At 37.1% G+C, this 251044-nt stretch overlaps 5 protein-coding genes across 8 annotated transcripts; 3 read left to right on the top strand and 2 right to left on the bottom strand.

The window, feature by feature from the left end:
• Positions 1–37294: 37294 nt before the first annotated feature.
• LOC149844152 (uncharacterized) lies at positions 37295–42481 on the bottom strand. Its single transcript, XM_090001043.1, has 8 exons — positions 42356–42481; positions 40836–41363; positions 40100–40165; positions 39847–40013; positions 39283–39512; positions 38525–38940; positions 37950–38054; positions 37295–37774 (listed from the first exon to the last, which is right to left on the bottom strand). The coding sequence occupies exons 1-8, from the start codon at positions 42479–42481 to the stop codon at positions 37295–37297; spliced, it is 2118 nt and encodes a 705-aa protein (XP_089857169.1).
• A 41127-nt stretch (positions 42482–83608) lies between these two features.
• Positions 83609–166199, top strand: LOC149844151 (Carbohydrate-binding-like fold). Of its 2 annotated transcripts, none has more exons than XM_090000348.1 (27): positions 83609–83827; positions 84143–84208; positions 85469–85555; positions 90828–90884; positions 104269–104333; positions 104420–104589; positions 107294–107355; positions 107427–107510; positions 111531–111690; positions 121433–121548; positions 121625–121753; positions 121963–122034; positions 122172–122267; positions 122377–122454; positions 131789–131917; positions 132176–132343; positions 132763–132969; positions 133103–133216; positions 133338–133588; positions 133903–133945; positions 134042–134290; positions 158674–158904; positions 160095–160186; positions 164413–164638; positions 164916–165272; positions 165342–165415; positions 165498–166199. In XM_090000348.1, exons 1-27 carry the CDS (start codon positions 83711–83713, stop codon positions 165604–165606), a joined length of 3609 nt encoding a protein of 1202 aa, XP_089856474.1. In that variant the 5' UTR covers positions 83609–83710; the 3' UTR covers positions 165607–166199. The 2 variants fall into 2 exon arrangements, with proteins under 2 accessions (XP_089856474.1, XP_089856475.1); XM_090000349.1 differs by having other exon boundaries at positions 83614–83827; positions 107324–107355.
• Positions 166200–182588: 16389 nt separating this feature from the next.
• Positions 182589–211162, top strand: LOC149844150 (uncharacterized). Of its 3 annotated transcripts, none has more exons than XM_090000345.1 (10): positions 182589–183541; positions 184954–185056; positions 185155–185206; positions 185564–185690; positions 185784–185837; positions 185969–186085; positions 186177–186278; positions 186353–186612; positions 202538–204356; positions 210311–211162. In XM_090000345.1, the coding sequence occupies exons 1-10, from the start codon at positions 182762–182764 to the stop codon at positions 210935–210937; spliced, it is 4041 nt and encodes a 1346-aa protein (XP_089856471.1). In that variant the 5' UTR covers positions 182589–182761; the 3' UTR covers positions 210938–211162. The 3 variants fall into 3 exon arrangements, with proteins under 3 accessions (XP_089856471.1, XP_089856473.1, XP_089856472.1); XM_090000347.1 differs by lacking the exon at positions 210311–211162 and adding an exon at positions 207019–207113; XM_090000346.1 differs by lacking the exon at positions 185969–186085.
• Positions 211163–219833: 8671 nt separating this feature from the next.
• On the top strand, positions 219834–226787 carry POP1 (ribonuclease Ps). Its single transcript, XM_090002078.1, has 10 exons — positions 219834–220304; positions 220954–221050; positions 221262–221369; positions 221475–221690; positions 222539–222657; positions 222762–223301; positions 223732–223840; positions 224139–224677; positions 225813–225977; positions 226259–226787. The coding sequence occupies exons 1-10, from the start codon at positions 219859–219861 to the stop codon at positions 226452–226454; spliced, it is 2535 nt and encodes an 844-aa protein (XP_089858204.1). The 5' UTR covers positions 219834–219858; the 3' UTR covers positions 226455–226787.
• Positions 226788–228677: 1890 nt separating this feature from the next.
• Positions 228678–242430, bottom strand: LOC149844148 (large ribosomal subunit protein mL101 (rPPR4)-like). Its single transcript, XM_090001042.1, has 4 exons — positions 242179–242430; positions 235164–236384; positions 234948–235082; positions 228678–229022 (listed from the first exon to the last, which is right to left on the bottom strand). Exons 1-4 carry the CDS (start codon positions 242428–242430, stop codon positions 228678–228680), a joined length of 1953 nt encoding a protein of 650 aa, XP_089857168.1.
• Positions 242431–251044: the final 8614 nt, after the last annotated feature.

The following is a 251044-nucleotide window of genomic DNA, read 5'->3' as shown; positions in this document are numbered from 1 at the left end:
AACGACAATATTTAACAACCGAATAATCTCGTTGTTAAAAATAAATCTTTAACGATAATATCCAGATGTCACCATTATATATATGTTTTTAACGACGACAGTTATTGATAAAGTAATAACAACGAGATTTAAGGCCGTAGTAGAGTAATAACAACGCGATATCTATATCATCGCTATTACGTATAAGTTAGCAGAGACAAAAATCTCGCCATTATTGCTTGATCAATAGCGGTGAGGTTTTTTCTCGTCGTTAACGGGTCACCATTATTGCCCCTCATCTTTGTAGTGTATATGTGAACTTCCTGATAAACTTGAATAAAATGAGTAGGTCTACATATATTTTATGCAGACTTGAGAAAGTCTGCACATATTTTATACAGACTTCCTCAAGTCCGCATAAAATATATGTTGACTTCTTCATCTTCACATATATTTTATGTGGACTTTCTCAATTTATGCAGACTTCCTCATTCATGCTTATATTGAATAGTCTATCTTCTAGAGGATGTTTCTCTCCAATCGCTCATCACATCAAAGTGATTTTGGTGGTGTTGAAAAGCTAACATCCCAATCTATATTTTTTTTGTTCTTTTTCTAGTTTTTCAATGCAAGTGGCCAAAAAAATATCATAGAACAGACAGAAAAGGCACAGACACACCTATTCATCTCTTATTTTAGGAACATTGTAAGGGATGTATCTCAATGCTCATTCATCATTTTTTAGCGAATCAAGTGTCATTGAAAATGTATTTCTATCTATTTTTTTATTATTTTTTCATAATCTTTCATTTTATAGGTCAAAATGTCCTCTAAAGATAAATTGTTCGATTATTCCAATCTATAGAGTGTGTTTCTATTTTAGTTTTAGAACTCAAAAACAAAAACCCTAGAGGGGTTTTTAGTTCTGACTCAAAACATGAAACTTATACGCTTGTGTCTCAGCTTTTCAATGACTATAAAAATATAAGTTTCTTGACAATAGAGATTGTTATGCAAAAAATAATCACATATTTGGGAGGAAGATCACATATATAGAAGTTTGCATGTGCCAAAGGTAAAAATGTCACTTTAAATCCAGATATTTACGATTTTGGACATGGGAAGAATATAAAAAATTGTAGGCTTTTAGGAAAACACATCAAATTACCCATAATGTGCAGTCATTTTCCATAAAATATATTTCTCACTACCTATTGAACTTATTGGAGCAAAACAAAGCTGAGTTCCTAATGTTCTTATTTAGCTTGTTGAGCCTGTTTTATGAGTTCAAACGAGGTCTTTATGAGCCAAACATATTTCCTAGCATTACTTATGCATGCCCACGTTCTTCAATCAATATGGACACTTTAATGCCCTATTCTAATCCAATCGCTTTCAAAACTGAATCTGGATCCAAAATTGATAGGTGTCCACCATGTAATACCAATTGGATCAGGTTGGATAGCTCACAATCCATCGAGAACCCAGCCCATGTGTCTGACCTATTGGACCTGGAGCTACACTGGTATCAGCAGTTCAGAGTCAAATCTAGGCCCAAACCCACCTAGATCCGGTGCAAGTCCAACCCATTCATAACCCCACTTTATGTTCAAATATCAAAACGGGAATGAAATTCCATTTCCATCATTGAATACAAACAATCTAATTGAAATCCACTTCCAATTCCATGAAATATCCAGAAGAAAGAATTAAACCTTTGGGAATTTAAGCTCATTCAATTCCCTGAATCTAAACACACCCGAAGTAACGATTGGGAGTTTCAAGTCTTTTGGGTTCCTCATCATCAAAGAGAGAGAGAGAGAGAGAGAGATCCAACTAAGCATGTTTCTGTTAAACTAAAAAAACTAATTGCAATTTTAACATAAAGAGCCATTAGAAAATTTGCAGGTACAACCAATATGATAAAAGGACCTTTGTCAAGAGAGTGGCTTGTGTTTTCACTGAACCACTCTCGGTATTGACATTGAAATACTATATATATATATATAGGGTGCCCTGGGAGCACCTACTCACACTTATCGAAACTATAATTTTTATCATTTTTTAGTTTTTCTTTGTTTATCAAACCATATAGATATGATGTACATATATTTTTTAGTAGAAAACAAGCTTTGGATCATGTGATTGTGATGTTCAAATATGTTTTTAAAGATCTTCAAAAATCAACCCAATGTGCCAAAATTTAATAACTTGAAAAATCCTATTTTCACATCCAAGAAAATGATTCAAGGCATGGTTCCTATCAAATAAACAATGTTGAATTCATATAGAAGATGCAACCTGCATGCATGGTTTCTAATGGGTTGGTGTAGGTGCTCCCTGAGCACTGCAACATTATATATATGTAATTTAAAGAGTTTTTGGGTCAAGAAAATGAAATCCCAAACCTGTATGACTGGATCTACATAATTTAAAGAGCTCTACGGTCAAGCCAGTTTGGATGGGATATCTGACAAAAATCATGACCCAAGCCTGGCTCATGAATTACTCAGGTCAGGTTTGTCTGGCCCCGAATAATATTCTGGTATAATATTTGGGTTGACATTCTTTATGCCCATACATGGGTATTCGGGTTCAGATTGGATATCCAGTACATACCTGAACCATTAATATCTCTAATTCTTTCCCATGTCCTTTGAAACACAATAAGGGTCATCTTTAATGCCCTATTCTAAACCATTCATTTTCAAAACCTTATCCAGATCCAAAATCGCTATGAGTCCATCATGTAATACCAAATTCAATCCGATCACTCAACCCAATAACCTGACTAAACAAACTTGGATCCATTGGATATTTTTATCTTGTAGTTTACAAACATGTTTCTATGTGATTGGTTTATCACCATCTCTATGATGTAGATGGGTCTCTACTGAAACCTGTCCGTACATTTAGACTTCACCTGCCCATACTGCGAAAGGGTAGGGGGTTGTGTGTTCGCCCCCAACACAAATTCATGTGTTCGGGTTTACAGAGGAATATGTGGGACCTGCAATAATTCATATGCCAATATTAACCATGACCATTTAATAATAAAATAACATATAAAAAAGATAAATAACATATAAAAAAGATAGATATGCATTTGACGGAAATGTATTTTCGTAAGATAGATATGCGTTTAACGAAAATGTCCTCCCGTAAATAGCTTTTCACATTCCCACGAGTCCAGGTTCCCGCCTTGGTTTTTAGCTTGTGTTACAACACATTGCCGTCTTCTCGTTCCTGCCTTGTGTTACAAAACATTCTCAGGTTTGTTCCTACTTCATGGAGATAACTATAAATAGATCAACTGGTTTGATTATTGGTGGGCGTCATAGAGAGATTTGTCGGCCATCTCTTTTTACAGTCTTTTCTTCTTTGTTTTCGATAGGCAGTATGAAAAAAATAATGACGGACAAACATTCCAACAAGTGACATTAAGGCATCGTGAGTACATTTCCATGTCATCATGTTATTGTTGAAGAATGTATATCATCGTGAGTGTCATTAAGGCGTTTGGTGTGAGTTTTGAAAAATGGTTTTGAAAATGCTATTTTATTATAAAAACAATGTGAAAGTCAAACACCAAAAATATAAAAACCGGCTCACACAAGTAGTGGAGTCCGGGTCGATCTCAGGGAACGGGAGATACTTGTATTCAACACACACAACTACACTATTCTTTATTGCCAAGAAAAAGAATTAATTAATTAAATGAATAACTAAAGAGTGTTGCCCTACGCAGAGGGCTTAAATGAATAAAAGAATAAAACAGCCTTATTACAACCCAATGAATTGAATAAAATAATAGCCTAATCTAAAAAGAAAAAGGGGAAAATCTTTAATGATAAAGCCTTGTTGTGGTCCTCCTGTCCCTTTGAATTGATTTGCTTCTCTCTTTTTCTTTCTCTATGAATGATTATAATCTTTATACTTCTCCTTTATTGATCCTTATTCCAGAGAGCTCTCTAAGGGGCTCTGAGGGATCACCGTATGTCCGAATGGTTTCTTGCAGAAAACAAAACAAAACGAGCAGAACCACGAAAAAAACCAGTAACAAAATATAATATTTCAAGTAAAACCAAAACTAGTCTAACAAACTAACCACCAAACTAATATTCTAAGTAACTAATAATGAACTTGAAACAACTAATTACTTATAATTTAAGAAAAGAAAGCATTATATCAAACTAACACACTAACAAATTAAATCTAACTATATGCAATTCAAACTGAACTAATTCTAATTAAAAATTAAAGGCACGTTCACTCACTGCTAAGCAAGAAGTACTACTCTAACTAAGACTAAGATGAACCAATAACTAATGCAAGATTACTAGATGAACCAACTAATCAAGGGAGGACATATGCTGGAACGTAACTGATTAATTATGACTAAAAAAAATATCTAAGACTGATGAAACAAGCAAAAGCAATAGTGCTAATGCAATCGAGTGATGATAATCTGTATAATGCCCAACATCCCTCACGCCTGAATACAGTTTGTGTGAATGATGTTAATCTCATGGTATGCTGGCTGATCAGAACACTTCAAGATCGTGATCTGACGATCACAATGGACGTGATACCACAGACAGATTCCAAGATTTAATATGTAAAACAAAATCCGTGTGATCAGTTGTTTACTCTGGTTCACACAAATTAAAAATCCAACAAAGTCAAAAGTTTGAACATAAACCTATCAAGTCAATCTCATGTTGCAAATTGGATCAGAGTGACACGGTGATGGCCAAGATGAGAAATTGTTACGCTGAGGTTACTAAATGCAACTAAAACAAAAAAAAACAAGGGTAAAGAACTAGCCACTATATTAAACACAAATCTAACCCTGGTACGCTATCTGTACTCAATCTATTTATGCAAGAACGAATAAAATTCAGAACTCGACAAACCTAATTGAAATAACGCTATTAAGATAATTACTAATATGCTATACTAATTCAATGCAACATGAAGAAGAAATCCAGCACTCCTGAAGCAAAATATCTCTTTTTTTTTATTTAAGACAGATCAAAACAAAGAAGTTTTGTAACACTTAAATCTAATTGCACATTGCACACACGCACAGACAAGAAAATGCTACAGATTATGCGGCTAAACTATAAACGCACGACGACCATGATATGCTGGATGCACATACTACGAAAACGCGAACACGCTAGCCAACACAACAAACTTATCTACCACACACCTGCTAATCCTAAAATAACACAATGCAAGATCATAATCTAATACATTTTTTTTTCCTTTTTAGCAAAAATAAGAAACTAATATGAAACACATAAAAAGAAAAGGGGAGAAGAAGGAGAAAACGTTACCGAATATTCGGCTGGACTGGTTGCGAAAAGAGTGGCCTCTCCACGCTCAATGCCCATCATGCTGCACCCTTTGATGAAGGAAGACGGAACTGCCGGCGAGTAGAAAGGGAAAAAGAGAAGAAGAAGTAGGAGAGAAAAGGAGAGGGAACCGGCTGGCTGAGAGAGAGAGAGAGAGAGAGAGAGAGAGAGAGACGTGAGCTTCAAAGTGGGAGGCCCTCTTTTTTTCTCAAACATCCTATTTATAATGTTTTAATTAGGTTTTGGAGAGAGAGAGAGAGGGAGAGAGAGAGAGACGTGAGCTTCAAAGTGGGAGGCCCTCTTTTTTTCTCAAACATCCTATTTATAATGTTTTAATTAGGTTTTGGATTTTTTTTTTCAAAAAGAGTGTATATTTTTCAAATATTTCAAACAACTTCATTTTTTGAAAGTATTTTTCAAAAACTTAATTAATTTCTCAAAAAGGCTCAGAAAGGATTCATATTGCTCAATTTAATATTTGATAAAAAAAACTTTGAAAACCTTCACAAATCAGCATTTTTTAAGCAATTATTGACATGATCATGCATAAAAAATATATGAGTTTATGTGTAGAAACTATGCATGATCAACATTGTTTTGTTATTGCAGGTGGATGTTGGCTTTTCGACAGTTAAAAAATTGAAGATATTTGTAAGACGCTGGGACCTATTGACAAGAATGCATGGTTACATATGTGAGGAAGGACCTCTACCCCATCTGGTATCGTCCATTCACTCAGTATATGCAATGTAATGCAAATCGCGGTTGTAGTAACATACTACCGATTTAAGAGATATTGTTTTGTTTGTTAATATAGATTTGTAAGATATTATGCTGAATTGTCGTATCGATTTGTAATATATTATGCGATATATATATCGATTTGTAAGATATTATGTATTTTCTAGTATCAATTTGTAAGATATTTGTAGTATGATTTTAAAACATAAACGTGCAGAATTTACATCGTTGTAACATTTGGGCTTCATAAGTAAACATCGTTGTACGATTTAGTAAACTTAAGTACAAATCATGGGAACTTCATAAATCATAAATCCACATCGCTACTGCTTCAAACGTATAAATCGTTGTTGCATCGAACGTACAAATCGCTACTGCGTTAAATATATAAATCATTGTTGCATTTAAACGTATAAATCGTTATAGAAATTTAGCCTTCATAAGTACATATTGTTGTAATGTTTGGCCTATAAGAACAAATCGTGCTAACTATTTTTTGATGCCCAGAAGGTGGACAGGTACAAATCAATTTATTTCAGTATGAAAATAGGTGTTATTTAGCATGAATAGTACAACCAGTTGTAAGATTTATCATTCAGATTTAAAAATCGATTTGTTTACATAACGAAACCTTGTACAAAACTCACCAAAATGATAGAAGTTTTGGTAATTCAACAGTGGAGGAGAAACACTCAGAAGATAGATGCAACCGATGGTGGCAACGGTGCTCCCATTGTGCAGACGACGAGAAAGGTTGCTCCAGCGGCAGCAGACGACGACAAAGGTTGCTCCAACAACAGCCGACGATGACAAAGAGTGCTCCGACGATAGCAAACGACGACAAAGGGTGGGTCATCAAAGGAAGTTTCTGTTACAGCAGATGATGTGTCATCAAAGGGTGATCCAGTGGCATCATAGGAGTTTACTATTTAGGGCAAAAATGAAATGTTTGGACTTTGAAGAGTTAAAGATCATCCTCTCTTTTCTGGATGGAGGATATTTTTATCTTTTCCTCAAATCATCATTTCATGGCGAAAATAGCGGGAAAGGGTACTTAAGTCTTTGCAACCGCACCGAACTCCGACTCTAAGTGATGCCAACACACACGGGGATACGAGGCACACATGCTTATATACGTGGTACTCATTCTGACCCCTGAACAAGCAAGTGCATGTTTGGGGGGTGGGGGAGAATGTATAACCTGCTTTGCTGCGAAAGAGGGTGGATAGGGTGCAATCACAGCCGCTGCACTTGGTAAATAAAAGTTTGCTATGACTATTTTACTGTTTTGAGCGTCGCCTTGGGCGTTTCAAACAGGGTGGTAACAAAAATATGTCATATTTTTCTGCATTTTTAAGGGAAAGGAATCTCCAAAAATGTGGATAAGAACTCAGACCCCAAACATGGCAGACCCCCACCAGTTTCAAGATTTATTCTTGCTGAAGTAAAACGTGACTTAAAATCTCTCACATACACTTGACCACTCGATCATCCAACCTGCTGTTATGAATCCTCACTGGGGATCGCGAATAACATACCCGATTTGTCATCTATTCCGGTAGATGTTAAAGAGGTTGAAGCGTAATGATCATATATCTGTAATGCATTGTATGTGGCATAATAGGTCCCATTCTTATACCTTTCTCTGGTCGATCGTTAACCTTAAACACACTGGCCTCCATTACGCCATCTCCAAATTGCAGGGTGATCCACTTCCTTACAAATATGCAAGTCGTGTTCCTTCACAGCATGAAAGCACATCTTCCTAAACAGGTTATCGTTAAAGCTCTTCCCATCAAAGATGATCTGATTGCACCAACGGGGCTCTGCGTGGTTGGTAGAAGCCGTCAGTGCACGTCTCCTTGTGGTGGGACGTTGCAGGTTCAAAACCCAGTGGTATGTTGAATAATAACTAGTGGGGTCTGCCTAACCCTAGCTTGCCTTTCTTATTGTGAATGGCCCAGATTCTCTAAATGGTCACCTGAAAGTCGATCAACCAAGACTGTTCCCGGGTCGATCAACACAGGTTTTGGGGATAGGCTGCGACGACCCCATCTAAGCAGAGAGTCTTGAATTGACCTGCTTGGGTTATACCGCCGTCCAAACAGGTAGGCGGAGTCAACGGGTCAGGTTTCTTTCAGACTCAGGTAAAAACAGACTTGGACCCGATTTTCGGGTATGATATCGTGTCTGGACCCGAGTCTAATCGAGTCCACTATAAGAGAAACCAAACCCGGACCCGATAAGAACTACACGAACCAGATCCAAACCATACCCGTTAAAATAATATTTTTTTATCATTTTTCCATTGAAAATTTGTGGGCCTTAATCATAACTCAGGTCGGGTCTGGGCCTGGTATAAAATTTCACAAACTATACCTGGATCCATGTATTAATCGGACCTTTGAATCTGGACCCAGGTCTTCTTATTTATCACCATACCCAGACCCTATAGGGTTTGGTCCGGGTAAACCTGTCCCCTTGACACCCCTACAAACAGGTGACACACATATCTCCTCACCCTTATGGAAGTGATTCAAGTCATGAACAGGTGCTCAGCATTTTCCTCATTTCTTCTGCATAAGTAGCAACGGCTTGCCAATGAAAACCCAAGGTGTTGTAACCTGTCTTGGCTTAGGAGGCGGCCTTCCAACGCACTATAAAGGGTAATGGCAGCCCTTGGGTAGGCTATTTACACCAAATCAGGCCAGCAAGGTGATACTTAGGATAAGAGGTCCTACTTGATTTCCAGATTGCTTTGGTGGAGTGTGTAGAACCAGTCCTTAGAGAGATCTTATCATGCTCGGTATCTGAAAGAATCATAGAGTGAAAATTGATTCCAGCATTATTGATGAGATGTTGAATATGTAGGAGAACATCAATGGCCAAGTCTTGGTCCCTAGAGAGCACATCTGCCACGCTTAAGGGTTGCAGAAATTTGATCAGTGTCTTGGAAATGGCATGTTAAGGTGCTCTATCAATGGAGTATGATGATCATTACCCAAACTCTACTTGATTTCATGCCTGATAAGGTGAATAACGTGAATGAGACTCATATGCTCCACAAGGAATGTAGGTATTGGATGTGAATGATATTTACCCAAAGGTTTGAGTTCTTTTGGAGCACCATCCACCCTAGTTCGCTCCAATTATAGACCCATATGCTCCAATTGGGTAATCACTGAGCTGGGCAATAAGAAGCAAGACATCCAGTAAATAGGGAAGGATGTGAGGACTGACTTGATTAGAGCTAACTGACCTGTCATTGATAACATCCTACAACTCCATCTCTCAAGCCTTTTCAGAAACTTAGACATCAGCAGATCACAGTATACTTTCTTCGTTCGGCCTTTAAAAAGAGACAGGCCCAAATAAGTGATAGGAAGAGAACCCTTTTGCCAACCACTCCAAATTTCAATCTGATTCATATGGCCCATGGATAAATTGAAAGGGATGTACACCGATTTTCATGGATTCATTGAAAGTCCTGATTTGGCTTCTAAATCCTTTATGATGTTCAGGAAGGACCAGATAGATTGCCCTCTATCCTGAAATTAAAAAAAGAACATCATCTGCAAATAACTAGTGAATCTAATGATATGAGTGACATTAATACTGGTAAAAAATTTCCCTTCAACAAAATAATCTTTGATAGCCACACAAACATTCTTAGCTATATAATTGACGAGAAAGATGTACTGGGCTAAGATCGCTATCACCATCAATATCAAAGACTACTTTGAACACTTCCTCATCTGTAATAGGACTAGGAAGCTGCATGTTCTCCTTTATGCTAACACAGGGCTCCACAGGACCATCATCGTTCTTGTGAAGAGCTTGAAGAAAAAATGAGAGGCTTCCTTGAAGATCGAAGCAGGTTATATGTTCCCCCCGGAACACGCAGGTGCGTGTTCTCGAGTCTAAATGAGCGCCACGTATGTAAGCATGTGGGGCTCGTTTCCCCGTGTATGTCGACATCACTTAGCATCGGAATCCGGTTTGTTTGCAAAGATTTAAGTACCCTTTCCCGTCATTAGCGCCATGAAATGATGTTTCGAGTAAAGGACAAAAATATCCTCTCGTCAAAAGAGAGAAAGGGTTAAAATCATCATCGTTTTTGCCATAAGGAGTAAATGATTATGCTTTAACAGGAGCTCCTCGCAATATGTCACCCTAAATATTATGGCTCATCCTTTGACGATGCACCATCTACTGTAACAGGAGCTCCCTTTGACGATGCAGCCTTTGACGTCGTCTGCTGCCGCGGGATCACCCTTGGTCGTCGTCTGCTACCGCTGGAGCACCCCTTTTCGTCATCTATTGCCGTCAGAGCGCAGTCAGAGCATCGTTGCCACCATCGGCTACATCTACCTTCTAGGTATTTCTCCTCCACTGACGGATTAACAAAACTTGTGTCCTTTCAGTGAGTTTTGTGTAAGGTTTCTTTATGTAAACAAATTGATTTTCGTTATGTAAATATGAATGCTAAATCTTATAACTGGTTATACTATTCATGCTAAATAACATCTATTTTCATACTAAAACAAATCAATTTGTACCTATCCACCTTCTGGGCATCGAAAAACAGTTAGCACGATTTGTTTTTATGAAGGTCAAACATTACAACGATATATACTTATGAGGGCAAAATTTCTACAATGATTTATAAGTTTAAATTTAACAATGATTTATACATTTAATGCAGTAGCGATTTGTTCAATGCAACAACGATTTATACATTTCAAGCAGTAGCGATTTAGCTGATTTATGATTCATGATTTACACATTTAAAACAACCACGATTTATACATTTAATGCAGTAGCAATTTATGATTTACAACGATATGTACTTATGAAAGGTTCGATTTCTACAATGATTTGCGGTTAAATTTATGTGTTGTGCAGGTTAGCAATGACTACAATTCGTAAGACAAGAAAGCCTTCATCGTTGGAGAGGATAACTCTTGGATAAATCATCCGCCAATCTAATATATATGAGGGTTATGTAAAGTACCAAAATATAATGAGCATTGAGAATGAAAAAGATAGGAAAAAATTGTCGGATATTTATTATGCGGAGCCTGATCCATCAGATATTGAAGATGAAAAGCAAACGAAGAAGAATGAGGAAGAACTAAAGATGAAGAAGAAGAAGAAGAAGAAGAAGGATGACGAAGAGAAGAAAAAGTAAAGGAAGAATGAAGAAGAGAATGAAAACTACGCGCACTTATGAGGCAAAAGGATTTCTTTCTGCCGACCATGCAAAATTAAATCTATATGAACATCATTCTTCATGTTAGTTGTCATGATCGTCAGTTGCATCACACTATACTATACATCGAATTGTTATTTACCGTGCCAATAAAAGAAATGCCTTATCGTATATGTGTGTTGATGATAGCGATTCACGTGACAACGATTTAATGACAGCTACGACGCTGTGAAGTGATTTTAATTTTAATCGCTAAATGAATAGCGATTTGAATACGCAAATAGTCACCGCAATCGCGCAATAGTGTAAATGATGCACGCACACGTTTCAATATCATAATATAAATATCTTACAAATCGACACTAGCAAACACATAATATGTAACAAATCGATATACATATCTCATAATATATTACAAATTGATACAAAAATTCAGCATAATAGCTTACAAATCGATATTAATAAACAAAATAATATCTCGCAAATTGATAGTATGTTACTACAACCGTGATTTGCATTATACTATTCCAATATTTTCTATACAAAGGCAAATCGTTATGGTCTATGTATACGTCATTGCATAAATCGCATAAATCGTCAACCGAAATCCAGGTCTCACAAGGCATATCGATTTTTGACAATAAGCGGGATGTGGAACGACGTTTATTGTTGAAGCCCAAACGTTACAACGATATGTACTTATGAAGGGTGTGATTTCTACATCAATTTATACGTTTGAAGCAACGATTTATACATTTGATGAAATAGCGATGTATACTTGTTGACGATAGTGATTCATGTGACAACTATTTAATTACAGGTACGAAGCTTTGAAGCGATTTCCATAAAAATCGCTAAATGAGCAATGATTTGAACACGCAACGATATTTCCATAGAAATCAATATCTTCCTAAACATAAATCTCAAACCCTAAACCTAACCCTAAACCCTAAACCCTTTAACCCTAAACCCTAAACTCTAAACCCTAAACTATAAACCTAAACCCTAAACCTAAATCCTAAATCCTAAATCCTAAATCGTAAACTCTAGTGCCTAAACCCTAACCCTAAACCCTATACCCTAACCCTAAGCCTTGGAATTGACTTATCATATTTGGCATATCCAAATGATATAATGGATCTGGTGCATATCCAAATTGGATTTAGGTATGGGATTTATGACTTACTTCATTATGAAAAAATAACCTAGTTTGGGAATAACTTCATGATAGGGATATATCATAATGGAGAAATCCAACTAGTGTATGTAAAACCACATGATGTCATAGCTTAATGCAAATATTGCTTAAATGCAATGCATTGGAAAAGTGAGAGCGGAATTATAATTTTACATATGCATGTGAAGATATTTATGTGTATATAATGATAAATAATGATGCTCCCTATGGTATGTTTGTATAAATGCATGAACGAATATTTTGTTTTCATGCATAAAATGTTAAATGATGTTGATCAGTCACATTTATAACTGTTTGGATCCATATACATTGCTATAAAATGAATAGGTAGTGATCAACATGCGATAATGCATATGGGAAGTGGGATTATAAGATTTGAAAAGTGAGAGTATTTGCTATGTTTGGCAAATTATATATTTATTAATTAATAAATTTCATATTACTCCACTAGTGTGCATGCCTATAGTATAGTCATAGAAGAGTCAAAGAACTTCATGACTATGTGAGACCCACACTATGATGTATTCATGGATTGCATGACTTAGTATACAATGAATGGTGAATACTTGAAATCTATAACATAACCTAGTCTGTGAATAGCCTCATGATAGGGATATATCATGAAAGATAAATCTAACTAGCGTATATAAAACATCATAATGTCATGAGTGCAATACATAATGCATTGGTTATGCAAAAATGTGGGTGTTCGCACCATGTGGCCAAGTGGGAGATGACGAATTCTGATACATATCCAGTGTGATCAAATGGGTCTCACTTGGAATCCAATGACCCATTTGAGTAGTGGGTCATTGAGATAAGCATCATCTGGATTATGGTGGGCCCTTTCCACATTGGATTTCTAGCTTGTTTGGAAATTCAATGAGACAGTTAGAGCTGGATAACGACTACCCAAGAGATGTTAAATTCTCAGCTCCTGCCTCTGCAGTAGAACACTGAAGAGGTCTCGATATTCCTATCAAGGATCCTCTGAAGGATGCCATAAATCTCAATCATCCTCACTTATTCTCGTCTTCACTGCAAATACCTTGAGAGGACTTTAATCAATTCATTAGTCCCTACAGGGCGATGGTGGAGACCTTCTCCCCTACCCCTGCCCTGATCCACTGCCATCCCTACCTCCACCTCCACAAGGTCATCTACATTAATGAATTGATTAAAGCCCTCCGCCCTAACATGGTGAGACGAGGTTCTGAAAGGGATCGAGTGACATTCCAATCACCCAATACCAGCCATGGAGAGTCGACTTGGTGTTGGGAGAGAGACTGCCAAAGAGAACGTTGGTCAGGGTAGTTATGGGTTTCGCCCATGAGAGAAGAATAATGTCCTAACCATCATCTACCATCACTGTCATCACCTGATCTGAGCTCAGAAGGACCTCTACCTGAACATGATTTTTATGCCACAAGCACAGGATAAGACTGGTTGGCGAGCTTTCAAAGTTGCCGACGATTTCGTAGCTAGTGAAACTACTATACGAATGGTCTGCAACTTATCCGCAGTATTTTTTTTTTCCAATAAGAAGGCCGCAACTGGTTGATGGTGAGAAAGCAAATCAGCTATGTGGCAATGAGCCCACACTCGCCCAAGCCCACGTATATTCCAGCTGAGTTTCATTAAGAAACATGTTGGTGGTGTTAGTCAAAGTCGAATGATCGACTTCCTGTATATGGTGATTGTTGGCCAACTAATTAGAAGGGATAAGTATCTGACCTGGTGGAGTGTCGATCACAATCACTGCATCGCCCATAGGTAATCCATGCCTTCGTTGTAATCGCTCTGATATGATAGAAGGACGTGAAGATCCTGTTTCACGCAGGGGAGGCCGGGAGCAGTCATGCACCCGCCTTGTATCGTCTACGTGATTTGGAAACATTGTTCAACTGAATCGGTTACCCAATTGTCCCTGCTCAACCAACTTATCAGGGAATGTCACCGGAATGCCTGCCGTCCGGTGGGATTTGCGACGTCCAACATGACCGCCTCCTTCACGGCTGGAATTTAGGTTTCTGTTGTGCCCGACCCTGGGTTGGTTTGTTTCTCTGATACATCTTCACCTGCGTCCACTCATCCTTAGGAGCCGGTTCAACCTTGTCTGTGGATGACACACGACGAACAGGGCATGTGATCGTCGAATGGTAAATCGATCCACATTGTGGACAGAATTTTAGTTTATGCTCATATATGATATCTTGGAGGAAGGTTCGTCGATCCAAGATCGCAATCTCTATTTGGGACTTTGGCACAAAATTTAGGAGAACTGAGACACATTCGCACGAACGCACAACGCTCCATGAATTTTGTAAGGCTATCCACCTTTACCTTGAAGAAAGGTCGCAATTCCTTCAAACACGTCTTGGATCCAGCATTCAGCAGACAACCCTGGAAGGCGAAACCAAAGTGGTACACAGTCTGTTGCTTGGAGTTTCAGAGGCATGCCTGCAGTCCACTGATGCACCACCAGAGTTTGACCAACCACCTTCTATGGTCCGCCCTGTAGAATCCGATACATCTCGTCCATGATGTTTAACCTTATAAAAAAAAAGGCCTTGATTGAGCAAAGAAAATTGATCGGATGCAAATTTCCACAAAGCCCCTAATCCTGAAAGGCAAAACGATATTCAAAATTCCACAAAGCCCGTACATAATATAGCCATTAATAACCATAAACTAAAGGCGCTTACATTATATTAACCACTTTCTAACAAACAACTGCCGCAAGACAATCAAACAAGACCAATGAAATTAAAAATGCACCATTCCTTCTTTTATTGAAGATTATAGGCTATCAATCAAAACTCATAGTACCAATCAATAGAAATGGTTGGCATGAGCATTTTTCATAGGCAATTAATCAAACATGTTAACTGCATCATAAAATCCCCACACCTTATTAAGCATCATAAACATGTTATTTTCCAATAAAAATCAATATCACGAAAGAATTATAGCTTTTAACTACATGCCTAGAGAACCTCTCCAAGCACCATCGAAGAAGACAATCACTAGAAGTCTTAGAGCGGATATAAACTTGAGAGATTTTGAAACTTTTCATAAATCTCGCATTTTTTGGCAAAATATCAGCAATAAAAATAAATTAAAAAATATAAAAAATAATTTTTTATAAGAAAATATAAATAAACACATTTAAAAATAAATAACATTCAATCAGATGGTGACTTTGCAAAAATCCCTTATCGATGGCGGTTCATCAGCAGGCCGAGGGAGATGCTTAACTATCAAAGTGGTCTTATCGCTTATTTGCAAAATTACAGCAAGGAGCTACTACATTACCTAAAGCGATATGAACAATGATTTTTAGCTTGGCAATGAACTTTGTGGTGTACATCATTAAACTTTATATATGATTGAATTCTGTTATGAGCATTAATTGAACTTTGTATATTATTAAATTTTATTATGTACATTAATTGAACTTTGTTATGTTATGCATAAATTAATAAATGTATCTTCCAAGGGCAATCTACCATAGTCTGTGAGTTCTTTTTCCAACATATGACAATGACACTATTACTACATTTCTTCACAAATTTTGTTTTAAAGTTATTCCTAACCACTTGATCTCACAAAAACTAACGACACTGCTCAAGATTAGTAAACCTTTTGCCACAACAAATTTTATGATCGTTTGACTCTTTTGATAGCCACTGAAATTGTTTGCATTCATTAAGTTTTTCAATGTGCAACTCATCATACAACTGAGAAGCCTCTTCATCAATTATTTTCAATTTTTCTTCATTGAATGAGAATCTGTTCATTGAGAACTAAGGGTTTGACTTTTTAGATGTCATTAGAGCATCGTTCTCACCCACCAATACTTGTTTCAAATCATCACTAATTTGTATGTTCCCATTTGAACTCCATGATTTACATTCTGTGAAGTGTGATGCCTCCTAGCCAGACTGTTTTATTGTTGTAGTGTGCCTCTCAATCACATTTTAAGATTTGAAATCAAAGCTTGTGTTATCTATCAGCTTGGTCCATGCTCGGCAAGGAGTTGAAAAGAGTTGAGGCATAGCGAGGCGCTCCACCAAAATCTGACACAAGGCGTAAAGCGTAAGCCTCAAAAAAAATTAAAAACTTAAAAAAATTATAAAAAATATCTAAATTATAAATAAATAAATAAAAAACTTTATTGATGAAGCAAGAACCAATAGAAAATAAAAAATCTCAAATAAATACTGAAAAATATGAGATTAACATGTAAAAGTAACATTAATGCAACAACTTGATCTATGTAAGTATCTAAAAAATAAAACATGGGCATTCATTAAATAAAAAATTAACATTAACAACGAAATGCATCTTAGCATTAACAATATAATGTCATAATTAGAAAATGCATGTTAGCATTAACAACCAAATGTTAATATATTTATCCAAAACTCTTCAAAATGAGAGTATTAACATTCACAATTGCAATTGAAAGACCTAAAAAAATATATAAATGGCCATAAGTCTATTATATGAATTAGGGCCTAGGCTCGTCTTGTGTCTCATCATCATCAATATCTAAGTCTTCAATGTCATCATCTGAGGAATCCATATAAATAGGTTCTCTTTCATCTTCATTCTGTGACTCTTCATCATCTGCACTTTCTTCCTCCACATCATCGGTCACTTCTTTTACTTTTCTTTTTTCTGCAATAAAAAATCATGTATTAAATACTTATTTTATGTAATTAAAAAATATATTTATATTCATAGCAAGGTAAAAGGAATTTAGCTTTACCTCAATCTCTTGAAGACCTATCTTGCCTAGAACCAGTTTGTGAATCATGAGGTGAAGTAACTTTTTCAATAGGCACATGCTCAATGGCATTTATGTCGAAGTTTCAATCCAACCATGAATCCTCCAACCAATTGAGATCACTAGGCAACATTGGATCTTCCTTTTCCACAATTCACTCATCGTCTGAGTCTATATGATCTAGACATATAGGGTCTTTGGTAGCCCTCTTCCTCGTATTTTTGTCTTAATTTCATATTGTATATGAGGAAAACCAATGCATTCATCTTCTCTTGTTCAAGTCTATTCCTTTGTTTTGTATGCACATATAATTTCAAATCATTGATAATCAATTATAAGATAATTACACTTATAAAAATATATTTCAAAAATAAAATACAAAGTCACAAACCAATTAGAAAGTACTCTAGTTCCTATCACAGCCTGATGCACCGCATGTCAAACTTAGAATTCGAATTGCAAAATTCATCGACTTAGGATTTTCGTGCCCAAATGAACTCCACCAATCAGCTGTATTCAAATAAAATAATACAAAATTGATAAAAACATTAAGAATATCATAATTAACAAACAACATAATTGCAAACTTACCAGGACTTTTTAATTTTCTTGTTGTAACAGTTGCCTCTCTACCAAACAATCCCTTTGCCTTTTTAAATGCATCGACTTGTGTTATAATTTTCAACCGAACATTTGCATCAGAAACCAATTTTTCAACACAATCATAAAAGTCACTCATAACTTCTCTATCCGGATTGAAGTTGTCAGCATAATGAAAATGTGGATTTAAATAATAGGCAGTTTCATGCAAAGGTTTATGAAGTTGCAAGTCTCATCGTCTATCAATGATATCCCAAACATGTTTATATTTTCTTTCAACCTTGTCAAGATTTGAAGCAATTTTCTCTGTTCCATCCATTGCTTCGTACAAAAATCCGATAGCAGGTCCATCTGCATCAACTAATCGCAACACTTTCACGAGAGGTAGTGTAGTTTTAATTGCGTATGATATGGCAGCCCAAAACTTATGATCATTAAGAACAATATAAGAAATATTCTTAGCATCAAATTTCTTATAGTAATTAGATGATCTAAAATTTGAAGATAAGAACATCGACTTCAACTCTTTCTTATAACATCCAATACTATGAAGCGAGAGATATGTTGTGGCAAAATGAGTGACGGTTGAACATAGAAGTTTTTTCTTCTTTGTAAACTTTCTCATCAAATTTAATATCTATGCATAACTATAAATATATCTTGTAGTTTTTTTTGCCTTTTCCATTGTATCTTTAAAAATTAATATCTTTCCAATATCTTCTAACATAAGATCCAAGCAATGTGTCGCACATGGTGTCCAAAAACATGTTTTTCCTACTGTTAACATATTCTCAGCTGCCGCATAATTTGGTGCATTATCTGTTATGAATTGCACCATATTACTTTCACCAATTTCTGTAACAACTTCTTCAAACAACTTACATAAATTTGCACCAGTTTTTTTATGTCGCTAATGTCAATGAACTTCAAAAATATTATCTCAGATGAGCTGTTTACAAGAAAATTAATTAAGTTTCTTTCTTTTTCATATGTCCAACCATCTGTCATAATACTGCAATCAACCTTTGGCCATTCTTTTTTAAACTCTTTTAAAAATTTGTGAGTACAATCTATCTTGTCCTTCAAAATCCACGTTCTGATCTCGTGATAAGAAGGCGGTTTGAACTCTCGGCCATAATTTGCAATAGCTTCTACCATTGCACCAAAATACGGACTATTGCAAAGATTAAATGATAAGGCATTTGAATAAAAAAATCTACCAATGGCATGACATATATTTTTTCTTTCATCCCTTTTGAAAGCAGTGTTTATTGTGGTTTGTTGTGCTTTTTTGTTCACAAAGAGATACATAGGACCACCTATGCTTGTTTTTGCATCACTACATGATCCACTGGTTTCTTTGTTCACATTATCGCCTGTTGATGATACAAAATAAACACTCATCACGATATCCAACTTATTTTGTTCTTCCTCTTATTTTTTTTGCTTCTGATCCCTTAGATGATTCTGAAAAAATCTTTTCACATCAGGTGGAACCGCTTCGCATATGCTTACACCATATTTTGTGTTAGTTAAGCGATTTTTAACCTATAGATGCCTCATGTAGTCTGTTTATGACAGTAATTGCAAATTACATGTCCTACGAGTTTGAGATCTTTAGTGGGATTTGGAACTTTAGCTCCATGATCCTATCCTACATCTTTTCTCATTGTTCAACTGCAAAAATGCATATAAGAAAATATATATTAACACAAAAACATAGATTACAAGTACCATTCTTTGACAAAAGACAGATTCAAAATAATAGAAAAAGATTTTGCTGCATTTTATGATTCAATAATTCAATAATCAACAAATGCACAAACAAACAATAAACTAATAGCAGTTGCAATCTGAATAATGAATGCATACATGCTTGTGTATATGAGAAACCAATAAGTGCACAAGATCTTCTTTAACCAAAAAATGTGAACTAAGCCAAGCCAAAAGAGCTAAATGGAACAAGGCTAATCGATTCAAACTTTTTCTGCAACGGGTTTTCCCGTGACAGACATGGTCGGCATTGCACATGCATTCATTATCAAGATTTAGGTCTTGAAAGAGAATGGACATGCATGGCAACACAAACAAAGTCTTTCTAAAAGCAGCCAAATGGCAATACATATTTCACTCGTGGTCCAAACAAGAGCTCGCATGTTCATCTGAAAGTAATATCTAATCTATGGGGATGTTGAATTATACCCAATCAACTATCACACTCACTATTTATGAAATGTAAAAAATCTTAAATACTTTAACATTTTGTATGCAGATACACCAAGTCACACAGATATTAATTAAGCCAAACGTTTATTAGCACCCCTAACTAATATCAGGTTGCTAGCCATAACCCAGTTGTGCCCCAACGTACAAATGATAAAGTCATAGCTTAGGCTAAGTTAGATGCAACCAGCAGCCAATGCAAGATAATAGATCAACTACAATGATAAAGAATGCTAATAGAAAAAATGTTTTAAGTCCACTAGTAGGTCAAAATTTTGTCACAGACTGGCAAAAATGCAAGTCTGAAGACTGCCAGTATGCAAGCCTTGACCCAGGACAGGTCAAAAATGCGAGACTGAAGCATAAACTGTGACGATACAAGCAATGTTCTTGAATAGCTTAGGGGTAAGCATGAGTCTGAAAGTTACCCAAAAAAAAAAGATTTAAACTGTGATAATGGTTTCAGAAAGAATAAATGAACAAATAGTCAGTCATACAACACAATAATATTCATCAATCATTAAATCCATACTACATAAATTGTAATAATCTGCAATGTGAATATTCAATAGTGCATATTAATTTGTATTTCATCAATCAATTGACTCATTTTTACTGCTTAAGCAGCATGAGAAAGACGTGTAATTGTGCTGAGAAGGAGAAGAGATAAGAAGATGAAGAGGAGAACGAGAGAGAAAGAGAAAAAACTAGAAACGAGAGAGAGAGCGTACCTGTTTCGGGGCTCCACCATGAGAGAGAAAATGTTGTGAGAGCTGAGAGAGAGAGACTTTTGTGAGAAAAAAAAAAACAGAGAGAGAGTGGGGTGAGAAAAAAATGAGGGGCTTAAACATAAAGGGCCCCCGACCCCTTTATGTTTAAACCCTAATTTCAGCAATTAAAACTAACGAGGCATATGCGCGTTTTTAATAAAGTCTCCATACGTCTCAAGGCATAAAGTCCCTCGCCTTGAGGCGCGTTTTTAATAACACTGAACAAGAGTAAGGAAAGTTCTTTTCTTCTTCACTTTTCCTTCTTTTGGGGCTGGGGTGAGGTGATTGGAAAGTTCGGATGATAGTGGTAGTTTTAATTGCTGAAAAGTTTGTGATTCCAATATTAAATTCGTCTGTGTTTCTCTTCTCTATTTTGGGTGTTTGAGGGTTTACACAGCCCTTGAATTTTCTGTGAAAAGATCCACTTACAGGCCATATCTGCTGAAGTTTGTTTGGTTGCCTCTCATCCCTGAGTTACCTTGGATTTTGTGGTAAATATATGAATTGTGAATTGTAGTTCAGAAATTTTAAAGGCAGGAGTCTGAGTATGCCTGCTTTATTACTTGGTTCAGAAATTACCGATACATCAGTAGCTGCCATTGCCTCAAGCTATAGTACTCTAGAGTTGTTAGATCTTAGTGGGTATAGTTTGTTTCTGTTGGTGGATATGTCTTTATTTTTAAATGGACAGAAATGAAAATCAAACGGCAGGTTCAAGTTTGTGCTGCTGTAGATTGAGGCTTGGTCCAAAGTGGGTTTTGTCTGAACCTCTGTTTGGCTCTTAGTGTTTAAACTGTTGCTTTGTTTATTATTCTTTATGTATTTTATTGTCTTACAAATCTTGTAACATTACCTTCTGTTTTCAGGTAGAATTCAATTTGTTGCTTCTCAATTGCCACTTCTGCAGCTTGTGAAACTTTCACTGGCACTGAATTTGCGCCAGTGAAAGAGTTTTTGCTGGCGCAGTAAGTGCGCCAGTAAAAAGATTTTTTTTACTGGCGAGTGTAAATTGCACCAGTAAAACCTTTACCCCCAAGGCTTTTACTGGCACAACGATTGCGCCAGTAACAACTTTTACTAGCCCAAAAGCTGCACCAGTAAAATTCAAATTTCTTGTAGTGTGTAACATTCGATGACTTTAGGGGGACATCAGCAACCAAAGTAGCAGTGAAACTTGCATGTAGTTCAAGTGTGCCTTGCCGGGGGATCAAGATGACTAATGTGCAGCTTGTATCAGTGAAACTTTCACTGGCGCTGAATATGCGCCAGTGAAAGAGTTTTCGCTGGCACAGTAAGTGCACTATTTAAAAGGTTTTTTTTACTGGTGAATGTAAATTGTGCCAGTAAAACCTTGGCTTTTACTGGTCCAATGATTGTGCCAGTAAAACTAGAATTCCTTGTAGTGTGTAACATTCGATGACATTAGGGGGACATCAGCAACCAAAGTAGCAGTGAAACTTGCATGTAGTTCAAGTGTGCCTTGCCGGGGGATCAAGATGACCAATGTGCGGCTCACCTATGGAGACAAGTCTGCTGCTTCCTTTTGTAAAAATGCAATTGGGATAGCTAGTGGGATCGTGGTGCCACCAAGCTGCTTCTAAATGTTATGTCCATTGATATTTTATTGATCAAGTATTAGCTATTTGAATTCTGCAAAGGTATAACCAGTTTGTCAGGATATATAATCAAAAGCCACAACATCAAATATATCTTATTTCCAAATATCGTGATTTTATCACAATATTAACACTTTTAAATTTTTTTATAATTTGTAAATTTTACATATGATGATATTTTCTTCAGATGACCTTTTCAATTTATCAGGAGATTTTTCTTTTCTGAGAAAATCCCGATACTGACTTTTTTGTGAGCAATGTTGCATCGTACTTGGTCTGGCCTATTCAAAAGGTTTATAACCGGGCCCAAGCCTGGCCAGTTTACATATCAGGTCTGGCCAAGACGAAGAAGGTCAGTCTGGCAGAGGCCCAAAATTTAGGTGGATTAACCCAGCCCATCTGGTCCAGGCCCACGGTAACCCGTCAGGATCCTAACCCAGTGTCCACTGCTATTAATAAGATGGTCTCGACTCTCAACTGTAAAGATCTTTGCCCAGGTGTTACTAAATTTGCACCATGCTATCAACAGGGGCTCCCCTTGATTGGTAGGAGCTGTCAGTGCACGTCTCCCTGTGGTGGGACGTTGCAGGTTCAAAACCCCAGTGATACGTTGAATAATAATTTGTTGAATAATAATTGGTGGGGTCTGCCTAACCCCAGCTTGCCTTTCAAAAAAAATCGCACCATGCACCATATGCAAAGAGAGAGTACACCATATGCAAAAATCGCACCACTTTTAGTGTGCTGCTACACCTTATCACCCGTCAACTTTGATTTTTTGTGTTTGTTTTAGTTTAGATATCCATAATGTTTTGATATTTTTCTTTTTGTAATGTGGTCTGCGTCCTCTGTTAATCAAAAGAGATGGCATGGTTTTATTTTATTGATTCTATGAACTCTGAACCTAGTTATGTGTGTTGTTTTTTCTGGCAGTAAGATGTCATATTCACTTTCTTCCTTTTCTTTTGTTGTTCTGTAGCTCAATAGTTCCAACTACAAAGTGCAGATGTTGACCCAAGCAGGATCGGTAAGCTGGGGTTAGTTGGACCTCTACCAGAAGAATAGCCGCCCCATGTGGCAGAGGGATTCGATCCTGGGCCTTCAGCTTCAGCTTCAGCTTAACACAGGACCCCTCTTATCAAATGGGATACCACTTTACAACTTACAACCATATATGGACACTAATCCCCTTCTCCAATAAATCTAATTGGTGAGGAAAAATCTCGTGATTTTTTCAAAAATCTGTTTTTTTTAAAGAAATTAATCTCTTAAAAGTATCAGCATAATTGGTATGCATAATATATACTAAACATATTAATAATATAAAACATTTTCAAGAAATTTTTAACATGAGTTTGATGAGATGTTATTAATGTGTTAAAAGAACAGTATTTTCAAAATAAGCATTTTTTAAAATACCATGTTTTTAATGGAAAAACAACTACACTTAAGCATTTCTGGTTAAATTTATGATATTTTCAAAATATCCATGATATTTGTGACCATGGATATAATGTGTTGCTTGACTTTGAAGAATTTTTTTTTTTTGAAAGAAAATAATGAATTCAGAAATTTGAAAGCATTACATCATAACAGAAAACTGTATGCTAAAACAGAAGACAGAAAATAGGTCACTGGTGACGAGATATCACACCTTCCAAATCAGTAAAATAAAAGGAAGAGAAAATACGCAGCAGACAGTGTTGCTCAACGAACACAACAGTAATGGCGATGTTCAGATTAGTTCCCGACGAAACGATTGTGAATCCACTTCAACGGGCGACCATGTCATTCCCTGCAGGCCTTGTCCGTCACGACCCCGGCGTAATGTCTCGAGGATTGCAGCATAATCAGCCTGCACAGCCCTAAAAATCCGATTATTTAGCTCGCTCCAAATTAGCTTCCACGCTGTGAGAATCGAGATTCTCCAAACGAATTTTCAGCATTTACCACTTGAATTCAAGTGTGTTGCGATCACTAATCGCCAAAAGAGATGAGAAATAGACTCCTCACACCAACAGAGAGAGCACCTAATCGCCAAGTGGAAACCTCATTGTTTTTAACCTTACTTCTGTATTCACCTTACGTTGCAGAATCTGTCATCCCATGAGAGAACCCCTACGTGAGAGGTCTCCACCCCCACAACTCCTTGTTTGGGAGCCATTGCATCGAGTGACACCCCAATGCACGATAAAATAACGATGTCGTGAAGTTAATATGACCCGACCTTGATAACGTATAGATCCGATCCTCCACCCTACTCCAATGCATCTCCCTCAACACTCTCAAATGCAAAGGCAAACCAAAATATTTCATTGGTAGGGTCCCAACATGATTGTAAAAAATATCTGAGGCTGTCCTTCATAGCTCGCCAAATGGGTCATTCAATACCAACACCTGGCTTTTGCCCTCATGTACAACCCTGAAATCTTTGCAAAACATCTACGAATAAAGACCACATGTGTTCTGTCGCCTCCCCAAACACCAATAAATCATCAACAAATAGTAAGTGCAAAAATGTAACACTCTGCGAGTTCCTCTAGCTCTGAAACAGTCTGTGTTTAGATGAAGGAGAGCATGACTGAAATAGCCTCAATCGCAAGCGAAAGCAGAGATACATCAATCCAGGGTGCAGAGAGAAGACCATGAACTCAAAAGATCAATATTTTTCTAAATCTCATGATGCGCACACAACTTAATAAAAGAACGTCAGTTTAAAGAACCAAAGTTTTTCTAGATTAATTTTTAAAATAAAAGATTTTCTCGACTTTGAAGAAATCAAGAACGGCCTTCATCTTGACCACAACAAACCACAAAGGTTTTTCCTCGTATTTCTTTTGTGTGTGGACATCATATAGGAATGAGGACTCTAAATTGCAAATTGGAAGGAAGATTGGAGCCTAAAGCACGGGCATGAGAGTGGAAGAATGGTGCATAAAGAGTCCATGCTTTTGAGAAGTAGGATGTAAAGGGGGATTGGGTTTGGTCTAGGCATTACTGGGTCTGACTTAAGTGAGTTTATCATAATTTGATCCAGATTAAGATTCAAAGTTGGATGAGGATCAGCTGCTAAAACTGTTAAAATCCTACATGCATTCAGATTCGGATCCAAAACTCCATAGTTAGTTTAAGATCCGACTTTGGCAACAGAATCCCACTAATGGACTCGGATTCAATATCTGTTTGTTTGTTTATCTCTGTCCAAATAGTGACATGTTATTGGATCCTTGGTCTTATTAAATATATAGATTACTTTTTTTTAGATATGACTTCACATTGGTTGGCCTCCGGTTGGTAAAACCCTTGATGTCCCCCCTGCCCACTAGCGAATACATCCGGCTTCAACCTTGATGCAAGGGATTCCACCTGTGGGGTTTCAAAATTGTGATGTCCCATCAACTTGGTAACATTTTGGCCCCTACCAGATGAGCAAACCTCTTGTAGGTAAATATATAAATTACTTTCACATTATTATTTTCACCTTATAAATGGTCCTTGTTTTAGAATGTGGATGATTAAAATCTAATCTCTAGATTTGCCATATTAATTTCTTTTTTTTTATGATGATGAACCTCACGAGAACCGGGTCACTTAATGGACCCACCCCATACGAGGTAAACCCTGGGTGAGGTTACCAACACCCAAGCCCTTACATAGCCCACCAGTTAACAACTAAACACCCAATGAAAGTCAAACCTGGAACGAAGGGGTCAGCAACTTCTTCCAAAGCCTGCTGCCACTCGGGCTGCCTAGGTGAGTGTGAATATCTCTTTCACCCTCTCCAAAATAGGAGGCGTCTATTTGAATGTTAGTATCCATTGTCTTTTGTGTAGGAGTTGTCTTAGCTTCTCTTCCTTTGCTTACATTATCATGCTCTTCAAGAAGAAGGCACCGGATCAAACCCTGCTGGCACACGGGTGTGTCCATAGCTTTTAGAAGTAGGCCACATAGGGCTGAATCGTCGAGGCGCCCCACCCGAGGTTTTTCGCGTCGGCGAGGGTTCCTTTTCATTAAAAAAAAAAAAAGATTACCATCCCCTTTGCATATCTTGCACGTACACTTTTGTACCTACAGTACTGCTTGGTTGAGATAGAACAAATAATGGTATGTGCCCTTTTGTCAAAGTGCCTCACACAGTTCAGAAATGTCCTTTATTCATTTCCACTACAAGCTTCATACTTTGGTATGTAACTTCCTATTTCCTAGGCTTTGGCATTCATATGCAATCTGGGCTTAGGTTTGTTCCTCTTTCTAGGTCACCAACTAACCCCTATACCTCGATATGTCAATTTTGAGTGACATGACTCTGACCACCATGTTGAGATAGGCCAAGCCATGACCTGTTCAACCCTGAACGAGCTCTCCTTTGATAGCCTTTCTTTTGGAAATTTTTACATATAGGTGCTTAATATATGGCAAAATGATGTTTAACGGCTTATATTGTAAAATTGTTTCGATAGGCACCTATATTTTTGAGAAATTGCTCATATGACTTTTTTTTTTGCTAAAGTTAGTTAATTACTTGTATTTTCGAGAAATTATTTACCCTTAACCATACTACAACTACAAAAAGTGACATTCAATCCTATAAAAAAAAAAAGAAATGGTTAAAGTGTCATTTTAAAATCAACTGGAGCTAAGTGATAGAAAAAGATACTTAAGGTGTCATTTGAGCAAACTGTTGAGAAGAGAGGAGCTTATTTAGCCCCAAAGGGATTTGGCTTAGTGGGATGGGGGCCTAGGCCTCTAGACAGGCGGTCTAGGTTCAACCCCTTGCGCAAGCCGAATCTGGGGTAAGCTCATGGAGTTTTATGCTGTTAGGACAGTGATTGTAAGTGCGGCAGGCAGAACCCGCGCGACTAGGTCTCTGATTCCGGTGGGTTGTTTAAAGAGAGCTTATTTGGCCGTGTAGCTAAGGTTGCTCAGCTCATCTTCTAATGGTTTTAAATAGTGCTGGTAAAAGGGCTGACTTGTAGCAAGCCTGCCAAGCCAAGTTCTAGGGCATAAAGAGCTCAAGTTAAAAGCGCTGGGCAAAAAACATATTGTTTCAGAGCTGAAGCAACAAGATTTTATTTTGAAACCTATCACTTGCAAACAAAATACTTCAATCATTTGTTTTGCACTATATTGTATGATGTATATTTATTACTACATAACAAGCTTATACAAACCAAGCCGACTGAACACCTAATAGGGCCTGTTTGGAATCTCGGCGCTGGGATGGGCGTTTATGCATTTGGTGTTCTAGATGCAAAATCTTGGTCAAACGCCCATGGTGGCCCTGTTTGGAATCTCGGTGCTAGGATGGGCGTTTATGCATTTGGGATGGGAAGTGAGGCCCTTTCTCCTTTGTATTTACATTAAAAGATGGATTTGGCAGCTACCGCCTCCTAGAGGTGGGCTACTTCCTCAAATGCATAAACTCCATAAACGCCCATCCCAGATACCGATCGCAAACAGGCCCTCGTTCATGTTAACCTTGTCGAACCTGTTTTACGAATTCGGATAAGCTTTTTATAAACTGAACAGACATGAGCAACTTGGATTGTTTCGGAGCCCTAGTTTCAGATATTGTGCTAGGCGGGGGGGTTGGTTATGGGCTAGGTTGAGGCCAAACCAATCCTTGCACCACCAAACCAAAGCAAAGGAGGCTTAGGGCTAGACTGAAGTTTGCATGTGTCTAATGTGCTACACAAATGTGGCCTATGATATGTTCGTTGTTATGTTTATTTAAACATAAAACTTCAATAAATGAAATGGAAAATGGGTGAATCAGCTGCACGATGTTCTTAAGGCCCCTCCTACCATTTGAGTTTTAAGTCTCTCTCTCTCTCTCTCTCTCTCTCTCTCTCTCTCTCTCCTGAATGGGTATGATTGCATGAAGATTTTGAAGAAAAGGTTAAAAATCTAATGCCACGGGTGTCCTATTAAACTTGTGACTGCTTGCTTTTTAATAGTTTATGGCTCTGTTTGGGAGCCTTGCATTGAGATGGAAACATCATTTTCATGTGTTGCCAAAATATGATTTTGGCATTTTGCCAGAAAGTGGTGTTGAGGATGGAGTTATCAAAAACATCTTTTTGTCAATTTTGCAGTTTTAGGGCTTCCAAGTCTATTCTCAATGCAGTTTTTGGCAATATCACTCCTCCCAAAAAGTAGAGAGCAGTAGAATACTGTTGGAAAACTACAACACACCTCCCATTTAAGGCTCCCAAACTGAACCTAAAAAATGGGCCTGAATGTTGCTGGTGTTTCTGGCAAATGATGCTTCTTCTCAAGACTTTGTAAGAGAAAGCTATTCTTGTAAGTACAGTCTCATGTCCGAAAAATAGGAAGGGAGGCCCACTTGTTGGATATAAAAGCTCTTCCCCTTTCTTTTATGTTGTGTTTGGGAGGAGGGTGTTGGAGGAGATGAGATGGTGTGGGAGAGAGTTATTTGAGTTGGACTACTACAAAAAAAAAAAAAATTGAAGGATGTTTTGGAGAAGGAATGCAGGGAATCTTGAATTCAAGCTAAGATTTCGTAGGGGAGGTTACAAATCCTCACTTTTACCCTCTTTCAACTCTTTTCACAGTGAGTAGATAGTTACCAAAAAAATATTCACCTTCAATGGGTAGTTACTGAAAGACATTCACCTCTCTCTCTCTCTCTCTCTCTCTCTCTCTCTCTCTCTCTCTCTCTCTCTCTCTCTCATGCTAGTGGTTTCATATTCATTTGGATCTAGGTAACCCAAATCCTCATACAATGGTCACATTGGATTTGGATCAGAAATAATATTGACTCCATAACATTGATGCAGTGTGTTTAGATTTGAAGTCATATCTCGATAGGTTGAATATCAATCTAATATTTTTTTGTCAAAATCTAACTAAATGGACTCATATTCAATTGGATATGTGACTCATATCTAAATTCTTTGGGTTCTTAATAATAGGGTAAAAAATGGATTGAATTTGTTCAAATCTTTGGTCTAAACCTAAGCTTTGTTTTTTATATCGATTTAGATTTACATATTCAAAGGGTTTGGGATTAAAATTATTTCTTGGAATCATGTTAGAAAGCTTAAGGTTGATACTTGGGTTGGCCTAACAAATTAGATAGTTGATTAAAATGCTTAGCAATTTCCTGTTTCATTTTTTAGGGGTATTTATGTTTTTAGTTTGCATTTTTCAGTTAAATTACTTTTATTAAAACTGAATACATCAATTATTGGATAAACCTTAGTAGCTTTAAAAGTATACCTGTTTTTTTTTGTGCACGAGATTTGATCCAATTGTAATCCATATTATATGTAAAATTGTTTTTCACACAAGACAATGATTTAAATATTGTTTTTTTATCAAAAAAAATAAAATATTAATTATACAATTAAATATGATATATCTTTTTTCTACATTCTTTGTTACTCAAATATTATGCTACAGGTTCTCAAACAAGATGAGGAATCAAAAGAGAGCTTGAATCCTTGAAGAAGTTGTTTATGCTTCCAAACAAAAGAGAAAGTTCACAACTCCTTTGACATCCATTTCCCTTCAAATCCACTAGTTGCACATCTCTCAACTCCTTGCTACTCACTCCAATACAGGTTCCCAAACAGAGCCTTGAGATAACAGATTTAAATCCACCTTGCTCACTAAGTTCATTGGCATGTAGGGCCCCCTTGGCCACTAAGCAGTATTGCTCACTAAGTTCATTGGCATGAAACCCTAGGCCCCAATTGGCCACTAAGCAGTACACCTAGGTCTAGCCTGGCTACGAAAGCTAGCTGCACACCCTTGGATTTCAAACAGGTGACGTCCTGTCAACTTGGTGACATGCAGGAGTTGCCACTGCCTAATGAATGTAGCTCTGGTGGACAAAAGCTCCCCCATTTTAATAAGCTTACATTCATAAGGAATAGGACTCCAGTCTTTCCAATAATCACATACTAGATGGTAGGGCTGCCCATCTCTTTTTGAATTTCTGTAGCTTGTTATTTTTCTCCAAACATACAGGATACCCTCTATCCCTTGAACCAAGTGCTACACATCTACATGTAAACAAATAGTGTTGCACACGAACCGGGTTCAAGCTGAGCCTGGCTTGATTTTAACTCGGCTCATCAAAAGAATTCATGTTCAAGCTTGGCTTGAGCCGAAGTCAAGCAGAACTCGTCTCAACTCGAGCTGATCATTTTTGCCTCACCCAAAAGTTTTGTAAACAATAGAGATGTGTGGGGATTCGATCTCATCACGCTCACATGAAAGCCCAACGTCTTACCCAATAGGGTGAGACCTTTTCTTCTTTTTTTGTTAATTTTGTCAACAAAAAATTAGGACCTATGCTGCTAGGCAGGTGGTATAGGTTCAAATCTCATGGGCATCACTTCTTGCCCAAGCCAACGCATGGCAACTCCCTGAGGGGTAAGGGGTAAGGGGTAAGCTGGCGGAGCATGGTTAGGTCTCTCATCTTGGGGGTGGTTTCTCAGTGTAAATATCAAAAAAAATGTACAATTTGGGGTTCAATGAGAGAGCTGGATGGTTAGGTCGGCTCGCCCTAACTGAGGGTTCTCATGTTTGAATCCCACAATTAGGGATGGCAGTGGACCGGGGGAAAGCGGGGCCCCGCCTCACCCTGTTTGGACTGGGGATGAAGGATATGAAACAGGGATGGAGGCGGGGACGAAGGTTAAAATCCATCCCCGTTCGGGGATGGACGTACCCTTTTCCCCGCCCCGCCTCATCCCCATTTGAATCAGGGATGGAGGACATGAAACGGGGATGAAGGCGGGGGTGGAGGTTAAAATCCATCCCCGCCGGAGATGGAGGCAGGAATGGAGACCTTGTCCCCCGCCCCGCCCCACTGCCATCCCTACCTACAATGGGCTATCCCTCATCTTGCTTATCCTATAAAAAACAAAAATAGCCAAATTAAACTGGCAAACTTACAAGAAGAGCATCTCTAATGTAAAATTTTCTTTCTTTTTTTTTTCTTTTTCTTTTTCTTTTTCTTTTTAACCCTCAGGGAGAATCGAATCACTTATATTGTAAATGGGTCCGCCCAACTGCCATGTAAACCCCAGGCGAGGTCACCGACACCCAAGTCCTCGCGGAGCCCACCAGTTAAAGCCCCCCTGCAGATTCTATTGCATTAGAAGGAAGCTTGGCAAATGTGACTGAATCCTTAAAAACGGTCAAGTGGGCCCAATCAACTTATGAGACATCTGAGTCAACTTGGTTGTCTGAGGGTTTGACTGAGTTAATGCTGCAGGGACTTGAATATGACCACAGCATGGGCAAGTCTGTTGTCCCAACCGGTCAAAAGCAGAGGACTATCCAAATCTTTTTAGGACTGGCACTGGGTTGCATTCCTGTGCGTCCGGATCCTACTTGGTGAAACCGGGCCCGAGCCCGCCTCACTCCGTTTGGACCGAGGATGGAGGACATGAAACACGGATGGAAGCAGGGGTGGAAGTTAAAATCAAAACCTGTGCAAGGATGGACTTATGTTTTTTCCCACCCCGCTCCATCCTGATCCTTCCTTGCCCTGCCCTGTCTCCAATCCTTCTTTAGCGATGGCAATGGACCGAGAGGAAAGGGGGCCTGCCTTGTCCTGTTTGGACCGGGGATGGAGGTTAAAATCAAAACACGTGCGGAGATGGAGGCGGGGATGGAGGGCAGGATTTTGAGATGGGGCGGGGGTGCAGACCTTGTCCCCCACTCCTGCCCGTCAACTGCCATCCCTAAGTGCAAGTGGGTCGTGGTCTTGCCCTGGGAAGCAGATCAGGTCATGCTGAAAATGAGCCTTTTTGCTCATGCGGACATCGTGGCCGTCTGTTTGCATTTTGGATGAATGCCACGTGGCTTTGTTGATTTTTGAACTTTTTAAAATGCAAATCGGATGGCCACGATGTCAGCATGAGCAAAAACGCTCATTTTCAGCATGACCTGATCTGCTTCCCTTGCCCTGGGTCTAAACTGCATAAAGGTGTTCCATGCCTAGATCCTGGTAGGATTAGAATATATGGGGTTGGTATGGATCCAGAGTCAGGAAAGCTTGTAATATCAGGGTCTGGATCCAGTTTAACCTAATCCATTTATTTAATCGCAGCACGTACCCATTTTTCATCAGATGAAGTGTCATACTGTTTCAGATCTATTCGGATCTGGAACCCATTCGATAATCCAGATTTGAACCTGGATTATACCGAGCCCTTTGCAACACTATCTGGGGGCGAAGAGTGAACCGAAATCAAAGCATGGGATCCATGTCTTGAAATGGTATCGATCCTGGTTGAACCAATGGGATAAGGTTGTGTAATGGGTCTGTCGTTCCATCGCATGACTCTTTTGTGGATTAGGATCCAGTCCAGCCCACCAAGTGGGATCCCGTGGATCCCATTTAGGGGTGTCAATGGGTTGGATTTGACCCAGACCCAGATCCTATCCTTACCAAACCCTATCAGTTCAGGGTTTTGGCGATAAAGAGGGAGTCCCAATTAGAATCCAAGTCGGATCCTAAGGGTCCAATTAGTATAATGATCCGGGTATGGTTTGTGAAATTTCATGCCACACCCTGGTAACCCTGGTCCAACCCAAGTTCCGATTAACATCCCTGATCTTGCAATTTAAAAAAACAAAAAAAAAACATTATTTTATCATGTCTAAATCGGATCCAGTTCATGTAATCCTTATAGGACCCAGGTATAATTTTTCACATGGTAGATCCGATTGGATCCTGATCCGGGTCCGGTATCAGTACAAACAAAATCAGATTTGGGTTTGAATCCACCTGAGTCCGAATCACATCCCATCCGCTGATACCCCTACAGTTCCCGTTGGAGACGATCCACGTGAGAGGCTGCCCTTCCCTAGGCAGCGCGCCCACGGTACTCTTACTCCCGGGACCACCGAAAGAAGGAAGGAGTTGCGGGCCCCGCAAGAATCGCGGGGGCCGATGTGGAACGGATCCTGCTGGCAGCTGATGTGTAAGAGACGCCCTCGTCCCCGTCACGTCGGACGCGACCTCCAATCAAATCCAGTCAAATCCGTTGTGACGTGGATGACAGGATCCCGTAATCGACGGCTCCCCCGCGCGAACCGCGGGAGCGCTTCCTCTGACACGTGGGACGGCCCGTGATCTGCTCTGTGCTGACGTGGGAGGCGCATCGATTCCCTCAAGGAGTGACATGACTTTCTGCTTCAAGGCGCTGCTTGGGAGAGGCGTTTCTTTCTCTAACCACCAACCACGGTTGGACTGACTCGTCTCGGTTAATGTAATCGGAACGGAACGGTACGGTACGATTACTTCCCTGTTCAGCAAAACTGGCATCTTTTGTGGCCTATGAATATGATGAACGGCGAAGATTTCTTCCAACAAATGGGGTTTCGGAGAGTCTTCTGGTGGCGTTCATCTTGATGATGAACGGCCTCCGTGATTCTGTTCGGGGAACCTTGAAGTTGATACCAAACAAATTGTGCTCGTACTTCTTTTTTTATGACGAGGAACCTTCACCGTAGTGAGGAAAACAAATTGTGCTCGTAATTAGTAGGTTTCTTATTCAGTAATATATATATATATAAGTAATGTGTTTCTTAGGCTCTCTTTTTCGTTAGGTCTGGTTAGGCCCCTTCAAAAATAGTGGTTTTAAGTATTTTTTCTTATATCTAACAAATTAGATGAGATCTATAGGTTTTGTTTAATGGGAACCCGCTTTTAGATTGCCGGAATTTGAGCTGTATATAGGTTTTTTCGGTGATACAAAATCAATGCCTAAGAAGGTATCAGTTTTTTCTAGCTCATAAAAACATGTTTTTTCTTCGAAATTGTAATTTTAAGCAGTTTTTCTCATATCTAACACCTTACATGTGATCTATAGGTTTTGTTTAGTGGGAACCGGCTTTTAGATTATGAGAATATACAAGTCTTTTCAATAATACCAAATCAATGGCCATGAAGGTACCAATTTTTTCAGCTCATAAAAACATGTTTTTTTGTCAAATAAAAACATTATCCAAAAGTCAGATTCTCACTAAATCGAATATGCTAAATGTTGGATGTAGGAAGGAAATGTGAGAGAATTCAAATGAAGAAAACGTGAGTTGTTTTCCTTTTTGGAAAAAAAGGTTTGAACTTGATGATGTGGAATAGTCTCATATTGAAAAAGTTTGAGTTTGTTGTGGGCTTTATAACCTACATGTAAACTCTTACACGTGTTCCTAAGAACAAGAGGATGGGATGACTACTACACACACGTGTGTGTCCACCCGTCGTGCCATGTTGTGCTGAGCTGTGTTCAAGTCTAAAGTACCTTTTTGCCTAAAGTTTCTGTGATTATTTGGATTCATTAATGGGTTATGAGAAATGATAACGGGACACGAGTCCTCGTAGTCTGTGACTCCTCAGATTAAGGGTATGCTAGACGCACAGAATTCTGAGGAAGAAAGGCTCTGTGTTTTCTCTCTCCCTGTTGCTCTTGCTCTCTCTGTGTTTTCCATGAAGGGGCTGTCTGCAACAGCGGTTCAGAGAGGTTGTCTTCGAAGGACAATCCATCGGAGTGCACTGATCCTGATCGTCGAGGCTATTGTATCTTGGGAAAAGAACGTTGAACCATGTTTGCACTGTATGTGGAGGCAAATCTTCTCTAAGGAGAGTACTTTTGTACGCCTTAGCCTATTATACAATATTAACATGTTTTCATTGTTTTTATTGTGTTCTTTGCATCTGTTTGTTCATGTGTTGTTGTCTGGATTTTGGTATTATACGGAAATCGATATGCTTGCTTTCTATTCCTGTTTTCGATCGACTGTTAATCATGATTTTTATATTATTGTATATCCTGATTTATGTCATAATGTTGATTGTGAAACTCTATGATCTGAAATATGATCCAACACTAAACACATTTAATGGTTCAAATATATCTTAAAACCTGTGGGCATAATGAAAAATTAGGCTTAATATGTTTAGCTCTCTCTCTCTCTCTTTATATATATATATATAAAAGAGAGAGAGAGGGGCTTTTTTTGCTCTTTTGGTATTTTTTCACTGTTCCAACCCCATAAATGTGTTGGGCATGGTTGATTTACAAGGAATTTACTACACTTGGATCATATGTTTTCCATGAAAAAAATGATATTTTGAACCTTGAAAATTTATAAAGATTTGGACCGTTGATTTTTCAAAAGCTCATAAAAACCCACCCATGGTCAGAATCGAACACTTCAAGAGCAGATCCCTATAAAATCACATCTGTACGGTCCGAATTTAAGAATAAAACTGAAAAACCCATCAAACCCATACCCCAAGCACCTAATCTCTAGTATCTCTCTATATGAATAAACAGCATCAATAATAGAAACAAAGCCTAACTTCCAAGCTATATATGTACCTTAACTACTATAACATAGCAGTAGATGTACGAGGTTTATCTATGGGTTAATGTTGACTGCTAATGAAGGTACGGAACTAATGAATTTTCATTTTTTTGTATATTAAATGTTACATATGTGATCTACATGGTTTGTTTAGTAAGAAAACTTTTTTGAATCGTGTGATTATGATAGGTTTTTAAAAGGAGTCCAAAAATAAAGGACCCACAATGTACCAAAATTTCATAAGGTAATTAATAGATCGCGTACTTACATCAGAAAAACATGATCCAGGGCTTGATCCTTGTCTGTGGTTAGATTTAGTTGATAAAACTTGTAGATCTCATTAGTTCCGTACCTTCATTAATAGACAATATTAACCTTTTAAGCATATCTTCAATGTTACAAATACTATTATATCTATATCACTATCTTCAATGTTACAGAGATTTTGTTTGTATTGGCCCTTGGATCTTGTTTTTTGACAAAAAATAAAGGTTTTTATGAGTTGAGAATTATTAAGGCATTTATGATGGCAGTTGTTTATTGGATCGACAGAAAAGCTCACTCATGTTAGAATCCAATTATCCAAAAGCTATAGCACTATCTTAAAATGTTACAGATGTATATGGTTTATATTGACCCTCGGATCCTGTTTCAGACAAAAAACAATGAGGCATTTATAGCTGTTGATTTTTACATCATAAGAAAAACCCACTCATACGTCGGAATCAGGCGACCCAAGTGTCGTTCCTTGGAAAACAGACTATATAGATCATATCTACAGGGTCAGATTTATGCATAAAACAAAAAATAAAAAATAAAAGCATTTGCTTAGTCATTTTTACATACAAACGATTGTAGCAAATCTTTTCCCAATATATAACATGCTCCTCATAAAGCAATTATGTATATGTCATCTAGTTAGCTTGCACAAGCCAAACCAATAACAGTTTTACTTGTATGCACCTGGTTTTGTATCATACTTGACTTGCTAGCCTCCTTCATGCATCTATTTTGCTGTAATTGATGATGACCTGCTAAACAGATTCAATTTTAGCTGCTATTGTTGTGAGGAGCTCTAGTCTACCACTACACTAGACTCTCAAAGGGACTCTACAACATTCTCAGAGATCAGCTAATAATTTGGTGCTACCAATGTAAGCAATCTTGAGGTGTAATACATGGTCACGGAAAGAGAGCAACTTTTTGCTTATCTTTGTGGATTTTTTATGGTTGAGGTTGTGCAAGCAAGAGCTCGGAGCAATTCTAGAATGAAATGCCTAAGAAGGGGAGGCAAATTAGGACGGATTTGTACCATGCCAACATTAAATTATGCTCGATGATGAAACAAAATTGAAATCAGATCACTCAATCTTGTTGCCAAATTATAGTCTACTTATTAAACAACTTATTTGCTACACTAATTTTCAATATACAGTAGAGACCTGCATTATGACCCACCCTGACCAACTCCAGGAGATCCCAATGTCAGAACGATCCCTTGAAGATCTGTAAGCCTGCTTTGTGAAGAACTGACTGAAGGTGGCGGTCGAGCTAGATGGGTGGTTGGTCTCATCTCCTGAGCTCGTGCCGGCCGTACTACATAAGGGACTTGAATTTTCTGGTTCTCTTCAACATTGGCCATTTTTTCTCTGCCAAGAAGTGGCCTGAATTGTACATCACGGCCATGACTTGGCAAGTTCATTGCTCTGTTCCCATCACTGCCCTCCCTTGTCTCTGATAGATTGCTGCGGGAAGCCGGTACGACAAAGTTAATAGGCGGTCTGACAGCTTCAACCTGCACTGGTCTTATTAGTGTTGTGCTTCCGTTGCTCGAATTGGGGATGGGGAGTGTGCCATGGGGAATGCTCACTAATGCTGGTTGCGCTAAAACAACAGGTGTTGCTTCTCTTGCGAAAAAGCCAGGACCCTGGTTAACAGAGATATACTTGTGATCTTGCTTTTGTGAATCTTGAGATAGGAGAAGCAGTAAAGAGATTTTCTCATTTTGTGTATAATTCAATAGTAGCAGCAGCAGCATAGTAATGATAATAAATAATAATAATAATAATAACAGTAACCACAATAATGAAATAGGATCTTACTGGAGTGAACAAGATTCCTCTAAATATCTGCCCGTTCACATTTGCAGTCATCAGGTAGCCTGAATCAAAAGCTCCATCAACTGTACCCTGAACTTCGGCGCCGATCTACAATAGGATGCAGAGCCAAACCTCATTGTATGCCGAGTATTGTAAACCTAACCTCTGGATTTCTTGGAAGACGTTCTTTCTTTGCCATGAAAAACAATTGTTTGAATGCACTTAAGCATACCTAAAACGAGCAACTGCTCGTGCTCAAAAGTCAGGTTATCCTGCAAAGCTATGTCACATGGATAGGGCTGTAGACACGGGGATACGGTCATTTTTATGAAGTTTCCAATATGAATGCTATATAAGGGAATACAGAATGGGAATCAAAATGGAGGATCCATGTGATATAGCTGCAAAGGGTGCAAGGCACCCCAGCAATGCCAGCATTCAAGACGGCAGGTACCAAATTGATCAAGGAAAATGACAGCAGGTGTGTGTGTGTGTGTGTGTGTGTGTGTTATTAATGAACCTGATGCCGTATGACATGCTTATTCAGAATAAGATGCATTATGTTTTCAGATCCTTACCAAGTTCGGGATAGCTATCACTTTAGTTGCTGCTATTTTTTGTTGAGGTATCTGATCTGGTAATGCTTGTTGGCCATCTAGCCTCCCATTTTGTGAAACATGAAGAAGCTGTTCTCCTTTTGACTGCCTCTGTAATCCAGCAGGTACAAAATGTCCGTTCTGAGTGGCTCTCTGCAAACTGCTTCTTGGCTGCATCTGATGGTGTGTTAAATTGTTGGACTGGTTATGACTCGGTTTTCTTTGCTTGAACATACCAGCTGATGGCGAATTCATGTCAGGTTTGACAGTGGTCTGCTCCTGATCTGACTGCGACGGGGATGATTGTTGGGATAGTGAATGAGAATGCTCTTCCTGTTCCATTCCATTCTCAAAAAGTCTTGACTGTGATGTCCTCCTCCTCTTCACTTGCAAATTTTCTGTATACAGTTGCATAAAAAAGTTTATAAGATTATCGCATCTCACATGTATGTCACACGGATACAGCTGCAGATACGGTGATATGGCCATTTTTATGAAGTTTTCAATATGACTGGCATATAAGGGCACATGATATGGGGGTTAAAATGGAGTATCGGTGCGACATAGATCCACATCAACTTGTATGAAATCAACCTGAGCTTTGCAATGAAGAATACTTTGATTCACATTAACCTCACTCTACCATTCAATTCATGATTCGTAGATTTGGCCCCAGAAAACACGGACTTCTGCACAAGCAATAAAAAAACCGCATTTTCAATATGTTGAAAGGTGAATACCTGCCAAGGAAGGAGTTTCTGAGCATAAATGCGAGGATATGGCCTCTTTTTCAGAATTATCAACTACATGTGTGACACCATTCCTACAAGAAGATGAAGACCTTTGCTTATCATGACTCCACTGTTTGCCAAAAATCTTGCACATGGAAATGTTATATCGGCCGTTAGGATGCTCTGTTCCCAACTGCAGGATGAGTAGTTCATCTAAAGGGCGCTCATCCTCTCCACATCTGCAAGTATATAGCTATGATTACTTTGAATTAATAGCAACTAATGCAAGCATAAAGGAACAGTCTCAACAAAAAGTTTGGAACTATCACATTTTCTGAATCAGCTTTCCCCTCTCCCCCCACCCCCAACCCACCTTTAGTCAGATGAAAATGAGGGTTCTTTTCAGATAATAACAGCAAGAACTCATGGTATTTATGAGAAGAAGAAAAAAGGAGCATAAATGGGTTTTCATACCCAACTTATAGGTTTTCTAACCAATGGCTTCCAAGTACAGAGAGAACTTAGAATGTACCCATTGTCATTGGACAAGAAAAATACAGATACAAAACTAACCCTCCATAAATTGCTAAATCAGAATTGGCAACTACAGCACTATGCGAAAATCGTCCTTGAGGCTGCTGACCACCTATATCCAGCTGGGTCCAAGAATAGCTACTCAAATCAAGAACCCAAACATCATTATAATACTGTCTGTCCCCAACACCCCCGATGACGTAAACCTGCAAACAAAAATACACTTGAATTCTCTTATCATCTTTCTTGAGGAAAATACCAGAGAAATCCAAAGTACGAAAAAGAAAATGACCTTGGAATCAATTGTTACAGTTGCATGACCTGCTCTAGGCCCTGGTGAAGTTCCTTGGATCATCAACTGCTACACAATAGAAGGCCGTTAGACACAGGAGCTAATCACCACCATACCTTTTAGGGAGGCAAACAAAAGCTAAAGTTCTGCAATATTTTCAAGTAGACAGAGTACTTAACAGTTAAAATTGATGCGAACTTTAAATATGAAAATTTGCAAATACCTCTGTGGAACTATCCTAGAAAAAGTCCTGTCATGAAATTTTGAAATTTGTTAGGATAACAAAAGGTTGTTGAACTTGTAAACCACCTTTAGAAGCCACAGAAGTTTGTACATAGCCAAACAGGAATAACTCGATCCGGTATTTCTGTGTTCAAGAAAATATTGACTCTTTACTATACTTGACCAACAGGTGAAATTAAAATATCATACCTATTCTGTTCTTCCAACAAATGAATGCGATCATGGGATGAGATTTTTTTTTTCATGACTACGATATTGAAACCAAGTATGCCTACAGATTAACATAATAACCAACTAACCAAGAACCATACAATATTATTTTTTGCTTTTGTGTTCAATATTTAGATATTGAGTTGAATTCATACTCTTGCTTGTTTTTTTTAACAAGAGATGGAAAGAAAAAAACTATTAATTTTTTGTGAAACAGAAAACGCATGATCAATGAAGTCTTGGGAAGAATAAGCAAAACAAAGCCCAAGAAGAAAATGATTACCCTCGACCAAGTTAGGGAGTCCATGCCAAGAACATCAACATCACCAAGATAACGATCACCACAGTCCCCACCGTATACAATAAGCTTGTTCTCAACTGCCACTGCAGTATGGCTATCTCTTGGTGCAGGAAGTTCACCATTTACCACTGGGGAAGTCCATTTCATGTTATTCAGATCGAGAATATGAACGTCATTCAAGTAATTTCCTTCCCCTTCTCCACTCCCCCCAAATATCACAAGCTTATCATCACCTATAACTGTAGCAGTGTGACTTTCGCGCGGTGACGGTGGGTTTCCTTCTAATTTCGGTTGGCTCCACTCTTTGGTTCTAAGATCTAGTATATGAAGATCATTTATCTTCTTCGAGCCATTTGTTCCTCCTAGAACTATCATTCTTTGCCCCACAAGTACCATACTGTGACTGTCCCTTGTTCCAGGCTGTTTTCCTACAGTTGCAACGGTGCTCCAAACCATTGTTTTGAGGTCTAAAGCAAGGACATCACTGAAATGCATCCCTCCGCAGCACCCCTGTATGAACCAGATGATACCATGATCAGCTGAAATGTAAAAATGGCATAACCAGCAAGCATACTTCCTTTTTCTCATCTGGAACTAATGCTACAGTATGTTAATCTCCCACACCAGAAATATAGACTTCTGGCACAGAGTTATACAGTTGAAATTGGGAAAAGCAATCGACCCAAATAAAGTTAATATGAGAAGCAGAAATCCATCAGCATGTCTTTAAAGAAGTCAGTGAGGAGACTAAATAAAATACAATTCTTGCATGCAAAAGAAGCAAGAATGAGCAAATAAAAAAGAGCAAGAAGCAGAGAAACCGACAACATATCAGATATTGGCATTAAACCAGTAAGCTAAAACCGACTCCAAAGATCAGGAAAATATTGCTCAATCCAAATAAAAAATTTATATGAGAAAATACATAAAAATGAACGATATGCATCAACAGGGTAATGGAGTCCGTAAGGTTCGTATAAAGCAAAACAACTAACAAAATACCTCAACTATAGAAAACACTTAAAACTCCAAAACACTGCCAACCCTCTCTCTGGCGATGGGAATAAGACCAAACAAAAAGAAAGAAAACACAGAAACCGGGAAAGCGCAACCTCTGCTCTAAACAAAAATTTTGAAAACTTCTATTAGTCTGAACACGTCAACTTTAACTCAAAAATGAAAAAAAAAATACTCCATTCCGGGAAAAGGAGTCCCATCATCAGGTGTTCATAACTCACATACAGCATCAAACAAACTGGAAAAAAAAAAAGACCATATACTAAGAGAGCAAAATCCAATTTAAATGCCTTTAATCTTTCTAAAACGATGGCAATAACAAAACAAGATAATTCCATTCAAAAGAAAATTTTGAAGAACCCATTCAAAAGAAGATAACTAAACAAGAAAACCAAGAAACAACTAGAACATGTATAGCACTATATATATATATATATATAGAGAGAGAGAGAGAGAGAGAGTTTCATGAATCGGAACCTTCTTACCCCATAAACATACACAACTCCATCAGAATAGCAAGCTGAATGCCCCCATCTTTCGGATGGATTGAACCCCAAAACCTTTGGATACAACCACATTGCCTTCTTCAACCCACCATTCACGATAGCCATCTCAACCACTCTGAACTATGAAGCCAAAGTGAATACAGATAAAAAGAAAAGGAGAAAGGGAAGGGGAAATAATACAAAATATATATATAGTATTCAAAAGACATACAAAAAGATATGTCAAATGTACAAGACAGACAAGATCGGTGCATTCATTTATATTGTAAGTACAGTGGTAAGCAAGGGTGGTGAGTGGTCATCTGGGTGTATTTTAACTCTAGATATGGTGAGCTCATGAAATGATGGATTTGATGGAGGAAAGAAGAAAAATAAAGTTGGAGGTGGTAGGGGGTGTTGACAGGAGTGAAGGAACAGGGTGATGTAAAATCATGGGAATGCGACTGTTAGAGACAAGTGCACAGTCCCCCTTAAGTGTCTAGAAAAGCGAGCGGTTTTTGTTTTTACTGATAACCAGGTTTTTATTTTCCCCAACCTCCATATTTCCTTTGTAAATAATGAAAAACACTGTATCGTTAAACTTGGTAGATTTGCTTTTACAGGTAAAATAATTGTTAGTCAAAGTTAAAAATGAGTGGTCTCCCCTTCTTATATCCTCATTTAGCATGGACAGTAGAGTGGATTCAACTATTTCAAAATGACCAGTTTGTCTATAAACAGTTGGTTGGTTAAGCCCATTATCTCCTGGTGATTGAATAAATCAAAGTTTTACCATGACTGCAATTTTAGAGATGTGAAAGCACAAGTCTAGAGAATTTCTTTTGCAACTAGAGAATCATCCTATGTGTTTTGATATGATTCCTATCCTATTGACTACTTTTTTTTCCTTGGGGAAGCTGGCAGATAATTTCGTGGTGGGATTGGAACCCTAGCCCCCTTGATTATGATAATTTGACCTAACCATTCAGCTATCACATTGAACCCCATATTTGTTGCCACTTTTGTATTTATTGTCACATTCATTGCAACTCCTTTAGAAGATGTGAATGTTTTTGGGTTAAGCCCATTAAGCACACTTCTGTCCCATCTTAGCTAGGAATCCAACTGGACAGCGGTGGATGGTTTCCTTGATTAAGTGAATTGCTATTGTTCATCAAGAACTGTAAGCAATGTTGCCTGATTTGCAGCCCAAACAAGATGCATCTGTTCCAGTGGTCTAACCAAATTGGTATGTGAATTCTAGCTATGAAGTCTAAATTAGCATATGAATCCCAGCTCTTAAGAGTCCTTTGGTGTAGGGTTTCAAATGGGTCGGGTTCAGGAAGCCAAATATAAACTGATCCTACTTTCCAATATATTTTGAGATCCAAAATCCGATCCGTTTGCTTTCCTACCATGGAGGCTTCAACCTTTTTTCCTAGATAATCCAAGGGCAAAGCCTTCTCATCAGCCGCACATTGGCAGGCCTTCGGTTGGTAAAAACTCCTTAGTGATATATATATATATATATTTCAAAATGATTTTGAGGGGTACGGGGGAGGAGGCCTACCATAAAGTCTGCCTCAAAAAGAAAAGTTTATCTTTAGGGTGTGTTCATTTCAATGCATGAAAAAGGAAAGCCCATTATTGAGAAAAGGCATGCAGGTTGGAAAAAAACACACACAAACATAGGGTATGAAAACACTGCCCTAAGAGGGCGTTTGATTTTGCCCCAAACAAGGGAAAGCAGCTCTCATTTCCATATGAAATGGGCCTCTTTCCCATGAACGCTAAAACAAACACCTTCCGAGAAAGCAGCAGTGCAGACTTCTGGGTTTCATATGAAATGGTCGGTTTCATATAAAACGCCCTGTCGCACGCCTCTCCGTGGGGAAACACTTTACGCCAAGCGGGTGCAATTTCAAATGAAAGGGGTATCCCACAAACGCGCCCTAAAGGGGATATGTGAATGTTTTTATAAGAACCAGTTATATTTCCTATGAAAATATAGGGACCACCCATCATGAGAAACCGTGCATTTTCACATGAAAAGTCTTTTACAAGATTTAAGGTGAAACAAACGGGCTCTTCTCTAGTCTTTTGGAATGTCCCTTGGCCCTTTGGCCAAGAAAGAAGGGTGCATTTGTCATTCCAACCGTTAGAAAAGAAAAAGAAGGGCATCTTTCCTCTTGCAAAACTTTAAAAAGTCTTATGATCTTTGATTCTTGTTACGTCCTTGACTGCCAAATCATAAAATGCAATGCATAACTGCAGAAGCATCTAGCTGATGACCCCAAACATTAAACAGACAGAAAAGGACTAAAATTTCTGGACTTGGGGCCACTGTCCTTCACATATTCACTAATGACAAAGGACCCAGATCATTAATTAAAATTTACAAGATATTTTATCCATAATCTAAAACAAACACCTCACTTGTGAGGTCATTGGTGTAAAAACCTCTGCTCTTCCCTGCCCACCAAGAAGCATACCTAGTTTTCATCTTCATGGGGGAGGAATGTACACCCATAGGTTTCGAACTCTTGATGTCCCTTCAACTTGATAACTTTCTCAAGTCACCCCTACCAAACGAGCCCAACCTTATAAGTTTAAATGATGATAGAGGTGCCATTGCAACAAGAAATATATAAAATTCTTGGATTTTTGTTGTTCTGTGCCCCCCACTTGTTAAAGAAGGTTAGGTAAGTTGGAATTTTCCACCATGTTCAAATTTGCAATTTCCCAACTTATCCAACTTTTGAGGAAAGTGGTTGTATCCAAAAACATACCCTGATATTGGGAAAGTTCAAAGAATGGAATGTAACTAAAATTTGCTTGAATTGTTTGTGGTCTCATTTTAACAAGTCATGTCCACTCAAATGTAATAGGAGTTATTCCATAGAACAGCACATGAGCATGGGTCTTCACAGTTGATATGGACAAGACTTTGGTTGCCAATAGCCTTCTCATGTTCACATCCTGTTCCAAGTTACCAATTCATCCCACACCAACATCCATAGTAATCAAACATGAGCCAGGACCACCAATTTTGTGGGATTAGACTGTGATGGGTATGGCTCAAGGATCAACCATCTTGTACTTTTTCAAATAATATCACACAAATTACGTGATTAACGCCCGCGACGGCCTTGCTCCTCTGATATAGGGGCAGCTCATGAACATCACCAAATTGAAGGGACATCACGAGTTCAAAACCCATGAATGTGTTGCTCGCTTCTGGATTGAAGCATGATATACTCTCTCCCTAGTAAGAAAGACGACGTTTTTACACCAATGAGCTCGCGAGTGAGTGAGGTGGTCTTCTCTAGTTATCAAAAAGATAATAATAATAATAATAATAATAATAATAACCCAACCAATCTAAATTGGTAGGGAGGGTTTGTTGCACTTTGCACATTGGTGTCTTAAAAGAAAGTGCCTTTATAAAAAGGGACCAACCTAGACTAGGGACAAGTTGGTCGTTCTCAAGGTTTGTTAGAACATGCAAAGTGATTATAAAATTAGGGGTGTCAATGGTTCAGGTTTGACTCAGACCTGACCAGTACCAAACCTTATAAGGTGTGATAAATAAGAAGACCTCATTAGAATCCGAGTCAGACCCAAGGATCTGATTAATACATGGAGCCAAGTATGGTTTGTGGACTCAACCCACTTTTGATTAAGATCCACAAACTTTCAATGTAAAAATAAAAATATATATATTATTTTATTGGTATGACCTAAGTCTGGCTCAAGTAGTTTTTATAGGATCCAAATATGGTTTCTCTTATGATAGATCCGATTAGACCTGGGTCCAGATTCGGTACCATCATCTCAAATCTAGTTTGAGTCTGATTCCAAACCAAACCCGACCCGTTGACACCCCTGTATAAAACAGTGCAAGGGGCACATATTAAAATGTGGTCATGTAAAAGGTGCAAACTTTTCTCCTTGCTTCTTAGGGTATAGGGTTTTAGGTTTAAGAAAAGGAGCATGTTTAAGCGTGAATCTTGGGATTGGTGGAGGCCTCAATTTCCTAGGGACGTCTTAGTACTTGGAGGGTAGTGTCAGTGACGTTGTTGTGTGTACAACTGTCTTTTCCTTGAGGGAAGGGAAGGCATTGCCCTTTGTGCCCTTAAATGGATAAGATATATGGTCCCCAACTCCTCCTATATCCATTACCAATTTCATAAACCCAATTAATTTTGGATCTTTTCCGGGGCAACAGGCAACTCGGTTGGTTCGAGTTTATTAGCCAACTACTCCACTAGGGGAAATTCACTCGGCTTCTGTATTTTCTATAGGGATGAAAACGGTTCGGTTTTCGGATCCCAAAATACATTAGGGAGTCAGTTGGTTCGGATCTGGGACAGCTAAATTTTACAAATTCTTCTTCCTGGATCTGACCGATTTGCAACCCTACTTTTCTAGATATCCAATCTTCTTTCTTGGGATGTGGGATATTTGGATCATGTTGGATACGGAATGCAAAACGTTTGAAATCCGGTCTGCATCAAGATCATAGCCGATGTAGATCAATATTACAAAGGAAAATGCTTGCAATAAATTAGAAGCTTTTGGTGCATTTGGATCGGGTTTGAAAACCGAGGTTATGATATACATGAATCTCTAGATTGACTGCACCCAGGATGTAAACAATTTGGATCCGGATCAGATGTGGTCAAACCAGATCTGACTAATCAGATATTGCCTAAATGGATTTGGATTCATATTCGGATCTGGATGGTGAAAAGCTCATACCAAATCCACTTTTTTTTAGATTTAACCGGATTCGGATATCCATCAAGTACGCATATATGTCAGATTCAGTAGCCACAAACCAAAACCATTTCTGCGTTCAATTATAATCGGATATGGTTTTGGTTTGACTAATTGAAGTAGGATTCAGTCGGATACTGGATAAAATCAGATCCATTGACATCCCCTGCTCCAGGTTGGGTAATGGATCCTTGGATTTAAATTAAAAACAGGGCTTGGATCTGAGGTTCAGTGTTTGAAATGCTGGGATATTTCATGTGGATCTCACGTACAATGGATTCCGGTGCGTTCTTTGTGTCTTGGAGAAATATCAACATATGTAACAAACTATAAAGAAAATATTAAAAAAATACAAAAAGTATTTCTGTCAGGATAAAATCATGATACTTTTTTAAATGGGAGAACTTTTGAAAATATCATGATTTTTTAGGATGATATCTGCTTTGGAGAAGATCAGGATATAATTAGGGGTGTCATGGGGTCGGGTTTGGTTCGGACTCAATTGGAACCAGACTTGGACCAAATTTTTGGGTATGGTATCAGGTCCAGACTTGGGTCTACTATAAGAGAAACCATACCCGGATCCGATAAGAAATACATGAACCAGACCTGACCATACCCGGTAAAATAATATTTTTTATCATTTTTACATTGGAAAATTGCAGGTCTTAATCAGAACTCAGGTTGGGTCCGGGTCTGGTATAAAATTTCACAAACTATAGTTGGATCCATGTATTAATCGGACCTTCAGGTATGGACCTGGGTCTTAATCGGGTCTTCTTATTTGTCACCATACCTGGACACTATAAGGTTTGGTCCGGATCAGGTCCAGGTAAACCAGACCCGTTGACACCCCTAGAAATAATTATGACATTTCAAAATAGTACCAATATTTGTTGAATAAATGTAGACAGATCCAGATCTAATGGAGAGGTAGTACTTACAATAAAATGTGAGCTAGGATTGCGAATGGGTCACAAGTGGGCTGAATCATTCAGGATCCAAACCAGATTTTGAATTTTGTACGCTAGATCTGAATATGATTGAATTGTATAAGATCGAGTCCAGTACAGAAATATGCTTGGATAATGGGCCAGGTAAAATCATACAACGCCCAAACTTTTACATGTAAAAACTGCAAAAGGATTTGATCTGAATCTAAATATAAATCCAATTCAAAATGTTGATCCCAATCTGCAAAATAATCCAAGTGAGCAAATCCAAATCCAGTCCAAAGCTATTTCAGTTTCTTATTTCAAGAATTCGCTTATGGGGAATAAAGTGTCGGATTTGGATCAAAGGTTTGATCTAACCCAATCCGTTGCATCCATAATGTGAACAAGCAAGTGGGGTCTGAACTTGCTTAGATAAAGTGATAAACCCAATTCAAATATGGGCATAATTAAATGGATCTTGGATCATGCTGATATAAAACAGTGAACAAATTGGATCAATGAGCAGTTTCAGAAATTAAACTCCAGAAACATGGGTTCGGCCAAGGACTAAGCTTGGGCAAAACTCCGATCCAGTCCACACGGTCTGCGCCTAACTCCCAAACTCATGTCTTAGGTGGTCTGGTCCAATGTTGTTGAATCGTTTGGCAACCGATTCAGCTGTATTGGCCGATACAGATACTCAAGTGAATCATTTTGTATTGGCCAAAAAATAATAATAGAATATTACATATCAATCATAACGTGACACATGTTGAAACTAGTAGTAAAATAATATTTGAGTGATATAAAAAAATTAGTCTTTAGTATTTTTATATTTATTAAAAAATAGCCGATTCAAGGGTGAAGCCTATGGATTTTCTGCCGATACGGTGCATATCCGCCGATACAGGCCAATAGGCACCGATACTTATAACATTGGTTTGGTCAGGGCGCCAGGGGAAAGCAGATGATGTCATATTTTAAATTACTTAACAACATGTATATTTAATCCCCACCGGACATCTCACTCGAAATTTGTGCATGCATCTCAATTGGGAACAGTGAAAGTGAGACGATACTCACATCCATAGTGACAAAAGTTTAAAACGGCAAAATATCAGCAGTCAAAAACTTGAGAGATTTTGAAACTTTTCATAAATCTCGCATTTTTTGGCAAAATATCAGCAATAAAACTAAATTAAAAAATAAAAAATTTTTATTTTTTTATAAGAAAATATAAATAAACACATTTTAAAAAAAAAAACATGGCATTTTTCACAATAAGTATCTACTAAAACATAAATATCACGATATTTGTCACAGTTTGAAAATCTTACGAGAAATTGCAGTTTTAAACTTTCATGCAGTTTCTCATGATATTATCGCAAGATTTTTATAAATCTCACGATATTTGTCGTAGAGAACACATCCTATCAAGTGAGATGTGTTGTGGAGGATTGAATATGAAGGTCATTTTTTATGCAAGGGCTTCGCTCGGCTACTGCTGACCATCCATCTCAACATTTATGGAGATGAACAATGCACCATCTCAACAAATGCCAAGATGGATGGTTGTCAGGCAGGTCGCCCACCATGCAGCGACAGCGATGCTGCATATAATGTGAAGTCTTGAATATATCTCAAGAATTGGTTATATACAATATGATCCTATCTGCTCCATGTTATGAAAAGCTTGCACCCGGAATTGCTAATCCTCCCAAAGTGTTAGCATTGCTGTTCAGATCTTGGATTCATACGGACAAAAGTTTAAAACGGCAAAATATCGGCACTAAAAAACTCGGGGGATTTTGAAACTTTTCATAAATCTCGCATTTTTTTGCCTAAATCTTGGTAGTAAAAATTTAAATTTTATAAAAAATATAAATAAAACACATTTAAAAATAAAAAAGCTCATCAGTTTTCATGATAAATATCTGCAAAAAACATAAATATCGTGATATTTGTCACGATTTGAAAATCTTGCAAGAAATTGCCGTTTTAAACTTTCATGCAGTTTCTCGCGATATTATCGCAAGAATTTTTATAAATCTCGCAATATTAATCACAGGGCTTGAAATGCTAGTCATTGAAAAGGTTAACGCCAGATATGTCAAGATCGATAATTTGAATTGAATTCATTTAAAAAAAAATCAAAAACAGTCTCAATCAAATCAAATTGTTTTGAATCAGTTATTTTTAAAAAATAAGATTTTAAGAAAAAAAAAATTATACATATAGGCCGAGTCAAGTCACATTCAACTGAATGTGCTGATTTTATGGGAACTCTGATTCGGTCCTTGAATCAAATCTAAAAGAGACAAATTGGATTCGAATCAGCTGATTTAGGCTGATAAGATTAACTTTCATTAAAAGACTAATGCACCTGCCTTTGAAACTACAAGTTTGAGAATTTAGAAAACTTAGTCATGAGTTCACTGTTTGGAATTGGATATCCAAACAAGTTCCATAAGAGTTTGAACCAAACGATGACATTATAGTACTTTGGCTAGGGGTGTCAATGGGTCCGGTCTTAATCGGGTTTTCTTATTTGTCACCATAGACCATATAAGGTTTTGTCCGGGTCTGGGTCCGGGTCCGGGTCTGGGTCCGGGTCCGGGTCCGGGTAAACCAGGCCACTTGAAGGGCATGTTGGCCATTTTCTCAATACAGCCAAGTGAAACCGAAAAAGGCATAGGAGAAAAGTGACCTTGGAAACAAACATTGGGAAGTGGGAGGCAATAAGTGTTTCTCTCTAGTCGTTTTCACATGGCTACTTGTGATGATTCAAATACGAAATACGAGAAAAAAATCTAACTTTCCTCATTGTTAGATTTTACTGTGATTTTGGGACCATGGAATTGTAGTGTTGACATGGCATTCTTCACAGTAGGCCGTGTAGGAGAGTCTTTTATTTTATTTTAGCAAGCTGGATGAGAAGGCCCATGGAATTCGAACCCCAAACTCCGCGGTTATGACTTATGATAATAAGAACTAACCATCCAGCTATTTTTTTTTTAAAGGCAAGCTGGGGTTAGACAGACCCTACCGGTTTTACAAAGATACCATTGAGATTTGAACCCAACACCAGCAGACTGCTCTTACCGTACAAGTGAAACCCCCATTGGTACTAGGAGAGTACGGACAGCAGTGGTGGTGGTGGTGGTGGTGTGTGTGTGGTGGCGGGGGGGGGACAGAGTCTCACCCCCATTTGGACCGAGATGGAGGACATGAAACGGGGATGGAGGTTAAAATCAAAACCCGATAGAGGTGAAGATGGACCCCATCCCCAATCCCTGTTAGTAAAATGCTAAAATACTCTTTATGGATGGCAATGAACCGAGGAGAAACAGGGCCCCACCCCGCTTCGCCCTGTTTAAAATGAGGATGGAGGACATGCAGTGAAAGGATGGAGGGCAGATTTTTGAGATGGGGGTGTGGGGTGGAGACGTCCACCCAGTCCATCGCCATCACTATCGAAAAGTCTTTTGATTACATATGAAACCAGTGAGATAATATATATATATAGAGAGAGAGAGAGAGAGAGAAAGAGAGAGAGAAAGAGAGAGAGTAATGGGTAGGTGTGAAATGTACTAAATGAGTTTGTCTGGGGTTAGAAAAACCCTAGCAGTTATACAAAGATACCATTGGGATTTGAACTTACAACGTCGAGCAGCCTGTTCTTTCCCCCGCCAACACCCCCCCCCCCTCTCCCCTCTACTTGGAGAGTCTTTTGATTACACATGAAATCAGTGATATATATATATATATATATATATATATAGATGTAGAGAGAGAGATATGGGTAAGTGCCAAATGATAAGGGCTAAATGAGTTTTTCAGGGTTTTCATTTTATTTTTAAATTTTAACAGTACAGATGTGATCTATGTACTTGAGTTTATAGGGATCAACTTTTGAAGTGTTCTATTCCAAGACATGGGTGGGTTTTTATAAAGTTCCAAAAATGAACAGTCCAAGATTTTTGTAAAATTTTGAGGCTCCAAATATCATTTTTTTCACCGAAAATACAGATTCATGTGGATTTCTCGTAAATCGACCATGCCCAACACGTTTATGGAGTCAAAACTGCGTGCCAAAAAAAAACACTAAAAGTGTAGGAAAACCCATTTAGGACGTATCAATTTTGCACATACCTCTCTCTCTCTCTCTCTCTCTCTCTCTCTATATATATATATATATATATATATATAGATAGATAGATAGATGATGCGTGTGTATGTGTGAGGAAAGTGGTTGCTACGAACATTTGTATCTGAAAACACCTGTTTATCACTACATATGTTGCATGTTTTTTTTATTCAATCAGGCTTCATAGATCGAATCAACATGTCCAAAATTGTGGAGATCATCTTTTAAATTGTGTTTTTTCGATAAAAAAATACAATTTTATGACAAAAATCTTATGAGAATAAAAAACGTACCTACATGTAATCTGATGATGTAAGAACTATTTCCCATTAAAGAAAATATGTACATCACATCTATAAGGTTAGTTTCATAAAATAAAAAGCATTTGTAATTAGAAACTGATTTTGCAAATATCCTCATATATATATATATATATATATATATATAAAGAGAGAGAGAGAACCCTACCCCTTTTTTCTCTCTCCGTATGTGGGTGTGCTTTGGAAGACGAGTTCTAGACAAAGGATGTATGTATTGAAAATGGGAAACTTAAGAACTAGAGGTTGTAAATTCTATGGTTACGGGGAAGAGTGAGGGGGAGATAGGGAGCAATTGGAAATTGTGTTGCTTGTTGGGTTGGGTGCTGACCATGGGTCAACGTGAAGGCATGTTAGTGTGTCCCATGTGCTCAACAAAGAAGCATGTCATTTTGAGGGGACCAAGAGGGAGCAAGGGTGTTAAAATAAAGGCTAAATAATAGGTTGGTCCAACCCTTGGAAAGAGGACCCAGTTGCTTATCTCTCTAGAGCCCTGCACTGCATGGGACTTGGATAAGCTCGCCTAGGTATGGTTTGTGTGTCAATTTTGGGCATTGTGGCAAGTATTGTTGGGTTTTTTTTTTAAGAAAAAAGGGTGAAATAAATTATGCAATATTTTGCCTAAAGATTAAAACATAAGTATTGGCATAAACTATTTTCTTGAATTTTTTTTTTTTTGTATTTTTTTTTTTTTGCAAGGCCAAGAAAAAAAACCCTCATCAAGCACATTTGCAGGCTTTCACTTGGTAAAACCAGGGTCGGATCCGGGGGCGAGGTGGGGCTTGAGCCCCTCCTAAGCAAATTATTTTTTATTGTGGGTTATTTTTTATTAATTTTTTTTGCCCCATAAAGCAAAATATAAAATATAAAATTTATAGTATTTATATTTTAGTTTTATACTTTATTTTATTATAATTTTTTTTTGTCTCCCTTTACGTAAAATATAAAAATTTATATTGCTCCCTTTATATTTTAGTTTTGTATTTTATTTTATTATAAAAAATCCGTGCCCTCCTTAAGCAAGTTAATGGATGAGCCATAAAACCAATGTTATTAGTATCGGTGTGTATCAGCAATACGTATGGTATTGGTAGAAAAAATGATATGCTTCACTCTTGAATTGGCTACTTTTAATAAATATAAAAAATACTTAAAAATTATTTATTTTAATGCCTTTAACATGTGTCCTGTTTTAATTGACACATAAGATTTTTAGATTATTTTTTTGGCTGATTCATAATGATGCGTATAAGCCGATATGTTCACCTGAATATTTGACCAAACGATATAGGGCCGATACTGACAACATTGGATAAAAGACTAAAACTTTTAAGATCCATTTTGTACACCCACTTTCGAACCGTTTGGCAAGGGGTGCCATCTAGATTTGAACTCTTGACGTCCCGTCAACAAGGGAGGCCATCTAGATTTGAACTCCTGACCTCCCGTCAACTTGGTGACCAAGTCGCCTCTATCAATCGCTCACGCATAATTTCAATCTTATGCCAAGGAGCCAGGATCATGTGTCATCAAATGGCACACTTTTAGTGTGCCTCTGCACCTGGCTGCCCTCCATCTCTCCATTTGCTTTTGGGCCCTACAACTGGCAGACTGTCAGCCAAAGATGGCACTATAAAATCACAAGAAACATTAAAAAAAAATCAATTTATCATGATAAATAGGTGGGCTTTATTTTCCCGTTTTGAGCTTTTGCCACTATGAATGTGGGTCCTACATTTGGGCCAGAGGTGCAAACTGGCCCAGGCGCTGAGGTATTTCCCAAGGCCAAGTAGTTGGAAAAAGTGTGCCTAGTTTTTGGGTTCGGTGATTCCCTTCGAGCCTACATGTTGGTCAGCGTGCAACGGTGCAAGCGGATCTGATAGAGCCTGGATCATGAATTGTATCCAATTCCAAATCCTAAGCGATGGATCAATTGGATCCTGGATCAGAATGAGATCCAATGAAGTAGAATTAAACCGCGTTTAATTCTGTAAGGTAATTCTCAGTTCAGAAAAAGTTTTTTTTGGCAAAATGGTCCCAACATTATTGGTCATTTCCAAATTAGTGCTCTCTTTATAGGATTTTACAAATTGGTCCCTGAGAGTTAACAGCCGTTCTCCAGATTTACGGAAACTGTTAAGGGCAGCCAAATTGACCGTTTTGCCCTCCTAATAGGATCATTTTGCAAAAACACTAATAAAGTAGGGACTAAGTTGCAAAAATTGTGTATATTTATAGCTGCCCCCAACGAGATTTTTGAAATACAAAACATGGGTAAAAATAATGCACCAAAATACAAAGAGAGAGAGAGAGAATGGAGGAGTAAGGCCTGGAGTAGTGGGCTGAAAGAGTTATGGCAACAAGAGAAGATCGAACAAGGCTGTTATGTCCTAACTCAATTTGTTGAAGTGCTTTTTGGGTTTTTAGCCACACATTTAACCATGTTAAATATCTGACCGCAGTTAAATTGACGGCATTTTAACTGAGGGACTGTTCTGTCAGAAAAAGGCGGGGATCAATTTGCAAAATCCCATCAGGCGGGAACTAATTTGAAAATGGCCGATAAGGCTGGGACCCTTTTGCCAAACCCAAGCATGAATCTGGGAAAAAATCGCTAGGGTGAACCAATGTATGGTTCAATTGTACATTTTGTATATTCATTGAAGATCCAAATATAAGAATGAGGTTTCAGATTCGGATCTAGGGTTTGAACAAAACAAACGGATTTTGCACCCCTGACAATGGTTGTGAATCAATGCCCAGTGCTTGCTGGGACCTGTTGAATTGATCAGGTTAACTGTCTTAAGTTTGGAATTGAGAAAAATATCAAAGGAAAAAAAAAATAAAAAAATGACTGTGACAAATTTAACATGTTTTACGAAATGCTTCGCAATTTATCAAATTCGCCAAATAAACAATTATGCAGGTTTTTATTTATTTTTGGATGCATTTACCTCTCACAACTGTGATTTTTTTTTGTTAGCAGGTCACGACCCTAAAAGTTGATGGACTTGTGAAACTTATCAATAAAATTGTAATTGACATTGCGATATTCCAAAAATCCTTTACTATGCAAAATTCTCAATGAGTATAGCATGAAGTATTGTGAAATTATTAAAAACTTGTGAAAGTTCAATATTGCAAAATTCACAGGAGTATTGCAATGATATTGCGAAATACTTTTTTTTTGAGAATTTTTTATATATAGAAATGATGTTTCGTTTCTCAAACTCTTATTTGCGTGAAGATGTTATATTTTTGCAACCCTAGGGTTCTTTTGATCCCTAATCGGTGTTGCTTTGTGAAAATCTCTTATCGATAGCAATTCACCGACAGTGAAAAACCCTGAAAGCATGGGTTCTACTTCATTGGCAGTGAGTTTTTTTTTCTGTAAAAGTATGGGTGACACTTTATCGATTGTAGTTTTTTTTAGGCAAAAAGCATCAGCGACACTTCATCGACGGTTCACATTGTCAGTTGTGAAATTTATGAAATATTTGCGGAATTCATGAAGTTTTACATGCTGTAATGCGAAATTTCATTTCTGGATGTGAAATTACTACCGCATTAAATGTGACATTTTATTTTCAGCAACTATTTCTGATGAAACACAAATTGACGACACTTCATCAACAATACTTCATCTTGTAACTAAAAAAATCAAAGAATTAAAAAAAAACCCACAAAATAGAACAAAGATTTTATACAAAAATATATTTTCAATGGTATTTTATTTACTGGAAAATAACAAATGGGCACTGAGAACGTTCTTAAAATAGAAGATGAACAGGCGTAGATGCGCCTATCTGGATCAATATATGTTATTTTCTAGCTATCTGTGCTAAGAATTTAAGAAAACATAAAAAATAATAAAAGATTAAGATGTTAGCTTTCCAAACCACCAAGATTACATAAATCTGATAAGCAGTTGGAAAGAAACACACTTTTGGAATACATTCTGTTCTAATTTTGGATATCATAAATGAGAACCCTAAAGGGGTTTTCAATTTTGACTCAAAACAAAAAAGTTTGATATCTAAGACCTGAGATTTGTGTCTCAACTTTCTAGCGGCTATAAAAATGTAGGTTTTTAATGTCGGATGACTGAGATATAGATAAGAGAACAAGGATTGTTCTGCAATTTTTTATAAAAATTTGCATAGGGTAGAGAAATTTGTGAGGTTCGCACATGAAAAGGGTGAAAAGGTCTTTAAAAAAACTAAAAACCTCCAAAAATTTTCATTTGATGGATTTAGTAAATTATGGGGCATTTTTTAAAATGCATCATTTTTGTTGTACATTGCAAATATTTTTTGAAAAAAAATGCGTATAGTTTCTCACATGAAATTTCTCTTTATGAATAATTTTCTCTTGTTTCAATGATATGAAAGAGTTGGAAACAAATGTGAGAAAAATACTCCCTTGCTTTTATGAAGAAAATTGTGATTAAAAAAACTCTCTCTCTCTCTAAGTTTTATCCCGTTACAATTTATAAAACAACATATTGTTGTAGGGCACCTTTGGGAGTAAGAAAAAAAATCTCATACTAACGGGGCTGCATGGTTAGTAGGAGCTGTCAGTGCACGTCTAGGCCATTGCTGGTTCAAAACCCAGTGGTACGTTGAATAATAACGGGTGGGGTCTGCCTAACCCCAGTTTGCCTTTAAAAAAGAATTTTATCACAATAAAGAGAATTTTTGCCTATGAAATTTTTCATATTTCATTGCGATTTTTTCTTCTTCTTTGTGTGACATAAAAAAACCGGGTTGGAAAAATATTAAAGTGTTTTGATTAGGGTCTGGAACGCCCTCAAAACTGATTTTTTGTTTATAGAAAAAAATTCTGAGCCGACATTATTTTAATATTTTAAAAATAGTATTTTATTAAAATTTAGTTTTATTTTGTTAAAATATTTTTTTAATGTTAAAATATTCAAAAATATTTTTTATTAAAAAATATAAATTCCGTGTCCTGGTGTCCTGCTTAAAAACAAATTTGAACTTTCTTGTCAAATCCGAATCATTGTGACATAAAGGCTGACCGGGTGGGGCTTAGCCATCTTGATTCATTGTAGGGCCAGAAAGAGGAAAGCTTGAACAAGCCATTTTGGTGGTGCTGTCAATGGGTCAGGCCTTAACGCAACCAGATTGCACACCAACCCAGTAAAATTAGATTCTATTGACACTGGACCCACTAAGACCTGTCCAATTAGATAACCGGATCCGACTTACAGCATTCAATCATTAACTAGACCCAGTTAGGGCTGTCAATAGGTCAGGTATCCAACCCATTATGGTGAAACACAAATACAGCCAGATAACGTAGCTTCACGTTTGTGTTATGTCAGGTAAGGGTGTCAAGGGGCCGGGTTTGGTTCAAACTCAAGTGGAACCAGACCCAGACCTAATTTGAGATGTTGGTACCGGGTCCGGACTCAGGACAAATCAGACACACCATAAGAGAAACCATACCCGAATATTATAAGGATTATATGCCAGACCCGGACCATACTCGATAAAATAATATATTTGTTCATTTTCACATTGAAAAATTGTGGATCTTAGTCAGAACTTGGGACGGCCCGGGTGTGGTATGAAATTTAACAAACCATACCTGACTCCTTATATTAATCGGACCCTTCAGGTCCAACCCATATTCTAATCGGACCCTTCGGGTTCATTACCAAACCCTGACCCTATAGGGTGTGGTACGGGTCGGGTCCGGGTCAAACCCGACCCATTGAGACCCATACCGTAAGTTAAGAAAATGAGATCTTGAACCCGACCCATATAATTCAAATAGTATTTACATTTTTCTTTTGCTTAAAAATGCATATAGAACCCTCAGGTAAAGTTAGATCGGGTTGGATATCTGATCTGACTAATATTACATCTCAAACTACACTTGAGTAATATTTGGGCCGAACATGACACGATACTATTTTGGCTTTCAATTTCTATAACCATGTCCAGCAATTCTGATTTGGGTTGTGCTTGACCTATATAGGTTCGACCCATTGACAGCCCTAGGTCCGGTCCTGCTTTGAGTATCATGAGACCAGGAACTGATAGTAGCCACAACACTACTACTATTACTATTAATGTCACTGCTGCTGCTGCTTCTAGTGGTAGTAGTAATATTATTTTATTAATAATCGATAAATAAATAACATAATTCTTCAATTTATATTTATAATACTTAGGTGATTTCAAATAGAGACGAGTGTTGTCAGTATCGTTGCAAATCAACCGATTCAGGCCGATTCGTATAGTATCGGCCTGACATGAGTTCGTAATGAGCTGGCTAATTCTTTTAATATTTAAAAAGGGTTTAAAATATTTTGTATTTATAAATATTTTAATATTTTACCAAAATGTGTCGTTTACGGATTAAAATTTGGCCAATTCAGCTCGATTCGGTTCAAAGTCTGAATCGTTTTGAAAATCTATTCGATCTCAATCATAGTGACAAACGTTTTTATTGGCAAAATCTCGTTTTTCAAAAACTCGTGAGAAATTGAATTTTTTTCATAAATCTCATTTTTTTGGCAAAATCTCGGCAATAATAAATAAATAAATTATTTTTTCTAAGAAAATATTAATAAAATTATTTAAAAATAAAAATACATATTTTTTTCGGGATAAATAGTCATTTAAAATATAAATATCGTGTTTAAATCGCAGGATGTATGTTTTTTTTCAAAAGTCTCGTGATATTTTGAAAATCTTGCGAGAAATTGCCGTTTTAAACTTTCAAGCAATTTTTCATGATATTATCGCAAGATTTTCATAAATCTCGCTATATTTGTCCCTGTGATCCCAATTATGACAACATCAATGGAGACTGAGCTCGAGATGTTGCTGAAGTAATGAAATCGACAAAAAAAAAATTTTATTGAGCTCGAGGAGAAAAAACTATAGTAGAATTATACGTGACAATAAACGGTAGTCACGGCTTGTGATATCAAGCTCAAATATTGAGTTGTTATTGTTGTCCAAATATTGAGCAATAAACTATAGTAAAATCGTATGCTATCAATCTCACTGGTTTCAAGCTCAAATAGTTGCTTGTGATATTGTTGTCCAAAGCAGATTTTGTAATATGAACAACAGTCCAAATATACTCCAACATAGATTGCAAATCAAGTCAAACTCCGCATTTTTTCTGTTTTTCTCGTTCAAAGATATAAAAAAAAACTCAGATATACTTTAAGGCCTCATATTCTATATAGTTCCATAATCCACTTCAAGATCTAAGTTAGATCCATAATCAGAAATCATGTGAACCATGTAAAAATCGAATCAAATGTTGAGTTATTATTGACCCATTTCTTTCATTCCTAACCCCTCATTTTTTTTAGATATTCACCCTCCAAAACGGTAAAAAAAGTAGATAAATTAAATGCACATCTGTTGGTGCATGAGTCCACTATAAAAATGAAGGGTTTTCCTTGAGTTAAACTTCACTCGCGCCCATCAAATACACCCTAAGGTCTTGTTTGTTTTCATGCAACTTACATGGGAAAGAGTTGAACTGACAACCCTGATCTTTTCACCGTGAACGAAGCAAACATCAAATCATCATGATGGAAAAGTGCCCCGCTAACACAAGTAATCTTCATTTTTTCCAACTGTGTAAACCCGTTCATGCATCCCCTAATGAAAGTTTTCAGCTGTACTGGAAGGATTTTTTATAAATCTGTGCTCATTATTCATTAAAGTCTTTCTTTTACACAAAAATATAAGAATGAATCAAACCAGAACTAAATGAAACACCGTGATGGATCACCTCCAAAAAGTTGAACTCTTGAAGCCACCTAAAGTATTAATACATTATGTCAGCACTCTCAAACAATGTTAAAAAAGTTAAAATCTAGCCGTAAATTAATATATTTTTGTTGGACTATGCTAAAGGAAAACTCATCAACAACCACATATCACAGGCACCATATTGGTAAAACCAGTCATTAGTATCAGCAAAATTTCGATAAGTTGCAAGGCTGGTTGGGCTAATTTTTAATAAATATAAAAATACCAAAAATGACTTTTTATTATTTTTTTAAATTATTTTAATAGTTTTAACATGTGTCACATAATGATTGGCACATGATAACTTTTTATTACTTTTGACCGATACAAAATGATTCAGTTGAGTATCGGCATCAGGCCGATATAGCTGAATCTGCTGCCAAACGATTGAGACCGATACGGACAATATTTGGTAAAACCTTGGTTTTTCATGTATACTCTGCTGGATTTTAAATCTACCAAAAACTAAAAGGACCTATGTTCATGTTCACGCTAAATCATTGAAAATAAAACAAAATTGAATCACAATGCAGAAGACGTACATGTAACGCCCTAAACTTTTAACTTATGATTTCGAAAACATTGACGAAAAATCTTTCAAGATAAGAGTTTTTACTTTTAAAATCAACGGTGAAAGCAATTTAAAAAAGAGCACAAATTACCAAATTCTAGGTACGTTAGCAGTAGTTTTGTTTTTTCTGCAGCCATTGTTTTTGCCTCTTGAAAAAATGCATCTTCTTCTCCCCTCTCTCTTCTCTTTCTCCTCCTTCTCAATCCCAACCGGTTCTCTCGCATTCTATTCTTTTCTCCCTTGAATTTGTCTTGTTTTTAACGTTTATCTGTTGTCGGTTCTTCTTGCCATACTCGACTGAGGCACGCATTGATCGAAGGTAAAAACCATTCTTTTTCTCAACCCCTTCATCGGAAGCAAATCCGGCGGTTTGCTTCTTTTACCCCATCTTCGTAGATTTTCAGTTCATCGCATGCATATCTCTTTATGTTTCGCATGAGCATCGCATAAAGCATATTTTGTTTAGTTTATTCTTCACAGTATTGCTTCTAATTTAAATAATTATTTTCAGCCATTGCGAAAAGATAAAAAAAATCGTAGTTAGCCTTGTTTGATTTCGTGATGTTCGATTAGATTAGATTAGAATAGTTCATAGCATAAATTAATCTTGTTGTCTAATTCCTTTCTTTTACAATCGTCAGTCTTATTAGTTAATTAATCAAAATAGTTGGTTTAGTTTTTAGTTCTTTCTGTTTACTGTTTGCAGAATCGAGTCTGGTTTGCTTCCAACGTGAATCAACATCGGTCGGTTTAGACTATTGGGTTTTATAATATTTTTAGTCAGTCGTTTCTGTCTGCTACATTTTAATTTTTTTTTCAGTCATTTGTTTTCATTAGAGTAGGCATTAGTCGTGTTTTTATTTTAGCCCAAACAACAAAACAATGTCAAATACGTTCTTCAGCGTGTTTGACATTGTTTCGGTACCCGTTATTTAGTAGGTCATATATTGCGTCAATTGATTAGCCTGGTAGTTGTTTTAACTTATATGTCGTCTTTAATTCATTAGTTACTTAGTAGGTATTTTATTTTATTATGATTGATGCTGGCTGTCACAACGTCTATTAGTTAATTTGTCACGTGTCTTGCTTAATTTTTTTTTGTTAGTATTGAGTAATGTTAGTTAGGCATGCACGTATTGTGTTTTATTAGTTAAGTTAAATTCTGTAGATCAACTTTTGGTTCTAAAGTGTCAAGTCAATTCTTCTTAATGTTTTCTCACAATACTTTAGTAGCTAGTTGTTCTTAGTTATATTGGTTAAAACTAGTTAACTATGTATTCATATATTTTCCAAGTCGTTCAGCTAAAATTTGCTTTGATAATTGAATTCCATTATTAGATTGCTCAATAATTAATCTTAAATCATGTTTTCTCTTTCAAATTAGCCGTAATTAATCTGTTTTAGTCTACATCATGTTTAGCCAGATTGATTTGTTTTAAAGTTATCACGTTCTTCCTTGTTTTAATTGAGCTAATTTAGGTGTATTAACTTCTCTCAGTGTTTCACTTTAATTATTCGTGATTTAGTTGTTTTAAATTAGTTAAGTTGTCGTATGTTAGTTCATGGATTGTTTCATGTTTGTTAGTAGTTACACTATTTCATCTTTTAGTTCATAGTAGTTTGTTAGAATAGTGGTTAGATTCTTGCTTTTTCTGATTTTGAAGTTTAGAATTAGTGTAATTTTCTTCGTTTTACTGTGTGTGTGTGTTTATTTTTACAAGGAAGTGATCAGACATGCACAAGGAAGTGATCAGATGTGCAGTGAGCCCATTTTTATACCTTGAAGAGCCCTCTAAGGTCCTTAAAAGACCCTTCAAAAGGTCCTCTCAAAAGGCCCTTCAGGCCCTCAAAGAGCTCTGAGGGAGCCCTCAGATATCGAAAGTTCAAGAAAACAAGCATAACCTTAAGGGGACTAAAGACTTGAAGCACTAAATACTCTTTTCCTTTCTTTTTAGATTAGGCCTTTATTTTATTCTATTCAATTTAATTGGGGTTTGTAATAAGACACTATTATTTTTTATTTGTTCAAGCCCTCTGCAGAGGACCGCACTCTCTTAGTTATTTATTTAAATAATTTTTTATTTTTTGACAATAAAGAGTAGTTAATTGTTTGCTGAAATATAAAGTATTTTTCTATTCCTTGAGTTCGACGCGAACTTTACCACTAGTGTGAACCGGTTTTTATTATTTGATGCATGATTTGCACAAACATTTTTATTGAAAATATATTTTTAAAATGCTTTATTGAAAAAGTTGCATCAAATTTTTGGCGTCGTTGCAGGAGAACGATGAGTAATACGAGTATTCACTTTATTGCCACTATTTGTTCATGTTTTATAGGTTGTTAGTTTCCCTTCTGTTTACTGTTTAGGATTGCTTAGTTTAAATTCCTGTTGATTATTTAAGATTTTTTAGTTTCTTTTCGGTATTTAGGTTATGACCACGTGTTTGCACACTCTAGATACCAGTTTACCTATCTTGCATGACCCACCTATTAGGATACCCTTAGAGGTGACTGCACACGATTTGTACTGTGCTCTTAGTTTATTTTCTGCAGGATATCTGCTGAGTGTAATTGTGTGATGCTTGTTTACTGCTTTTTAGTATTATTTTTTTTACCTATTTTATGGTTTGTTGTGGTTTGGCCACATTGCACGTTAGGTAGTTAGAAAATCAGTGTCTCAAGATAGTTGTTGCACCGGTCTACTCTCATATGCATGCAAGGGTGATGCTCGTTTGACCCAAAGCTTGCAGAGATAGTCGAGGACCCATAGTCTCTTATTAGGAGAGACCAACGATCCGGCTCCATGGCCTAAGATCAGCAGTTAACCCATCCCCTAAGAGAGTATTTCATTCTCAATGAATATACTTCTGCCTCCTGCCTCCTGCATCTAGAAACCGATTGTAGGAGCGCCTCGGTTTAAGATTAAGGCCATCATAATCCAAATGCTACCATCTTTCTATGACCTGAACAATGAAGACCCCTAGCATTATCTCGACGAGTTTCTCGAGATCTACTCTACGGTGCAGATTAATAATTTTGGAGATGACGCGTTGAGATTGACGTTGTTTCTATTTTTCCTCAAGGATAAAACCAAGCACTGGCTGAAGGCTCTAGATACTGTGCCGATTACCACTTGAGAATGCATGCAATATGAGTTTCTCAAGAAATATTTCTCAATTGGTTAGACCAATTAGTATCAAAAGGCTATCACCAGCTTTTCTTAGATTGAGGGTGAACAATTTCACAAGACATGAGAGAGGATTAAAGATCTTCTACGAAAGTATCCCTACTATCAGGTGCCCCATTGGCAACTGGTACCGTATTTTTATGATGGCTTGACTGAGAAGGACAAGCAAATGGTTGATTCTTCGTATAGGGGCATGTTCATGCTCAAGAGCGAGGATGAGACATGGGTCATATTTGAAACATTGAGCAAAAATGTTATACACCATGCCATGTCTTCGCGACTTGATAGAACCACACATGTTTCTAGTGGTCCTAAGAAGGCAAGGATTTATGAAGTTGGGTTTGAACATGATCTGCAAATCAAAGTAGACCTGTTGACCAAGAAAGTTGATCAATTACTGACCAACCCAGCTTCACTAAATCCAGTAGAAAAAGTGTGTGAGCTATGTGCTAGCCCTGCAGACTTTGTTTCTGAGTGTCCAACAACACTACTATATCCTAAATTCGTTCAGGAGCAAGTGAATGTTGCCTAAGGTTTTGCCAGACTGGTGCGTGATCCTTATGCACACACCTATAACTCGGAATGGCAAAATCATCCCAACTTTGCGTAAAAAAATTCACAAGAGCCGCCCCACATGCCTCCCCAGACACATCACTGACAGAATAACCTCTCACAAGGTTACCCGCGTTTTACATTTTCACAGCCCCCTCCCCAGCTTAGCTTGCCTTCTTCTCAGTCGCCCACATCGAGTTCATCTTTTCAAGAGAAACTGCTCAAGGCTTGTTCTTGAAAGTGTCATAGGATCGAGGCAACGAGCACTAGAGAGGGGGTGAATAGTGCTTTTAAATAGCATCTTTGAAATTTTGACGGATTTTGAGATTCACAAAGCAATCACACAAAAAACACAAGAATTTATCCTGATTCGGTCTTTCCCGACCTACATCCAGTCGTCAAGCAAAACTAGCTTGAGATTTCCACTATCAACCTTGTGTAACTACAAGATCATACACAGACCAAATCCGGTCCCACTTTCAGTAACAAACCTACTGAAAGCAAACAACTCATTTAAACCAATGAGTCATTTCCTTTTACAAAAAAAATAAAATAATCAACTTACAAACAACCTACAAGCCCTTCTTATAAATGCAAATTAAATGTAATTGGCTTTTGAGGTTGTTGAAATACTCAACTCACGAATTCACTGTCTCTCAAAGGAATTTGAGTGAAAAACTGAAGTGAAAATTATCAAGTGAGTGAGAAAATGAATATGAGTGAAAAGCAAAGAGTAATTCAATGTAATTTGAGTGGATTGCATTGCTTTTGAGTGTGGAATGCACTCATATTTATAGTTGAAAGATTTCATGCGTTGAGGGTTTGAAAGGGTGTCAAAACAATTCATTTTGAATGATCAAAACGTTTGAAAAATGAAAAGACACACCTTTTAAAAGTTTCAGGAAAAATGAAAAAATTAGTCGGACTGGAACAATAGTTAGTCGACTGATAATTAACTATTAGTAGACTGACAGTTATCGTCAGTCGACTAATGTGTTTATCAAGCCATTTGAAAATCTAAAGTTTTGAAACTTAGTCTAGTAGAAAAAAAATTAATCGACTGATAATATCAGCAGTAGACTGAAAATTTGTTAAGTCGACTGCTGCTAAATTTTTTTGAAAATACATGTTCTGTCTGGTCGACTGATAAAATCATTAGTCGACTGCTGCTAAATTTTTTAGAAAACAAACATTCTGTCTGGTCGACTGATAAAACCTTTGGTCAACTAATTTGACAAAAATGACATTTTGATTAGAAAATTTGACGCAAAAGGATTAGTCGGCTGGTGAGTCTATTGGTCGACTAATAAACATGAAAAATTAAATAAAGAGTTTTCTAAAAAGATTTTCATGAAGGGTTCTTTTAGAAAAGTTTTTCTAAAGACTTTTTAAGTGAAATGCAACCGAAATATGCACTCTAAGTAAGGTTTTTACAAGAATCTAAGACTTTTAATGAATTTTACATTTACACACTAGTCTTCAAAGATTCTTTATCGAATTCTTCAATTCTTGTCATCTTTCTTCATTGCCTTAGCTGAAATGCAATTGATTCATTTATTCATCATCAAAACCTTGTACTTGAAGTATCATGTACGACTTTATTGTCATAACAGTTCTGACATTAAGGTCAACCTTAGTTATCACATGCAGTCGATAGCAAAGCTAGAGACTCATATGGGACAATTGACTGAGGCCTTAAGCAGGCGAAGCGAGGGAAGTCTCCCAAGTCAGTATGTCATCAACCCAAAGGGTAAAGAACCCATGTATCATGACCTACACCTTGCAGAGTCCCACCAAGAGCAGGCCAACTCTGTTATGACCCTTCGAAGTGGAAAGACATTTCACCCTACTAAAGAGTCGACTCGTGGGCCCACTGTCGCACCTACTGAGCAATCAATCTCGTCTACCAGGCTCAAGGAGAAAGGGCAGGGCCCATGGCTTGTGCCTTCTTCGTATATTCCCAGAGCCCCTTTTCTTGAGGTCTTGGCCAAACCACATGATTTTGGCAAGCAAGGGGCGCGCATGCACAAGATCAAGCAAGTTCACATAAATATTTCTCTGCTTGGCGCTAATGAGCAAGTGCTTGTTTATGCAAAGTTTATCAAAGAACTTTGCACGTATAAGAAAAAATCAAGGTCATTACCCAAGACTATCTTCTTGACTGAGTAGGTGAACTCCGTATTTTGACACCAAGCCTCACCCAAGCTCAAGGATCCTGGGGCACCGATCATCTCTTGTGTCATCGGGAACAAGACCATCGAGCGTGCATTGCTCAATCTTGGGGCCAACGTGAACATTTTGTCAGGTTTCCTATATAACACTTTTGGGATTAGGGATCTGAAGCCCACAACTACTATCTCATAGTTGATTGATAGGTCTACCAAGCATCTGTGAGGAATTATGGAAGATGTGTTAGTTAAGGTCGAAGACTTCTACTTTCTTATCAATTTTCTTGTTCTGGACATGGAGGGCACTAATGCCGCTCACCATATCCTCATTATTTTGGGCAGACCGTTCTTGACCACGTCCCATGCTCGTATCGATTGTTATACTGGAGAGATAGAGGTTTCTTTTGGCAACAAGCGTGTATGATTACATATCTTTGATGTTGCCATGAGAGTGACAGAGAATGACAAATGCTTGTAGGTGACAGACATCATAGGAAAACAATCTGATCCGCAGTTGGATGTGTGTTGTTCGGTTTATAACTTTCCATCTATTGAGAATAGCCTCTATGTGAAGATTAATCTCATTATTCCTACTAGTTTAGAGAGTTATCCTAGGATACTTGGGAGTAGAGTTGGAGGACACATAGTGCGCAGTGTCATAGATGACACTCTTTTCCTCAGAGCCCCTGATTGAGCATAACTTCACGTCTATTGATCTCATAGACAATTAAGGGTCACCAGAGATCCGTTTGGCTGAGGACATAAAACTTAGCGCTTTATGAAAGACAACCCATATTTGTAATGTACTATTAGTAGTCTTAGTAGTTTTTCTGTTTTTAGGAAGTTTTCTTCTTTCATGAGTTAAATTTCAGATTATGTATGCATTGCATTTTTTGTATGTTTTTATGAGTTGCATAACAGGCAGACAGGTGGAACCTATATAGAGCCATTCACATGCCGTGTCAAGTAAGGTTCTACAACATAGATCAAGTGACTTTTACTACTTCTCTCTCATTCAATTTCGTTCTCGCATGCATCCACTCAGTTTCATGCAAGCTTGAGAGAGTGCCACTGAGGACAGTGTCATTCAAGCATGGGGGAGGGTGTAGTTTGTACACTCAATTTTTTTTGTCTTTATACTTGCACTTTTGATGACAACTCATAAAAAAAATGGGCTTTTAAGGAATAAGTTTGATCTTATATGAATACTTTGCAAAATCTAATGTTTTAGAGAATTTTTAAGTCCCACAGAAATTTTTTCTTGACACTGATATAAAAAATCGTGGTTATTTATGTGAATTTTAAAGAAATGATTATAGATACATGTTAGGGTTTATTTTGAATCATAAGTATGAATATGCAAAGATTTATTTTTGAAAAACTGAGCAAATGAAGAATATTACAAATAAGAGCTCAAAAATTAAAAAGAGCATATGTTTAGTTGTTTGATCTCTTCGTAATTCCTAGTAGCTGGGCTTAGACACAAGTTGAAGTGTTTGAGTTGCATGTCGAAAAGAATAACGAAGAAAGTTATTTTTTTGTCTAAGTTAATATATGTGGCCTATTTTGTTCAAGCAATTAGAGTCTGAGAGGTGTTTACACCTAGTGCCCTAAAGCCATCTGGTTTGAGAGCCATCAGCCTGAAAGCCCATTACATGAATTTTATAGAGAGCCTAATAGATATCGACATTGCACATGACAGAGAAACAGCCTATACGTAAAATTATTAAAATTGAAGGTCTAGTGACTCGAACAATTAAGTCTGAGGCATGCTTTATATCTAGTGCCCTAAGGTCATCTGGCCTGAGAGTCACTAACTCAAAGCTCGTTACACGAATCACAAAAACTGAAAATTTAATACAGTGCTCAACAAATGAAAGAAAAAGAAAAAGTGTGAAAAAAAATTAAAAATCAAGAATAATAAAAAAAATAAGCATAAAAAAAAATGTTCACTACTTAGGAATATGTATTGAGAAAAACTATGCAGAAAATATATGAGTGAGAAGAAATAAATAATAACATGTATATATTTGATTTTTTGAGAATAAAGCACACATGATTATGATATTTAGAAAAGTAGAAGAAAAATTTTTATTCAGTGGTGGCCTGTAAAAGGCTCTAATTATGTTGTGAAAGTGTAATAGCATGAAATATTTGTGAAAACAAACTCCTTAACTGCTTAATGCTTTTTGAATTAACATTTTTATACATACATTACAGAGATATTTGTGGGTAACATCGCTGCAAACACTCACGAGACCTTACTCGTCCACTGGGGTAACCCAGGGGTTTAAAGAGCTTGTTGCATATGCTAAATGCAATCATGATTCCTACAAAAGTGAGTTAGGTTTCTGTTATAGTTGTTATTTTTGCCTTTTGCTTTAGTTTGCTTGAGGACTAACAAATGATAAGCATAGGAAAATTTGATCATGCATAATATTCATATTTTATCCATCCATATTTATGCATGATCCATGATAAAATCGCATTAAAAATTCATCTTTATCGTTGCTTTTGAGAAATTGCTTTAAATTGAATTTTTGGGAAAAATGCATTTTCTGGTTTGACCCTGCATTTTTTCGTGTTTTTATTAGTTAGAATTTTTTTAATTCATAGTTTAATTAGATTAAGAGTCTTTTACTAAGTTTTAATTAGTTTTAGAAAAACCCTTTTTGGAAAACACATTTTTAAGGAAGACCCTCTTTGGAAATTGTGAAAATATTTTGGATCTCCTTTGAGAAATCATGTTTTGCCCAAAATTTTGCTTATAAAGAGTTTTGTTTTTTCAACTGCCATTATTTTTGCATCTTGAAAAAATACAGCTTCTTCTCCCCTCTCTCTTCTTTTCCTCCTCCCTCTCAATCCCAATCGGTTCTCCCCTGTTCTCTTCTTTTGCCCCTTGAATTCATCTTGCTTTACTCAAAGGTAAAAACCACTTTTTGCCTCAACCCCTCCATCGAAATCAAATCTGATGGTTTGCTACTTCTCCCCCATCTCCGTAGACTTCAGGTTCATCGCATGCATATCTCTTTACGTTTTGCATGAGCATCACATAAAGCATATTTTTTTTAGTTGTTTCTAGTTTAAATAATTATTTTCAGCCATTGCGAAAAGAAAAAAAAATCGTAGTTACCCTTGTTTGATTTTGTGATGTTTGGATAGATTAGAATAGTTCATAGCATAGATTAATTGTCTTGTTGTTTAATTCCTTTCTTTTACAATTGTTAGTCTTATTAGTTAATTAATCAAAACAGTTGGTTTAGTTTTTAGTTCTTTCTGTTTACTGTTTGCAGAATCTAGTCTGGTTTGGTTCTAGCATGAATCAACGCCAGTCGGTTTAGACTATTGTGTTTTATAATATTTTAATCAGTCGTTTCTGTCTGCTGCATTTTAATTTTTTTTTTCAGTTGTTCATTTTCATTAGAGTAGGCATTAGTCATGTTTTTATTTTAGCCCAAACACCAAAACAACGTCAAATACGGTGTTCAGCATGTTTGACGTTGTTTCAGTACCCAAGCCACAACGTCAAATACGGTGTTCAGCATGATTGATGCTGGTTGGCATGACGTCTATTAGTTAATTTGTCATGTGTCTTGCTTAATTTCTTTTTGTTAGTATTGAGTAATGTTAGTTAGGCATGCACGTATTGTGTTTTATTAGTTAAGTTAAATTCTGTAGATCAACTTTTGGCTCTAAAGTGTCAAGTCAATTCTTCTTAATGTTTTCTCACAATAGTTTAGCAGCTAGTTGTTCTTAGTTATATTAGTCAAAACTAGTTAATTGTGTATTCACATATTTTCCAAGTCATTTAACTAAAATTTGCTTTGATATTTGAATTCCATTAGATTGTTCAATAATTAATCTTAGTTTGTGTTTTCTCTTTTGAATTAGCCGTAATTAATTTATTTTAGTCTACGTCATGTTTAGCTAGATTGATTTGTTTTAAAGTTATCACGTTCTTTCTTGTTTTAATTGAGCTAATTTAGGTGTATTAACTTTTCTCAGTGTTTCACTTTAGTTAATCGTGATTTAGTTGTTTTAAATTAGTTAAGTTGTCAATAGTTGCCATACGTTAGTTCATGAATTTGTTTCATGTTTGTTAGTAGTTACACTATTTCATCTTTTAGTGCATAGTAGTTTGTTAGAATAGTGGTTAGATTCTTGCTTTTGCTGGTTTTTAAGTTTAGAATTAGTGTAGTTTTATTCGTTTTACTGCGTGTGTGTGTTTTATTTTTGCAGGAAAGCGATCAAACGTAAGGTGAACCCATTTTCATACCCTTGAAGAGCCTTCTAAGGTCCTAAAAAGACCATTCAAAAGGCCCTTCAGGCCCTCAAAGAACCCTCAAGGAGCCCTCAAAGATCGAAAGTTCAAGAAAACAAGCATAACCTCAAGGAGACTAAAGACTCGAAACACTAAAGACTCTTTTCCTTTCTTTTTAGATTATGCTTTTATTTTATTCTATTCAATTCAATTTGGATTTGTAATAAGGCACTATTATTTTTTATTTGTTTAAGCCATCCACAAAGGGCTCCACTCTCTTAGTTATTTATTTAATTAATTCTTTTATTTTTTTGGCAATAAAGAGTAGTTAATTGTTTGCCGGAATACAAAGTATTTTCCTATTCCCTGAGTTCGACCCGGACTTCACCACTAGTGTGAGCAAACTTTTATTATTTGAAGCACAATTTGCATAAATTTTTTTATTGAAAATATAATTTTCAAATACTTTATTAAAAAAATTGTATTAACGATCTTTCATTTTAAATTTATTTGTCACAAATCTCTTGGTTTCGTGTAATATCCCTATATCATTACTGACAAGTAATGTATCATCCAAATATCAAACCATAAAAATATATTTACTCTCACTGAACTTATGATATATGCATTCTTAAACCACATTCATCTCAAAACCAAATAAGAGAACAACTTGATGAAATTTATAATTTCACTTACGGAAAGTCTGCTTAAGTCCATAAATGGATTTCTTTTATTTGCAAACCATTTTATTGACATCACCTGAGACAAAAAAATTTGGTTGCACCATATATATTGTCTCATCAATGTCACCATTAAGAAATGTAATCTTTATATCCATCTTATGCAGCTTCAAATCATAATGAGCCATAAGTGCCATCATAATCCTAAAAGAGTTTTTCATACAAACTGGATATAAAGTTTTTGTATAGTCAATGCCTTCCCTTTGAGTAAACTCTTTTGCCACAAGATGAACCTTATATCTTTCTGAATTACCCTTTGAATCTCTTTTGGTTTTAAATATCCATTTGCAACCAATAGGTTTCACACCTTCAGGTAATGGGACAATATCTCACACGTCATTGTCCTTCATGGATTTAATCTCCTCGTGCATTGCATCAATCCATTCTTGAGAGTTAGAACTTTGTGTGACTTTATTAAAGTTGATTGGATCATCTTTACTTAGGCCAATATTACCCTCATATTTGTATAGAAAGATAATATAATCATCTGGAATTGCCCTTCTCCTCTCTCCAGTGGAATTCCATAATGACATTTATTCTTGAGATACTTCTTGAGGATGTTGAGTTTGTACATCAGGAGTAAAAACATAGTTTTGGATAGGGAGATTTAAAGCATTGCCTCGATCTGTATTTGTGAGAACAATGTGAAGAATACAAATTTGATCATTGTCAACCGCAATTATAGGAAAAGAAAGAGACTCTTCTTTAAACACAATGTCTTTTAATTTATCACTCCCCCAAACTCAGTACCCTCAAAGAAACAAGCATTTATTGTCTAAAAAAAAAGACTTATTCACAGAGTTATAAGACTTACAACCCTTGGATCTTTCCGAATAGCTAACAAAGTAGCACCTAACCATTCTGAAATTCAGTTTCTTTTTATGTCGCTTGTATGGCCTAACCTCAGTTGAACATCCCCAAATATAAAAATGCTTCATACTAAGTTTTTTTGTCTATCCACAATTCACATGGGGTCTTGGTTACTCTTGTAGATGATATCATGTTCAATACATAAGCTACAGACTTTAGTGCCTCTCCCCGGAGGGACTCTAGTAAGGTAGAATAAAAAACCACACACTTTACAATATCCTTAAGGGTCATGTTTCGTCTCTCAGTAATACAATTCATGCTAGAAGTACCTGGCATGGTATACTGAGAGACAATTCTACATTATTCTAGAAATTTAGCAAAGGGCCCTAGACGTTCACATGATCCATCATATCTACCATAGTACCCACCACCACGGTAAGATCTGATGACCTTAATTATTTTGCCAAGTTGGTTTTCAACTTCAGCCTTAAAAGATTTGACTATATTTAAGGACTGAGACTTTTCATGAATTAAATATAGGTACCCTAAAAAAATAGCCGTTTATGAACATAACAAAATATTATTTACAATTACAAGAAGCCATAGAGAATGACCCACAAACATCTCTATGAATTAGTTATAAGACGTTTGTTCTTCTTTCGGCACCTAATTTTCTAATGTTTATTTATTTTCCTTTTATACACTCAACACAACCCTGAAAGTCAGGGAAATAAAAAATATCACTCGACACAGGCCTTTCAATTATTTGTTTAGAAATATGACCTATGCATTTTTGTCATAATAAAGCAGAATTCTCATTTGTTAATTTTTGTTTTATACCATAAGAACTTAAATGCAAGGTTTCATAATATGAGACAATAATATTAAGCAAATCAAAGTTATAAACCATAAATAAAGAACTAGTCCCAATAACATTTGAATCAAAAAATTATTTAAATTTATTATTTTTAAATAAATAAGAATAACCATATTTGTCTAAAGTAGAAATAGAAATTAAATCCTGCCTAAAAGATGACACAATAAATGTTTCTTTTAAATACAAATAATTCACCATATTTAAAAGTAACCTAAATGTCTCTATTGCCTTAACTTGAACTGATTTACCATCTTTCACATAGATGAATCTTTCAACATCAATCGGCGGTCAACAACTTAGATAACCTCGCATAGACACATTTATGTGAGTAATAGCAGCAAAATCCATCCACCAAGTGTGTTCGGGCACATAAGTTAAATTAACCTCAGAACAAACCAAAGTAAGGAGTATACCTTTCTTTTCACACTAAACATGATATTTGGTATAATCATTATTCATGTGAGCCTTCCATTTGTAAAAAAACAACTAGATTTTGGGTCCTGATGCCTTTTATATTTCTTCTGCGATTAAGGGTCCACTGTAGCTTTCTTAGTCATTTTCTTTGTTTTTAAACTTGTCCTTAGAGGCTACTGTCAAATACACACTTTCTATCTTCTCTTGTTTCATCATATCTTCTTCTTGCACACAGTGTGAAATGAGCTAATTAAGAGTTCATTTATTTTTTTGACTGTTATAACAGATCTTATATTGACTATATTGTGCAGAAAGAAATATCAAAACTAAATGTATGAGCAAGTCCTCATACAACTTTAACTTTAGTGTTCTTAGTGTAACGACCCCAACTCATACCCCTTGAAAATGTAGTTTTTTTTTAAATCATTGGGGAAAATTTTCCAAATACCCGGGGTCCTTACAGTTCCAACTCCAACTGGATAGCCAAACACCACAAAGGGACTTACAATTATCATCCACAAGAACCAAAGCAAACCTTATTATTTATGAATCAAAAATCAATTCCAAAGACAATGTTTTATTCAAAAGAAAATAAGTAGCAACTGACTGAAACAAAAAAACATAAAAGAATAATAGAACTAAAAGACAAAAAAGAAGAGTCACTCTATCCACTAGTGAAGCTGTCAAGAACCAAGTGTGACCCGCGTACCCTCCCAGTAGTTGTTGACTTCACTTATTATCTATTCTTGTGAAAAACCAATAAAGTAGGCTGTTAGAATCAAAATCTTGAGCACAAATACTTCTTAGTGAAATAGGTGAGACAAAGGGTTAAGATAAGATATCATGCAATATTCTGAGGGAAATGCAATATGACATTTTATAGCATTTAAATTTTTTTTCATGCAACAACTATAAGTGTTAAGCATGCAGAAACATTAAAGTAGTAGCAAGTAACAAAACTTCAACATACAATAAGAAGTAAACATTACACATTCATCATCATTTAATGATTGTGATAACAATTAAAATATGCATGATCTAATGTTTTGCAAGAAAATACATGATTTCTGTGCAATGCATGAATCCTTTTGTTATCTTTAATTTAAGTTTTTCTTTTTCCATATGCATGCCGTATTAAATGCATACAACTTTAAGCTTCTCTTTTTAATTACCATTGCCTGCAGATACACTAAATGAGTACAATCTCTGAGGTCAAGTTAGGTTCCCAAGATAGCTTAGTGCACAATTTGTATTTTATTATTGGGTTCCAAAGCTAGCCCTCGACTAAATCACCTTTAGAACATTAGACCTTCACATCTAATGTCGGGGACACAAGGGATACCCCACGCCCACAAATGTCACTTTCTTGGTACCAAAACAACAGTTGTGTCAAAACACATCACCCCCAGGTAAAATGAAGATTACTCCCTAAAACCGTGGCCAAGACAAAGAACCTCAATATCGGATTCAGGGGACAAATAAAGCACACGAAGTTTTTGTATCCTCACAGTCTCCCCAAGACCGAATCTTCAAGATCCCCATTCTCCAGATGGGAGATCCCAAAACGTATATTACACTGTTATTAATTATTTTATTTTTTATTAAAAGTGAATTATTGAGTTTTGCAATTCAGCATATAAAAAACAATGGCAAAAGCTCTCATATTCCCCTATGAGAGTCATCACTGGACTTCAGCCCGTGGAAACATATAAAACAGTGCAATAAAATGAAATAGTAATAAAATATGATTTTTGTGATGCATTGAGATGAATAAGGAAGAGCAACCCACACTCGCAACTACCAAGCCCTCGATGATTCATTTCTATCATTGATGCACCATATGCATAAACCATAACATGTTATATATGAAGTAAATCACGTACTTTTAAATTGCACATTTTCCAGTCAATTGCAAGCTCTTATTCATTACGCATAACCATAGCAAATTACAAAGTTTCACCATATGCATACTCAAGTCGATGCATGTTTTCTTATAAGTGAACTTACTTAAGTGAATACATATTCTCAAACTGTGTGCATGTTCATGTTGGTTGCATAATCGCAACAAACATTGCATATGCATATCACTACATGTTTCCATCATGTGCACACCTACTTGAAAAAGCATGTTTTTCACTAAAAGAAACATCAAATGCATATTTATTTTCAAGTATGTGTAACTATCATTGCACTACTTCTGTTTGGAATATCACATGCACATCAATAAAAAATTCTTAGCGAGTACCACCTAACTATCAATGCAAACTTTTGTTGAGTACATGCCTAACTTTTTCATAAATTGGTCAGGTACAGACAACCTGTAAATACCAATTCTTAACACATATATTTATATGTATTTGAAGAACCAAGGTCTCTCCTTATCAATAGGTTCACACCCAGCCGACCCAGTCGGCTGGGGTCCCAACCAGGCCCAACTGACCCCAGTCAGCTGGGTCGGGTCTGTCAACCCTGGGTTGGGCCTGGCAACTAGGCTGGATAACTGCACCAGCCTAGCCGACACAGTCGGCTGGGGCCTGACAGCACTTGCATTGAACCAGTCTGGGCTTGTGCGTGCTGTCAAAAGTTGGACAACCACCCATCCATCACTGTATATGTGTGTGTTTTTTTCTTTTATTTTGGAACAAATCCAGCCCAATGGAGTATATATGTTAATATTTATATATTTTTTTCTCTCTATTGAACACTCTCAGCCCAACCGACCCTGTCAGTTGGGTCTGACAACATATACACAGACCCAGTTTGGGCCTGTGTATGTTGCTAGGAAACCTCAGCATAAACAATAAAAAAAAAAGACTATCAATACACATTTTTTTTGTTACCCGAGTCCACAGGCCAACACCCAGCCAATTGGGTCGACTGAGTCTGCCTCATCCCTACCAGGCTCGCCCAACACAGCACTCAGCCGACTGGGTCAACTGGGGCCCTGCCAAAACAAGCACAACACCAAGTCGACTGGGTTGGTTGGGCCTGTCGCCTACTACCAGCATGCTGGCAGTCAGCAACATCGAAACAAACATTTTTTACCTTTTTCTTTTACATGCCTAGTCGATCGCTCAACTGGGCCTACTATCATGGGTATGGCCTGATCGGCCAACCGAACCGAGTTCTGTTGGTCCATCAACCGTCACCCACAAAATCTTGATGGCCCAAAACAAATTTTTTTGTTGAAAAATAATAAAAATACAGAAAATACAAATAGGTAACGGTGGAAATCATGGATCCACTGCTCCTCCATGGATTTCCATCAAAAGATGCATGAAAATCCAACCTTCACCCGATTTCTCATCTGTTTCAAGAAAAAGTACTCGTGCCTTTAGAGAAAAATACGAAAAGAACTGTAGAAGGGGAGCTTTGGCTAAGCACAAGGCCTCCAAAGCCTCTTCTTCGTTCTCCTTCCTTCTCCTTCTCTCTCTCCCTTTCTTTTCTCTCATTTCCTTCTTGTTTTTTTTCTTTAAGTAATGGGTGGGAGAGGGGGTGATGTTCCCCTTCTCGAGCCCTCTCTCTTGAGAGAGAGTTTCCAAAAAAGTGGAAACTCTCCCTCTCTCTCTTAGTTTCCAAAAAAATTGGAACTCCTTAATTTGACTTTTTTTTGTTTAAATTCCCTCTATACCCAGTCGATCACTCGGCTAGGCCTATCAGCTTATGCAGAGGCCCGATATGGGCCTCTGTAAGCTGTCAAAACTGAACAACATCACAAAGCATAAGTAAAAAGAATATTTTTACTCTGTAAATTTTTTTTAAACAATTCTAACTTTCCTAAACTCTTTTAGGTAAGCATAGGGACTCTTTAAAAGAGTTCCACTCAGCCTAGAAATTAAATTTCAGATTTGATTTTAATTAAATAATTATTTAATTAAATTTTTTATTTTCAATTAATAATTTTTTTATAACTTTCCAAAAATAACCAAATTAACCCTGGAGGCTTTATAAACATAATTAACCCCAAAATAAAACTTTAAATTGATTTTAAAGATTGGAAAGACATTAAGCATGGATTTAGATCTAGGTCTGGATCCAAGGTCCAAACTCATACCCATATCGAGAATGGATCCAGATTTGGACCCAAACCAGATTTAAGTAGGACCCAAATAGGACCCCAAACCATAAAAAATCGGATCATAGGCCTTGGATCTAGTCTGATCCAATCTTGGATCCGTTTCGACAAACCACTCCTTTTTTTTTTTAAAAAGTGCAAATTATGAGCCAACCGGGACTCGAATTCAAAAAAGTAAAATATTGTCGTGCTCAGAATTCTGAGGGGCATCCAACGATATATTACACGATACCAAATTCTGAATTTCACCTGAAAATAACCCAAATTTTAAAAATCTCATGAATTGACTAAGGACAAAAAAATACGTGATCTTATATCCCTACCTCGTTAAAAGAATTTCGCCATCGACATTTGAACGTCTGAAAAAGTGTGGGTAGTATAGAAATCAAGTATAACATGAGCCTAAAGGTCGGTAACCAAGAAGATACCTTCGATCAGTTCAGTCTCATCCTCCTACGTAGAAGTCATAACGGCATAGACTCTGCCATTGGTCCTTCGCTGACCATGCTGTTGATGAGGCCTTTGTTGCTGCTGCGGTGATTGTTGTTGTTGTTGACCTTCCCAAGCCGCTGACTTGTTCGAATAGAAATAAGCAATGTGCTCTGGTTGCTGGCACTAATAGCAGACCCCTTAAACAACAGGCAAAAACCTAGTGGATGGTTCTTACCGCACTTGCGACATATTGATTGAGCATTTTCTTGTTGTCGCTCCTCATGTTGAGGTTGTCTCTGTTGACGTCTCTTCTGGGTCTGCTGCCTCTTGCCTCCTTGCTCCTTCCCACCTACGGGTGGGTTCTTCCTCGCAGCACCAGCCGAACTACCCCCATTGCTACCCTTCTTCTGCGAGTCACCTCTGAACATCTCCTATTCCTCGTTCAGGACCACTGCAGTCTCAATCACGTATGCCAGTGTAGTGGGTCAGCCTCCCAATACTCGTACTCGGAGCCCATCCTTCAGCCCACATACATACTTCATCACCCTCGCCTTCTAATTTTTGAATAGGTTCGAGCAGTACCTCTTGAGCTCTAGAATTTAGTGGTGCAATCTACCAGGCTCATGTTTCCTTGAGTCAGGTCGAGGAACTTCTGTTGCATCTACTCCTTGGCATAAAAGGAAAAATATGTGTCTTGGAACTCCTCCCGGAACACCTCCCATAGAATCATGTCCATATCGGCGAACTTCACCTTTCACAGGGTGTCCCACCACTTCTTGGCATCGCCCTTCAGACGGTACGTGCCAAAATGTGTCTTTCTATCCTCGGAAAAAGGTAAGACATCAAACTCTCTCTCGATCTCCTCGACCCAACTCTCGGCTGCCTCCGGGTCGGCCTTGCCTGCAAAAGTTGGCGGGTCTAACTTCAAGAACCTTTCGAAGGAAACGACACTTGCATTTGACCAAACCATAAAAATCCAGATCATAAGCCTTGGATCCAGTCCGATCCAATCCCATATCCATTTTGACAAACCGCTCATTTTTTGAAAAAAAATTGTGATTTTCGAACCAACCAGGACTCGAAATCAGAAAAGTAAAATATCGCCATGCTCAGAATTCCAAGGTGCATCCAACGATATATTCCACGATACCAAATTATGAATTTCACCCTAAAACAACCCAAAAATTGAAAATCTCATGAATTGACTAAGGAGCAAAAAAATCGTGATCTTACATTTAGTTTCGAAGCAAGATGTGACATTTTCATAATATACTCCCTAATGTTTCATTTTCCTTTAAACCTCATATAGACAAGACTCGAAAGTAGAGTGCTTGTCTCAACCTTTTCGTTTTAAGCAAAATATTTTTCTATTTCTTTAATAAACTTTTTGGCATTTACTTCTTCGGACAAAGTGCCCATAAAGGATTTAGGAATTGCACGTTTCATGATCATGAGACCCATGCAATTGGATTGATCCCACCGCTTAGAGTTTCTTTTATCCTCAGTAAAACTCGTGTTCGTAAGAGCACGATTGATCCTCTTGAAGTGCAAGATCTAAATCCATACATTCGAGAATAATCATAATATTCTCTTTTTAGTTTTTGAAATTAGAACCGCTCAAAACAAAGATAAAATTAATATTTTAAGATACCGTAGAAGCAGAAGTATTAACTGAATCAAGAACAAACAAGCTCATAATTAACATACAAATTTTTACATGTATTAACATAAAATAACATATTCAAATTATGGTGAACCCCTTCACAATATACCCAGCACAATATTGACATTTAGTCTTTGAACAAAAATGTCAACTTGTAAGTGGTACTTTCAATACAGTAATCAAACATGGATAATTAATCCTGTCAATCAACGAGCCTTTCTTTGAACCGACTTGTTATTCATATAAAAAACTATACAATTTCCCCACATTTATTACTGGAAAATATAAATATTTGGGTTTGACCAAATAGTAATCTTTCTTTGGGCCAATCACTATTCACATGAACCACAAACATATAAACATCATAATATTCCAAAACACGCTAATTTACACAATAGAGGTTACTTTGGCAACATATTGTTTCAATCAACTCAATTTAGAATATCGGACCCTAAATCTAAAGAATACCAAGGTTCAAATACGTTATATATGCATATGAACATAAAGAAAACACAATTACAATATGTATTGGGGCTCCAAAAATAACAAAAAATAGCTCACAAAAATAACCCATGACGCACACCAAATAGCATTTAAAAATAATAAAATCCTCAAAAATAATTTTTAAAATTATTTTAATGCTTGTGTACGTGTCAAAAACTGGTTTGACCCGATACGGGTCAAACTAAACTTTATTATACCTGGGTGCAGCTACTGACTCATCGGGTCAGGTCTTACTAGGCTCAGCCCACATAACCACATCATATGACACGACTCAGTCCTCGCAGCCAGATAGGGACTGAACCAAGTCAGCTGCTGCAGGATCCGGATGAAAGAAGGCTTGCTCGAGCCCCAGCTAAAAGCCAAACCGACTCTGATCCGGTCTGCTAAAGGTCAAACTGATACCGGACTGAATACAAGAATTGGCTTAAATAGATTGCCAAACCGCCTGGCCCGGTTGAAACGACTTAATAGGCGTCGAACCGTCCTGAATGTCGAATGCCTGACCTAGCCCGAGGATGACATCCAAACTGCCTTGCCTGACAAAGTCGGCATTGGGCGCTGAAGGAGTCACCGACTCGATCGACTGGGGACCAAACTGGTCCCACCTTAATGGCCGAAATGGCCAGTATCAAACAATTGAACCAAGTCGGGATCAACACTCGAACCACCCCTGTACATGTAACCGAACCGGTCTGGGATGGGCAACCTAATCGGTCTGCTTGATAGAATCGTTCGAAGGTAAGCTAAACCGGTCCCGAAGTGTGTTTCACTTGGATCGCTGCATTGCTTGAGACCAAACCAGTCGGCTCACCCGACCGAATCACACAAGGTCTAGAACGGACCCCGATACTCACTGGCGGATGGTTGAACAGAATGCCGTAAACTTCCACTGGTGGGGGACCGAACTCAAAAGCTGACTGCCATCGGTGGAGGGCGAAAGTATGACACCCAAAAATGGCCTGAGTGGCCAGCGAACCGAGCGTATTCGGCGATGGTTGAAATCGACCCCGGATGCTGGTAAACTCGGATCTGAACATGCATTCTCCCTTTCGTCGTCCGACGATTTGAGTAACAAGGTCCGGACTGACGATCAAATCGGATGAAACCCCATTTGGCAAACCGGTTAGGTGACACCCCCATTTGGCAAACCCAAAGGTGAAAGATGAAACTCCTCTGTCATTGGCTAAATGATGGTCTGGATGACGACAACCTTTTTGTAATGCAAGAAGAGGACGGGGGAGGGCCGATCAACCCTCCCGTCTGGCTTGATAAAGGGGAAGGGCCAAACGACCCTTTCCTGTCTGATCAATCCAAAGGAGAAGGGCCTTTCGGACCTTCCTATATGATAATTAGAGAAAGAGTGGAGCCCCATTGCCTGCGCCCAGTGTCCGGAAGAGAGAAGATCAATCAGTCCTTATTGCGTTCGGGCACGACCAAACAATGCGAGAAGGGCTGATCGACCCTTCTCCGCCCGCGCCTTAACGTCGATCAAACCAGATTGGTGCCACCAAAAGAAAAAATATAATATATACAATAAAATTATTTTTTTCCAACGATTCATTAAGAACATGTTGCGCTGATAGCAAATGTTAGATTTTAAATCCACTAGAAACTAAAATGGCTTATGCTCATGTTCACGCTATATCGTTGAAAATAAAATAAAATCGAATCATAATGCGGAAGCGTACCTGAATCCATTAGCGCTCCAATAGATCATTGATGGATATGATCTTTCAGAACCTATATATGTGATCCTTTTCATTTTCTCTAAACCCAATGAGAGAGAGACTAATTTCTCATGTTGATGATGAGTCTCAAAAGAGGGTCACTATATAAGGTTTAGGACCATGACTTAATTGTAACCACCTAGGAATCTCTTTTCAATTCAACCTATCATAGAATTTGAAAATTGACACAAAGGGCATAAGAGATCTCTTCACATAATAACAATATCAAACCTTATGAGATACCATAAGGCCCAATTGAATTAGATCACCTAAAAAAAGCCTAAACCTAAGACAACCTATAATGTGTGACATGTCATATGTAGGCCCACACAATTTTTTCTAACACACCCAACTTTGACCTTCCAACAAGAGATTCCCCAATGAGTTTCAAACCATGGTCATATCATATTAGATGACAAGTAACAAACCATTGTCGGCCCTAACCAAGAAGGCATGACTCTTATGGGCAATAAATAAAAAATGTTTATTTTATAAAAAAACTTCAAAAAAAAACTTGAACAATATCAACATTCGTAAAAATAAAAACTGTAGAACACATAAGAATAAAAGTATAAAGAATGTAAAAAAGATTAAAATGTAGAACACATATGAAGATGACATCGTGATATTTGAAAAAACGTGGCCAACATTGACCAACATGCTTACTTGATTTAATTAAATTAAGAAAAAAATATATTGATATACGAAAAATTGTTGCAAAATAGTTGAACGTAGGGCTGTCAACGGGCCTGGTTTACCCGGACGCTACCTGAACAAACCCCGTAGGGTCTGGGTATGGTGATAAATAAGAAGACCTGATTAAGACCCGAGTCCAAACTTGAAGGTCTGATTAATTCATGGAATTGGGTATAGTTTGTGAAATTTTATACCAGATCCAGACCCGACCTGACTTCCGATTAAGACTTGCAAATTTTCAATGTAAAAATAATAAAAAATATGGTTTTATCGGGTATGGTCCGGGTTTGGTTCATGTAGTTCTTATCGGGTCCTAGTATGTTTTTTCTTATAGTAGACCCGATTAGACCTGGGTTCGGACCCTATACCATAACCGAAAATCAGGTCTAAGTTTGGTTCCAGCTGGGTCCGAACCAAACCCGACCCGTTGACATCCCCTTGTTGGGCGCGCCAACAGAAACTGAAAAAGTTAGAACACCACTCACAAAGTTTGAACAATTACGGCTGGTTTCAGAAATATATGGGAAGATTAGGGGGGTGAGGGATATTAATGTTACAGTAAGACGGAAACCTAAAAAACGAGGGAGAGTTGGGCGAGAAATTTACCTCTGGTCTTCTACTGCTCGATCGAGTATAGAAAGCCGAAGCACAAAGTGTGCTTGAGACGCTACTGCTCGCGCGCTCGGAAATGCCGAGCTCGGCAGATATGGGCCTTCGGAGATTCATCGTCGTCTTCCTCATCGTGGCCGTCTCTGCAACTTCGGCTTCCGCGGACTCCATCCACGGATGCGGAGGCTTCGTCGAGGTGAGTTTCTGAGTTTCTTCTCATCTTTCCGAGCGATCGAGATCTCCAGATCCCTATTTTTTCTTGATATCGTCGTCGATCCATCGCGATCTCAGTAATTCTCTCGAAGAGTGTCTGTTTCTTTTCGAGATTTTTCGTCGGAGGTGTATTTTTAGGTTATTGAGTCCCTGCATTCGGATCTGTCGTCGTTTCTGCTTTCTTTTGGTGGATTCAGCTTCACGAGGACCGATTCTTGTTTTTTTCCCTTTTAGTGTTGTTATTCTTCAATTTCGATGATATTAGTTTTGATATCGCCATGTTTTCTTTGTTTTTCAGGCGAGTCCAGGATTGGTTAAGGCCAGGAAGCAATATCAGTCTAAATTGGACTACTCGCATATTACTGTATGATTTCTCTTACTCGGACTAGTTCTCTAGGTCTAGAATTATCTATTTTGAAGCAGTTTCGATGCTTGATATATAGAGAGTTTAGGCTTTGTGGTTGATAATATATATATATATATATATATATATATATATATATATATATATATATATATATATATATATATATATATATATATATATATATATATATATATATATATATATGAATTTTCTCCTGATGCGACATGAGAATATTTGTCTTCATTTCATGTCTATAATTTATAATCTTTCTGGGAATGAATTATGTCGTTTTTTTATTGCTTTATGAATGCTAAATCGAGTAAGATACTTAGAAACCAGGGATTTAAAAACGGTGTTGCATATCATGGGCATATTAGTATTGAAGGAATGACGTGCTTTGTGATGCTATTTTTATCAAATGACGTAGCTTAGACGTTGTCTATAGGATCTGTGTTTAGCACTTTGCAGTATTGTTTGATGTAGAAATGAATGATGAAACTCCTTATGAGATGTACTGGGAGATGTAAGCTCTAATAGGCAATCTTCAGGAATTGAGCATTCTGACAGTATGTTGTAAAGCACATGGCTATGCACATATGCAAAATATTACCCAACATATGACAACTTTTAAGATGAAAACATAGAAAGGTACAGAGCTGCAAAGTCCCCAAAAAAGAAGAGGTAAAATTACATATTGAGATACACTGAATTCTCAAACGAATGATTTCAAATGCACATCTACCCACATGTAATGAAAAACAAATGCACATCTACCCACATGTAATGAAAAACAATGTAGCAAGCACAAAGACACCCTGTGATGAATGACTATAAAAAGGAGAAAATAGCATTGTTAATGAAATTCTTGATGCATAGTTGCAAATATTGCATCAACTATCAATTTATTACCTTGTACAATGGTCAACGATCAATGCAAAATTAAGAAAAAGTTTGCAGCCCATCACGTCTATGGATGTGTACATGGTACAAATGTACTCATCCTTTTGTCAGTCATGTAAATGCATTCATGTGTGTGGACAGACACATGCATATATGAATGTATATGTCTGCAAAAAAAAAATTATCAGGTTAACCTTTACAATACTTTTTGAAAGTGGTCATCATGTTTTGTTCCCTGTCAATCAATTTGCATATTGTTTTCAGGTTTGGATGTCTTTCAATTGTTCTTTTAATTTAGATGATACCCCGTATCACCTTTGACTTGACTAGATTTTATAAAACAAAATAAAAATGCAGGTTGAGCTTCAAACAGTTGATGGGCTAGTGAAAGAAAGGACTCAATGTGCTCCAAATGGTTATTATTTCATTCCTGTATATGATAAGGTACTAGGAGAATTTGTTAGCCTTTTATATTTTATGGATTTTTATGTTCTTGGTTCACTAGATGTATGGTGGGGATGGGTTGGAAGTGTGATAATAAGTTGATTGTGGCATTGTTATATTCCTGATAGATGATTCTGTTCTAAGCTTTGCTATTTAGTGATTGTAGGACTTTCTTGAGGGAGGATTCTATTTCTAAGCTTTTCTTTAACATATTTTCTTTGTGTAGTACCTGTTGGACTACGCCATTGGTAGTTTGTGAGTCTGTGACTCTCCCCTACTATCCATAACTTATTGGGAATATACTTGTTAATGGTGCTCTCTACTTGTCATAACTAATGTTATAAAATGCCTATTGTAATTCGTATCATAATTTCCCAGAAATAGTACCATATTGTCATGTATCATAGAAATTATGAACGTAATGGTGCAAGAAATAAGACTACTAACTACAAAATAAAGCCAAAATCTCACATAACAAACAATAATCAACCAGAAAAATGCAGATTATCCAATATTCTAAGCATCAAACCAGACACAAAGAGTCAAAGTGTATAAGACTTTAAATTTTACAATCCAAATTCAAGTAGCATAAAATGTAGAGCATGTCAATCATCATTATCATTATCATCTCCTCCTCCTTCATCTTTTTCTTTCTTTTCAACATCATCACTGATATTGATTCTCTTCATCATCAACTTCTGTCATTCCTTCTACAGTTATCAACTGCTCATCTTCCTTAATCAACAAGCTAGGCTTTTCTTGAGCTCATTCATATAATACATCAAAATCTTTCAAACTAGTGAGATCTAACCAAAAGAGAAGGGTTTGTTACCTGGAAGCCTAGAAGAATGGGTAAGAATGATACAAATCATTTCCTTTGCCTCAATGGCTGAAAACCTATCTCCTATTCGCACCAAATTGGACTCTAGAGTGAAGAACTCCAAGATCCCCAGAGTCCCAACCCTTGAGAACTCTAGGTCTCATACCCCAAAAGAAAAAGAAATGTTTTATGGTGTGTTTGGAGGTAAAAAATGACTGTTACACGTGAAAAAGTCTGACGTAAACTAGCCAGACCTCTTAAAAATTTGTATAAAATGCAGCCAAAAATGTTAAGGTCTGGTTTGTATATTATAGTCCTTGTTCGGGTGTATTGTACACTATATATGATACAATACCAGTACACTCTTCAAACTAGTTTTATGAGTGTATCATGTTGATTTTTGCTAAAAAAGTTTGTATCATAATGTATTGTACGATGAGTTACAACTTTTGCAACATTGGTTGTAACAACTCATATATAGTTGACATGGTAGTTTACATGTATCTTTGTAATTTAAGGCATGATTGTTACACGAATGCCACTTTGATGTGATACATATGAAAGCGAATGACACAATTTTGGAAGCTTAGGATTGTTGTTGAATTGTTAATTGTTGTAAGTAGTGCAGCAAATAGTGGTTTATTATGAGATGTAAAAACTGTTTTACAACTAACATACAATAGATTCAATAGTGAAACGAGCCAAGTTGATATTTTCCCATATAATTCCAATTCATAGGAGCTTAAGGCCTATGGCAGGTAGTGGGACCTTCATTTCTCAAATTTTTGGTCAGTGAGAAATGTTTTCTCATTTCTCATTGATCACGATTTTAGAATTCCAACATTTCCTTTTTCTGTGATTTGGCCTTTCTTATGAAACAAACATACCCTTAAGGTGTTACATCCTTGTTTTACTGTCTATGTTGTCTTATTGATATGCAAAACTTTTGAATTTAGCCATTTACAGTTAAGATCATTGATTTGCAAAGATGTATTGTTAAATAACTTAAATTGTATTGTACTTCCTATATATATATATATATATAGTCTTTTCCATGTAACACACATATTCCTCTTGGAATATGTTTTTCTTTTCTTTCTTTCTTTATTTTTTTTCTTTTTTCCTTTTTCCTTTTTTCCTTTCATCATTGGAGGGGTCCCACCATAAAGTCGTTAGACCCCTCCAATGGTCATAAATATGACCGTATGACCGTTGGAGGGGCTCCGATGACTCTATGGGAGCCTCTCCTTGGGTCCCATTTTGTCTATAAATAAGGGGGCATGCCCCATGTATTCTTAAGCTTCTTGGAAGCTATTCTCAATAGAAGATCAATATTTTTTTTCTCTCTCTCTCTCTCTCACTTTGTGTTTTTTGCCACCTAGTGGCTTATTGTATTTTTGCCCATTAGTGGCTCTTTGCTTGAGTGCTTGTGCTTTTGCTAGTCACTTTGTGACTCTTTTATATTTCGTGACATGTATGTCATCTGTACCCTTTTTAGAGAATAATGTGAATATACATCAATGCCATGTTTCAAGAATCACTAACGTTATGTTTTAAGAGATGAAGTACTTTTGTAGAGATATAAACACATAAAAAATACACACACGTACCTATAACTAGCCCTTTAAATCTTATAAATGCTATGTGATGCAAATCCGTTGCTGGATTCGCAAAGAAATCTACGATCTACGAAACTACTACACTACGCTATGAGAAACAAGAAATCTAATGAAAAATATGCTGAATTCATCTCTGAAAATAAAATCCACTACAAAGAATATTTATAGGCAAAAAACAAAAAACAAAAAACAAAAAACAAAAAACAAAAAACAAAAAACAAAAAACAAAAAACAAAACACTAATCTAATTTGGATCTAAAATAGATCCAAAAATTAAGAAAAATCCAAAAACACAAAACGGATCCATAAATGGATCTTGGACCCGAATATATTATGGCTATGTCTTGTGCCGTTCTGCCCAGGTTGGAGAAGACTCGCCTTCGCTTCTTCCAGTTTTGTGCCATTGCTATGAACCATTGATCTAATGCAACTTCACGTATATTCAAACCTCCTAAGTATAGATCAAGAGGATCTAGTACTAGTAGGATCCGATCCATAGAAGTCTCAAGCCTGAGAAGTATAATGATCCGATCATTAAGTTGTTGTTGACCCAGGAGGGTGGCAAATGGATCTGCATATAGGATTTGGGTCAAACCAGAGAGGTCCATTTGGAAATGCTCCTGGATCCAATTAAGTGAGATTGGGTCTAGATGTCCTTTGACTAGGTTTGGATATGAAATTGGGTTTGAAACAAGGCTGGTTAGAGACACAACTGGTTGGGGCTTTGGGATAGGTTCCTTTTGGATTAGATCCAATGAGCTTGGGTTTAAGCCTAAGTTAGGGTTGTCAGACATTGGGATATGAGGGTCTAGGATGGGTTTTAGATCTAAATCTTCTTGAATTGAATTTGGGCATGTAGTAGGTTTTGGGAGAGGCTTTGAGAGAGGTTCTTTTGGACTAGGTTTTGGAGTTGGTTTTAATTGGGTTTCACCTACTTGGGCTTCTTTTTCCCGCTTCAGCTTCTCTTCGACATCTAACGCCGTTTGAACTGCTTGTACTAGTGAAGTGATTTTAGAGCGATCAAATCTAATGCTTATGAGAAACCGGTCTAAAAATATACCTGACGTTCAACTTTTTTTTGGTTTCTTTAATATGAGCTTATGATATAAGATGATAAAACTCTTCAGTATACTCAACAATAGATTTAGAGCCTTGATAAATTAAATAGTATTGCACATGCGCTTCTTCGACTTCAATATCTCTGCAGGCCTCATGTGGATCAAGTCTCACTGGATCCATTCTTTGCTTAGATCGGGCATGTGAGTTGTTTTGGGTTTGAGGTTGGGTTTGGTTCAGATCATGATTCAAGTTTGGATTTGTATAAATAGGTTGTTGGGTTTGAAATTGGGTCCGAGTTAATTTTGGCTCTTGGATTGGGTGAGTAGGTCATGTTGAAATGGGATCCGGTTGGTTCGAATAGGGATTTTGGGTATACGGAACATTTAGGTTACATTGGGTTGGTTTAGATTTGTTCTGATACAAATAGTGGTCCAAATGTGAATTAGATTGGTATGATGGATTAGGACTAGAAAATTGGTATTGGGTTGGACTTAAAGAGTTTAAATAGTAGTTGGGATAAACTTGGATCCAATTTAGTGGGTTTTGGGTCGAATTGGGGTTCAAATTGGTATAAGACATGTTAGGTAGAGGATGGAACCGGTTCTGGAACTCTAAACCGATTCCGGCTGTTGGCTTACATGGTGCAAAAGAATGTTGGCAGGATTGAATTGGTTCAAAACCAAACCGGTTTGGTTCCCTCCACTCATCTTCATGATGGAGAGAAGGGAGGATGGTGGTGGGGTTAAGGTTTTGGTGCCCACCCATCACCTCCATCCATGGGGAGCCACTGGCTAGGCTCCGTCGGTCTTGGGTGGCCAGCGACCACCTGTCGGTGGGATCTTTGCCGACCGGAATCTTGCTGGTGGTAGCTGGATAAGAGGAAAGGTATGTAGAAGAAGGGGAACATTGGATGGGATTAAGGTGTTGTTGGACAAAGGAGGGTGCCAGGCGGATGAGCATGATGGAGAAGAAGGGAAAAGAGGAGAGGCAAAGGAAAAGGAGGGTGGGATGGGTTGGTTGTTGGCGGACAATCTTGCCACTGATCATAAACAGCTGGGAGGTGGACTGTCTGTCAGTGTGCTGGTGCTGGTGGTGATGGTACTTGATTGTTGCTGATGGATTTGTTGGCCAATGACCTTGAGTGTTGCTAAACCGAAGATTCCGTCAGATAGCTATGAGCCGCATCATGTGTGATCATACATTGCATGTGAATGCCATATTTCTGACATGTATGATGTATCCAATGCCGCTCCTCAAGCTGAACGCTTGGCACACCTTAAATCTGTCAGTATCGTCGCTCGAATGGAATCGAGGCGATGATCCCTCACTCTGATAATTATTGATGCAAATCCATTGCCCGATTCATGAAGAAATCTATCATCTACAAAACTACTTCTACACTATGGTAGGGAAAACTAGAAATCTAATGAAAAATATATTGAACTTGAAGAAAATACTCAAAATCATTCATTCATCTCCAAAAATAAAAGCCACTACAAAGAATATTTATAGGAAAAAAAAACCCTGATCTAATTTGGATCTAAAATAGATCCAAATCTTAACTAAAATCCAAAAATTAAGAAAAATCCAAAAAACACAAAACAGATCCATAAATAGATCTTGGACCCAAATATATTATGACTCTGTCCTTCGCCACTATGGTTACTTAAACAGCAGCAGAACTTTTACTGATGTCATGCTGTTGGGCTATCTTGCCTTTTGGATGTTCTTTTTGGAATTTTCTGACATTGCATATCTTGTGTTATAACTGCAGGGTTCTTTTATAGTCAAAATTAAAGGACCTGATGGATGGTCATGGGAGCCAGATTATGTGAGTAGTTGCTTTCTGACCAAATACTTGTTTTTAAATTTGTTTTTTCATACTGATCCTTCATCAATTCTCTTAGTATCTTTCCTAATTTGGTTAGAGTTAGTGATGTATACTTAAAATAGTTATTTTTATACAATTCATGATTTTTTCTGTCTATAATGTGTTCTCTAATGGCTCTTGGAGTTTGGTCTGCAGTCATTTCTTATCGACATTTTGTATCTTATATGTATCAATGAAATAGGAGATCATATGAATTCTGGCTGCTAAAAGTTGTCATGTTTATGTTAAAGTTATAGGAAATAGAAGCTACCTATGTCACACAGATACTCCATTTTGGCTTCCGTTCCCCTTATAAAATAGTCATATTGAAAACTTCATAAAAATGACTGTATCCCTGTATCTGCAGCCGTATCCATGTGACATAGGAAGCTAGAGATCAGAGTAATGCTACTTTACAATAACGAACCAACTATTCTGGTGTTCCATTGGTCTCCTAGATGCTACGTTATTCTCTAACTGTCATAGCATCATTTTGGACTCTTAGCAACAGTATCCCCATTTTTTTTCTTTGAGTTACATGTGCATATGTAGGATGTCTCCTAAACTCTTGGTGTTATATGTATGTATGTGTGTGTGTGTGAAGGTTGCAATATTTGCTGCTTGATATAGGTCCAAAATAGTTTTAATTTGGCAATAATTTGGAAATCTGAAGTATGGGATCTTACTGAAGGATCTATTTTCTCTTCAAAATTTCAGTGAAGTAATATTAGTCTAAAGAAACTCCAAAACCTGAAGATATCTGGAACAAGAACTTCATGGTTAGCTCAAGCTGAAATTGAGTGGAAAATTGGTTCTGCTACTGCATGCTAACTTTTTGTATGTTTTGCTTGATGCATAATTGATCTGAGAGCATAGAATATCTATTGTGGTTCTGACCTTCAAAAGAAGATTTGCCCCGAGCAGATTCAGGAGCTTGGGCTGCTGATTGTGATAGAACAAGAGTAGTTGCCTATCCTTTTCAGGGAAATTCATTGATTAGATAGAAATAGGGAACAATCAAATTTATGCAAAATAGAGGCAGAATATAGATAAATGGAAGCATTTACTACATATCTTTTTGGTGGTTCCATCTTCTCACATCTCCTTGGAAAAACCTGTCAAGGTGACTCTAATATTATGATAATGAGTGATGATGACTACGTCATTGCATTTTGCTTATCATGGAAGGACTATATTTATTGACATTGGCCAATATTTTTATTGAAAGAAAGGTCAATGAGCAAGAGACCAAGACTCTTTTTATCAGGAAAAAATGTAATTTTTAATTTCTAGAAAAGCCTGATCTAGAGACTTCATTGGTTACTGAAATGCAAGTTTCCTAAGTTTTTAGCAGATGCACAGCTTGAGAGGTACAAGCCTTGACTTGTTTAGTTTGATCATGCATATGCCCTTGGAGGATGCAATATTTGTTCTTTGCTTCTTTTACCCACCGATGATACTGTGGTGCCTAGCATTGGTAAAGATGTTTTCCTTTCTCATGCTTCCTCCAGCTAAAATTTTCTCCTTTTCTTATTGTGATCATTCCCTTTTTCCTTCACATTATTAATTGAACGGAAGCTAAGGAGCTTCGATATACATATTATGAATGCATATAATTTGTATCAGGCATCACATTGCATTAAGGCCTCGTTTATTTCATGCAACTTTCATGGGAAAGTGCTGAGCTGGAAATCCTGATGTAATCCTTTTCCATCATGAATGAAACAAACATCAAATCATCATGGTGGGAAGGTGCCATGCTGGCACAAGTGCCATGTGTAAATCTTTTCATATCTCCCCCTGATGAAAGCTTTCACATGGGAACGCTGAGCTGGCAGGATATTTTATAAATCCATGCCCATTCTCATGAAAAGCCTTTCCTTTACATGGGATTGAAACAAACGAGGCCTAATTGTTTGATAGGCATGAAAGTGTTTGACTAAGGGAAAACCTTTGTGGTGTAATTAGTCAATTATGGTGTCTTGCTATTCATAATGTTTGTATACACCATGGCAGTGATGCTGTAGAGTTATATTGGTAGTCCATGAATGTATTCATCTCTGGGGATGCATTTGAATGCCTCAGATCTTAAATCTGAGGATTATTGATCCAATTCTCCCATATAGGCGAAGGAACATAAGTTTCTTCTTTGAGATTCCTGATTTGAATTGGTCAGGTCTCTATGTGGGCCAGGCCTAGCCAGAGGCATTCAAATGCCCTCTACATCTTATTCCACTGGGTGTCTGATTGTCTCGTGTGGGCCTGACTTGATCAAAAGTTTCTTATATTAGTGATTAGTGATTACACAAGTGGCAAGCCCAGGGGTAGATTTCATTCTTGCTCATCACTGAAATTTTCTATGCCGGATTTTTTTGCCAATTAAGAATACTTATGTACTGCCATAATGAATTGGCCTGAAGCACTGTGTGCACTGTGCAGTCATTGAGCAAACTAGAACTGTTTCTTGGACCCATGCCATAGCCACAAATATTCGTCTATTTTTGAAACTAACATGATATTAATTTTTTATATTTTAATGTTTTCTTATATTAAAATTTAAATATACCAGTAGAAACAAATTTTTAGATTTATTGTGAGATTTTCATTTACCGAGAAAATTCCAAGATCTAGATTTGTCACTATGGATTTTACCAAGATCATAATTGATCAAGCAAAAGTTTTCTTATATCAATGTGGTGTAATTTTTGAGATAAAGCACATCCAATTATATATTACAGATTCCATTCAGAAGTGTGTAAGACCAGTGGATCACCAATAACTTTCTGATAGAAGTGGTACTTTGTTATTATATATTTAAGTGAAAACCTTGTTCTTCTTAGGAGCCTCATAAATGTATAAAATAATGGGAGCACCTTTTATTTTAAAGTGATCTGTGTAGATGATGTTATGCACTCTTTTACATGCCAATCATAAAATAAGTATAGATTCATGTGTACAAGTACGTGTATTTATCAGAATGGGCTAAGCTTGAGAGTTTTTGTTTAGGCTGACATTGGTTAGAAATCCAATAGAAAAAGAGTGAGAGATTATGGTTAGAGGAGACTCAACAAAAGAGGAAGAGAAACCAAGTATGTTCAATATTATGAATGAGGAGCTACTACACATTAAAAGGGTGGACCCCCTTGAGACTTCAAAACAAAAAGCCTAAAAAGACTAGTATACCCTTTTTAGTATAGGGTTGTACATAATGGCCTAATAAAGATACTTTACATAACTTTATGCTATACTATTTTACATAGACTTTCAATACTAGATTCCATGCCTGCATTCTTTCAAGTGCATTCATTTCATTAACCATGACTATTTATCACTTCTTTTCTGGTGCTTCTGCATAAGACTCAAGCTCAACATAGGAATGAATCATGGCTAAGAAAGCACGATGATGAGGTGCAAAAGATTCATGACACAAAACAAGATGGAATTACAGAGGATCTAAGACATTTACGTACATGACCAGAAGAAGAAGAAGGTAACTCTAGATTTTGTTGTTGTGCAGGATCCGTTGTCGCAGGAATGAGATCGAGATTGGCCCCTTCACTTAAATAGAATTTCAATCACCTTCGTGTTTCCTTGAGTAGGTTTGACCAAACCTATCTCCTTGAACTAGAACTTGTTTCCCTTGACTCTCCATCCTCTCTCTCCCATCTCTTTTTTCAAAAGGAACAAAAAACGATCTGTCAGTCTCATTTTCTGACTTTTCTCCAAACTGACTAAAGTATAGCACATTTTTTTTGAAATTTAACATGCCTGAATATCCACACTTTCTTCCCAACCAGATCATAACACTTGTATCCTTTTTGGCTCTCGAAAAAACCAAGAAAGCAACATTTGACAGTTTTAGGAGATAACTTGTCTCTGTATCTGTCAGCTAGCAAAACAAAGTATACACAACCAAACACCTTCAACATATTATAGTTTGAAATTTTTTCATATAGTTTTTGAAAGAGAGATATGCCTTTAAGTACTCCAAACGGCATGCGATTTATCTGATAAATGCTTAATTGAACTGCATATGCCCGAAACACTTTAGATACTTCTCCTACAAACAAAAAGAGCTCAGGAGTGTACGAACATGACTTTTGGTGAACCAGACCTCTCTCTTGCAAGAATCTTTCAAATACATAACTAATGTATTCACCACTAGAGTCAGTATGCAAAGTTTTAATCTTAGTTGCAAATTGACTTTCAACCATGACATAAAAACTCTTAAAATTTTCAAAAAGATCACTTATGTTTTTCATAAAGTATATCCAAGTAAACCTTATACAATCATATATGAAAGTCACAAAATAGGATGATTCTCATTTTGACACAACAGGAGAGGGACCCCATACATCTGAATGTACCAGATCAAAAGGACTTTCTAACTCCCTATCACTAGACTTGAATGACAGAACATGACTCTTGACCAATTTGCAACTCACACAATCTTTAACATGATATGACACAACTAGCTTGGATTTTCCAAAAGTTCATGAGGATACTAAACTTTGCAACCTAGAGCATAAAATATGCCCCTGTCTCTAGTGCCACAAAATAGATTCATCTAAAATTGATGCTCCATATTCGATTCTAACTTCCTTATGCTTCCTCATATCGATCCAATCCAGGTAATACATATCTCCATGCCAATCACAATCTTGTTTCCTGACAACTGATCCTGCACACCACCACCAACAGAGGAGAAGGTAACATTACAGTTAAGTTTGGTAATTTGACCTACATAAATAAGGTTCATAGCAAGAGATGAAGCATGATAAACTTGAGAAAAATTAATTTTACTACATGGATGAGTGTCACAAGTAATTGAACTTACTTTGGAGACAGACATAAAAGAACCATCTGCAGTGCAAAAAATGTCACTGCAGGGATGCCTGTTGACTATGATAGACTCGTGAGGGGTCATATGATATGAAGCCTTAGAGTTTATTAGCCAACCAGAAGAGAGATCATAGATACATGAAAAAGCAATACCAGAGGAGGAGGCAGGCGTGCCAGAGGTAGAAGGACCAACGACCAACTGAGTAAGAAGATGCAATTGTTGGATTTGATGCTGAATCTTCTGTTGTACCTTGGTTAGTCTCTGAATCTGCCCATTACCCATCACTTCACTGCTAATTGATGATGAACCGCCTAACTGATCATCCTTAGGCATTACACCCTCACTCTCAATAGAAACTGCATATACACCACCTTTTTTTTTTTTGAGAATGAGACAATAGTTCTCCATATAGCCAAAGCCCTTGCAATAGTGACACTGAACAGAACTAAGGTCACCTCTTCCACCAAATCCTATCTTTCCTCATCTTCCAGTTCTACAACCACCTCTGCCCCCATCTGCTTAGGCACAACCATAACATTATCCTTAGAGGGAAATGATCCAGGATACTTTATCTTGGTCTCTTTTGTAATTAATTGTGCAATGACCTAAGTTAGAGATGGTAAGTGAGAGCGATGCAAAATGACACTTCTTGTTCCATAAGAGCCATAAGGAACTCAATAACTCTGTTAGTCTCCTTGTGCTGATCAAGAAGCCTCTGATAGGTTTGGCGTGATGTACAAGACTCACACTTAGTATACTTTTCACACTTTTTTTGACCCTCTATAAGAGCAAGTACATTCTAGTTTCTCTGCATATCAGAATAAAATTCTTCAATGAATTTGTTTCCTTGGTGCATACTTCTTAACTCTTGATTGAGTTGATAATGCCTTGCCCAATTCTCTTGTCTATAGACTTGCTTGAGATACGCTCAAACTTCTTTTGCCTCATGAAATTTGAAAATATTCATGGCAATTCTCTGTTCCACGTACCTGAGAATCCATGCCTTGACTTTTGCATTGTTTATAATCCATTCCTCTATAGACTTATCAAAACCCTCATCAGAGACATTGGGTTTTGACTTTGAACCATCCATGTAATCTCCCAAACCTTTACCCATAATTACTGCTTTCAAGAGATCAGCCCAATATGGATAATTAATTCCATTCAACTTTCCGAGAATAATTTGGATCTTCTTATTCTCCATGACTCACACAACCCCCAAACTACATTTCAACCTACATACAATACAAATCTACAACAGAAAAGTAGAACCCAATGGGTTCCATAAGAGGGTATATGATAAAAAACAAGCTCCACACTCAAGAACTACTACTGTAAAATATGACCAGCAGTGGATCTCAAGAAATCACCACACAGATGCGTACAACAAGCCCAAATATTCTTCACACCCAAGAATATTTCCTGAAAGATTGACAATATAGCAGCAACCAAACCAAAAAGACTACCAAGGAAAGTAATAATCTGGCAGACTATAGAGATTCTTCCAAGAGCAACACAAAAATATATCAGCCAGACCTCTAATCACATGACTAAGCATCCAAAACCTTAAAACACCTGTTGAACAACTACCAAAATATACAACAAACATGATAGATTTACACCCAATACTGCAAATTACAACGAGCAGAACATAAATTTCTTGCACACAGGTGAAAGTAATGATATCTGATCACTATCACTGATCTGCAGCCGAGATTGATGCCTAAAACTGAAAACAATGTAACTAGTCTATGAAAAACTAGTTACCGCCAAAGCGAGACTTCCAAAAGAGTCAATAGATCTCACCCAATATCACAAATACTTGCATCTGACCACTTTTAGGAGATTTCCAACACAAAAACGATACAAGAGTCTAACTACAGGGTTTAAAACCCACCGATGTGACTGATATGCTCAGAATATCAAAACAGTCACCAAGAAACCGTAACTCAAAAAAAATGCTTGTAAAATCTCCAAAAAATCCAAATCAAGGCCTATGATGGTGATTCTTGATTCTATGAACGTCTAAAATCAGGAACTACCAACTCAAACCTTCAGATGCACCAAAGCAGCAAGATTGTATGGATGATGATGATGTCAGCAGCCTTTGCGCAAGCTTCAGTGAAAACCAAAATGAAGTCTGATTCGCCTTCACAAGTCTTCTCTAACCTCCTTCTTCATGGCTCTGATACCATGATAGAAATCCAATAGAAAAAGAGTGAGAGAGATTAGGGTTAGAGGAGACTCAACAAAAGAGGGAGAGAAACCAATGTTCGTATGTTAAATATTATGAACGAGGAGCCTAATACACATTAAAAGGGCCTACCCCCTTGAGACTTCAAAACAAAAAGCCTAAAAAGACTAGTATACCCCTTTTAGTATAGGGTTGTACATAATGGCTTAATAAAGGTACCTTACATAACTTTATGCTACACTATATTACATAGACTTTCAATAACATCCATGGTTTATATGTTTTGATGCAAATTATAGGGGTTTGCGTATTTACATTCTAACCTTACTGCTCTCACGCAAATCGGCTTAAAGTAAATCTATGTCCCACATGATTACAGTTTGCTCTCTCCACTGTTGACCATAATGTGTTCAAACTTCAAGCAACATTTGTTTGTTATGGTGCGTGGTTTTATTCATATGGGTGATAATTTCTTCTAGTTCAGAAATGCACTCTTTACTTTTTTATTGCATTTGTTTTGTTAATAACCTGATTCAGAAGAAGCTGATGTTAAGATAGTTGGATCATCAGTTGAAATGAGAGATTTACAGGGTATATGGGGGTTTGAATCCTCCTTTTTTCTGGGATGAAATAATGGAGGATGCTTTTATTAATATGACATCTGTCATGTAATGAGATGCTATAAATGCTGGTCTCGGTCGCATTTGTACTGCACTGTTAGTTTGTTTTAGTGCCACAAAATCTTAAAATAGAACTTGCTTCTGTCTGTTGTGGACTTCTATAGGTGTTCAAGAAAGCATTGGTTTAGCAGGCCTTTAATAAAGTTGAAGGGTTCATATTGATTTGGATCTGTTTTGAGATGTAAACATTTTGTTAGCTTCCTAATTCATATAGTATTTTTACTTGTTTTATGGTTATTGCATGCATATTTGGTTTTCCCTGAGAGTATTTATGTTCTAGTTTGTTCTTATAGCAACTGACATATTTGTGATATGAATGTATGTATGACCTACATGTTAAATATATATATATATATATTATAATAGCTCTTTTTACATGTGTAATAATAGTTGTTTATTAAAAAGAACTTTTTTGTCTCTTTTTTATTTTTTTATTTTCCTTTTTAGTTGCATTGGGGCCCCCAACGACTCTATGGAGTGGGGGCCCCAACGACTCTATGAAGGGGAGCTCCCAATGGTCTCCCCCTCTTCTTTTGTATATAAATAGGAGAGTAATCCCCATTTGTTGTATATTGCTTTCATCCTCACTTTTCAATATTGTTCACTTTTTATTAGCTATTGGCATTGTCCCTTAGTGGACTTTTGTTTTTGCACTTGAGTGCTTGCCTATCTTCTTTGTAATTGTTCATTATTGAACTTGTATGTGCTTTGCACTTTTGTTGTTTGTAATTTCGCATACTTCATTACATGGTATTAGAGCCCATTGGGTTCTCTAGATCTTGTAAGTATTTCTTGTGGTGATTGAAGATCATGACAAAAGGTGCTATCACTTTCTTCATCTTTATCTTTCCCTTTTCATCATGGAGTATGAATCAAGAGTGAAGCTCTTCTTCAAACTTAATGGATCCAACTACTTGATGTGGGTGTCGGCCATGGAAAATCATCTTAGCGGGAAGAAACTTTGGGGCTTTGTGATGGGAACTTCTCTTGAACCATCATTAAAGCTCACCAAGGTTGAAGGAGGTGTTGAAAAAGCTCTCGTTGGAGATGATCGTTTTAAAGCCATCAATGAACATCAAATAAAGGTAGACGATTGGGAAAGTAACCATGCTAAAAATTTTGGCTTCGTTTATGAACAATGTTGACATAAAAATATGTGCCAACATTGCTAAATTTAGAAGAGTCAATGAAGCTTGGTTCTTTCTTAATGGTATGTATACCCAGAAGGATCTTGCTAGACAATATTTTTGTCAAGACAAAATTAGATCCACTAAGCATGGGGATATGTGTGTCCGAGATTATTTTAGCATTTTGTCTCCTCTTTGGCATGAATTAACACTTCTTGAGCCTAAATGGGTGGCTCACGAAGATGTTGAAATTAGAAGAGAACAAATTGAGAAGGAACACTTTTTCCAATTCCTTCATGGTCTAAGACCAGAATTTGAACAAGTGAGGTTTTCTCTTCTTCATAGAATCAAAGTTATGCCTTTTGAAGATGCTCTTGCCGAGGTATGTCAAGAAGAAACTCGTCTTGTCATGATCAATAAGAATGATGATGTTTTGACCATTACTAGACCGGGTTCCAATGTAAAAACCTATAAGCCACTCCACTTTGTAAAACAAAATAACTATGGTAATGGGTCCAACTATAATAGTGGATATAGGAAAGGTGTTATTTGCTACCATTGTAGTGAACCGAGACACATTAGACTGGTATATTCAAAGCTTAAAGGTAAAATTGCTTCTGTTGAAGAAATCACACATAAGAAAAAAAAACAAGAAAAAATAGAGGAGATATTAAAGACACACTTAGCAAAATATCGGAGGCACTTCAACAACTTATTAAATCATCCTTCACTTTGGGTGCCACCATTGCATCTTCCTCATATCCTCCAGGTATGTGGATTCTTGATTTGGGTGCTTCCTTTCATATGGTACCTCATAAGAATATTCTTTTCAAAGTTTACACTAATCCTACTACATCTTATGTTTCAATGGTCGATGAAACTTCTTTAAAAATAGAAAGTATTGGAACACTTGACTCAAAAAGTTCTCAAAATTTTTTTGTTCTAAAAATAAGAATTGTTCGAAAATTAAATTTAAATATTTTTTCTGTCTATCAATTTTTCGATCATGGTTGCAAAATTTCTTTCTCACCGAAAGATTGCACCGTGTAGGGGGTCCCTCATTTATCATATCAAAAAGCGGTTACTCTTATTATGTAATTTTTGTTGATGATTTTACTAGATATACATGAATTTATTTTTTAAATCATAAACCCGATGCGTTCTCTTTTTTTAAGGAATTTTATATAATAATTAAAAACCAATTTTTAAGCAACCTTTCTATTCTTAGATCGGATTCAAGAGGAGAGTACATGTCTAACGATTTTCAAATTTACTTAAAACAAAATGGAATTTGTCATCAAAGGTCTTGTCCTAAAACTCCGCAACAAAATGGTTTAGCGGAAAAAAACATAGACATATAATAAAAACCACTAGGACTCTTTTAATTTCAAAGGACATTCCAATTTTGTTTTAGGCCCAAGCCGTTCTAACCTCAACATACTTAATTAATAGAACTCCTTTGTCTTCATTAAAAAAATGTTTCTCCATAAGTCACACGGACTCGGCTAAAAGGTCGACGCACCCGCGTCGACATGGGTGCGGCTTCAGACATGGGGCGGACACGATCAACTAAGTATCGAACTCGGTCAACGCACCAGGGCCGAGTTCGTCCACATTTTGGACTCGGTCAACTTTGACCGAGTCTATTTTTGTCCATTTCTGAAAATTAATTTGGACTCGGGTCGAGTTCGGATCCGGTCCCGACCCAGATCCAAGACAGTATCGAGGTCGGGGCCCGACCCTTAAGAGGCTACGCAGGGGGAGGGGAATACCCCCTCCGAATTCTTTTTAAAGAAGTGGAGGGTTAGGGTCCTCTCCCATCCGAGCTTCGGCAGGTCACCGACGACCCTCTGCCACCTCCCCTCGACCCTCCCTTTTCTCTCCCATTTCCCAGCCATCAGGTGCTGGCAGCCCCCAATGCTTCTTTCTCCCTCCCGCTCGTCGTATTTCGGCAGTCGACGCAAACACCCCCATGTGCCATCTCCCAACGTTGGTGACACCCCTTTTTTCGGCCACCTCTCAGGTAATATCTCTCTCTGTCTCTCCCTCTCGTTGCCTTCTTCTTCTTCTTCTTCTTCTCCCTGTTTGCGCAGAGGAGGGGCCGAGCCCCTCCCCGGTGCCTCATTTTCGCAGGGGAGGGGCTGAGCCCCTCCCTGCTGCCCTGTTTCCATAGGGGAGGGGTCGAGCCCCTCCTTGCCTCCCCGTTCCTTCTGTACGCAGGGAAGGGCTGCACCCTTTGCTCGTAGAGGAGGGGCTTGGCCCCTCTTTGCGCCTCTTATTCCGCAGAGGAGGGGCTCGACCCCTCCTCGTGTTAGTTTGCTCCGACAGGTGAGGCGGGGCCCAGCCTGTCAGCCGAGCCCCTCTTTCCCCCGCCTTCTTCTGTGCCGGAAGGCATGGCCTGCCGGTTCTCCCGTTCGGGCTGGCAGGGGCGAAGCCCGACAAGGGACTTTTTTATTTTTTCTTTAAAATTTATAATCTTATTATTGTTATATATATATATAGCCGTGTCCCCGTGTCCAAAATTTTTGAAATTGCTCCTCACCTATGTCGTACCCGTACCCGCACCCATGTGACATAGGTTTCTCCATTTGGAAAACTTTTTAAAATGACTCGATTTTAAAAGACTAAGAATCTTTGGTTGTAAGTGTTATGTTCTTACTAATAAAAATGATAAACTATCTTCAAAAGTCATTGAATGCATTTTCTTTGGCTATGGAGAAAATAAAAAAATGATACCGATGTTTTGATCCAATAAATAACAAACTCTATGTTTTAAAAGACGTCACTTTTCTTGAAAATTAAAATGGGTTTGATAGCAAAGAACTTAAAGAAGAAATTGATTACTCATTTCTATTTGATCTATTGAGGTATTTAAATTTTTTGACAATGACTCTAGTATCGAGCATCCGATTGTTGATAAGGTTAGTGATCAACATGAAAATTTGAATGAAAATGTATCAAATAATACAAGTGTATAATAGACGGGGTGAAGGTAATCATCCATGTGCCCTTAACAAGTTCTCTCAAAACATACCTTTAGAGGAATCCCAACCTAGGAAATCAAATCGTATATCTAGTGCTCCAAGTAGATTTGTATCATTCGTGTGATTGCTTGCAATATAAATTGCACTCTTATTGTCACAACACATCTTCGATGATATTGAGATGATGATACCCATATCACTGAGAAGACTTTTAAGCCATACAATCTTCATTATCGTTGTAGCCATTGCACGATATTCGACTTCAGTTGAGGATAAAGATAATTTTTGTTGTTTTTTACACCTTCAAGAAATCAATGAATCTCCTAAAAAATATAAAAACCAATTGTTGAGATTCTATCATTTGGGTTACCACCCCAGTTAGCATCAGTATAAGCAGTTAAATCAAAAGATGATGAAGAGGATAAGAAAAACCCTTTCGAAATAGTGTTTTTAATGTATCACACAATTCTCATAACTGCTACCATGTGCAATGTATTAAGGGCATGCTGAAACTGACTGGTTGAATGAACAACATGAGCGATATCAGGTCGGGTGATAGAGAGGTAAGTGAGAGATTCAATTAATTGACGATATGGAGTAGGATCTTCAAATAATATACCATCTTCAAGTCTTAATTTAGCATTTATGACTTTTGGGGTCTCCACCTTCTTTTTATCTGAAACTTCTGACTTAGCACATATGTCAGCAACTAATTTCATTTGAGAGAGAATATATCCTCTAGGGGAGTAGGCAACCAAACATATTGAGATGGATTGCTACTATATTCGTGATGAATATCTGAGAGAAAGTATTACGTTGCCGTATGTCACTTCGAAGTACCAACTGACTGATTTCTTCCCCAAAGCTTTTCTTGCTCCTTGTTTTTTCTTTCTTCTTAGCAAACTTTCGGTTCTTTCCTCGTAAAGTTTGAGGGAGAGTGTCAATATATATATATATATATATATATATATATATATATATATATATATATATAAACCTATATTATAATAGATTGCTCGATAGAGGCATTTTTGTCTTTTTACATGTGTAATAAAAGTTGTATATTAAAAACACCAATTTTGTCTCTTTTTTCTTTTTTTCTTTTTCTTTCTAGTTACATTGGGCCCTCCACTCCATAGAGTCGTTGGGGCCCCTACGGTCTTAAATATGATCGTTGGGAGCTCCCCAACGACTCTATGAAGGGGAGCTCCCAATGGTCTCCCCCTCTTCTTTTGTATATAAATAGGAGAGTAATCCCCACTTGTTGTATATTGCTTTCCTCCTCACTTTTCATTATTGTTCACTTTTTATTAGCTATTGGCATTGTCTCTTAGTGAACTTTTGTTTGTGCACTTGAGTGCTTGTCTATCTTCTTTGTAATTGTCCATTATTGGACTTGTATGTACTTTGCACTTTTGTTATTTGTAATTCTGCATACTTCATTACACTACATACCACCCAAAAAAAATTTGTTGCATGAAAATTGACCTTTTTTGTAATGTGATGCACTAACGCAGGTCCCTGTCATTATTGACCACACTGGGTGCAATGCAAATGCAGACATCAATTTTCAGTTCACAGGGTCTGTTTCTTCTGCCATCAAAGAGGCCTTACCTTTTGTTTAACATTGCACTTATTGTATGGTCTTACAGGGAGTATGTTTTGTAGGTTTAATTTGTCTGGGAGAGTACTGGGAGCCATTGGAGGAGAAAGTTGCCACTTAAAAAATGGGGGACCTTCCAATGTCAAAGTGGAGCTTATATCATTTACAGATGAGATTATTTCTTCTACATTTACATCATTGACAGGGGCTTACTACTTCACGAACATCGTTCCAGGTCATTGTCCTTCACTTTCTCTTGATTAACTTGCATTCGTCAGTTTGCTTGTTGACTTTCCTTGGGAACCTGTGTTAATGCAGTACTTGCGGTTGCTTTTTTGTTTTGGATGAATACTTGAATTAGAGTTGATTGCAATAAGGATGAAAACTGTCCAAATATGGATTAGAACATGGCTATAACCCAGCTTGGGTTCTGTAATGTTGCCTGAATCTGCATCAGGGTAAACATCGTGATAGTGGTGCTGGTAAAAGCAGGTGAAAGATGAATAAAATACAAGTCAATTCTGGCATTTACATGTTTTTCTCTATGGACTTTACCTGATGGAGTTCATTGGATGCAACTTTTGCTCAACCATGCCATCCGACATTCTCCAGAGCTGTACCTCTGTACTTTTCAGTAGCTCTTGAAGTGTCGATGTACTTCCGTGCTTTAGGTACTGTTTGGATGACGCCCAAAACCCAGTTTTGAGGGAATAACTAGGTTTTGGCTTCGTTTGGGTGATGCCAAAACCTGCTTAACTAAAACAATGGCCCCCATCAAGTTGACAACTTGGTTCATCGAGGGAGGGCCCTTTAACCCCTCAACAGCCCCCTCCTCCACCTCAGTCCCTACCCGACCATCGTTCTGTCATTTCTTGCCGTCCACTGGCCGGAAAATGATCGGACTGGTACCTCTTGGCTAGGGTGGTAGCTGTTTGGTGGCCCACCGAAATTGGCTGGGATTTTTTTTTTAATTTTATGGCCGTCCTGCCATTTTCCGGCCACCCACCGGCTGGAAAATGGACGTAGATTTTACTTTGTTTTTTTATTTTTTTTTCGATTTTAGGTGTCCGGCTATTTTTCGGCCACCCACCGGCCAGGATGGTGTCACCCTTGCCGGGCTAACATTTTTTTTTTTTTTTGTTTTTATGACATTTTGGCCATTTCCCGGCCAGTCACCAGCTGGGAAATGGTCAGGATTGTGCCACCCTTGCCGAGCGACACCATCCCAGCTGGTGTCTGTCCAGCCTTTTTTTTTATTATTACTTTTAAAGTTTTTGATGACCAGAAACCTGAAACGTTTTTGGTCATTCAAATAGGTTAAAAAACCTGGTTTTTAGCAACAAACCAGGTTTTAGGCAGAACCTGAGTTTTTCAAAACTCAGGCTTTGCCTCTGTCATCCAAACAGCCCCCTTAAAGTATCTATCTACTTTCATACTTTGAAGTTCAAAACAGCTTGTAGCATTTGCCTTCAACTAGATTCCTTACAGTTAGTAGCCAATGTTGGTCTCTTTCTATTGGGATATGTGGCCTACTCTTCTCCAATTCCATTACCACCTGTCAGATGTCCAGTTCATTGTTTTGTAAATATAGCCCATAACAATTTCAAGTGAACTATGCAGTTATCATTTGGATCTTACAACTTTTTCTATTGCCATAAAATTGTGGGGGATGAACGGATTTCCTCTCCATCATGGTCACGCTTATCATAAAGTTTCACTTTGTTCAATCTGTTGGCTGAGCACATTGTCAATTGTGGAGGATTGCTGTTTGTTCACAGGTTTCAGAAGATATTTGGAAGTCTGGCACTTATGTGAGCCTTGCAGCAATCACCAAATTATGCTCTACTTCCTGAACTTTGTTGCCTGTGGTTTTTCTATCCTTGTTATACTTCTGTCACATGGTTTTCTATCATTGTTTTGTAAATCTAGCCCATAACAATTTCAAGTGAAGTATGCAGTTATCATGTGGATCTTACAACTTTTTCTATTGCCATAAAATTGTGGGGGATGAATGGATTTCCTCTCCATCATGGTCAGGCTAGTTAATATGCAAGGGTGAAGCAAAGCTTATCATAAAGTTTCACTTTGTTCAATCTGTTTGCTGAGCACATTGTCAATTGTGGAGGATTGCTCATAGGTTTCAGAAGATATTTGGAAGTCTGGCACTTATGTGAGCTTTGCCGCAATCACCAAATTATGCTCTACTTCCTGAACTTTGTTGCCTGTGGTTTTTCTATCCTTGTTATACTTCTGTCACATGGACGCAGAGTCTCTGACCAATTCATCGTATTTCCATTGAATGGTTGAGATTAATGGAACTTCTGTTTTTCAAAGTCAGTCAAGGCAGTAGGCCTCAAACTGCTGATCCCTATGGCATAGATCCATGGTGTCTGTTCTCTATTGACTTTGCCTGCTGAGTGGAACCTGTGTTGTAAGGCCTGCTGCTTATTGGTTCCACAAGATGTTGCAAAGCCTGACAGTACTTTCATCGGCTTTGCTGCAACTATCAACATTAGTCTTTGCTTTTTGAACCTGGCTGATAGGTAGGGATCTCCTTTGTGTTTCTGTTTACATGATGTCAACCCCTAACAGTTGCGTCATATTGCTATCACACAATCCAAGTGCTTTGCAAGTGCCAATGTAGTGGTTGAGGCGAAAGTCATCTTCCTGTTGAAAATTACCTCAACATACTAAGGGTTCATTCTTCTGATTCTCTGCGGGAGTGATACGACTCGGGCGTTCTTTCTTGTCAACTCCTCTGGGTAGAACTCTAGCATGATCATGCATATTTGTTTGGTTTCCAATTGTAATAACTTTTCACTTACACTCTATATTTGTCATCGGTTCTTAGCATTTATCCAGAGTGCAGGTTTCTTCAACTGACCTTTAACAGGCTTCCTCAATAAATTGGAATATGACTATTTGTAGCCTTGTTGCAGGAAAATACAAACTGCATGCTTCACATCCAGATTTAAATGTCGAAGTTAGAGGATCCTCAGAGGTATGCTTCTTTTATTTTGTCTTTGTCAAATATACTTTTCTGTTGTTTCTGATAATTTTCTGCTGTTGCAGGTGGAATTAGGCTTTGGGAATGGTGTGGTAGACGATGTCTTCTTCGTTCCTGGATATAACATAAATGGCTTTGTAACAGCTCAGGTTTTCCTCTCACAATGACTGTCTTATGATGATTTATGCTGTTAATGCAGATGACATCATTGGCCTTAGTTGGGCTCCATGTGTTGAACTTTTAAATTCATCAATGTGGTTGAGCCTGCTTTTTCTGGAGGTTCAATCTCCACAATCAGTTTGTTAGTGATTCAACAATTGATTAGTTTTACTCTGTAGTAGTGTTTACTTGGAAGACTTGGACTGACCTCCTGTGGTCAATAAAACGTGCTTTGAGGACTTATGAATTCTTGAAGCCACCACTGCCTTTTGTTTAGAGTTGTTATGAATGACAGAATGACTCCAGTAATAGTCATAATAGTCGCAGGACTTTCTTACTTATGTGTATCATTCTTCTGCAGCTTATGCATGTGACATTTCCTAATAAACTTTAAGTATATAATGGTGGTGATGCTCCCATCTGCACTGACACTGAGTTATTGAACCATTATCCAATACTAACAAAATGCTGACCTTGTTTTAGACTTTTACAAGAAGGGTTTACTGAATATTTTGGAAATATAAAATTTTGGTTTCTTTATTTTAGCAATCAGGTTCAACCAAAAGAAGTGTCTAAAAAACTTCATTTTCTATCACATATTGCAACCAGAACTGAAAACTTATTTCTTGGGCTGTATGGAACACAATTATCAAATATGGTGCTCAAGGCCACGTTGTCCCTTAGCTCCAGCTCTCTTGAGTACATGATTGGTTGTTTCCAGAAATTGTTGATGATATTGATAGTAAATTTGTTCCTCTTCGTGTAAATATTATTTCATTCTTAACGTACACTTAGTTTTTGGTACACAGACTTTCTGTCTCAACTAAGTCTTTTGCAGTTAATTGAGTAGGTTGGAGGTTCAATTAGCGGGATATAGATAGGAATTACATTATGAGTGCAGGCAATGTGAAATGGAATTTTCTGAAAGATGGGGATGTGGGTGGGAAATATATGATTTATTGTTTAGTTTCCAGTTATAGGATTATAGTGAGATAAATAAAGAAAATATGTTCTTGATTCATCACTTTGATGTAGCTGATGCTATGATAAGCATTAGAAGATGTGCAAGAAATAAAAAAAATTAGAAGAAGTCGTACTCGTAAAATTGTAAAGTCAACCTATATTTGGTTGATTGGTTTCATTCTATAGTTAGGCCTGGTGGACTCATTTCATGTAGCAATTTGTCCATTTATGCTGTGAATAAAAAGTTAATCCACTCTTCATAGAATAAATTAAAGTAATAAACTAGCAGTGCAAGTTTAATTTGATCATTGTAATATCTTGATAACCATTTCAAAGAATAATAGTCATAGCTGGCAAATATAATACATATTAAGCTCCTGAAGTTTTGATCACTGTCTTCAACTACGATAGAGGGAGTTTTAGCGGAGGATTCAGAATGTCTTCATTCATTCTTGGATTATTACACGTTCCCCCATTATAAGGGTCGACCCCTGGTAACAACTCTAATTTACATGATGGAATAAAATGCCCTTATTTAAAGAACTAGTTGACAAAAAAAGGACCGACACAAGATAGAAATATCCTCATAAATAATAAAAATAACAAAATAACCCTACTCTACATATACACACATATGTATGATATGAACTAATTTACACACTATACTTTCATACTCTCCTTCAAACTTATGATGCATGGAAAATCATTGTGGTTTGAAGATGAGAGAGCAAAATCAAGATGTGTTTTGACTTACTGTGAAAGAAATTTGCAGTATGTTGTGTAGATTTCATATAGTGTGAAGAGATGACTCCATCTAGATATTAGTGGCCATGTGAAATGACAATCTTTTTCAATGTGCTTGATGATGCATGGCACTCTAGATAGCACAGTGTAGTGGAGTGCTTTTCTCTAATTTGACATGCACGTCCTCAAGGAGCTAACAAAGTCAAGGTTTGCTGTAGATTGGATCATGGCCTTATACAGTGCTTTTGTGGTAGACAATGCAATCATTTGCTGCTGCTTGCTTTTTCACCAAATTGAGTCACCAAGGAACAAAAACATGTGGTTGAATGCCATCTCAAAATATGCCAAGTGGAGATGATAATGTGAATAATAAGCATAGTGCATGGTATCTTGAATATAGTGAGTAATCCTTAATACACCTGTCATATGAATCAATCGTGGTGTACTCATAAACTAACTTATTAAATTTAGTTCTAGAAATAGTCAAGTATATTAAGGTCTCTCCCAATTGACAATATATTGTATGACCCTTGAATAATTGTCCATTAGTTGGTCGAAGCTTGGAATTGGCCTCAATGTGTGTATTAGCATTGTTGATGTCATCTTCTGGCCACCAATTTAGAAGTATACTTGTGTTGAGATAGTAAATACTTGCTTTTGGAGACAACCTACATTACCAAGAAATATTCTAACACTCCCAAGTCTATCTCAAATTGCTTAGCAAGTCCCCACTCATCGTTTTCCATGATAATCATGTATCAATGCCCTAAGGGCCCTTTTTTTGTTTTAAGAAAGAAAATAATGCAACTTAAGTTGCATCAATCATGTATCATACGGTACACCCTCCATGGTATAATATTATACGATACACATCCGAATTGCGATACGGGTGTGTGTTATATTGTTTTACCTTGTACATATGTTATGTATTGTAGCTTATTGTATGACACTAAAATACTTACAACACGAGCTTTGCCTACTGCATAGACAGAATACCGAGCTATGACACATACCACAACTAAGATTGTTAGGCTGCGCCAGCTTCTTAAGAACATGGGTGTCATATTACCTTGTTCTATTGCGTTGTAATAATTAGTCACACTCCTGCACACACACACTAGAATCCAGAGTTCCATGAACATACCAAACATATTAAGATAGATAGCCATTATGTGCACTAAACTCAGAATGGCACCCTTTTAACCATCTTGAATTTGAGGGAGTGTAAAAATAATAGGTTGGTTGTGCTTAGGGACACAGTTGGTATTTCCTTGCTTGTTATGTACATTATTGGAAATATGTATAGTTGGTGCATTTTAGTCTATTTCTTTTTTAGATGTTAGGGGTACTAATTAGTCCTCCTTTGTTTCTTTTATTATGCATCCTCAAAAAAAAGGGTTGACTAATGTACTCTCTTTTTTCTTTACTTGAATAATATGCTCTAGTGTTTAGCGCTCCACATTTTTTGAGTTCTTCCCTTTGCATTTCCTCCTTGCATTCATGCGAAAAATGTAATCATGCAATGTTTATTGCCCGTCTTTAAATGAGAAAAAACAAAATATAATTGCCAGATATGGTACCTGACATTAATTTTATGCGTTTGAGATTAGTAAAATCATAACAATGGTAAGGAAATTGGACTGGTTAGATAGACTCAGCTATATGTTGGAAGTTGGAACTCTCCTATTTGTGTTGCTCTGATCTGCATCATATTGACTGTTGGGAACACAATGAAAAAACCAAATGGACTGTCCTAATATTGTTGGTTGGAGGCTTGGTTCATGAGTTCTGTCTCTAGACCTTGATCCTTGTCAGGTTGGGGAATCATTTTACTTTCTTGTAGTTCTGTTATCCACAAACTGGTTGTGTCTTTTGTGCAAAGTAAAAAGCAGATAGAACAAAATGTGGAGCTTTATTGTGGACAGTCCCTAATGCTCGGTTGGTCCAGTTTGATGCATTTTAATTTATGTAGCATGAACTCTAGCCTGCATCTTGGACATTCTAGAGTTTGATTGATCACATGTAGTTGGCCTTTATATGTGAAGCCACTGTATTTATCATTGCTTTTTCTACCAAACAGGATGTTTGACACAATATGTTCAAATGATCGTTTGCAAAATCTCTATTGTAGTATTAACCTCTCTTACAGTATTCTGTGTATGGGCCATGATTTACTGTTTGGAGATAGTTGTATAATTTTGAAAATAAGTGAAGTTTTTGAGAGCTTGGTAGTTTGAACTTTGAACAGAAAATTGCATTTGACATCTCTTCTAAAATGGCATCTGTTTGTTGTGATTGGCCAGGGAAATCCAATTTTGGGGGTGCATTTGTATCTCTATTCTAGTGATGTCTTGGAGTTAAACTGCCCCCAAGGTTCCGGTGATGCTCCTTTGGAGAAAAGGGCCCTTTGCCATGCTAGATCTGATTCAGATGGAAGATTCAGCTTCAACTCAGTGCCTTGTGGTATCTATGTCTATTTAAATCTTAGAACCATATTCTTTTGGACCTTATCTACTTTAATTAATAACTGCAACCTGAACATAATGAACAGTACTTGATGATTGTATGCTCATAATGCAATATTTCCTTTTCCTCTCAAAAGGTAAAAAAAGAAAGATGTAATATCTTATAGTTTATTATTGGATTGAATTTTAGTTTTGCCTTATAGTCCTCATCCTTGGTAGCATCTTTTCCAGATTTTTTGGCATTTGGTCATCTTTTCCAATCACTCTTTGCTTATTTTCTTGGGTGTACTTGTAACGACCCCAAATCGACCTTCAAAATTTTTGCAATTTTTTTTAAATGAATAAATGATTTTTAAAACATTGCAAAAAGATATCCCAGGGGTTCGGGGCACATTAAAGATTTAATATACACAACCCAACATACATCTCACACATAAAATAAATCAAACCATGAATTTAATTTAATTAAAAAGTCCTCATTTAGGGTTCAACAAGTTTCCCAAAACAATAAACTCCCAACTCTGTCAGAATTCGGTCCACCAAAACTATAACCCTCAATCCCTCTAGCAAGCCAGTGCCTCCATCACTGTGCTTCAGTACCTAAAAAAGGTTTTTAAAAATAAGTTAAGAGTCAAAGTTCTCGTACGAGACCCTCTCGAAATCGAACAATAAATTTTTTTGCATAAATCAAATCAAACTTAAGTTTAAGAGGTCCCAAGCAAACATTACATATTCAGAATAAGCTTTCAATATAATCAATTCAATTCAAACAACCAACAATTTCATGCTAAATTAAACATTTTACAGATGCATGAATCAATGTAACATGCATGAAAGACTTTTTAACTTTAATTATCAGTATTGCTTTTGCATGACTTAAATGCAACACATTTAAGTTCACACTTGTATAAAACCCATGAATACTCAAAACAGACCGAATTCTCGAGGTTCAAAGCAGTTTCCAGTGGTATCTTAATATACAATTTTTATTTTATTAACTAGGTCCTACACATGTCCCTCGACCAACATCAGAAATCAACATCATCAATCGAAACATTAGAAATCAACACCAACTATTGGGACGACAAGGAAATCAACATTTGTTGACGTTACTTTATCGTTATACTAATAATTGCAGCTAAGTCTAACAACACTATCCCTAGGTAAAGTGGCACAATCGTGGCTGGGAACAAGAACCACACATCGGGTTCTGGGAGAAAACAATGCATACGGTGTTTAGTATCCTCACCGTCTCCCATGACTGCCATCCGAGGTTCTCACCCTTTCAGAGGGCCACCAAGGAAGAACAAATTATTACATTGTTTGGTCTCTTTTATCATTCTTAATTAATTTAAGGGTTCTTTATACAAGAACAATTATGCAAATCAACATGCATTAACAAATTTGGGCTTTTGCCTTGTCTATTTCAACAATGTAATTAATTCAAAAGCAATATAAAAGAGTTTTGCAATGCATTTAAAACTTGTTATTTCATGAGCAACATACGCACCTGGCTTCTAATGGCCCATCAATGGTTCATACATAACCACTACACAATTTAATGAAATTTAAATGACATTGCATATTTCGGTGAACAACAATCACACATAGATATACAAGTTTATATTCATGGTACAATATCAATGCATATTCATAGCACGTGAATGAATGCATATTTTGCATACAAATCAGATTTTATCATATCAGTCGAAAATCCAAACTTTGTCGAAAATCTAAACTTTGATAACCGACCAGATTCAACATCTATTAATTTCAGATTGGACTAAATATCCAAAACAGAACAAATTTAACAATTTCTAATGGAAATCAAATTTACTTGGATTAAATAATTTCAGATTTAGGCAACTTAAGTAAATTCAGATTTCAATAGATATCAATAAGTAGCTAAAACAAATCAAGTTGATGACTAGATATAAATTTTGATCTATACTAACAAATTTAGGTCCATATAAACTGATTCAGATTTAACATAATAAAAGAGAATCAGATTTATCAGATTCTCCAAAAAGATCATATTTGCTTGACTAAAAAAAAACTTAAGTTGTTTATAAAACTTTTGGATTTAAAACACTATTTTATTAACCAAAACAAAACTTTAAATGACTCTAAAACCGAGTTTTAACTACCTCAATCAAATTCTAGTTTGATACCCTTGAATCCAACATTACTATTATAAGTCCTGATTCCCTAATTAAAAACTTTAACATTTCTATTTTAATGATATAAAATGCACCGGCTCCATCAACAAAACATGGAAGTAAACCACCAAAGTTCAACATCAATATATATATATATATATATATATATATATATATATATATATATATATATATAAAATAAAAAACTGATATGCTATCAGACTGGATTCAGTGTCGGTCCCCCATACAAATTTCTAATGAAAGAAAAACGGATCCTGTTCAGTTCAAAATATTAACACAGGAAAATAATTAAATTTAGTTTTTTGCACGTACACATTGATCCAATTCCAAGAATCATACAGATCAGGATAATATTGTAAAACCCATTTTTTCAAAAAAAAAAAAAATCAGACCTGGTTGGATTCGGATCCGACCCGGATCTAGACCCAAGTCTTCCCCCACTCCTGTGCTTATAAATAAGCGTGTGGGGGAGGGTTCCTCTTACATAGAAGAGGAAACCCCTCCCTCGCTCTCTTCTCTCTCCCTGACAGTCTCCCTTTCACCCCCTTCTCTCCTCGATTCTCTCGCTCTCTTCTCTCACCCCGCTTCTTCCTCCCCCACGCCGGCGACCTGCAGGTACGCGCCTCCATCCTTGCACTCTCTCTTCTCTCCATCTTTCTCATCTGCTTTTTGTCCCCTCGGTTTGCAAGGAGGGGCGTCGCCCCCTCCTTGTTCTCTCTCTCTTTGTCTTCTCGAGTTGCAGGGGAGGGGCGTCGTCCCCCTCCGCCCCTCTCTCTCTCTCTCTGTCTCGTTCACAGGGGAGGGGCGCTACCCCCTTCCCTGCTCTCTTTCTCTCTCTCTCTCTCAGCCTGTTTCGCAGGGGAGGGGCGTCGTCCCTCCCTGCTATATCCTTCTCGGCTGACCAGGGAGGGGTGCGGCCCCCCACTCCTCCCTGCTCCTTCTCCCTACTCTTTGTCTGTCTCTCTTTTCGGCCATGAGGGCATGGGTGTCGCCACTGCCTTCCCTCTTCTTCCAATCAGCGGGTAGGGGGTGACACCCACCCTGCCTCCTCCTTTTTCGGCCAGAGGGTAGGGGCGCGACCCCTGCCCCCTCCCTCATTTATGTCTGGCCAACGGGCAGGGGCGTGCCCCCTGCCCCTTCCTCTTCTTCTGTCAGGCCGGCGAGTAGGGGTTGCGCCCCTGCTCCCTTCCCCTTCTTCTGTCAGGCCAGTGAGCAGGGGTTGTGCCCCTGCCTCCTTCCTCTTTTTTTTGACAGGCCGGCGGGCAGGGGCGCAACCCCTGCCCCCTCTTGTCTTTTTCTGCTGTCGGGCAGGGACACAACCTCTGCCCTCCTTTTTTCTTTCGAGGATGCTGGGCAGGGGCGCAACCCCGCCCTCTCCTGTTTTCGAGATTCGACCCTCAGAACCCAAGCATTGCTAGTTTTACTGTTTTGAGATTATTGCATCATTTTGCGCAGTATTGCGAACCCCATTGATGCAACAGACTCTACACGCACATCGAGGCACGAGCCACTGATAACCTACGCCCGAAAACATCAGCATAGCCGACATTTTTCGAGGTAGGAGAAAGTTGTGCAAAGGACAATGAAAGGACTAATCTGAGAATAAACATTTAAACTTCCATTAATATATATATATATATATATACACACACACACCCACGTTTTTAACTCAAGGATGCAGTTTTGTGATCCTTGTCCTTTTCTTTATGTCATTTTCTTTGCTATCGCGCTTTAGTGCACAGGCTACTGTTTACGCATTTAATTCAAGGATGCAGTTCCTTTCTTTTATGTCATTTACTTTGCCACCACGTTTTAGTGCACTGGCTACTGCTTATGCATTTAATTCAAGGACGCAGTTGTGCGATCCTTGTCCTTTCCTTTATGTCATTTACTTTGTCGCCGCGCTTTAGTGCACAGGCTATTGCTTACGATTTAATTCAAGGATGCAGTTTTGCGATCCTTGTCTTTTCCTTTATGTCATTTACTTTGTCGCCGCACTATCACGTGCACAGGCTTTTGCTTACGCATTTATTTAGCTGAGGTACGGTTTCGTACCTCGTGCACTGCTTACGTACTTTTTAGCTCGATGTGCGGTTTCGCACATCGAGTCTTGCTTTATACATTGCCGTCGCACTGTAAGGTATAAAAAAGAAAAAAATAGGATTAAAATTGTAATGATCCCAACTCATACCCCTTGAACATGCGGATGTTTTTTTTAAAACCATTGCGAAAATCTTTCCATAGACCTAGGGCCTTTACAGTTCCACTCCTAATTAGATAAACAACCAACCACAATAGAGCTTACAATTATCATCCATACCAAACAAAACCTTTATTGAAAAATTAAGTGATAAGTCTCGAGACAATTGCATAAATGAGAAACGCAGAGTGCAATAACAACTAAATGAAACGAAAATAAAATAAAAGAAGAGCCACACTGTCCATCTGTGATCTGTCTAGCAAGTGCGTGACACTCGTAACTCCCCAAGAAGCCAGTCGCTTCATTGATCACCCGCGGCTGCGAAAAATCATAGAAGTAGGGTGTCAGAACCGAAATCCTGAGCACATGTACTTCTAATGAAACAAGTGAGCTAAAGAACACAGATAAGATTTTATGCAATAGTTCAGAGGAATGCAATTATGACATTTACATAGTTCAATTAAGCATTCATGCAACAAAGAACATTTATTAAGCACGAAGGAATATTAATCAGTAATAGGGATCACAATTTAAGTAAGCAAGACATTTAATATGCATTAGAAATTAGACATCATGCATCCACCAACATGTAACAATTAATGAAACAAGTAAAATATGCATATTCTAATGCATAGCAGGAATATGCATGATTTATGTGCAATGCATGAACACTTTATTATCTTCCATTAAAGTTTTTCTTTTTATATGCATGCCCTATTCAATGCATACAATTTAAGTTCTTCTTTTTAATTACCGTTGCCCGCGGATACACCAAACAAGTACAATTTTCTGAGGTTAAGTTAAGTTCTCAGGGTAGCTTAGCACACAAGTTGTATTTTATTACTGGGTTCCCAACTTAGCCCTTGACCGAACTACCTTCGGAACATTAGACATTCATATCTAATGTCAGGACACTAAGGACCTCCACATCCAATAATACAACTTTCTTTGTATACCAAAACAACAGCTATGTCGAACAAACCACTCCCAGGTAAAGTGATAGACTCTCCCTAAATCCGTGGTCAGGAGAAAAAACCTCAATATCAGGTTCAGGCATAATAAATAAAGCACACAGAGTTTTTGTATCCTCGTGGTCCCTCAAAACCGAATTTCTAAGATTCTCATTCTTCCGATGAGAGATCTCAGAACGTATATTACACTGTTCTTGTTCCTTATATTTTTATTAAAAGCCAATTATTGAGTTTTGCAATTCAGCATGCAAAAACAAAGACAAAAACTCGCATCTGTCCCTGCGAGAACCGTCATGGGACTCTTGCCCATGGAAACACGTAGAGCAGTGCAATAAAAATATATGTGATTCTTGCGATGCATTTAAAAGTAAATAAATAAAGAGCAAACCAATGCTCGAGGCTCTCCAGGCCTGCGATGATTCACTTGGATCATCGATGCACCATATGCAAAAACCTTGAATAACATGCCACAATGCCTTACCTTTGAATGCTTCACAATGCACATTTATGTATGCTGATTAAAGATGCGCATAGAACAATGATGGGCATATGCACGTGCATGAGTTCACAATTTGATATTCGTCGCATGCTTCCAATTAATTCTCATTCATGTCAATTGCATGACTTCAATTCAATGCATTTGTTCATGGCAAATGCATGTTTGATTCACATACTTATGTCACACGCAAGTTTACATTCATGGATCTCTTTAAACATATACCTCTTTTGCAACTAATACATATACAACACAAATCTAAAATTTTAGATTTTACACATGCTCACAAAATTCCCATGTAGTTGACATTACATTTGGACATTGGTCACACATCAATAGTTAATCACATGCATGTGAAAAAACTGTTCTAGCATGCACATGGCTGAAACCTTCACAATGGCAAAAATATGGAGATATGCAAAGGCAACACAAAATACAAGATTTTTTTTGTAAGCAACACAAGGATTCAACACCCTTAATATTTTCTTTTTTTTTCTAAAGAGATTTGCACGACCCAGTCGGTTGGGGTTCCAAATCAGGCCCAACTGACCTTAGTCAGCTGGGTCGGGTTTGGTCAGCCCCCGGGCCGGACTGCCTGCCAGACTGGGCTAGCCAAGTTAGCCCATACACAGGCCCAACCCGGGCCTGTGTGTGTGTGTGTGTGTGTGCTGTCAGGGCAGGACAACCCACCGACACAAAAATATAAATATATGTATTTAAAGCAGCAACCCACTAGCAAAAATCTTGAAAAATTCCCTTCAAACACAAACTGTACTATGTATCATGCAGGGTTACACTGTAGACATTCTCAAGATTTCACATACATACGTTTACAGATTCCAGGCTTAAATTAAATATGCAGAGTTAAACATGGTTACATTCACACATGGCTGTAAACCAAACAACTCACATGCACGTTCATAAGTCTAACAGGAACATTAAGCTACTTGTATTTGCTTATTCCACAGTACATATGTGTTTAATGTTTTCAATGAACACATCATTACATACACATTTTCAGAAAAATATATGCGTATAACATTATTTCCACGCCTATATGTATGCATATATATAGCCCATATCAAAATCCACCATTAGAAATTAATATTTAGCATAGGGGTCCCTCATAGGACCGCTGCTTTCATGAATAAAAATTCTGTTATACATGGACAAAATTTTTACTTCATGAAAAGGGGTAAAATACAAAAAAATCAGCCATGGAGGACGATCTATGGATCATCCTCCGTGGATTCAAAGGAAAGCATGCACCTCCATGGTTTTTCCATAGATCCAACCAAAATATTGCATCAAATCCAACTGGCATTCGATTTGTCACTTAGAATCAAAAGAGGAGACCCATACCTTTGCTTGAATCGAGAAAAATGGAAAAAACAATGGTGGAAAAAACGGGTTGGATGGCTGGATCGTTGGAGAAGAAGGTATTCCTTCTTTTTTTTCTCTCTTTTCCCTTCTCTCTCCTTTATTTTTGTCGTGCAATGAATGGGAGAGGGGTTGCCCCCCCCCCCTTTTTTTTTCTCCATCTCTCTCTAAGAGTTTCTAAAAGATGGAAACTCTCTCTCCTTTTAGTTTCCTATTTTTTTTTAAAATACTACCAAATGTTGACTTTTCAAAACAAACTTCCTATCCCTTGAAAACTCTTTCCTAATCTTTCTCTTAAGCTGGAATAAGGGCTCTCTTAAAGAGTCTTACTCAACCCTAAGAATAAAAATCCGAAATTATTATTAATTAATATTAATTAATAAAAATTTATCTAAAGGTACCCAAAAATAACCAAATTATCCTTGAAGGCTTCTCAACCTTATTAAACTCCAAATTAAGGCTTTATGTTGAATTTAAGACTGGAAAAATGTGGGGCTTGGATTTGGATCTTGATTTAGATCCATACCCAAAACGAAAATTGGAGCAAGACCTGGATCAAATCCAGATTTAGGTAGCACCTAAATAGAACCCAAATCCATAAAAAATCGGATCCTAGGCCTTGGATCCAGTCCGATCTAACTCCGGATCCATTTCGACAAACTGCTCAATTTTCAGAAAAACGTGATTTTACGACCAACCGGAACCCGAATTGAGAAAAGTAAAATACCGTTGCGCTCAAAATTTTGAGACACATCCAACGATATATTACACAAATTATCAAATTCTGAATTTCGCCCAAAAATAACCCGAATTTCGCTCGAATTTTGCTTGAATTTAAAGTTCGAAATTAAAACTTTTTCTCACGTTTCGTTTGGCTCTCCTCGACCTTGTCGATGAGACCTGGGTCAAGCCCAGACTCAAAGACTTCAGTCTAAAAATCGAGCCTCAAACGATCTTTCTCACAGACTTAGCCAAATTTTCAATAAAATTATAAAATGACTAAGTACCAAAATACGCGATATTACAAAAATAGAGAAAATAATTGTTTTCCAATATCGTCATATTATCATTATTTTGAAAATATGGTGATATATTGCCAATAATTTCGTCTTCCCCCAAAATATCAATATTATTGTGATATTTTCAAAACATCGGTGATATTGGTGACTATGGTTATGATTTTTAGCTGATCTGGCTGGCTCTGAAGGAAATATTGCCATAGCGACAAGAAAAAATTTCTGTTGGGAAACAGTGGTGCACAACCTTTATAGATAGGAAACCTTGGCATCAAATGTACCATCAATGTGCTATAAAACATTTGTTCATCTGTTTCTTGATAATGGCCTTCAAATATGCAAATAATCAAGGGCCTTAATGGTAAAACGAGGATTTATTAAGGTGTGCCAGTTCTACACAATTGATGAATGAGTTAATTTGATTTAGAGTTTTAGACTGATAATGTGATACATGCTGTTGAGTAGATTTCTCGAAACCCTCCACCTTTATGAGAAGAAGTCCTCACAGCATGGAATGTATCAAAATTGTTTTGTCTCTCCCCATTGCATGAAAATGAGGAACCGGTAGGGACCATTGCCTACAAATTAGAGGTCCAACAATGGTTCTGTGTATCCCTGGTGTTAATTCAATAGCGCTTCTTCTCCCAGTAGATTTGCCGGGAGCACGTGTATCATATACTAACATGGCAGTTGATGATAGTTGACACCAGTCTGAACATAGGCGTGGTAATCGGTGGTCCTTAACAAGAGCACTGAAAGTTTGAAAACTGTTGGGTGTAGTTGATTCAGATATGTGTTTGAGTCTCCTGGCTGGGTCTGGGCCTGAGCTCCTCTGTTCTCGTATGCCCGATACCACTTTAGAAGAGTGAAAAAATGGTCAATAAATCGCAGAACACTAGCTATATGTTTAACAGATGCAAGCTGAGTTGTTTTGGGGGAGCTCTTCTTGAGCAAGAGTGTCGAGTCATTCTTCATTATGAAATAAAGGGTGTGTTTGGATTTAGTGCTAAGTAGAAGTTATTTCTCAAATGTTAATACATGTGGCTGCATTGGAAAAGTAAAAAATAATAGGCTCCAGAGTTCAGAAATTATAATTAATACCTCTATATATGGTACTTGTATTACAACGGTGGAGGCCTATTGTTGTCATCAATTTTAGGAACTCAAGAGAAGTGGTGGAAGTGGTATCCTTGCGGAATGAACCCTGAACAAAAGATTCTGGGAACCTCAGTATCCGAACACACATGAAATCAAATCCTTTCATATCATTTCATTCTATTTTGGATACATATGGGAGTGTCTTTAATTTTCCTGTTATAGCATGGCTCATTGACAGGTCTCAGATTTTAAATATTTTAGTCTTGACAAAATTCAGTGAGGATTTTCTTTTGATATGATTTCTGGGTCTGCCAATTCTTTAAATGTCAATGTCTCAGTGACTGATTCATTTGGTATTCTGTGTCAAATAATTGGTTGACTGCTGTTATTTGGTTTCAGGAACCTATGAACTTTTGCCCTTCTACAAGGGTGAGAATACGGTTTTTGATGTGTCACCTCCATCTATGACTGTTTCTGTTGATCACGGTCACCTTACAATTTTGCAGAAGTTCCAGGTAGAGTTTGTGTATGTGAGAATACAATTATGCATTATAGTCATTTGCTCTTCTAATGATTTCATTTTTCCATTAGGTTACTGGATTTTCTGTTGGTGGCCGTGTTGTGGATGGTAATGGCATTGGAGTTGAAAATGCCAAAGTCATTTTAGATGGTCATGAGAGGTCTTTGACTGACAATCTGGGACGTTACAAGTTGGATCAGGTGGAGTTTACAGCATAATTGTTTAGTTATCTTTTGCTTTCATACTAATGTCACTACTCACTAATTTTTCTCACATGGTGTTGTCGGTGTTGAGGTTCAGGGGCACTTATTTTGCTCAATTAATTGGCGATTGAGATGTCATCTGTATTTGGTTCAGTTCACAGTTTGAAAAGTTATGCTTAGTCAAAATGGTTTGGCTTTTCTTTCAGGTAACATCTAGGCATTACACAATCAGTGCAGAGAAAAAACATTACAAATTCAAAAGTTTAGAAAATTTCCTGGTAATATATGTACTTCTGCACATGTATACATGGAAAACAAATAGATCAAATGGTGCTGTAGACTTGCTTGCTGTTGATTGCTGTATTTGTGACTGAGTTCCTGTTTATTGAAGAAACTTGTTGTTACTGTTTTGTAGGTGCTTCCAAACATGGCATCGGTTCCTGATATTGAAGCTACATACTTTGATGTTTGTGGCACTGTTCGTTTGATTAATACTAATTACAAGGCAAAGGTGATTATGGTCTTTAGTTTGATGCTATTGCTTAATATAAAACATTTTGCATCTCCATTTTAAATATACCAATTTCTAATACTGTGTGAGCTTTCTAATTGAGTGCCAGGTGGCTTTGACGCATGGACCAGAGAATGCTAAGCCTCAAGTGAAACATGTAGATGAGAACGGAAGCTTCTGTTTCATGGTATATTTGATTGCATGTCATTGGAGAACACAGATTTTTTCTATTTTTGTCTTTCTTTGTCGGCTCCTCTTGGAGCCCGTTCTTCAGAAAAGTCTGTGCTTTATCTTTTAGATGTATTAAAACTTTAAATGTGTTTTTGTCAAATTGTAAACACTTGATGGTAAGAGTTAAGACAAAGCATTTTGTTTCTTAATTTCAACTGATCCATCAGCAGCTATCAGTGTTGTGAAAAACGTTGAGGCGTAGCGAGGCGCTCCACCAAAAACCGAGGTGAGGCGTAAAACGTAAGCCTCAATTGTTTTTTGAAAACTTTGAAAAAATTATAAAAAAATATCTAAAAATACAAATAAATAAAGAAATGCTTTATTGATGAATTAACAACCAATAAGAAATAGAAAATCTCAAATAAGTACTAAAAAATATAAGTTTAACATATAAAAGTAACTAAAAACTGATTACATAACTAAAAAATATATGAGATTATCCTACAAAAGTTAAAATATATGAGATTAACCTATAAAACTTAAAATATATGAGATTAACTTATAAAAGTAACTAAAAAAATGATTACATAACTGGAAAATATATGAGATTAACTAACAAAAATTAAAATATATGAGATTATTCTAAAAAATATGAGATTAACATATAAAACCTAACATCAAACCATGACAATATGTCATACACCTAACATCAAACCATGACAGTATCTGCTTATTATTTGTCGATTTTCTCTTTTGTTATTTGTGTTTGTTTTTTTATCTATCGAGTAATCGATTAAATTATCTCTTTGCTCTGATAGATCTGAGTTTTTCCATTAGATGATAGCCAAACTGAGGACTACAAGCCAGTATATTGGCACTGTGATTCGATCCATCGTGCGCAAGCGATCCTAATGATCGATTGTGCTCATTCGTTGTTATTTCCACTTCGATGACGATTTGGATGTGCTTAGTTTTATATCTTTTTCGGTTTGATTCTTCCACGGATGTTCTTGTTTAATTGATCCATCGGGTTTTCTTCTTCCTCTTGTTCTTCCCTTCAGATGAGCTCATCGCCAACGCGACCTACATCGGGACCCCAGGCAAGGGTATCCTTGCGGCTGATGAGAGTACGGGCACAATCGGGAAGCGTTTCGCCAGCATCAAGGTCGAGAACGTGGAGTCGAACTGCCGCGCCCTCCGCGAGCTCCTCTTCTGCACCCCTGGCATCCTCCAGTACCTGAGCGGAGTCATCTTCTTCGAGGAGACCCTCTATCAGAAGACCGCCTCCGGGAAGCCCTTCGTCGAGGTGCTTAAAGAGGGCGGAGTCCTCCCGGGCATCAAGGTCGACAAGGGCACCGTCGAGCTCGCCGGCACCAACGGCGAGACCACCACCCAGGGGCTCGATGGCCTTGGCAAGCGGTGCGCAGAATACTACAACTCCGACGCTCGCTTTGCCAAGTGGAGGGCTGTCCTGAAGATCGGACCCAACGAGCCCTCTGAGCTCTCCATCCACGAGAATGCCAACGGGCTCGCCCGCTACGCCATCATCTGCCAGGAGAACCGGCTGAAAGCCTAGAGGGAGACGTACCTGTTTCGGCTCCACCACGAGAGAGGCGTGCCTATTTTGGCTCCACCACGAGAGAGACAGAGAGAATGCTGCAACTGTGAGAGCCGAGAGGGATAGATTGCTGTGAGAAAAAAACAGAAAGAGAGGGGTTCGAAAAAACTAAAATCAACACATAAAGGGTCGGGGGCAGTATGTTTATGCCCTAATTTTTGGTCAAATGAGGGTTTTGACCCTCATTTGACCAAATGCTTTGAGGTGTGTACGCCTCAGCATGTGGTGCGCCTCAAGGCCTATGAGGCGCACACCTCAAGGGTTTTGCGCTTTACACATGTGCCTCAAGGCAAAAAGCCTCTCGCCTTGAGGCGAGGCGTGCTTTTTGCGCCTTGAGGCGTGCTTTTAATAACACTGTCAGCTATACTTCCAAGTATTTTGGAGGAGAAATTTCATCAGCAGAAACTTACCATTAGTTTTTCTGTTATGTGAGTTGTACTGCCATGAGTTTCCAACACAACATGCTTTAGTGATTTTCTTCTTGTTTCTAGACTATATTGACATAACCAGAAGAGGAGGGGAGACAAATGAGTGGTAGTTGGAAATAACTGTGATTTATGGCCTGCCAGGTGACGAGTCTTTTGTAGTCTTTGCCTCATCTCTTCACTCCTTAATTGGACAGCAATGGAATCAATTCAGATCGATTCACCATCTAGTGGTTCAAGCTCACACATTGCCAAACCATGATCAGTTGATTCATCACTGCCTGCTTATGCAGAGGTTTGGTCTAGGGAACTGTTCTTGATTAGACTTGTTGCTTTAGACTACTCCATGTTTGTCAAGAATACGTTTTGTGCATAAGGATGATAACATAAAAGTTGCTTCATCCTGCTATATAAAAGGGCAGAGTTTATTGAAGGGAGATGTTGGCGACATCTAAATGAAGGCTCTTAACATGTCATCTGAGTGTCTAGAGGAGCCGATAAATTTTGCTGATGTATTCTTGAGTTGTATGCTTTTCCATTATTTGCTTGATGAGGTCATTGAGGATATGATCCATCTGGTGTAGTTTCCCTGAAGTTGGCTAAGTTTTACTCCTTATTAGGTATATTTACTATATAAACACTCCATATCTCAAAAGTGGTTGTCTACCAGTTATTTATGCTAGGATTTCTTTGGATAAAATAGAGAGGCCTATGGTGGATTGATCATCTTTAAATCATGATATATAAGCTGGGTCCGTCAATAATCGAGGTGATGGCTTTTACAATAGTGGTGAGAATGTGGATGGAATGTGGTGCAGGGATGTTAAAGAGAATTTACACTGATTTTAATGTGTCAGCAATAAATCAAACTGTGCCTATGGAAGCATGGAAGCTTCCTCGTTTATCAGGACTTGTGGTTTTTCATGATCTCTTGAGCTGGATATGCCTGATGATATCAGATCATGCAGCAATTGTCATGGACTGAGTAGGCCTCAGGAGAAGAAAAGGGGCTTCAATTTTTGGTGGATGTGTCTGCTGGGTTTCTGTGAGAAGGTGGAAGAATGGTGGCTAAAACTGGTGGAAGGGACTTGGGCCAAAGCCCAAAAAATTTAAAAGTTAAGGCTATGCATGATCAATTGGTCAAAAAATGAGGGCTCAAATCTGTTCAAGGAAACCCTGGCTGTGAATAGCCTCTGCAGCCAAGAAAAAGAGTTGAAAATTGGCTTCACTTAATTATTGATCCCAATGTTAATATTCTTTAAGCTATTCAACAGCTGGTTATCTAACTGAAGTTATTTTATTCATAGCTGTAACATAGTCCTAGATTGGAAGGTGTTAGAAACTAAAGTAGTTGAGTGATCACATCACTGATCATCTTTTAGATTTCCAAGTATTAACTACTAAACTGGTGGAACATGGTGACAATTTTTAGGAACTTATTACTATCAGAAAAGAACGAGAGGAGAGAAGCTCTGAAGGCTGTAGGAGAAACCCCAAAATAGGGTCGGATATGCTTGCTTTTCATTAAGTAAACTCATGTACATAAATTAGGGTACAAAAATACCCATTAAAGACAATACTAAAATTACAACATGCCATTAATGAGCATGTGTTAAAATAGATAAAACGGATTGGGTCTGGATCTCAGGGTCCAGACCCAGATGTGAATGGCTACGTCTTTTCATCCTCCCTCAAGTTGTATATGGTTTTGAACCATGAACAACTTGTCTTTCAACATCCAGAATCTGTCTTTGATAAGTCCTTTTGTAACCAAGTCAACAACTTGATCAGCAGTCCGAACGTATTCTGGTTCAATTTTTTTTTATTCGACCTTCTGTCTTACAAAATGTTAATCAATTTCAATATGCTTAGCACGACTGTGGTAGATGGGATTGAATGACATGTTGATAGCGCTTTGATTATCACACATGAGAATGCTTTTAGAAATTGATTCTCCTATTTTTGTCAACAGGTGTCTGATCCATGTTACTTCAACTGTAGCAGCTGTCATTGATCTATATTCAGCTTCTGTGCTCGACCTGGCTATGGCCTTTTGTTTCTTACTGCTCCAAGAGACAAGATTTAAGCCAATGAAAACACAGTATCTTGAGACTGACCTACGCTCATCTGGGTCTTCTGCCCAATCTGCATCTGTGTAAGTAAGAAGTTCATGCATGTGATGATCATGCATACTTTTTCTGTATAGAAGACCATCTCCAATAGTTCCTTTCAAATATCGAAGAATGCGTTTAACAACTTTCATATGTCCAATATGCGGTTCATGCATGAGCTGAGATATCTGATTGACAAAATAGACAATGTCGGGCTGAGTAAAGGTAAGATACTGAAGCATTCCTACTATCTTGCAATATCCTGTAGGATCCTCATACAAATCTCCTTCTTGGGAACTGAGTTTCTGATGAAGTACACTGGGTTTGCTCAGAGGCTTGCAATCTGTCATACCTGCCTTGTTAAGAACATCAACGGTATACTTATGTTGAGTAAGTGTCATGCATTCAGGAGTCCTGTCAACTTCTACTCCAAGAAAGTATCGCAGCTTACCAAGATCCTTCATCTTGAATCTATGGTTCAGAAGTTCTTTAACTTGTTCAATATGTTCATTAGAGTTACCTGTAATGATAATGTCGTCAACATATATCAATAACAGGGTAACTATATCTTTGCATTTGAATATGAAAAGAGAATGGTCAAGAAGAGATTAATTAAAACCATATTTTTCAACTTCAATCGAAAAACTGTCAAACCAAGATCGAGACGCCTGCTTCAGACCATATACAGCTCTCTTTAACCTGCACACGTATTCTTTAGAGTTTCCTTCTGTATACCCAGTGGGCTGCTCCATGTACATTTCCTCCTTCGGAGTTCCATGTAGAAACACAATTTTCACGTCCAGTTGGCTGAGAGTCCACTGATGTTCAACAACCAATGTCAGTATGATGCGGATAGTGCCCATTTTCATGACTGGACTGAAGGTCTCATCATAGTCTTGTCCTTGCTCCTGTGTGTAGCCTTTGACAACCAGTCTAGCTTTGTACCGCTCGATAGTGCCATATGGCTTATATTTTATCTTATACACTCACTTTGACTCAACCACATTTCGATTGTGTGGTCTGGGAACAATATCCCAAGTGCCACATTCATGAAGAGCCTCCATTTCTTCGTTCATGGCTTCAATCCATCTCTTAGAATTTATTGCTTGATAAAATGTTGTGGGTTGATCTTCCTTGCCGAGAGAGGCTAAGAAGAGTTGAAAATCCATTGTGAAGTTCTCATAACTAACCCACCTATCAATTGGATGTCGAGATCGGGTAGATCTTCTGTGAACAAGTGATTGAATGGAAGCAGAAGGAGAATTCTGCTCCTGATTACAATTGAGAGGTATCTCCTTCTCATGTCTAGAGTAAACAATGCCTTTATACCTTTCGGGAGTCGACGATGGTTCAGAAATCACACTTTCCTGAGTTCTTTGCGTAGCAGTGGATACATTTTCCTCACCTTTTTTATTACATTCAGAAGAACAAATATCATCAATACTAGAAAAGAGATCTGAGTTCAACCAAGGATGATAAACTTCAATGTCTGGAGGAGTGTCAACACTATGACCAAAATTTGATTCGTCAAACACAACATTTCTGGATATTTTGATGCGCTTGCTCACAAGATCATAGCATTTGTACCCTTTGTAATTATCAGCGTACCTAACAAATCTGCACTTTAAGGCCTTATCCTGAAACTTGTGCAACATTGAACTGTCAACATGAACATAACATACACACCCGAATACACGCAAATCATGATAATTTGGATGCACACTATGCAAAGAGAAATAGGGTGATTTGTTTTCCAGGATGTTCATGGGCAATCGATTTATGACATAAACTGCTGTATGAAAAACCTCCTTCCAGAAGGAAACTGGAAGATTACTGTCGTGCATCATGCTCATTGCACTTTCGACAATATGGCGATGCTTTCGTTCAGCAATCTCATTCTGTTGAGGTGTATGAGGGCAAGAAACCTGCCTCATTATCCCATTTGATTAGAGGAAACTAATAAAGTCATTTGAAGAGAATTCACCTCCTCTATCACATTGAAAACAAATGATATTCTTAGAGAATTGATTTTGAACAAAAGAATGAAAATTCTGAAATAACTTGAAGGTTTCAGATTTACTTTTCATAAAGAAGATCCATGTATATCGAGAATAGCTGTCAACAAAAATGAGATAATATCTAGTGCCAGACATTGAAGAAACCAGAGTCGGACCCCAAACATCAGAACATATGATTTCAAATGGTCTTGAAGCTCTTTTATTAATGCAATGAAATGGAAGAACATGCCTCTTACACTGAAGACAACTAGAACATTTTTTATTATCAACACTTAAATTCAGACTTGACTTGAGAATAAAACTACTTAAAACAAGCTTATCAATAAAGCGACTAATACAATGACCCATACGACCATGCCAAAGATTTGGCTCAATACATTCAGAAAGATTAAAAACACTATCAGAAGGAACTGAAGATGATGATGTGAGCTTCAAGGTGGAGTCAACATGCTGACCACAAGAAGAAGGATTCTCTTGGAACACATACATATTCCCTTGGCGTTTTCCTTAAGCGAACGTTTCTCTCGTGTGAAGGTCCTTAACACAAACGAAAAAAAGAGTAAACTCAACTGAAACATTAATGTCATCAACAAGCTTAGATACAAAACAATATTTTTCTTGATATTAGGAGAATGAATGACATTTGAAAGAGCAAGAGAAGAGTTGGACATAGGAATTACAAAATTTCCAATGTGCGAAATATGGTGGTGAGACTCATCTCCAGTGACTATACTATTTCTACCAACATAAGGAACAAGATTTAGGAGCTTACCAACATCACCAGTGACATGGGTGGCTGCACCAGAATCAACATACAAAGTGCCTTGATCATTCTGTTTGATGTTCAATTCAGCCAAGGCAGATAACAAGAGTTCTTTGACTTCTCCACTATTCTTCAATGTATCTGTTCCCTTTCTTGTCTCTAATTGCTTTCCTCTATTTTGCGGGTTAAACCAGCAATTTGCCTTTATGTGCCCTCTTTTGTTACAGAGAAAGCAAGTAGGTATTGTTCTTTGCCTTTGCAGATTAGGAGGCATACTGGGAGTAGGTAATATTCCACGAGCTCCTTGTCTATTCCTCTCTTGACCTCCCTTTTCTTGAGATTCATACTTGCCACGTCCTCAACCATAGTTAACTCCGGTGGCAAGAACATCGCGTGCTCCAATGGGGTTGTGATTACCTTCAACGAATCCTTTCAAAGTCATTTCATACTGTAAGAGCTTAGTGCGGATATCTTCAAATGTAGGTAAGTCTGGCAAACACAACAAGGAAGTAACCATCATATGATAATCGGGTCCCAGCCCACTCAAGGTTTGTTGCACCATATCTTTGTCACTGATCGCGCAACCCACAATAGCCAATTGATCTGTGATAGTTTTCATTTTTTTTAAATACTCTATGACAGTCATGGAGTCCTTTCTCAGCATTTGAAACTCTTTCTTTAAAAATAAAACTCTAGACTGAGAAACTTGAGAATACGTCTGAACAAGACGATGCCATAGTTGCATAACAGTGCAATCATCTGGGATTGCCACATGCACCTTCTGTGACAGCGTGGAAGTGATGTAGGCAACCAAAGCTTGGTCTCACTTCATCCAGGATATATATTCTGGATTTCTGACAAAAGTAATGAAAGTTTCACCCTCCCCAGTCTTGCCATCTTGTGATATGAACTCTGGAGGAAGAGAAACAGAGCCATCTAGGTGTCCAGAAAGGTCTTGACTTCTTATGAATGGGATGATTTGTCTTTTCCAGGTGAGAAAATTGGAGTTGTTCAGTTTCTCAGATACAAGTTGACTAAGAAAGTTGGAAGAGAGGCCAGATTGAGAAGCAAAAAAAGAATCCATAGGTGATTGAAGGAGAAAGCAAGACTTTGAATCAAAACTAAGAACAAGTTTTAGAGAACTCGGCTGCCTTTTTTTTTCGCGAGGCAGAAACCGAGGTTATGCAGCAAGACGATCTGAATAAAAGTCAGCCAATGAAGTGCAAAACAAAAACACGTTATTTGAATATAACGTGCTTTTCTTTTCAAAAAGAAAAACAAATAGGAATAAAAGAAAGGAAACCCGAAAGGAAAAGAGATCTGATGTTTTACTCAGATCGAAATCTCTAAATCTGACCTTGTCTTTCTGAAAAAAATAAGAAACAATATAGACGTGATATGAAAAGAAAATGGAAACACGTCAAAGAGAATAACGAGTAAGAAATAGGAAATAGAAAAATATGCAGAAACTGGCACAGAGAAGGAGAATAGGAAAGGATAGGATTTAGACAATAGCCGTTCGATTTTAGAAGAATACGTTCGCTGGAATATGCAGATTCAGATTTTATAAATAGGAAAAGAAAATAGGCAGAAAGAAAGAGAATAGGAATATGCAGAAAAGAAATGAATACGTTGGCTGGAAAAGGAGGAGTAAGAGAAGAAGAAATACCTTGGACTGAGACCTTGGAGAGGATCACCGCTCTGATACCATATCAGAAAAGAACGAGAGGAGAGAGAAGCTCTGAAGGCTGCATGAGAAACCCCAAAATAGGGCCGGCTATGCTTGCTTTTCATTAAGTAATCTCATGTACAGAAATTAGGGTACAAAAATACCCATTACAGACAATACTAAAATTACAACATGCCATTAATGAGCATGTGTTAAAACAGATAAAACGAATTGGGTCTGGATCTCAGGTCCAGACCCAGATGTGAATGGCTACGTCTTTTCAATTACAGCAGATTGTAACATGCTTTTAACCTAGAAAAATACCTGTCTGATTTTGTCCGTCCAAAAGGCAACTCACTTACCCTTATGTATTTGCTAAATCTGGAAGGAAATTCTCCTGTGTGTAATATCCTTACGATTAAAAAATGAGGGAGAATGATGTGATCAATCTGATGAAGCCTTCTGAATTTGTTTCTTTCAAGTGTACGATTGATACATCCTAAATGACATACCTGGATATGTAATATATCTATAGGATCAAACTTTAACATCTTCCATGCATTCCTTGACATATTTCCTTGAAAGTTTTTGTGAATCTATTTCTTAACATATATCTCATTATCCCCTGCAGCACATGCTTTTGTTGCAAATGCCAATATTGTAATCTGAATTTTGTTTTGATTTCTCTCTCTGTGACACCATCATCTTTCATGACTTGCTATTTGACTTAAACTGCTTATGAATAGGTTCCACCTGGTGAATATCGCTTGTCTGCTATTGCTGCCACATTGGAAAATGCTTCTAGCCTTCAATTCCTGCCATCTTATGTTGATGTCATAGTTACAAGTCCTGTGCTTAATATAGAATTTTCTCAGGTAAGTGCCATGATTTTTGGGTTATAAGGCCTCTGGATTTTTTTTCTGCTGGTGTGCATTTGTTTTATTATTTTAACTATTTGATCTTTTCATGCACTTTTAAGCCCCCCAAGCATGCTCTTCATGCTGATCATAACTTTAGAACTTGTTATTATGTCAGGATTTTGTAGATTTTATTGTATTTTAGCCCATCTGCTGTTTAATTTGATTGGTGCGTGACATTGACCTTTTTCTAATATCTTTTATTCGACAATGTAGGCACAGGTCAACATTTTTGGAACTGTTATATGTAAAGAGAAATGCAGCAAATCAGTTTCCATTTCTCTGACTGGCTTGCTTTTAGAAGAAACGAGGACCACAAGTTTGAGTGATGAGAGTGGTGAATTTGTATTTCCAAATGTTTTACCTGGAAAATATCGTCTTCAGGTATATCTTTTTTTCTTTATATTGCTGTTTTCATTTAAGTACAAACACACTCCTCAACTCTATGTGCTGATAAGGTATCTCTTTGAAATGCAAATGATGAACTTAATGTAAAAAAAGCTTGTGCATGTAAACTTCCTTCTGTCGTCACACAGATTATGGACTTGTTTTGTTAACCAGTTGGGAATGTTTGATGAGTTTACTTTCCAAAGGTGCATACTCAGGAAGAAACTAGTCTTCATTCATTTAGTCTATAACTAACGGCCTAGTTTCAGTGGTATTTGACCTGTTATGGAGCATAATACACAATGATATTTTTGTTATATTTTGTGGCAACCTGATAATGATTCTCAGCTTTCTTTTTTCAAGTTATTGTTCACCATCATCTTTTGTAACGTTTGTAGTTTGTATGCATTTACTAGGTAAAACATGAATCCTCTTCTCCAATGTTGAGTGGGGAGGACAATTGGTGTTGGGAACACAGCACAGTTGACATAGATCTGGGCACTGAAGATAAGAAGGGAGTGATCTTTATCCAGAAGGGTTACTGGAGCAGTATAATATCCACTCATGATGTTGATTCACACATCCTTCCTCCTGAACAGCCACCAATAAGTTTGTCAATCAAGGTACTTGTTCGTGAGAAGGCCTATATATCTTCAAATTCATTTTGGCAGAGTAGACTTTCTGGAAGGATTTGCAAGCTGAATCTTTTTTCTTTTGTCTGTGTGTGTGTGTTTGCACATTTTTCTGGAACTACAGAAAGGCTCACAGCGGATCTGTATAGAGTCTCATGGGTTGCATAAGCTGCATCTCAGTGACTCATGCATTTTCTTTGGAAACTCAACATTGAAGTTTGATACATCGCATCCAACTGTGCGTTTTCTATCTTCCCCTCTTTTATTTATTCTGATGGGTTATATCTAGCAGTTTGTTTGCAATTTGCTTCTCTCATTTCTTTTCAGCTGAGACAAGTTGTAAATTATGTTCTTGGCAGCCAATTGTTCTTACAGGACAGAAATATCTTATCAAGGGAGTTATTCTTATTAATGCCGACTCAGTTTGTGATTCGAAAGAGTTAGCTGAAAGCATCGTTGTGGATGTATACGATAGGAATGATCAAGTTTTGGATGTCATTCATGTTAATCTTATATCTGATGAGAATGGTTCAGCAAACTCTCTCCTATACAAATACTCTGTATGGGCAAACCTTGGTGATGAGCTCATCTTTGCCCCCCATGACTTGAGGTAATTCGAGTTTCCTGTTATTTTTTGTTTTTTAAGTTTCTGTTGTGCGACAAATACTACTGGTACTTAAAAAATGTGATCCAGGCATGTTATGATGATTGGAAAACTAGGATAAAATCAAGATACATTAGAATTCATGATCTTATGAACAAGCATGGATATACTCTGATAGTGGGTGTGATACATGCAATCTATTGAGAATTCATTGGGAAAAGTGAAAAGACTTCTATTCTTGCTTGTTACCTTCCCTGCATTTCAACGTCTCATTTTACTGTTCAAATTCTTGTTCTGATGATTGCTCTTACTCACTGTAGGAACAAGGAAAAGAAGTTTCTTTTTTATCCAAGAACACAACAGGTATATGCATTGTAAAACAATGTGAAGTCTTACGGTCTTTTAGTGTGTAGTTGCCCTAAATCTTATCACTAACTTTTCCAACTGTAACTTGGTCAGGTTTCTGTTGTCACTGATGGTTGTCAAGCTCCTGTTCCACCATTTGATGGCCGGTTGGGGCTGTATATTGAAGGATCTGTGTCCCCGGCTATTCCTGGCATTGACATAAAAATAATCTCACTTGGTGAAAGCCACAATGCTCAGCTGAAAAAAGGTGAGTTAGTTCTTGAAACAAAGACAGGAGAAGGTGGGTCTTTCTCTGGGGGCCCCTTGTACGATGATACTTCTTACACAGTTGAGGCATCAAAGGTTTGTGTTTATATGTTTTTTATTGTATATGATTGTTCCTCTACTAATTACTTGTGATTCCTATTGCTTAGAAAAACTATTCGTAGATAGTCTTCTGAGGCAGTGAATAGCTTCTGCAGCATAAGGAATTGTCAACCCTAGCATTTGCCACACTAAGCTGGGGAAGAGTCCCTGGTAGGATTGTTTAACTTTCTCCTAACAATCTATCACATTCAAACAGAATAGTTGCGACACGGATGATCATTGGTATTATAAGAGTTGATTATCACGTCTGGTAGGAGAGTGTTGCAGCGTAATGTCCTAAGAATCTTGAACTCCAGTTCTCTTGATACAACATTTTCAGGACAAAGGTTTGTGTGTTTTGCTGATCGTTAAGGTAATTATTTGTGGATTACCACGTTCCACTCACTAATAATGCATTGCAACTTGGACAACCTTTACTTTGATTTTTCAATAGAGTGCCATACCCAGTGTTGTGAAAAGCGTTGAGGCGTAGCAAGGTGCTCCGCCAAAAACCGAGGCGAGGCGTAAAGCGTAAGCCTCAATTTTTTTTTGAAAACTTTAAAAAAATTATAAAAAAATATCTAAAAATACAAATAAATAAAGAAATGCTTTATTGATAAAATAACAACCAATAAGAAATAGAAAATCTCAAATAAGTACTAAAAAATATGAGATTAACATATAAAAGTAACTAAAAACTGATTACGTAACTGGAAAATATATGAGATTAACGAACAAAAGCTAAAATATACTAAGAAACTGATTACATAACTGAAATAACTGGAAAATATACTAGATTAACCTACAAAAGTTAAAATATATGAGATTATTCTAAAAAATATAAGATTAACATATAAAAGCAACTAAAAAACTGATTCATAACTGGAAAATATATGAGATTAACCAACAAAAGTTAAAATATACTAAGAAACTGATTACATAACTGAAATAACTGGAAAATATATGAGATTAACCTGCAAAAATCTTGTTGATTATGCCTTAGAAATCTTGTTGTACAAAAAACAATTTTTTTTTTGCCTCACGCCTGAGGCTTGCGTCTTGAGGCACAGATGGCCGCTCCTCAAGGCGAGGCGCGCCTTTTGTGCCTCAAGGTGCGTTTTTGATAACACTGGCCATACCTATATAGGGAAGATATATAAATTCTCTGGAGTAAGCCTTTTCCAGTGAGATCATTTCATAAAAATCATTGGCTTGACTTAGGAAATGGCCACCTTTGTTTGGTCTTTAAGTGGTTGCCCCTAAGGCTTTTTGGATTTCTCTCTTTTTAAACATTGATGAGAGCAAAGAACAATGCTTGCTTAGAAGTTTCAATCCTTTGCTATGGTGATTGCCAATAGTGTAACGTCCCGAAATCTAACCCAAAATTTTAAAGATTTTTTTTTTATAACAGCGAAAACAAAATACTTCGTTGGGTTAAGCAACCAGGCACATTACAGGAGTAATCAAAGCAATAACATTCATTTATTTCAATTAATTATGAAGTCAGAGTCTTGAATATCACGAATAACAATAATTAAAATTTATTGTTCGACGACCCGAGAACACAATAAATCAAGCATCTCGATTGACACCCCATCCTTAAGTCGCTCATAATACTCTACTCTTCACCTGAAAATTTGTAAGATAATTGGAATTAGACTAGAATCAGTCTAAGTAAGAAAATACTGTGATTTCGCAGGTATATCATGTGACAATTATGTAATGTGTGCGATAACATGATATTGAGTATTGAAGGAGAAAGTAAATAACATGAACTAAATCACTACAACCACAAATTCTAAGAATCTAACTAGCATGTGTGATCAATAGCAGACTCAAATCAAACTCACAGATATACATAATTTATTTCATGCTAATTTAAATAACCGCATGCCAAAAGTAACTATTTATGTGTGAAATTGTAAATCTGTCACTCCCTACTCAAAAGAGATACCTATACTCAAAAGAGATACCTAAGATGTTCTGATTTAATGTTTTTATTTATTTATCCTGCAGGTACACGCGTGCCAAGGCAACCGTAACATAAGAGAACATTCGAGGGTTTATTTTGCATTGGTGTTTTATTAACCCGAACGTTCTAACTGAAACTGTAATCTTAAGGGAGCGGTCAAGTAACCGAGAGAACCTCTCAAAGGCCCAAACAAACATGATGCATTCCTAACTTCTGCAGAAGAATGTGGAGCTACCACCTAGGACACATTGGTAGTTCGGGTGTCCTAACTCCGAGAATGGGGGACCAACGAGCCATTGCCGCTTGAAGCAAGAAACACTTATCCTCGAAGTTGTGTACCACCTACCCTCTCCAAGGTAAAGCAAAAAACTGAGTGAGTTATTTTATTTATTTATTTATTTTCCCAACTTACCGGAGTATTTCCCCATAATTAATTTTCTACTACCGTAGTAGTAGACCCCCAACCTTTCTTAACTTACAAAGGTATACAATCTATTTTTTTTCTATTTGATTGTGCAGACCCACTTAGAGTGCTCCGGTACCTTTAAACCGTCAAGCACACAAGCCCCAATGCGTTTAAACCAGTTAGGCCAACAAAGATTTAAATTTAAGTTCCTCACCAGGTACCCAACCCAAGTACCTGCATCAGGTACCCAACCCATATTGCCCATTAGGCAAGATTTCCCAACAATGACTAACTTAATAAGTTACCCCTTTTTGGGTGCCGCAATATTTTTAACTCAGTTGGACACTAAGATTACTTATGTGTACATGTATTTTAGTTTTCTTACAAAACATAAGTTTCATTTCCTAACTATAGTGGTTCATGTATGTTCTGTAATGAAGTGTCAAATAAGAGGAGTGAAGTCTCCAAGAGCAAACAAGAGAGCACACACATACACAAATAGCCACTAATGGGCAAGAGAACAACAAAACCACAAAAGTGGCAAAACACCCAAAAGAAGAGGAAAAATATATATTCCACTCAAGAAGGCTTCAAAGAAGCATGCTTTACAATGAGGAAAACCCCTTTATTTATACACAAAAGAGGAGGCCTTGGAAGGGCTCTTAGAGGGACGTTGGAGCCCTTCCAACATCCTCCTAGGGGGGCCTTTCCAAGGTGGAAAAAGAAAAAGAATAAGAAAAGAAAAAAGAAAAAGGAAAAAAAGAGGAAAAGAAAAAAAGAAAAAAAGAAAAAAAGAAAAAAAGAAAAAAGAAAGAAAAATTACAATATGCGAGAAAATGTAAAAAGACTATTTTACCCCTAGTGAGTATTTACAAAAGAGATATATATTTATATATGTAGATAGACACATAAACATATATATGTGTATGTGTCATAATCTCTCTCTCCCTCTCTCTCTCTCTCTCTCTATATATATATATATATATATATAACATATTTTAACACCCCCCCTCAAACACACGGTGATGGCAAAGCTTTGGTGAAGAAGTCCGCCAACTGGTACTCGGTAGGTACATATGGCAATTAAATGGTGCCCCGTAAAAACTCATCACGAACATATTGACAATCCATCTCAATGTGCTTTGTTCTTTCATGAAAGGTGTGATTGTTGGCAATGTAGATAGAACTCTTGTTGTCGCAACATAGCTTTGAAGGAGTTGAGAATGAGACTCTCATATCTTTAAGCAAACTTCTTAACCATACGATCTCAGTGGTGGTAGTGGCCATTGCACGATACTCTGCTTCGGTAGAAGAGAGGGAAACTTTCTGTTGCTTCTTAGACCTCCATGAAATAAGTGACTCTCCAAGAAACACACAATAGCCTGTGGTAAAAATACGATCACTGAGATTACCCCCCAATCAAAGTCAGTATAAACAAGTAAAGTAAGAGGTGAATAAGAGGGTAAGAATAATCCTTTTGTTATGATGCTTTTCAAATATCTGATAATTCTCATGACTGCAGCCATGTGAATGGTGGAGGGAGCAATCTGAAATTGACTTGCACTATGAACCGCATGGGAAATATCGGGCCTGGTGATAGATAAATATGTTAGTGACCCAATCAATTGACGATAAGGTGTGGGATCAGCTAAATGAGTGCCATCACTGGCTCTCATCTTGGCATTGATCACTTCTGGCGTCTCCACCTTCTTGTCATCTGTCAGCCCAGATCGATCAATAATGTCGGAGGCAAGCTTCATCTGAAAGAGAACATACCCCTTGGGGGAGTATGCAATTTCAATTCCTAAAAAGTACCTTAGATAACCAAGATCAGACATATCAAAAAAAATTTTAAGAACATTTTTAATAAGGTCAATACCCTTCTTATCATTACTTGTGATAATCATGTCATCAACATATAATAATAAAATTGTAATGTGCTCATTAGAATTTTTAACGAACAAAGCGTATAACATGAGGAAAAACCATTATCGAGAACTACTTTGCTAAAAAGATCATACCAAGCTTTTGGTGCTCGTTTAAGACCATAGAGAACTTTATTTAACTTTAGAATATTTTCTTTACCAATTTCAAGACCTGGCGGAGGATCCATAAGGACTTCTTCACATAAAGTTTCATTTAAAAATGTGTTTTTAACATCAAGTTGATATATCGACCATTGCTTAATGGAGGCTAAGGCAATTAATGTTCGCACACTAGTCATTCTAGCTACAGGAGGAAAGGTTTCTTCATAATCAATCCCATATTCTTGGGCGTAGCCTTTTGCAACCAAACGAGCTTTGTATCTCTCAAGAGATCCATCACATTTGGTTTTGACTTTATATACCCATCTACACCCAATTGCCTTTTTTCCTAATGGTTGGCGAATAATGCTCCAAGTTTGAGCTTTGTTAAGAGCTAATTCAACTTTCATAGCTTCAATCCAATGTGGATGATCTTTAACTTCTTTAAATGAAGTAGGCTCATGATACAAATGTATTAACATGAGACAAGCCCTATAATTAGGTGAGAAAGATTCATAAGATACAATTTTTTGTGGTGGCCTACTATTACGAGAAGACTCCTAGGTGGATCAATAGGTTCTTCTAAAGAGAGGTCTTGAGAATATCTCTCAAGAGCAAGTTGATGTTCATTTCCTAACAGCCGGGTATATACATTTATATCATTAAGGTTCTCATTTTGAGAAACATTACCATGTTGTAGCATATCATTATGATGTGAAATTCCATCACAAGTATCATCGCAAATAATTGCATCAGGAGACTCAATTCTAGGAGCTAGATCAAATAGGAAGGAATAGTCAATGTCTTCTCTAGATGTGTGAACATCAAATTCATTTTGTTCTTCAAGAAAGTTTACATTTCTTGATACATAGAGTTTATTATTTCGAACATCATAGCATCTATAGTCTTTTCTATTTTCACCGTAGCCAATGAATACACATTCAAGAGCTTTGGGTGATAATTTATCTTGTCCTTGAACAAGCACAAAGCATTTACATCCGAATATCCTTAGTCTATTAAAATCTGGAGTAATTTTAAATAATTTTTCAAAACGTGATACATTTTTTAAAGAAGAAGAGGGCATACGATTGATAAGATATGTTGCGGTAAGAAGAGCTTCGGCCCAAAAGTTTTAAGAACATTTTTAGAGACAAGAAGTGTTCTTGTAGTTTCAATTAAATGTCTATGTTTCCTTTCCGCAATACCATTTTGTTGCGGGGTTTTAGGACAAGATCGTTGATGTAAAATTTCATTTGTTTTGAAATAATTTTGAAAATCTTTAGACATGTATTCTCCTCCAGAATCAGATCTAATTATAGCTATATTGTTTTGAAATTGATTTTTAATAAGAACATGAAATTCTTTAAAATTAGTGAAGACATCGGATTTGTTTTTAATAATGTATACCCATGTATATCTAGTAAAGTCATCAATAAAAGTAACATAGTAGGAGTAACCCTCTTTTGACATAACGGGTGCCGGCTCCCATACATCGGAATGCACAAGTTCAAAAGGGCCTTTTTTGACACAAAGTTATTATGCGAATACGAAAGCGAATGGATCTTTCCAAGGATACAATCATTGCATGTAAATGTATTTATATTGCAAATTTTTTTCCAAAAAAGGAAAGTGATACAACTTGGAATTACTAGGATGTCCAAGCATCTTATGCAAAGTCTCAATATCTTTTGATTGAACATGATTACAAAATGATTTGGATGGCAACGACAAAAAATCTATATAATAAAGATTCCCTCTTCTATGGCCTTGCCCAATCCGCTTCCCGGATCAGAGATCCTGCACATAGCAATGTGTTGGTGAAAAGGTGACATCACATTCAAAATCGGTAATTTGAGAAACGGAAAAAAGATTTAAATTAAGTTTTGGAATAATTCGGATTTTGGGAACAAAAAAATCTTTGTTTTGGTCATAAGTTTTCTCAAGATTCCCAATGCCTTCAACATCCAAGGATGTTCCATCGGCAGTGGAAACATAAGATTTGAATTTGTTGAGACTTGGTTTTGACAAAAGTGATGCATTCATAGTCATATGAAAGGAGGCACCCGAGTCATGAATCCAAGAGGTCATACCTGGGAAGGAGGAGATGGCGACACCGGAAGTGGATGGGTTAGAGGATGATGGAGTGGAATTCATCTTCATGAATTGTTGAAGAGTTTCAGTAAGATGAGCAATGGAGTCCTTTATGTCTCCATCTTTCTGTGAATCTTTATTCGGAGGAATTTCTCCAACGGAAGCCACCTTCTTTTTAAACCTTGGACAATCCGGACGAATATGGCCCGATTCATTACAATTATGGCAAATAATTTTTCTTCCTCTACCACCATTATTTTTCAAAAAATGGGATGGTTTGTATGGCCTTACATTGTTGCCGGGTCTAGACACGGCATGAACTTCATCAACATTCTTTTTTAAGGCTAAACGAGTCTCTTCTTGACACAAGTCGGCTAAAATGTCACTTAGAGGAATAGAAACCCCATGAAGGAGGGATCCTCTTAATTACTCAAACTCGGGACGAAGCCCATGAATAAATTGGAAAAATCTTTCTTTCTCTATTTGATTTTGCCTCATGGCAATAGCACTACCTTCCCATTGTGATTCGAGAAGGACAAGTTCATCCCATAAAGAAGATAGGGTATTGTTATAGTCCCTAATACTCATGTCACTTTGCTTGGTTTCTCTTACTTTTTCTTGTAAGAAGAAATGTCTAGCAAGATCTTTTTGAGTGTACGTGCTTTTCATAAAGAACCAAGCTTCATTGGCCCTCTTAAACTTTGCATGATTTGCACAAATTTTTAACTCAACATTATTCATGAACCATGCTAAAATTTTAGCATGCTCACTTTCTCAATCTTCCATTTTGGAGGAGAAGTCAAGAATAACTTTCTCCTTTTCTTCTTCATTCAAAGCTTTTTCCTCATCACCTTCAAACTTAGTTAACTTTAATTGTTGTTTCAGAATGGTTCCACACACATAACCCCAAAGTTTTTTACCTTTGAGATTATTTTCTATAGCGGCCGCCCACATATGATAATTGGTCCCATCTAACTTGAATGAGAGATCGATTTTGGCGTCTTTGTTGGCCATTTAGAGAGAAAGGGTTTGAAAGCAAAAGAGATGAGAAATATTACTTGGCAAAGGTTCTGATACCATGTAATGAAATGCCGAATAAGAGGAGCGAAGTCTCCAAGAGCAAACAAGAGAGTACGCACATACACAAATAGCCACTGTTGAGATTAAGAGGTTTTAAGTTTAAGTTTTCTTAAACTAGAGGTTATTTGATATTTAGTGTTTAATGAGGGACTTATGTGTTATTTTTTACTTTGGCCTCTCTCTATTTAACATAGAGATTAGCCCTAATCTAATTAACGAGTTTTCTCATTTTCACTGCCGTCTCTCTCTCTCTCTCTATCTCGGCTTCTGTGGTAGTTTTCAGAACTTCTACAGCCACTAATGGGCAAGAGAACAACAAAACCACAAAAGTGGCAAAACACCCAAAAGAAGAGGAAAAATATATATTCCATTCAAGAAGGCTTCAAAGAAACATGCTTTACAATGGGGAAAACCCCTTTATTTATAGACAAAAGAGGAGGCCTTGGAAGGGCTCCTAGAGGGATGTTGGAGCCCTTCCAACGGTCATAAATATGGCCGTTGGATGCTCCAACGTCCTCCTAAGGGGGCCTTTCCAAGGTGGAAAAAGAAAAAGAATAAGAAAAAGAAAAAAAGAAGAAAAGGAAAAAAGAAAGAAAGATTACAATATGCGAGAAAATATAAAAAAACTATTTTACCCCTAGTGAGTATTTACAAAAGAGATATATATTTAGTGAGTATTTACAAAAGAGATATATATTTATATATGTAGATAGACACATAGACATATATATGTAATATATATGTGTATGTGTCATAATCTATATATATATATAGATATATGTATAACATATTTTAACATGTTCTAGTGTTTTAAGGTTGACTGTTATGAAGAACCCACTACTCAAACTGTTATACTTCCATCAACTGGGGTGAAAACAACTCAAATAGAAATGGTGGTGAGGTATTGGTGTTACAACCGAATCGAGGGTTTGTGATTCATTAACATCGATTAATTAGGTGAAAAATCAAAAGGCATATACAGAACTCGAGCAGGGTGTGTACTTTGATTTATCATAAATAAATCGAATGAAAACACCTGATTTAAGCATGCATCTACATTTATCAGTCAGTTAACATAATGTCACAGAGCACATACAGCTGCCTGCAGTATAGCACACTGATGTATCATATGTAAATCAATTGAAAACACAAGATTTATGCATGCATTTAATGTTAACTAATCCGATAAAGATGAATATCCTATACAGAACTCAAGCTTGGTCAATATATCAATTTATGCATTAAACGTTAACTAATCAGATCAAGATGAATATCCTATACAGAACTCAAGCATGGTCAATATCTCAATTTATCACATGCGAATCACACAACAGTACAGGGAAATAAACTCAGTATTAATCTAATCATCCAAGTGAAATCTGGGCTATCAGAATGGGTTACTTGGTATTTCCCAGTCTGCGTGTGTGCCTGTGCACAACATACACAATGGTGTCCAACAGCCAGCACGGTTCTGCCAGTGCCTGTGCATAGGCATACACAACAGTGCCCATCAAGCCACACGACTCTGCCAGTGCCCCTGTGCATAAGCATAGCACACCCGTTTAGGTGTACCCATGTATGTCCATAACACAAATTTTTTTTACACAATGCCTATTAACCTCAAACCTATTATCAGATAGGCATGTTGCATTTCCGGCACTCAATACGTGCAAATCCCATTGTTCCTTGTACATCAACCCTAAATCCCTAAATATAATTTGATTTGGGACGTACGGCAGACTTAAATCCCCATTGATCTTGATTTGGGATTTACGGCAGTCCTAAATCCCCAAATATAATTCGATCCGGGACTTACGGCAGCCTTAAATCCCTATTGATCTCGATTTGGGATACAGATTACATGCTTGAAACACGGTATACCTTTAAAATACAATAAATCTTACTTGAAATCGCGATTCCTTGTTGTTTCCGTGAGTCCAAGAGGTCTCTCCTCGCTACCGAAGGCTCGATGCAGCCTTGCACACTCTCTGCCCTCGACGTGCAGCAGAGAAATTAACTGGAAGGACGTTGAAGAGAGAGGGAGAGAAGTAGGGGAAGGAAGAGGGATAACAAGAGAATGAGGGAGGAAGTGAGAAGAGAGCGTGGGAGGAAGAGAGTGTGGGAAGGGAGTTAAGTAGGAGGGTGCCCCCCCCCCCCCCCGGCAGGTTGGATCCATGCGGGTCCAACTGTGGATCCAACAAAGAACTTTTTATTATATATATATATATATATATATATATATATATATATATATATTATAACCATTCCTTGGATACGGGTTTGGGTTTGGTCCCTCGTACGACCCGTGACCCAAATTTCTAGTGGTTCCTTACTCGGCTTATCCGGATCTCTTTCTTAAGCTTTAAAATATTATATTCTTAATACATTTGGTTTATTCTTCGATACGATCTTGTGGGTCTTTCATAGGTTAATATGGATCCCAGATCCAATTGAATCACATCAATAATAAAAAAAATGAATCACATTCATTTATTAGAAAAAAGTCGAGGTTTTTACAAATAGAGTTAGTTGAATGCTTCACGAATTATGGCACTCCCACTGGATATTTTTGTAAACATGCAGAATTGACAAATAATAAAGGATTTCATGTCTTCCATCATAAGCAATGGACTTAGAAAAAGGTTGATCTGTTGATAAATTATTTACATTTCATAAGCATAAATTCATTTTTCCCTGGTGATAGTAGATATTTTTATCCTGCCATTTATATATGAGGATGGAACATTTACGGGAGTCCTTTATATATATTAACATTGTGTAGTCAACTCAAGTTGGCTACCCAGATACTGTAACACATAAATATGACCAAATTGGTGAGCCAGTTGTCATGCATAGTCATTCATTCAATTGTTATTTTAATGTTCTTTGAGTTTTCTAAGAACCTCTGAAGTTCTTCGTAAATGTCTATTCAAATAACTAAATAAGCTCATTTTATCCACAACATTTTTTTCTGTTGTGAATTCTGGACCTGCCGCACACACACACATGCAGGGACACATGCACAAGCACCCACAGGAATGTGTGTAGGAAGTCGCCAATGAGCACTTCTTATGGCCAGGGGCGGAGCTCGATTCTAAACAAGGGCGGGCACAAAAGCAGAGTTAAAAAGAAAAAATAATTACTAATAAATTATAATAATAATATGTTTAAAAAATTAATTTGTTATTCTAAAGCATTAATTATTCATGGATTCATGCCTAATGGTAATTGAAAAAAAAACAGAAAAACGCCAAACTATAACTAAACATTTATGCTATGTTTAAAAATCAAATCAAATCCTTGAATCACAACAAACATCATTCATAGATATGCTAATTGAAAAAAACCATAAAATTCTAATTAAAATCAAACATGCATTCATGACACCATATTTAATGTTGATTGAAAACAAAACTCAGAAATACCTATAAAGTCTAGTTAAATATTCATGTCATTTGAAACACAAAAATAATTTGTTTTAATCCTAACAAAATCAAAGATTTAGCAGTTTGATAACTAAAATCAAGCATTCATTAATGATAATTGAAAAAAAAGAGAGCATAAAAGAAACCCTAAAACCCTAACTAAATGTTCATTTCAGTTGCCAAAATCAAAATCAATACCTTAAATCTTAAAAAAATATTAATTTATGCTAGTGAAAAATAACAAATATGACTCCTAGTATTCTAAACAAAATGAAGCATTCATTATTCATGAAGTCACGACTAACGCTAATTGACCAAAAACAACAAAAAACCTAAAACCTAAAACCTAATTTAATAACCTAATGCTAAATTACTAATTGACCAACAAATACACAAATTTTCTAAAACCTTAATTAAATAATCATGCTATTTAAAAAAACTAGAAAAAAATAAATTAAAATCCTAAATCCTAACAAACATCATACATTATGCTAATTGAAAAAACAAAACAAACAAAACCTGCAAAATCAAAACCCTATCAAGTTTCGTTAACAAATCTCGCATATGCACAATATCTACCAAGAAAATATTGATCATAAATTACAATTAGAACCAAAATGAGATGGTCGAGGGATTCATACAAGAAATTCAACCAAAACCCTTGGGCATAAAATCTAATGGTAGAATAAGAAGAACTTCTGGGAGAAGAAGGGTAGCTCGGTATCCAGCGTAAAGAGAACCACTGAAGAGCTTGCAAAAAGACCGAGAAAGTTTTGGCCAAGCTCAAAGTTTTTTTGTTTTCTTTTTTGATAGGCAAGCTGGGGTTAGGCAGACCCCCACCAATTATACAACCATACCATTGGGATTTGAACTTGCTACGTCCCGACACAAGGTGACGTGCACTACCTGGTCCTACTGTACAAGTGGATCCCTCGTTGGAACAAAGCTTAAGAATAAGCAAATAGGCAGTCCAAAGAAACCCTTAGAATGGAAACAAAAAGAGATTTTTGAAGCAGAGAAAATGAGGTAAATATCAAAAATGAGAGAGAGAGAGAGAGAGAGAGAGAGAGAGAGAGAGAGAGAGAGAGAGACGTCAAGAAGTGAACAATTGTAGAGAGCGAGAGTATTCAAAGAGAACCCGTTCACACCAAATCCGTCGAGAAAACCTTTATACCTATAACGATGAAGCAACACAAAAATCGTGGAATGCTCCTCTATTCCAACGTCGTCTTCTTCCTCCTTTTCTCATATATCTTTTGCAGGTTTTCAGAGGCACGTTGCACATATTTCTTACATGATATCAGAGCAAATGTCTCCATCCAGGTAACCCTTGATCAGATTTGGTGTCTCATGTAATCTTTCTTCCTCTTCCTCCTTGATTGTTGTTCTCCTCTTCTTCCTTGCTTGAGATCCCTCCTAATAACCTCTCTCTTTGATCTTTCTCACTTTTCATATTCCTCTTATATTAAAAAAAGAAGGAAAAATCTTCCTCTCTTGATCTTTCTCACCTGCTGTCTACATTTCTCCTTAATAAAAAAAGGGTGACAAAAAGGAGGAAATCTTGATCTTTTCAATCCCCAAGCCTCAAATCATTCTTTCTTCTTGATTTCCTTTTTTCTTTTCCCCCTGTTTTTCCTGTCATTTTCTGTGCTACAGTATATCAGGAAAGGGGCAAACGTCATCTTGAAAATCACTCCCTTTCTTGGAAATTGTGATTGAAAAAAATATTGTCTTCTTTAGTTTGGGTGCCATTCATATTTTGACTGTCACAGCTTAAACCCTACATGGTTCTGTCGAGCAAAAAAAATTCTGCTCCTGGGTTTATTTTCCGTTATTCTAAATAGTCTCTTTTCTGCACCGAGTTTCTTCAAATGGCTCAGCTTTCTACTCCTCTTCCCATGAACACTTCCCTTCTTTCTCAGCTTGTTCTTGAGAAACTAACTTCAAATTTTCTCATCTGGAAACGTCAAAATCACCCATTTCATATAGAGTCTGGATTTTATGGGACACTTGGATGACTCTGATATGAAGCCTACTGAATACCTAACAGAGAAAAAGGATGGAGAAGGGAATACTGGAAGCGGTCTCATGCGAAATCCAGCATATCGTTAGTGGATTCTGCAGGATAAAATGTTGGTGGCGTATCTTTTGTCTGCCCTTTCACAGGATGTCTTTATCAACATAGATGATGGAATGAGTGCGAAGGAGCTCTAGGATAAACTTCGTGAAGTTTATTCCCAGGTCTCTGAATCCAAAGCAATGTAGTTGAAATCTCAATTTCTGGACATGAAGCGGAAATCGTCCTCTCATGGAGTACAATAACATGATGAAGACTGTCACCGATGAGCTGGCCTTGATTGGACAACCCGTTTATGACAAAGATAAGGTCCAACTGATCCTTGTTGGACTTGGACCAGAATACTCCATGTTTGTCATATCTCTAGAGTGCCAGGAACACCTTCCTCTGTATGAGAAATTGTGACACATCTTGCTGCAATTTGAAACTTCACATGTTCATAAAGGGAGTGATGATCAATGAGATAAGCATGTTGAAGTCCTTAATATTAATGTGGGATCAAATAAGGTTGATGGTGGCAAAATAATTTCAGATCAATGGGCCGAGGCATGAACTATAGACAAGGGGGAAGAGGATCACTTCCCTTACCACCGTAGCATCAAAACCAAAATCGTGGGGGTCTTACCTGTCAGCTGTGCAAGAAAAGAAGGCATAGTGTGGCTGATTGCTGGAATTTGCCTAGTTATGGAGTAGCGGCCAAAACTAAAAAGGTGAAACATAATGCCAACTATGCTCAAATTAAGCAAGGTAATGAGCAACAATGAAACCATGAAGCTTTAGCTGCAGTTTTTTAGCAAATACAAGTGGATTAGGCAGAAAAATATCTAAGCATAAAGCATGGATTTTAGATTCATGAGCTAGCAACTATGTTACAGGTGATGAGGGTAAGATTTCTGAACTCAATGTTTATATTGTCCATGGTAAAATTATTACAGGCGATGGATTTGTTCACCCCATCACTCACACAGGAAAAGCTTATGTTTCTAACACTTTTCTTGTTTCGGTTCTCAAACATAATCTTATGTCAGTTTCTCAACTTTGTCAACAAAATAAGTCTTCTGTTATCTTTACTCATTTGTCTGTTTGTGTGAAGGGACTGAATTCGAAGGAAACGTACGCTGAGGGAGAGAGAGACATGAACCTATATGTGTTAAAAGAAGCTCCAAAATTTCAGCTATTCCTTTCTCAGTCTGTCTTCTTCAAAACCATTGATTGATCTTTGGCATCGTCACTTGGCTCATTGTGGTCATCCTTTTTTGCAGTCCTTAATTAGTTCTGGTTTAGTGTCTGGTTCATTTTGTAATAAAGAGTTGGCGACAACGAATTTATGTTCTTGTTGTCAAGGATGTAAAAGTCATCAACAAAAGAGCTTTTTTCCTTTCGAATTTGTTTATTTCGATGTTTGGGCCCCAACTTCTGTTGCTTCTTATTCTTTGAGTAAATATCATGTGACATTCATAGATGGGTATAGTCGTTATACATTGATCTTTTTCATGAAGCAAAAATCTAAAGTGTTCAGTCTATTTTGTCGTTTCCATAACTTTGTGAAAAAACAATTTGGACAAACCATTACCCGTCTACATAGTGATGGAGGAGGCAAATATAGTTCCAATTCCTTTAAAGAATACTTACAAATTTATGGCATAGTACATAAAAAATCATGCCCTCGTACACTTGAACAGAATGGCATAGCTAAAAGAAAGCATCGACACATCGTTGAGAGTGCGATGACGATGATTCATGCGAGCTATGACTGTTTGGGCTTGTGGAGTGAAGCTTTTCATACTGGTGTTCACATTATAAATATGTTGCCGATGAAAATTTTGGACAATAAGATGCCTGTTTGGCTGAACTGAAAGTTTGGGGATGTGTTTGTTATGTACATGTTGATGATTCTCAGCATAACAAATTTTTCAGGTTTGTTAGGTATGATAATGAACATAGAGGGTACTGTTGCTGAAATCCTGTAAAAGGTTGCATAATTATTTCCAGGCATGTTTTTATGAGAATAATTATCTTTACAGAAAAGTGCTCTAACGCAGACAAATCCTCTTTGCCCTTTCTATATAATTATGATATGCAAGACTGGATGAATATGTCTATGCTACAGAAAACTGAAATGCATTGTCATGAAAACCATGGCTATGATTTGGGGGATAACAGTTCATGCACAAATATGCAGCAAGGAGGTGCAGATGATTCCACTTATTAGCATGTCTCCTTTAACGGTGAACAGAATATTGCAGCTGCAGATCCATTTTCAGCAAATGCATCCACTACCAATGATAAGTGATATGGGCGGTTTAGTAGGAGACAAATCAGCATGCAAATGTTGAAGTGAGCTGTGACACGGGTCAACATGAACTACCGACTGAAACAAACATATCAACCCGAGAACAACATTCTATTGACTGGTGGGTGAGTTATAATGTCTTTAGTCTTGATTATCATATATATTTTCATACGATGATGGAAATCCAAGAACCCAAACATTTTTTAGTGGCAGCAAAGGATTATCGTTGGGTTGAGGCCATGAACGAAGAAATGTGTGCCTTGCATGCATGCCGAACATGGAAGATAGTGGACAGACCTGTTGGTAAAAATGTGGTTGGCAACAAATGGGTATACAAGGTAAAGCAAAAGGCAGATGGCATTATAGAGAGGTTTAAAGCTCGACTTGTAGCAAAGGGGTACACACGGGAACACAAATTAGATTATGATGAAACATTCAGCCCTGATCAAAATGGGGACTATTCGGTTGGTGTTTTGTCTTGCCATGATGTATAATTAGAGAATGCATCAGATGGATGTAAAGAACACTTTCCTTCACGAAGAGCTTAAAGAAGAGATCTATATTGAACAACCTTCGGGCTTTACTGAAGGAGATCCAACAAGTAAAGTGCGCCTTTTACAAAGATTGCTGTATGGACTGAAGCAGGCTTCAAGAGCCTGGTTCCAAAGATTTTCTTATAAAATTCGAAGATATGGTTTTCAAACATGCCAGGTAGATTACTCCCTCTTTACATGCATTGGAAAACATGAAATTACTATCTTGTTGATATATGTGGTTGACATTGTGATTACTAGTAGCTCTGACTAGCATACGGCAGAACTAAAAGAATATTTGAAAGGGAGTTTTCAGATGAAGGATTTGGGGGATCTTAAATTTTTTTTAGACGTGGAGGTTGATCGAATTGCAGACCGAATGTTCTTTTGCTAGCAAAAGTATGCCATAGATTTACTTAAAAGGATTGGAGTGAAGGATTGTAAACCGATTTCTACTCATGTGCCTGTTAATGAGAAATTGAGAATTGATGAAGGTCAACCCATTGAAGATGCAACGACCTATAGGAGTATAAAGGGAGCACTACAATACCTAAGTTTCACTTGCCCAGATATTGCATATGTAGTCAGTCAAATGTCACAGTTTATGCATGATCCAAGAGAAGGGCATATGAAATTTGTAAAGCGTATTCTAAGCTACATTAATGGCACCCTCAGTGATGGCTTACAATATCTTCCAAATGAATTGGATCCTTTAATTATTTTTGGATTCATAGATATAGACTGGTCTGGAGATCCTGATATGAGAAGGTCTGTCTCAGGATATTGTGCCTTCTTGGGAAACAACCTAATATCCTCGAGCAGCAAGAAGCAACATACTGTGGCTAGATCAAATGTACAAGCGAAGTATCTTTCTATGACATCTCTTGTTGCCGAAGTCACTTGGATTCATCACATTTTATCTACTTTCTATCAGAAGATTGGATGCTTTGTTATATACTGTGACAATCAGAGTGAAAAGAAGTGTATTCCTTGTTACGGATCACGGGTCAGGAGATCCAGACTCGTGATCATTGCCATTTCATTAATGGCACTGTGTAATTTATTCTCTTGTAATAAGGGTACTTTAGTACCCTAATCTTTGTATTAGTATGTTATTATAAAGGGATAAGAATAGCAGTCGACCCATATACAATAGAGGGTATCGGTTTTCTCTGTAGTCTCTCTCTCTCTGTTTCTCAGCTTTCACGTGTGGAAGGATTTGAGCATTGGAAATCTTTCATGGTATCAAAGCCACGCTACAGCTGGACCTGGAATCGATCTCAAAGGTACATCTGAAAGACCTGTCTCTTCTCGATTTTCTCTTCTAAGTCAAGAAAATTTCTTTTTTTCTTCTGTATGTTTCCTCAACCTCGTCTGAATATTTATTCCTCATTTTTCTTCTCAATCAGATCTAACGGTAATCAGATCTGACGGTAATCAGATCTAAGGATAATCAGATCTGCCTCATCTTACCTTTTCTTTGTCTCTTAATCTCGATCAGATCTGACGTTAATCAGATCTGATCAAACTTTCTTCTCTAATTTATCTAAGTTAACTCAGTTCAGATTTTCGATCTCACCCCCTTCATTAAATCCCTTCTCTCATTCTTCAATCTGTCGTCAATATACATTGATTATTGTTTTCGATCAGAGCGTGATCTAATCATTTCTACCATTTTATCTCTTTTAGCTTGAAAGCACTGCGTCAATACCGAGTGTGAATTCCTATTAACATTTTTTTTATGGTTTTCATATCTAGCATTCATTCTCTTCTGAAAATTAGAAATCTGATAGATATTCAATATCTGTTTTAAATCAACCATTGACCTAAATTAGTTTCTGCAAAAAAAAAAAAGTTACAGAAACTGTAGATAGATTGTGCTGGACACACTCTTAATACTGTGAAACATGGATTCACTTCCTACTCAGTCGGTCCTTTCTTCAAGCTTCCTCGGTCAACTCGTGTTTGAAAAATTAAACAATTGTAACTTCTTGACTTGGAAGAGGCAAATCATACCTTTCACTAGGAGTCAGGATCTCTCCTGACATTTGGATGGATCTGTTCCAGTTCCTCCCGAGTTTATATCACGAGAAGAAAGGGACAACAAAGGAGAATCTACTACGGTATATGTTAGAAATTTTGAATTTGTAGTTTGGATGAAAAGAGACCAAGTGCTAGTTGCTTATATTACATCTACATTGTCACAAGAGGTGCTCGTAGCAATTCTAGATGACTGCACTGCCATGCAACTTTGGAACAAACTTGTTCAGACATACTCACAGGTTTCTCAGGCCAGGATTATGTTTTTTAAAAGAGAATTTCAAATATTAAGAAAGGATTCCATGACCATCATGGAATACTTGAACAAAATGAAGGTTATCACAGATCAACTAGCAGTTGTTGGATGTGCAGTAACTGATAAAGATTCAGCAAACTCTCAGTGGATTGGGACCCGACTATCATATGATTGTTACTTCCTTGTTATGCTTACCTGAGCTGCCCAACTTTGAAGATCTGCGTGCAAAATTATTACAATATGAGATGAACCTAAAGGGGTTTTCTGAAGAATCATCTATGCATACTGGGGCACAAGAAGTTCTTGCTACAGGGGTTACTTATGCACGAGGACGAGGAAGCTATGATATCAAGGGAAAAGGAGGACAAGGGAGAAGTGGTCAAGGAGGTCATGGATTATTGCCTACACCCAACACATATACCAATCCACAAAGACAGAGGCCAATTCCAACCTGCTTGTTATGTAATAAAAAGGGGCATATCAAAGCTAACTGTTGGTTCAATCCCCAAAATAAAGGAAAATCGACACAAACTGAAGTAAAAAGAGTACTAGACAGAACAAGGACCAACGAAGAAGTAAAGGAGTTATTGCTGTCAGCTTTAGCAGAATTGAATCTGAAACAAAATGAGCAAGGTACTTGGTACGTGGACTCTGGCGCAGCGACTCATGTTACTGGTGATGCCGGTAAGCTCATGAAACTTGTTCCTTACATTGGTAGAAGTAGTATAGTTACTGGGGATGGATCACACCACTCTATCTCTCATATTGGAAACTCCATTATACCCTTGTATGATTATTCTATCAACCTTTCAAAAGTTCTTTATGCTCCTAACATCAAGAAAAACATTGTTTCAGTTTCTAAACTTGTTGATGATATCAATGCCTCAGTTGAATTTACTCCCTCTTCTGTTCTTGTCAAGGATCTCTGCACGAAGGAGACGTTCGCTAGAGGAAAACGACAAGGCAATATGTATGTTTTTCAAGAAGATCCTTCAGCACATATTCGCCCTACAGACCCAAACTTAAAGCTCCACTCATCGTTGCCTTCTGAGAATTCTACCTGTGTTTTTAGTGTCTCTGAAATCAATAAGCCAAATCTTTGGCATGGTCGTCTAGGTCATTGCAGTAGTCGTTTCATTGAAAAGCTTGTTTCAAATAACCTCATTCCCAAGTCAAGTTTAGTAATAAATGTCAATGACAACAAATGTTCTAGTTGTCTCTTATGTAAGAGTCATGTCTTACCCTTTGATTCTATAAATAAAAGAGCTTCAAGACCTTTTGAAATTATCTGTTCTGATGTTTGGGGGCCTGCCTCAGTTGCTTCCATATCTGGAACTAGATATTATCTTATATTTGTTGACAATTATTCTCGTTATTCTTGGATATTTTTCATGAAACACAAATCTGAGACTTTCAAGTTGTTCTGAAACTTTCATTCCTTTGTCAAAAACCAATTTTCTGAAAACATCCTTAGTTTCCAATGTGACGGAGGAGGTGAATTTTCTTCCATTGACTTTACTAACTTTCTTCAAAGTAACGGGATAAGGAGAAGGGTGTCTTGCCCACACACACCTCAACAGAATGAGATTGCTGAAATGAAGCATCGCCATATTGTTGAGAGTGCGATGAGCATGATGCATGATAGTAATCTTCCGATTACTTTATGGACAGAGGCCTTTCATTCTGCAGTTCATGTGATAAATCGATTGCCCATGACTATTTTGGAAAACAAGTCTCTTTACTTGTCCCTTTTTGGTACACATCCCAACTATCATGATTTGCATGTGTTTGGTTGTTTATGCTATGTTCATGTTGATAGTTTAATGAGACATAAGTTTCATGACAAGACCCTGAAGTGCAGGTTTGTGGATTATGCCAAGGTTTTAAAACCCGTGACTCGGAACTTGACTCGTTCTTTATTGACTCGTGACTCGGCGGGTCAACTCGGTGACTCGGACCGGGTTTTGTTAACTTTTGATTTTAAAAGAAAAACAATATATAATTTGTCTGAAACCATGTTTTTGAGTAAACATAGTCTCCAAATGTCTGTAAGAATATAAAAACAACTGCAAAGAGCTATAGAGGTTTGCTTGAATAATTGAATTTGATATCTATACAAGCACTTTGACTAATTTATGACTTGAATTAGAGGATTTGGTCACCATGAGTTCAGTCTGCTACTACCTAAGGTTCCTAAAATGGTCAATCATATATGCTAGCTTGTTTTAAAAGTTTTAATTCCCTCTCTAACAAATCCATAAATGTAAAACAGGGATATATGTGCATATTGAAAGTTTACAGAATGCCCAATATCAACATAAATAAGCAATTTTCTCTCATGTATAAAACTATGCAGGAAATATATTAATGGCACAACTATAAAAAGACTACTAATATTTGAATATGTACAATGCTTGTTCACATAACAAATGGATGATGAAACCTAAATGTGACTTTCCATAGGCACAGTTGACCCGCCATATATAATGAGAATCATTTCTTTAAAATATTTTGCTAGAATAAGTTGATAACACAGGGTGAACAGTAGTTCAAACAACATGGCGATTTTATTCTATGGATTTAAATGCTTTTTTATCTTTAAATGTTTTTTCTTTCCTTTTTTATACAAAATCTGGGGGTAACCCTTGTTAAAATATATGTACTTATATATTTCGAAACTGTAATTTGAAACTCAAAAAACAAATTTCAAACATCCCAAAACTCGCCCGAGTTAGGCCGAGTCAAGCCGAGTCAGGCCGAGTCAAGCCTGAGTCAAGCCCGAGTTTTGGCAAACCGAGTTTGCCTTGCCGGGTTGACTCGCTGGAGGGGCGAGCCGAGCCGAGTCAGCCGAGTCAACGAGTTGACTCGGCGAGTTTTAAAACACTGGGTTATGCTGATGACTATAAAGGGTACAGGTGCTATGATCCGGTGAGCAAGCGCATCAGAATATCAAGAAATGTCATCTTCGATGAATTGAATTTTGATTGTCGATGTACTAGTTCTTCAGAATCAAATTCTAAAATCGAGGCTTATTATCCTTGGCTGAATTATGAACTTTTCTCCGGAGCTAGTGATGTCTGCCTTTCAAATTGTACTCAAAAGAATAAGGAATCTGTGTCTACTGATGAAATGATTGCCCATGAAAATACAGACCCAACTTTGAATCCAGAAAGGTATAAAGGTCTTGTTTACACTCGACGAGAAAGATAATCCCACACAGTATCGTAGCATAGTGGGTATGTTACAATACCTCACTTTTACTCGCCCTGATATAGTTTACTCTGTGAATCAAGTATCTCAGTTTATGCATGCGCCATGTGAAGGGCATGTGGAAGCCGTTAAACGGATACTTCGATACCTGAAGGGAACGATTGAGGATGGCCTCTTATATAAGAGAAAGACCAATGGGCAAAATGCATATGAGATCACTGTTTATTCTGATGCGGACTGGGCGGGAGATCCAGATGAACGCAGATCAGTATCTGGCTATTGTGTGTTTGTTGGGATGAATTTGGTTTCTTGGAGTAGTAAGAAACAAAAGGTTGTTGCCAGATCCAGTACAGAGGCTGAATACAGGTCAATGGCAGCCACCACTGCTGAAGCTACTTGGATTAGACACTTACTGACAGAAGTAGAAGAATCGATCTCTCGATCACTTCTTTTGTGTGACAACCAGAATGCCATTAGTATGTCTTTTAATCCAATCCATCACAGTCGTGCCAAACATATTGAAATAGATCAACATTTTGTGAGACAAAAAGTAGAAGAGAAAGAGATTGAGCCTGAATTTGTACGAACTACAGATCAAGTGGCGGATATATTTACAAAAGGATTGACGAAAGACAGATTTTGGATGTTAAAAGGCAAGTTGTTCATGGTTCAAGATCATGCACAACTTGAGGGATGGTGAAAAGAAGTGTATTCCTTATTACGGATCACGGGTCAGGAGATCCAGACCCGTGATCACTGTCAACTGTCATTTCATTAATGGCACTGTGTAATTTATTCTCTTGTAATAAGGGTACTTTAGTACCCTAATCTTTGTATTAGTATGTTATTATAAAGGGATAAAAATAGCAGCCGACCCATATACAATAGAGGGTATCGGTTTTCTCTGCAGTCTCTCTCTCTCTCTCTGTTTCTCAGCTTTCACGCGTGGAAGGATTTGAGCATTGGAAATCTTTCACAGAGTGCTATTAAAATTTTGCTGAATCCTATCCATCATGGTTGAACAAAGCACATCCAAATAGATCAGTATTTTATTCGAGAAAAATTTGAGGATAAAGAGATTCAAGTGAAGTATGTTGATTCCAATAGTGACATCCTCACCAAGGGACTTACAAGGGCGAAATTCTTGTTCTTAAAGAGCAAGCTGTTCATGATCCAATGTACATGCACAACTTGAGGGAGGCTGTAAGAAAAATAACGAGGAAGCAACACACAGAAAAATTGTGGACTGCTTTTTTATTCCAACATCGTCGGCTTCCCTTTTTCATACATCTTTTGCATGTTTTCAGAGACATGTTGCATATATTTCTTACAGTTGGTGTGTGTGCAGCAAGACAACAGATTCTTGCGGATACAGTTATGGGGCAGGGCAGTTTTGGGCAAGGGCTAGAAGAGTCACTGTAGCTTGATTTGGCTTGGGATTTTGGGGATTGAGACTCCTATATACGGGAAGATGGCTAGGTTGGTTGGGAACACAGGGCAAAAATGAGGGTTCGATCAACCACACACAAACTGGTACTCGAGCACGTTACGCATGCCAGTTTGTGTGAAGCAGAGAAATGGCAGGGCAAGCGTGGGGCTGTGCTTGGTTTGGGTTTGTAGGTGTGGGAATGAGTGCACGAATGGGAAGGCAAGCCGATGGAATGGGCAGCAAAAGGGCTCGATTGCGAGGAGTGCTTGCGGGTTGCTGCGCACAGGAGCTTGACACAGCGGGCACGCGTAGGAATGCGCAGGACTGGGGTGTGCTGTGCTTGTGCACAGGGACACCGGTGCAGGGAAGCTGCAGTGTGTGTGCGCACACCTGGGGCAGCAGCCAGATGGCATCGGACATGCGGAAAGATGAAGCACCAATGATGTGGCTGGGCCTCGAGGTGTCGACAGGGTGCTCTGCTGTGTACAGAGCATGCAGCAGGGCAAGAGGCCTTTGCAAGTGTAGGCCTGGGCTATATTGCACCGTGGGTAAGTCACAACAGCTCAGCACCACCAGAGAGCGTGAGAGATAGGGGCAGATGAGAGCGACAGAGAAGAGAGGAAGGGGAAGAAGAGAGGGAGAGGAAGAAGAAGAGGGGAGAGGGAGAAGAGAGAAAAAGAGTGAGGGGAAAGAGCTAATTCTTATTAAGCATTCCTAATGTGCCCTAATCAGTCCTTTTATAGGCATATCATTAAGGAAATGAGTCTTGGACCCTCTTATTGCATGTATTTGGTCCCCAATTGGACTTAGATCCAAAGTGATGCTCGGGCTCCATCTCTTACCTAAGTGACTCAAAAGTAGGTACACATCACAAAGTGTCCAATTTAGGAAACAAAGAGTTTAGTCTTTGTCATGAAGTGACTAGATTGGGGCACAGAGTGTCTAATCTTGGACACAATGTGTCAAGTGTCTTGGACACGATGTGCCTAGTTTAGGACATGATATGGGATGCAAAGCGTCAAATGTCTTGGACACGAAGAGACCAGTTTACAACACTTTTGGTTGTCTTATACGTGAACGAAGTGTCCAATTTATGACACTTTTAGGTGTCTTGTAGATGAAATGTCCAGTTTAGGACACAAAGTGTCCAATGTCATGGACATGAAGCGTCCAGTTTACAACATTTTTTGTCATCTTGAACATGAAGTGTCCAGTGTCTTGGACAAAGTGTGCAATTTTGCATATTCATATTTCATGTAAATCATCACTGATCAAAATCTAACAATAAATGGAAGTGCATTTTGTAATTGATTTTATCACTCATTTTTTGCATAATGGAGTTTTTTACTTTCCTTTTTATGTGTGTGTGTCCAAGTGTACACTTGCCATGTCTGACACTTTCTACTTGTGTCCAACACCATCGCTTGTGTCATTGTCCAAGTAACATAGATTCTTGCATTGTTTCATAAACAGGTTCTACGGTACTATTGTTGCCCTGTTATTTGTTTCCATTACACAAACTTAGTTGTTTTTGTATTTTGCAGTCTGGCTATCATTTAAAACCGATTGGGCATTATTCATTTGCCTGCCAGAAGCTTAGTCAAATAAACGTGAGGATATATTCTGGAGAAGAACTCGCAGTGCATTTTCCCTCTGTTCTTTTATCATTGAGTGGAGAGGATGGTTATAGGAACAACTCAGTTACTAATGCTGGTGGAATATTCTCCTTCGAGAACTTATTTCCTGGAAGTTTTTATCTGCGCCCACTATTGAAGGTTCTTATCTGAAACATGCTTCTTGTTTACATGAGAGCATGATGAACTCTTGAGTAAATTTGTATTCTTTTTATGTCTTTAGAACATATTTCTTTCCTGTTTGCAAGTGATGAGAGTCTGGGTTATATGTGAAAATAATACTAGGAATAAGTTCTGAATTACCTCTTAAAAAGATGTTCCTTCAAGCTGGAGTATACCTGACATTCATGTTTGCTGGTACCAAAGGTCTTCTGTTTAATAATAGATCTACCCCCCTTTCCCCCGCACATGAGATCCCATTTTTATTGGAAAACCGTGAAGTTGTTTGAAAAAATTGCATTGATCTTTGATAACCTTGTTAAGAGACCATGTGAATGCAAATGACAGGGTGGAGTTTCTGGCATTTGTTGATAAATTTGGGGGAATTGTTCTGCAAACATGCTCCCAAGGTCATTATTTAGTTTACTATTATGACACACATCATGCACATGCAGAAGCACACATGTATATGCATAGGGAATACATCTGATTGTTCATGAAGAGTCAACATCACATGTCTGTTGCTGGAAAAGGTGATATTTTATCTTCTTAAACATGCTTTTCTAGTAATGGAAATGATCACAAACTTAACCTTGAGTTTAAAGAAACCTCCAACAGAAAAAGAAAGAACTCGTTGAATCTGCTTTGCTAAAATGGCAACAATAACCATAAAACCTTGTGCTGGTTTCTACTACCTTCTTATAGCTTATCTTGCTTGCCCAAAACATCTCTAGATTTCTTTTGTCCATTGAGAAACTAGCCCAGTGAAATTTGTGTTTGATGGGCAGTTTAATGTTTTATTTTCTTGATGGTATACATCTTGTATCACTTTGTTTCTTAATTTATGTATGCAATCTGATGAAGTTAATTTCTAATAAGAATCCCTTTAAAGGTTAAATTTGTCACATGCATTCATAATGCCGATGTATTGATATTAGTACTTTGCCTTGTATACTGCTGCTGTATCGATTTTTGTACTTTGCCTTGTGTGCTTTGCTCGCTGGACCTCCCCACCTTTCTAGTTTCTAAATGTATTATAGTAGGCTAGTCACACATTGTTGAAAATTTACTGTAACCAATGGCCATCGATTATACAAAGGGGCTTGCCTCATCAGTTTGAAGACAGGTTTTTTTCATCATATTTACTCTCTTCTAAATTGTTTCTTTGGCAGGAATATTCTTTTTCACCTGCAGCACAGGCAATAGATCTTGGTTCTGGCGAGTTCAAGGATGTTGTCTTCTATGCTACTCGTGTTGCTTACAGGTTTGTAGTATGATTTAGCACAACTGGTTATCATCTAAGATATGTTTGATTTCTCACAATGCTAGAAATTGAGATAAAATTCTTTACATTATTCAGTTATTAGAGGGCGGCAACAAGCACTGTTTTCTTGATTAGCCTGTTGTTCTATTTAGCCCTTGTTAAAGTGGTCTACAACTATTACTTTTATTATTTGGTGGGAGTTTTACTTGACATTTTGTAACTTCTAAACAAGAACCACTTTTTCTATAATTTTAGAAATTTAAATAAAATTCTTTAGATATTTGGTTGTTAGAAGATTGATGATGAAAAATCTTTTATGATGACAGCCTATTCTTCTGTTTAACCACTAACCACTGGTAAAGTGGTTTCAAGTTAGCAGTGTTATTATCCGGTCACCTTGGTGGTAGTTCTACCTCCTTATGTTCTGTCATTCATACACAAAAACCTTTTCTTTTGGATAGCTCTCTTCCTTGTGATCAGCTGTTATTTTTTTTTTTTGTAAACATGTGCTGCTCATTGATAATCATGATATTGATTTCTCTGTTCCATATACAACAGATTTTAATGTGCAATATCAGGTTCATGCTTAATCAAGTCCTATCAAATGCTTTATTGAAAAAAGAAAAGTTCTCTCAGATACATCTATTGCACAAACGCCTGGAGAGAGTTATCTATTTAAATAAGTAGTATGGGGAGTCTTAACACCAAGTTTGAGGATTTGCTGGAAATGTTCAACGGCTGCAAAAATGGATGTTGTCGAACGGAGGAATGAATAGTTGGAGCGGCAGTTGAGGACTCGCCCCAGCTGGTGGAGCAGCGGCACATGTGGATAGGCTGCGTATCAAGTTGCCTGACCCTGCAAAGTATAATGGCAGTCGGAACTCGAGAGATTTTGAGAACGTTATTTACTTGATAGACCAGTACTTTGAGGCTGGAGGCATTGTGGGAGGTGCATATACCTTGCGTACCACAACAATGTACCTTGCGGCACACACTTTAGCCCGCTTTATTTGAGTTGCCCATGTGTTTTTTTTTATGAAGGCTTTCTGATCAGACGGTTAGGATCATTCCATACGTGTGAATATTGGTTTGCCGCCAATGCAAGGGCTGGCCCAACATTTGGACGGTCCAGATTGATGACCATTTCTAAGGACGGTTGGGATCTTGGGATCATGAGATGGGTCATATTTAGATTGGGTGATCTCCTTGGTAGGACCGTCGCTGAGGCGATGTGGAACGTGTGTTTGTTGTGGTAACTTCATGGGAAGATCTCAAGAGAGAGCTACACGACTACTTTTTGCTCAAGAATGAGAATAGATGTCATGCCATAAGATGTTGGCCAACCGAGAAAAAATGAGTACCTTAGCCAAAAGAATCATACATATGTATTGTTCATTACCAGACTTTGGATTAGATTCTGGTGTTGTCTGAGGCCCCTAATGCGGGAGAGCACATCAAGTGATTGGATGAACTTGTGCGAGAATAGGCCACATAATTGGTGTGCCAGTAGGAGTGTGAACCATATCAACAGCAAGGCCTTTATACATCTGCAGACAATATTATTTGCATATGACTAATTTCTTTGCAATTTGAGCTGTTTTAGAGCATATTACTCTGGAATATATGATTAGAGAAATATGCCTGGTGTCATATCATGTTAATTAATCTACTAGTACTAAAAACAACTTGATTGTAGGTTTCATAACAGCTAGAGCAGAACCTTGTATCGTATCCTAATAACACATATAGTAGCAAACAGCTACTCTATATTGGATACTTCTCCTTCAATACATAATGATGCTTACCAGGTGCCTGCCAGCAGCATGGAAATTGTTGAAAGTGGTGTCCATATAATATGGGTTCATTTGTCTGTAACACTGTTCTGAATTTTAAGGTTTTTGGGGGCTAATATCAGCACTCTGTTTCTTGGTTGAGAAACACTAACAGCTTCTTATCTGGTGATTGACCAATAAGGTAGAATGATTGATCTCTGTTAATGCTGTAATTTTTTGGGAGTCATTGTTTCTGCCAGTCACAAATATCACTGATATTTTGAAAAAGAGCAATTTTATCACTATATATCCAGGACATGATAAAGTTCCAATAAAATCATGATATTTCAAAATATCACCTGTTTTAAAATATAGCAAGTTTGGTCACAATATTATGGCAATGTTCATAAGTATTATTTTTATGCATGATAGAACTCCATAGAATGCACCATTTCATGTGCAAGTAAGATACTCTCCTTGATATCTCTACCTTTCAAGAAGGCTGATTGATTGGAGGATATAATTTGAGTCAAGATGGGTTAAAAATTCGTTGTGTTATTATATGTTTTCTTAATCTTTTAAGTAATACCAAGATTTGCGACATTAGTTTCTGCTAACATTTAGGGCACACATTTGAATGCGTTGGACCTAGAATATGAACTGGCATGGGGCCTGCTAATGTGTTGTGGGCCCCATGCCACAAACGCTGGATCTCTCCTCCCTTTATTTCAGGGATTTTAGATCACTGAATAAGGGGAGAGAGGGAGAGATCCTTGGATCTCTAGTCTGATCCTGGGAGTCGGATTAATCATATCCCTTGGATCTTGAAATCCGAGGGATTCAAATATATCCTTATTGATGTTAACATGTATTGATATAGATACATGGACATACATATATTCACTTATATATACATATATGAGTGTAGAGTTGAGCGTAGATGCTTATTGTTTAGGTGCTTAACCATAGCTTAAGCGCGTTGGCTGTCCATCACGTGCGTTGATGGATGGTCAGTGCCCAAAAAAAAATTTGCGTCAAAAAACACCAAATGGGCTTTAGCTTTACACTTGAGCTCCGCTAAAGGTCCAAATCCCGCTGGGACCTTTAGCCGCTAAAGCCCCAAGGGACATGTGCGCCATTAGAATTTTCTAATGCTGCGTGCATCCCTTGACCCTTTAACGGCGCTTTTGAAGCGCCGCTAAAGGTCCCAGCGGGATTTGGACCTTTAGTGGCGCTTCAAAAGCACCACTAAAGGGTTATTTTTGCGCGGTTTTGGTGTTTCAGCGGTTTCCCCCCTTTTTTCACGCTGATCGTCCATCAACGTGCGTGGACAGCCAGTGCGCTTAAGTTGCAGTTAAGCACCTGAACATTAAGCAGCTACACTCTACTCTATGAGTGTATATATGTATATTTAATATATTTTTGACTGTTTCTTATTGTAATAGGTTTTGCCCATGTAGGGGCATTTTTGTCTTTTTACACATGTAATAGGTACTGCCCATTAGGGTTAGTTTTGTCTGTATATATTTTTTCCTTTTATTTTTTATTTTTTATTTTTTATTCTTTGTCTTTTCCCTCTTGTATTTGGGCATATTGGACTTTATCCAATATAGTCGTCGGGACCTCCCCAATGGCTATAATTATAGCCGTTTCTTTTGAGTCCTTTGTGGTCTATATAAAGGGGGCTAAGTCCCCTCTAGTATTATGTTTTTCTTAAGCATACAATAGTGAATAAAGACTTATTTTTTATGTGTTGTGTTCGCTTGTGATTGCCCTTAGTGGCTATTGTATGCTCTTTTAAGTTTTTGTATTTTTTATTGATTGACTTTTGTATTGTCTCTTAGTGTACTTATGATTGTGCACATTGTTCTTTGTTCTTGTATGCCCTTAGTGGCTTTGTTATTGTATTTCCTATTGTTTCATTACAAATGATATGCCTTGAAAATTCTGCTGATCTAACAAGACGACTTTAGCTAAGTTGACACTGGGGGTAATGACTGGATGCAAATATTGATCAGGAAAGTAACAAAAATAGCCCCCTGATAAGTGCAAAGAAGCAAAAAGTTATGAAAATTTTCCCCTGATGAATAGCTAAAGTAGGTTCAGTTCATTGCCAGACCCCAGTCCATATACTGGCATGCATAGGCTAGAAGCTGACCTGTTTCAGGTGCCATTCATGGTCCTACCTAATGAAAAACTCGTGTGATTAAAAAATACTGGACGACGTTTACCTTCTGAAATCACATTAGATTGCCAGTGGGTTTCACATCTGGCTTACTAGAGAGGCAATCCAGTTGATCAATTGTGATGGAGATGTAGTACCTTCTGCGGTGCCCATGATTTTTCTTCTGTATGTGATCTAATTTGGTTCTTATGAATAATGATGGTGTTAGTTTTTCCTTCTTGTTTCTATTTTAGTTCGACTTTTGATGGTTTCTTAACTGAATTTGGCAGTGCTACGGGTGCTGTTTCACTTCTATCTGGGCAGCCAAAGGAGGGCATTCTTGTTGAAGCCAGATCCCCTTCAAAAGGGCACTATGAGGAATCAACAACAGATTCACTTGGGCACTTTCGCCTGAGGGGTCTTATTCCTAATACTACATACTTTCTAAGAGTAGTCTCTAAGGAAGATTCAGGGACCAGAATTGAACGTACTTCTCCTGATTCTGTCACAGTTGAGGTATAGATTTATCCAAATGCATGAATGTCAAAGAACTGGTTTGTATAGTTGACCATTGCATATAGTTGGAATATCACCAGGCATTATCTGAAGTTGTCATGTTGTTTTATATCCTGGTTCTTTGTTAAACCATCCTGAGCAGTGGAATTAGATCTTGCAATTTATCATGTTCGGTGTCTAGAGCCCATGAATTTGTTTGCTGGTGTAACATTGGTAGGTCAATATATGTTTCTCCTAGTTTTTAATTTAGTTCAATTGTGTTTTTTCTTTTCTGAAGGTTGGATCTGAGGATCTAAAAGGTGTGGATTTTGTTGTCTTTGAAGAACCTGAAATAACTATATTAAGTGGTCACGTTGAAGGAATAAGTCTTAATGAATTACAACCTCATCTCGTCGTGCAAATCAAATCAGCAAGTGATCCACTAAAGGTTGTTTCAGCATTTCCATTACCTCTCTCCTACTACTTTCAAGTGCGTGACTTGCCTAAAGGCAGGCATTTCGTGCAACTCCTTTATGGCCTCTCGTCAAACACCCACAAGTTTGAATCGGAGATCTTAGAAGTTGATTTGACAATGCAACCCCAGATCCATGTTGGACCACTTAAGTATAAAATATCAGAGTTACATCACAAACCGGTAAGCTAATTTGCGGTTGTTATCAATATGTTGGAAACAAGGTGCTAATATCATAATCACGTTGTGCAGGAACTAACTCCAGCCCCTGTTTTTCCACTTATTATTGGAGTGTGTGTTATTGCTCTCTTCATCAGTATGCCAAGGTGCCAAATTTCCAAGTGCCATATTTCCTGTTGTGATTACCCTAAACTATTAGTTGCTTGACTATCTTGTTATTTGTTTAAGGTTGAGGGACATTCTAAACTGGGCAGTAGATATTGCCTCTTCTGCATCTACGTCATTTGGCTCAAAGAAAGAAGTGAAGAAACCTTTAATGAGGAAGCGAGCATATTGATGACTTTCGAGTCATCCAGAGGATATGTCTTGATGGTGTCAATGTGATCCATGCTCATCATAGCAATGCTGAATCACCTCTTCGTATGAATTTCAAAACCCAAGTTGTTTCAGCAGAATTTATTTCCAAACAGGGTAGTGAATGGTAGGTTTGGGGCTTTTAGCTATTGTGGCAGGCATTGATATTGTGTTGTAGAGATGAGATGAACGCTTTGAAGCTGCCACATTCTTTGCTTCATGTGCATGTAAAGTCTAGAAGTAGAAGGCATGCAGCAGCTGGTTTTATTGTTGAAGATGGTAGTAGTGGGTTGCCTCATAACCGATGGCGGATGCTGCATGATAGCCATGATTTTCAGGTAGGAAACTGCAGGTTACTGAAAAACTGATCATGATCAATGATCAAATCTCTGGCTGGGTTGAAGAAGACCAATAGAAATTCTGTATGGTGACTGAAAATGCTAATATGCCAAAATTTTGATTCGGATCTGTATCTTGTTTTGGTCTCTCTCTCTCTCTCTCTCTCTCTCTCTCTCTGCAGGTTTGGGTTAGTTATTTGACTTATTTGAATGCATCTAATCATGCTTTGGTTTAAAATTATGGATCTAACTAGCTCATGGGGTTGGATATTTTCCAAGTTTTCATTATTGAAAATTTAATGTTTGCCAATATAATTTTGATTGGGGTTGCTGTAAAGAAATTTTTCTGAAATGGGATCCGAGTAAATTTTTACTCGTTAAACCTTGGTTGAGAGCTGGTTTTATTCCTCATGAATGGCCACCGGATGGTGTGGGTTCTGTGGACCTCCAAGTTGTTTCAGTTAGAAGTGCCGCTTATGTTCAAATAGCTTTTCTGCTCACTGAAGCTGATGGACGATTCATTGTTGCTGGGGCTTCAAAGAGGAGGTCAGATGAGCCTTCCAGAAACTGAGATTATGGATTCGATAATTAGCATGATCGACCCGTTAGCAGGAGTGTTGTCAATTAGCTGCAATAACCAGGCTTGACTCTCTTGGTTGAGATCTATTGTTGAAGGGAGGCCAGGTCTACAAGCTGAATTTGTTGCTATCTCTGGAGTTCTGCGGAGAGCTCTGTGTCTGTCAAGCTACCCGTGTGTTCTTTATTGGATATGGTTAAACACATACGGGGAGGAAAATGTCTAGAGGAGCAAATTCCCTGAATTTTGATTGTATCATATTTTTCTTTTATTAATACAAGAGGGGGCCTTATCCCCCAGCTCTTCTCGAAAAAAATAGCCAATCTGAATTAGGTTTGGCAATAGTTCTTGTCACCCACATTCAATTTTAGTTCTCTTATATTTGATTAGCTTGGATTTGAGAAGTCTCATCTGATCTAAGTTTAACAAGTTAACATAGCTAGCTAATTTTTCCTAAATGGATATTTATACTGGAAAATGACTACTGTATGGTACATTTGATAGGTTTTCCAAAATGCCCTACAAATTTCAAAATCTACCAAAATGTCTAATTTTGCCAGTTCCTTACATTTTAGGACTGTTTTACCCTTGTAACATGTGGATCTTTTGAGTTTTGCGTGTTACATCGTGACACTCTCCCGATCTTGCTAAATATCATTAAAAATGAATTTTGCATGATATGTGAAAATCATGAATTGTGCACACTACATCGAAATTCACTCCTCACTTCCACAAAATCTTAATGATTTTTGTAGTTATGTTACAATAATTGCTACAACTGCAAAAATCCCTTACGTGAGAAATTTGTAAGATTTTTTGATGTGATGGTTGTGAAAGTCATCTTTCGATGTGAAATTCATGAAAAGTAATGAAATTTACAGAATTTTGCATGATAACAACTTTAAGAGATGTGAGATTTTGTTTTATTGTGCGAATTTTGTTGTATATATAGGTGATTAGGGTAAGAATTTCATCTAGAGTTTTGCATTGGTAGTTGCAAAAGTTGGTTAAATGTGATTTTTTTTCATTATGTGCGAACAATTTGCAAGTATACATATGAATTTTCTCATTACATACTAAATTTTACAAAAGACTATGGGTTGTACATTTTCCTAAAAACATGGTACATAACTGCAAATTGCAACACTTGCCTAAATCAAAAGTTATTATTCCTTTTATTATTGTCAAATCATTTGCATGTATTCCAAATCAAAAGAACAAATTTTAAGTAAAAAAGAACAGGCATAATATATTTGATGTAGACTTATGTATATCTAGAACACTTCTTTTACTGATGAAAAGGTCTCCATAAAAGCTATAGAAGTCATTACTAATACTCTATGCAGTATCTCTCTTTTTTTTGTTATCTGTGCAAGTTATCACAAAATCTTCAGGAGAGGTTCATGAACCTTCAAGTGCAATTCTTAGTAAGAAAAACAAGCATAAACATACTATCTTTAGATCACCAAGCTCCAACAAAATAATTGCATTATTGTATATGATAGTAAGCATGTATAAGCCAAATTATAGTACTAAAACTCTTATGAAAGTTGGCCTTGTAAACTTGAAATTCAACCCAAAAAATATGAGGAGCATTAAAAAGAACAATAACCAAAACAATGTAACCATCAATGTATATAACAAAAAGAATAGCAAATTCTGACAACCATGACTAAACAAAACTACAACAAAAAAATTCACTTTATAACAAAATTACATTACAACCAAAGGTCTCACTTTACTACCAAATTACAATGCTTTATACAATCATGACTGAACAAAATAAGCTTTTTTTTTAATCTCATCATTCATCTACATGACCATCAATGTATACTTCTCAGGATTGTTCACAGCTCAGCTAACTTGCTCTCGCCATCCAGCACCTCATCGGCTAATGCCCTCTTTCCATTCCCCTTGACCCACTTTTCCTCTTTCTCAGCCCAGAGTTCTTCCCTTTAATTTCTCTTTTTCTTCCTCTTAACCATCTTGTTGGCCCATTGCAAACAGACCTTTTTCTTCTCACATTTATAGAATTTCATCAAATGCTTTCTGTAAACAGATAAATTTTTCTGAAAAAAAGTTATTAGTAAACAACTAACAATAGCTTACATAAAAAACAACACAATTCATACAACATACCTGCATAAAATTTATTTTTTTGCCTAAACCCAAATATCACATGTACATTAGGACAAATATTCCATAATCATAATGATAACAATTATATATCAAGTCAAGAATAGGTATACGTACGATTTAAAAAAACAACAAAACAAATTTATTACTTGTTTGTTTACTTAAGAATATCTTGCACAACAATGGTCATTATCCAAACTATCCTATAAAAAATGAACCTGCAACATAACATTTAAACTAATGAGTAATTGTGAAAAATAAATACTTCAAATAAATAAATAATGTTATCGTACGATATCTACAACGTTTTGATCAGCAGGGAATTATACAATATAAACACCTGCATTCAAGGTCGACAACCTAAATGAAAGTTTAAGGTCATTGTGTAGTTGAAAATTTATGTTATATAAACATCTTTTTTTGGTTTTCGGCAATATGATCATTGATATTTCTGAAATTCCATCTTCGATAGGAAAGAATAGTGTTTGTGATTCCTTTTGATTTTTGAAGTTGAACGAATTCTCCTCTGCATATACGAGTTTATGATTAGATTACATGCATTTGAAAGGCAGTTTGCTCCCCTCTTCTTTGGATCATTTTTCCCTTCTAGGATGTCATCAAACAGTCAGCATCATAGATATTCGAACCGCCAGAATCTGTCGAGGATGTGAGCCCTCTGTTCAAATATCGTCATCGGTGAACAGGGAGATATTTTGATAGTTGATCGGAGGGACGAAGACAAATTCATTGATCTATACCTAAGGCTATCGTAAGAGCATCAGAGAAGGCTCTTTTCTAGGCGATGATTCAGCCATCATAAAAGTACTGCACTAGTTGCCAACGAGGCACTTGGTGGTGGGGCACTTCCGAAGAAGATCTTTCATCCTCTCCCAAGTCTCATGAAATTTTTCTCTCTCAATCTGAGAAAAGCTCGTGATGGATTTTTGAGACTCGTTCATCTTATCAATTGAAAAGCATTTCTTGAGAAATTCTCACTATATGTGTTTCCAAGTAATAATTTGAACCGTATCTAAGGCCTTCAACTAGTGCTTATGATGTGGACTCGGTGAACACCGATCCACGATCCAAACAGATCTTAACACGTGTGAAAGCTTTTCACAGAAATGAGTCCGAACAGGACTCAAGAAAATAGGTTTTTTTGGAATCTGTGCACTCAGTTTCTACAAAGGTGGTTCAAAGAAAAGTTGTGCGCAACTCACACGCCTTTCCAGCAAATCTTAAATCACTAGATTCATATCAGAGGTGTCCATTCCACAGACTCAGGACTGGGACAGACAGACAAGTCTATGACAGACTTCTGGACTCTGCTGGCAGTGTGTTCGAATGAATTTTTGATCCTTCAGACAATAGAGTTTGTAGAAGTTGTTGAGAAACTATGTTTTGATGATACATAATATGATATGTTGTCATACATGCTTTAATATGATATGATGATATGCCTTCATGAAAATGTTATATTATGACTGGATATGATTTGTCATGCATTTAACGAGTATTTGATGCAAGGTTATTTCCCCTAAGAAGAATGGAGACAACCTGATCAAGTACAACTAGTTGATACAATCATACTCTCTAAAGAAAAAGCTTGATGGGCCATACTCTCATAAAGATTGTCTAAGAAGATCGGCTACTTCAAGATGAAGACTTTTTTCTTCTTTAGAGTCATATGTAACAGAACCTTCAGAAGCATGCATATTGCATATTTCATATTACATGCTTTAAATATCATACAAGCCATCTATTTACAAAAAGCAAAGCTTTCATAAAAGGATACGATATTTCAAAAATATCTTTTTAAAACAAATCATTGTACTTTCTTACAAGCATTTATGAAAAAGACAATTTGAAAAGATATAAAAGCTAATGATTTCAAGTATGAAAGAAAAAGACAAAATGAATTAACTCATAATACATAATCGTTTATTTTGAATTGACAAATATTGTTTTATATACAAAAACTACTTATTGTTTAAACAAGACAATTAAATTTGGAAAAGATCTTTTATTTATTTAATATACACTCAAGAATGTCGACTTACACTTAAAGCCATCATTCTTTCTGTAAACATTAAATGCCATCTTAAAAAGCATTTGAGAAATGACCATTTATTTAATAATAAAATTCACACTCAAGAATGTTGACTTATTTAAAGTCATCATTCTTTCTGTAAACATTAAATGTCATCTCAAAAAGCATTTGAGAAATGACCATTTATAAATAAAGTACTTAACAAAGCATTTATTGTACTTACATGCATTTAACTAAAGAAGTGACGATTTGTAACAAAAATATTAATATACTACAAATCATTAAATTGAGTAAAGACAAAATTACATGATAGATTACACTCCAACGTTCAATGTACTACAAAACATTTATTATGAGAAAAGACCCATTATAAATTATATCTCATTTAAAATACAAAAACGAATAGTGTACCCTAAATGCTACACTTATGGAAAGGAGACTTTTTGAAAAAGCAATATAGTACACATATCATTTCACACAAAGTTGTTTTTGAAATGACCTGACACCTCATATCCCAAAAGGACAATCATTTCAAAAATGCAACAACTATTTTCTTAAGACTATATATATACAAACAAAATAGTATTTCACATGACGTGTGAGCTTACAAAGAGAAAAACTCCTGTTCAATATTCGAAAAAAAGAGCTTAGAAAAAGAAAGAGAAAAGAAAGAGAAAAAGTCAAGAAAAGCTCTTTGACAAAAGAATCAACTGTGTGTGAAAAGAAAAGAACATTATGAGAATCTTCATTCGTGCATTCATATCATTCTGAAGGTTCTATAAGAAAGTATTGTAACTTTTTGTTTTCTGTTGTATCCCTTTTCTGTTGAGAGAAGTAGACCTCTGTGAAAGAGGGTGTTTTCTTCTCTGTTGAGAGAAGTAGACCTCTGGGAAAGAAGGTGTTGTACTATTTATCCCGTAACACGGATGTTATAGTGAAAGGCTCAAGTGTTTTGCTTGGGGACTGGATGTAGGTCAGTAACTCGACTGAACCAGTATAAATCTTGTGTTTTCTGTGTTGTGTCTTATTGCCTTTAATTTTTATTTTATCGATCTATTTCATATTTCACTATTCACCCCCCCCCCCCTCTAGTAGAATTTCAGAAGCCACCAACAGAGAAAACGTAGGTCAGATCTAGATATTTTCAATGAGCTAAAATTTGGATTTTTCTGAGTTTTTTACGAGTCTCTACAAAATTTTGAACTCTAAAAAATTTTCATTCATGTCAACACGACTTTCAGGATTGTAAACGTACGAATCAAATGAAACTCAGAATAGAAATTAGGTTTAACAGTATGTCAACTGTCTAATTCAAGTCTCAGATTCATAAATCATGTAGGAAATATCATGAAATTTGGAAAGCATAAAATTGAAATCAAGAGATTAATACATGCCTTAAATTAATAACTTTCAACCGTATCAGATAAAATTGGGATTTTTTGAGACATCTAGACGATGATTCAGCCACAACTTTGAACATAAAAGGTTTAGAGCTATGTCCTAGCTTTCCACATAATCAAACAAATTAATTTTTCATGCAGGAAATCTCAAGATAATTGAAAAATATAGAACACCACTAGGTGTGTTCTGTAACAGACAGGTGGCAGTGGAATCCTGTGTGTCTGAAACCTTATCAGCATTGTTCAAGGGTATAGAAGGCCGATTTACGCAATGGCCTCAACTACAAAGTTGTAGATGAACGTCTTAGATTTCTGAGAAGCTAAAGAATGTCAGAAACTGACCAATATCGAGGTCAATAGAGTCGATTCTTCAGAGTCATCCCAGACAACTCAAAATAGGCAATCTTGTTTCTTAATAGAAAATGAATTAAACAATATCACACCTAAAATAATAGAATCACTTAGTAACATAAATACTTCAAAACATTCATTCAAATATCAACAAATAATCTACTTACAACTTACAAGCAACAATCAACAAGAAAACATAGGAGAATGACAATGAAGCAAAAGACAAACACAAATGAACCAACGATTCTTTTTTTATCCGGATGACAATAATGGGATGTCACTGGGAAGCAACCAACACCAATGGAGATTTTTGACAGCAGGTTGAACAACCACTTTGAGGGCCAGCAACCACAAATCTCAAGCTTTCACAACAACGTCAGGGTCGATCTTCTCAAGATCACCTTCCACACCAAAGTGAACTCTGAATCTTCTCTCAATCAGAGATGTTTTCCTTTCTAGAACCAGCCACACCAGCAAATAATTTTTAAATGGTGAAGCAACCCCCTCCACCTTGGTCGACCTCCACACTTAAGGAGCTTGGAGCTTGGGGAAGAGCCACCATAAAGATGGTATGGCCTTCCCAAGCCTTGTTTCAAAAAATGAGTTTTGAATGGCTATTTTTGGCCAAGGGCCTTTAAGGGACCAACAACCATATTGACTTGGACCAGTCAAGGCTGAGATTTGAATTATGTCCAAAATGGTCCACTCCAAATGGCGCCAACTAGGGCTCCATTGAAATGGATCAAGATCAAGATCCAGATCATGCAGCGAATTGGATCCTGCACAAAAACACATTAGAAAAATGCAATCACGAAAAATAAAAGCTACCCGCGTTCCTCATACACCCTTTAGTGCCACAAAAGAATCCTACAAAGCACCAGAACTATTCGGATCCATAGAATCCAGCTCCTAAAAAAAAAAGATTACATGAAATGAAGTCTGTAGGCAAAATATCCAAAAAATATGATTTTATGAAGATGCAATGAAATTGAAGCATCTTGCAAAGGAGCATGATGAACATCGACTAAACTGTCGATCCACTAGGACAAGGGACATCCTGCACACGTGTGGATCACCTCAGGTAGCGATGTCCGGATCGGGTCTGGAGAGTTGGATTGGGATCCAACTTTGCTTCCGAACTTTGAATCTCTGGATGCTAGCTTGGCTTTGTCTTTGAGAGAGAATAGAAACAATGTTAACCTAAACACGTCATTTCAAAAATTATTGGTCTACACCGTAGAGCAGATCTTAAGGAACTCATCGAGATGACGGTAGGGGTCTTCGTTGTTAAGGCCATAAAAAGATGATAATATTTGAATTATATTAGCCTTGATCTCGAACTGTGGTGCTCCTACAACGGGTCTAGCGATGCAGAAGGCATGAGTATATTTATTGTGAATGAAATATTTTCTCAAGGGACGGGTCAATTGTTGATTCTCAAGCATGAGGCCGGATTGACAGACTCTCCTAATAATAGACTTGAGGTCCTCAATAGACTCAACAAGCTCGGGGTCAAGCGAGCGACGCCATTGCATACACCTTAAGGTAGACTGGTGTAGCAACTGTCCTAAAGTAGGGCTTTCTACCTACCTAACATGCAGCGTGATGAAACCACAACAAACCACGATGCGGGTAAAATAAAATATGGAAAGAAAACAGTAAACCCATACCACACACTTGCACCCAAACAAATATTTTATGAAAAACTGACTATGAGCAAGGTACCAATCGTGCACATACACCTCCTAGGGGTAGCTTAATAGGTGGGTTGTGCAGGAATAGTAAACTGGTCTCTAGAGTTCACAAGCACGTGGTTCTACAATCCCAAGTACTGAAATAAAGTAATAATCGTAAGTAATAAGTAGAAAAATAAACTAGCAGCCCTAAATAAGTAACAAAAAGGAAACTAGCAATCCTAAGTAAAACAAGAATACATAATGAGCAATAACGTGAATACTTGTATTTCTATCGTTGTTCCCCAGCAACAACGCCAAAAATTTGGTGTAAGTTTTACGAAATAGATTTTTAAAAGATATTTTTGAATAAAATAATTTATGAAAGCCAGACACCAAATAATAAAAACTAGCTCACACTAGGGTGAGATCCGGGTCGAACTCAGGGAACGGGACAAAACTTTGTATTCCATAGAAATCTACTCTTTATTGCCTTGAAAAATAAAAGAATTAATTAACTAAAAGTGTGGCCCTATTTGGAGGGCTTAAACAAATAATAATTAGTTAAGTGGCTTTATTATAAACCCATAATAAATAAGAGAATAAATCTTAAACTAAAAATAAAATAAAATGATCTTCAATGCTTGAGCTTCTAGTCTCTTTTGATGCCTTTGCTTTATTTGATATTCGTTTGCTTATTGTTGGGAGCTCTAGCAGACCTTTTGAGGAAACCTTTTGGAGACCTCAGAGGGCTCTTCAGGAACTCGTTTGAGGGCTCACCACATAATCAATCGCTTCCCTGCAAAACACAATTGCAAAACAAAAATAAAACACAAAAAAACTACAAAAAATTAATGTTACTTTAAAGAAAAATCACAAAAACAAGAATCTAACCATTAATAACAAACTAACTACGTGTAACAAATATGAACTAACATGTAACAAACTAAAGCACTAAATAACAAAATAGCAAAACTAACTAATAAAAAAAATTGTTAATTAACTAACAAACAAAATAACTAATTTAACAAGTTGCTGTATGGAAATCTAAACAAAATAATTAATAAAATCTGGAATAAAACGAACTATACTATATAATCTAAACTAATCAAAAGAATACTAGCTGAGATAACAAGAATCAATTAATCTAATTCAAGAAACGAGAAAGTATTCACTGAATGAAGTCAAGAATTTAAAAACAATTAATCAATCCAACTAACAAGAAACGTCTGACCAACTAGCAAATAAATTTGATAACTAGTTAAACATGCTGAAACTAACTTCAAAATCTACTAATAACAGCTAGAACACAATAACCATTAACTAAAACTACCTAGACTAGAAACAGGAAAACACGAAAACAACCTAATCGATTATGTAAGAATTCAAGATTTAAAGAGAAATAATCTAACTAACTAACAAGAATATTATTTAACAACCAACCTATTTTACTCAACTGTACGGAATTTAACAACAAATCTGTAGCAAAATGAAATCAACCTAAGCTATCTAAGCTAACCAACTTAATCACCAAATTAAATAAGAAGTAATAAATCGGCTATGCTAGTTTAATCTAAACTATGCAAGATTCAACAAAACTGGACTAATAAGTAACTAACGTGAATCAAAATAAGACTAAATATTAATATCTGAAGTAGACTAATATTAAACCACAGCAAAACATGATTGAATGAAAATAACCTAGCTATGCTAAAACGATAATAGATAACAAAAAAAAAATGGTTGAACTATTTTAATTAATCTATCTAAACAAACTAATTACTAAATAATTAATCTAATTTAATCTAATGACATGAACTAACTACCATCCTAATCTGATGGACAACATTAACGTGAACTAGAATTTATAAATAAACAAAATAACTAACTATTCTTAAATCGGCTATTTCAAAAATATAAATAGATTAAATCTACTTAATATCAAAAATAAAAAAAAAACTTAATCTAAACTAAATCTGATCTAGATCTAATATAAACTGAATTACAACTCACTAAAACATAACAATTACTCTATACTAAATCTATTGATTTAAAATAAAATAATATTATTCTACGCGAAAATCAAGAAAATCTGCTAAACTAAATTAAGCTATTTTATTTTTTTATTTTTATATTTTCAGATGATAAAAATGAAACTCAATTAAACTATATGCAATGAATATACTATGAATAAACGAAAATATATGCAATGATATGATGTATGTATTCTGCGAAGGAAATAAAATAAATATAACTACGAAACTACAAAGAGACAGGGGAGAAGAAACGTACCTCACGATCTGTTTTCGATGAAGGGGTTGAGAAGAAAAAAGTGGTCATACTTTTGAGCTGCACATACCTCCGTCGAGATGAGATAAGAAGAACCGGTGCCAGAGAAAGGTTGGAAGCGAAACAAAAACAGGAAAAAAAGGAAGAGATCGAGGGAAAACCGATTGGGAACAAGAAGGAGGGGGAAGAGAAGAGAAGAGGCCTGTGTTTTCTCAAAAGGCAAAAATGTGCTTCTCTTCTTAAAAAGTCTATTTTATACTCTAAAATTAGGGTGCCACACGATTTTTCTAAAAAGCTAATTAATTTTTTAAAATTTCAAATATGCAGTGTTTTAGAAAGAAACTTGTTTTAGAAAAAGACACTTCTAAATAAAGTAAAGTACCATTTGAGACTCCTAAACTAATTAAACTATGAATAACAGAAATTCTAAACTAATTAAAAGTCTGAAAAACATAGGAAAGAGCTTAAAATATGTTGTTTTGCCTATATTTTCAATTTCAAAGCAATTTCTCAAAAACATTGATAAGAATGAGTTTTTAATCATATTTTTTACTGGATCTTGCTTAAAATAGTATGAATAAAATGCAAAACTTATGCATGATCAGAGAGTATAAAATCGTCTCCTTTATGTCATTTTACCTTACGTATTTGTGATCTGATCGTTAAAAGAAAAACTTAAATAAAAGAAATATTTTGATTTTGAGACGCCCCTTACAAATTTCAAAAACTCACCTCAGAATGACGCTTTATGTGTTGTTTATGCTAGATACCACCCATCTAGCATTAATGTCAGCAAACAAAATAGCCCACACTTGGACCTCTAATTGTTGTTCGTCTTAGGATGCCAAGGTGCCCCTCTAGATAAATCCTCCTATGAGCCTATGTTTTTTGTCATCCATGCCACAATGTGACCTCCAGCGGTGACAGCAAATTAGGTGTAACCACAAAACTAAATCAAAATTTGTTGTATTATTTACTTTGTGTCATGCTTGCAACATTCTTGTATTTTTAACTTTCAAAATTAACGTAAAATATAACACCTCAAGCTCAAGCATAAATTAGAAAGTTCAACTACTTTTACCTAGATTTGTCATCTACATTTTAAGGTTGAGTATCATTTAACCTTCTGTGATGAAGATCATTAGCACTGATTTGTCCACGTGGTTCTATATCCTCTATAGTGATCGTCTCATCGTTAATTGTTTGGGACAGTGAGATGTTCTCCAAAAGAGTGAGCTCAATATATAAATGTGCGAGATAGTTGCACATTATCTACAAGATTCTCATCATTTCATTCATCAATTGTTTTTCATGTACATCGCTTATACATGTTTCTTGTATATCGCTTTCGACTGCTTCTTGTGTAATTTTGCAACCAACAACTTCTTGTTTAACTTCACAAATAACCTTTTCTTGATTACCTTTACTAGCACCTATAGCTTTACCACCAAGGTGGTATCCTATGTGATAAGTGAAGTCTTGTGCCAAATTAAAGGCCCAGGTTCGAATCACTATGTCACATGCGACTTAAGAGATATCTGGTCGGAGTCTGCCTAGCCCAGCTTCCCTTTAAAAAAAAAAGTAACTTTGCAAACAGCCCCTTCTCGATTACCTTTGCTATCATCCTCTCGTGTTATATGGCCTATGTGGGTGCGTGTATGGCAGATTGCTCCTATTTGACCCTCCTTATCTCTTTAGGCGCTTTTGTTTTGCTGGGTCACATGCGACTCCAAATCAAAATTTATTTCTGAGTCATATGAATTAGAATCTCAAGAACCCCCTTGCAATTCTGATTATCATGTAAATGAGAATACAACTCAATTTTAAAGGCAAATGAGAGTCAGTTTATCGCCACTCTTTCCGATTGTTTAGCCATTCCAATAAGATTATTCTCTCGTTTGCACGAGTCCAAATTTGATGATACGTTACCAAACATGAACTTCATGTGATGCTGGAGCACCACTGACTATTGGGCATCTTTGTGTACACTCTAAACGGACTGAGTAGAATTGAGCTCTATTCTTTTCCGGCTTTCTTTGTTAAGAAACATCAAGTTCAGCCTTGATTATTCTAGAACAAATATATTGAGTTCAAGCATGTTGCAAGTTTGAGCTTGGTTTGGATTTATTTACTAGTTTTATGTTGAATCTAGTGATTCATTAATTTTAATATGTAAGTTTTATTTGGAGTGTCTATTCTAAGATGCATCATTGGATAGACATGCTTGATTAATAAACTTAGTAACCATAATATCATTAAAAGCAAAACCACACAAAATTATGTCTAGTTAATGAGCTAAGTGGCTACTTTACAACTTAGTCCGGACAACAAACGAAAAAAATAAACAAATTGCAATAATTAAGTGAAGAAAAAAGTGATGTGAAACAGTAAAAGTTCACAACTTCCAAATTGTTTTTGAAAGTAAAAGGTTTATTAAATAAGTGCAAAAAGACACACACACACACACACACACACACACATATATATATATATATATAGATAGAGAGAGAGAGAGAGAGAGAGAGAGAAGGGGGACCATCCAACCAAAGAAAGGTCCAAAATCTACAGCAGATGATGATGATGATCAGACAACTCTCATTCTTTAATATTTGAGCATTTCATCGACCATACCTTAAATATTTATTCTTTATAACTTATTTAGTAAGAAATATATTTTATACAAAGACTTTATGACATTTAGACATGTTTTTCTATATATTATAATTCCACACCTCACAATGCATTTAAAACTTTACAATAAAAATGCAACTAAATATCAAAAATTCAAAATCTAAAACACATCGCTTACTAAATGAATGATAAAAATCCAATATGCAATGAAAAACTTGATCATTAGAGAAGGAACACCATCCATCATCGGTTGTAGATTTTGGACTTTTTTTTTGTTTGACAGTCCCCTTTATATATATATATATATATATATATATATATATATATATATATATATATATGACCAATAGAATGTGTTAACTCAAATATGTGAACTAGATTGTGAAATGAGATTTTCATGGCCTTTTTGTTTTTTTTCCCCTCAAAAAATGACTGTATACGACAAATTTGATATGTTTCTTTAAAAACCCTATAATTACTTCCGATGTCCAAAAATGCAAATATACAACCTTGTTAAGACCCTTTTACTCTTCACAATTATCAATTGACACGTTATTGCAATAAAATTGCATCGCTTGTCGGCTAGTGCAAACTCTCACTTAAATCCAGAATCATACATTTTCTTATGCAGACCTCACAAACTTGCATAAATTTATTTGCAAAAATTCAGTGAAACTTAAACCACTAAAATCACAAATATCCTACTTATTCGCATATACTTTATGAATTTGCATAAATATATGTGCGAACCTCTGGTTAGATTGAAACTACTGAAATCACAAATATCCTACTTATTAACATATACTTCACGAATTTACATGAATATATGTGTGAATCTCTGGTTAGACTAAAACCACTAAAATCATAAATATCCTATTTATTCAATATACTTCACGAATTCACATAAATATTGTGTGAACCTCCGGTTAGACTAAAACCATTAAAATTGTAAATATCATACTTATTTACATATACTTCATGCATTCACATAAACATATGTGTGAACCTTTACTTTAGTTCAACTGAACATCGCAATATTGCAAATATCGTACTTAAATATTTGCGAACTTATGACATATTATGTGATGTTTATTATTTTTTGCAGAGTTTGCGGATCATAGATAAACTCATTGTTCGCACCCTCAAGGCTATTTTTCATATAAACTAGGGTTCGTTATGGTCATCAATCTGCTTCCCTTCGGCAACTATTCATAGGCGGCACTTCATCATGGTTGAACCATCAATGATATTTTTTTTTTGTAAGCACATCTTTAACTGTTGATTCAAATTGTGGTCTCCAACCTGCTCACCTTCGGTTCTTTATTTTTCTATACGTAGTATAACTTGTATTATAAGCATGATTAGCACTATAAGAAAAATGTGTATTGGCGATGGATGATATCCGTCACTAGTCTATCGCTAATCCGTCATTGTACATCTTTGTGACAGAACGTCTTCGCAATTAGCAATTTTGTCGCACTTTTCACAAATGATCAGACAAAGGATTACCCCACAATATTCCTCTTTGAACTTGAAGACTGACATAAAGATGGTGAAGACATTAACTTGTTGTCCATGGTACGTGCAACCACTGATAATTTTATAGATGCCTAGCAGGTTGCATGTTTTTTCCCTACAAATAAGGCTTTTCAAGAGCATGAGAAAGTTGGGATAAAACATAAAAGGACCTTAAGTGGATTGAAAGCAGAGTTGACTCTTACACTTTAAGAAAATCACATGATGAAGGATATGATATAGAGTCAGGTTGGCCTACTCGAGAACACAAATAAGGTCATCGAGGAGCTACAATCAAATAATTGGCAATATCCTCAACAATTACTTCATGTGTTTATTTTGTAAATTTGTGTGGAAGGTCAACACTTTAACTCATTGATATTGTTTATAATGTCATTTGAATGAATTTATATGTATGAGTGGATTTTTATTGTAATGAGAATGTCCGCATAAAATAACTATAAAAAATAGCAAATATGAAAAGAAGGAAGTCCACATATAATATTTGCAAAAATTTATTGACTTTCGCAAATATTTTATGTAACATTTTTCATTATCACAAATATTTTACATATGATTCAACGATTTTCATTGGAATCGATGCAAGGAGAGAGGAACAATGAAGAGGGGTTCTTTAGGAAAGTTCTTTGCAGTATGAAACCCTTGGTACAAAAATGAGTTTATATATGATTTGCGAACTCCATAAATAATAAGAAAACTTGTAAATATGTAATAAAGTTGTAAATATTTATTATGGATATTTGCAATGTTGTGACGTTTAGTCTAACCGGAGGTTCGCACATATGTTTATGCGAATTCATGAAGTTTATGCGAATAAGTATGATATTTGCGATTTAAGTGGTTTCAAATTCACTTAATGTTTGCAAATAAATTTACGTGAGTTCGTAAGGACCGCATAAGAAAATGTGTGATTCTTGATTTAAGTGAGAGTTTGCACTAGCCGATGAGCGGTATAATTTTATCACAATAACCCATCAATTCACAATTGCGAAGGGTCCTAACGAGGTTGAGTATTTGCAATTTTGGACATCGAAAAAATAACAAAAATTATAGAGATTTTACCATACAATCAATTTTCATTTTTTTTCTTCTTAGACTTCACCATAAGTTGAATCATCCAATTATGGCATATCTTCTTAGACTTCAAGCAAGTAGATATGATATATGGCCTGTTTTGTTTAGATTGACATTTGGATCGCTGGGTTCCAATATGCCGATGAGTTCTTCGGGCAGTCCAAAAATTGACTGGCATAAGCGCTTAAAAAATAACTTATAAGAACATAATTCTTCATTCAAAACACAATCCAAGTGCTTATTCTCGTCAAATTAACCATGGTAAATGCTAATTGAGTCAAACCAACTTGCATCAACTAGTTTAGATACAAACGATCATAGCAAATATGCATATATATATATATATATATATATATATATATATATATATATGTAGATTTGGTTTTGCCTATGAGTAGGGATATCAACTGGTTGAATTCAGGTAAAAAAAAAAAACCAAATCGAATTCTGATGGAAAAAGTTAAATCCTAATCTGGACGAGTAGCTTAAAACTCGATATTTACACTTAATCGAGGGTTGGGTTTTAGTTGGATTTAGATTTTAAGTAGATTCGAGTCAGGTTTCAATGAAAGACTCAATACCGAACCCGAATCCGATTTATAATTGGATCCTGATTTGGCTACCGACTAATCGGACTTGGATTCAGGTCTGATGTCGGGTTACATCCGACCCGTTGACATCGAGTACCTATGCGTCCTGTAGGACCGGGACCCGGACAAGGTACTGGTGCTTCAAAGTTGGACCCGAGTCCGGTGCGGGTCCAACCCGCTGACGGCCTGGTCACACGCACGCACGTACAACCTTCCGTTAATCGTGATCGCGTCTTCGAAAGGCCGAAAGCCTACCAAGGGTTTTCCCCTATAAAATGCAAAGCCGCGAAATATCTCAAAAAAACCCTGAGAAGAAGACTCTCTTCGTTGGGTTGTCCCTTCCTCCTTCCCCCACGATCGAGCAGAATTAGGGTTCGGAAGCTAAACCCTAGACGGTTTCCTTCCTGCATTTGGAGCTCAACCCGTTTCTTCGTCTTCATTTGAAATGATTCGGTGATGTTGAGACATTGTATCATCGTATCTTGATCAGGAAATGGAGGAACCGGATGATTTTGGGCACCTGTATGCGGATGTTGCGAGTGAAGTGAATTCCGCCAGCTTTTCGATCGCGAACTTCTGCCATTTTTACGGAAAGAAGACCGCCGAAGAAGACGATTTCTCGCACGGTGTTGCTTCCTATTGTTGTGGGGGCGATGATGCTGAGCTCAACAATGAGGAGTCGATTTTGTATGGTAGTATCCGGGGAGTCGATGGGTTCGATGAACCCCAGACCGGCGAAGAGAAGCCAGGTGCTTTGCATGCGGAAAACGGCGGAAAATCGAGCGCGGAAAGCGAAGAAAATGAGGAGGGGCGTAGTTGTTATTATGGTGGTGTTGGAAGGACTGAAGAAACTGTAGTCGTGGAGCGTGGTGGTGGAGAAACGAGTGCCGATAGTGGAGGAAGAAATGTGTGTAATGGGAGGAGAGAGGAGGTGGAGGGTTCGAGCTTGAGTCAAAATAGTGACAGTGAGGATGATTTGCATATTGTTTTAAATAAGGACGACGGAGGTTGCTCGAGATCGATGCCTATGTTTGCATCAAGCCGTCGAAGAGGCGCGATAAGTGATGATGAAGATGAGGATGATGATTTGGTTATTCTTATGGGAGAGGAAACGTCGGGTAAGGATCAGAAGTGGGGCGAGGAGATTCGGTCTCCGACGGGCGGACTGCAGCTGGGAAACGATGGTGGTACGGAAAGAGTAAGGACGACAAAGAATGGAGCGAGTTGTGGGGGCTCAAGCCAGTATTACGGTTCGCCATATTTGCAATTCAAGGTATTGTTAGTTGGAATTCCACCGACTTCTATATATTTTTTGAAAAGTATTGCATTGTGAAGTTAAAGTGTTCTTCTTGTTCTCATGAAATGTGGAGGTTAGTTTTTTGTTGTAAAGCATACAATTCTTGTTATTATATTATTGTTCGCAGTTGAAGAATTGAAATTCTAGGCAATGGATGAAGGTTTAAATTATGACAGTCTGAAACTTTGCCTTTTCATAAGCCATAGGTTCGTTACTTGAGAGAAGATCCTTTATTTTGAAAGTCAGAAAGATAATTTGCTATGGTATTTGAAGAAAATGATGTCACACTTCCTGAGGGACATCCTTAGTTGGCAAGCTGTGTTCAGCTTGCTTAAACTGTGGATTGGGATTTCCTTTCATGGTTATTCAGGGATCTGGTGAGTTGATTGTTATGCTGGTTCAGGGAACATGTATTAGAGCTTTAAATTTAGTACTCGAGGTTAATAACTAGCAACTTCTAAGTAATGACTAGCCATAGTCATACAACTCTAATTGGAATGACTGAACACAACTTGCCCCAAACCCACAGTCATCTATCACATATTTTAACATGAAATGGGAAACTCATGGGTTCACAGAATGAAAGGTTGAGGCTCAGTCTGTTGAGTGTTTTACGTATCCCTTATCAGGTTGCTCAATTCGAGTTGACTTGGTCAAGTCGTGGGTTATGTAGTAAAGGCAATGGGCAGCGCCTAGGTGCCTATGCAGGTTCAAGCAGTAGTCTAAACATACGAATAAAAAGTTATAACAAATATAAAAAGTTGGTACTAATTCTAATTCAAAAGATTTCTAGCATTCTGTGCAATAACAGGTTATTATATATGAAATTTGAGGCGCTTTTATAATTATTCAGTTTGGTGTCTTTACCATTACTAGATGTACATATAACTGATAGAAAAGTGAACATATGTTCCCAAGTAAGTCTTTATTGGTGCTGATTAAAATTCAAATCTACAAATACAAAAAGATAGGATACATCTCAGTCATCATCGTCGCCACCAATGTCATCGTTATTCACCTGATAGACTTAAAGAAAGGAAAAAGTTGAACATGTACAACGTGTATACAGACAAACATATTGCATATGTATGTATCCTAACCTCACCAGGCATCTCTTTTTCAAAGTAACACCAACTAAACTGGCCCCACTATAAATGAATCTTTTAATTGTGGAAATATTTGGTACATTGTCCATATCTCAAAATCATTCAAGTGTGTGAAGGCCCTTTGCATACTTGAGGCTTATAAATGCAGTAGGAATGGATTTAAACAAGTTGGTTGTCCTGTAGTGTCTTCTTAATTTTGTCTATATAAAGTTCATTTATTTAAAGTGCTATACTGCTTGGTCGTGTATGCTGGTAATTCCTGATTGCATTGGCAATGTGTAGTATGTTAGACAACATGCCACAGCATTCACAAGCAGGCATAGAGAATCACAGAACCAAGTTGGACATGTAGATATGAAAACAATGTCCAGTGTAACTGGGAGAGGTATGCATTCGCTCTTTGGTAAGGTGCTTTTGTTGTAGGTGACAGTGGTTAGTAGCTATTATTGTTCATAAGTTTCATTCATTCATTATTAAATGCAGGCGCCTTGTCTTTTGATCCAAATGGCCGCGAATTCACCCTTCCTCGGTATAAGTAAGTTATGCACTTTGTAATTGCAATGAATTAATTTGTATGCCAGAACATATTTATGCTAGTTCCTTTTTTTATCCTTCTATTTTAATGTTTGTTCACTGTTCTGTTAATGGTTTCTCATTGTCTTTCCGTGGATTATTTATATGGCATGACATCTCATAGAATTTTTAATATAGTTTGTTGGTGGGGCTATAGAATAAAGATCCATAGTACTACCTCTGTTTCATAACATGTACCTCACTTTATGTTTTGTGGGTTTTTTAACAAGACAAAAGTATCACTGCTATGTAGTGGGGTTTTCCCCCTTTTTGTCTTGTTTGTGAGTTATTGAATGGTATTGGCTTGATTTTTCTTCAGGACTATTTTTGATGTTGGCATTGAATCATTTGAGAAGAAGCCTTGGAGGTGCTCTGGGGTGGATATAACCGACTTCTTTAACTTTGGCATGGATGAGGAAAGTTGGAAACATTACTGCATATCACTGGTAATTTCAGTTGTTATATTGTAGTTGATTGTCATTTATTTGGTTTCAGAAAATTGAACCTATAATCTTAGTGTTTGGTTTCCAATTTTACAGGAACAATATCGAGAACAAGCAACAATGAAGGCAAAAATTCCTGCCTTTGAATCTGTAAGACCTGCTGATTTTGTTTGCTTGATGTCAGCTTATGTCTTATGTGCTTCCTCTTTTTTTATTTCGTTTTTCCCTTTATTATATGTCATACTAATGTGAAGATCATATGAAATATTGTGCTTAAGCAGGCATATGGATCAGCTGACTCTGATTCTGTGCGAGGTGAATTTAATAAATTTAATAGAGAAGAAAGAATCCTCTCACTCATGGACACTGCTGAGAGAAATGCAAGATGGATTGAAATTGTACTGTCTAAATTAATTAATCACATTCAGTTATTTACACTTACTATAGTAGCAGGCAATGATTTTTCATAGATATTTGTTTCATGTTCAGCGAAAAGGCCGAGCTATTCAAGTTGAAGGTGGTACTGGTGAGCGGCTTCCTTCTACAGATGTGAGACGACCACGTGTTCGGGATTCAGATGTTGTGATACAGGTACAAAAGAGAACTTCATTGGGATATATGTACATAGGAAAACTCTAATTATTTTCTATTGGATGGTGGGGCAGGTTATCTTGCAGGAACAAGTGGAAGCTTGCCAAGAGACATGTGAAGAAAATGTTGGGCCTAGTGATGGCTCCATGCAGAAGGAAAACCTTAGAAAAGGGGATTCCGAAATGGAAAGCGAGTTATTAGATTGTAGCTATGTCTGTAGTGACTCAAATCCTGCAAGTGCTAGGCTCTCAACTGTGCCTTCTTTCCCAAATCCTGAGAAATCACAACTCCACATTGTTTCCTGCAAGAGGAGTGAGATATGCCCTTTAGAAAGGTTAGCAATAGATTGTTTAAATTCCACAAACTTCCTTGTTATTGAATGGCTTGTACAAACTATATTATGGTTCCTATTTATGTTTGTTCATTCTTGAAATTTGAGTCTTTATTTTAGATAATTTATTTCTTGAATTCTATAATTACAAGCTGTTAAAACAGGACAATATCTTAAATTCCATATTTTAAGCCTTTGTTACATGAAGCGCTTGTGCAGCCCATGAGCCATTTGAACATGTTAATATTTGCTGTGATTACCTTGTGTGCTAGTTCCACTGTTTAGATTTCTGCTTATATTTTCATGTCTCATTTTTATTGGCACGCGTAAAGCTATGTCACCTGGGTACGGGGATGGGGACGGGCACAACTATATATATATATATATATAAGAAGAGAATTTGGTATTTTGAATATAAAAGAAGGTTGAAATGACATTTTTTAAAAAGTGGGGGAATTTGATATTTTGAATATAAAAGAAGTTAAAATGAAATTTTTGAAAAAAGAGGAGGGGCTATTGTGATATTGTTTTCTTTTCTTTTTATTATAAAAGAGAAAAGACCCCCACCGCCTCTCTCTCTCTCTCTTGCTCTCTTTCTCTTTGACTCATTTTCTTTTCGTGATCCCCACGGGAAAGTAGAATGACACAGTGGAACCTCTTCCACAAGAAAAAAAATTGTATTGCCTACGCAAGGAGGAGGAGAAGAAGAAGATGAAGGAAAAGGAGAACAGGGACATATTGGTCTCTCTTTCTCCCCCCTTCTAGTTTTCCTTCATTCTCTCTCTCTCTCTCTCTCTCCCCTCCTTCTCCTCGTCGCTCAATCGAAGGTGGAAAGGGGGCAAGGGTTTTAAAAAAGAGATGTCGGGGGAAATAATGAAAACGAAAAAAAAAGAACTAGACCAAGGAGCGAGAGAGTGTTGAGGGTTTCAGGAAAGCAGAGAGAGGGAAAGGGGGTGATTGTATCGGGTGGGGTGGGACCAAAATGGTCCTGCCCCTTTGACCTTGGTTTGACCAAGGCATTTTCGAAAGGAAAAGCTGGTTTGCTATTCGACCTGCGGTGTACCCGCACCACGCTGGGTACCCGCGCCCGTGTCGGTGCGTGTCGACGCGGGTACGTCGAGTAAAACGATGTGTCGCGGTAACAAAGGTGTAAGGTGAAGTGAATTAATTGAAACACTTTTATTCTTGCACTCACTATTGCATAATTAATGTGAAGCACATATTTTTCACGTTTGGTAGGTATATTAACATTAAAAGTAGACCAACTTATGCCACAAATGTGGATTCTGAATGTTTGTCAAACTTGAAGGTTGAAACAAATAATGCCATTTCTGTTTGATGGTGGATGGATTTCAACAACTTTTCTAATATTGTTGATTCTCTGGAGTTAACGCCGTGTCTATCTTCTAATCTAGTTCCCTATTTTGAAGTGGTGATTGTAAGAAAGTATGCGGAAAGGTATAACAAGAATGCTTAATGCATTCACACGGTCCAATGAATGGACAAACCCAAACCCACAATGGGGAATATAGAAATAGTCCACTAAGGGACAACACAAGAAGCCTTCAAAGAGGCAACACATAAAAAATATATGAACTTTATTGAATGAGGGCTTGAAAAGCCATAAAGAATACAAGGGGAGCAACCCCTATTTATACACAAGGAGTAGTGGAAAAGGAGAGGCCAAAGGGGGCTCCCCATAGAGACATTGGGAGCTTGTGACCGTTGGAGGCCCCAACGACTCTATGTGGGCCCCCCACTTGCGTGAAATAAAAAACAAAAAATAAAAAAACATAAAATAAACTAATTCTAAAAATAAATAAATAGTTGTTTTCTAAAAACAACTATGTAGCTATGCAAAATGACAGAAATACCCCTATTGGGTATTGCACACATATATGTATATATTTATATATATATACATATATGTGTACAAGTACATGTATTTTAACACCCCCCTCAAACTTTGCGAGAAAAAATATCCTGAAAGTTTGGAAATACAAAAGGAGTCTTGGAAAGAAGTCCAATTCTTCAAAAATCTTCAAGGGAAATCTCCATCTTTATGGCATCTCAGCAAATTCTTTCAAATATAAGTCTTAAAAAAATGTCTTTGTTGGTGATCATCCCCAAGTACCTTCATTGATTGAATCCATAGATGCTTCTTTCACCCCATCTTGAAGATTATGTAGAACAAGCCAAAAGAACTCCAAGTAAAAGTATCTTTGTATCTTAATCAAATAAGAGATATCAAAAATGGATAATAGACCATAACATTGATTAAGAAGGACAATGATTCAAAAGATATTTTATGCATTTCGATTGAGTATTATGCAAAACACGAATTAAACTTAAACATTGATAAAACACACTATGTTCTTGAAGAAAGATAAGTGCACAAAGGCCACACTAAGAACATTTGAACAAAAATATCTCCAAGAACCATGTACAAATGCCTTCAAAGATGTGCACTTCAAGCACCAACACCACAAAGGAATACGTGTGCAAAGACACACCAAGAACACTTGAATAAAAGTACCCAAAGGTACAGAGGGGACACCCACAAATGCAAAAGATTGAATCTCTTAGAATAGGTGAGCACTAAGGTTCCCAAAAGCATTCTTACAAAGGGTTTTATCAATATTTGGAAGTAAGGAGTGTGTGCACGGAGAACACTCACAAGTGCACAAAGACACACAAAATATGAGATTTGTATTAAGATCAAGTAAAAAAATTCATGTATTAGAAATATATCTAAGAAGACAATGTTCATACAAGAAAAAATTGTTTCACACATAAATCAACAATAAGGAGACATTTTATCAACAAAAGATGAGTTAATGATTTCTCTCACATCTTAGAAGAAATTCTATGCCAAACAAATGCCATATGTGAACTTGCAAGGACATGATCTAATTAAAAAATATCCACCCAAGAGTCAAGAATGAATATTATTTTGAGTAGAAAACCTTACTCATTGAGGAATTTCTCACTCAAATATTTACAAATGCAAAAACTCATTAGGTGACCGAAAAACATAAGCACTTAATATACAAAATATTTGAATCCCCTCATAGGTTAAATGCCAAGATGTAAAATTGATTTTCAAATATGCATATCAATGATATGATCATTTTATCCATAAATATTTTTCTTTGAAAATAATGAAATTTTGCAAATTTCAACAATCGTTCATCCACTACAAGCAACCACCTCATTAATCCTCTAAAACCCATAAATCAAGTGTATAAGCTACTAGAACAAGAACATAAACATAATGCCATTAAAGGCCAAAGACACACACAAAGGTGTGTATAAAACACCTCTTGTCTATATATAATAATACTTGAAATAAGTGTATCAGCGACTAGAACAAGAGAATAAACGCCAACATGGACTAAAGACATCTCTTGTCTACATAAAATGACACTCAAAATCAAGCATGTTTAGCTACTATAACAAGAGTACCAAGCCATCCATGAGCTAAAACACACACGAAGGTGTGACAATACATCTCTTGTCTACATAAAATGACACTTGAATTGAGTGAAGGAAGCCAACCATGGGCATACATCTCAACGACTAGAACAAGGACACAAATGCCAACACGAACTAAAAATCATATACAATGGTGTGAATCAACGTGCCTTGTCTGCATATAATGACACTCAAGACAAATGTGTTTAGCTACTAGACCAAGAGAACAAAGCCAACGAAGGGCTACCAACGCACACAAAGGTGTGAACAATATGTCTTGTCTACATATGATGACACTTAGATAAGAGGCATAAAAGGAGAAGACACTTGAGGCACTAAGACTTGTAATGACAAACATTTAACAGATTATCAATTTCAATATATCTTAAAACACTTATGGTTTCAAACTTTAGACATCCATCACATGTATACATAATTAAGAGCATCCATAATAAAATCAATGGCCAAAATAAACGAGTGACACACTCATAATTAGAGATCACATAACAAGTCATTTTAGAGTCAAACTACGAGTTGACAATCTAAAATGACACAACAAGAGGTGCACATAACTCACCTCAACAAACATCTCTAATATAACAATAATAAGACCGAACAAATGATGCATTAAATAACATGTGATGGACAAATATAAATGTCTTAAAAAAGTCAATAAACACTTAAGGGAATCATTTTCCAAATAGAAGTTTTTACAAAGAGGATCTATTTGAAAAATCAAATCAAAGGTCCAATATAATCAATCACAACAATATGCCTTATAACAACAATTTTGCATAAACACGAATTATGCTTAATCATGATCAATTCTTTAATTTATACCAAAAAAGACTTATCATGAAACATTAGGCAAATAATGCATATGAAATTTCTATATCATGTAAGAAGAAGTAGCTCACGAAAGCTCTCTTTTAAGGAACACAATACAACATTCTCAAAAAGGCATACATAAAATAGAGAAAATATTTCATTAAAGTGGGATGAAGCCCACACAAGAAGATGATTTTTAATGCAATAGGTTCAATAATGAACCAATAAACATGCACATAAAGTGCGAGTACACACACCCACTAAGGGGTGAAGCCAAAAGAAGGTTATGAAATCATTTATCACAATACAATCACATTTTAGAGAACATTGAGTTATCATGTAATGAAGCAAAAGGTGGTCTAAAAGACACTTTAAGCAAAACCCATAAAAATGGTAAAAGAGGAACAACACACATGAATAAACAATTTTATTTATGTAAAAGAATGCTTAAAAAGCATTATAAAACGGTTATCAAAATGTATTCACGACAATCTAGAGATGAAAAATCTAGAACCATTCTCAAACATTGAAAACATCTTAATGCTATCAATTGTAATACAAAAATACATATTTTCAAAAGATGACACAAGAGAGTTTTAACAAGGAACCAAAGCATATGCATAGATAAAAGAAACAATATGAGAGACTAAGTGCATACATTCTCATAGAAAAAGCACTCATGCAATAATTAAAGCCATATGTCTCATAAAATAAACATGTTTTCAATCAAGTTTAAGCATATATGCAAATGATTATATAAAATTTTACATTTTTAAATTTGTAACGAATCAAGAATTTCAAACATGAATATGCATGTCTATCAAGGATGAAATACAAATTGTATTTGACAATTACCATATATATGTGTGTGTGTGTGTGTGTGTGTGAAAAACAAGTTTATATTTTATAAAATAAGACATCATTATCAAATCATTAAGATAAGACAATGATTGACGAAACATCTAGAATAAATAATTCATGTTTATATATATATACATATGTATACATATATTAGAGTTATTTTAAAAAAGGCTTCAAGATTCAAAACATACTACATATATCTAGTTTCCTTAAATAAGTTCAATGATGGTTAAAATACTATTTTAGAAAAAACTATACATTTCCTTTCAAAACATACTACATATGTGTGTGTATATATATATATATATATATATATATATATATATATATATATATATATATATATATATATTCAATGGTAGAGAAAAAACAAGTGTTTTTTTCATGCGTAATGTATGGGCTAAATACTTGAAAAGTGTAAGAATACATGCCAAGTAATCCCAAGTAGGAGGAGAGATAAGAGATAACAAACACTTCATCAAAACGTAGAGAAAGAAAATAGGTAACAAAAACTTCACCACTTTTTCGATTTTTTGAATATCATGCTTCCCGATGCACCGAAGGACTATCTTGATTATAACCGAGCTCTGATACCATGTAAGAAAGTATGCGGAAAGGTATAACAAGAATGCTTAATACATTCACACGGTCCAATGAATGGACAAACCCAAACCTACAATGGGGAATATAGAAATAGTCCACTAAGGGACAACACAAGAAGCCTTCAAAGAAGCAACACATAAAAAATATATGAACTTTATTGAATGAGGGCTTGAAAAGCCATAAAGAATACAAGGGGAGCAACCCCTATTTCTACACAAAGAGGAGTGGAAAAGGAGAGGCCAAAAGGGGCTCCCCATAGAGACGTTGGGAGCCCCCAACGGTCACATTTGTGACTGTTGGAGGCCCCAACGACTCTATGTTGGGCCCCCACTTGCGTGAAATAAAAAACAAAAAAACATAAAATAAACTAATTCTAAAAATAAATAAATAGTTGTTTTCTAAAAACAACTATGTAACTATGCAAAATGACAGAAATACCCCTATTGGGTATTGCACACATATATGTATATATTTATATATATATACATATATGTGTACGAGTACATGTATTTTAACAGTGATGTCCCAAGAGTAATTGTTTTAAGCATTAAACTTCAGGAAGCTTATGAGAGAAGCAAACTAAAATCATGTTGTAATTGTTTTGCGCATGACAAAGAGAGGATTAAGGCACTTTTGATGATGACACATGGTAATTTTGAGTTATTGCATATATTGAAAAGAGCGTTTTCATGTTGAGTCATGTGAAAGGAAGGCCTCCGAGTTAAGAATCCAAGAGCAGAGGAGATGATGAAGCAATAGGGGCACTCAAAGTTGAAGAAGATGTCTTGAAAATTTGTTGGAGTGCCTCCGTTAATTTACTAATGAAAATTTTAAAGTCTCCTCCATTTGTCTTTTCACCCTTCTTGGATGTGGATTTTCCAATGGAATCCACCTTTTTGTTGAGTTTTGGGCATGTCGATTTGATATGCTCTGTTTATTACAATAGTGACATATAATGTTTCTTGATCCTTCATTGTAGTTTTGCTTCGCAAAATGTGGAGGCTTGTACGAGTCTAGCCACGACTAGTATTTCATCTTCTCTTTTAGTCATTCCAAGATGAGTTTCCTTTTGGCATATTTCAACCAGGGTCTCGTCACTGTTGTGAAAAGCGTTAGGCGTAGCAAGGCGCTCCACCAAAAACCGAGGCAAGGCGTAAAGCGTAAGCCTCAAATTTTTTTTGAAAACTTTTAAAAATTTATAAAAATATATCTAAAAGTACAAATAAATAAAGAAATGCTTTATTGATGAAATAACAACCAATAAAAAATAGAAAATCTCAAATAAGTACTAAAAAATATGAGATTAACATATAAAAGTAACTAAAAACTGGTTATATAATTGGAAAATATATGAGATTAACCAAAAAAAGTTAAAATATACTAAGAAACTTATTACATAACTGAAATAACTGGAAAATATATGAGATTAACCTACAAAAGTTAAAATATATGAGATTATTCTAAAAAATATGAGATTAACATATAAAAGTAACTAAAAAATGATTACATAACTAGAAAATATATGAGATTAACCAATAAAAGAAAAAATATACTAAGAAACCGTTTACATAACTGGAAAATATATGAGATTAACCAACAAAAGTTAAAATATATGAGATTATTCTAAAACATATGAGATTAACATATAAAAGTAACTAAAAAACTGATTACATAACTGAAAAATATATGAGATTAACCAACAAAGTTAAAATATACTAAGAAACTGATTACATAACTGAAATAACTGGAAGATATATGAGATTAACCTACAAAAGTTAAATATATGAGATTATTCTAAAAAATATGAGATTAACATATAAGTTAACTAAAAACTGATTACATAACTGGAAAATATATGAGATTAACCAACAAAAGTTAAAATATACTAAGAAACTGATTACATAACTGAAATAACTGGAAAATATACGAGATTAACCTACAAAAGTTAAAATATATGATATTATTCTAAAAAATATGAGATTAACATATAAAAGTAACTAAAAAACTGATTACATAAATTAAAAATATATGAAATTAACCAACAAAAGTTAAAATATATTAAGAAACTAATTACATGACTGAAATAACTGAAAAATATACGAGATTAACCAACAAAAGTTAAAATATAGTAATATACTAAGAAACTTATTACATAACTGAAATAACTGGAAAATATATGAGATTAACCTACAAAATTCTTTTTGATTAAGTCTTAGAAGTCTTGTTGTAATTTTTTTTTTGCGCATCAGAGGCACAGAGGGTCGCGCCTCAAGGTGAGGCGAGCCTTTTGCACCTCAAGGTGCGTTTTTGATAACATTGGGTCTCATTAAGAGGCGTTGCAGTGGATCTATGGAGAAGGAAAGACTTAACTTGTTCAAACTCCAGGCGTAGACCATATAATAATTGAAAAAAGTATTTTTTCATTTGCTCATGCTTAGGTTATACGTCTGTGGCGACTTTCTATTTAGGTTTAAGGAGTGCTAACTCATCAGGAGGCTAAAACTGACTAGCTGGGTGTATGTGTGCTATATCAGGTATAGTAATTGAAAAATAACAAAAGGGTTCAATTAGTTGTTGATAAGGTGTTGGATTATCAAGAGGCTCCCCATCATCAATTTTCATTTTGACATTTATCACTTATGGAATATCAACTTTCTTATTATCCGAAACTTAGATTAAGATAATAAATACCCTTAGGAGAATAAGCAACCTCTATATCTAGAAAGTATCTTTATAAAACCTAGCTTTAAAAAACCTAAGTTATTTCAAAATTGGTTTTAAGAATCCTTTTAATATTTTGAACTTTCTGTTTGTCGCTTCCAATGATTATCACATCGTCAACATAGAGGAGTAAAATGACAGTACTTGCATCAAAATCCTAGCAATATCAGTCAAACATGATCTAAAACCAATGTCAGACATAACTCTTAGAGCTTGTTTCAAACCATAAACGTCTTTTGTAAATGAAAAACCTTCCCTCGAGAGATGCCAATACCTGGGGGTGCCTCCATGTACACTTCTTCCATAAGATTTCCATTGAGGAATGCATTCTTAATGTTCATTTGACATATAGACCAGTTCTTAAGTGAAACAACTGTAATGAAGGTTCTGCCAGTGGTCATATAGATAGCAAGAGCAAAGGTTTCTTCATAATCTATGCCATAATCTTGCGGGTACGCTTTGACAACTAGTCTAGTTTTGTATCTCTCAAGGGTCCCATCATTACAACAACAACAACAACAACAACAACAACAACTACGCCTTCATCCCAAAACAATTGGGGTCGGCGATAAGAACCAACAAAGAAAATCATTATGGGTCCCATCATTGTTGGTTTTTATTTTATATACTCACCTACAACTTATGAGCTATGTCACATGGGTGCGGGTGCGGGTGCGGGGATTCGGCACTTCCAAAAAACCTGGGTGCGGGGGTGCGGCAGGGGAAAAAATGTAATAAGTAATATATATATATATATATATAAAGGGGGTTGGGGAATAGGCGGGTTTTTTTTTTAAACTTTGCAGCTGTCAGCTGCTGTCAGCAGCTGACAGGCAGCAGCTGTCAGCTGCTGTCAGCAGCTGACAGGCAGCAGCTGTCAGTAGCTGACAGACAGCTGCTGCAGCTGTCAGCAGCTGACAGACAGCTGCTGCAGCTGTGCTGACAGATAGCTGCTGCAGCTGTGCTGACAGCTGCTGTCAGCAGCTGTGCGTGAAAAACTTACTTTATGCTTGACAGACTAGCATAAAGTTTTTTTAAAAAAATTTCGAAGCCCATTTGGGCAATTTTTTTTTTAAAAATGGACATTAATGATCCTGGGTGTGGTCAACGCACCCAGGATCGAGTTGACCGCACCCGGTGCGGCACCCGCACCCGCGTCGAGTCGCGTCGATGCGGGTGCGGCACCCTCCTAGCCGAATCCCTGTGACATATGAGTTTCTTTCCTTGTTGAAGGCTTTGTTTAACGCTTCTAATTCTATTCTCATCGCTTTAACCCATTCAGAATTTTCTTTGGTCCAAGCATAAGATGGCAGTTCTACATAAGAATGGATCAAGGCTATGCATGCTTGGTGTTTAGAAGAGAAAGAGTCATAGGATACAAATTTCAATGGAGATTTTGATATTCTAGACGATCTCCTACATCTTCACTTTTAAAGTTAGAAAATTTCTCAAGTGCGCATGGAGGGCTTTGGTTTCTCTGTTTAGAATATTGTGTGCAAGTTTCATCATCATGGGATAGTTCATTAAGAGGTTTAATATCTCTTGATTAATTATCATTCTCAAAATCATACTCACAATCGCAATCATCAATATTTTGTTTTGAAACATGATCAAGCAAAAATGAATACTCAGTTAGTTCCTTAGATTGATCCTTATCAAAGAAGTTTTTCTTTTCTAAAAAGGTTACATTTCTTGAAATATATATTTTTTCAATCTTAGAGCCATAGCACCTATATTCCTTTTGGTTGTCAGCATAACCAAGGCACACGAGATAGCCCTAGGAGAAAAAATGTCATTCTTATTGGTTAAAACAAAACATTTGCAACTAAATTCTCTTTATCTGGAATAATCCGGAGTGGGTTTAAAAGGTTTTTCATCAGGTGAAATATTTTTCAAAGAGATGACATTCTGTTTATAAGATAACAATTAAAACGACTTTTACCCAAAAAACCTTAGGCACATGATTAACAATAAGTAAAGTTCTTGAAGTTTCTACAATGTGCCTATGTTTTCTTTTACAAAAGTCATTTTGCTGTGGTGTGTGCGGGTAAGATCTTTGATTAGTGATGCCATGTAAGTTGAGATAAATTTTAAATTCATTGGACAAAAATTCTCCCCCTAAATCAGTGCAAAATATAGTAATATAATTATTAAATCTATTTTTAACCAACTTATGAAAAATTTGAAAGTGAGAAAAAACTTCATATTTATGTTTAAGGAAGTAAATCTAGTGAAATCATCCACAAATATAACATAATATGGATATCCACCTTTAGACATAACTGGTGCAAAACCCCAAATATCCAAATGAATGAACTCAAGTGGTCTAAAAAAAATAAAAGTTCTATCATTAGATGGTAATCTCATCATTTTCCCAAGAACACAATCTTTACAAGTAAAGTCATTAATATTATAAAAAAAATCAGTCTTAAAAAATATTGAATTTTGGATACATTGGGATGTCCTAATCTTCTATGCCATAGATTTAAATTCAATTTTTGGACATTATAGGTATCTCTAAAAAAATCATATAGATTTGCATATGGTTTTTATTGATTTAGAGAAGGCATACGATAGAGTACCTAGGGACGTTCTCTGGTGGACAATGATGAAGAAAGGTGTTTCTCTCAAGTACATTAGTATAATTAAAGATATGTATGAAGGAGTAGTAACCAATGTCCGCACTTGTGGAGGGGTGACAACCAATTTTCCGATAACGGTTGGGTTACATCAAGGATCTGCTTTAAGCCCTTTCCTATTTGCGATAGTGATGGATGAGCTTACGAGATCAATTCAAGAAAATGTACCGTGGTGTATGTTGTTTGCTGATGATATTGTTTTGATTGATGAGTCTAGAGCTGGGGTTAATGCTAAGTTAGAATTATGGAGACAGACATTGGAAGCTAGAGGTTTTAAGTTGAGTAAGAGTAAGACTGAATATATGAAATGTCGGTTTAGTAAGCAACGAAGTAGTGATGGGAGTGTAGTGAAGCTTGGTGAGCAAGATATACCGGTGAATGATTATTTCAAATATTTGGGATCCATCATTCAAAAGTATGGAGAAATTGATGGAGATGTAAATCATAGGATAAAGGTTGGGTGGATGAAATGGAAAAGTGCTACTGGAGTGCTGTGCGATCGTAGAATGGCATTGCGGTTGAAGGGAAAGTTTTATAGGACGACTATTAGACCCGCTTTACTATATGGTACGGAATGTTGGGCTGCCAAGAGACATCATATTCAAAAAATGAGTGTAGCTGAGATGCGGATGCTTAGATGGATGTGTGGAAATACAATAAAAGATAAGATTCGGAACGAAGAGATACGTAAGAAGGTAGGTGTTGCACCCATTGAAAATAAGATGCGAGAGAATCGTTTACGGTGGTTTGGACATATTCGGCGAAGGCCTAATGATGCTCCAGTTAGAAGGTTGGAGAAATGGGAAAATATATTAGTTAAAAGAGGTCGGGGTAGGCCTAGGAAGACTTGGATGGAGATGATAGGAAAGGATATGAATGCTTTGAACCTCACCGAGGACATGGCGTTGGATAGAAATGATTGGAGGAAAAGGATTCATGTGGAAGACCCAAAATGAATTTCTTTTTTGGTTCGTATCGCTGACCCCAATTGTTTTGGGATGAAGGCGTAGTTGTTGTTGTTGTTGTTGTTGTAAAGACCTTCTCTATGGCTTTGCCCATTCGGCTTCCCTGACCGACGATTTTGCACCTAATATTCATTTGAAGAGAAAGAGATATTACAACCATAATAAGATATTTGTGAGACAGATAAAATATTTAAATTTAATTTAAGAATGTATTTAATTTTTAGAATATATTTTTTATTTGAAAGATTTTTTTTCAAAATTTTCTATTCTTTTGATTTCAAGAGATGTGCCATTGGCAAGGAGACACACTTAAGTTATTACGACATTCAGATAAAATATCATGATTTGGTGTCACGTGAAAAGATGCACCAGAATCAAGACATCAAGAAAATTTACCGGGGTTGGTGTATGATGAGATCACGACTTCAGTTGAAGAATAAGATCCTCTGTGAAGAGGTTGAAGAGCTTCCACTAGTTGAGATAAGGATTTAACTATTCCAATGGATGTATCTTGAGATGTATCATCGTCCTTAGTCTCTTGAAGTGTTTCAACCGTAGCCACTTTCATCTCCATATAGTATTTTTGATCCCTTTTCCTTAGCTTGGGATACATAGGTTTAATGTGCTCTGGTTCATGACAGTAATGACAAATGATTTTTCTTTTGTTGTCATAGTCATTTGTTTGTTTTTCAAAGTGAGGTGGTCTATAAGTACAAGCATAAGATCCGGGCCTGAAGATGGCCAATACAAATTCTTCATCATTCTTAAGAGAATTTTTCTTCAACCTATTCTCTTCCATGCTTAGTTCCTCTATCGTATCAACAATAGATGGAACTTTGCCTCTATACAAAAGAGTCGATTTAGTAGACTCAAATTCCGGCCTCAAACCATTCACAAATTGGTAAAAATGTTACACATCGATTTGCCTTTGGAGAAGCTCAATATCTTCGAGAGAATGTCACTTTGGTTCAAGTAGGGCCAATTCTTTCCATAGTTCAAATAACTCGTTATAGTATTCGTTGATACTTTTGTTGCCTTGAGTCATAGTTCGAACTTTGTCTTGTAAATTGTACACATGCAATATCCTTAAGAGAATACATATTCTTGAGGTATTCCCAAGCATTATTGTCATGCCCGAATTTCACAAGGCTAGAGCACTTTTTGATGTCAAATCTGTTGGTAGGCCAAGACATAATCTTGGCATGTCCTACTCTCCATTCTTTTCACTTTTTTTCATAATTAGCTATAGCTTTAATTTTTTTTACATCAAAAAGAGAGATTTCTTTCTCGTTCTTTACCTTAGTGAGAACTAGTTTAGGTTCCGAACCATCAACTAATCCTCATAACCCTTTTCCCCAAATGTGATGCTTCATAATTGAAGACCACATAACCTGGACTTTCTTCAATCTCAAAGAGCACCTAGCTCTGATACCATGTGAGAAAATGCGATCATCCAATTACGAACCAAAATGTCCACCAATAAATTAAATGGACAAGCACTAAAGTGTCACTAAGGACACTCACAAAAACCCACAAAGGGATTCTCCACAAAAAATAATATAAAAAATATATTTTATTAATCACAAAAATGCAAAGAAATGCATTGCAAATAATGAGGGGATTCACCCCTATTTATACACAAGAGGTAGTCTCAAATAGAGCTGTTGGAACAGTCCAACAGCTCTATTTGGCTAGTCAACTCTATGTTGACTAGTCCAAAAAGAACCTAACTAAAAAAGAAAGAAAAAAGGGAACAATAGTTACAATATTTACATACGGATATACATACACAAATATGTATTCATATAGATATCCATGTGTATATATATATATTGTATATATACATATTATATGTATATACATTTTAACAAATAGAAACTTAGTTGTACCAGTGATACATATTTTTGCAATGTTCAATCAATGGAAGAAGTGTTTGGTTGTCAATTATAATGGTGGGCACGCATCAGAGGTTGATCTCTTATCCAATTCACTTGCAGATCTTGCTCAAGCATTAATGAATATGAGAGTTGAGTGTATAAAATCTGGAGCCTAAATATGCAGCATTCAGAAACTTGCCATACTGGACTAGGCTAGTTGGTTTAGGTGCAAGAATAGCTGAAAATTTTGTAGACTTTGGCGTCTTCTTCATGACAGTATTTCCAACAGATGGAATCCAAAAAACTTGAACCCTTTGCCTTGGGGGGAGGGGGGTTAGGCCTTGTAGAATCATATAAACATATTCTTACAGATGACAGTATGACCAGAAACTTACCAAATTGGTTCTTGCTGCTACTTGGTCTGCCAACTTAATATTAATTATGAGTTTAGACTGCAGAAGCATACTAACTTATGTGAGATCTGGAAATGGGTCAAAAAACTTTGGTTTGAACAGTTTCTTGCTGAGAATTGAGAAAAAAACAGGTAAATACATCAGAGGTGCTTACTCTGACCCTGATTCTCTCCTTTGCTCTTTTCTGCTTAGCATCATTTTTTGTTTTCTTTTTATTGATGTCTGACCATACTGATTATTCATCATGTTGTACTGTGACCTGTCTATAACGATCTGATACTCTGTGTTCCTCCTTTGGTATTGATGGTTCATACCCACTGTCTTATCTTTATGCCTTTTTGTGTTGGTTGCCCTATTGTGTGGTGCTATGATTTCTCCCATGTTCATCATGCGCTTTTTCAATGTGAATGAGTCTTGATATATATATATATATATATATATATATATATAATGCATGCCATGCTCATGCTGCTCCTACTTGCTATCTGACTGAAAAGCTGTAAAACCTCGAGGCCTGATGCTAGCAGGCGGGCGATACTATGGTTGTAGCCCATTAAGGGTTAGGTTCTAGTGGCGTGTTCTCAAAAAGGTGAGTTGACGTGCTGGTTCTAGCCTCGCCCTTTATGGAATGATTGGACTAGCTCGCAAAAGATGTGCCCGTTTCCATTTCCTTATTTTTAAATGATTATGAGAATACTGTTAGCTATAGAGCCCGGTAGTAGCTATCCTATCTATAGTCTTTGGCGAAAGGACAATATATATATATAATGTTACACAAGCTTATCAGAGGTTAAGATCTAATCATACAGATTGAAAATTTTTGTCTTGTAGTGCTTGTCAATATGCTTTTTGATAGGATATTTTTTAGTGCTGTCCATGCTATGCGCAAAAGTGACCTTTTTCTCTGGAAGATATTCACTGGTCAAGCTCTTTATGCTTAAGATTGGAGGCTGTATTGTGCTCGTGGGCAGTAATTACATTCTTGATGTATTGACTTGTGAACTGTGTGAGTAAATGAAAAAATAGATTCCCAAACTTCAATTTGTTTTTGCATGCAGTTTTAAGTAAATAAGTCATAACTATATGTTGGGCATATTTCACATTGTGCTAATAGAATAAATTATTGTGTATTGATTTTGAAATGGTCAGCATTGCATAGTTTGCAATAATGAATGCTCAACAAGTATGTTGGCACTGGTTATATCATCCACAAGTTGAATAATTATTATTCTTTACTTTTATTTTGCTAAAACACACAAATTTGATGAGTCCATTTAACACATCGCCTTGGCCATGTCACATATTCTACTAGATCTTACAAAGCCTATTCATGCATCACATGTTTCGGGTCTTGATCATTGAAAAGGTTTTCCTCAAGGGAGAAGCCTATCTCATGCTATGCTTACCAACTTAAACTTGATGTTATATGTTTTGAGAAACAAATGATACACATTGAACGATTATTGTTTGTTGTCTTTGATTATTACCCTTTTTCTGTCTTGCAGTTCTTACAGCTGACACACTTCTTTTCCTGCAATATCTTTTAGGTGTTCTGGAGAAAAGTCTGTGCATAATGATGAAGGTTTCTATGAGCAAAGCATGTGTCACGCCTCTGACCATCATAAACAAGGGGAAGCATTAGCAGATGCATTAGAAAATATTCTGGAAGACAATGAAACAAATGATGATATGTTTTCCAGACTTGAGCACAGTCCATCACAAAATGAATCAGTTTTCTCAGGTCAGACTAATGATGATTCTAGATTTGACCATCTTGAAAAGCAGTCTGTGGGATCAGAGGATGGAGTTTTCGTTGACATGGAGAAAACAACCATCCCAGGGGAAATACTTTACAGAAGCTCGCTTGGTGAGCTGGTGGAAAAGCCTAACATATTTCAATATCATCGGTCCAGTGACTTAAAAAATAATGCCTTTGAACTAGAATCAGACAGAAGCAGAGGATATATGAAACTTCGTAAAGAAGATAAAAAACAATATGGTGGCAGAGCAAGACTTCAGAGTGTGGCAGAGTTGAAGATGCCCATGGAAGACAGAGTGGTTACTAGGCATAGTGACTCTAAGTACAACCTCTCAATTCGGCATGAGATCCTAGAAGAAAGAGTTGACTTTCATGAGAGGAGAAACTTGGCTTATTACAAAGACATAGAAGCATCTCACAAACACAGAAGACGAAGATTTTTAGAAAGACATAGAAGGCAAGATGATTATGCCAAAGATATTTACAGCAAAAGAGATTCTTTACATGGTAAGAATCTAGATCTAAAGCGTGAAAGAAGCTTATTTGTTAGGGACTACATGAGTAGGGAAACTGTTGCAGGAAGGGATGGTGCAAAGAACCACCAACTGTCTTGGTTGCTGGAGAGAGGAGGTGAGAGTATACATGGGCGGGATCTCTTTACTGATGAGGAATGTAGTAGATCAAGTATGGAATATTTCTCCACTGATCACGAAAAGGATAGATATGAATATCTGAAACGTGGGAATGAACACTGGATTAGAATGAATCCTGAGATTGATAATTTCATCTCAGGGAAGAGTTGTAGACAGGAATCTTTTGGAGAAATGCGCAAGAGCTACATGCCATATACTGACAGAAGAATGGAAATCAAGGGTGTTAAAGAGAGATGTGAGCGTGATCTGCGATCTGAGATGCATGAATCACTAAGAGAATGGGAAATGTATGAAGCAACTCAGAGGCATCCTTATAATAGGCATTTATACTCAAAAGAGACTTATAAGTCAGTCAGAAGCAAGGGGATTAGTGGCAATCCAAGGGCTGAGCAGCATATTCAGGGATCAGAGGAAGGGGTCATAGGGTGCTCTTGGCAAGCTGTTTCTAGAGATTTACACTACAGGCAACACCAAGATGAGGGTTTGGTTATTCATAGAATGAAGGAACATTATCATTTGCCCAAGTTGGAGGGCCTTGTAGCTGTTAATGATTGTCTTGATGCTAGAGAAGGTTCTAGTTTCCCCCATGGTTCAGTTTTTAGGGAGAATACAATAAATGGTTGGTTTACAAAAAATACTTACTGCACTGATGATGAATCAACTTTTGAATGCTGGCATCAAGATAACCGACATGGTCTACACTCATCTTATTCCTATGGAACTTCTAGATTTGATCTTGAGAATGTGAAACATCATTGCTCAGATAGGGGAGATGTTATGCGGATTAGCAAACTGCAGAACGATAAAGATAGGTTATGGTGTGGTGGACAATCTGAAGTTGATCCACAAATCCATTATTTTTCTGATATGGTTGATGGGGGTAAGGATTATCATGGCACACCATTAAGTTGCAGGGAATCAGTGAACTTCCAAAGGAATGATTGGGATGACAAGGTAAAATTGGGGAAGCTATGTATTATAGCTAGAACCACCATACTTGTATGAAAAAAAAGGTGTCATAGTGAAGTGAGTTATTCTCCCTTTTTGCCTGGCTGAAAGCTTTTCCAACTTGTGTACTTAAGGATTTTCTCCATTTTATATTCTTTGTTTTACTGACCAATATACAAATCTTATCAATCTCTATCATGCCATTCCTATGTATAAATATGGGATGCCCTTGACTGACTGACCGACCTTCAAGCACTTCAGGTTTACTGCGAGTTACATGCCATGTAAAAATGGATATGTTCTGACATCAATGGAAAATTCTTACCATGTGTCTTGTTTACAGAGCCAATTGCAATTATCATGATCCATCTCGACCTTGTTCTATGTTATATTTTTTACTTGATTTTATGGTTATCAATGCATGGTGCTGCTCTTGTTTTGAAATCTGGCTATTCCTAATTGTCAAACACTGCTACTGGTTTTGAGAAAAATAAGGTAGTTTTGTTGAATTATGTTACATTTTGATTAACTATAGTGCTTAGTGTTGATTTTTCTATGTTAGACTAAACCAGTTGGATTCATTAATCACTCAGACAGTCATACAACTGATAGTTAATGATGATGCTTTTGCACTTCATCAGTCACTGCAATTTTTATTTTTATTTTTGTGAGTTACATTGCTGATAACAGTGATATAAGTTTTGCTGTACAAATCCTGAATTTTTATACTCATGGTACCTGTAGCATCATCACATAAGTTGAAATTTAGTTTGCTTAGCTTATATATATTGGTATTGCCCATCAGAACTAAATCTCACTAGGGGACCATCTACATGAGAACCCCTGTAACAATTTCAACGCTCATTGCTCTTAATTTTTTCAGATCAACCACAAAGCTAAAGCAATAAAAACTAAGATGTTACAAAATGGTGATGAGATACTGTGATACTTTTGTTGGGGCGACAAACGTAGTTTTTACATTTCATAGGCCTAGAATTGACCAAAACATGAAATTCTTCCACTTAACTCTGCTGGTTACAAGAATATTTGGGTCTGTGGGTTGTAATTAATATTTTCTCGTTCTTGGGGTCCGATTGGAAGGGACCACAGTTCAGTTACAAGGATAAACTAAGTCTAATGAATCTTAAAGCAATGGAGTTATGAGCCAAAGAAGACCTTTCGAACCATTAGGATTATTTGCATCTCATACATAAGTGGAAATTTATTTAGTTTAGTTGTGTATGAGCACATGATGATTGCTGAAGTGGGTTTGCAGCATGAGGAAGACTGAAGAGTTGAGTGCATCGTATGCAGTGGTGTCATCAGTAGCCATGGTAGATATCCTCCCCATGCCAAGTGCTGTTATGAAGCTGAAGACAATGGAAGATCCATGGCTGAGTTTGATCCTAGAATAGATATCTTTGGGGGAGAAAGATGAATAAACAGGTCATCTGGGTTTTGCCAGGTATAAGACGGACCTAATCATACATCCAAAACACAGATTCATGTGGTTTATGGTGCTGGAGAGAAGGTTCTCAGGTAAAAGGATATTGTTATTGCACTGAGTAGCACACCTATGAGATCACCTATTGAAGTGGTATTTATGGTTGACCTATCTTGAGCTGATGTCCTTAACACAGTTACTCTAGCAAGAAAAGCATGGTTTGACTTTCTTTCACATCAATGATTGACTTCAATCTGGGCTATACCTCATTTGGTCTTGCCCTAATTTAGTAAGTTGAATTAAGAAAGTTGCTAGCTGTTCTTGATTGCATTAATTTTTGGCAATGGCTCTTATAGCCTACCGTAAGTATGGTCATCAATATCACCACTAAGTTCGAAAAAACACTTAAAAAAAGAATTTGACATACAAATTTAAAAAGGGTAAATATTTATGCAAAATTGAATTTAGGATGTGTTTGGCTTTAGGGTTGACAGGGTAAATGTGAATGCTTTCAGAAATTATGATTACCACATCCGTAGTGGGTAAAATTGAATTACAGTGATGGAGGTCTATTTTTGTCCCTAATTTTTAGGAATTCAAGAGAAATCAGTGGAATTGGTATTCTTGTGAAATGTGTCCCCAAAAAAAGGAATTGTGGCACCCAGTGGGAATTCTCACAATGTCCATATTGACCCTCGTTGATGTTTTTATTTTGTAGCAATCACAATATTGTTGTGAATAATATTGCAAAATTTTCTCTGATATTTTCCTTGAGAATCTCTCAGATGATTTGCTAAGAAAAGAGTAGCTCTGTTCCTTTTCTTCAATATTGTTATTTTCTTGTATATTCTAAAAAAGATTATGTTTAATTGACAAATTGCATTACCAATATTATCCTGACACAGTTACTGGTGATTGTGAATGTAAGCAGATTATGAGCACTGATTTCATGTTCAAATGCTTGAGATTGGTTATCTTTGTAACTTGTACTTTATTGTCTTTTATGCGTATTAATTTTTGCACTCTAAGAACAAGGGATATGTAATTTTTCGATTTGTACTTCCTTCTATGGCTCTTAAATTGTTGAGCATAATTGTTGTGCTTGATAATCATGACCACACAATTGTTTAATTTTATACTACTGTCTCTGTGTGTGCATGCAAATGCATGCACGTGCTGTTAACAGAAGAATGAATTTAAGATGAAGATGTTCTCTATGTCCAGTAATTGATTGTGCATACCAAGAGGATCCTCGGTTTGATTTCCATCAGGGGCTATCATTCAGCTTGGATATCAAGAAAGGAAAAGAAAGAGATGCCATATGATATGAATGACTATGTGCGTGTTTGCTCACGTGTGTGCATTTGTGTGTGTGTGTGTGTGTGTTTTAGAACTGTGAATATGCACAGAACTTTGCCTGCATGTGTTAACAGAAAATTGCTGAAAACACATACATATTTTCTATATGCCGTAAGCCTTTTCCCATTTTCCATGGGTGCACATAGTCACAACATCATTTGTAATAGCATGCGTGATAATATGAGTCATAAGCATGATGTCTTAGATGGCAATGTACTTGATGCTTGTAAGAGAAAATTCCAGATCCTACCTTCTTTGACATATAGATTAGCACCTGAGTATCTCTTGCTTTACCCTCTTTTTGAGCATGATAGGGATGATTCTATACCAGCTATATACATCACGTCTTTGAAAAGGAATAGGTAGAGGTGGAGTTGTCTAGCCACATGAGAGAAGCAGAATCCTGATGGATAAGCTATGTAAAAAAATTTAAAAGCTTCTGTGTTCTTATTGTTGAAAAATTCAGATGTAGAAGAGGTCAATTAAAAGAAAAAATTATTTGTATGTAAGCTTGTTTATTAACTGCTTATCTTAGGCATGACTACTATGAAAATTATTTACTAAATGTTCAATGTTAATTATCCATTCCCAACCAAAGGTTCTCAAGCTAACCAAGTATTTCAAGCTTTTGATAGAGTATTGTCTTCTTACTATCTGAAATCAGTTCCAAAAGTTTCCCATACATGCATATGATTCTCAATTATGCAAGTTTAATGATGAATATTCAAGAGATAACTATAGTATCTGTAATCTTTAGGTGCCAAGGACACCCTTGATTTTTTATGGATATCATGTAAAGAATTACCTTGACCAGGAGGTGTGCATCTTCTCTTGGGACTAAGATAGCCTTAATAGAGTTTTAGACTTTGTAAGGCTTCCTATTGTCCGAAACAGGTTCCTCAATTTTGGTTTGAGAATTTCACGTTGGTGATCTTGTCATGGTAGTTCAGTTAGAGCCTTCATGACCCTATCATGCATGTTTTGTACACTGCTTAGTGCTGCATCATTTTCTTACTGTATATATATTATGTGACTATATTTGTCATGATTCACGGCATCTCTTAAACTCGTGAAGCAAAATCCAAGTGGGGACATTTGATATCAAGGGCTTGGTCCATTGTTTGATTCACGGCATCTCTTAAACTCGTGATTTCATGTATGTAAGACATTACCTTCTGTCCTAGTGAGAGCATGCTTCTAAATCTGGTTTTGCATGGTTGGAGGATATGAGGAGAATTGTTACTGTGACTGAAACTGATCTAAAACTTTGACCAATCAATTACTATAAATAGGCACTTTGAAAGTCAGTTTTAAATGTTACTGGAGCAGTCACTACATACATTATGAGTCAGATGATTACTAAGGGGAGACTCCAAGTTCCTTTTCTGGGCTACTTATTTTTCATGGTGTTGAAGTGCTGTTTGTATTGTCAAGATACGGAGTTTTGCAAGAGGGCAGAGCACATCAAATTTGTTATTATGAACAAGAGCACTTGGATGTCACTAATTTACTCTTTTATCATTGATCTTGGGAGCAGATTATGGCCCTTCCAAAACTCTGCTTTCCTTTTGAAGTTTCAGGGGCAGTGTCATGTAAAAAAGTTTGGGCCTTTTTGGATTTCTTTTTGGTTCTCTTATGTCTTACATTTAACTTTCATCATTTTCTTGTCTGGACTTGTGCATACTTGATGAATCCTGTAGATGCTCCCTTTTCCTTTTTGTGCTTAGCATTTTGATTTTATGTGATAATGCTACTGGTCCAGAAGTAATTCATAGGGTCTGTTTCAGAGACTGCAGGCTAAGCTATATACCCTATATGGGAAAATATGTGGTGGTTCTGTGCCATGATACCTTATGGTGGTACACGCTCTTGTTTGTATGGTTCTAACTGCCAAATGGTAGATCTATCTGTACATATATATTTAGCATGCTTTATTTAATATGATAAAAGGTTTTTTCATATCTAATACACCATAAGATTGATTTTTGAAATGGTGAAAAATCAATGGCTTACAATTCATGAAAATAAGGGTGTTTTAGAAATGGTATAAAGCATTCTATTTGAGACAACTTTAACACATGAAACTAGTAAATAGAGCATGCTAAACATCATCCAAAGGTTAGATTTTGCTTTTGGAGCTTAAAGCTATGTAAATAAAGTGTACCACCCTAAGTTATGGTGGTACAGTACCACCATAGAAGCACCCAGAGAGAGAGAGAGAGAGTAGTCATTTGTCTGTTGTGCTGTATGAGCTCTTGTTCCACTAGCATAATCAAAACTCAAATGCGTGTTTAACTTTTGTTTAACTGATGCACGTGCACATGTTCCTGTGAAATCCGCTAGGGTTTCATGCACAGGATATTTCTTTTTCATAAAACACATGTTTCGTTATTTTCCACTCCAATAAATCATCTTAATGATATGATGTCAACCTTCTGTCATCAGTGATGAACTTTTTCATTTCTTAATGGTGAAGAATGCCAATAACAGCAAAAGTTTAAGTTTCAATGCAAGAAATTGGAAGCTGTGAAACTGTGCAGTATGTTGTATTGATGAATGTTTGTACTCTAGATATATGTTTAAAGTTACATGCTGCCGTATGGTTTCAAAAGTGGCAACTTTATGAAGATTTGGCATGAATCTTAGCTTTGTGTTTTCTGGGAATCATCTTAGCAAGCTGGTTAAACTTTATTTGTCTGTATCATGCATCTTGATTAGTTCAAAAAAATTTCCCTTATCTTGTTTTAGTTTATTCCCACCGTAAAGTATTTAGCACACCGGCCTTATTCATATCCATCAAAGAGTTTGATCTGGGTATTATCATCTGGCATGCTACTATGCTAGTAATGTTGTCTCTGAAGAGACAGATCATGATTCAGGAGTGTCTGTGTGAGTGATGAACCTGTGTCAACAGCCACACACCTTAACATGAGTCCCTGCAGGAGGCACATCTTGTCTTTCATAATTACAGGGGTTCTTTAAATGTTGTGGTATTCACTTTGAAACTTGTCTGACTCGCATCAGCTCAGGTATTTTGGCTTACCGGACCTGGATTGACCGCATCCATCATCTTTGACGATAAGCTGTTACACTGCACTATAACTTGTTCTTGGTTTTTCTTATGGTTTGTGCTAAATCCTTTGTTCTTTCTTTGCAGTTTCCTAAAAGATGCTCTAAGATTGGAGGTCTAAGATGCATTCCATCCGATGAAGAACGAAGGGCTTTCAGGAAATTTGATGAATTACATACTGATGGCGACATGTCTTCTAGGAGCTCTAAAGTGGAAGATCAGTGTCCTTCCAGAATCAACTTAAAAATTGGAAGGCACACACCTGATATGCATAATACTTGTGAACATAACAACGATACATGGCTGGACAAGCATCCAGTTAAGCTTCACAGCGAAGTTTCTGTATCAAAGGAAGATCCGGCAGTGCAGAAACACAGCAAGAAAGAAGTGGTTACAATGGGGAAGAAAGTTCTAGGAAAAGTATATGCTAATTCTACCTTCGATCAGAGCAGGTGTAGAAACAAAGACAGGAATCTACTGCACTGTGAAAATGCTGCGACAGATGATAATAAGTCACTTCCTGCATGTGACAATAAACGGATCCTTGAGACACTGGCAAAGATGGAAAAAAGGAGGGAACGATTTAAGGAACCAATTCCTCCAAAGGAGTCTGATAAGAATGACAAGAACCTGACCCCTGCTGTCGATGTTTTGACTGAAACTGGAGAACTGAAACAAAGACCAGCTCGGAAACGAAGGTGGTGCGGTAGTTAGTTAATATTACAGAATTTTCATGTTAACATAAAGAGCTCAAAATAAAGATGATGCATTGTTTTTTATTGCTATTTAGCATCACAATCAGGCAGTTGCAGCAGCAAGGCGAATACTGATTGTAATTGATTTTTTAGTAGAGTATAGATGCTCCTTCTGTTAATATCAGAATTTATGTTTTGTCAGTAACATGTATAATTTCTATATAAATGTTTAGCTAAAATTATAGTTTTTTTTTAATTAGTTATTTTTGTTGAACGTTAAAGGACTTGGCGAACTTTGATCTTTTCTCAGCGGATAGACACTTGGATTGAAAATCTCCCATGGGGGATCCTGCAGTAGTGATCCAACTCAAGATGCAGCTCTAGGTCCCATATTGCTGATCTCAAATAATCTAAATTGCTGAGTTATCCAAGTCATCCATTGTTTGAAGTACATGAGGACCTACAATGCTTAGAACTGATGCCACAACTTCTCTGGAGCCTAAACACAAGCCAGAGCCTGATTTTCCAAGGCCCTACTTGGGTCCATGAGTTATTGAAGGCATGGTACCACTGAGCGATTGTCCTGATTGCTTTGACTTGGCCTGAGTCAATAATGAGATAGGTTCAGGTTAGAGTCACCACTGAAGCATTCAACACGCCCTAAATGTCCTGGAGAAACTAGGGGTCTGAGTTGCTGACATATGAAGTAAGCAATTTAAGCTGCCTAGTTCCTGGAATCATCAGGGTGCATTTGAATGCCATGGATGATCCTGGATTAGGGCTGGGAAACGAGATGAACTGTTAGATTTAGGCTTAACAGTATACAATGCAAGAAACAACTAATAAGGGCATTTAGGAAACAAATGTACCACAACATAATAAACAAACGTCAACATAGAAATCATGCCTGACGTGATTTGGATCCAAATCCAACCACCTCAACCTCACACTCTAATAGCCTCCCTCAAGTAAGCCACTTCGTCTTCAGGAAATAGCCAGTCTCCATCTCCTAATTTTTTTACTTTTTGATGAATAAAATGTTAGATCAATTTTAATATGCATTGTCTTTACATGTTGAATTGAATTTACTAAAATCTTAATAGCTCATTGATTATCACACAACAAGAGTAATTTGGGGATCACTTCTCCCAAATCATACAACATGTGTCTAATTCATGTCATTTCAGTTGTAACTGCAGTCATGCATTGATACTCTGCCTCTATACTTGACCTTGCAATAGCCTTTTGTTTCTTACTACTTTACGAGACCAAATTTCTTAGAAGAAAAACATAGTATCCAGATACTGACGCTCTCATAAAGATTTCTTGCCTAATCGACATCTGAATAAGTACATCTTCATGTGTTGCTCTTTCTCTGCAAAGCAAGCCATCTCCAACAGTACCTTTTAAATATCTCAAAATTCTGTTTTATAGGCTGATGCATCAATTGTGACACTTGATTAACAACAAAAACAATATTTGGACAGATAAAAGTAAGATATTGCAGCATTCCAATTATGCTTTTGAACTGTGTTGGTTACAACTCCAATTCTTCATCATTTGCTCCCAATCTCTGGTGAATGAGAATTGGAGTTGTAGTTGGCTTACCTCTATCCTAAGAAAATATTGTAGTAGACTATGAACTTTCATCTTAAATTTTTTATTTAAGAACCTTTTCACTTCTTTAATATGTTCACAACACCTGCTTGTACCAATTATATCATCAACATAAATTAGTAATACAATGATAAGATTGTTACCTTTGTAAATAAAGAGTGAATGATCTAATGAGGACCGAGTAAAACTATAGCCTTGAATTGCAACCGAAAAACTCTCAAACCAAGACCTTGAAGCTTGCTTCAATCCATTTAATATGCAAACATAATTCTTTGAATCCCTTTCACGTGGTTGCTCTATATAAACTTCCTCTTTAAGATGACCATGCAAGAATGCATTCTTTACATCCAATTGATTTAGTTTTCACCTATTTTGACAACAAAACTGAAAGTCTCATCATAATCATGCTCATACTCTTTGGTGAATCCCTTTGCTATTAGGCGACTTTTATATCTCGCAATGGTGCATCGAGTTTATATTATATTTTATACACTCATTTTGAGCCTATATATTATATCCTTAAAATGTAGGTAATATATATGTCTTATGCATGCATTATATTTATATTTTATATATTCGGTATATTTTCAAGTTTTAAAAACACATTTTTTAGAAAACAAGTCAGCTCATAATCAGCTTGTAAAGTTCAATTCCTAAAGATCTCAAGGTTGGCTTGATTTGGCTGGTGAGCTCAACAAGGGTGTACCCTTAACAGTTGAAGCCCAAACACTATTTGATTCATTTACCTAATCAAGGGTCCATGCTACTAAAGACTGAAAGGAGACAGTTAGGAGTGAAATAAAAGATTGTAAAGTGATTAAAGTTTTAGCTCTAAATAGATATAAATTAAAAAATATGACTGTAAAGTCAATCCCATGTAGTTGGGAAAAGGTCTGATGTTGATAATGAAGAGCCCATGCCAAATTCTTGCTTTTTTGCAAACCAAGCCTCTGCAATCCTTGAATGTGAGGTTCAAGCATAACCCCAAGCTCGCGACTTCCTTGACCTATGGCTTGAGGGGGCAAGGTCAAACCAGAGGCTATAACGACCCCAACTCATACTCGTGAAAAGTGATTTTTTTAAAACAATTGCAGAAACAAACCAAGAGACCCAGGGCGTTACAATCATAATACATCCACAACCACAAAGGATCTTACTCCACCATTATCCCCAAAAAAAATAACTTTATTCATCAATCAATAAAGTTTATGAACAATAAGCAAATAAAAGTCAAGTAAAACAAAATATAGAGTCACTCTATCCCAAAGTAGAATGTCAAGTAGTCCTGTGATCCTCGTAGCTCTCAGTAGCAACCTGTTTCATTACTGGGCATCAAAGGCTATGAAAAATATAAGATATACAGTGTCAGAATCATAGATCCTGCGTACAAATTCTTCTAGCAATTCAAATAGACAAGAAAAGTATAAACCAAATTTATGCAATATTTTTAGAGGAATATACTACAACTATTTCATAATTCAAACAACCATTCGTGCATTTAAGAACGATAATCATTCAATATCAATACATCACATGTAACAAAATAAGTAAATGTGCATGATCTAATGTAGAGCATTAAAGATGCATGAAATCAATGCACATGCATGAGTAACTTATTAAGTTATTATCAGAGTTTTCTTTTGTATGCATGTCCCTATTAAATACACACAATTTTAGTTATACTTTCCATTAAAACTTGTAGACACTAAAAAATGGGCACAACAATTATTGAGTTCAAGTTAGGTTTTCAGTTGTAGCTTAACACACAATTTGTATTTTATTACTAGGTTTCACACTTGCTCATCGACCGATATCAGGAATAAACACCATCTATCAGAACATTAAAAATCAACATCTAATGTCGGAACACCAGAAAAATCAACATCCACTGATATCACTTTCTTGGTATACCAATAGCAATAACTGTGTCGACACACATATAAATAACTATCACTATATATATATATATATATATATATATATATATATATATATATATATATATATATATATATATATATATATATATATATATATATATGGGGGGGGGGTGCGCTTGGCCAGGGTTACTCCTAACTCGCAGTAGGCTGGTTTGGATAAGGTCTAATCCAAACCAGACCTATCAAGCCAATTCATTTATATCAGCCTGTAATTCAAAAGAAAGTCAAGTAAAGAGGGCTGAAGATTGGACTTCCCATATGGGAGTCCATCTCCAACTCTTCTTTCCAATTTTTTTAAAACTCCCTTTGTTGACTTTTCCAATTCTTTCTTTTTTTTTAATTCTATTAGAGTTCTTTTATTCTCTTACCTTATGTCTTTCTAATAACTATTATGGAATCTTCTAGAGTCCTCACCATTTAATAACTTTTGAAAATCGAAATTAAATAATATTTAATAATAATTTAATTGTTAATAATTTATTTATTATTAAATAAATATCAAAAAACTTCCAGAGGATGCCTTATCCCTCTGAGAGTCTTTTTTACTTTAAAATCTTTTAATTTAAACTTGTATATTGAATTTAAAGTTGTATTTTTGTTGGATCTGGATTTTAGATTTAAATCTAGATCCAAGATTTAAATCCATATTGATCATGAGTTGGATAAGATCTTAATTAATATGGGTCTTAGACTGAGTCCAAATCCATATTAACTTGGATCTATGGGTCAAATTCGGTCTGATCCAATCCAGACCCAGTCCCATTGAGAAATGCCTTTTTTGAGAAATTATGATTTTTGGGCCAACCGTATCCCGAATTTAGAAAAATAATATACCGTAGAACTCAGAATTTTGAAGCGCATCTATCAATATATAATTCAAAATTTGCCTAAATTTAACTCAAATTTTGCTTGATTTTAAAGGTTGAAAAAAAACTTTTTATCACCTTTTAATTGGCTTGTTTCAGTCTTATCAATAAGATCTGGGTCACACACATACTCAATTATCTCTTCCTAATATCGAGGGTTTTCCTATATTTCTACAACACAGCCAAATTTTAGAAATCTCAAAATTTAACTAAGCATAAAAATACATGATATTACATAGGCTCAAGGATTCATATTAATGGTTTTCATTCTTTTTCATGATCCTTGAATCTCTGATCATAGGGTTTGAGATCCCTTCGGATCTGAGATCAAAAGTAATCAAATGCACCCTAGTTAAGCCAGGGGTTGCTACCATCGAGATTTGTGCCTGAGATCCCATAGTTAAGAGGATCTGAATCTAACAAGTTCACGTATCTTATCAACCCCATTTGAGCGCGTTTAACGCCTTGGTAAATTTCTCCTTGAAGAAAAAATTACCTATGATAAAAAGTTGCTAATGGCAACTATTTATCTTTGATATTTTTCAAGGATATTGATTCCTCAAAATGGTGGGAAAGGCAGAGAAACTTTCAAGCTTGTTAGATGGCGTGAGTGGAGCCCACCATCAAACACTCCCTTTATGTTGTTTATTGATGATACATTAAATGTATCACATTTTAATCATTAATTGTATGCATTTAGCTATGTTTTTATGGTTTAAAGGCCATGTGTATATCGTTGTAGGTTTCAAAGAGCCATGATTTGAGATTGAGCGAGAAAGAAGCTAAAACAAAGAAGTTGGGGGTATTTTAATACCTTAAAGAAGATTTCAACAACAAATCGGATCCAAACCTGGTCTAGGCTAAGTATTATTGGATTTTGGACCAGATAAGATCCTCTTATCCACTCCAAGACCCAAATGACTCAAAATAGGGGTCAACCTAGGCTTGGTGCAATTTTAGATAAGTTTCAAGTTCAGGTGATTTTTTTTCAGCATAATTGAGGTATTTTGAAATATTAAAAATTTATTTTCTGATTCTTCCTCATATTGGACATGTACTCTATTGAAAAACCTTGTCCATGGTTGAAGGAATGTGTTCTTTTGGTGTTTCTTGCATCTATGAGTTTTTTTCTTCGTGTCCGGCTTGGATATTCTCCTTCGATCTCTCTTCCATGTTCATCTTTTCATTTGGGTTTCTCATTCACTTTTTTTTTGTGATTATTCTCCATGTATCTTTGCTGGTTTTGCATGTTCATTTAGGTTAGAGGCATGATTTGTGCTTGAGAAATCAAGCATTCGGGAGGCCAAATCAATCTTCTTGCATCTAGCGACCGGATTTCTCCTTCTCGGTCTTCTCTGTGCATTTCCCTCCATCACTCCACCTCGAAGCCTTGCTGGATTTTGCATACCTATAAAGAGCCATTCAAAGACGTGAGAGAGCCTTCCCAAGATCGTGGTCTGCTCTTCTTGCACCTATACTCGTCAGGCTTCCTAAAGGTAAGCCTTCTTGCATCCCTTACTATAGTTTAGGACTATAGACTAAGATGGTATTTCTAGTTTGTTTTTTCCTTAGATTATCATTGATTTATTACTTGTTTTCCTATGTTCATTGCTAGACTAGGACGTGTGTTATAGTCTGATTTTTTTTGTATGATTGATTATGATCTTATTTTGTGTTGATTGATTAAGTCGAACTAGAAATTGGTTAGTGTTTGTAGAAGTGTTCTAGAGTTAGCCGATTTTGTAGAAAAATTCAGCGTGTTTTGTGAAATTTTTCTATGTGCTAGCCATTAATTTCGACTTGTTTAGTTGGTATTCAGCCCTGGTCATGCGAGTAGGGTCAATTTAAACACTAGAACAATAACTCATGGGTATTTGGATCAAAAAAATCTAATCCCTATTTTTAGGAACTAAATCTTAGCTTTTAGGAGTCGAGACCTTGATTTTAGCTAGGAGTCTTCTAGGAGATCGATCTCCTAGGGGCACGTTAGGTATTAGTTAGATTATCTAGGCCATTTCAGTAAAAAGGTGGTTTCCTAAATTTTAGGGTTTGTTAACCTCTTGCTTTAAATAGGATTTTAGATAATTTTGATTTTGATCTCATTTAGGATAGATTCACGTTTCATTTAGGATAGTTTTTATTTATCAACTTTTATGCATTTAGATAGATTTGAATTGCATTTAGGTGAATTAGATTAGTATTAGATTAGAGTTAAATTTAGAAAACCGTGTGGGTCCTCCACGGAGAGGTCGACCTTCTCTCCTCTTCTCTCTCTCTCTCACGTTATCTTTGTTTTCTTCTCTCTCTCTTATCTCTAATCCCTTCCACCTTCTCTCTCTTAGGTGTCGCTCTTCTAGGGCCTCACATTAGGCTGACTTTAATATTTTTTTTTACTTCTTAATTTTACTCCTTAGTTGTTAAATTTTTGCTTAGGTTAATTAAGGAGACTTCCATAATTCATCTTAGTCTTTTACTTACATTTATCTTATGATAATTAGTTAATTTAGTTTAACTTAAGATTAATTCTTAGAGAGCCCTACCCGAGCCACGTGTCAGCCACTCTTTGTTGCTACCTAATAAGTGCAGACCCCATCTAGGACGTGTCATAGCTTAGGAGTTATTTTCTATATTGTTTTATTCTAAGTTTTAAACTTCCTTTAAATTTAAAATAATTTTAGATTGACGTTAGCTTGTTTAAGTGTTTTTAATTTTAAACATTGCTTAGTTTATTGTTGGTAGTGCATCCTGTTAATTTGGTAGTTGTTATAACTAAGCACTTTTAGACTTGTGTGCTTAATTGCTTGATTAGTGTAGGTTCATTCAATTTTGACTTTAATCTTTTGAATTCTAGTATATCTCATTTGGTACAAATTTTTTTTACTTGATTATTTTGTACTCTAACATGTTCCCTTTGAGTGTTTACAGGGGATTTGAGCTGTCTTCGTATCGAGGACAACATTTTGGAGATTAATTGAAGACCTTTGTGAGTGTGGAAAAAGGCGAGATTACCCGTGGTGCGTTGAAGGCTCAAGCACCTTTGATAGGAGTTTTCTTTGTTATTTTGAGTTTTTTTATTGTATTTTGAGTGCTTGTATTGATTGGATAGTGTATAAACTTTGTTTTTAGTTCATTAATAAAGTGAATTTCATTTGGATATTGAAACTCGGATGTATTCTGTTTTCTGTGGATTGACTCGACTCACTATTACAGTGGAAGTTGGTTTTTATTGTTTGATGTCCGATTTTCACAAGTTTTCATTGAAAATGTCTTTATAAAGTTTTCAACCGCTAAAGTAAAATCATTTGTCATGTAGAATATGTTAATTTTTATCTTTTCTTTTAACCTTAATTATAGTTAAGGCTGGTAAACCAGCTGAAGGAACAGGGGCTGTTTGGGCTCGGCTCATATGGCTTGTGCCAGCCGCAACCCGAGCTCAGCTCGTATAGGTCCAAGCCAAATGAGTCTAATCTGCTTGCCTAAATAAATTTTTTTTTTTTTTTGAAAGGGTTCATAGCTGAAACAGAACTTTCAACGTGTTACTTACATGTAAAGCCCAATGACCCAATTGAGCAATCATACTTTTTAGACAATTAGTTCCATAAATTCTACATAAGCTATCTAAACGATCACCTTTTGTTCCTGTTCGGCTGGGCTATGTATAATGAACGAGTTTGTGTTCGGCTCGCCATCCAAACAAACAGAACAAGAACGAGTTTGGGACAAGCTAAACCAAGCCGAGCCACGAGTTGCTACCAGCCCTAATTATAGGGATGCAAAACAGTTAGGATCTGGAGCAACTAAATACATGGAGATTCGGATCAGAATAAGATTTGATCTGACGCATTTGCATCGGTACTTAATTATGATGACCTTCTCTGGTTGTGTTTAAGCTGAATCCGATCAGTCGGTTTTGCTGAAACAAACCGAATCAGATTCAGTACGCAGATTTTTATCCGAATGAGAACCAAATCTATAAATTCGACAGATATCCGATTACTTATCCAATCAGCTAACCGGGTCTGGGTTTAGTATTACCTTTTTGTATCGGAGTCTGAGTCTGAATCTACATTCAGATCCAATCAGGCTGGATCAGTTTATGTCGGATCCAGTAATGCCTAAATCCGAACCGAATTTGATCCCTGGCACGTCCCAATCTATGACGCTACACTACAAATATTGCGATATTTATGGAAAATCGCGAAAATATCACGATTTTTTTCGTAAAAACATAAATATTACGTTTTAAACATGATATTCATGTTTTATCGGCTATTTATCATGAAAATTACTGTTTTTTATTTTTAGTTCTTCATAAAACTTTATTTTGTATTTTTTTTAAATTTGTTTAATATTTCCGATAGTTTGCCGAAAAAAAGCGAGTGCTTTAAAATTTTTTTTTTATCGCAAGTTTTTTGCTGACGATATTTTGGCGTTTTAAACTTTTCTCACTGACTATAAAAGAAGATTTCAAGGATCTTGGTCCCCACTCTCCTACTGTGAGTTGGTGGGGGGCCAAAATGGCGGGAGAGCGCCGACCGCCACCGCGAGCCCTAAACGTCCAGCGCTTCGCCGACGCCCGATCGGCCGAGCTCTGCTCCCTCCACGCCGCCGTTGCCGGCAGGGTGGGCTCCGATTTCAGTGTCCCCCGCCACAAGCGTAGGAGGACCTCCAGTTTCCTCAGTCGCCGGAATTCCACCTCCCGCCCGAACAAGAGGAAGAGGAAGCGGGAGGTGGGGCAGATCTCCGGCGATGACGCGAGAAATACGGATTCGGAAGAGAGGAAGGAGGAGGAGGCCCGTAGCAGGAGGGTTAGGCGGAGGATGGAGTTCAAGGGAAACCCTAGGTCGGGGTTCAGCGTCTCCGGGGACGGCACGAAGAGGCTGAGAACCCATGTTTGGCATGCGAAGCGGTTCGAGATGGCGAAAAGATGGGGATTTTATGTTCCTCTGGGGTTATCGGGCAGGTAATGGCGCTTCTAGGGTTTCTCTTTCCGTGGAAATGGATTGTGTGTGTGCGCGCGCACGTGGGTAAAGTTTGCTTGTATCTCCTTTTTCTTTTGTTTTCTCGGGTTCGAAGTTTTCTTTTTGCGTGTCTGGTTCGTGGAATTGAAAGTGGATTCCGTGGACTCGGGGATGGGAGGTTTGTTGCTGATACATAAGGAGGTCCTTTCGTCGTTGTTTTGTGGAATGTGGATTCTGTATGTTGTGGAATTCATGAAATGTGGATTCTGTAGTTTATGGAATTCATGAACTCATATTCTCATGGAAGCCACGGGCTTGCAATTCAAAATCTCAAGCATTTTACTTGATACAAATTTATTCAAATCTACTGTCTTTGTTAATTTTGGACTATTTTGTTGGTTTTTTACGAGCAAATTGTGTGTGTGTGTGTCCACTGGCGAGAATTTTTGTTTGTTGAGTTCACTTTGTTGATTTTTCTAGGAATTATGATCATCTGAGATTTTTGTTTGCATGAGTAAATTTGGGAGCTTAGTTTCATACGGATTAGTAAGAATGCTTGTTTAATTTTTTTTCTAAGATTTCTTGAACTGTGGGTTGATTGGGTGATTTTTCTTTACCAGAAACTCCATTTTGTCTGTCTGGTGTTTACAGAGGGAGAGGATCGAGAGCAATTTTGAAGCAGCTGAAACGCGATTGTCTTATACATGATGCGAGTTACCTCAGCGCAGTCCAGTTGGAGGGTGCTAAGGTAAGTGCTTCAGTCTTTCTGGGGTCTCGTCTGCTTGGGTTTACCAATTTGTGCTTTTGTTAGTACGACTGCAGCATTTTTTATTGTGAATCTTTCATTTTTTCTCCATAGATGGGACTTACTTTTCTGTAGTGGCTTATTGTAGCTTTTTAACATTCTCATGTATATTCTGTGTTGCATTCTTACCCTTTTCTGCTGTATGTGTTTCTAGGAATCTATAATGGCAGTTTTAGATGAGGTTTTGGAGCCATCACCTTCGACGATCTCTGGAGAAATATTGAAGCCTATACTTTATGGAGCTACTTATGGCCAGTCTATGGTAGAAATCTTTCCAAATAAAGAATCTAAGCTCCTCTTGAAAGTTTGAAAGACTCTGTTTTTCCTTCAAATGAATGTGGTATTTACAATTTTGTCATCTTTGCAGCTTTATCATGCTGGAGCTGATTCTCGGGCAATCGCACCTGTTACTTATATGTGGCGGCCATTAATTCAAAGCTCTGTTGATACTGGCATTGAGAATGTTGCAGGTGATGAACAGAACTTTTGTGGTGAAAAAATGCAGCGCCAATTGTGGATATGGTTGCATGCGGCATCATTCAAGGAAGGATTTGATGCTTTGAAAGCTTCTTGTGGAGCACAGGTCTAGATCAAAGCTATGTTTTCTTTTTTTATTACTTCAATGCAGTCGCTTTCAATGCTTATGGTCTCCATGAAATTACATTGCTTGCTTGGTCTCCTATTTGAGAGATTGCAGGTCTGTACTTAAGATTCCTTCGTTAAGAACCTACTACTTTTGTGAAGTGAACATAGTGCCACATGTTTGTTATAGTGCCTTCCTAGTTGCTACTTAAAGTGGATATATAGTATCTTATCCCTGTTTTTTCGCTTGTTCTAGCAAACTACTATTCATTGTCTGTTCTCAGTTGGTTGCATGATGATACACATAGTGCCTTCCTAGTTTCAACTAGGTGTTTTGGAACCCACGAGCATAGCCAATAATTTCCATACACACACATCTGTCGCAAGGATGCTTCAGTTTACACATGATGCTTGGTATTGACTGTATATGAGAGTGGAGATATGGCACTTTTTTCCATTTGTGGATTTCTATGGACCATGTTTGATCTAAGAAATGTATTTTGATTAGAAGTTTGACTGAGCCATAGAGTTGGTGATGTGTTTTCTGACATTGTGGATTTCTATTGCATTGCTGTAGGATTAAGCATTTTGATTTCTTCGTTGCTTTGAAGCAGCAAATTTTCTTCTTTCATGCTTGATAAACTTCAAAATTTCATATTAATATATACCCAGATATAATACGTTTGGTTTGGTAGATTGGATGTGATTGTTGCTTTGTGTGCTTCTTGTTCACTTGAGAGTTTAGCAGTTGTTATTTTCATGAATTTTCTGGTTTCTTGCCAATGTTGAGATGTGGATGTCTCATTTGTTAATTGTAACATTAATTTTTTCTGATTAATTTATGTTCAGATGCATGAGAACTGTGTATCTGTGAACTGTGTTTCACGTGAAGGGGAGCTTGGTAGATTGGAACTCATTGGTGCCAAGGCCTTTAAAATTTGCCAAAAGTTGCTGAAACCAGTATTGGAGTAAGACATCTATTTTTCTATCCACTTCAATTGGAGGTCTGGAAGTTGCATGTCATGCTTGTGCATGTGGCATTAGTGATGAGAAAAATTTCCTCTTTTGACAGGCCATGTACCAGTTCCAGATGTTCTAAATTAAAAAATCCAGATATTGCAGTTGAGCACATGAATTCAACTTTTTCAAAGACTTTCTCTCTTAAACATGCAGAGCATCTTCCGTCTCATGCAATTCTCTCTTCAACTATCCTAGATCCCCGTGTGGTACCTGTGAATGAAACTAAATGTCATTCAGGGACACCTCCAGCCAATCCTGTGATGCAAGATGGTAGTTCTGAAGAAAACATTGCTTCATGCTCAGAAGCAACGATGAATAACATGGAGTCATTCGCAGGTACCTGGCTAGCACATGAAGAGAATTCTATTTTCTTTTCTGATTCTAAAGAGTTGTGGGAGTTGAACACTGAAAAATTGAGTTCTCCAATGGAAGAGTCTCTTCTTTGCACTGAAAAGCACTGGAGACGCTTGTCCTTCTTCTGCATTGATAAGGCAAATCCAGAAACATATACTGCTGAGAGTACTAATGCTTTTTCCAGATCATGTCCTATTTTACTTTTGAAGAACAGCCATAAAGAGGTCTCTTGTTTATGGTAATTTAATGTCTTTTTTTTAATTTCTTGTTAAGTGATGAAGCAAATTTATTCTATCATGTTGTATATGCGAAATTTTTTCTGTAATGTGTGATGTGTGCAAATACATGCATTAGGCCATCCTTTCTGTTTGTATCCCATTGATTTCTGTGTTAATGAGACCTTGTTCATGATATTGATGTCTAGTTCTAGAGGGTGAACAAAGACCATCCCTTGTCTCTTCTTGTTTCCACTATAAGAATTGACCTGATTCAATGTATTTTGCAAATACAACGACTTGATTCAAAGGCATCTGCGCCTCTGTGGTTCGAAGTTAGTTTCACGTGCAGTATGCTCCCATGTGCACGCACATGAGCATAGCTATATGTGACATGCATAATTTATTCAGAGATTTTTTTTCTATAACAATATTTTCTTTTCCTGTCTGTAGGTGGTCTATAATTCTTCCTATAAGTTGGGTTAAGGCATTTTGGATTCCTCTTATCTCATATGGGGGACGTGCAATTGGCTTGCGGGAGAGAAGATGGATCGCTTGTGATGTATGTGTCAGAAAATAATCTTAATGTAATGTCTGACTTTTTGGGCAAGTGTCAGAATTCTTTGAAAGTAGTAACATCTCTTGACCCTTTAAACTTGGGATTTAAATCCCACTATTCCACCGGTACAGTCACATTGAGTTGTCGTCTTGATAGACAACTGTTGTGATTCTCCTTTCGCAGAATTCTATCAGAAAACAACTTCAGCAGCAAAAGAAATCTACACAAACTTGTTTTTAATAAACCCAAACACAGGTTTCTAGATGTCCAGTACTTGATACAACTTAATTTTTGTGTGCAGGTTGGTCTGCCTTCTTTTCCGTATGATTTTCCTGATTGCAAGGCATATGCTGACCAAATGGCAGCTGAAGCTGCAGCATCTGATAGAGAAGCTGCAGTTCGCCCTCCTTCAAAGAGACCTATGAGAGTACCAATTCCACCTCCATGGGATTGCATAAAATTGCATAGAGAGGGTGGATTGCCAACTCATAGCAAGGAAATGGCCGCTTCTATGCTGACAGGTGTCAATGACGGGTTGCAGCATGAGCTAGCCTCTCAAAGGATTATAGCAAGGACCTCTGCTTCTTTACTCAGGCATTTGAAGGACATCCATGGTGACCATCTGCTTTTGTATCCAGACACTGCGATGGGGCAAAGTTTTGCCGAGCTAGTCAGTAAAGGCAGTCTTGGCTGGTCCACTAAAGGGGCTAATGGTACAACTGTTAGTGACAAATGCTGCTTTGTGAGAACTGTTCTCTACGGCCATAAGGAAGGAGTTTTTGAGGAGGGTGCTGTCGTGTGTTCACCTACTTCTGGGGATTACTCATTATGGTCATCCAGGTCAGTGGTTCATGGATCTTCTCTATTACTTGATAACATTTCTCTTTAGTTTTTTTTATGATATTGATTGCAGCTGTCATAAGATGTAACTGATTAACGTTTTAGAAAAAAATGAAAGACGCTCATTATGATTGCAATGTTGAAGCTGTTACATGATTTTGTTAACGTGTATAAGTTGAAACTTGTAGCACCTACTAAGGGGTAATACAGAAGAACAAGTATTTTAGTTTTATAAAAAACCCAATCTTATGTTCCCTGTTACCTGCTTGCTAATAAAATTGAGCAAGCTAGCACTTAATGCAATTGGGGCGACTTAGGCCCCAAATTTTGGGTGATGGGCAAAAGTGTAATTTGGGTAGTGTTAGGGCATAGCTTAAAATAGTGTTGTAAGCACCTTGTGGGGATTATCGTTTTTGGAAAAGGAAATCAAAGGAGGCTCCTCCCTCCAAGAGAAGAACCCATTTATGTGTGCCACTATCTCACCCCTTCGCCTTTCTCATCTCTCGCTCATTGCTCTTGTAGAAAGCACCGAGCAAGCATGGGGAGGGCAGAGCCACCACCACCTTTCAGATAGGTGCTGCTACTCTTAGCCAGCCACGAGAAACAGCAGTGACCCAGAAGAGCAGTGTCCTAGCGTGCTATTGCCATTCTTGCTGCTGGGCACGCATGCTGCCTCTTGCGTGCTTGATTACACACGGCCTGGCACACAGGCACTGGGGAACCCCCTTCAGCTGAGTAGGATTTGTCACCCAAATCTGAACCAGGGGTGGCATTCCCACATATAAAGAAGGAAAAAATGATTAATACGATAGGGTAAGGAGCTTAATGTTCCACGAGAACATTATTTTCAAAAATTCTAAAAAATGAGAGGAAGAGGTAATGTTAATGATGTTTCCTGCCATCATACTGGTTGTTCCTGGCCAACGTGGAAGAGTATCTCATTCGTGGTGGAGATACATTAGTCACGCTAGCTAGTAAGCTTGAATAGGTCGGTTACTAGAATCTAAGGAAGAGACAGAAACTGCCTTAGGATCTATTTCCATCTTTACCCTGTATGTAAACTCTTCTTAAAAGTTTCATCTAAGCTCTATGTAATTTCTTGTGCGTTCATTCAACTTGTTTAATTGAATTACAGATCTGATGAACAGGAAAGGACACAAGTTCCTTTAAGCCTATTGAGATCTTACTTCACCCAGCAATCTTCTGATAAGTGGGAGCTGCAAGTCCCACAAGATCCAGTCATGGCGCAATTTCATAGACAGCTGATTGGATTTGTCACCACTGGGTTCGTCCGTGGCAGGTGCTCTGTGTGTGTGTGTGGAAATTCTGTTTTGCATCAGCTCATCCACCATGTCTCGGAATTGATGGTACTCAAACACGATAGAGGATAGCAACTTTCTCTTTCTGTGATAAGACCGCAGGGGATAATGAATCATTAAATTTGATTGCATCTTACGGTCCGTAGGTTGTAGATTTGGTATCTGCCTGCACTTGTTATGAATCAACCCCCTTGTTGATCTTTATTATTCTACATCTGATACTGTAAACTGGTTCTAATTGTTTTCATTTTCTTATCAACAGTGTGAAGCCCACAGCTGAAGCTCTATGTGAGGCTTCACTGCTTGCTCAACTCAGAAAGGAGCAAGGGGAACAGAAGCAGAACAAGGGGGGTCATGAGATTATGGTTCTGGTCAGGAATCTAAGGTCTACTGCCTACAGGCCTGGCCTTGCCACCATTGTTCTTGAACAGCACAATGAGGATCTATCTTTCATGTAAATCATTCCCATGGTGTCAATTTTGCTGGATTCACTCAGATGGATGGCCACTTGAATGGGCATGGTTGTGGGCCCCATTTTGCCGTATAGTCGAATGGGCGTTTTGGTTTAAATTTCATTCTCAAGCATTGGCTGAGAATGCCTTTCCAACATTTTCTTCGGCATGCTATGGTGCAAAGAATGCAGACACGGTGGGTTACATACGATTTTTCTTTTTTTTTTCTGTTTTATTGAGAATTTGGATGCGAGATCATGAATTTACCAATTCTTTAATCAATGTTTTTTTGCTTTTAATATATAAGATATTATTTATTAAGGGTGATTGCCGCGATTCAAATGAAGATTTTGATTCCATGGGATCGACTTGTTCCAGTCAGGAAACTGGCCACTTGATACCATGACATGGATCATTCAGCACCTATTTATTGCTTGCCAACTTGTGATTATTAGCTGATCTTGTACTCTGATGCTTAGCACCAATCCTACAGTGGCTGTGTGTCCAGATTTCTTCAGTATTTGAATGAAGATTTTCATGCTAGAGTGGCTTCTCTTGTTGCATAGAAATATAGAAAGAATCTCAAGAATCATATGGTTTGCAATTGGATTAGTGGCAAATGTTGAATGCAGGCGTTTGCTGCCCAGAATTTTCCTAAGAACATTGGATTTTTGGAAATCTAGTAATCTCGATTTTGCATCCTAACCGTCATTTGCTCCTTACCCTCTTGTGAGGGTTGCCATCATTGGCTTGAGATATGTTGCAAATCAGCTCATCTGTGTTACGGCCGAATGAAATCTTGGTTCCAGTTATGAATTTTCTTCAGGGGAATCAGAGCAATAGTGGGAGGATTTACACCAACAGGCAGCAAGTGTAGAGGATTTACCACAACCCATTTTTAGTATAATAAAAAAGTTCAATCCAAGAGAATGGTTCAAGCGACTTTGTCTCGGCATAGTGCCAATGGACTGGGTTTTTATCGGTGACCCGGATCCTATAACCCTTCCAAATCCAATTAGCCTTGGATTTTGATTCATGGAATAAAAAGAGAAACTGTCCAAATCTCGTCTGTTTATCTGTAAAACCATAACCGATCAGGATAAAACATCATTGTGATCTGAACAAGTCAGTTTCTTCATGACCAAATCCAGATACCCAACCGAGGTGGTATCCCATGTGGTAAGCGGGGTCCTGTGCCATGCTTAAGGCCCAGGTTCGAATCCCTCTGCCACATGGGGTTTAAGAAATATCCGGTAGGGGTCTGCCTAACCCCAGCTTGCCTATCCAAAAAAAAAAAAAAAACAGCTACCCAATCGCTGACTACGAAACGCCCAAACCCTAACCCTAGGATCGTTTATGCGTCCCAATTTTTGGAAATATTTTGCAAAATATCACAATTTTATCTCCCTGTTAAATGCGATAAAGTCTTCATTTATATTCTTTGATCTTAATTAACTATTTGTACATTTTATTTTTGTATTATTATTATTTTTATTCCTGTTAATATTTCGGTGGGATCTTCTAGTAAAAAACATATTTTTTTTATAATTTATCATGAGATTCCCCCACCATGATTTTCCTGAGAACGACATTTATGACATGGCTGGCAATCCAGAATTGTCATCGGGGTGCTCGGCTAATGGGCCCCATCAAAGTGAGAGTCCGGATCTGGTGCAATCACATGATACAAAATTTGTGCATTAAGTACCTGATTGCCCTCCATCAAGCCTTGGGGTCCACAACTGACAGGCCTGTCCCCAAGATGAAGGGTGATCAGGTGCTTAATGCACAAATATTTGTGCAATCATATTGCACCTGATCTTTTCACTCAAAGTGAGCACCTTTTTTTTTTTTGGAAAGGCATCAAAGTGCCCTTTCATGAGGGAAGCAAGCGCGGATCCCATTATTTGACATAGGATGGGTTCCATCCTACTTTCAATCCTAACTGCCAAACAAACGGCTACCATTGATCCACATTCTCACCTGGGTGTGGTCTGTTGTTGACCATCCAGATGCACCAGCTGGACGGTTAGGATCAACAACATAGGATACAAACACAAAACTTTGTATCCTATGTCAAAAGATGGGATCCTTTTTTGGAGGGATGCTGCCTTTGTTTTGCATCGTGAAAGAAACAAAGCTATCTTATTAATCCCAAGTCTCAACCAGTATACACAGATGCAAAGCCGTAGCTCTGTGGCCCACATCTCTCTCTTTCTCTCTCTCTCTTCACAAGCTGAGTCCCAAGCCATCATCGATCATTGGACACGCGCTGTCCCCGATCAGCTTGGCGCGCTTGGCGCGCTTCTTCTTCTTCTTAGGGAAGGGGAGCAGCTGGAGGGTGGAGCTGGCCGACTGGGACATGATGGGCGCTGCAGCCGACTGCTGCTCTTCGCCTTCCGCGGCCAACCTCAGCGAGCTGAGGGACACCATTTGGCACTCCTTCCAGTCGAGGTCCGCAATGTGCATGGCCACTTCGTCCGGCGTCAGCAGGGCCGGGCTGGCCCCTATCGCCAACGTCGACCTGAATGGGCTCACCAGCGTCACCGAACGCAGTGCCTCCACAATCTCTTCCTGTGGAGATCGGTCAAACCTAAGAGCTCCTTTGTATAAAAATTCACACAATAGCAGGGTTCTCTTTTATTTATTATTTATGACAATTTTTTTTTTAAAGAGCTCGGTTCCGCTAATGGCTCATCCCCCCCTCCCCCGAAATCTTATGATGCAAGTTGTTTTGATCAAATCTGACCTTATATAAATGGATTCAGAATGGCCTATTTAATCGGAATCGACACTTGGACTATTTTTGGTGAAAAATAAAATGTTTAAATCACAAAAATTTGTGTTTTTTGTCAACCATTGATTTTTTGAATCACCAAAAATATCCCGCATGGATGATGTAGGTTACATTTCTGGAGTCCTATTTGATCAAAACAACTTGCATCAATGAAATCCCAAATAGGATGTATGAAAATAGCGATGACTTTGAGAGATGAGTGAAACCCATTTGACCAGCCCTCAGTTCCACTCATCCCCTATACCATCCCCCATCTTCATACCCCCTCTTAAATCTTATGATTTTGATCAAATCTGATCTTATAGATGGATTCATCATGGTCGATTTAGTAAGAATTGTCCGTTGGATCGTATTTTTTTGCCATAAAAATGTGAATTTTTAAATCACAAAACTTTTTGCGTTTTTGTCAAGACGACTAGAAACCCATACACACGACTAGGATCGAGTAACCCGAGTTTCGAGGCAACTTTCTGAAGGAGGATAATTTGGTCAATTTCCCCATTTTGTACGGTTAACGACTTAACGGTCGATTCTGTCATGGTCCCGGGAAATTTCGAAAAAAAATGGATGAAAATATTTTTCGCCATAGTTCAGTACCATTAAGTCCCCTAACTTCTTCAAAACGACAGAAGCAATTTGCCACATCGTGAGCCTCCTTGAGCAAAGAAACCATATTGTCTCTTTCTACTTACCGCCATGGGTTTTAAAAAAATTCCAAGAAAACGAAAGCAAGAATCTTTTCTCAAGCCATCAAACAGAAGCTCTGTGTAACATCGGAAATTTTCCCGATATTTCAGAAGGCTGTTATAATCACGAAAAATATCACGTTATAATCACGAAAAATATCACGACGTTTATGGAAAATCGGCTTATCTTTATTTTCAAATCTTTTAATATAATCAAAATTTTCCTTTATATTTTTATATTTTTGTTTCACATTTCGATATTTTCCCAGAATTTTTCAGACAAAATAACTTTCAGTTTTTACATTTGTTGTTTTATAATGTTTTATATTTACCGGTATCGTCCTGAGATTTTCCCGAAATATTTAATTTCTTGCGGGATTTTTATTTCTTTCCTCGCCAGAAAAATTTTCCGATACCGAGATTCAGAGAAAAACAAAACACAAGGAAGCCAAACAAGAAGTGACAGCGCGGTGGCCGAAATAGACGAAAGAGAGGAAACCGATGCACGAAAGAGAAAAGGACATACCTTAGCTCGCTGGATCTTGCAGAAGCCGTGGATGCTTAAGATCTGAAGAGCACAAATTGAAGAGAAGCAAGATTCAAGACGCGTCGAAGAAAGCATCATAATAGTCGAAATAAAGGAAAAGCAAAACGTAGCACTGAAATCAAACCGAAAGGACGAAGAGAAAAAAGACGAGAAAACAAAGAAGAGATGCAGAGCACTAACTAAAAGCCGATTGATCAACTGAAAAACGCTAAACGCTAAACTCAAGAAGAATTAAGGGGGAAAAGGAGTCTATAACTAATGCAGAGCTCCAAAATGCCTAAAATCGAACCGCGTCTACTGAAAAGAAACAAGTTTCTTGTTTCTACAACTGAAACAATGCGTAATTTTCCCGCTAATTTTCGTTTTTTTCGACGTTGAAGCTAACGACGACGATGATGATGAACATCATGACGTATATGATGATCAAGAAGAAGATTCTTCAACAACAGCAAGTTTTCACATCTATCGTGAAAATGATGACGATGCAATAGTCACGATCATCTTCAATAACAGCAAGTTTTCACTTTCATAGCGGAAACGATGATCCGATGGTCACGATCATGATGATGATGATAATCTTATGAGAGAGAGAGAGGACCTGGTTGAGTTGTTCGGAGGTGAGGCCATGGCTGTCGTCGATCTTCGCTTGGAAGGAAGCGTACTCCTCTAACGAGAGCTCCCTCCTCATCCTCCTCCCTCTCGTCCTCATCTCTCTCTCTCTCTCTCTCTCTCTGCTCTACTGTATTTATAGTGCAGCTTTGCCTCCGACTTCTCATCAAAGCTACAACTCGCATCGGGCTATTTTTACGGCTCGGATTATGAAGACCGTGCGGTATCGAGTCAGCCAAGCATAACAATACAGCTATACATTTGTTATACAACAGATCCGATTCGTATCGGGATTTCCAGACTCGTATCGGATGTTACGCCTACAGCGACGATGCAAAGCGTTGTTGGCATCCGTCTTTCTGAGGTTGGCTGTTATACAAGGTTTGTTTAGTATAAAACTTGTTTTGAATCATGTGATTATGACAAGTAATTATTAGGTTTTTAATGGGGTCCAAAAATCAACAGCCCACAATGTGTCAAAATTTTATACCTAAAAAAATCACATTTTTACATCAGAAAAACACAATCCAAGGTTTGATCCTTAGCTAACACACCATGCTGAATACATCTATTCCCTTAGATTGAGTGGATACAACTTGCACTTATAATTTCTAGCTCATTAATTCTTTACCTTCATTAGTAGCAATATATCCAATCAAAGAAAGGTTCAAAATCTACAACCAATAATAATTGACTGTGTTCCTTCTCTAATGATCGAGTTTTTCATTGGGTTTTTATCATACATTTAGTAAGACATATTTTGGATTATGAATTTTCAATGTTTAAATGCATTTTTTAATGCGTTAAAGACCAACAGCCCACAATACTTTGTATTGTAAAGTTTTAAATGTATTGTGAGCTTCAATATATAACATTTCAAAAAACTTGTCTACATGTCATAAATTCTTCATGCAAAGCATATTTCTTACTAAATAAATTATAAACAACAAATATATAAGGTCTGATCGATGAGATGCTCAAGCATTGAAGAAAAGGGAGCTGTCCGATTATTGTTGATTATAGATTTTGAACCTTTCTTTTGTTGGATGGTTCATCCTATATATATGTGTGTGTGTGTGTGTGTGTGTGTGGTATTTTACAATCATAACTCATAGGTCATGGTGGCACATGCTTGATTTATGTAGATTTAAGTTCTAAATGCAAAATTTAACCACTGAATCATGCTTAGTATATTCTATTTACATTTTCATATGTAAAAGTTGACTCAAATATAATGTTTTATACCATTTTTAAATCATCCTCATTTTCATGCATTGCGAGCTGTTGATTTTCACCATCTAAAAAAATAGAATCTTATGAAGTATTAAACATGATAAACCTTCAAATATACTACATAAACCATGTTAAATACAGATTTATCAATTGATAGCTAGATCTATGCAAACAAGAGTGTGTACCATAACAAGGTATCATGGTATATATATATATATATATATCGAGTTTAGTGCTGGTAATCGAGATGAATGAAATGAGCATGAAGTGCTCAAGCGTGACTCATTCTTGTGGCGAGTCAAGCCAAGTTCGAGCTCACGACGAGTTAAATGTGCCCAATTCAAACTGGCTTGTTCATAGAAAAAATACATTGTTTTAGAACTGAGAGAAATAAGATTAAAAAACTACATATAAAATATGTGTAAGATATATCTAAAATATATTTATTACTACCTAACGAGTTGAGACGAAATGAGTTGAGTACCTATAGCTTTTGTTTAGTTTGTTGAGCTTATTTTACGAGTTTAAATGAGCTTTTTACTAAGCACGATGATTTTGATTTTTGCTTGAAAATCTCTAAGAGAATGAAATTATATCTTAAACCTTTCCCTGTATTATTGCAAGAAAAGTACTCGTGAGTTATCGCGTGAACAGACCTATGTAACTTAACAAAGGTACCTACCATATAGAGCCGTAGGATTAAGTCATGAGTAGAACTGAGAAATGGGAGCGGCTTATGTTTAGCTCCTTTAAAACTCGTTCCAACTCATGAAATAGGCGCAAACGCATCTTTACGGGTAATATATATATGTGTTCTTTAAGCCCCTTTTTAGTTAGGTCTCCTTAAGCTCCTTCAAAAATAGTAGTTTTAAGTATTTATTTCTCACGTCTAACACTGTATATGTGATCTATAGGTTTTGTTTAGTGGAAACCGGCTTTTGAATCGCCGGAATCTGATCTGTATCAAGGTTTTTCCGGAGATCCAAAATCAATGGCTATGAAGGTATCAATTTGTTTTTGGCTTATAAAAATATGTTTTTTTTGTCAGAAAAAACATGAACCAAGAGTCGATTCCCACTAAATTGAGCATGCTAAACACATCTAATGGATTAGATCTATCATAAAACAATTAAAACCTATGGGGGCAGAATGAGGCAGAACGAGAAATGGGGTCTAATATGTTTAGTTCTCATATAGAGTAATGTTTTCCTTAGACCCTCTTTTGTTTAGGTCTCGGTAGGCTCCTTTAAAAATCATAGTTTGAAGTTTTTTTTTCTCACGTCTAACACCACAAATGTGATCTACAGGTTTTGTTTAGTGGAAATCGGCATTTGGATCGCCATAATCTGATCTGTATACAGGTTTTTACGGTGATCCAAAATCAATGGCTATGAAGGTACCAGTTTTTCCTGGATCATTAGGCCCTCTTTTCTCATTCTGCCCTGTTAGGCTCCATAGTTCCTTTATGATAAATCTGAACTGTTAGATGTGTTTAGCATGCTCTATTTAGTGGGAATAGACTCTTAGATGATATATTTTTAACAAAAAAAAATGTATTTTTATGGGCCAGAAAAAATTGATGCCTTCATAGGCATTGATTTTGGATCACCAAAAAAGCCTTTATACAGGTCAGATTCAGGTGGATCCAAAAGCCTATTCCCACCAAACAAAAAAACTGTGATTTTTTAATGGGCCTAACAGGATAGAACGAGAAAAGGAGGCAGAAGAGTGCATTACTCTCTCTCTCTCTCTCTCTCTCTATCTCTCTATCTCTCTCTCTCTCTCTCTCTCTCTCTCTCTCTATATATATATATATATATATATATATATATATATATATATATATATATATATATATATTATATGTTTGAAATCTATGACTTGCAAGAAATATCCTAAGACATGTTAGAAATGCCCTGTGATTCTTGGATTTTCTCAAGATCATTGTAAATCAGAATCACAATACTTTCTCAAGGTGAGTCAAACACGAGAAAAGTACAAGTGATTGTTATTGCCAGCTGTGATTGTTTTTGCCTTGGATCTTATAAAAATTGGTAATAAGATTGACCTTGTCACTGTTTCTACTTTCTCACCAATGATCGTTCATTCCCACATGCGACCAAAGCAAACATGCTCATGGTGCTTACAGTTTTGAAACATTATTTTTTATTTCGTAGATGAGCCAGTTTGAGCTTGGCCTAGATGGTACAGAGTCAAAATTCTCACTTCCAATTTTGAGAAAATCTATATATCTGTAAACAAGCCAATTCCAACTCAGCTCAATTAACTCAGGTTCACCATGAGCTCGAACTTGGTTCTGCTTGCCACAATAACGAGCCAAGCTTGAACACCCCTGTTGGCTCGTTCAGCTCATTTATGGACTCGAGACATCATGCATCTTGATCAGGATACAGGGCTCAGGTAGGCTCTCAGTGGCTGATCCATGGTGAAGTTGGTTTGGCCAATTCCTAAACTGCAATCGAGTTTCTGTTCTGCACAGTGTAGCAGGAAAAAATACACGTGGGGTCCAAAGGAAACAGCAAAAAATGCTAAAAGAACTCAGAAAGACCAGAAAACAACTGGTATTTATCGGATCAGATTATCAAGTTTCAATCAGTAAATGGTACCTCAGCGCTAACTTTACTAAAAGAAAAACACTGCATCACACTAAATTGCTTTATTGCCTGAAGAAGTACAGAGGCAGAGATTCCAGCTGCCGATTTCCACAAAGAGATCAAGTTATGAATTCCTTTCGCCAGTGGCTTCATGTTCACAATGAGCAAATAGTTTTTAACAATCGAAGACCGTTCACCTTCAGCTTAGGAGAACTACAATGGGCAAACCTTTTTGAGCAGATTCTCCGTTTCTGAATTCACCTTGATCTTGTCTGCCTCCATTCTTTTGCGCATATTGGGCTCCGTCTTTCCAGCAGCTACATAAGTACGCAGCAGCGAGTCATAGACGCTGGTTTCAAGACTTGCTGTCCGCTTAAATTTCTTATACAACTCTTCAGCTCCGTTGACATCTCCATTTTCCTCAAAGTACTTCTGCAGTGGTTGCACCTTCTCCACCCTCATCTTCCAATAGTTACCAACAGATTTGGAAACTGCCTGGTCCAAGTACTTCAGTGCAGAATCAAATTGAGACTTTTTCATGTGGTAATCCATGAATATCTCCATGGTTTTGTGATTGGGTTCACCTCCTTTCTTAGTAGCTCCCTCGAGAATTGATTCAGCTTCCGCAATCATCTCACAGTTGATATAAACAGAGATCAGCACGTTTGCCAGCCTAAAATCATAGTTTGAGCATTTGGATTCCCACTCATCAAAGAGTGTCCTGGAACCAGAAACATCATCTAGTCTCACCAGGGATTGAAGCATGATTAGATAGCTCAGGTTGGTGGGCTTTGGAAATGCTGATCTTAAAGAGTCCCATATCCTATAAAGCTCTGAAGATTTACCCATGCCTGCATACAGAGTCATGACAAAATGGAAAAATTCCCTATCTTTGATGTTGCCGATCTTTTCAACCTCTTTAAGAGTAGATTCTGCCTTCTCAAACAAGCCGGCTTTGACATAAATTGCTGCCAAATTGATGTATGTGGACCAACCACCAATGACCTTGCCCGATCTCTTCATTTCTTCTATAACCCTCTCCACCCCTTCAACGTCGTTCAATGCAGCATAGCTGTTCATCAAGAGACTATAAGTATAGTTGTCAAGCTTCAGACCCTTCTCTTTCATCTCCTGTACCAATGGAGGCACTCGCTCCGGTTGTGCTGTCTTTGAGTAGAGAGTCATCAAGTTGTTGTACACTAAGGTGTTAGAAGCAAAATTTTCTTCCTTCATCTTCTCATAGATGGATTCTGCCTTGTCTACCTTTTTCTCCCTGCAGTAACAGCTCAGAAGTGCACCATAAGTCCACAAGTTCTTTTTGCGTTTGGAAAGACCATGAAAATACTGCTCTGCGGAATCTACCCCTTGAGTCCTTGATAGCAGATCTATGTGGACCGCATGATCTGCATGAGACAAATTCATCTTCTTTGTGTCCATCCATTCAGAGAGCTGAATACGTAAAAGGAAAGCCAAGAAACACTGAGAAAGTAAATAACTCGTGAAACAACCAGAAAAAATTATGCAACAATATACCTATAACCAGATATGGTTACTTATCAGAGACCACAATGATCAAATTATCAAAATCTGATGCTCCTGAAAGCCATTGATGCAGGTCACCTAAAACCCCAACAAATATTTTATTTACTCAGAAAGAGAGAGAATAATTTGGTGTGCCCCTATATGTTCTGATGTTTCCAGTTTCTCTTAAAGTACTACTATTTCATTATCAAAACATGACTGCATTGTAACATTGAAAAAAATCTTCAAATCGCTGCAAAGGAGAAAATAAGTTTTTTAAGAAACGCAAGCTAGCTTAGGATCTCATCTCACAACAGCAAAATCAGCAAGCCAAATACTGTAAGAACTTTTTGCACTTTATTTTGACAAAGAGCAAAATGAGAATTCCTCCCCCAAACCATGCTGTCCCACTTTCAGCAAGCATTTCAACTCCACAGTTTGCTGCTCTCTTTCGAAAGAGCCCATTAGATCCCCACTATCCTCTCCAGTGATGAGCACTGAGCTCCCTCAGGTAAAGCTCCCCAAGCTTTCCAGCCCAAAAGTGCTCTCAGTGGCAAGAACATGACTCCTTTTCCCATGAAACGCCAGAAGCTCCTTCCAATCCTCTCTAGCAACAGCCTCCAAGCTATGTAACAGGGATTCGGCTAGCAGGGTGCCACACCCGCGTCGACGCGACTCGACACGGGTGCGGGTGCAGCACCGGGTGCAGTCAACCCGTCCCCAGGGTCATTTCGGTCCATTTTTTTGGATTTTTTTTTTTTTTAAAATTGCCCTATGAAAAGGGAGGGGGTGTTGTGCAGCCGCTGGAGTGTTGGGGTAACCAACCCCCACTCCCCACAATCCCCCACGACCCCCATCTCCCTTCTGTTTCGCCCCTCTCTTACGCACTCTTCTAAACCCCCCATCCTCTTCCTCTCTCACTCGTTACCTGTCTCTCTCACTCGTTATCTTCCTTCCCCTACTTCTCTCCCTCTTGTTTTCCTTTCTTTCTCACACCATTTGGTGAAAAGGCACATGGCTCACATGAGCACGATGGCGAGGGGACTCCTTTGGATTCACGGTAGCCGAAAGAGGGAATCAGAAATAAATCGGGAATCCGCGATTCACAGGTAGGGTTTACTACGATTGTTGTGGGTGTATTTTGTTTCAAGTTTGCAATGGGTTGTAACACCCCCCAAATATAAAGGATTTTGAAAGAAAAAAAGAGGGGTTTTAGTGGCTGCCGAAAACCCCAAATCGGCAGATTTAGGGGTTTCGGTTGCTTTGAACCCCAAATCAAAAGAGGAGTTTTAAGGGCTGCCGTAAACCCCAAATCGGCAGATTTGGGGATTTCGGCTGCTATGGACCCAAAAAAAAAAACTCGAAGATTGAAATCACGGACTGAGTACTGGCAACAAAACGTTTTTTTTCTTCTTGTATGAAATCCATGAATAGAAATCTGTGATTTAGTTATCCTAAATTAAAATTGAAAAAATGTTTGCGATTTGCCTCAACTAATCGGTGTTCTCTTTTGTATCTCAAAGTATAGTTGTGTATGACTGCGGGTTTGCATTTTTATCCATGGTCGAAAATCTGTCTACAACACCTGCATTACAGCAAAGGATATGTTTTATTAGTTGTTCTCACTTGCTTAGTTCTTATCCCATCATAACTGTGTAATGATGTGTAATGAATGGTGTTGTACATTTGGATGCAAGTAGGAGTTATATTGGTCGAGATAGTATGAGATTTTATGCTACCTAAAATGTGATGAACATGAAATGTCGAGGAGTTATCTTTTTAAGTATTAAAACATATGTTGTGATTTGCAATATAGATTGTAACTGATCACACTCCTAATTATTAGAAGAGAAATCTATGCGTGTTTATGGATATTCTATAACATAGGGAATTTGTAGGTATTTTTGGCACACGTGGGTCCAGGGGTGTTGCATATTTAATCCCTGTACAACTTATTTTCTTAGATACACTATGGTACTGTGCTATGCTTTACTGGATATTGGTTTTTCCAGATGATTAAATCGTGATGGTAACATTCACACCAGAAATCGTGAAATATGTTGTTTGTTCATGTACATTTTTTTTATAGAAAACTATAGTTCTAATTGAATTTGAACATATTGAGTAATGGATTATATATATATTACATTTTTGCCCCTGCCGCACCCCCGCACCCGGGTTTTTTGGAAGTGCCGAATCCACGCACCCACACCCGCGCCCGCACCCATGTGACATAGCCTCCAAGCTCCTGTCTACTGCTCTATCCAGCAAGATTTTTCCAAGCCCCCTTACCAATTAGAAATGTCATTTTTCATAGCTCTAGTTGGAATACTATGTAGTGTGGCTATCCCCTACTCATCCCATTTTTCATTCTCATCCCTCTCCAATCATGCTGGGCCTGAAACATGCAAAGTACTGGGCTCATCAAGTTTGAGCCAGATGAACTGAACTAGTATTCACAAGCTTTGTAAATCATGTCTTACTCGTTCAACAATTTCAACATGATAGAAATAAACCTATTTTGTAAAAATTACCCCACCAGTAGCATCTTGACTACCAGAGGCAATCAAGATTGGAGAATAATGGCAATGCCTGTCACATGGGTATGGGTATGGAGGGTACGATATGGCAATTTCAAAAAATGTGGGTACAGGGACACGGCTATATATATATATATATATATATATATATATATATATATATATATATATATAAAGAGAGAGAGAGAGTTTGAGTCTGGATCTGGATTATATATGGATCCATTATATTAGGATCCATATATAACATATCTTATAAAAGGCTCTTCACCTTTTTGCTCTCTCTCTCTCTCTCTCTCTCTCTCTCTCTCTCTCTCTCTCTCTCTCTCTCTCTCTCTCTCTCTCTCTCTCTTCCTTTCCCCTCTCTCTGAATTGTTGCAAGAAGAAGAGGAGGTACTCTCTCTCTCTCTGGTACCGGGGGAAACAAGAGAGAGAGAGAGAGAGAGATCAAACACCAAAAAACAAATGGGTTGGGTCGGCATACTCACAGGCTGTGAGATACCCGTACCCATTTCTTGCCGTGTCGAGACGAGTACGGCTACCCATATGGCGTGTCCGTGTGACATATGGCAATGCCCATGCTTTTTATTCTGATTACACGGCAGTGAATCCCAGGAAACTTGCAATGAAGCTCGTAATTCTGTTTAAACTTGATTCCTTAAGCTTCATCCAGATCTTAAACAAGCTGAGCACAAGCATCCCTGTTTGTCTCCCACCACTACCATCATGGATGTTCCTTTTCTATCATTTTAATCTTATGTGAGAAGTGTATTAAATTATTTTGACTGGCAAGTTGGAGTTTTCTTTACTTCCCTCTTTCTCTGGAAAAGTAGTGAAGTTTTCTTTTAATACTGAAAATCAGAAGAGTTTTGGATGTTTCATATTAAGATTGAACAGAACATTTTTGCCACAAGTACTTTTCTATGGGTAGGGTTTATGAGTGAAGATGAATGAATGTCAAATTCAATGTATAGTTTCTTTTTCTTTTTTGTGTAATGAAGGGAAAGTCCGCTTTTATATTAAGGTCACTGAAATGACATAAATCAAATTCAGCAGCAAGTCTAGTCATTGTAAACTTTATATTAAACAGAAGATACCCTTTATATTAAACAGAAGATACCTAAGCTCATTCTGCTGATTCATTGTATTCATATGTCAGCATTTGCAGAGAGAGCACATTGTAACCATGATTCCACAATAATAGATCCTAAATTTAAAAGGATGTCCTGTTAAGTTATACACAGATTCAATATGACAGCTAGCAACAATAAGTGGAGAGCTTAATCAATCTCCCATTCATTGACAATTTTTCTTTTCATTATGGTGGCAAAACTATAAAATGACTAGCAACTTTGCTAAGTTTGACACACCACCCAGTTTTGAACTGGGTTTGATCATGACATACTATAGGATGTGAATAAACTATCACGAACATCATTCAAAGAGATAAATAGAATGTATAAGGATTGCATCTAAGATTCTAAATACATTTTAAAGAAAGCCATGAACTGATCTCTATTGAACAAAAGACAAGCATAAGCTAAAATATGAATTTCAATAGATAATTAATGAATGAGTGAAATAAACAATGTTAAATGGTAAATTTTAGTTTGCGTCCAACTAACCTGGTTTTGTAATTTTATAAACCACAGTATTGAGAAATTAAAAATAAAGGCTGACACTAAGTTGAAATAATGGACTTCCAATCAGCTCTTGGAGACACTTTTCGTATTAAAAGAAAAAACTTGCAGTCACATACAAGTACACAATGAAAGTATAGAAAGTGAGAAACTGCAATGTCACATATCTTTAGCAGCAAAGGCTTTGTGACTCTCAGTTTGGTCTATGGTTCAGATCTAGAGAGGACAAAAAATGATCCACTCATCCGCTGTCATAAAAACAAACACAAGAAACTTTTCCTAAGACATCTTGACCATGCTTGCATACCAACTGTATGTGGAGCATGTGCTACAAAGGCAACAAACAACCATAGAGGCAGCCTAGTATATCCGTGTCGGGCATGGATACAGACACTGACAAGATAGGAGACAGTTGGGATACTTTATATGTTAAAGGATAACATATCTGAAACTCCACAACATGGGCACTTCAAACATATCATGCCATGCTTCCTAATATTTGAAAGAAGTTTTCAACACTTCAATAATAAAAAGCCCTGATTTTACCTATCTGCATGTTGTGCAAACATTGGAAACCTGGAATATCACTGAATTCTCTCCATAGTCTTGCCAGAGGACGGCAAAAACATGCCAGACTCTCAAGTATTGGCTTTACTCTTTTCCCTAAAACTTGGTTTTATGTATCAAGAGAAAACCAAATTTTTGCTTCAAATTCCAAGGTTTTTTAATCAAACCTTAAAAAATGTAGCCACACCCACCCACCCACATGCACGCATATGAGTGTTCCAGATAACATAGAAACAAACATATCAAAAATCTACAAGCTACAGGTTGGTGAATCTACAGCAACTGTTTCCAAAGCACAGCCATCAGTTCTACATCAAAAATTTGCTGAAAGAATATCAGAATCAATGCATCAACATGAACCTAAATACCTATAACTGATACAAGAAGTCAATTATCACAGTAATCGCACCGAACATCAAGCATAACCTTAACTCATCCCATAATCAGACGCCTCTATAGGATTCCATAAATTTGCACACGACAGACAATGACAGATCACCCAATAATTTCATTATCAGATAATTACTATAAAAATAATTGAACTGAAAAGTTAAAATGAAAAAGGTGAAAGAAGAAGAAATACAGTTACTCGGAAATTTCAAGCCTTAGTTCGTCTATGAACAATCATGGTAGTTTCAATTTTATCTTTTTACGTGTCTACATGAGATTTTGTTATCATTCAAAGAAAACCCAACAAAAAGCAACTCTACCTCTACCAAGAGCACCTCTATGGTACCCATAAATTCTACAGTTACAGATATTACCGTGTCTCAAATGAAAAAAGTGCACTACCAACCTATTTCGAACAGAAATCGACCGAGAAAACTACTCTAAAGAGACATCCAAATGCTTATTCTGTTCACCATATAAGAGAAAAAAGAGCTATTTTCCCACCACAATCACGGTTTAAGAAGAACGAAGAACGAAAGAAAAATGGGGATCGGAAACAATGATTTGAGTGAATAGGAAGATGCTCACCTGCAGAGCGTGCTTGAACCTTTTGTAACCGCGGAGCCTCCGGATGCAGCGCTCGACCTCCCATTTCTTCACCGGCTTCCCTTCTTCCAGCCACCTGTTGAGCTCGCAGGCCGCGTTATCGCCAGTGCCGGCTATAGCGAAGAGCCTCCGGAAGAGGGAGCCCCCCGACGATTCCGCAGCGGCGACCGACGCCGCCGAGACCGTCGACAGCCTCCGAACGCTCTTCGTCGCAGCCGTTGAAAGGCTACCCATGAGCTGTGTGTGTGTGTGGGGGGGGGGGGGGGGGGGCGATGTGTTCAGGGTTCAGGGTTTATGGAATGCAGAGTTTCAGCGGGCTAGCTGTGCCACAAAGATACGAGTACGACTCGACACGGACTCCACTTCGACACGTAAATTTTGATTTTTTTTGGAAAAAAAATATAAGGTGACAGGGAATTTTTTTAACTTTTAATAAATAAAAAATTATGTTTATATAACAAAAAAATGTATTTCTACTGAAATGTGTTCAAATAATACTAAAAACACTAAGATAATATCCTTCTCAGCTTATACTGTGTCCGACTCGTGTAATTGTGCCTTAGATGCCAGGGCTGCCACGGTTGAACCTAATCGGATCCGGATGAATACAGAACCAGACCCGATTTGGGACTAAACTGGGTTTAGAGAGGACGAGGTCCTGGCCTGGGTTGTTTTACACAAAGAAGGAGCGGTAAGATTAAGGGTGTAACTGGGTCCGATTCAGGTCAGGTCTTGTTGGGCTCACTTTAGCAGGCTGTACAACAGTAGATGGAGGGTGATCAGGTGCAACGGCACATTGCATTTGTGCAATGTGATTGCACCTTTGTCTCAATTCAGTTATGTGTGAGGAAGGTTTTGACCTGGCTATTAACTGCAATCACATTGCACACAAAATGTGTACCGCTAGATGCAGCGCACCTACCAATGGGGGCGCTCCGGCTACGCTAGTCTGGTAGGAGCAGCTAGTGCATGTCACCTTGTGTTGGGACGTTGCAGGTTCAAAACTAAATGTTCGGGGTCTGCCTAACTCCAGTTTACAACAACTACGCCTTCATCCCAAAACAATTGGGGTCGGCGATATGAACCAACAAAGAAAATCATTATGGGTCTTCCACATGAATCCTTCTTCTTCATTCATTTCTATCCAATGCCATGTCCTCCGTGAGGTTCAAAGCATTCATATCCTTTCTTATCACCTCCATCCATGTCTTCCTAGGCCTACCCCGACCTCTTTTAACTAATATATTGTGATCAAACCGGATAATTTTCCCCTTTCTTAATCATAGTCACAAATATCACGAGAAGTTATCCAAAAGTTAAAATCAGTAATTTCTCATGAGTTTTTTGTCAAAAACATAAATATCATGTTTTAAAAGAGATATTTATATTTTTATCGATTACTTATTGTGTAAAAACCATGTAACTTTTTTTTAAATAGTTTTATTTATATTTTCTTATAAAAATTTATTTTTTATTGTTGAGATTTTTCAAAAATACAAGATTTAAAAAAAAATCAAATTCTCACAAGTTTTTGGCTACCAATATTTTTGTCATTTTTAACTTTTGTCACTATCTTCTGAATCACCATGTTCACCTCGAGCTCAGCTGCTATCAGAGCCCTACCAGTTATACATTCATACCATTTGGGGTTTGAACTTGCAACATCCCAACACAAGGTGACCTGCATTAATTGCTCCTGCCAGACAAGCCGATGAATTTCTTTGCTACCCTTATCTTTAGGTCTGAGAAAGGAGATGAGCTGCTCGAGGTTTGGCTCATGTTCAGCTCCTAAAAAGCTCACTCATACTCGTTAAATAGACCCTTCAAGCTTGATCATGAATAACTAAAATACAACTGGTATAGACTCGTTAATTAATAATAAATATATTTTACATATAAAATAACGAAGACAATTGAAGTGTTTGGCTTGCAAGCAATGAGTTCATAGTTCAAATCTTATTATTTTTTTTTTGGATTTATAACCGGAAGAAACCACACCTGATCCAAAGACTTGGTTGCACTGGCTCAGCCTGCCATACTTATAATCACCGTGCCGACAATGTAAAACTATGAGGCTAGGACCTCTGCCCCCGGAGCTTACGCTATCGATGTTCATGTCGAACCTTGACTGCCGGTCTAGCAGCCAAGGCCCCAACCCTACTACGCCAACCCTCCTTGGGGTTTCAAATCTTGTTTCCTTACAAGTTTGAAAACAATTATTGTAAATGTGCCAATTCTGGCTTTGGCTTAGTAGGTTTTTCATTGCAAATTTTATTATTTTAAACTTTAAAAAATATAAATTTCTTTTTTTTAAATAAGTTATCTTGTGGTCCACTTTCTTCATAGATCAGATCAGGTGATACGGCAAAACACAAAGATACCATCACCGTCCATAGCTTTTATCTTTTTTTTTTTTTTGACAAAGAAAGCTAGGGTTAAACCTACCTTTATACAAGTACAACCATACCATTGGGATTCGAACTTGCAACGTACCAACACAAGGTGACTTTCCCTAACAGCTCCTGCCAGACAAGACAAGCCCCCAGTTGGTCCATAGCTTTCATCTATGTGTGCAATGATGACATCAGTTTTTCGGGTGAGCTCCACTGTTTGTACGGTGATGAAGGCTACCAACGGTGACGATTTCAAAACACAACAAATTTGTGACTTGACGTATCACCTGATCTGACTTCTTTTTTTCTCATGAGTTCAAACTTGGCTTGGCTCCGTGCGAGAAAGGAGCCGAGCTTGGACACTCTCTGTTGTCTCCGTGCGAGAAAAAATGAGACGAGTCGTTCAGCTTGGCTCGTTATTGAGCTCGATGAGCGGAAATACTACGTGCCAGATCGGATTGGCTTAAGCTCCTTTTACATATTCTATATTTATAATTATATATATTATATATTTTATATACATAAAATGCATATTATATATGTTTTATACATGTATTATGCATATATTTTATATATTTTGTATATTATAGAGCTTTAAAAAACACTTGAAACTTTTTTTTTAAATGAGCCAGCTCGTGATGGGCTCATCCAAACAGCCCAAGCTCAGCTCGTTGGGCTCTTTTACTAGCCCTAGCTAGGGTATGTAAACATGTTGGTTGGTGTATATGGGCATTGCTCTGTTGGGCCAAATTGGATATTGGGAAATTAGATTCGGAATCCAATTTGGTTTGGATGTAGGTAGGATTAACAAACCATTCCTTTGATCCAATCATATGACAAGATGGGATCCATCTTACTTTCAATCGTAGCCGTCCAACCAACCGCTAAGATTAGTCCATGTTCTCATCCTAATATGAACTGGCCCCAACCGTCCAGACACATCAGTTGGACGGCTAGGATCAATATAGGATCGTCTGACATAGGATAGGATCCTTTTTGGCCTTCAAAAACGATGGGGCAGTGTCTAAATTAAAAGTTGTTAGAAACAAATATTGCTCACTGAAGGGTCACTCATTAGTGAAGATGTGCATACAGTACCAATGAATCCAATCTTGCTTCATGTATTTTTTCAAGTAGATCGAATTTTTTATTTAGTAAAATCATGCTTTTAATTTAAACTTTGGAAGTGAAAATAAATAAATTATATAAGTGCATTTTAATGAACTCTATGCTATTCAGTTTTTTCCTTAACTTAAATCTATTTAAATTATTAATTCAAGACATGTTCTAAAATAAAGCAAATGAATCATGATAAATCATGACATTTGTGTTAGGGGTGGGCAACCGGCCGGGCAGCCCAATGGGCCAAGCTGACCTGGACCACCATGGGCCAGGTTTGGGCCAAGGTTTTAGGCCCGTACTTGTTCAGTATCAGGCCCAAACCTGGCCTGTTATATACATGGCCCATCCAAGCCCGATGGGCCTGAGTTATTTATTAATTGTTTTAATAATATAAAAATTTAAAAACTAACTATTACATAATAACTTAGTAACTATTACTATTTACCTAATTAGTTACATTAATTTTATGAAAACTAGATCCACAATTAATTAGGTGCATGAGAAGTTGGAAACTTGTTAATTATTACTATTTACAACTAGATTTGGGTGGTGTTGGGCCGGATCCAGCTTGCTTCACATTGGCCCATTGGGCCAATGGGCCGGGCCATGGGTTGCTCTTCAAACCCGAGCCCGTTAAGAACTTGGCCAAAACCCGGCCCGTAAGTAAACAGGCCAGACTACGCTTAAAACCTGGCAGGCCAAGCTCTAAACACGCTCGGGCCAGGACGGGCCACCACGATGCCCACCCCTAATTTAGGTTATGTGATGTGCAGCTTTTATCCCTCTGAGCGATCTGTTGGACCCACACATTGCTAAGAAGTATGGGATCAAGCCTGACCCTGAAACCTTGGCTTTGCTCAACTCTGCTACAGAGCGTATGGAGGTAACACCATCTTTTGAATGTTTCTTTCCTGTTTGGAATCCATTGAAATCATGACCAAGTTCATGAACTACCAAGTTCCCAACACTAGCAAGGTCACAATTGCAGTTGATGAACTTGGTCGCATTTCATGTGTTGCCAAATGCAACATTGATCATCAGAAACCTTTCATGGTGGGAAAGTTGAGAATTGATAATTCCTTGTGAGCAGATTGTAATCGTTCTGAAGGTTTATTGGGGAGACGCTCGTGAGAAAATATGTGAAGCCGTTAATGACATCCCATTAAGCTGCCTGGTAGTTGGAAGCAGAGGATTGGGCACAATCAGAAGGTGAATTTTTTAAAACTATTTTCTAAGAGGAAAATTTTCATTTAGGGCTAGCACCTTTTTGCTTTTAATTCCAAAAAATGGCTATATGGTACGGAATGTTGGGCTGCCAAGAGACATCATATTCAAAAAATGAGTGTAACTGAGATGAGTATGCTTAGATGGATGTGTGAAAATACAATAAAAGATAAGATTCGGAACGAGGAGATACGTAAGAAGGTAGGCGTTGCACCTATTGAAAATAAGATAAGAGATAATCGTTTACGGTGGTTTGGACATTTTCGGCGAAGGCCTAATGATGCTCAAGTTAGAAGGATGGGGAAATGGGAAAATATATTAGTTAAAAGAGGTTGGGGTAGGCCTAGGAAGACTTGGATGGAGATGATAGGAAAGGATATGAATGCTTTGAACCTCACCCAGGACATGACATTGGATAGAAATGATTGGAGGAGAAGGATTCATGTGGAAGACCTAAAATGATTTTCTTTGTTGGTTCATATCGCCGACCCCAATTGTTTTGGGATGAAGGCGTAGTTGTTGTTGTTTGTTGTATGTTTCTGAATTTCCTGATAAGAACCTCTGCTTTTCTGAAAACAGTCAGGCAGCTTAAATTGGCTAAGCATCAAACTTTGAACCTTGGACCTTGGACGTTAAGCCAAATTATAATAATAATTTTCATTAACCTTGGACTTACCATTGAAAGTCACTATTTGGCACAAGGCCTTTACCGCTAGGCCAAGGTCAAGTTGGCTATTGGTATGATCTTCATTATCAAATGTTCAAAATATTTACCCTTTTCTTTTTGTGGGGGATGAATGAGTATTTTTTAATTTCAAAGTTAAATCTATTAAAACAAAAAAAAAAATAACAGTTTTCATGTTAACCTCGGGTCCCTATTTGATAGTTTCTAAGAAACCGATGACCCATGTTAAGAATTTCAAAAAAGGTAAGGCTCATTTTTGGGATTAGGGGTAAAAGGTTGGACGCTAAATAGAATTTTTCCTTTCTTAAAAATAAAACCCCTACAATTTAGGCTTTTTAGTTTTTTTGGTTTTCCTTAAAACCTCTGTATATGATTAAGATTAAACACTTGCACTCACTAGATTGTGACAATTGCATAAGTAATCTTTGTTGGTAATTCTCAAAATAGTCTTAGTTGGTTTGAGGTGTTTTTTATTTAAGCCCTTATTAATAATTTTAAAGTTTTGACCTAGTCAATTTTGACTTTTGACTTTTGACTTGGTCATAATTTGTTTAACACATTTTCATGCTCCCTTTAAATAATAGTTCTTTTAAGGTCATTTTTGGACCTTATGATTTGTTGGGGGTCTATTCACTACACTTAGCCCAATTATTCTCTTTGACTAATTATTTAACCGATTAAAAGTCATTTGTTCATAGTTATTAAGTTAAGTTAAGGTCACTTATTGCGAGCCATTGTAACTTTATTGCTAATCCTTAAAGATTTATTCCTAATCCTTGAGTTGGGGCTTATATAAACCTAAACCATGTTTCATTTTCATCATCACAATCACAAGTTCTCCTCTTATCCCCTTTCTATCTCATGAGTTCTCTCTTGCTCTCTCGAGTTCCTTAAGCCCACGATCTCTCTCTCGCGCCTTGACTTAAAAAATCTGCTCAATAGAGCCTAGTGTGTCACATTTTAGCCGAGTCAAGATACCATTAAGATGGTTCATGTCAAGTTGCTCGATTTCACCCAATGCAGGTATGGGTAAAAGCTCAATTGTATCTTGAAAACAAGGTTGCACAAATGCCTATTACCCATAAAACATAGTAGTTGGGGGGCAACTATTGCTTTAAAGATAACACCTCTAACACATGCCTTCGCGCCTACCCTCTATCAATCTCAGTTGCCATGCATACCCACTTAATTTGTCAACAATCTATCAAGTGTCCAATCCTCATTTTTTTTGTCTGATAAGACATTTGAAATGAATTCAATTTTCATTTTCATTTTCATTTTCATTCCAAAGAATGATGCTCTTCATCTCCTGGCTAATAGCCAAAAATATTGTGGGCACATGCACATGTGCAACACCCTATGATTCTTGGCTTTAATTAGCTTTTTGTGATTGCAAATCACAGTCACAAGACTTCATTAAATTTACTAAAACATGAGAAAGTGAGTGATTGGGATTCTCACTTGAGAATGCTTCTTCTTTGAATCCTGTGAAAGTTGGCCAGAACACCGATCTTATAATTACACATATGACCAAAGCAAAAGGTACCCTGCATTAAATGTAACCAAATTCATTTTACTGCTAATGGAAACAAATTTATTAGAAACACTCAAGTTCAATAACTTGATTGTATTTGATGTGATGCCAAACATACAATAGGCAATATCAACCATAGTGACAAACTTTTTTTTGGGGGCAAAATCTAGTTTTTCAAAAACTCGCTAGAAATTGAAAATTTTTCAAAGTCTCGCATTTTTTCGCAAGATCTCGGCAATAAAAAAATAAATTAAAAAATATTTTTTATAAAAAAATATTAATACAAAATATTTAAAAATAAAAATACACAGTTTTTCATGATAATAGCTGTTTAAAACGTAAATATCACGTTTAAACCATGGTATTTATGTTTTTTTCATAAATCTCGCGATATTTTGAAAATCTTGTGAGTAATTGCCGTTTTAAACTTTCAGGCAATTTCTCGCGATATTATCCTGAGGTTTTATTTGTCAGATATCAACCCGTTAAAAAAAAGTAATCATATTCTATGAAGTATGATGTGCGGTTCGGGGGCTGTACAAAACAAGAGGAAAGAGGAGGCATGTTGTGCTGGTAAAACAGTGTTTTACGAGAAAAAGGATTATATCCTAGCCGTTCAACTGAATGCCTCTTGACAGTTAGGACCATTTATATGAACGGGTCCGAATATGGACACATAGGATGCGCTTGAGACCCTTAATATCAGATCCAAAGATTGGAGGGTCCCGAGGATTTGAGATCCACAGATCTTTGGTGGAGGTCGGATCTGGTGTGAGCCCCATGCCAGATCTGACCTTGAGAGGTGCATCCACGGATCTCACTTTCTGAGATCCAAGGTAAACACGCCATTATATTTTTTGGAGCGGATCAGGTTAGAGGCACCAAGGTCCCGCTGCCACCGCTCATCCATAGGATGAATGGCTACCCAGATACAAGAGCTTTGGTTTATTTTCAGTCGTCCATTCTTATATGCGCTAGATGCCCTTCATCTAGAGCATCAATTGCCATGAAAAAAATTGTGGGACCCATCTAAGGTACAAGCAGCGTAGTCATCACGTTTGTGAGGTGATTCATCTTACAGATGAGTGGTAGCAAAGGGACCTCTCAAACCTCATGGGCCGAGCTTTAAATGGGCTTGGACCGGGTCGTGCCGGTGCCGGCTTGATGCCCACCCCTACTCTGATCTGATCTCCCTTCTCTGACCTGATCTGCTCTCTATATTTTTGTGTATATGCTTATATTTTTTTCATTTATGTATATATTTCAGGGCACTTATGGGCAGTGTTAGCAACTATGTGGTGAATCATGCAGCTTGTCCAGTTACAGTGGTGAGGCAAGTGGAAGGAGGACCCTGATTTTCTTGTTTATCAAGTCTTCATGGTGTTAAATAATGAAAGAGTCCCATGGATTTATTTTCCTTTAATTTCTTCTTTATTTAATGTGTAAAACAAATAGGAAAAAACTTATTGGGATATGTTTTCGATGAGTAATGAGTTGTGCTAAACCCATTTGGTGCTAAATCGCGTGCTAAATAGGTTTTTTGGGCTTATTTTATTTTATTTTTAAATTTTGACCATACAAATGTGATCTATGAAATTGATTGATTCCAACACATGGGCGGGTTTTTATAAAAGTTCGAAAAATCAACGGTCCAAAATCTTTGTAAAATTTTTTAGGCCCCAAACATCATTTTTTTCATCGAAAACACATGATGCAGGTGTGGATTCTTAGTAAATCGACTATGTCCAACACATTTATAGGGCCGGAGCAGCATAAAAAGCACCGGCGAAGCTGAAAAACTCATTTAACGCACAGTTTAGCACCAAATAGGTTTAGCAAGGACCCATTACTCTATCTTTGATTACATTATGTATGCTATCAGGCCTAGAT

Source organism: Nuphar pumila, chromosome 3 (genome assembly GCF_984573655.1).
Source record: "Nuphar pumila chromosome 3, dmNupPumi1.hap1.1, whole genome shotgun sequence".
Taxonomy (NCBI): domain Eukaryota; kingdom Viridiplantae; phylum Streptophyta; class Magnoliopsida; order Nymphaeales; family Nymphaeaceae; genus Nuphar; species Nuphar pumila.
Note: the sequence above shows the minus strand (reverse complement) of the source record. Positions and strands in the feature narration are given on the sequence as shown.

What these genes read in the sequence shown, in the direction of transcription:
- LOC149844152 (XM_090001043.1), bottom strand. Translation starts at nt 42,481, where the DNA reads ATGGCTATCGTGAATGGTGGGTTGAAGAAGGCAATGTGGTTGTATCCA. An exon ending in GATTTAGCAATTTATGGAGG is followed by an intron (nt 39,513 to 39,846) that starts GTTAGTTTTGTA and finishes ATATACTTGCAG; the next exon opens with ATGTGGAGAGGATGAGCGCC. An exon ending in TGATAGCTATCCCGAACTTG is followed by an intron (nt 38,055 to 38,524) that starts GTAAGGATCTGA and finishes ATCCTATTGTAG; the next exon opens with ATCGGCGCCGAAGTTCAGGG.
- LOC149844151 (XM_090000348.1), top strand. Translation starts at nt 83,711, where the DNA reads ATGCCGAGCTCGGCAGATATGGGCCTTCGGAGATTCATCGTCGTCTTC. An exon ending in GGTCATGGGAGCCAGATTAT is followed by an intron (nt 90,885 to 104,268) that starts GTGAGTAGTTGC and finishes GCACTAACGCAG; the next exon opens with GTCCCTGTCATTATTGACCA. An exon ending in AAGTTAGAGGATCCTCAGAG is followed by an intron (nt 107,356 to 107,426) that starts GTATGCTTCTTT and finishes CTGCTGTTGCAG; the next exon opens with GTGGAATTAGGCTTTGGGAA.
- LOC149844150 (XM_090000345.1), top strand. Translation starts at nt 182,762, where the DNA reads ATGGAGGAACCGGATGATTTTGGGCACCTGTATGCGGATGTTGCGAGT. An exon ending in GTCCAGTGTAACTGGGAGAG is followed by an intron (nt 185,057 to 185,154) that starts GTATGCATTCGC and finishes TATTAAATGCAG; the next exon opens with GCGCCTTGTCTTTTGATCCA. An exon ending in GAGATATGCCCTTTAGAAAG is followed by an intron (nt 186,613 to 202,537) that starts GTTAGCAATAGA and finishes AATATCTTTTAG; the next exon opens with GTGTTCTGGAGAAAAGTCTG.
- POP1 (XM_090002078.1), top strand. Translation starts at nt 219,859, where the DNA reads ATGGCGGGAGAGCGCCGACCGCCACCGCGAGCCCTAAACGTCCAGCGC. An exon ending in TTGCTGAAACCAGTATTGGA is followed by an intron (nt 222,658 to 222,761) that starts GTAAGACATCTA and finishes CTCTTTTGACAG; the next exon opens with GCCATGTACCAGTTCCAGAT. An exon ending in AAAGAGGTCTCTTGTTTATG is followed by an intron (nt 223,302 to 223,731) that starts GTAATTTAATGT and finishes TCCTGTCTGTAG; the next exon opens with GTGGTCTATAATTCTTCCTA.
- LOC149844148 (XM_090001042.1), bottom strand. Translation starts at nt 242,430, where the DNA reads ATGGGTAGCCTTTCAACGGCTGCGACGAAGAGCGTTCGGAGGCTGTCG. An exon ending in GGTTCAAGCACGCTCTGCAG is followed by an intron (nt 236,385 to 242,178) that starts GTGAGCATCTTC and finishes TTACGTATTCAG; the next exon opens with CTCTCTGAATGGATGGACAC. An exon ending in TTAGTAAAGTTAGCGCTGAG is followed by an intron (nt 229,023 to 234,947) that starts GTACCATTTACT and finishes CGATCTCCACAG; the next exon opens with GAAGAGATTGTGGAGGCACT.